Genomic DNA, 233,433 nt, shown 5'->3' with positions numbered 1-233,433 from the left:
GAAATGGCAAGTGACGTGTTAGTTTCCACTGTAGGCAGCCAGAGAGACGCATTTCCTGATAAAGTTTCTGAACTAAGAAGTAGGCTACCGTATAACCTATTAATGAACGTCATTTTTTACAAACAACAAAAGTGTGAAGGAAGTTACGTTGTGGTTTTGTGCAGACGAAGCTCTTCAAAACAATAAGCAACAAAGGTTTGTTTTGAAATTGATTAGGCTACCTGACTTTCGACGTTTGAGCAGTTGTTTAATAACTGTGCAATTTAAGATCTGGTCTAGAAAGTGAGGAAAACACTCTTTTTTATATTCAATTAGGCCCGGATTTAGGGGGGCAGAGGGTGCAGGTGCCCCGGCCCCGCTTTGAAGGGCTCCGGACGTGAAAAAATGCGATTTTATGTCATTATTTTATTTTATTTCAGCCTTTAAAGTTTCTGTAAAATACTGTGCTGTGCACTGTGCAGTGCTGAATTATTGCTACTGTAGACGTAGAAGATTTTTTTCGCTCCATCGTCGCGAAAAACATTTTTGCACGGGGGCACCCCGATCTAAAAGTGCCCCGGGCCCCCCATCAGCTAAATCCGCCCCTGTATTTAACGTCTGCAAACATTAAATCAATGTAAAAAGTGACGGATTTTGCAAGCTAGGAAAGAGCTGACTGGCACACCACGAAGTGATGACTTAGAATGTTTGAAGGAATTTTGAATGTTCCAACATTTTGTTGTTGCAGGTTTATGTAGGTTAGGTGAATTGAGATATTGTGGTCACATTTTTGCATGGCGTTTTGACTACACACGTTGAAGAAACCATAGGATCTGTAATGTTGCTCAAGATATTTATTGCTGTAGTTGTTACAGTAACAGGTTTGTTTGCATGTTTTTTATTTCTGCTTTACAAATAAAGCAGGAGTGGCCGAGTGGTCAGCGCGTTGGGCTCGCAGTCGAGAGCCTGCATGTTCGACTCAAGCCACCCGCACTTGCTGTTGTTTCTCTGGGCAAGAAACTTTACGATAATTGCCTCTACCCAGTGATCGATTTCGAGTAATGGGTAATACCAAATTTAAGTCATAAGTAGAGTAGACAACCAGAAACAGACATTGCAGTCGGCTGCAGCGTGGGTCAGGTATACGTCGGAAGGCGTACACAGATGCATAGCGCTCAAGTCCGCTTTCCCGCAATGCAGGATAAAGATAATAAAACAAATTCTGACAGTTTCGTTTGCAGAGGTAAATAAGCTGATAAACTTGTGGTGTTCTGACCGCCACTCACTGTTTTTTAGTTGCATCCAGATCTGTGGCAAAGATATTCCAGCATCCTCAAGCAACAAATAATCTTCATAGCATTTTACACGTCGGCAACAAAAGCTACATTGCTGGAATAAACTACGTGCTTGTACTAAATAGGTTAAACGAAAGTGCTTCGAAGGTGAGCAGTTAGGGTGAGTTGCAAAATAAAAAATAACACTGAATTAATGTTAATGTCATGTGATATAAAATGTCCGTTTAGTTCAGCACTTCTGAACAAACTAACAACGCATTTCTTCTTCAGTTTGGTGCATTTTAAAGGCCATCAAAGCGAAAAATAAAACTTGCCCTTACATAGGGCTCGAAAAAGGATAGAAGAGATAAAACGCGAACGGCGTGCTCTAAACGGAAATGAGTGACTAAATGCAAGGATTTTGCAAGGTCGCAAATATTCTGTATTCAACCATGATTTAACTAAATTTTCTTCTGTCAAGCTGATTCATGTGTCCTAGGACCTCAACTGCAATTACAGTCAACAACGCTTAATTGACCTGCTCGCTAGCGATTGTACAGTCTCCATTACCCGCTTATTAGTCCCATTTTTCTATGCAATTATTCCTATTTAATTGGATTACCACCCCACTTAAATGAACCAAAAGTAGACGTATTGGAAATATCGTGTTTTGCGAGATAACTTTTCAATGAAACGAGATTAACATCTTGCTTCGTTGAAAATTGTTGCAAAACTACTTTTAATTGAAGGCAATAGGCAAAAAAATACGCTCATCATGCCACTAGGTCAATAATTTATCTTCTAACAGAATTTACAGTAGCTACCAAATGCTGTACAGTGCACACCAAGGGTCTCAAACTCAAATTGCTCGAAAGGCCAAATGAATATTTGTGAATTAACCCAAGGGCAGAGAAACATTGACATAAAAAAATATGGGGGAAAAACAACTAGGCCTACTGGAGAGGGCAAATATTTTAATATTTGAAATAAAGAGTTTGTTCAAAAATGTAGCTACTGAATGCAGCCCAACATTTATGAAACGTCATTCAACGTGCTATACAATACAATGTCATTAAAACGTTGTAATAGTACTAAAACCCCGTTTTTCTTTGGGGTGGAAGCAAGCTAAAGTTTTGGTTGGGCGATTGCTTCTCTAAGACCCCTCTCTGATGCCACGTCCCTGCCGCAATACACTATAAGAAGTCAAAAAAACAAAATAAAACAGAAAGAATACAAAAACGAAGTAGAAAGAACGTACCAAAAACGTAGGATCGCAAAAGAAATAGCAGTAAGAACAAAGAGATAAATAAATGCGAAAAAAACCGAAAAAGGAAAACCAAAAAGGAACGCGAACGCAACGACTTGGACCTGGAGAGTAGTGTTCCCGACAATTTTCACCAAATCAAACGTCATATAAAAACCGTTCAAGTCTACTGAATATTACGTCATGGAAATTCCTAAAGCATGTGCCAAAATTGCACCAGCGTTCATAAGAATTGTGTCAAGCCTGTTTGGGCCTGTTTGGGCCTGTTTAAACAGGAAATATTACATCAGCTTTAAACACCTGTTGGAATGACTTCATAATTGTCTTTCATTATTGCGTCACAGTACTGCATACGTGAATTTGAGATATTGCTATCTATTCTGGTCATTCGTAAAATGATTGTTTGAAAGTTGGCCGCACATTTAACTGTTGGCTTAGTGCTTGCTAGCTGGACAAAGGTTCCGTCTTTTATCCAAGTAATCTGTTCTGTAGTGACAGTTTTCAGTGGTGTACGCGTTGCACCCCCTCGTTTTTGGTAGCCGTGGGCTAATTTTTACAGAAATACACTGTTTGAAAAGAAGTTCAAGTGTGTGTTTCTTCGGTCATTATATGCAGACGAAAGGATCCGGGAACTTTAAGTTACAATTTTCCCACGAAGAAATTATGGTTTACCGCTGTGACCATAAAAAATAAAAGACGATTTTGTTAGCTGGTAGGCCAAGAAGCACTTGAAGGCATAAAAAAAATAAAAGACGATTCTCTGGCTAGTGTTTGTACGGAAGCACAGGCAGCATAAAAAAATAAAAGACGATTCTCTGTCTAGTGTTTGGCACAGAAGCACTTAGAAGCAAAGAAATAATAAAAGAAGATCTTATTGGTTGGTAGTCTAAAGAAGCAAAGAAAATTAAAGACATTTCTTCTCGGTAGGCAACTGAAGAACTTTAAGCTAAAAAGTAAAGACATTTCTTCTCAGTTTGGTACAGAAGAAAAATAACTTTGACATTTATTGGCAAGAAAGAAGATTAAAGGCAATCCATCTGTGCTTGAAGATTCAAGTGGAAGAATCCAAGCAAGTTTTGTGGACGTTTGGACTTCACATACTCGTACAGCTACGGTATCGTGCATTTAAATTCTTTTTTGTATTTTTACGGTCTTTGCAGTTAAGTTTTTTATAACTACTGTAATTTTGTGTGTTTGTGTAACTTAATTTTTTAATTGTTAAATTTAGCCCTAACATTTGATATGTCTACACTCGGTGGTGACAGGGACTCGACCGCCGTCGACTCGACTGAGTTTAAGCCTGATGATGTTCTTTGCGGTCGGGCAGGCCATTCTGGGGAGGGACCCATTAACGATGAGGCTAAGTCAGTTCGAGAGGCCCGGCATCTTAGACGGGATATTTTGACTCAAATTGGGAAACTTTCTGTGGCCCTAGGTTCTTTGAGTGATAAGCAGGAACTGTTAATTTTTCGATCTAACTTATCTACTTTAGAAGAGGAATTAAGGCATTTCCATGCTCTTTTGAGTAAAATTGTTAACTCTGCAATCTTGGCAGAACTTCGTGATAGGGTAGATCCCGAATTTAACTCGTTAAAAAATAACTTCGAACAAAAAGAAAGTGATTTCTCAGATAGGTTAGATGCTGACATACATCCTGAGGATAGCGCCTCAAATGTAAGCACTAGGATGTCTGAGAGCTCGTCACGGATAGTTGCACAAATTAACCTACAGCTAAGACGAGAGGAGCTCCAGATCCAAGCCGAGGCCGAAGCAAGAGCTGCTGAGGCCATAGCGAGAGCTGAGACCATACGAGTTGAGGCCGAAGCGAGAGCTGCTGAGGCCGCCGCGAGAGCTGAGACCATACGAGTTGAGGCCGAAGCGAGAGCTGCTGAGGCCGCCGCGAAAGCCGAAGCGAGAGCTGCTGAGTTCGCACTCAAAGACGCACAGTTGAGGGCTGAACAACGTAAGGAGGTAGCTTTAGCTGAATATCGTTCTGAGTTGGGCTCCCGGCGTAGCTCTAGGAAGGGCTCTTCTAGGCATTCCAGAAGTGAACATCAATCGCAGTTTAATTTACCTAACCTTTTCCAGACGCCTGTTCAATCTGTAAGTGGACCTGTACAATCCACATGTTTTCCAGCTGTTTCAGGAGGTCTCGGGGCCGCGGCTAAGGGTCTTCCGAAGGCTGTAGAGCCAAGGTCTGCAAATTACAACCGAACTCCTCCCCCAGAGCGTACAGGTCACGGGGCCGCCATTAGCAGTAATGCTTTGCCCCGTTCAAAGTTTTCTGCGCCGCTAGTTGCTGATCGCCCAGCTACACGTAATTTGGGTGGTTGTGAGAGGCGTATCGTGTCTCCTGATTTTAACGTGTTTGAGGATCGTGATCAGGCTGTGCATGTGACTGAGCCCACTCAGCCCCTTAAGGGATATAGCTTGTCTTCTCCCGCTAAATCGAGTTCTCAACAGCAGGATTGCTTTTTTGAATACCAAAATAGTAGGACGTTCTTCGATAAGGCGGCCTTGATTGGTTACGATGGTAATAATATGCCATTTGTCTTCTTTAAAAATCGTGTTATGGCCTTGATGGCAGCTTCGCCCTTTAAGGGAACTCGTTTGACTTTGTTGCAAGCAGCTTGTGTTAGAACAGCTGCACAAACGATTGCTAATTTGGTTTCCGACACTCCTGGCTTGTCAGAAGAAGACAGGATAGAAATGTCGTTAGCTCGCTTGTCCCAACGTTTTGGAGTTCGTGGAGGTCTTTTCGCAGAACCAGAAATTAGAAAGTATCGCTATGGTAGCAAATTGACTTCTATCTCTTCCAGTGATTTGAAAGAGTTTAAAGATGAATTGTCGCAGTGTTTGCTTTACGCGAAAGCTTATGGTCAGCGTGATAAATTAGAAGGACGTTTTGTTTTGGATTTGGCTAAACGACTCCCGTTTGACGCTAAGCAGCGTTATCTTGACTTTTTAGGTGATCAGTATGGTAGCACTGAGGAACCTACTTTTCAGAGTTTGTTTGATTTTGTAGTACGGGAAGAAACGCGCAAGTCGACTGATTTTAGCATTATGCTAATGGGCGATTCTGGTGAGTCGCAGCAATTTAAAAAGTTTGGCAAAGGAAAATTGCCTTCATGTCCGGTTAGGCAGACGTCGGTAAAACCCCATGATAATGTGATTTCAGGGAGTTCGCAGTACTCGACTGCTGTTGGCGCACCGCGCGGCGGTGTGGCCAGACGTAGTGACATACCGGCATGTTTTTGTTGTTCATCACGTGGTCAAGTTGAATATCATTTTTTGTCTAATTGTAAAGAATTTTTGCGCTTGACACCTAAAGGTCGGAGAGATGTCATTGTGAAAGCTGGAAAATGCTTGAACTGTTTGCGCCAGCATATGGTTAAGGACTGTAATCATGCAAACAACTGTCGTCAGTGTGGGCCTAACAACGATAGGAAACACTATTTTCTTCTGCATGATTTTTATGTGACGTCACGTGATTCTCTGGATTCGGTCGGTAAAGATGATGCTGGTGCCAGAGTTCCTGTGCGTAATGTTAAGATTGGAAATGTTAAAGCAGCCTTTAACCGCGTTACTGCTGCTCGTGTTTTGAATCCAATGACTGGCAAATCGAAGTTGGTGTATTGTCAGCATGATCCTGGTTCGCAGTTGACCTTTGTTTCGAGTGACTTGGTGTGCGAACTTGGTCTTAAACCGTATGATAAAGCATCGTTTAAAATGGATACTCTGGCTGGTCAGAAACCTACTTGTGCTGAACTTGTTAAACTCAACATTCAGTCGTTAGAGACGAATGAACTGTTTTGTGATATAACTTCGGTGGTTAACCCAGCTTGGGCTGACGATGTTAAAACTTTACCCCATAAACAAGATTTAAGTGGTTTCCGTCATTTTCATGACGTGAATATGTTTCATTTGAATGATTGTAGTACTGTAGATGTACTGATTGGCAACGACAACGCTTATTTGATGTGTGCAAAAGAAGAGCGTGTTGGTGACAATCGTAGTGAACCGCATGCTTTGCTCACTCCTCTCGGTTGGTTGGCTTGTGGTGGTAAGTCACCCTTAGTTGAAAGCGTTGCTAAAGTGTGCAGAGTGCAGACGTCTTCAGAGTCAGATGTCATCTCTGGCTTTCAGCGTAAAATTGAGTCTCGCGATATGGAAATAGCAGACCTGAATAAAGTCATTCAGGATTTGACTTTGCAAAATGAAACCTGTGAATTGTCTCGCAATGATATTTTGGCTAGAGAACTTGTCGAACCGAATATTGAGTTGAAAGATGGTCGATTTGAGATACCTGTTCCGTTGAAGGAAGATATTGATTTACCTAACAATTTTGTGTTGGCGTCAGATAGAGCTGCTGCTTTAAGAAAGAAAGCTTTAAAACAACCTGAACTTCGTGATTTCCTTACTGACACCATGAAAGATCTTAAATCTAATGGCTATATTGAGCGTGCTGGTGAAGCAGGAAATGTCAAGGGATTTGAATGGTATTTACCATACTTTGTGACGTCACAATTAAAAAAGCGCATTGTTTACGATGGCAAGTCTGAATTTCGAGGAACTTGTGTTAATGATTTAATGTCTTCTTGTCTTGACTTGTCTGACTTGTTAAACCCTCTGGCAGATGTCTTGGCTAGATTTCGGCTTGAAAGATTTGGTTTCGTGGCCGATATGACCAAATACTTTTTTCACATTTTGGACTCTTCAATACGTAAGCCCAATTTTATTGAACTGCTTACGTACACAGGCAGTGCCGTTCGGATCGTGAACGAACGCCCTTTGGTACCTTTGAGTGACGACCCTAGGGATTTTACTGTCATCACCCCTGCCTCACTTTTGACCCCATACTTAGACCCATACTGTGCTGTTGGGCAACCACATGATCGTGACCAATTAAGAAGGGATTATCGGTTCAATTTGTCACTTTCTCAGCAGTTTTGGAATAAATGGATCGATTTTTACTTGCCAGGTCTTCAGGGCCGGAAAAAATGGCTAAAAATGGCCGAGAATTTGGAGCCTGGTCAACTTGTAGTGGTAGGTTCTCTCCAAGACATTGGTAAACGTGGGAAGTATCAACTTGGGAGGGTGCATGAGGTAGTTCCACAAATTAGGAAAGGGAAGCCTGTGGTTCGTAGAGCCAAAGTTGCCGTCTGCAACTATGATGAGAGTACGGGGAAAGTAAAAGTAGACTACGTGTTGAGGGATATTTCGTGCCTCGCCCCCGTAAAGAACACCTAAGTGTTAGGGTTTGAGCCTGGTTTTGTCTGCGGTGGCCGACCCTTGTCTGAGCCCAGAACAGTCGGTTATTATCGCAACCATGGTATATAGCGTCATTTTTTGCGTGTACCTAATACCTATGGTACCAATTTCATGTATCATCGTGTTTATTCTTATTGTTGTTCATTCTTTGCATGCCCTTTGTATTTACGTATTAACTTAAACGTGAGTGATTCAAACAATTTGTGTATCATGTGTTTTTATTCATTGGCTCACAATTGTCGTCAATTCTTTTTTAGTTATGCCATGTCAGACTGTCATAACTAGGGGCCGCTATGTTCCCGACAATTTTCACCAAATCAAACGTCATATAAAAACCGTTCAAGTCTACTGAATATTACGTCATGGAAATTCCTAAAGCATGTGCCAAAATTGCACCAGCGTTCATAAGAATTGTGTCAAGCCTGTTTGGGCCTGTTTGGGCCTGTTTAAACAGGAAATATTACATCAGCTTTAAACACCTGTTGGAATGACTTCATAATTGTCTTTCATTATTGCGTCACAGTACTGCATACGTGAATTTGAGATATTGCTATCTATTCTGGTCATTCGTAAAATGATTGTTTGAAAGTTGGCCGCACATTTAACTGTTGGCTTAGTGCTTGCTAGCTGGACAAAGGTTCCGTCTTTTATCCAAGTAATCTGTTCTGTAGTGACAGTTTTCAGTGGTGTACGCGTTGCACCCCCTCGTTTTTGGTAGCCGTGGGCTAATTTTTACAGAAATACACTGTTTGAAAAGAAGTTCAAGTGTGTGTTTCTTCGGTCATTATATGCAGACGAAAGGATCCGGGAACTTTAAGTTACAATTTTCCCACGAAGAAATTATGGTTTACCGCTGTGACCAAGTAGAAGCCTTGCAACTGACTTTCAAAATGCACGGAAAAAACAAAATCTTTGAAGAACTGACTGCCGCACATCGCTAATACCACGTTAGGCTACGATTGCTATATGATGGCACAAGAAGAAGAGTTTACGTAAGCAGTAAGTTTGTTTACTAATTAGCGTTTAAAATAAACTAACGAAGTCAGCAATCCAATCTCAAAGTTTCAATCCGAATCTGTGAACGTTTTTCCAACAACAGCTTGATAACTCTGTCTTAATTTGTTGCAAAGTCTGAATGTATTCACATAAATTTGCCATTAATAGGCTACAATGCAACCGGATTTGTTTTTTTAAACCAGAACCTTTAAGCGGCGCGACAATGGAAAGCAATGGAAAAGCTGAGAAAATTGGCAATGTTATCCATTGGGAATACTTTTTCATTTAATGTTTTGAAGATTGAACGACGCCAGATCTTTTTTTTGCTTCATCTGTTGCTTAATTTTTCAATTATCAAAGCATTCTTTTATATCAGTGCTTTTCAACCAGTGGAACGGTAAACACTTTCCCGCATGAATTTCGTCTTGGAGCGAAGGTAATAGTGGCTCCGGCCCGGAGGTGTAGGCCTATATGTGGCTGTGGTCAAGTTCATGATCTTGGATAAATCTAATTATTTTGTAACCTACTGCAGCGTAAAGCAATACAAAATAGGCTGTACAATGCACATGTTTCCAGTAACATTGGTCAACCCGTAGCGGCGAAGTAAATAATCAAATTGTCAGAATTATTTTTTAAGAAAGGTGTAACCCAGCATCACCACCACAAACTACTTAGAAGTACAATGTGTTGCAAATTTGCAACATTGAGCTACAAAGGGTCATTTGAAAGTGTTTTTTTTTGTTTTATTTTTTTCACAAACATTTATTCTCTCCCAATGCAGTGGCGGCTGGTGCTGTTTGTGAGCAGTGGGGCTGCAAACGATTTCGCGGGGAGTCTCCCTCCAGAAAAATTTAAAAAATCGCATTAAATTTTGTGAGTTCTGAGCATGTTTTTACTCCAAATTTTGAAAAAATGCATTCAAACTTTGTTGAAAAGTTGATGTATTTCTAAGCTGTATTTAAAAAAAACTAACAGTATTGCTTTGGAGACAAACTTTACTAGTATTGAGCTCAGTCTTGACTAGCCTAGCCGTTGCATACAAGGTTCAAGTGATTTTGAGCTGCTCTAGCACTTACTATACCCTGTTGAATACCCTAACTCTAGGCTACAGCTAAAACTTCTACATTCATGGGTCATCGCTACTCTGCGAAATAAAAACTAATTTTAAAAAGTCTGTAAGGTTATTCGGTTAGGTGGGGCTGTGTTCCATGCAGCCCCAACAGACTCAAAAATGGCTGTAAAATACCAAAAAAGGTGGAGCTTTAAGAATAATTTTTAGCCAATCAGAGCGCTTGAAATCCAGAATCACGTCATTTTTTGAATACAAAGAAATTTAACTGAATGCCTCGCCACAACCAGCGTTGCCTAATGGTTAGGACAGAGGAGTAGTAATTTCGATTTCGTGGGTTCGATTCCCACCCTCTGCTAATACTATTTGTTCTTCTGCAACTGAACTGAGTGCAAGAAGGATCATAATGACTGCAATCAATGGAGTTTATAAGGAAAAGCACTCTTCGACAAGTGATATACGTTAAAGTGCCTACCGCAAAGAAGTTTTCCCAAAATCGGTGTTGCCAAGCGAAACTTTCAATATTTTAATTTTTGATCAGCAATTCTTAAGTGAAAAAAGTAACCGGGTCGGACAAACACAGAGGAAAACATATTTTTCCTCTTCTTTTTCTTTCAGGTGGGGCTGCAGTGCAGACCCATGGCACGAGCCGCCACTGTCCCAATGTCATGTACTTTTTAAAAATCTTTAGCGTGAATATTTAAAAAGGCGCTACGGAGAATGTATGATTCAAAACAGGTTCAAGGAAGTCAATCAAAAAATCGTCAGTATCTTAAAAACAATTCTATATCGGGTGAATAGAAAACATTATTGGTATTAGAAAAGGATTTGTGTCCAGAATGAAAGTAGTGGGCCCTCAATCCCTCATATCACTCATGTGCATTGCATAATTCAGACACAACATTTGGCTGCTAAAAGCTTAGGCGGCGGTATGGAAGAGGCTCTTAATGCTGCTGTCTCAGTTATTAACTTTATAAAAGCAAATTCCATTAATGACAGATTTTTTCAACAACATTGTGAGGATGAAAAATTCAAAACATTGCTGCTTCATATTGAAGTGAGATGGCTCTCCAAAGGCAATTTAGCTTAGAAAGACTTGTAGTGTTATGGGAACAAGTGATGGCTTTTTTGAAGCTTAAATCTGATTGTAAAGAACCTTATTCAAAAAAGCAAGCATTAAAAGCAAAGACGATTATGGAGAAGCTTGAAAATACAGAAATCAAGTCAAAAATATTCTATCTTAGTGATATTTTCGAAGCTATCAATCAACTTAATCTGACAATACAAGGAAGAAAATCTGACTTAGTGAAAAACATCCAGAAAATAAAGGGCTTCATGAATAATGCAAAAATAATGAAAAAGGCAATATAACGCAAGAGAACAACTGCACGCCCAGCAAGCTGATGCAAGAGAGAGGCCCAATTACGGATCCATAGGATGCACTGCCAAATAATTATAAATTCAAGACAAATGTACGACTAGTCCAATTGATGTCAAGTTATCTTGTTGTGTATCGCGATTTCGAATAATAAATTCTCTTCAGCACAACTTTATAACAGGCATAGTAAAATCTTCAGTAGGTCAGTTTAAGAATGCAGCAGTTAAGTTTAGAAAGAAATCAACAATAGTGTTTTTCGGTTGCTAAAAAACAAATAAATTTAGTCTGCGAGCAGTAGTGACAATATTATGTAAATTATGAAGGGAATTAAGTCATACATTGGTAAAACGGAGTGACAACGCCAAAGATTTCTAAACTTAACTGCTGCATTCTTAAACTGACCTACTGAAGATTTTACTATGCCTGTTATAAAGTTGTGCTGAAGAGAATTTATTATTCGAAATCGCGATACAAACAAGATAACTTGACATCAATTGGACTAGTCGTACATTTGTCTTGAATTTATAATTATTTGGCAGTGCATCCTATGGATCCGTAATTGGGCCTCTCTCTTGCATCAGCTTGCTGGGCGTGCAGTTGTTCTCTTGCGTTATATTGCCTTTTTCATTATTTTTGCATTTAATTGATAGTGACTGTATCAATTTGATCCGTTATAGGGCAATTTTGTGTCACTTTTGTGCGAGGATGGCTTGCCTCCTCAGAATCCCTCCCTGGCGTTGTCACTCCGTTTTACCAATGTATGACTTAATTCCCTTCATAATTTACATAATATTGTCACTACTGCTCGCAGACTAAATTTATTTGTTTCTTAGCAACCGAAAAACACTATTGTTGATTTCTTTCTAAACTTAACTGCTGCATTCTTAAACTGACCTACTGAAGATTTTACTATGCCTGTTATAAAGTTGTGCTGAAGAGAATTTATTATTCGAAATCGCGATACACAACAAGATAACTTGACATCAATTGGACTAGTCGTACATTTGTCTTGAATTTATAACTTCATGAATAAGTTGATGTATTGGAAAAATCTGTTTCAAAAGAAAAACACATCTTTATTCAAGAATTTAGAAATCAGTAATCCTTCAGAAAATTGTATAAACGCTTGTTACCACCATTTGGAAGGTCTCCATGAAGACTGTCAGAGACGGTTTAAAGACATTCTGGAAAAAGATATCCCAGAATGGGTTCTTGATCTTTCAAACTTTAAACCAAATGAAATTATATTGATCCAAAAATATGTGAAGAGCTGTTAGACATGAAAGAAAATGTTCAGCTTATTACAAAAATAAAAAGGGAAGGTGTCTTTGGTTATACTGAAATAATGAACACCAATCCACAGATTTCCGAAATTGTACAATCTTTCATCATATCCTTTCCAACAACATGGCTAGTTGAGGCTGAATTTTCTGTTATTAATGGCATTTTTTGTAGAAAAAGAAATCGACTTTATATTAATAAGCGTGGTACAGTAAGATCAAGATTGAATCAAACTTTTACTTATAATTAAGACTTAATGTGTGACAAACCTCAAGAACAAGGCAGTCACTGACGTAAAATTTTATGATATTTGGTCAATTGTTACTTATAAATATTTGGTTAAATTTATTACTTATAAATATGTTGTTTTTTTAAACTTAAGCCACAATTATAAATCTGATATAAAAAAAAGGCTATGGTGCACAGAGATTTCTAAAAAAAATTTATAGTCCACAGTCACAAAAAGGTTACTCATCACTGGTATAGGCTACAATCGCACGGTTGGAATATTGATTACATTAAGTGGATAAAGTCGGATTCCAATTCTCACCGGTACATCCTGCCTCCTGCCAAATTGTTGCCTCCGGTGCATCACTAATGATTTTTACTTTTCGTTATGTGCAATAATTCAAACCAGCGTATTCTAATTGCCAAAACCGTTCATCTGGTTGACTTCGTTATAAGGTTGCCAGTTCCGCGGTTTTTTCACCTGTTTTAGGCTACAAAACATTTGCGAGTTTAGTTCAATCGAATGATGATGTGTTCAATCGTGGATAACACGCTTAAGTTTAGTGGAAACTCATGTATTTAAAGAGACTTGGTAATTCAGGCACTCAAAGTTTTTATGCAAAATCCCACTACTTACTTGGCTGAAAAGGGGGTTCATTGCACTAGGTCAGGGATGTCCAACCTGCGGCCTGCGGGCCGCACTGCAGCCCGCCTGAGGTTTTTGTGCGGCCGCTAATCATTTTCACTCCAAGTAGTATTTTGAACTTTGAACCTTAGCCCTAATTAAAATGTTCCAGTCAGTTTTTAGGGGCGTAGTAATAGTATATAGTATGGGAGCAACAGGATTATAAGTCCGATTATATCTAAAGTCCGATGACTCAGTAGAGCAGCCACCTTAAAAATATTTCAATTATTGTTACCCGAAATAAAACAGTTCATGGAGGTTCAAACAAAATGTGAACTTAATAGAAAAAGGAAGAATGGTTGAATGATTTGTCTTTTTTAGTTGACATCACAGAAATGCTAGCTGAGCTAAATTTGCATTTACAAGGGAAAGGTCAGTTGTGTACGTAGTTTAATGTTCAAGCGAATAAGTAGCTTTACCAGGAAATTAAAACTTTTCATAGCACAACTGAAAGCTGGTGCAATTGTATATTTTCGTAGTCCATCTGAAAGAGCTCAAAGACTGTTCTGTAAACTATGAAAAGTATGCTAAGTTATGTGAATTACTGGTTTGCTTGCAGAATGGAAGATTTACTAGAAGAATTTACTGTCAGATTTTCTGACTTCAAAAAGATTGAAATTAAATTAAAATTATTCAGTGACCCAGTTTCATTTCAGTGTGATAAAGCGCCACTCGAATTCCAACTTGAACTGATTAAACTGCTAAGTCAAGAAAGTTTGAAAATTTTCCACAGAGAACACACTCTTCCTTTATTTTACAAAGAATTACATTCATGTAATGAATTTAATAAATTAGTTAGTTTGTCCAGAACATTATTGTGCATGTAGGGCAGCAGTAGGCTACGCAGCACATATTGTTACGAGCAGTTATTTTCATCCATGAAAAACACAAAACTGCAGAAAGAAATAGACTGACCGACAAACACTTAGCAAACATCCTAAGAATCAAGACAACGTCCTTTAATGCAAATGTTGATAACATCTTAGCTGAAAAAAAATGTCAAAAATATTGTAGAAATAAATGTTTGTTTCTTTCTATATGTGTGTTGTTCCTATTTTCAAAGATGAAATTAATGGTTTTTAATTGTTCCTTTATGTACCCATTTTTCTTGAAATTTAATAGGTTCTGCGGCCCATTGAATTATTTCAAGTGACAATGCGGCCCACTATAATAAAAGGTTGGACATCCCTGCACTAGGTGATAATGATATCAAAACGAAAGGAAGAAATTATCTTTAATTAAACACTTAATGACTAAAATCTAAATTTTCGAAATCAAAATTTCTTTGTTTTTCAACATGTGATGATGTTAAAACCTATTGTGTCATCTGGGGCAAACAGTAAAAAAAGCGTAAAAAAACATTTTTTAGAAAATTATTTATTTAAACATTTGCTTAAAAGTTAGCGAAATCTGGAAATTTCTGCAAAATGTGACAAATCATTCTGTATCTTTAGGTAGCCATGTTGTTATGTAGCCTACAATATTTAATTTTCATTGTTGCTGTTAATTTAACGATTTTTTTCACGTGTTTTAAATTGCCAAAGAGCACTAGCGAGTGAGGTAAATCAGAGTTGAATTTAGATCAATCCATTGCAACTTAAGCTATCAATTTAATAATAATCGATTGATTAAAATTTAAAATCAAAAACTTTCAACACTTGCGTTTTACCAGTCGTGTTCTATAGTTTATAATTCGTAAATTGGGTATCATCAACATTGCAAAAACTCATTACTTTCTACATTCACATCATGAAAAGCATGACAAACAAAAGGCTACTTGACCACACGAAAACAGAAGATCTGTATGGGAACGTTCAAATATTACGTAACGCTTTTTTTCCGAATTTTTGACCCCCCTCCCCCATGTAACGCTTTTTTACTACAAATTTAGCACAAAAAAACTACCATTCCGTACTAGAAAGCGTTACGTAACGTTTTGCTTGAACCCCCTCCCCCACGATGTGACGCTAACGTAACGCTTTGCATACCCCCCCCCCTCCCCCTCGAAGGCGTTACGTAATATTTGAACGTTCCCTATACCAAAGCTACATCTAATTGCAGCAACAATAAAATCAAAAGTTCTACAGTTGTTCGGCCATACTAAAAGAGCAAAATTTGTACTTAGCAAAGTTTGTGCAGAAGGTGAAGTCAAGGAAAGAGAAATCGCGGCAAACAACCAAAACTATGACAAGGCATAATCCAGACATGAACCGGACTCAATTGACGACACAGGGCGAGTTAGCTGAAAATTGCCACTCTTGGAAACATATCAACCATGTTGATGCACAATCTAGTGCAAGCGGAGATGGCGATTGATGATGATAATTACAAATTTTATTGAACAAACGCTTCCATTGTTATTCCACAAATAGGGAAAACAAGTAGCTGCAAACTAACTATTTTTGTTTTGTGCGGATGAAAATTTTACGAAATGAAAACGTGCGTACCGTTGTTTTAAAGGTTGAAAAGCACTGTTTTAAAATAAGTTGATCATTTTCTATTTACTGCAGATAATAAGCTTCAAACCGACAGCAAGTCAAATCCAGACGGCGTGTCCACGTTATCAAGGGGTAAGTAGGCAAAATTTTCTTATTAAGGCACAAAGTCTTCAGACCACATTTCACACTCACCATATTTTATGCGTACTATTGACATTAGTGATATTTTGAAATACACAGCACATTTTTTTTCACTAAATGCTCAACGTTTTTTACCTGTGATTCAGTGACTATAGACTACTTTTAAACTTCTATCATATTCACAAATGTCACTGCATCATTCTGTCTAATATTATCATCAGTACTTGACGCGCAAGGAAGAACATATTAAAGTAAAGGAGTAAAACTATTAAAGCATTTTAATATGATCTGGCCTGGAATCTTACCCAGATTCATCGAAAGCAAAAGCAAAGACACTTATAAACAATAAACATACTTGTTTGTTTCTTTGAATGTTTAAAAAGAGCCAGTAATTTTGCTTGATTTGCATTATGGTCGATATGCACTAATCTATTTGATTGAAATGACTTTCTGGCAGGTTAACTTGGCGTTGGAATTAGGATGCACTAATTCAATCACTGGGCTTTTAAAGATCAATTCCTCTCTTATGCTTGCTTGCGGCACAAATGTTTACAAGCAAGCCTGCTTTAATATAAACTTGTTGGTAAGTTCTTTTTTATTTATTTATTTCTCGCTTCTACCTTTTTCTAGACCTTTGTTATGTCAACGTGTATTGTTTTGGCTGTGATGGTCAGAAATAATAAAAACTACTGAACTATTTTTTTTCATCAACCAGCCAGGGTTTCTCGTCTCGTATGAGTGTGGACCACCGGCCGTTTGAGCACTTTCTATAGACTCCCAAAATTCAATGCTATTTAAAAAACGCACAAAACATATACCGGTACACAAGCGCTTAATGCGGTTTTACCAGGTTTATTTGCTGTGGCTGTGCTTTCAGGGTTTCTGGATATGCTTATTGCTTATTACTGACAAGCTTTTAAATGTTAGGAATGGCATTAGATAAACAAGAACGTGGATCACTTTCTACTGTTGTGGACAATTTCTCTCTTTGTGATTAAATGTTCAACAGAGATGAAAATCCACTCCCGTATAAATAATACCTTAGTTAACGTTAATAGTAAACCCCATCTGATTGCACGTAATGATTTGCCTGGGTAACTGGCAATTATACAACTTCAAGGTTGTTTGGTTGTAGATTGTTAATGTATATAAATCCCGAGCTGTCAAATCATTCCTGCTCTCCAAGATTTTCTCTTGAAAATTGTCTGAAAATGAGTTATGAATGAATTTCTAGTAAAAAATAAATAATCTGTTGTCACTTTCACCTACGGAAATTTGTTGTCGCTGATCCTCATCCTACTTAGGAGCAAAATGGTTGGAACGCCTGGTAAATCTAATCAAAAAAATGAAGAGCCCAAAGTGTAGATACGAAACTCATGTTCGTCCTCCTTGTTTGATAAATGTTTGGGTAATTCAAATTGTATGATAATAATGTAATATGAATGTTTTTCTTATCCCCACCACAGCAGTCACACATAAGGATTTCACTACATCGTTGTTTACCACTCTTTCCATTCATAGTTGTGTTTTTAAAAGCTTTAATTATACCATGGTTAGAGAACAAATTTACGCATTGTTCTTGCAGCTGGATAATCAGTGTATTCAAGATCGTAAAATATCAACACGGTATGCAAGTTTCAAGTCCGATACGGCGAGTGGGCTATATTTTTTAAATCTTCCGACTGGAAAAGTTAGATTCATTTTTCTTTTACTGTGAAAACAGACTTTTGAGCATGTTTCCACTATCCAGCTGACAGCCACCGCACTGAAACATAAAACCATATCGCCTCAAAATTTGAGTCCACGTCTTTACAAATGTTTCGCAAAAAATCTGGTGTTTACTTCCGATAATTTCCTGTACAGTAATTAATCAATATCACTGAGCCTTTCAAGTTTGTGTTCAAGTGATTTGGTAGTATTTTAATGCCAGCGGATCTTTATGTAAATAAAACAGTGAACTCCAGTTGCTGGACTGCTGGTGGAACATATTGTTTCAGCCTTGGAAGCCTGATGCTGAACCTAGCCTAGTAGGCACATCATCACTCATCGGTCTTAACCGTAACTAAATTACCCCAGTCCCAACACAGTAAATCACTCTTTCATGACATCACAACAAACTTTAGTGCTAGTAAGGCATCCGCCTGCAAATCATTTAGTTATGGGAAAATTTGTAGATCCCCTCGGTAGATCACCATTGACTCTTAGGGGTCCATGAACTCCCAATTGAGAATCCCTAAACTAGAGCTTTGGTAGAAAATTATTTTGTTGTATCAAATACACAATTAAATTGATTAACCACAGTGGGACTAAGATTTTTTTAAAAACTCAAACGCGATTACAATAGTTAAATAAAAATAACTTGTTACTAAACAAATTGTTTATTATGTAACTACACAAAACAACTAATAGTCACTTTATAACCGTTGTTGTTGTGTTTGAAATAAAGTAGTGTTTTGTCAACTCGAAAAAGAGGTAGGTTTTTGTAAATTGTTGAGTTGTTCATGTTGTAAGAATGTAGGTTATTCTCAGCCAGCAAATCAGTCCTGTTTTGCATCAATTCAACGTGTGTACGCCTGGTTGGCTTATCTATTGCCGGCTTGCGATGAAAGCGTCTAATTAAACGCTCCGCCTGCAAGATGTTTGTTCAAGTTCCGCAAAAGTACACGGCTCTGTGTATTTGTAAGGTTTTTGTGGGCATCGGCAAACTCGATGAATGGTCTGTCTTCGCTGCACACAACTGTTCCTTTCATTATTATACATAACAACGCTAATAATGCTTAATATTATAATTGAATTGCTCATTACAAGATGACAGAAATCATTTCTGTGGCATAGCTGACCATAGCCGGCAACTAGGTTCATTCAAACTGCACATTTCTGGACACTGTTGTAACAGCAATAATGCGGCCTCTTCTGATAGAAAATTACGAGTTGTTGCACTGTGGTGGTAGTTCAACCGACTTGCAAGATCAGGAAAATATGGAAATTGAATACATTATCCATTCTCCACAGCAGTCATGTGTTGATGGAGTTTCATAGGCTTGCCGTAAGGACCATTTAATAGAAAATTGAGATTACAGCAAAGATGTTTATTAAATTGTCTTATAACTTTACCAGTATCTCAGAATTGTCAAAATTAGTGGATCTATGACGCTTTAATCTTAGTCTGAATAAGCTTAAGTCTGAATACTTCTTCCTCGAGAGATAAATTAATATCAATTGCAAACCAAAATAATGCCAGGACGAGTGCACAGTTTTACTTAGTAGCCTAACTGTTGGAGCAAAAAGTGTTTTGATTCTAGCCCACCTACTCCGACGTAGTCTTTTGATTGTGGGTCTGCTACTATTCGGCTAGTCCGATTGGGCTAGTCCGATTTGGCTAGTCCGATTTGGCTAATCCGATTCGGCTATTTCCTTTTTCGGCTAGTCCGATTTGGCTAGTCTGATTGGGCTAGTTCCCTATTTGGCTACAGTCTTTATCAGTTAGTTCCCTATTCGGCAATTTTTTGAAAATCAAACGATAATCCTACTGTAGTCCAACAAAATCCTTCTGTAAATTCAATGACGCCTTCTGTTTATTTAGAGAATTTTGTATTTTATTTCACAATATGGTTTCTTTTGCATTCCGACAAAGAAAAACAAATTGAAACGAAATTTAGCGAAAAATGTTTGAACTATTAAATTGAACTGTTTGCTCACATAAAATCGACAACGACCCTTTCTGTTTATTTAGAGAATGTTGTATTTTATTCCACAATATATTTTCTTTTATATTTGAAATAATCGAAGCTTTAGATGAGTGGGGTTTACACCTAACCACTGAGATCTTAAATCATATTTATGACACCGGAAACATCTCTAGTGATATGGTACGTTCCTTATTCATAACTTTACCAAAGAAAACCGGAGCAACAGAATCCTCACTTCACAGAACAATTAGCCTTGTGAATCATTTAACAAAGATCTTACTCCGAATCATGATGATGAGATTGAGACCAAAACTAAAATCGGAAATTTCAACAGCACAGTTTGGAATTGGTTAAAACAAAGGGACCACAAAAGGAATTTTTACATTAAAAATGATAACAGAGTATGTCCGATTCTTCTGTGTATTTAGAGAATTTTGTATTTTATTCTACAATATTGTTTCTTTTGCATTCTTGCATTTTATCAAGTGTTTACCTTTGAGTGCCTTCCCAGACGGCAAAATCCGTCATTTTTAAGACGAATTTTGTTGTCTGGGTTAGTTCAAAATATGTTTTTTTACATCAAAACAACATTTTTCATTAATATGAACAATAGAGGTTAATGAGATATATAAATAGAAGTGTTTTGTTAGTTGTTTGAGTGTGTTATTGTTCAAAATACATGTGAAAACTTACATACGAGTTATTAATTACGGAGATAGCATAAATTTGATGCTCTAAAACAAAGTCATATTTTATCATAATAGTATAGTCAAACTGGCAAATGAGCGGACGACAGTTTTTTATGATAATACGCGGTCCATCAATTTAGAGTACTAACCGGCGGTAAGTATTAACCGGCAATTCAATTCAATGATATCAAACCTCCATCTTTACACTCTGGCTACAAAAAAAAATAAGCCTATATCACATGAAAGTTACGAGTAATTAAGCATTGATTTCAACGACCTAATTTTTAAGAAAAAATCAACTTTACGACCGATATTGCGAACTTTGATCTTTCGCTTTGCAAGGCAACTTGATAGTTACTTTGCGCTTTAGTCCAACGTAGAGTGGTTTCACTTTAGGCTAAATAAAAAAATCTCTACTTTCTGGCTTTCTTTCCCAATTAAAATCATTAATCAACGCATTCGAAAAGGTTTTCCAGAATTTCGTTATTGTGCGGTGACATGCATTTCTGTGGTAAACAACTTTCCACTTTTTTCTCTGCTATTCTCTTTTAAATACCGGCGCGCGTAATTAGGAGTGGTAATTATGCAATTCATTATGACGCAACGAAAGACTTTAATTTATCGCACGGCTCACCCAGACAGTAAGATCCGCCATTTTTACATTGATTTATCGTCTGCAGACGTTGAATCGTTGTAAAAATGACGGATTTTGCCGTCTGGGAAGGCACTTAAAGGCAAAAGAAACGATAAATTGTGGAATAAAATACAAAATCTCTAAATAAACAAAAGGCGTCGTTGGGTTTAGAATTTTGTAATAGTTGAGGATTCTAATATATTCTAAGTCAGTGGTTCTCAACATTTTTGTCTTGGTGGACCCCTTTTGGTGTCTTCGAAGCTTTCGCAGACCCCTAAAAATTTCAATTTGAAATATTGGTATATCGCGTTTTCTTATGGAATCATAAGTTACATAAGTTTCAAAGCAACACACTTAAAAAAATTTGCTGAATTCGCAACGCACTTGACGATTGATGAGATTGACGAAATTATGTTATGACTTATGAGCTATATGTTGGCACACAGGATCAAACCTCGGTAAGCTATATGCTCATTTGATGTTTTTCTATAACTTTTATCAAAAGTTAATAGAATACTTGCGACTGTTACAAAGAATTTCTCCCTTTTTTCATTTGAAATCAATATTAATTCGTTATCAGGCCTCGAAATTCGTTTTTGTTGACGGCGGACAAACGTGTCCGGTCTGAGCAGCTATCTCGGCGGACAAATTAAGTCTCACGGCGGACACACCAGTTTTAACGTCGATCGTCATACTTAATCCAGTCGCCATTTGAGAATCATAGCTACGGTTTAGGCTTTTTAAAATTTCAGCGAAGTCACTCTGAAAGGCTTTCATCAGACCAACGACGTGCGCTTGACGCCGTGTAGCTGCTAAATATGATGATGATAATATGATGATTGTTAAAAATTTAAATTCTATGGACTTTTTGTGTCTGATGCAAATAAATAATAAAAAAATAATCCACCGCTTAACTGACTAACTTCCACCGAACGAGGTCGTGTGGCTTCTTGCGTCACAATGCTCTGGGCACGAGTCGGAAAACTTCTACACTAACGCGTAACGCTACTATTTTCTGATGTGCAAAGTTTCACTAGGCTTTTTTCTTTAGGTTTATTTTTGCGTGTCATGTGAGCGAAAGTGACGAAAAGAATAAACAAAACATTAGAAAAAAGCACAATTATTTTTCACCTCTCCGTGATGCGGTCGCCTCTCCAAAATAGTATCAGTATTCCACGAGACCATGGCAGGCTCGGAGTTATAATCAGCGCAGTCAAGGCCATTCAAACATTATGCGCATGATGAGAGCTTCAATAATATCGATCTTTAAAGATGTGCGCCAATCTCCACGAGATCACTGCTTGCCGTTAAGATACGTGTTACCGAGATCTATTCCGTGTCTTTTCTCCAGACCGGCTAGTTGAGGGAAAAGCGTAAATGCGAGCTCTTCTTTGGCGATAAAATATGCTTTTCGTTGTCACTCATATTGTCGATGGCCTTGATGATCGGAAATTGATGGCTTGGGGTAAACGATGTGTTGTGTTCTTTGACAGAGCTAATCCTTACATTCGTTGCTCCTTTATTATATGCGTCTATTACCAGTAAATTTCCTAGTAGTAGGTTCATCGCCCTCATTCTCACTTTCAGAAATTTCCCTGGGCCTTTTCTTTCTTACTGTAATACCAAAACTTAAGTTTTGAGGCATCTTGCTGTAGAAGCCTACTCTTATAATCTAATTTTTTAACCAACCTTGCCTTATCAATATTATTCGGAGATCAAAGCTAGACATTGTGACGTAAGACTTGAACTAAGTTGCGCGTGATTAGTGTAGAAGTACCGGTACTCCCATCAATTCTTAGCTAAGAATTCACCTCTGTTACGCTGATTCAATGTCATCAATCGTTGAAGCAACGTAAAATTCGAAAGTTTTTCTGCTTGAATGGAAGCTAAGAGATACAGTATTAACTTTTTCTAGATGCGCGCTTGGAATGCGATAATTTCGCATTCCCAGCGCAAATTATATTCTTGCAACAGTTGGTCGTGCTGTGCAATAACAATAAAAATCAATCATTCGCAAGGAAAAATGTACCGTTATTGCAAGCACAGAAACTAGTCTCTGCGCGATGCACGATAACAGCCGAAAAAGGGTGACGATACGAAGTAACACGATTTTGCAGCGGCGACGCTTAACAGATTAAGTGACATATTCACATCTTTCAACTTGCATCTAGCTTTAATAACTCCATTTTCAAAAGTTTGCTGCCATCTATAAATCATTCAGACATAGACTGCTTTTTTACTTGACATTTAAACAACAACCGACTTGACAATTCAGTAAACTTAAAAATAAAAAAAAAAGTTGTAAGTTCTTAAAAAAAAAACTCACGAGGTAAGTGAGCAAGGATGATGGAGAGAGGTGCAGACTACAGCACAAACAATAAAAATGCCCAAATCTGTTTTATTTTGTGGCAGAAGGCACCAAAAAGGTGCAGTGGCTTTAGGCTACAAAGCAAATATTGAGGAAGAAAAACTGTAGGCCTATACTTCGACCAACACTTACTAAGACTAAATATTTGAAGAAAACTTCTTTAACAAGTACCGGTAATTCTGTAATCTTATATATTATTGCGAAGTAAAGTTTTGTGTCACAAGTAATAATTTATAACCAATTAGCCTGTTTTTTTGTTTTTTTTAATTATACGTCGCTATGGTTTAATAAAACGTATTAGGAAATTTCAGAGAAGTAACTGCAGTTAAAACGATTTAGGCTTGTCCCTTAATTTCAGGATGATAATTTGGAAGGTACTGCTTTTCAAGAAAACTTTCTTCCCCATGATGCGTATGCACGTCCAGTATCAGTCGTACTACATGGAAAAAGCAACACGGATGGTAGTAGGCTGTGCTTATATAATGTAGGCTATACTGATTTCCTATGAGTTCTATTGAAATAGAGTATCATTGAAAGAAACCTTTATTTAAACCAAATTTTTTATTCATACACACATTGCACAGTCAGGTTTTAAATGAATGGTTTTTGTGATGAAGTTTTAAAGCAATAACTAAATATTTGCTTTGTTCATACCATTTCCTAATCATCAAGTAATAAGATTGCATTAGGCTAATTGGTGGTGGTTATATCATATTGTACATATAACTTTCGAAGCGCCGGCCAGTGATCATTCTGCTGCTTTGTGCGTTGTCAAGTTTTATTTGTCATATTCAAAACACTTTCCTTTGAGTAAAACCATTCAGTTGAATATCCGTTAATGGCTTAAAAGTACTAAAAGAACTGAGGCACTTCTTGTGCTAGCCCAATTATTGCTGAATCCAATAATGATAATAATTAGAACTTAGAAGTGACAGTCCCAGTTATGCGTCTTCACCTAGGAGGGAGACTTAGAACGCTTTTTGGCGAAAAACGGTTCTCTAATGGGCTAAAAATATGGACCGAGATATAAAAACTCCAACAAGCCCACATTTAGGCCTCTGGAAGATCGTTTACCCCCTTGAACATACCCCTTGAACAGTGCTTCCACTTTCAAATTTTCAATTTCCCTAAATTTAGTGTACAGTTTGCTTAAATTTCCCTAAATCAAACCTTGAAATTCCCTAACAATTTCCCTAAAATAAAAGAACAAATATGTGTTGGAAAAAGCATAAAAAAAACAGGTTTCTATATGTAGCGACAGATAAAAAAAAAAACAACGAATGATAGATACACATGAGAACTTGATAAGCACACAAAAAAATGGCAAAAAATGAAACAACAAAAGAATCTCGCTCAATCAACAGAAATTTCTAAAATTATCCAATTGTTTTTGAATCTGCTACTGCCACAATTATGCGAGATTGCACAATTATGCATTTACAAAATTACAATATACACAATTACAAACCAGCCAAAATTTTGTTCTGAGTTCTCTTGCCTCTTCATACTGTGTGAAGCCATTTAATAGGCTATCAATTCATTGATAATACAGAGAGAGAAAACTTTAATTTGTCTGTTGCGAGAATAGCACAATACAATTATATACAATATGAATAAGATAGCACCATAGCAATCTAGATACCACAACAGACAGGAAGCAGCAAAAGACTACTTCAGTCTGTTCCAGACGGTTGTTCGCCTGGTCAAACGTCATGTAGAAACCGTTCGGGTCTACTGAATATTACGTCATGGAAATTCCTAAAACATGAGCCAAAATTGCACCATCGTCCGTAAGACTCGTGTCAAACCTGTTTAAACCTGTTTCAGTTGAATCCTGTTTGGACATGAAATGCTGCGTCACGAACTGCTGGCGTGCCTTTGAGTTATCACAAATTTTTCTGATTCATTCTTGAAGTCGTGTGTTGGAAGTCGGTCGCACCACATTTAACTGGTTTATTTGGTGCTTGCTAGCTGGACAAACTCTCCGTCTTTTATCCAAGTAATTTGTATTGTAGTGACAGTTTTAGAGGTGTACGGCGTTGCACCCCCTCGATTTCGATAGCCGCGGGCTAATTTTACTGGAATACACCTTTGAATAGACGTTTCGAAAGTGTGTTTATTTTTCGGTCATTACGTACAGACGAACGGATTCGGGAATCTTATGTTACAATTTTCCCACGAAGAGATTATGGTTTACCGCTGTGACCATAAAAAATAAAAGACGAGTTCTTGTCAGTTGGTAGGTCAAGAAGAAATTAAAGCAAGAAAAATAAAAAACGAATTTGTTAGCTGGTAGGCCAAGAAGCACTTGAAGGCATAAAAATAAACGACGTGTTTGTTGTCAGCTAGTGCAGAAGAACTACTTAGAAGTACAAGAAATAATAAAAGAAGATTTGTTGGTTGGTAGTCTACACTCTTACAGAAGCAAAGAAAAGTAAAGACAATTCTTCTCAGTTTGGTACAGAAGAAAAATAACTTTGACATTCATTGGCAAGAAAGAAGATTAAAAGACAATCCATCTGTGCTTGTAGATTCAAGTGGAAGAATCCAAGCAAGTTTTGTAGACTTTAGGACTTCATACCCGTACAGCTACGGTATCGTGCATTTAAATTCTTTTTTGTATTTTTTCGGTCTTTGCAGTTAAGGTTTTTATAACTACTGTATCCTAATAATTTTGTGTGTTTGTGTAACTTAATTTTTTTAATTGTTAAATTTAGCCCCAACATTTAATATGTCTACACTCGGTGGCGACAAGGACTCGACCGCCGTAGACTCGACTGAGTTTAAGCCTGATGATGTTCTTTGCGGTCGGGCAGGCCATTCTGGGGAGGGACCCATTAACGATGAGGCTAAGTCAGTTCGAGAGGCCCGGCATCTTAGACGGGATATTTTGACTCAAATTGGGAAACTTTCTGTAGCCCTAGGTTCTTTGAGTGATAAGCAGGAACTGTTAATTTTTCGATCTAACTTATCTACTTTAGAAGAGGAATTACGGCATTTCCATGCTCTTTTGACTACAATCTTTAACTCTGCAATCTTGGCAGAACTTCGTGATAGGGTAGATCCCGAATTTAACTCGTTAAAAAATAACTTTGAACAAAAAGAAAGTGAGTTCTCAGATATGTTGGATGCTGACATACATCCTGAGGATAGCGCCTCAAATGTAAGCACTGGGATGTCTAGGACTTCGTCTCGGATAGTGGCACAAATTAACCTGCAGCTAAGACGAGAGGAGCTCCAGATACAAGCTGAGGCCATTCGAGCTGAGGCCATTCGAGCTGAGGCTGCCGCGAGAGCTGAGGCTGCCGCGAGAGCTGAGGCCATTCGAGCTGAGGCTGCCGCGAGAGCTGAGGCCGAAGCGAGAGCTGCTGAGGCTGCCGCGAGAGCTGAGGCCATACGAACTGAGGCTGCCGCGAGAGCTGAGGCCATTCGAGCTGAGGCAGCCGCGAGAGCTGCTGAGTTCGCACTCAAAGACGCTCAGTTGAGGGCTGAACAACGTAAAGAGGTAGTTTTAACTGAATATCGATCAGAGGTGGGCTCTCGGCGTAGCTCTAAGAAGGGCTCTTCTAGGCATTCCAGAAATGAACATCAATCGCAGTTTAATTTACATAACCTTTTCCAAACGCCCGTTCAACCTGTGAGTGGACCAGGGCAATCCACACGTTTTCCAGCTGTTTCAGGAGGTCTCGGGGCCGCGGCTAAGGGTCTTCCGAATGCTGTAGAGCCAAGGTCTGCGAATTACAACCGAACTCCTCCCCCAGAGCGTACAGGTCACGGGGCCGCCATTAGTAGTAATGCTTTGCCCCCTTCACAGTTTTCTGCGCCGCTAGGTTTTGATCGCCCAGCTACACGTAATTTGGGTGGTTGTGAGAGGCGTATCGCGTCTCCTGATTTTAACGTGTGTGAGGATCGTGATCGGGCTGTGCACGTGACTGAGCCCACTCAGCCCCTTAAGGGATATAGCTTGTCTTCTCCCGCTAAATCGAGTTCTCAACAGCAGGATTGCTTTTTTGAATACCAAAATAGTAGGACGTTTTTCGATAAGGCGGCCTTGATTGGTTACGATGGTAATAATATGCCATTTATCTTCTTTAAAAATCGTGTTACGGCCTTAATGGCAGCTTCGCCCTTTAAGGGGACTTGTTTGACTTTGTTACAAGCAGCTTGTGTTAGGACAGCTGCGCAAACGATTGCTAATTTGGTTTCTGACACCCCTGGCTTGTCAGAGGAAGACAGGATAGAAATGTCGTTAGCTCGCTTGTCCCAGCGTTTTGGGGTTCGTGGAGGTCTTTTCGCAGAACCAGAAATTAGAAAGTATCGCTATGGTAGCAAATTGACTTCGACCTCTTCCAGTGATCTGAAAGAGTTTAAAGATGAATTGTCGCAGTGTTTGCTTTACGCGCAAGCTTATGGTCAGCGTGATAAATTAGAAGGACGTTTTGTTTTGGATTTGGCTAAGCGACTCCCGTTTGACGCTAAGCAGCGTTATCTTGACTTTTTAGGTGATCAGTATGGTGGCACTGATGAGCCTACTTTTCAGAGTTTGTTTGAATTTGTAGTACGGGAGGAAACGCGTAAGTCGACTGATTTTAGCATTATGCTAATGGGCGATTCTGGTGAGTCGCAGCAATTTAAAAAGTTTGGCAAAGGAAAATTGCCTTCATGTCCGGTTAGGCAGACGTCCGTAAAACCCCATGATGATGTGATGTCAGGGAGTTCGCAGTACTCGACTGTTGTTGGCGCACCGCGCGGTGGTGAAGCCAGACGTAAAAACCTACCGGCATGCATTTGTTGTTCGTCACGTGGTCAAGTTGAATATCATTTTTTGTCTAATTGTAAAGAATTTTTGCGCTTGACACCTAAAGATCGGAGAGATGTCATTGTGAAAGCTGGCAAATGCTTGAATTGTTTGCGCCAGCATATGGTTAGGAATTGCGTTCATGCAAATAACTGTCGTAAGTGTGGGCCTAACAACGATAGGAAACACTATTTTCTTCTGCATGATTTTTATGTGACGTCACGTGATTCTCTGGATTCGGTTGGGAAAGATGATGCTCGTGCCAGAGTTCCTGTGCGTAATGTTAAGATTGGAAATGTTAAAGCAGCCTTTAACCGCGTTACTGCTGCTCGTGTTTTGAATCCAATGACTGGCAAATCGAAGTTGGTGTATTGTCAGCATGATCCTGGTTCGCAGTTGACGTTTGTTTCGAGTGATTTGGTGTGTGAACTTGATCTTAAACCGTACGATAAAGCGTCGTTTAAAATGGATACCCTGGCTGGTCAGAAAGCTACTTGTGCTGACCTTGTCAAACTCAACATCCAGTCGTTAGAGACAGATGAACTGTTTTGTGATATAACTTCGGTGGTTAACCCAGCTTGGGCTGATGATGTTAAAACTTTACCGCATAAACAAGATTTAAATGGTTTCCGTCATTTTCATGACGTGAATATGTTTCATTTGAATGATTGTAGTACTGTAGATGTACTGATTGGCAACGACAACGCTTATTTGATGTGTGCAAAAAAAGAGCGTGTTGGTGAAAATCGTAGTGAACCACATGCTTTGCTCACTCCTCTCGGCTGGTTGGCTTGTGGTGGTAAGTCACCCTTAGATGAAAGCGTTGCTAAAGTGTGCAGAGTGCAGACGTCTTCAGAGTCGGATGTCATCTCTGGCTTTCAGCGTAAAATTGAGTCTCGTGATATGGAAATAGCAGACCTGAATAAAGTCATTCAGGATTTGACGTTGCAAAATGAAACCTGTGAATTGTCTCGCAATGATAAGTTGGCTAGAGAACTTGTTGAACCGAATATTGAGTTGAAAGATGGTCGATTTGAGATACCTGCTCCGTTGAAGGAAGATATTGATCTACCTAACAATTTTGTGTTGGCGTCAGATAAAGCTGCTGCTTTAAGAAAGAAAGCTTTAAAACAACCTGAACTTCGTGATTTCCTTACTGACACCATGAAAGATCTTAAATCAAATGGCTATATTGAGCGTACTGGTGAAGCAGGAAATGTCAAGGGATTTGAATGGTATTTACCATACTTTGTTACGTCACAATTAAAAAAGCGCATTGTTTACGATGGCAAGTCTGAATTTCGAGGAACTTGTGTTAATGATGTAATGTTTTCGGGTCCTGACTTGTTAAACCCTCTGGTAGATGTCTTGGCTAGATTTCGGCTTGGTAGATTTGGTCTCATGGCTGATGTGACTAAATGCTTCTTTCAAATAAAGTTACCTGAGTCGCAAAGGGATTTGTTTCGTATATTGTGGTTTGAAGATGATGACCTTGAAAATGGTAGGATGGTACCATTTCGTTTTTGTGTACACCCTTGGGGAATAAAGAGTAGCCCGTATATCGCTTGCTTGGCTATAAAGAAAATGATCGAGCAGAATCCCAGCAGTGCTGGTGAATTGACTCTCTGCTATATTGCAAATAATATGTACATGGATGATTTTATATTTTCGGCTGATAGCTTAGAGGAAGCTCAGCAAATCACTCATGAATCAATTGCTTTGTTTGATAGCCGTGGGTTTAAACTTGGTAAGTGGAGTGCTAACAAGGAGGCTATGATTGTCTTGCCAAATTTGGATAATGAGATGCTTTCACCTTTGATTCGTGACATTGACTTTCAGACTGAAAATATGACTTTGCCATCAGCGAAGACATTGGGTTGTGTGTGGCAAACCGAGTCTGACGAGATGCGTATCGCATGTTCCTTAAAGCCCTTAGCTAAACACACGCGCCGAAGTATGCTCAGTCAGCTTGGACAAAATTTTGATCCGCTAGGCTTTGGAGCGCCATTTTTTCTAAAAGCACGCCTTATACTTCAGCAATTGGCGATAGACAAGTTTGATTGGGACACCGAGGTCCCTGATAGCTTTGTTAAAGAGTGGGAGTCGTGGCTTCGCTCTTTGGACCTGCTTAAGGATTTTTCGTTACCGAGATGGTATTTTGCAAACTCTGGTGTGTGCAGTCCGGATGATATTGTTTCATATCAATTGCATGGGTTTAGTGATGCTTCGAATCAAGCTTTCTCTTCTGTTGTTTACTTACGTAGACTGGTTAACGGAGTTCCGAGTGTGTCTTTCGTTCTGGGTAAATCTACCATTGTTGTAAAAAATCAGTTTTCTTGGCCGATAGCTAGGAAAGAGCTTGTTGCCGCTTTGAATACAGCAAGACTCGTGAAGCAGGCCTACGAGGCATTGAAGATGCCCGACTGCCTTAAGTATTTTTGGTGTGATTCTCGTACTGTGTTGCAGTGGGTTAAAAACCCTGATTTACGTTTGAATAAGTTTATTACGCGTCGAGTTGAGCATATTTTATTGTTGTCTGGAGCCCAGGATTGGCGTTTTTGCCCTACCGATATGAACCCAGCTGATGTTGGCACAAGGCCAAATCTTATTACAAAGAAAGAATTTCGAGAGTTGTGGTTAAATGGTTCTAGTCTTCTCTACCAGTGTGAGGAAATTCCATCTGTAGAAAATGCCACTCCAGTACCTGTCCATAGCCTATATCTTCGTGACGAAGAGGAGTCGCTTGACGTTGGACAGGGTGGTCTTCACAGATTGATCGAGGCCGCACCTTCTTTGTATGTTATGAAAAAGAGAATCGCTTATTTGGTTGCTTTTGTTGAATTTTTGTGCTGTAAAACGAGAAAGCGTAGCTTTGTGAAGCCAAAACTGGATGCATCTTAACAGTGCTTCAGAGTTGGCTGTGAAGTTTGTTCAGAAGAGCGTGTATGGCGATGTGGTACATTTAATGACCAAACGATCGCCGGATGTCCTTGAGGAAGTGATAAAGCGAGGTAGTGTTGGCGCTTCGCAACGTGAGAAGGAACGGTTGAAAGAATTACGTTCACTTAAAAAGTACAGACCTTGTGTAGATGACGCTGGTGTAATCCGCATTGAAGGGCGCTTAAGTAATTCTCCCGAGATCTCTCTTGAAGCAAAGCATCCGATTGTTTTGCCTTCGAAGCACCCCTTCACTAGGCTTGTTGTACTGTCGCATCATAATGGAAATGCGCACTGTGGAGTACAGCACACTTTGTTGTCTACGCGACAGAAGTTTTGGATCGCTAATGGTAATGCCTCCGTGAAGAGGTATCTTAATGACTGTGGTGTATGCGCGATTGAGAAAGCTCGACCTATAAGGCAGCTCATGTCTGATTTACCTTTGTCTCGCACAACTGCGCATAGGAAACCCTTTTTTGATTGCGGCTTAGACTATCTTGGACCTTTAACTTTCGTTGAAGGTAGAAGTCACAAAAAAGCTTGGGGACTCTTGTTCACATGTATGGCATCTCGCGCTATTCATGTTGAGCTGGTTACGTCATTGTCGCTGAGTGATTTTTTACTTGCCTTTACAAGGTTAACAGATTTACGTGGGCAGGTTAATGCTATCTATTCCGACAATGGAAGTACCTTTCAGGCAGCATCTAAGAAGTTACCCGAGTTGATAGGATCAGCTGAATTTCACAACGCCCTGAGACAGAGAGAGATAAACTGGGAATTTATACCTCCGTATGCTCCGGCGCAAGGTGGCGCCTGGGAGGCAATGGTTAAACAATTTAAAATTGCATTTTTTCACATTTTGGACTCTTCAATTCGTAAGCCCAAATTTATTGAACTGCTTACGTACACAGGCAGTGCCGTTCGGATCGTGAACGAACGCCCTTTGGTACCTTTGAGTGACGACCCTAGGGATTTTACTGTCATCACCCCTGCCTCACTTTTGACCCCATACTTAGACCCATACTGTGCTGTTGGGCAACCACATGATCGTGACCAACTAAGAAGGGATTATCGGTTCAATTTGTCACTTTCTCATCAGTTTTGGAGTAAATGGATCGATTTTTACTTGCCAGGTCTTCAGGGCCGGAAAAAATGGCTAAAAATGGCCGAGAATTTGGAGCCTGGTCAACTTGTAGTGGTAGGTTCTCTCCAGGACATTGGTAAACGTGGGAAGTATCAACTTGGGAGGGTGCATGAGGTAGTTCCACAAATTAGGAAAGGGAAGCCTGTGGTTCGTAGAGCTAAAGTTGCCGTCTGCAACTATGATGAGAGTACGGGGAAAGTGAAAGTAGACTATGTGTTGAGGGATATTTCGTGCCTCGCCCCCGTAAAGAACACCTAAGTGTTAGGGTTTGAGCCTGGTTTTGTCTGCGGTGGCCGACACTTGTCTGAGCCCAGAACAGTCGGTTATTATCGCAACCATGGTATATAGCGTCATTTTTTGCGTGTACCTAATACCTATGGTACCAATTTCATGTATCGTCGTGTTTATTCTTATTGCTGTTCATTCTTTGCATGCCCTTTGTATTTGCGTATTAACTTAAACGTGAGTGATTCAAACAATTTGTGTATCATGTGTTTTTATTCATTGGCTCACAATTGTCGTCAATTCTTTTTTAGTTATGCCATGTCAGACTGTCATAACTAGGGGCCGCTATGTTCCAGACGGTTGTTCGCCTGGTCAAACGTCATGTAGAAACCGTTCGGGTCTACTGAATATTACGTCATGGAAATTCCTAAAACATGAGCCAAAATTGCACCATCGTCCGTAAGACTCGTGTCAAACCTGTTTAAACCTGTTTCAGTTGAATCCTGTTTGGACATGAAATGCTGCGTCACGCACTGCTGGCGTGCCTTTGAGTTATCACAAATTTTTCTGATTCATTCTTGAAGTCGTGTGTTGGAAGTCGGTCGCACATTTAACTGGTTTATTTGGTGCTTGCTAGCTGGACAAACTCTCCGTCTTTTATCCAAGTAATTTGTATTGTAGTGACAGTTTTAGAGGTGTACGGCGTTGCACCCCCTCGATTTCGATAGCCGCGGGCTAATTTTACTGGAATACACCTTTGAATAGACGTTTCGAAAGTGTGTTTATTTTTCGGTCATTACGTACAGACGAACGGATTCGGGAATCTTATGTTACAATTTTCCCACGAAGAGATTATGGTTTACCGCTGTGACCACAGTCATAGAGTCAGCTTCCTTGTTTTTAATGTGACAAATGTCAAGCTTCGGCAAATTATGTTTTTGTTATTTTTCTAGTTTTCCTTTTGTTACTTTGCCGTTCACTACATGTTTGCGCCAGCAATGAAAAATAAAAATAAATTAAATATATCTGAACTTATTATTTTGAGAGTCTTCAAGGCATTTTTAAAAATGAATTTTGATGTCAGAGAAGACTCTACCAAATAAAAATTTGCAACAAAATACAAGTGATACTTAAACAAACACGTTTTTAAAGATGGGCTAGGCCTACCTAAAACACAATTTGAACTTTTGAAGGCACTTCGCAGCAGCCAGCTTGAATAAATTCTATACCATAGCGATACAGATCAGTGCAAGGCAATTTAAATTTTCAACTTTGCTGACTCCTGGCCTGAAAATTTCCTTAGAAATTTCAGTGTTTCAAAATAAAATTAAAAAACCTCAATTTAAAGCTTTTTTTTCAAAAATTACCAACCAAATTCTACTTTATAAAAAAAAATTGATTTTGTTTTGTAAAATTTAAATTTCCCTAAATATTTCCCTAAAACAAGCAATTCCCTAAAAATTTCCCTACAGCCAAAAATTTACTGCAAATTTCCCTAATTTAGGGAAATTTCCGTAAAAGTGAAAACACTGCCGTTGAAGATGACCACTTTGAGATTTTGGATATTTTCTTGCGGTGTTGCCATATAAAACAATACGATCAAGTTTTAACACATTTTATCTCGCAAAACTTGTTCCTTTGTAGTTTTAAGCAGTTTTTGATAATTTACCAGTATGTAAAAAGATACTTTAGTTGTTTAGTGACACACTTTATTGAATTATGTTAAAAAATAGTATTTTTTTTTGTAAATGGCAACATGTGTTCTGCTTTGGACACTATGTAATAAAAGCGTGTGCCTTTTGATTGTTTGTACACGTTAGTATGCGTGATAGTGCAAGGCAACTAGGCTACTTTATATTGGAATATTGCCTGATCAATGAGTATAAAGCCTTTCCAATTGAGAAGAGAGTATATACTGATTTAGATACAATTCAAAGTTGTAGTAGGCCATATTAGGCTAATGCCTGACAGTTCTTAGCCTACAATCTTGTAGAAGACTAGGCTATAGCTTGTGGCGAAACCAACCTAGCCATTGGTGACTATCAGTACAATAGTTGCAATGAAATGATTATTTTGGTTCAGTTTTAAATCTACAGAGTTTTACTATGGTGTAGAGAGGGATGGAGCAGGGGCCGGTCATGACGTCACTATATAGGAATTTTTTACTTTTTCTCTTTCAAAGCAAAAGACGAGAAGAGTGCCTATATAAGTTCTAAAATCTGCAGCTATGTTCAATTGATTCGGTGGCGCGTAGGATAAGTCTCCGGCTGGTGCTCCAGAGGGGATGAGTTCGATTTTTTAACTAAAGTTTGACCCGAAGTGACTCAATCGTTAGGCTTCTGCTTTTTTGTGGTCAATTTTTAATTTGAGTAGCCTACAGCCCTTTTTTTTATGTTTTTTCAAATATGAGTAATAAAGCTACAGTTTTTTAATTTTCTTGAATTTAAGAATTTTTCTTGATAATTTTGCGTTTGTCACATCCTCTTATGACAAACGGAAAATTGCCCAGAGAAATTCTCAAATTCCAGAAAATTAAAAACTCTAACTTTATTACTCATAGTTGAAAAGATATAAAAAATTGCGCTGTAGGCTACTCAAATTAAAAATTGACGACAAAAATACAGCAGCCTAACGATTGAGTCAATTCGGGTTAAAATTTAGTTTAAAATTAAAAATAAAAGAACGTGTCCGCGTATTATCAAACTCATTCCCTCTGGAGCACCAGCCGGAGACTTATCCTACGCGCCACTGAATCAGTTGAACATAAGTGCAGATTTTAGTACTTATATAGGCACTCTTCTCGTCTTTTGCTTTAAAAGAGAAAAAGAAAAAAATGCCTATATAGTGACGTCATGACCGGTCAAATAGTGTTTCAGATTCAAAGACCGGCGCCGGTCAAATAGCCACTGCCTTTTAAAAGCGATTATTTTTCTGAATTTATTCTTTAAAAGCACCAAGTTTCACATCCATTTATTACAGGTTTTTAACAACATGGTGTCTATCGTTGCCATTTTTGCTGCAATCGGCTACCCAGAAACAAACAAATTGTATAGTCAGTTCATATTTACACCTTTTTTAACAAGTTTTGTTTTTCTGCCGTTTGCCATAAATTGCACATTTGCATTGTCAAATATACAAATTATATTGTTTTATTTTAGATGACAAACTGTACTTTGGCACTTGTCAAGCATACCTGAGATGCACGATCTATCGCTATGTAAACAATCGCGTTTTATTGCAAGCTAATCCGGCCAGAAACGGGCATTCAGGATTTAGCAGTAAGTTGGGCTTGTAATGGTTGAAGGAAGCCACTTTCTTTTTAAACTTTCTGCTATTATCTGTAGGCTATATACATTATACTGTAGAGCCGAGTTATATCCTTTTACCACTCCAAGTTGACGATGTTTCCCATAGATGTAAGCTTATACGACAAATCAGTCGTTTTTTAAAATTGATCTCGTCACCCAAGACAGGTACACATTCTGGTCCATTAGGTCCTAATCTCGTTCATTTGGTCACGTGTTCAACTGTTCATCAATTTACTACAAAAATAGAAAATGTAGCCTCACCTGGCTTTTTGATTAAAGGAATTAGGTAATTGTAAAAATAGCAGTTGCAAGTGTTGTATCATGCTTTAATCAGGGAGCCGGAACAATTTTGACTGGGGGGGAGGGGGCAGGATTGTGAAAAAAGGGCACTTTTGTGGCTAAAAGGCCATTTTTTTTTTTAAGTTTTAAGATAAGATATAGCGACAATGTTCATTTATCAGCTGATTAGACCTATCGAGTAATGATACAAGTGTCCGGTATACAAAGAACAATGGCACAGAAGGGCATCATGCTATGTTATAATGATGTTACCTACTGTGATACACAATTTTGTGTGGTGAATATTATTTTGGGGCAACGATGAAAGATTATGATTAGGCTAAAAGTGAATAGCAGAAATTGTTATATTGCAAAATTTGCAGTACAGTAGCTTGCATGACCTCAAAAGGGCACCATTGCCCCCCTGACCCCCCCATCCACAGAAAAATTGAGGTCAAGGGGCTTTCGCCTCCTTGCCCCTCGCTTCCGGCGCCCCTGGTTTTAATCTGATAAACTGACTAATTTAATAACTCTGTTATTTGTAAATGATTAAATTTTGGTGTTTAGATACGGTCTTTCATAGCATGTATGCGTCAGAGGGTGCAGAAGACAGGAAGATTTATACGTTTTTTACGGACACTAGCAATGCGTTTATAAACGACGGTTTCGGAATGAATCCTAGTTCTCCTGTTGAAAGCTATGGAATGGTTGCCAAGCTATGCGAGGTCAAAATAAATAATTCTTATTCAGCTTTGTGAGATAAACATAAACATTTATTTATGACTTCTTGCTGAAGAGTTTGCCTTGTGGCCTGCAAAAATAGATGGTCTAGACCAGGGGTCACCAACTTTTTTTGCATGCGGTCCACTTTGGCACTTAGGAGAGCTGTGGCGGGCGCACTAATAAAACTTTAGGTAGGTTGACTCTTATGCTAGAAAAGAAGCATTTTGTACCCAGTATCCAGCGTTACATGTTGTTAATATTTATCTTAGAATACCGCAGCAACAAAATTAGTCGATCAACGCTACTGCCAGGCCAAGCTCCTTTAACAACAGTTTTAAGTTCTTTAACAATGCCTAATAAACAAGGCCGCTTGTCTTGCGCACTTATAGCGAGGCGAGCGATTTCGTCAGAATATTCATCGCCAAGCAAGAGTAGTGTTGTCACTTCGCTTCACAAAAGTAAGGATGGTAGAAGTAGAGGATTGCTCACTCAAAAGTGAGGTGGACAACTGGAGGGTCACAATGTTCTGACAAACTTTGATGCAACTACAGCTTGAGGTCTACTGCCATAAGTCGCATACTCAGGTGCAGTTTATATGACCTGCCCACGTGTGTACAAAATGTGTATCGCCAAATAAAGGTAGGGAATATGTGATGTTCATTTAATAGTATTCAAGTCATGATAATGCAGGGACAGACTTCACGCAACAGTAGGTAGCCTCAAACTCCTGCAGTGAGGTTTTGCAGATTTTCTTGCATCCAAAATTTTAACCAAATATAGCAATTCATTTGATGAGAATGAATTTACCTAAAAGAAAAGAAAACGTTGTGCAGTTATGCTAATTTTTAAACTTCTTAGTAACCCTCCAGTTGTCCATTTCGTAGGAAAAATCAGTAAAGTGAGTCGTCCCGATATTCTACTGTCCCTACACAAAAAATATCTTACCATTAACAGTTCAGTAAACATGGAAATGTTTGACACATTGCAATACAGGCAACAATAGTGACCTGCAAACATATCAGCGAAAAATAAGTTCCAATAACATGGAGAAACAAACCAGGCTCCATGACACAAACGCTTGCGGAAATCACTGAAAAAACGTTTCTATCGTAACTCATGAACAGTGTTCCTTCTGAAAAAGCAATGAATTGGTTTTTCATCCTTTTTGTGGGATTCTATAAAACCGTCTTTCGTTGATTATTAGACCAATGTCACTTGCGGTGCTTATTACCATGACAAGAATTGTTGATAAACAACATTTTGCAATACTAAGCTAAATATTTTCATAATACCAGAAAAAGTCTTTAAATTTATATATAATATTTTACCAATTTATTATAAATTGAGTTGGCACACCGACTTTGGCACACCAACCTATTTTGCCAACAAAAACTTGCATAAAGGAATACTGCTCGGGAAACCCAATAACGGTGAAACGCACACTAGTGTTTACAGGACATTTACAAACTTAAAATAAGCAACCCTATGCTCACAGACATTTTCGAAATTCGAAAACAGACGTTTTAATCAACCACTGGGACAGTGTGGCTGGACATCGCAATGGAATAACTTTGAACAACCCCTACCTACAACTAGAATCTGATTGGTAGGTCGGTGGAATCGTATGCAAAGCGAAAATATGCTTCCCGGAAAGTATTTTTTGCCTTCATGCTGTTTAACTCCTCTAGAAAAGTATTTTTGGTTATACTTGTGCGCTGATACCGTTTGCAGGCCGCCAGTTGGTGACCCCTGGTTTAGACTAGATCAGTGGTTCCCAACCTGTGGATAAATTACCCCGGGGAGTAATATGCGATACTTCGGGGGGTAACGCGGCACCACAACCATGCTAAAAAATAAATTTTGTTCTCCATTACAAGCAATCACTCCAAAAAAAATTTTTCATCTAAAGTACGAGCTGCAGTAACAAAGAATGATTGCCACCATTGCCACCAGCTGCAAAGGGCTTTTGTTTTTTGTTTGTGACGTCGCAATGCATTCTGCATGTTTGTAGCATATTGTATTCCGCTGGGCTAGTTGCCAGTTCTGCTGTTTACCGCGGAATTTGGTTAGAATACACTAAAAACGTTATTTTTTCTTGCAGTGATTGTTTCTAAAATCTTACTAAAAAGTAATGAATAAAGCAATAGAACTATGAGCATATTGGTTAAGTTATTTTACGAAGTAAAATATCAAGAGAAATATGCCATAATCGCTACATTTGTTTGGGTAACATCTCAAAAAAGGTTGGGAAACACTGGACTCTAGACACTGTGCAAAGGTAGGCTCTTTAAAGGGATACTAAAGGAAAAACCTGACTTGGCGATTTTCCACATTCTTTCTGTTTAACATGCTACCATAAAACGATTTTCAATAAAATTTTGCCCCATTGCGGTCTGACCACCATTGCGCACGTGCTTTTGTCAGAGCTTTCAAAACGAGATAGGGCTTGAGCAGCGAAGCGTGCGACTGTACAGTCTGCGTCACTAGAGACTAGCAATCAGCTGATCTCGCAATAATTGTTACTGCGGCGATTTGACTGTAGGCTATGTTTGTACGTACATCAAAACATCAGATTTCAACATCAAAACATCAGATGTGGTAACGTGGCTTCTGTTATTGCTGTCTTTTGTGACGTATTCTCGAGCAGTGTTTGCACTTTTGGTTATTTTGAAAAAAATTAAAATAAATGAAACATTGTACTTTGGGCCTTGCCAGCGCCACTGAAAACAAATTTTTTTCGGCACTTTTTCTTGAAATGTGTTCTTGAATGTTCAGTTTATGCATTTTAATGCTTAATTCTCGTTTGAAATTTTCATTTAGTAGGCCTTTAACATAGGACAGTTTTCCTTAAGAATCAGCTGATTTCAGTCATGCGACTCAGCACGTGATATTCTGACCGATCTACTCGAAAAAATTTTGATACAAGCAAAATTAAGTGAATGTATCGCCACAAGCAGCGTGGCCTAATGGGTTAAGGTTGGGGCAAGGGAATAGTCATTTCGATTGCGTGGGTTCGATTCCCACCCTCTGCAAATGTTCTTTTTTCTTCTGCAACTGAACTGAGTGCAAGAAGGATCCTAATGACTGTGATCAATTGAGTTTATAAGGAAAGTTGTCCTAACTTTCTTAACCAATGCGCCGCGGCGCAATGGTGGTAGCTGGTTCGCACAGAAAACTGTCCTATGTTAAAGTGCCTACTCGTGCACAGGGCTGCGATTTTTTCTTATCAAACGACCAAAAATTCTGCGTTTGTTTGTCGAATAGTAACATGACGTCACAAGAGTCAGATTATAAGCGTTTGGCCGCGAGTTATCGCACAAGTTGTGTGGTATCAGAGTCACTTACTTAAGCTTTTAATCGCACGCTGGTTGAGTGATTGCAAAGGAGTATCAAGCTCTAAGTTATGTACCTACCGGACATGTATACAGCCCTCAAAATTAGCTTGTATCTACGACGGCAAAAACATTGCCGTCGCCAAATCAACAAACCTTGGATTACGGCGGCAATTGCCGTATGCTTTAATGTTTAATGAAACGAAATTTTATGCGCTTCATCGCGTGCCACACGGCGGTAGCCCAGAGCATCACGCAAGCTATTTTATGCGCTGACAATGCTCTTGTGAACTGTAAAAAGTTTGCAACCTTATAAATACCAGCTTATTGTTACGCAAAAGTTATTTTTTCATCAAATGCTTATTGTTTACCGATGTCATTGCGAATATAAATTATGGTGAAAGAAGACAGTTAAAAAGTAGAATTTACCTGCTATAGATTATTAAACAGAAGGAAAAGTTAGTGTGGTATTTTGCAAAATTTGTAAAGAATTTTATGACGGAAACAAATTGGAATTAGAAAAGCTACGGGGTCAGTTAAAAAAGTAGTACGAAATTCGATAAATGGTTCTTTGGCAGTAAAGTAATGCTTCCGATCATATGGCATCGCACGTTCACGAACGGGCAGTTTTGCGTCTTCAAGTATTCTAGTGCCGACGCGACAACCTCATCCTCCGATACAACTTCTGATAATTCCGATTCTGACAGCTAGTTCTTTATCAAACAGACTCGTGTTTGCACGCAGTATCCCAATTGTGCCGAAATTATGTTAGTGTAAACGTAAATCGAGGCAATCATCTCGCAGTGAGCTATTAATTTGTTACCGGTACCTGGTTGAACAATTAACGTTATTTTATGATAATTCAACGTCGCTAGATGTCGAATTAACGTAAAACAAACGTAAATTTCTTCTTGGGCATTGATAGGTAGGCATCAAAATTCGTTGTTTTTGCATTGACTTCACGTCTGTAGACGTTGAATCAATGTAAAATGATGATTTTTGCTGTCTGGGTAGCCTACGCAATATAATCCTCCAGGAAATTTAAATCGATTTGTGCTGTTAACTTAATTTAAAGGTAACCCAAAATTAACTTACTTTCCCCCCTGAGTTATTTAAGGTGAATTAACGCAACAGCGTGCATATCGCTACTTTTGGTACTATTACATCACAACAAATCAAACAGTGCGGTCTTGATAGACTACTCTAGTATATTTTTCGCTTCTCGTTTTTTCGATTCAACGTCTGCAGACGTTGAATCAATGTAAAAACGACGGGTTTTGCTAGCTGAGTTGTGTGCTTTTGTGAATGCAAGTGCAAAATTGCCCATTACGTAATCACAGAAACATTTTTAGTCGAAGGAAGTCGAGTTGCAACCGTGTTTATCTGTCTACCATTCTTTATTCACATTGCAAAAAAAATTCTCCATTCTTGGAACAACAAGTGCATAAGTCAGACATAAATACAAACTTGCATAGACGTTGACAAGTAAAAGTAGCCTACTTCAAAGAAAGTTAGAAACCCGTTGTGTCCAATAGCACGAAACGTGTGTGGCGAAATATTTGATGCCAGGTGTTAGAATTTCGATCAAAGCATTTTCTCTCAGTGTTCAAAATGTTCCTTTCCATAAAAATAGCGGCTTTTTTCATTTGTATTTCTGAACGTCTGGCCGGAAACTAGGCTGTTTTCTACATGTGAAAAACTTTCATAGCAAGTATCCAACAGTCATTTTACCAGAGCAATATTGTTAATTATGTCAAACGGCGAAATACAAACTGGCATAGACGTTGACAACTCTACGTAGCCTAGGTTATTTCATCTATAAAAGAAACCCGTTGTGTCGAATAGCATGAAATGTGTGTTGCGAAATGTTTGATGCCAGGCGTTGGAACTTCGATCAAAGCATTCTCCCGCAGTGTTCAAAATGGTGGCGCTGACGCCTTGGGAGTTTCTCGTGTGAAGCGTCGCGTTTAGACCTTGCTTTGAAGTACCTGGCGCAAGAAAGTTTACGTAAGTCACCACTCTTATGATTGCATCATGTGATGCCCCCCCCCCCCCGATTGTTCCTCGACCTGACGATGTTTAGTCCTCTCTCATTTTTTTCCTTTTTATTTCCCTTTTTTTCATTTTATTTTTTCGTAACGCACGGCGTTTGTTGAATAGTGATGGCGCGTGTCGAGTGACCTCGTCACCGAAAAAGGCAAAAATCGCAGCCCTGCCCGTGCAAAATCCTTCAGAATGCTAAAGGCTGAAGTCGATTGCAGATATAGTTTGCTTTGGTTCAACGTTTTCCTGTACTGTTTCTTTAACAGTTTTTATTGTTCAATTATTTCAGTGTTCAGTTCTTTTTTCATCTTGCAATTTGAATGTTAGCACATTGATAGTTGATAAAATAATACTCGCCAATAAAAACTATTGAATCTACTTACAGCCTATGAAGTCTGTGTCACCCTTACTGCGGATCATCAGAAGGTCCTTACCTTATTCAAATAGAGGCTCAAACAGAGGTTCTAGGCTCAAGTAGAGATTCAAATAAAGGTTCTGTTTGAATAAGGACTTTCTGATGATCCCCAGTAAGGGTGAAACAATCTGTAAAGGTTATTAGAAAATATTAACTGAATTTGATGCAATTTGCTTGGCTTTTTTAATTGGCATTGAGTAATTTTTGTAGTTTTAATATTTATTGTTTATAACCTATTCTATAGACATAGAGAATTCCGTTCAATGTTGTAATTTGTCGAAGCATTGCTTTCATTGTAGCCTACACCCGTTTGAGGAATACTCCCTTGAAGGAAATAGTTTTTTCTGTTTAGTTTTCTTAATACTTTCTTTCTGATGTTACGTGTTGTACACCACTTTACAAATTAGGACAGTTTATTGGTTCTTTTGTAGGCTGATGAGGGTGGAAATCGTCAATATTATCGTGCCCTTGTCACTTTTTTTACTGCACGACTCATATGCCCTTATCCCGGTGGCAAAATCAAAAGCAGTTCCAGCGCATATTTTAACGAATTAGGTGAGTGACATTAAAACTTCTTACAATCATTATTATAGTGATGATGGCTATAGTTCTAGGCCAGGGTGTTCCCAACCTGTGGTACGCGTACCACTAGTGGTACGCGGGTAGCCTAAAGTTGTTTTTTTCACAAAAACTTGGGTGTTGTTAATCTGGTTTTGTAAACCTATTCTTATTGTTTCGTATCATTACAATCCTCAAAATACAGGTCATAATGTCAATTGTCAACAAGGAACACAGTTGCTTTGCAAAGCCATACAACGCTGTGGGTCGTGGGACCATGGGCGTTAATTATGTCAAGTGATTGCTCTTGATATATATCATCTACTGTTTTATAGCTTAGCCTTAAGCTACAAATAGCGTTGAATTATGCTAGTTGTAAACTAAAAATAGATAGGAATAAATGGTCAGTAACAGTTACCGGTACAAGGAATGTTTACCAATACACTTCTGGCTCAGTATTGCCTCCTCATATTCAATGCTAGCTTACGGAATAGCATGTTTCGGCGAGTCCGATTCAGCAAGTTTCCTATTCGGCGAGAGCCTTTTTCGGCGAGTGCCCTATTCGGCGAGTTTTTGAAAGGGAATTATTGGGTACCGTAGCCTAACTGTTTTCACATCGTTTTAACTTCGCTGAACGTGCAGAAAGGAATAAAAATAAAATGTTTGGACTATTAAATTAAAATTCGTCATGTCAGTTCAGTTGTTTTTATTTCTGACCATCATATCAAAAACAATACACGTCAACATGGCGAAGGTAGAAGCGACAAAATGCGAACGCTAAAACGTGCTTGAATTCGTCATGTCCGTTCAGTTGTTTTTAAGGTAGAAGCGACAAAACGCGAACGTTAAAACGTGCTTGTGACCGAAGTAAGTTTTTGAGTTAAAAGAAATTTGGCACGGTCGCAACACCTTCAGAAAAATTTAAGATGTGAAGGGAAAATAAAAAAAAGAAAATGTTACAAAAAAATCATGTTTATATCTATAAGTTAGTACTTTTAAATAGTTAAAATGATTAGTTTTTTATGTACTAAATTTATGTACCAGTTTAGTTTTAACTCATTACCCGACCCTTTTCAAAACTACTTTAAAAAATGCAACAAAATTCACCACTTTACTACTCGAAACTCGACCAACCTAGATTACTATTATTGTCGATACACCACCACAAAACTACAACGCTCAATAAAATACTCTGGCGCAAATATTTGGAATAATATACCAGATGAAATTCGCAAATCCTCCTTCACAACCTTTAAAAGAAAGTACAAAAAGAAAATTATTGACTCATATTAGGCAAATGCTAAATTACTAATCTGACTTGCAATTGCAACACAGGCTACTACGTTGGCCTACCTGAATTTTTTTAATTTCTTAACATCTTGGACAGCTTCACTGTTATTTATTTATTATTATGTCTTTTTCTCAATTAACCGATTATAATTAAGTGATCATTAATGAGTTAAGGGGTGGCTGCTTAACTTGAAGACTTTGAATGGTCACTTCGCAGCCTCCTGCTGTTGTGATGCTTTCATCATTTTCTTATTTTTAATTGTTATCATTTCAACAGTTTTGCTATGTACCACCGTACATTGTGTTTTGACTTGTGCATCTTTTTTGCAGCAGCTAATAAACATCATAGTTAACTAGGCCGAATACCGGGGTGGGTGGCCTATGTATCCTTCCCCAGAGGACGGTATTGGTTCAAGAGGAGACGCCGTCAGCAAGAACTCCTCTCTATCCAGGAGCGCCGGTGATTGAAAATCGATCACACACGTGGAGGCTCCGTCCCAATCGCTCCACAGGCTCCGTCTCAATCGCTTACATTGTGCGTCCGCTGTTAAGAGAGAATCAACTATCTTGGTTCTCTCTTAACAGCGGACGCACGATGTAAGAAAGAGATACGAAGAAGAATAGGCCTAGCTAAAGACGCTTTTAATAGACTACGACCTATTCTATTGGATCGCAAGCTTTCTATTCTTCTGAAGGTGTGACTTCTCAAAGTGTTAGTGTGGTCTGTTCTACAGTATGGTTGTGAAACATGGAACTTCAACACAGAAACTAGGCGTAACATTGAAGCAGCTGAAATGTGGTTTTACAGAAGAATGCTCAGAATTTCATATACTGATCACATCACAAATGCAGAAGTTTTAAACCAGGTACATCAAGATAAGGAACTATTGAACAACATAACTCAAAGGCAACTCAAATTTCTCAGTCACATTATCAGAAAAGAAGATTTCGAAAATCTCTGTCCAAGCGGCCGTCTTCTCGGGAAACGTGCTCGTGGCAGACAAAGAACAACATTTATATCCAATGGGCGTTCTTCCCGGCTATGAGCCCAGCCTCATGGGCGAAACACGTGTCTATCGCTGTCAATTCTTGCTACAAATCGGCTGCCGAGAAACATATTGTTGATTGGATGGTCTGAATGGCTTAGCGTGGAAGCTACACCGTTATGGTTGGCGAATCGCAGCTGCTCGCTGAACTAGTGAGTGCTCAGCCTTGTGCTGATAGCCGGGAAGAACGCCCCTTTCTTCACAATGTCCTCTGCCCTGGCGCCTGCTGGTTTTGTTGGCTCTTTCTTTGTTTCCACAAAGATAAGAGTTAAACTGACTGGTAAAGCGGTGGTCGAATAAATTTGTGGCAGAATACGGTGCGATACTGATGAGCCCAGCCTCATGGGCGAAACACGTGTCTATCGCTGTCAATTCTTGCTACAAATCGGCTGCCGAGAAACATTTATATCCAATTTCAATACATCAATCAGCCAACCAAGAACACTTTGGGACACTGCGCGACAAAGGGGACACTGGAAAAATTTACAGCATCTAGTTCATCAAAGGCCGCATCGGCTATGATACTGTTGATGATGATGAATAAACATCTATCTATCTAGTTTGGATCAACAAATGTGTGGCCTACAGCTTGGATTGAAAGGAAATTATCGGGTACCGTAGCCTAGTTATCCCTACCAGCAAAAATTTGTTCCAAGAACCCAGTTAGCCTAACAGTTCATTTTTACATTGTAGTAACAGAATGAAAAGGCTAACCAAATGTGTGGCCTATCGTTTTAATGTCGCTAAACATTGAAATCGTGTAGAAAAGAGAACTTTGATGACTAGGATACGTTGCAAACCTTACAGCAGCCGGCGGCCATGGCCGCTAAGTAGTGCTTGAATGACCGCTTGTGCTACCTCCTCCGTCGGCCAAGCTTGGCCGCCGGTTTCTTCTAGCCAATTATTTAATTTCGCAATAGAATGATCGTGGATTAAATGTCGAAAATATTTAGTATTAAACAGTGATGCAGAATTAGGTCAGCATATCATAGTCACTACTGTTGTATTGAATATATCCAGCTGCGATCACCAGCGCTGTAAGTCTTGTTTGCAATTCCCGATGTTTATTTTAACGAAGTGTTAATCCGAAGTGCTAATTTACATCGGCTGGCAATATTGTCGTTTTTATATCGATTCAATGTTGTCGGATATTGAATCGGTGTTAAAAAGGAGAACTATGTTAGTTGACATCCGTGGGTAAAACATGTGTCTTCATAGTTGAGAACGCTGTGCCTGTGGGTTAGTGACTTCACACCCTCAATTGTATTTTGGCCGCCGAGAAGGAGCTCTTGGTAGGCCACGATGGCTGCCGGAAAAAACACGAGTTTTAAGGCCTGCGTTGAAACTGAAAAACATTCACAGAAGCCCTTCGATACGTTGCATTTTTAAGATAATGTATTCAGACGTTGAATCAATGTTCAAATGAACTGTTAGGCTAAATGGGTTCTTGGAACAAATCGAAGGGCTTCTGTGAATGTTTCCCAGTTTCAACGTATCCTTGTCAGCAAAGTTCTCTTTTCTACACGATTTCAATGTTTAGCGACGTTAAAACGATGTAAAAACGGCAATTTTTGCTGGTCGGGATAACTAGGCTACGGTACCCGATAACTTCCTTTCAATCCAAGCTGCAATAAAAACAACTCAACTGAACTGACATAACGAATTTTAATTTAATATTTCAAACATTTTATTTTTATTTCTTTTTGCACGAATTTCAACGTTTAACGATGTAAAAACGGCAATTATAATTTGGCTACGGTACCCGATAATTCCCTTTCAAAAATAAAATTTCAAAAACTTGCCGAATAGGGCACCCGCCGAAAAAGGCTCTCGCCGAATAGGGAACTCGCCGAATCGGATTAGCCGAATCGGACTCGCCGAATAGTAGCAGACCCGCTAGCTTAGCATGCTGTTCCACAGCTACTGATTTTTCCTTCCACGTGGGAAAGCGAGCAGGGATTTTCAGTCATGATGAACATCAAGTAAAAAAATCGAAACCGACTGGGTGCGCCCGGAAATGACTTTCGATGTGCTGTTAACAAATTTTCACCGCTCATCGACTAATTGGTGGACAGTAGCCTAAACAAAAGTCTCATTAAATTTAGTTGTGATGTTCTAGTGTTTTTTAGTACGCCGATATAATTCTTCTGAATAAAATATCGATTGGCAGTAGGCCTACAGAGCGTCCAAATGGTACGTAACTATCAGACCTCAGACTAACAAGCGAAATGTGCAATGAAACAAAGCTAGAAGCAAAGCTTTTATACTTATGAAATGTATTTTGATATGGAAATTAGTGACCAAATTGACCAAGTTAAAAGCTGTGCACCTTGTGTGATCTGCAGAACACATCGGTCCAATTTAGATGACTGACTAAGGAAAACGACATTTGATACTACAGTAGCCTATTTGCTATTTCAAGAGTTTGGAGAGAACCCCGAAACCAGGGATATCTAGAGAAGGGGATATGAAAGTTCGCAGCGATTGCCTTATTTTCGTGACACTACCAGGGCGGTAGTTTGTGGTGCTTTAAACATGTGGTTCTTTTTAAAATCGTAGAAAGTTTTGTAGTGCAGCTGGTACAATGAGCTACAGTAAACAGTTAGCAAATGTTACGTAGAGCATATTTAAAGAATACTTGTTTACAAAGACAGCTAAAAAGTTACCAGTAAGCTGTTTTTTTTTTAACAAAGCCTTTGCAACAGGCTAGATGTAAAGCAAGTATATATGGGACTTATGGGTAGTTGAAACAAGCAACCATGAGCATGCTGTGAGTATCCAGGCCTGATGCTAATAGCGCAATGCAAGTTATCATAACAAGATTTATTAAACTACTATCGGTGGCAATTGTCATTTTACGATAAACAAAAGCCCTTCTATTGTCAGACGTAATAAAAGCCTTTGTATCCCCTTCTATAGATATTCCTGCCCGAAACCATACAGAAGACCGTTGTTGCTATATGGTTGACAGTTTACGGTTTAGAACAGGGGTGACGAACCTTTTTGCAGTCTCGGGCCACTTTTTTAATTACACATGAGTTATCGGGCCACACAACTTTTTAATCGTAACAAATCTTTTAGAAGCGACTCAAAATACAGTAGAATTCGCCTATAACGGCACCTCTAGGGGACTGACGTTATAGCTAGGGGTGTTTAATTTCGATTATTTGAATACTCGAAATTCGAAATTCAATTTGTTTTCGATTTCCGAATTTCGATTTCGAATATCACAACTATTCACCAAAATGAGATTTTATTGAAAGAAACGACATAAAAATTTGCTTGAAAACGCGAAAAAAAGCCATAAAAATTTGCGAAAAAAGAATACAAAATAACGTCTACAGCTCCAGGCCCATGTTGGTGTTTATGAACACAAGCTGAACGAAATGGTCACCCGTCAGTCGGGATCTCAGCTTCGTGAAGGTCAGGCCAGTTTTTGAAAACGATTGCTCCGCTGGAGCCGAGGTCGCTGGGATCCCAAACACTTCAAGTTCATTTTCACAGCGAGCGATTCACTGCCGCGACATTTCACTGCAGAGTGCAGAGGTTTCGACTCGAAAGTGACATCGAGTATGTTTGCAAGCGCATAGCTAAACGCACGCTCCGTCTACGTAAGCAAATTACGTTGTTTTTGGGTGCATTCAACATCTGATGACATTGAATCGACACTAAATGATAGATTTTTGCTGTGCCAGGCAACAAAATCAATCATTTTTACATTGATTCAACCTTTGATGGCACTCACGCAGGCCCGTAGCCAGCCGGCAGCAGTGGCCGAGTGGTTAGCGCGTTGGGCTCGCAGTCGAGAGTCTGCATGTTCGACTCCAGCCACACCCGCACTTGCTGTTGTTTCTCTGGGCAGGAAACTTTACGATAATTGCCTTTACCCAGTGATCGATTTCGAGTAATGGGTAGTACGGTACCAAATTTAAGTCATAAATAGAGTAGACAACCGGAAACAGACATTGCCGTCGGCTGCAGCGTGGGTCAGGTGTACGTCGGAAGGTGTACACTAGGGTGCATCGTCTCCCCCTTTTTTTTGAAATTGGTTTCGTAACATTGAGAAGTGTGTTCCACTTCAGGAAAAATTCAGCCAAAATTTTTTTTTTGTTCAGGGACCCCCCCTTCCACTGGCGCTTGGCCCCCCCAAATTACAGACAGAAAAATGGCCACAACTCCAAAACTAAAATACTTAGACATGAAGTGTTTGGTATTAAATTCATTGTAACTATATGATTTGATTCAAATTTGGTGAATAGAACATATTTTACAAAGAAACAATTTTTTTTGCTCTTCTTGTGACACTGTCCACTCGAATACATCAAAAAAGAAATATCTATGAAGTGATAATGCACTGTTCATTTTATGCATGTTCAGTCGCAAATATTATAATAATGTCACTGAATGAACTGAAAATATGAATAAGCCTAAAGTAAATTCTGTTTCATTACTACTAATTATAATAATAGGCTATAATATTGAATGAGCTTAAAGCTTTAAAAAAAGACAGTATCATAACCCTTTATCTCGTGGAGTAGCCTTGAAAACGGCTTTAAAAGGGGAGTCCAACTCGAACGTTTTCGTCAAGCTCTCTTAGGGAGTCGTCGCTAGAGTAGATTTTTCAGGCAAACGGAGTGGTATTTGCAGTAAAGCTGTTGTAAATATTTACATTTCAAGGGCATCTGGAAATTATGTGGCGATATAGTTACGCACAGAACTCCAATTCTGTTCCATTACTAATAAATTAGCTGCGTGTCAGTGCGGTGTGACGGAGCAAACAGCCAACCACATCATCTTTGGGTGTCCCATCTATTCCCCTCCCAATGGAATAACAGGCCTCCGCACACTTGACGACCTGACGAAAAGTTGGCTAAAGTCCTTCCATTCGGCTGACCACAAACTTTCTGCTTCATACGAACGACGACTAATAAATTAAAAGCCACTTTTGAAAGTGGAGTTGCAGGCTTGTTAGATGGATGTAACCATAGGCGTCGATTTTTTCTTAGAACAGAGGAATTCTGGGTGGGCGGGAGTTTTCAAACAGATTTCATTGAATGTGTATGTTCGCAAATTCGCAATGGTTAGTCTTTCTCACAAAGACTGTGCAGCAAAGCGTTAACAGGTTTGATGTTTGCTTTCTTGCGCCTTGCGATCTTATGAGCGCTGCTAAACTAAACAAACTTCTTTTATGTTTTCCTTTGCGACCAAAAAAGCGCGTGACGCATGACATGTTATCTTTAAAGTGGCACCTTCGGATTTGCCGCAAAATGTTCGGACAGGTGACTGCGGACTGTTCCGTTGGTCTGCGGCAGATAACCGATTGTTTTCCGAGGCCCACAAACAGCAGCTACAGTAACAAGTACCATCAGGGTTAAGACGCATCCACTGGAATTCGGAAAAATGCTTCCTTTGCAACACACGACCTTCCCGAGCCGGAAGCTGATCCGGCATCATGCTAACGTAATGGAGCAGGTAGAGATCCATGGCTCATGCTGTCTTCTACCACTACCGGTACATTGCCTGAGACATTGACTTTACAACTGTCCATTCTTGAAGCACTGCTTTCTTCATCAATGTCATCTCTACGTTCATTCGTGCTGGACGTGGCTTCTTCAGCGTTATTATCTCGACGCCTTTTGGAAGCTGGTTTTAGTGTTGGGCGATATATCGAATTTTCGATACGATACGATATCTTTTCAATATCGATATTTATTTCAATTTTGTTCAATATTTTTACTATTACAGCCCTAACTGGTAACTGTAAACCCCTATAAAAACGTTGCCAAGGCCATACGGCGAAAGTTGAAATTGCCTTGGCAATTGCTGTGAACGTTTATTACGAAAACAATTGTACCAAAACATGTAAAACGAGAAGCGAAAAATATACTAGAGTAGTCTATCAGGACAGCACTGTTTGATTTGTTGTGATGTAATAATACCATCATCATCATCATTAAGTTCCTTCCTCTCGTCGAGTGTTGGAGGCAAAATGCCAAGTTTCTCTGTTGTGAGATTTTTTACTGCAGTTTTGTAATTAAGTCCTAACCAGTCTTCAATATCATTAGTCCAAATTCTTGGTGTTCTGCCCCTATTTCGTTTGCCGTTCATTTTTACTTCTAGTAGTTGTCTTTGAAAAGAATTATTGCAAATGTGGCCAAAATATTTCAATTTTCTTGATTTAATTGTTTGTAGCATTTCCATGTTGGTTTGTATTCTAGATAGTACATCTTTTCTAATAATACCAAAAGTAGCGATAAAGCGAGGAACGCGATACGCACACTGTTACGGTAATTCACGTTAAATAACTCACGGAGGAGAAAAGTTAATTTTGGGTTGATTCAACGTTCGAGTCAGCACAAATCGATTTAATTTTTCCGGCGGGTTATATTGCGTAACAACAATGCTCAATAAGAAATTTACGTTTGTTTTATATTAATTCGACATCTAGCGACGTTGAATTATCATAAAATAATGCTAATTGCTCAACCAGGTACCGGTAACAAATTAAGTACCTGCAAGAAGATTGCCTCGATTTACGTATCCACTAACATCCACAAACTAATTTCGGCACAATTGGGATACTGCGAGCAACACAAAGTCTGTTTGATAAAGAACTAGCTGTCAGAATTGCAATCATCAGATGTTGTATCGGAGGATGAGGTTGTCGCGTCATCACTGAAATCGGACACATCAAGAGGCTCATCGCTTGGCTGTAAATCTATACTGTCTTCGCCGTTCGCAATGAAGCGTACACGTTTTGCTGCTTTCGTGCTTTGATACCCATCCACACGCCTCTTTCGCAGAGCGCCATCAGGGTGTTAACTAAGGATCAAATCTATGGCTGTGGCATAACGACTGGGAGGAATGTCTAACGCTAACCTTACAAGCGCTCGTGTGGCCTCGGCATTTTTATTGCCGACGCTAATGCGCCATTCATGCATCTGTGTCGGCAATCCCCTCGGCAATTGCCGACACTAATTTCGAAGACTGAGAAACTCTTTTCTTAATTAGAACAAAAATATCGAAAAGTATCGAAATATCGAGTTTTTTTTTAAATATCGTATCGTTTTTTTTCAATATCGCCGAACACTAGCTGGTTTTAAGAATCCGCGAATAGATGTTTGACTTTGCTTCATGTTTAACTTTTCAATAATGAAATGACAACATCGAGCGGTGCCACAATTTATACTCAGCAACAAGTTTGTGAGGAAAGATTTGTAAAAAGCGATTGTTTCAGTACGTCTTTAGTTTGTATCGGTTATTTTATTGTCATGTTCATTATGATGTCATATTCATATTCCCTTACGCTGACCCGGAACTGAAGTTTGATTGCGACGTAACGAAAGTGAGACCATTCGGAGAAAAGATCAAACGTGGCTTTGTCTCACCAGGAATTGCCAGCATGTGGCAGTTGCCGTAGCAACAACAACGCAGTGAGTAGGCCTATCGTATTTTTTTCAACGCAGTGTTGTTGCGGAATTGCTTTGTTCTGTCGGATACCTAGGGAGAGACATAGCGTAAAACAAGAAGTTGCGCGGCAGTTGGTTGCATAATTCAGCGTTTAACAAAAGCGGAAATAATTGTAACGAGCACTTCATACGTGTCCTGAAAACAGGGTGGGCGAAACCTATTTTGCCCACCCTCGTTTCACGGTAGGGTGGGCGCCGCCCACCCTGCCCACCCTATTTCGACGCCTATGGCATGTAACTGCAATAGTCTATGGTTTTTGCTGCAAATTTGGTCTCTTAGATCTGCTTTGTTCAACCACCTAAAGAATGCTTTCAATGTTTTGGATATTTTGAGCTGATGATCGAAAATCTGTGGCCAGCTTGACACCACGCTCGGAGCAGTCATAGCATTTCTGCTTTTGATTTGGCAAGTTTATACTGACTATCTTCTTCCCACTCTCTAACATTTTTCTCCAAAAACGTTGGGCGTACTTTCAACAGCTTAAAGAGATACCAGGAATCTTTACCAATCAAATCAATCAGTGAAGTTTCGGCATCAACTGTGTCTGGAAAGACTGGCTTTCCTTTACTTTTTCTTTTCAGAGGATCCTGAATTGAACCATCAGCCGCTTGCATTTTTAACAAAGCAGCAGCAATTCCTCCTTTTATTTCATCTGGAACATGGTAATCAAACAGAGAAAGAGGAATCATTTCCTCTGTTAAGTACCAGAGGTGGAGATTCAGCTTCTTTAAAGCACTAGAAGCTACAATGGGATGATACAATGATAGCTACAATGATACAATGATACAAAGCTACAATGATACAATAGAAGCTACACTACGATGTAATGGGATCAATCTACAATACAAATGTAAAGTTTTTATTAACTTCAGGTCTGCCCATGGCGCAGAAACTCCAGAACTGCAACGAAACCACCATGGAACATACACATATAGGAGGAACATTGCAAACCTTTTCAACTTATTAGTTTCCTTTGGCTGCAGAATCAAGTGCTTCTTGAGATTAGCAGGATCCATCACTTCTTCAGCCTTTCCAGATAATAGTGATAACTTTATGGCATAAATAACTTTAGCCATCCACCGAGCTTTGTGAATAGCTCCTGGTCGTTTAAATTTAAATGGCTTCTTGCATGGCAATGGGCTGTTGAAACTAAATAGACACAGCTCCAATAGTTCTCCGTAGTCTTCTCGAGGTAAATATCTTTCATAATTTTTTGTAAGCAATTGGGTTGCAAGAGCTACAACATCTTCTTTCAAGGTTTCAAGGAAATTCATTTCACTGATTGACAAGCACTTGTATGTATCTAAATAAGGTGGGAAAGAGATGAGGTCTTGAGAAACACTGTTGAAGTGAGTACGAAAGTGAACAAACATAGTAATTTCAGGCGATCGAGATGTTTCAATACTCAGTGCTTCACATTACCTACAACTAGTTCTCCAACATGTTTTCTGCATGCACACCATAGCAATGACTTCTTCAATTTCTGTTGTAACTCAACACAACCTCCAGACCAAAGGCCAGTGTTTGTTGATGTAGTGTCAAATACCATGCTGATAGCACAATCAACAGAACAGTTCCATGCATCCAATAATTCAATAGTGAAATCAGCTATGATGCTCCCAATTGATTGCTCTATTTTAGGATTGAAAGAGGGCACATTAAGGAGTTTGGTTGTGCAACCTTCTGATACTAAAATAGAGCAATCTCATAATCTCATAGAGTAGCCTTGAATAAGGCTTCAAAAGGGGAGTCCAACTTGAACGTTTCAACAAACGTAGAAAAAAATTTGTTTCTTTGTAAAATATGTTTTATTTGCCAAATTTGAATCAAATCATATAGTTACAATGAATTTAATACTAAACACTTTATGTCTATGTATTTTAGTTTTGGAGTTATGGCAATTTTTCTGTCTGTAATTTGGGGGGCCCAGGCGGCAGTGGAAGGGGGGTCCCTGAACAAAAAAAAAATTTTTGGCTGAATTTTTCCTGAAGTGGAACACACTTTTCAATGTTACGAAACCAATTTCAAAAAAAAGGGGGAGATGATGCACCCTAGTGTACACCGATACATAGCGCTCAAGTCCGCTTTCCCGCAATGCAGGATAAAGATATGAAAAACAAACAAACGTCTGCAGACATTAAATCAATGTAATAATAATAATAATCATGCTTTTATTTGCGCCCATTGCGATAACATACAGTAGGCTACGCTAAAATTTAAAAAATTTTCCCCTTAAATTAATCATTGAATTTTTATGGACCACCACAAAATAAGTGTGACTTTTTCTTTTTAATTTTGTCTAGAAATGTTAGTTGGAAGTGAATATATCATTTCAGTGCGGCAGGTGATCATTTGTAATGGAGGGGGCTACAATCTTAATTAATGTGATAATCCTAACCCAGTGGTTCTCAAACTTTTTCAAAAAATTTGTTGAATGGTCCCATTGCAATTTTTTCAACGACTCACGGTCCATCAAAAACTTAAGGCAAATTAGCGCAAAAACGGTAAATAATAATGTATTTGTCACATGTAATTAACAATGCACACGTCAATAAAGTGGGTGCACCTGCTTGGGTGTCATCAGTTCTATATTTGGTTCAATATGATCTTGTTTGTTTGTTTTGTTTTTTGTTTTATTATCTTTATCCTGCATTGCGGGAAAGCGGACTTGAGCGCTATGCATCGGTGTACGCCTTCCGACATACACCTTACCCACGCTGCAGCCGACTGCAATGTCTGTTTCTGGTTGTCTACTCTACTTATGAATTAAATTTGGTACTACCCATTACTCGAAATCGATCACTGGGTAGAGGTAATTATCGTAAAGTTTCTTGCCCAGAGAAACAACAGCAAGTGCGGGTGGCTGGAGTCGAACACGCAGGCTCTCGACTGCGAGCCCAACGCGCTAACCACTCGGCCACTGCTGCCGATATTATGCATTACATCCAACATGTTTTGAGCTAGATATCAATGCGACATTGACTTCTGTATCTTTGACACCACCTGCGACAAAATGTTTTCCGATAGCTCAGGTATTCTACTCACAGTGTCGTTTGACAGAGACACTTGCTTCAGCTTTAGAGCTTCAGATTCTCCCAAAACGTTCGATACAATAACTTGGCAACAAGGCAAGATCAGTTGTTTTCCGATTGTGTGAAGCTTCTTCGCAATAGCTATTTTTCTGGCAACTTCGTAGGAAGCCCTTAACCCGGCAGTATTTTCCTTTCATTGATCACATAGTGCTATCAAATCTTTACCTAGCTATAAACTATTAGCTTGCCGTTTAAAAAAATCTAGATCTTTGTTTTGATAATCTGGATGATGTGTTACCAAATGTTTTTTCAGCTTGCTAGGTTTTAGAGCAGAAGTTGATAAAACTGTACAGCATAGCACGCACTGCGGCTTTTCTTCTCCTCCAGATTGTATCACAGTGATTGAACATAGGAATCATTGAATCTTAATGTTTTTCGAGGCTGAGCCATTTTTACTTTTTGTACTCAAATTGTTAAAAATTCAATTAGTAAAGTTAAAAAGTTATTTATTTTTGGCTAATTTGACTAAGACTAAAAAAGCTAAAAGTTCGGAAAGGCATTCAATTCAAAACTTAAATCAGTAAAAATAACAAGCCTTAATCAATTGTGAAGAAAGGGGCGTTCTTCCCGGCTATCAGCACAAGGCTGAGCACTCACTAGTACAGCGAGCAGCTGCGATTCGCCAACCATAACGGTGTAGCTTCCACGCTAGCCATTCAGACCATCCAATCAACAATATGTTTCTCGGCAGCCGATTTGTAGCAAGAATTGACAGCGACAGACACGTGTTTCGCCCATTGTTGGCTCTTTCTTTGTTTCCACAAAGATAAGAGTTAAACTGACTGGTAAAGGGGTGGTCGAATAAATTTGTGGCAGAATACGGTGCGATACTGATGAGCCCAGCCTCATGGGCGAAACACGTGTCTGTCGCTGTCAATTCTTGCTACAAATCGGCTGCCGAGAAACATATTGTTGATTGGATGGTCTGAATGGCTAGCGTGGAAGCTACACCGTTATGGTTGGCGAATCGCAGCTGCTCGCTGTACTAGTGAGTGCTCAGCCTTGTGCTGATAGCCGGGAAGAACGCCCCTTTCTTCACAATGTCCTCTGCCCTGGCGCCTGCTGGTTTTGTTGGCTCTTTCTTTGTTTCCACAAAGATAAGAGTTAAACTGACTAGTAAAGCGGTGGTCGAATAAATTTGTGGCAGAATACGGTGCGATACTGATGAGCCCAGCCTCATGGGCGAAACACGTGTCTGTCGCTGTCAATTCTTGCTACAAATCGGCTGCCGAGAAACAAGCCTTAATCAACTTCGCCTAACTCCCTTTTAATCAAGTATATTTCGTAATTCTGTTCTCGATCTGGTAAACACGAGTGTTGTAGGAGTATGTCACTAGTCACTACTATGTACTCCTTGATGTCGCAAAGGCAATAAAACGAAACAAAGGCTATCACAATGAAACGAAAGGCCAAGCTTGAAAAACTGTGTGAAAGGATGCCAAGCCAGCTTACTAAAATAAAATATGTCTTTTAACTTTGGTTTGGAAAATTAAGGTGCCTGAAAATTTTTACTTTCCACAAAATTTTTTCTTCGGGATTGTGTTAATTTTTTTGGAAGGACTTTGCAGTCCCACAAAATTGTCTCGCTGACCCAAGTTTTTAGAACCACTGCCCTAACCCGAAAGTGAGGTTCAGTTTATCAAAATAATTCTAACTCCACCCCAGAGATGTACGTATACGCAGACTTTTTGTTTACGCTAATGCTTGTGGCAACATTTTTTTGGATAGTTTACGCTTGAGGCTACGACGTAAAGTTTTTGCGGTTTTTTAGCGCATAGCGTGAATGCATACTTTTTAATTTATTTTTTTCGCTACAACTCGCCAATACCTTCCAGCGCTGCAGTTGAAAGAATGTTTTCAATGGGCAAAGACAACATTGGAACCAAAACACAGCAAAATGTCAGATGAACACTTTCAGATGCTTGTGTTTCTTTGTGGAAATTCAAAATAAAACTTGTTTGTTTCGAGTGGTTTATACCGTGTGAATGTTTAGCACCTAGCAAACAAAATGAGTTTACGCCAGTGTATGCGCTAACGCTGACGCCGCCAACTTTTTTTACAAGTTACGTTGATGCATACGGCGTATGGTTTTTTGAACATTTACGCTGACGGCGTCAATATTTTTTGTATGCGCGTACATCACTGCTCCACCCTAACCATTTGTAATGGAGGGGCTACAATCTTAACTCGATAACCCTAACCGAAAGTGAGGTTCGGTTTATCAGCTATTATTTCAAGATACTTAGCATGGTCAACTGTTTCGGCAACTCCGGCAAAGGCAACTCCGATCAACGACATCGGCACTTCTGTATTTTTTCTCTCGATCTTTCCAAGGAAAAAATTTTGAAATGTTTGCGGCAACCCCGATTTTTTCAGGCGACAAAATAGGTTGCACCCATATGAATACAGTGGACAATAGACATATCATTTCAATAACATTAATTTTCATCGTCGTTAACCGCGGATACAGAATTATTATATAAAACAATGAAAACTATTAATACTCTGAAAAGCGCTCAATGCTAAGCAAAAAGCAAAGCAGAGCGAATTAAATCAAATATAGTTATTACTATCTAAACCAGGGGTCACCAAACTTTTTTCTCTGAAGGCCGGATCGCTGCGAGATTAACAGCTGCGGGCTGGATGCAAATTGCGAAAAGATATGCAACTCTTCATTGACTTGAATTGAGCACAATAAATAACAAAGTCAGCGGTGGAATAGCAAAGTTGTGATGAAAATCGAAAGGTTGCTGGAAAAGTTATCCCCTGCTGTGATACACCACAGGACATCATGCTCTTGAAAAAACATTACATCTTTCCAAATTTGGCCTAGCTAGGCTGTCCCTATTTGTGGTGGCCTAATGATAAACAGCAAAAGTTTGGTAACTTTTTACAAAAAGTTTGGGTTTCTTTAGGGCTCCGTGGAACCCAAAGGTTCCACCAGTAAGTCTAGGAGTTTCGCAAGTTAACATTCAAATCCGAGAGTATATTTTATTATTATATGCAATGCATATTGTTTAAATACAATTATCAAGCACAAGAGGCGAGCACAACTGCTGTCTGTGGAAGATGAACTTCATGTGTGACTGTGTGTCTATCAAACACCCAACCCAAAATTAAGGACTTGTGCAAGAAACACCAGGCTCAAGTTTCTCATTGACTTTTTCATGAGAAAATAAATATAATTTTTTACAGTTTGTATTTTTATTGTAAATAAATAAATCTGAACATCAGTATTTTAATTTAATTGTATTAATCAAATGATGTTTTTTGCATAAGGCAATTAAATTGTTGAACATGGGTTCCTCAAGCTTTTGAAATGTTTCATTGGGTTCCGTTACACCAAAAAGGTTGAAATGAAAACTACTGGTTTAGATAGTAATAACTATATTTGAATCGTTATATAGGAATAGTACAGTGACAGTGTACTCAAGTTAGGCCGCAGTATTTAACAGGAATTCAGTTTAACTCTTTCATATCTGGGCTTTTTGAGACGATGTTTTTCTGGGCAGGGGCACAAAGTGCCTTAAAGTTTAACCGCTTATAACTTCTTTCAGTTATGAACTAGAATCTTTTACCGCTGGAAAAACAATCGCAAGGCCTTTGAGCGTTGAATGATATTAACATGTTTGTAATACATATTATTAAAGTTTGTTAATAAACGTGTTTATGAACGCGGGTCAAATTTGAAAGCTGCCTGATTTTTATAATAAAGAAACAAACCTTTCGTTTTTCCCAATCTCGTGTCATTTGCCTTTTTCTAGACCTCTTTTTCGCTGTGATGGTCAGAAATAAAAACAAAACTCAACTGAACTGTGTAGACGTATTGTCGCCTGATTAGTTACGCTTGGCCGGCCAACAAACAAACTATGACAATTCGATGATTACGACGATCTTGTGTGTTCGAACAATGCCCTTAGAATTGCGACTGCTTTCCACATTTCGCTGCTTTCCAGATAGAATAAACAAGTTTTATTCCGGTACAGAAAGTCTGTCCCTGATGTTTCGTCGATGCATTTCTACGTTGAATCAACGTAAAATGCTTGATCATTATTGTAACAATATGTTGCTTACTTTGATTGTAGCCTATCGCACAAACTACAAATCAAACATTACGATTTTTTCTTTTTATGTGCTCTACCCTTGTTCGACGACATTGCCGAAGTCGTAAATACGCTTGTTTCTTAGAAGATGCTGAAGCCCAAATTTAATTATTTTTGATTTGATTCTTTTTGATGCATGTTGTATTCCCATAATCATAACAAAATTGCTCGATTATTGATTTCACAACGCCTTATCGTACCCTAGATTCTTGCAAGTATATTCACTTGTATTTATCTCGTAGAGCGTCGATACAATATAATATAACACCTGTCATGCTACATACATAACGTGTTTTGTCAGCACCACGGTGTAATGAATTCTAGGTCATTAATTTTCGTGATGAGTTCATAGCGTCCCTACAATGAAGAATGAGAGGTACTTCAAGCGGTCCCATCATTGCTAAAAATCATTATACGTTTCACATATTTGTGTAATCGGTTGTAACAGTCAAATTATGCTAATTTACTGTCATTCAACCTATTTAGACAAATATAGATGAGTTTATATCGGACAGAAAACAAAGTATCCTGGCTCATTTTAATTTCTTTGCGCAAAACTTATAAACTTTACAGCTATTCTACGTCATTTTGATGTCTCATAGCACTTTGTTATTTATGAGATGAAGAATACTTTGAATAAGACACAAAGCATTCCTGATTATTGCGGCAAACTCTTGAATTATGTAAAATCGTACTGATGAATTCCTCTAAAGGTGCGATATAGATTATCTGCAACAGGTTTGCAGTATATTTAGCTCTGGGAGTACTATGAGCAACTGTCCAAATAAAACGACGTCTACGATATGTTAGTATGCTAAAGACCAACGTTGCGTACAGGAGTAATGTAGAAATGCACATAATACCATGGCGATATTACAAGTCAGGTTACATCATTAGGCTATATGAAAAAAATATGTTTTATGGCCCAATTAATTTGATATTGAAAAGGCCAGAAGTAAAGTAATAAACTTCGGAGCATAACCGCAGGATTTAGAGGAAATTCGGACTATGAATATCAAAGCTAACACATTAGCGAACATATTATTCAAACGTTTCGATAACTGCTGTTTCCATCGTCAGTCAAAAGTAAGAATGAAGCTATGTTTTTACAATGGCAAAATCGAGCGAAAAATGCGATACAGTAGTTGAGTCACTTCGGCTATCAAAATCAGTCACTCAACAACGATTCAACATCTGCCAACGTTGAATCAATGCAAATGGCTGACTCTGCCAGCAAGGGATAGTATAGCGTCTGAATAATAATTGTAACGAATGTCTGCTCTTTCCTCCAATTATTGTATTATTAAATTTAACTTCTCAATTGCTCAAAACACGAACAATTGAAGAAAAAAATCTTCTCACACCCTATATTGGATTTATTTTTCTTGCAAAATGAAGTCATTTTGTTTCAGCAAGTGGCCCGTGTGTACCTTATACCACAGTTCAAAATTATGGTTTCGAATGTGTATTATGATGCAAAGCAAACGGCAAATTTATTAGCAACCGAAGATGAAAGAGATGCAAATTTTTCGGATAGTGATGTTGATTTGCCTTTATCTGATGGTGAAGGTGGTCCGCTAACATCTGACAAGAGTAACGAAGATGAGGTCGTGACCGTCAGACATAGGCAGTCCCAACGTCGTAGGAGCCATGACGTCAAATCATTAGATAGCGCCTTGGATGAGGAAAATTACCATACATTGCCTGACCAGGAAGAGGAGCGAATGTCGGTGGTTGTTGACTAAAGAAGTAGAGTGCAAGTTGTTTGGAGTACCAAGTAACCATCAATAAGAGGAAGACAAAACTCTGCTAATGTGGTGCACAGTTTACCAGGAGTAAAGCGCGATTATCAATATGCAACGACGTCGTATGATGCATGGCGTTTCTTATTTACAGCAGAGATGATCTACATCATTGTTTCAAGCACCAGCACATGTATACGAGAGAGGCTATCGCGAATATCGGAGGCTCAACGAACATCTTGGCATGCTTCACATTTTCAGCAAACTGATGCCATGGAACTAGAAGCATTCATTGGATTGTGGTGTATTAGAGGACTACTCAAGCGAACATTTCACCGAATTAAGATTGCTTTTCCCATTTATATGGACATCCTATATTTAGTGCGACAATGTCGTTGAACCGATTCAAATTTCTGTCTGCAAATATTCGTTTTGATGATAAAAGCACTAGGGCCAATCGCTGGCAAAGTGACCGATTTACAGCAATCAGAGAACTTTTCCAATATTTTACTGGAAATTGTGAAAAGATTTTAATACCAGAAGACTTCCTTTCACTGGATGAGACTTTGTTTCCATCCCGCGTTGGTGTGTCCTTCAGGCAATAAGCTTCAGGCAAAAAATAAGCCTGCTAAATATGATTTTTTGCTAAGAAGCATAAATAGTGCGCGTATGTCATTCACCTATGTCATACCTATGTCACCTATGTCACCGTATGTCATACCGCCATAGCTTATGCGGGTAAGCCAGTAGGTGTACCAGGACCACACTATCTGACTTCCACTATGGAATATGTGGAAACGTTGGTACACAATTTGGACAGAGTTTCTTCGCTTCAAGGACGAAACATATCCCTTGATCGCTTTTACACTTCACTTGATTAGGCAGAATGGCTTTGGAACAAAAACATAACTTTAGTTGGAAAATGGCAAAGCAATAGAAAAGGGGTTAGCGAGTTAAAATCTCTCACTGATTGGGAAGCCTTCAGTACCAAAATTTACTGGGAGGAGTCGAGAAACCACATTACCGTTACGTCGTACGCAGTCAAACCAAAATCTACCGGTAAACGCAATGTTCTGGTCTTATCAACTATGCAGCCAATCCTTGGAGTAACCAAAGATGACGGAAAGGAGAAACCTGCAATAATCAAGCTCTACGATTTTACCAAGGGTGGGACTGATGTCGTCGACCAGAAGATGGCATATTATAGCGTCAAGCCGAAATCAGCAAAATGGACTGTGTCTGCATTTTCTTACATTTTAGACGTTGCGCGGGTCAATGCGATGACCATTAGTTACTTGAACCGCGAGTTGTCCTTTTCACAAGCCAAGAGAGACGAAAGTTTTGTAGAGGGGTGGCAGCTAGCCATGTCATTAGTCAAACCACACATGTCTAGACGATCGGATGATGTACCTATTCTACGTGGGTCACTCCGCCATGCAATGTCAACATTTTTGGGACGAAACCATGGATTAACAGCAAACTCAAATTTGCTATTACCAGTGGTTTTCATAATGAAATAGCGGGCTATCATAAGATTTGTTCTTATCATGTTATCGTTGATTATGAGATTAGATATTTTAATCACAGTATTTGGTCATTTCTGCTATATGGCTGTGAATCCTGGACTGTATGCCCGAAGATAGTAAAGAAGATCAACAGTGCTGAAATTTGGTTCATTCGTAGAATGATGGGAATTAACTGGATGGATAAAATCACTAACGAAGAAGTGTGGAGACGCTCTGGGTGCACCCCTGGCGTCCTCATCACAACTATCAACAAAAGGCAAATGACATTTATCGGGCATGTCTACCGCAAACGCGGAATTGAACACTCGGCAATGATGGGGCGATTTCCTGGTCAGAGACACCAGGGGCGTCCACGTTTGGAAATCTTCAAAAATCTTTCAACGTGGACAAACCAAAATTTTGAAAATCTAATTAGAAGTATGGACAATCGATCGTTGTGGAGACTCACGGTAGCCGACGCCTTATTCAGGCATGGCCGGTGATGATGATGATTTGGTCATCACCGTTTTATTCAAAATCGGGGTATTTTTCTATCTATTAATTGATCGAAATATTACTTATAAAGCTGTGCGGTTCAATTTCATTACCATTATACTTGACGATGCTAATTTACTACACTTGCAATACGGTCTGTTTTGTACAATATTTCGCACAAGTCATATTTTTTTTGTGACTGGAATTTCTTGTCTTCGAAAAATCTTGATAAGTCAGTTTTTCTCAATGCAATGACGAGCTGCATGTCTTCATTTTCAATAAACAGTGCCTGGATGACATTATGTGTTTCCATTTTCGCTGATAGGCATTACTTTCACAGATCAAATGTTTGTACTGTTTCAACGTCTGACGATGGTGAACCGCTGTAAAGCGGCCGATATTTCCTGCGAAAGTTTTGCGTAACAAAAAAGCATTCATTCAAGAGGAATGCAATTTGAAACAAACTCATGATTTTCTTAGGTTGTATCGCAACACCGCTGAACGTTGTATCGACATAAGCAAAGTATCTATAAGCTGTTAGCACTCGCAATGACACGATAGGACATATCAAGCTGTGCTTATTTCTCTACGATGAGAATTAGGTCAGGGCAAGAACGGAAAACCAGAGTTGACCTTTCGCTGCTTGATATTTGAGCAAACAAATTATATGGTAGATTATATTATGGTAGAGTAGATTACTTACATACGTTTGACGTCTGTTGATGTTGTGTATGTCTTGTAAAAGCAGCGCGATTATTTCGGTTACAGCTGCACAAGCTAACGCAAGGCGAGGCACGAAAGTAGATGCTCATAATAATTTGACGTCTACTGGCGTTGAATCAATGCAAATAGGGTGATGTTTCTATAAAAGATTCAATTTTGCAAGTTGGGCACGTGCTATGCGCCGGCGCGTATCACCAGTGAATAAAGAAACAACAGGAGAAAATTTCTGCTCCTAAAAAGAGCAAACTGCAAAATTGTTTGTGACAAGGTGTCATAAACCACGTTGTATTTCAAAAAGTATTTGAGATACAAATTTTTGAGTAGCAACTCCAATATGCGTATGAAGTTTGTGACAAAGTCATGAAATTTCAGCTTTTTAGAATAGTTTTATCGTATGGTTTTCAGCGTTTAAAAATTCGTAAGGCATGAGATGCCCTAGCCCAGGCATGAAAGTGTTAAAAAGATTTAAAGAAGTAAAATCACACAAGCCCTACAAAGAACTGAAAGAAGGTTCATTTGCATCGCGTTACTTGTATTTCTTCCACAGTGCGATATCCGACAACTGGAGGTAAACGTGCTGCCAGAATAGTTTAAAATTTGTAGACAAAATAATCTTTTGGCCTTTGTGGTCGCATAAAGGTTGTCCGTTTAAAACTAGTCTAAAGTTTAAAGTTGCATAAGTTAAAGCAATTTGTAGTAGTGTTACTTTGCAATAAGAATGTGAGTTTATTTTCCGAAACTTAACACTTAGAAGGTTGGGCTCCTGGAGTCTTGCTCAGTTTGGGGAGGGGGGGGGGGGCTGTCGCTTCTTCTTATGCTTTAGGAGTGATATCTCTGTTATTTTTTAAGGCACGGTTTTAAAATTTGGGATTTACTTTGTAAAATTATTCACGCTGAGCATATCCGAAAATTAAAACTATGTTAAATTTAGAACTGCTCATATACGTTGAAATGTTGAGGTGACTTATGACTTTTGGATTATTGTGCGATTAAAGCAATTGTAGCGTGAGTTTACACATTATTTTTTGGTAGAGTAATGAAGAACATGTATTGCAATGTTGTGCTAAAATTTTTTTACATAATCTCAATTTGAATCCATGTTTTTCATGCAAAATAATAACTTTTCCCACGCTCAAACATAAGCTTGCTGCTTGTCTAAAAGAATAATACTTCATCAATTACATGCAGTAATGAGATTTCTGAACGCGCGTCACACCAATTTGGATTACGATCTTGTGACCTCGGTTCTTAGAACAGCAACTCCTACGCTTTATTAACAAATGTAGACCAGCTGAAGAAGCGGGGTGGCATTTATACAATCATTTCGACGTGGATTCCACATTGCAAGACGGTGTAAACATGTGCGGGTTTGCAATTAGATTACTTCTCTTCTGTTTTTGTTTGTATAAAAGTCATAAAAATAGTCGTTTTGTCCGTGCTAAAATTCAGCTATGTTCAAACCGCATTATATTGATATTTTCTAAATAGAAAATGGATTTATAAAATATGCATACAATACTGTTTCAGCATATGAAAATGCTGAATTTTACATCGAGTAGGCCTATTACGATTAGTTTTATGACCAACTTTTTAAACAAAAAGTATCGATGATTTTGATAAGCAATCTAATTGCAAAACCGCGCATGTTTACAAGTATTCAACGTCTTGATATGTTGAATCAACATGAAAATGGCTATCTGTCTAATGAAAGGAAAAAAGAAAAATCGTTCATTGAGCCCCCTGTATTATGGCTGTGGTTGAAGCCAAAGTTTATAAAACCGCAATCATTCAAATACTTTATTCTGCGCAAAAGCAAGCTTGACATACTTGTATGGAAAGTGCAGGCCACAAGGGCTTTTCACAGCATTGACATTGGCCACGATTTTTTAGTAGTTTATTTTTTCTGGCATTGGCACCTTCTCCCATAATAACGTGTTTGTATACGTCGCATCTACGTTGTTTCGACGATAGTTGGGGCAGGGTGGCCCTTCTGCCGCTTGGAGTTGATATAAGGGTTGTTGAAGATTGTTTCCCTACTACTGCTTCAATCTTATGTATGGTGTGATAGTTCAGGCCCTGGAGAGATCGCGACTTTCTGAATTGCTTCACGAGTTCCATGGCCAGTTCCCAACCGAAGTTGAAGGATTTTCGCTTGCGTGGATCAGTCCCTTTATTTAGTGCTAAAACTGTAGATGCGTTGACGCGGTAAGTATATAAAAAATAAGCAAACGCAGTAGTTGTCCACCGTGGGGATTTCGCTTTGCACGTGAATGAACCCATCCTTTGGTCGATGATATCGGTGCCACCCTTTGTGAAGCCGTAAAGCTTATACAAGCCTGGCTTCTTTTTGCCATCATCCTTGGTAATCCCCAATAGAGGTTGCATGGTCGTCAACATCAACAAATTCCGCATCCCAGAACTCTTCGTTTTTACTACATAAGAATGTAGGCTGAGATCAGCCTCGCTTGTCTGCCAATAAATTTCGTAGGAAAATTCTTCCCTACCACTCACTTGCTTCACTTCCAGGGGTATTCCTCTACGTATAGCGTTGAGGGTTCCCACTGACGTTACACCTATGTCAAGCAACTACTGCGCGAGTGGTATGGAGGTGTACAAGCGGTCATACGAAATATTCCGACCTTGAAGGTCACCGTGTTGTTCCAGGCTCATCACCATTCCTTTTACCACTTCTGCTGTTCCACGAACGTAAAAATGAAATGGCTCTTCTTTCAGTTTACCTGAATAGACCGATGCCATAAATTTGTATGGGAATCTGGTGGCGTTTACCGACTTGAACAGAAGGCCATATTTCGCAGGCTTGTTTGGATTATATTACTAGAAAGCAATTTGTGTCCTCATGGGGTATACCGGTATAGCGTTTCGTCCAACGACAAGTAGTCACCTGGAATGACATGTTTGATGCAGTTTTTGTTAAACATTTCGAAAACGACTCGAAATGTGGCAAGCCGGTCATTCTTCCAACGTTGCGGCCTAGTATTTTGGTCGTCGAACGAAATATTTGAAAATAAAAATTTAAAGCGGTTTTTGCCCATGGTTGCACTAAACACGGGATGCCGTTGCAGTTGATTGAACAATACATTTGTGGTATGACCAGCCTGTCCTAAAATCCCCCGAAGATATCCCAATCCAACAAAGGCCAGCATCTCCTCGTTGTTGGTTGGGCCAAAATAGCAGTACCTGCTGTCATCTAAAATTCTCTCTGGCAATTGAGAAATGTGTGTGGCAATTTTTCTATTTGTTTCTTGAACAATAATGTTCAAAATGTTTAAAGAAAAAAAATTAGTTCCCATGGTTGCCGAGGAGTCTTGGCTTCTTTGGCTTCTCCTCTAACACTAGTCGGGCCAGATATAATGTTAGCTCGATATAATGTTAGCTCCTTCTCCCATTGTGCGCTGGCCTCGCATTAGACCAAGTACTGGCAGCATAGCCATTCTCATTTACCCGCCTTTCTGTCGATTCAATGTCGCAAGACGTCTCATAAGTTCATATCTTCAGTTTGGTAAACGGAGATAAGATTTCATTGTGACATTGCTATGTAAACATGTATTTCACATGAGACAACTTGACAAGTAAATACACAAGTTTTCACAATATGACGCGTTATAGCACATGGCAATGTTATGCTACAATTGCTTTGCGAGGTACTGCATTGTGTTTCAGTTTATCAGTGACGGTGAACCTGGTACAAGAAGCCTCGAATATATTGGTTCAACTAAGCCACGTCACGTATAAACGTGGTGGAATGATCGTGCTTTTCACAAAAGCGTGATGTTCTGGTTTATCCTACACAAATGAGAAGCGTATTGCATTTCAAATCTTTACATGTCGACTTAAGAATAAATGTTTACAACAAGCATATTTGAGAAGCTTTGGGAACATCGACGCCTTTTCTGCTTTTGATAGTGTGTCGGACAAAAGGAAAGATTTGAAACCAAAATCATAATATGTTACAGCGCAGCTTCTACAGTAGCTAAATTTCAAATTATTCATAAAAGCGTTGTGGTCCAAACAGAGCAATCTAGAAACAGTCCACACCGTTGAATATGTCACGAGAAAGGAAAATGCAATCAAAAGAAACAAGTCGATCACTTTCAATACTTATCTCACATTTTACATCAAATCTACTCCAAATGACGCTGAGTCATTGCAATAACGTTGTATGCTTTGTTTGATTGAAAGGACATCATTGTCTGCGAAAAACAATTGTCACGCTAGATGCATTGGCACCAAGTCTTGTGTTTAATTTTACGCAATTTCAACTGCAAGCGACGGTAACTCATTGTATCAAAGTTGAAGCTTTCACTGTATCGACGTCGCTTATAAGCCGTGGTGAGAACAAAAGGTCTACGCATACAGCCAATTCCCTTCATGGGCCAAATTAATTATTTTCATCCAACTGGTGGAAAAATTTTGACCAATAGAATTTGAAATATTTCAGAGGATGAGCTGAGAAATGCTTTATATCTCTCAAGTTATATCCTTTATTTTCTCAAAATTTCAGCTCAATAGAGGTGAATAAAAGTTAGGAAAAGTCAAGAAATCTCGTAGTCGCAGCCTCAGTGGTTTTAGAGATACAGCTGTTGATACAAAAAAGTTGAATTGACAGCCCCCCACAACCTTTAAAGGGTTAAACTGAATAAAACTTAGAAGTTTTAAAAAAATAGGTTTAAGTATTGAAGCTGGTTGTTATTTTTCATGTAATATGTTTTATGTGCAGGAGAGGTTAAATTTGCAAAAAAATATGATAGTTTGATAAGTGAATAATAAAATTACTATAGTTTAGTTTTAAGAGTTAGAATAGTTGTATGTGGACGAGTTTTGGATGACCACTACTTTAAAATCTAAAATGATGTTTTATCCAAAAGCTTAAAAACATCTAGTAACACTTTTACTTTCACTTGTCGAATATCGCAGCTGAGTCAGCGATCTCCTACTTCTACAAATCCCTGGTTTCGTCTGGTGTGATCGTAGTTTCAGATTTTGTTCTCGGGTATATGGCATTCTTCAGGTACTGCTCACATAGTGATAAATGAGCAAAAATGTAGTTTGAGTGTTTATCTTTTTGCCTGATATGAAACAATTTTGCATTACTGTTTAACTTAAACGAACACTTTGTCTTCATGATGAATATGTTGCTTTTTCATGATGGGGAGCAGAGCTGTATCAGCGTAGTCAAAAAAAAAACCTAAACTATTACATTTTTTGCGCAGTTTCAACATCCAAGGTTGGAAATATCGTTTATGCCCTCTTTAATTTGCCACGGTAAGCCCAGTTGCTCGTTTTATTTTATAGGCTGACTTAATGTCTGTGTCATACACTTGAGCTACTGCATAGACTTTGATATTATTTCAACATCCGTTGTGAGCAAAAGCAATGTTTGAGGTTTAGTTTTATAAACATTAAATTAATCATCTGAACTCCACTCTTGAAACAATCCACATTCATGTATTCACTCTTGAGTACAACTTTTTCTCCTCTAGCCACATACTTTATTAAAGGGCGTAGCCAGCACAAAATTTTCGGAGGGCATTACAGCACATGTCAGTAAGTCTGTCAAACCATGCCCGGCGGCAACTTTCTAAAAGGTGAATACTGAAAAGTTTGAGTGTTCATTAGGACAATTATCGTTTCTAGCACTAGTTGCAACGTTCATCTGATGAAATTGAAAGTAAAAGCAACAATAAACAGGATGGTTTTTTATTGCTTCACTGACGTTTCGCTCACCATGACAATGCGCATCCTCAGACCGAATAACATGCAAAATAAAATTTTGCAAAGTTATATACTGCATACGAATGAAGGCATAAATTGACCATTAAATAATCCCCTTTGAGGAATGGTTTGACCAATCAGAACGGTGCTGATCAGTGGAGCATGATGATGGCGCTTCTTGCACTTAGCAGTGCCAGCACTTAGCAGTGCCAAGAAAGACACGTGTCTTTGAAATTCGCTTGTAGCTGCTTTTTCGAAGCCAGCAGTTTAATTCCTGGCTTAGTTAAAGGCAACGCACATTGCATATCAGATTCACAGTTAAGTTTGTTTTGAGCTCAAGTGTCTTCACACTTTACAAGTGCAAAGAAACTTCACCAAAAAAACACCACAAATACCCACTGTTGCAAACAATGCACTAAACAACAACCACAAGAATAAGTGCTGGAAAATAAAGTTAAAACTATCATCATCATCACATTACCAGTCAATAATTGTGACACAAGGTAAGGTGTGTTACTAACATTTCTCTTTACCACTTGTACAATACAGTAGTATACTAGTGCAATAACCTACCACCTTTGCGCCCCCCTTGAAGTTCTTTGTAGGCTAATAGAAATGTCTGTTATAGGCTACACCCACCATTGCAGTAGCCCAGATAATTTACAAGGCGGTTGTTCACCAAATCTACATGATAGCATTTATTGAGAACAAATCGTTCTCAGGTTTGAGATTGTCTTATATTAACTTCTCATAATGACCATTAAAATATTTTGTATTAACAGATTTTCTTACAGTAATATTCTGTGATGTGTATTATGTGATGTGAATATATTATGTGATGAAATCATTCAAAGCAGCAGTTGTTATTAAAATATTCTCAATAGACAAACTAAACAACACATAATCCTAATGTACATACGATAGTAAAAACAGAGTGAGACTGTTCACTAGGCATTTGATAATTAAAGTAACTTGCGTTCGCCACCTTGATAAAGTTAGTCGTGCTGACTGACGGAACGTCAGAAATACAAAAAGCTAGTTAACATCTTTAACATCACGAGGTAACCTAGTAAATAGTCACCAGAAGAACGCAAGTTACTTTAAGTAGTAGTAGTAGTAGGCATCCTTCCATCTTTTCAGATGATGGTAGCACTCTGGGTACGGCAGCTTCTCATATGGCTCTGAAGTCCAATCCTGGCGTGGCAGTCTCGTCCACAGTTTGGACATATGAAATCAGAGGAGTTCTGAGGCTGCTGTCTCTTTTTTCTTATTTGTCTTCGTTCCTCTAGTTGCTTCCTCCGCCTCGACTGACCCTTTGCTAGACCCGCACTGACTTCGTAACGCCATCTGTTGCGATTTCCTGCGATCAGTTCCCAGCTGGCAGGGTCTATGTCAGTCTGCTTCAGGTCTCGTTTGCAAACGTCTCTGTAACGCAGTGCGGGTCCTCCTACTGGGTGTTTCCCTGTGGCAAGTTCACTGTACAGAATGTCCTTTGGAATGCGCCCATCCTTCATTCTGGATACATGCCCCAACCAGCGTAGACGTCGCTGGCAGAGGAGAAGGTGTATGGTCAGGGAGCAAGAAACAGAACAGTGGTGTTGGGTATTCTGTTGTATTGTATCAAATGCTGAGCTTTACCTTATTTGCATAAAACTATTAAAAAAAGTTTTGAATTGGCATAACTTAAAGCACAAGAGCAAAAGATCAAAAGTAAAACCACAAGATCTTGTGTTAAAACACAAGCCGTGGCACCACTGCAACTGGCACAGTGACAAATTAGTCTAAAACCAAAAAATCCCCAAAATTCAAAATTAGTTGTTTTCAAGCTTGGCGCTTAAAATAAATAAATTCCAAAATACGCCACAAAACCAACCAACTTTGGAAATTTATAGAGCAGCAAGGGAACTTCAAATGGGCAACATTAGGTGCTAAAGGGGCAATATTACGTCATTATGAGTGACAATGGACGGATTTGGAAGTCCTTGGCACTTGAAGATTCAAGAATCCAATCCCAACTCAATGTTGTGTCATAATAGTAGGTTTTAGTAATGAAAGGCCACCGTGATTGAGAACTGGGGTATAAGGGAAGAAACATTACATCATAATTGGGGTTTCTGAAAAATTAATGAACTGAGAGAGCGATGGTTAAAGCAATGTGTAGTATGAAGCTGACAGACAAAAGGAATACCGAAGAACTTATGAACTTGCTTGGGTTGAATAATAATGTTGATAAGTTGGCGAAAGCAAATGGAGTGAGGTGGTATGGTATAGGCCAGTATTTCCCAACTCGTTTTTAAGGCGACCCATTTTTAAAAAAAATTCAGTTTGGTAAAATCTTGCGACCCAAGCAAATTGTCGTAGTATTTTAAAAGCCATACAAGATTGCGTTGCAAACAAACAGCACTACAAAGCAGTAACTTTTTCCAAAAATAATATGTTAATCAAATCACTAATGAGATAGCTGTGCTAGTGTGATCGCTTGCTGTCAGTGAGTTTTTGAAATCGAGGCGTTATTTTGCTGTAAAGGCATAGCTGCATATCGGTTTTAACTTCCACCCGGTTTCGCTCTTTAGTTTTCAATACACACTTGGCGCTAAATCCAGTCTCACAAAGCCAAGTTGTTGCAAATGGAATCTGTTTTTGAATCACTAAATTTGAAACTGTGGACTTTGTACATAGAAGTACATGGAACACTTTGTACATGGAGCCCAAAAGTGGATGTTTGCAGAATCTCTAGGGTATTTGTCTTTGAAGGACGCAAAAGAAATACGATTTGCTACTTCTGTTGTTATGTCCATAAACTGTTCTGCAACATAGATGGGAAGTTGAGGCAGATCTTTTCCAACAAATGGATCACTTATCCAATCATTTTGGCTATTAAGTGTTGGAGATTCTTCATAGTAGTGCACAAACTTTTTGGCAAACTGTTCCAGGCGTCCAATTATGGTTTGCTTAATATCAACTTCCTTGCCACAAATAGGCCTATATTGCGTTAGCTGAGGAAATATATCGTACTCATCTCTGGTGACATAACTTTTCCAGAATATGAGTTTTTTGTAGTAAGCAGAAACTTTGCGGCGCGATCAATCACCGTAAAACCGTTGCCTTGCATAGATAAATTTAGAGAATTCAGAGAGTCAAATATATCGGCAAGGTAAGCAACTTTTGCGTTGAAATCTTTTTGCAAAAACTTTTCGGCTAATCTCACAAGTTCTGTTGCCTCAGGAAGATAGCAATCTCCTCCTCGCAAATTACAAACTCGCTTCAGGACACGATCTCGTGACAGCCATCGTACTTCTGTGTGCAGCAGCAATGCTTGGTAATAATCAGAATCCACTTCAGTGCACAAAGACGAAAACAAACGCCGATTTAGTGAACTTGCTTTGATGAAGTTTACACACTTCACAACATCATTCAACACTTTATGCCGCTCTTGAGACAGCTTTTTTGCAGCAAAGGCCTCTCTGTGGAGAAAGCATTGAGTCCATACAGCACTTGGGGCTTTGTCTTTGATGCGTTTTACCACATCAGACTATGTGTGGCCCAACGTGCAGAACAATTTGTCATGGTTTGTCCTACATGGTGTTCGTGACATATAGTGCACGTTACAATGTATATCCCGTAATTTTGACAAGTGAATTTATGTTTGAAACTGAAATTTTGTTGGGTTTCGCCCTGTTGGGTTTACATTTAATAATAATATTAACAATAATAAAAACGAAAACTGTTAAAACTTCTTGCACTATGATCATGCTACAAAGCTTTCCGATGTCTCGATATGAAACACTTCATGCCTTGTGTTTGTATTTTCCAGTTTTGTGATCGATCTCTTCACGTTTTAAAATTTTTTTAGTTTTATTTTTTCGCCCAAGATACAATATGCCTGAAAAATAAGCGACCCAAAAAAAAATAATCAGGCGACCCAACTTTGGGTCGTGACCCATGTGTTGGGAACCACTGGTATAGGCATTAAGGCAATGTAAAAATCAAAAAATTAAAAAAAATTAAAAATTGAGTTATCACCCAGGGTGACTATCGCTATGTAGAGTATTTCTTTAAAATTTCACGCAAAAATATTCAGTAACCGTAAACATGTAGTCAATTTTGTCCTTGGCATTTGTTGCCAGCACAGCGTTGCCAGATACAAACTTTTTGAAGAAAAAAATGTTGTTTATTTTTTTAAATTGTAAAAATTTCCAACTTTAACAACCACAACAACAATTTCATATGACGCGACAGCTAGTTGCTCTTTTATGTAAAGGCTGGCAGTGTACGGTAAGATAATAAAAAATCACCTGGCAACCCTATTTTTGCTTGGTCAGCAAAACCTGATGATATTACAGCTTTTTTTCACTTCTATGGCAAGAGTAGAAATGCACTGTGCGTAAGATGACACTTTGGTTTTGTTATAGTAATAAGCATTACATATTCAGTTGATCACACAACGCACTGCATTAATATTCGATTGTTTTCGCCGATTTACATTTGTTTTTTGACAGACATACTTACTGCAACTCAACCAATGGTAGCTTACACATCAACCAACCAACTTTATATGTGCTTGTAAAACGTGCACAAACGAATGAAGAATAAAGACAATGAACAAGAAACAGTGGTCACTGGTCAATATCAAACTTTATACTGCAGCTAATGAAAGAAAGTAACATTTCGTGTCTGCATTCGGCAAGACCCTTCCCCAAACAATTCACTCCCGAATGAAACCATCCCATCGTCGATGACCAGCAACACTTCCACACTCCACAGTCGTTAATGACTTCCCGAATGAGGCGCTCTATAGCCTGAGTATGGGCAGGAAAATGAGGGCATTCGAACTTTGTGTTTATCAAACCCTTTAGTTCATCCATGGTTAAGTGTGAAGTAAGGATAGACTCAGTAAGCGTGGCATTGTCTTAATCAATTAAAGAGCACAGAGAGTTGGCATCAAAATTTAATTTTGGTGGGGTAAAAGTGCGGACATGAAACATCACCAGAGTTACTGCCTTTGCGATTATTTTCTAACATGTTTACAGCAAAAGATTGCAGAGCAGGATAATCACTGGATACCGGAGCATTGTCACATTCAGATGTAGGCTACCAGGTGCAGCTGGTTCGAAACGAGAGTCATTTTCTTCATCAATTGCTGCAAAAAACTGCTGTTTTTTCCAGTTCTCTTCCTCTATCACTTGTGACTTCTTTGCTGCAGCGAAGTCATCTACTCGCTGTTGTTTGAGGCTCTTGAAAAAAGTTTTTTGTGTGAATGATAAATGTAAAGAACACAAAATAATCCATGTAAATCAGTTCAGTTTGTTTTTATTTCTGACTGTCACAAAGAAAAACAATATAATATGCCAAACATAACAAATAATACTCTTTCGGACAAATGGCAGCAAAACTCAGTGATAGTCAAGAAAAATCTTCTCATAGCACCACTAGCTTTAGTGAAAGCTGCCTTTACAAGCCTGCCTTTACAGACATAGAAATCGGAACATCTGAATCACTTTCCCGCGAGGAAATGCTTTAGGAAAAGGAAAAATCCTTAAACCACCTACTATCTAGAGTTGGTTGCACTTGCACTACATCTGCAATGGTCAAGTGGGGTTGTAGAATTGGCAGTAGCCCCATTATCTTTCTCATATGGCTCCAATCAACAAATGTTGTTAGACGAGCCACCTCAATGACAACAACTGACCAACCCTAGTACACAACATGGGACCTGGCTCTGCATGACCATGCTATCAAAGAATATACTCATACAAGCCTGTGATCGAACAAAAGTTTGGTACATTTCATAGAAAATTACTAGACAAAAAAATTTGAAAAGATATGTAAGAACTCACCTTTTGTAAACTAACTTTTGAAGCATTTTCGTTGTTCTTTTGTCAAGAGGCCCAATTTGGTATAACGGTGCTTCTACTCCACGATAACGTTGGGAGAGGAAAAACTTCAATTCTGTTTTAGGAATGCGATCTTCATTTGAAAAGAGAATAGTTAGCTATTTTCCAGCTTCCTGAAAAAATAATTCCTCATGAGTGCTCTAACGTGCAATTAATTATTACAACACATTAAGGTTTTGAAAAGTGTCTGCTAGTTGGTTATTGTACGTGTACTGTTCACTCATGCAAGCTATATGTTAGTATTTTTAACAACTATCCTTCATCCATATGAAAATATACGAATTGGTCTATGTTTTATGGCACTACCTTAATCAAAACTAGGGATGGGCGAAATAGAATATAGAATAACCGGTTGTGAAGCCTAACCGGTTTCAAAATGCATATAAAATCGGATAATTGAAACCGCTTTAACGATCGACTCCGTGCCGCTCCGTCTGGTCGCAACGAATTCGCTGCAGCGAAAGTAGAATTGTTTATCAATTTAGTGCAATCTGGCATAGAATAAACGCACGAGTTTCGTTGTTCGCATTAAAGAAATCTTTCTTGTCTAACGCAATAGTTTTGTGTAACTGCCACATCTGCTTCTTCAGAGAGATGTTTTTCAAGTGCAGGTTGAACTGCCACTAGTGTTGGGCAATATTGAAAAAACAAAACGATACAATATTTGAAAAAATACTCGATATTTCGATACTTTTGTTCTAATTAAGAAAAGAGTTTCTCAGTCTTTGAAATTAGCGTCTGCAATAAAAATGCCGAGGCCACACGAGCGCTTGTAAGGTTAGGGACATTTTAGACATTCCTGCCAGTCGTTATGACAGAGCCATAGATTTGTTCCTTAGTCAATACCCTGATGGAGCTCTGCGAAAGAGGCGTGTGGATGGGTATCAAAGCACGAAAGCCGCAAAACGTGGACGCTTCATTGCAAACGGCGAAGACAGTGTAGATTTACAGCCAAGCGATGAGCCTTTTGATGTGTCTGATTCCAGTGATGACGCGACAACCTCATCCTTCGATACAGCATCTGATGATTCCAATTCTGACAGCTAGTTCTTTATCAAATAGACTTTGTGTTGCTAGCAGTATCCCAATTGTGCCGAAACTATGTAAGTGCATACGTAATTCGAGGCAATCTTGTCGCAGGGAGCTATTAATTTGTTACTGGTACCTGGTTGAGCAATTAACGTTATTTTATGATAATTCAACGTCGCTAGATGTCGAATTAATGTAAAACAAACGTAAATTTCTTTTTGGGCATTGTTGTTACGCAATATAACCCGCTGGGAAAATTACATCGATTTGTGCTGACTCGAACGTTGAATCAACCCAAAATTAACTTACTTTCCCCCGTGGGTTATTTAGTGTGAATTACTATAACCGCGTACGACGTGCGTATCTTGTAGCTCGCTTTATCGCTACTTTTGGTATTATTAATGATCATTTGCTATCTCCGCTTGCAGCAGATTGCGCATCAACATGGGTTACTTGACAGGGCTCCATGTGATTTTATTACATTTATGGCATTTTTACATCACAACAAATCAAACAGTGCGGTGGTGATAGACTACTCTAGTATATTTTTCGCTTCTGCCGAAGTAAAAATGTGCTAATTTCGAAGACTGTATGTTGATGCGTGTCGAAGTTCCGATGGCCGCCATGTGCTTGTGATTGGCCGCCGAACAGCTTGCTTCAGTAGGACACGTTTGGCCGCCGGAAAAAAAAGTTGTTGTGTTGAGCAACAGGACGAGACTAATGATACGAGACAATCAACCGCTTCAAGTGGACAGTTTGCTGGGTGGTTCACTAAAAACAGAAAAGTTTTATTAGTCAAATTAATCAAAACATGTCAGAGAAAAAGTTACAGTAGTAAAGTACTTGAGTATCACCTTCAACAAAGCACAGAATGCAAGAACATATTGTAGTGTCTGGTAAATCAGCAGTGAGAAGCTCCTTGGAGGGTCCAATGACAAAAGAGCTTTCCATGCTTCTTACTCTCTTTTTAGAACTTTTAGGCATGATATAACAGTTAACAATGCTACCTACAACAAGGTCAGCTTTATGAATTAAATATAATAAGCTATGTGAAGAGATTAATGTAATTAAAAAAAAAGGATAATCTACATAGCCTATATACAGTAGACAGAACTAAGAATTTAAGTGCTGAAAACTTAGTTGTCTGAGCCTTCCGTAATACTATGAACTTTATTAGTGTCATTCTCAAAGCTACATATCAAAAATGCAGAAATGTCAGAACCACAAATAGCAACTTGACATGAATAAGCAGTTCTTATTCCAGAAGACCTGATAATTACAGACATTGCCTCCTACTTTAGACAATTTAGAAAACCTAGCCTAACCTAACTTTGAACCGAAGCCTGAATGATTATTTAACAACCAAGCATAAAATTATAGCAAACAGTTCAGCTGAACACAACTTCTTATCTGAATTTTGCAGCCTTATCTTCAGTAATCAGTATCAAGAGCCTATAAATCTCTATTCTCTAGTCTCAGCAGCAGACAGCAATCGCTCGCGCGCGCGTGTGTGTGGCACACAACGCGTTTTCCCTAACTAGCCATTCAGAGCACGCTATCTAGATCACGTGGATTGATGCGTTGTGATAGTATTTTTTGTGGACTCACCTTGCAAGAATTAGAAAATACTAACCTTAAAATGCTTACATGTTTACGGATACTGGATTTTATTGCATAAAACTTCACAAAAATATTCTACACAACAGTAGTCACCCTGTGTGATAATTCGATTTTGTCCATTCAAATTTCACATCGCCTTAATAGGCATGTTTTGAGAAGGGATGAAGATGATGTTTTGAGAAGAGAGCGCTGGAGTTGCAAGTGGAGGTTTGTAGAAAACAAGGAAGACCCAAGAAAACCTGGAAAAGTCAAGTTGAGGAGGAAAGCAGCAAGGTGGGCTTGACAAGAGAGGACGCGTTAGACAGATCGATGTGGAGGCAGGGTGTGCAGGCGATTGTGGTGTTCGAGGTGAATCCGGCCACCCTCGGTAATGGGGACATCACCGGATTAAAACTGGACTAGTACTGTAACAAAATGAATTTAAACATTATAGAATAACAATAACAAGAGATTATGAATTATGACATTTTAACAGTAATCCAAATTATATACATTCTGATGTTCATTCTCTCTCGTGTCCCTACGTCTCTCTCCTCAAAAGGCGAGTGTGAGCAGTTTTATTTTCTGTTACATTTTTTCTATTTAGAGCAGCTTAGATGGAAAAATACAAAATCTTTAGTAAATGACGTATGGGTTAAAATGGTTCACTTGTTAGGAAGGAAAACGTGTTTGGCATGATATTGAATTGTTACACTATATGCATCATGTAAAGTAAGACTTTTGTTTTGATGACCAACTTCATATTCAAAGTAGTATTTGTAGGCAAGCTTGTGCCTGGTGGACAGCTTTACAGAATCAGAAAGTCTTCGCATAGGCTATGAAGCAAAATATTGGTTGGAGATTCGATCAACCTCGGTTAAGCTACTTGGTCTGGTATTCATACCTGTTGTAGTCGTTCTTGCCATATAGAAAGAGAGAGACAAAACGTTTATTTAGTTTATTGCGAGAATAGCACGGTACAATAATTATTATAAACAATACGAGTAAAATAGCACCATAGAATCTAGATGCCACAACAGATAAGAAGCAGCGAAAGACTATATAAGTCATCGAGTCAGCAGCTTCCCTGTACTTAATGTGATAAATGTCAAGCATCTGCATATTACGTTGAAGCAAGATAGGCTGATGTTCAGTAAAAATGAAATGAAAAAAAGAAGTCATATGCTGCTGCAATACTCAAGTGAAGTCCTGTGGTTTATTCAAATAAAAAGTTTATTTCGGCTGTTTGAAAATAGTAGAACAAATAGTACAGAAAAAAGAAAACTTTTGAAATCAATAAACTCTTGTAACAAGGCCGTTTTAACTTCAATGCAATCAATAAAAGTTCAAGCCAATAAAATAGCACAAGACAAGCAAAGCATTTTCCGCACACTGTCACTATTACAATTAAAAATAGTCACAATTTAAAATCGTTATACAGTATTTTCTGTCATAAAAGAAATGGCTAACTGCCTGTGACCTGTTAAGCTGCAGGAAACTAGCTTAGTGTGATCGTATAAATTGACAATAAAATTGAATAGAAGTAAATGAGAAATCTTTAAGTACAAACGAATAACAATAAGTCAATAATTTTTTCTTCAGATGAAACTTAACAAATCAAATTAAGGTATCTATCATTACAAAGTTTGAGTCAAACAACAATTCATGACGATTTAAAAGCACATGTCACTCTTCCACTGACATAAAGCAACAAAAAAGATTAACTTCAATTGAAAAAGAAAATCAAACACTTTGCATTAAAATAAAAGCAACAAAAGAGTAGCAATATTGTGGATTTAACTGCAATTGACCAAAAATTGTCTGCCAGTCCTGCCTCCAAAAAAACTAGCTTGGCTCGGCTACTGGCCAAAGTTGGGTTGTGATTGTAACATTTCTAGGTTTTCAACTACACATACAAATGATGTTTAAATATACATTTGCGCGGATCCGAATAACGGGAAAATGCTATCGAGGTAATTTGTAAGCTATACCTTGAAATGTAAAAATTATTAGGCTATGTCGTTTTTGCCATTCTAACTCTGATGATGGTCAACTTAATAAAATGCTAATAACTATTAATGCTAATTAGTTCAGTTTATTTTGATTTCTGACCATCACAACAAAACATCATAGCCTACATGCCAAACATAGCAAAGGTCTAGAAAAAAGTAGAATCGACAAAATGCGGACGTTATAACGTGCATGATACCAAAGCAAGATAATCAGTTTAAAATGTGGCATGGTCGCAACACCATAATAACTTTAACAACTATTATGCATGCTAATAACAAAAATACAGCACTTGAAAGCTACCTTGTACAACTTAAGCTTTCAAAAATGATACTCCAAGCATGGCATTGGGGTGCGTATAACTACAGCACAAGCATGGCAACAACCTCAAAAGCAATGACAGTCCCCCGATGATATAACAGTTTTAAAAAGACATTAAAATGCCAGTCACTTATGACATATTATTATATCACAAAATCAAAACACTCAATGCATTGTCAAACAAGTACAACTCTTACATCATAATGTCAATCTAATTGTTATGTCATCTATACAATGTTGGAGATAATGAACTTTATAAAATGTTTTTTATTTACAGTAACATCCCAGTTAAGTTCGGATCTCACTTTAGTTTGCAAAAAATATGACAAAATCTAAGTTCAGCTTCTTTAGTAATTTGTTATTTGCGTTCAACTCCGACACCGTTCCATGTCAAATAAGCTATGACACCACACTGGTGTGGCAGACTTGATGACCAGTTTGGTCCTTCTGCCACTCCCATCATCATCAGCAAACAACCTAACTCACATTGTAATCTTGCATTGTTTTTTTGTTTTTTTTTCACATGTGCTGATAATGCAAAATAAAAGAACTTCTTTTTCTTCTATTGATATGTGCAATTAATCATTTTATCAAATTGAAAGTTGAACAAGCAACATTCCTGGCTAAAATTCAAACGAATTTATTTTCACACCAGTCAGTTCAATCATAAACAGTTTAAAATCGGCTACTGATCGATCAGCTAGCAACTAGATCCTGAGCATGATCATCCATGATCTAACTTCCAGCTGATCGAATCGATTTATAGCTGTTTATGATTGAACTGACAGGTGAAAATAAATTCGTTTGTATTACAAGACAGCATTTTTATTAAAAAATGCACGGAGAATCAGCATCAGGGTTAACAACGTCCGCCCCGATAGCTCAATTGGTTAGCGCGTCACTTCTTGAACAAAGAAGTTTCAAGATCAAGCGGCGCTAGTTCGACTCTCGGGGTGTGCGCTTGAGTAACGCATGTTTAGGACTGCTCTCCATTCAGCGGCATCTAATGGATGGAATAGTTCCCCGGCAACAAGACTTCAATAATCGGAAACTTCAATCTGTCAATCTCGATGACCGGGCCTGCGTCAGTGATTCAAAGCCTCTACAAATATGCGAAACTGCCAGGATTAAGCTCTGCAAGAAGCTTTCCCAGTCCGAGGATAAAGATTCAATCAATCAATCAGGGCCCTATTTATGGCATATGCATTTCGCTCTGCTGCTGTAGGGCATCATAAATAAGGCATAAAATGGAATATATTTGAATCAAATTGATTCTATTTGAATAAGGCACTAATGATGCTCTACAGCAGGGGTTGGCAAACTGCGGCCCGCGGACAAACTTTTTGCGGCCCTCGAAGGATCTTACTTTTAGTGCATCAACTAAAGTTTCATCATTATCTACGCATGAATTTATTTTATATCATAACAAAAAGCCCTTTAACATGTGTCCCGATATTACTCGGTAACTCCCATGTACTCTACAAAATCTCTCAAAATTATGGTCTGACGTTACTCAAAATTATGTACCCCACTGTCGAGGAATGACGCAAGCGAAAGCACTCATTGATTATGTGTAAGTACGTATGATAAGCACATAACCCTGATAAGTACATATCACTTGTCGTTTCCACTAAAACTAACTTTGAATCTTGATTTTGCGATTTGAAAAAAAAAAAAAAACAGATTCGATTTATTTGCCATTCCATTTTCAATGGATGTCAATACTGTGCCACATGAGATGCAAATGGAAATAATTGAACTTCAATCATCCAACATATTGAAGGCCAAATACGATTCAGTTCCAATTGCCAACTTTTATAAAGAATATGTCCAGAAATCCACCTATCCTCGTCTGTATGACAATGCAAAACGTGTAATGTGCATGTTTGGAAGCACATTTTGCGGTGAGCAGCTTTTTTCAAAAATAAAATACGCAACTCGCCCGTCAGATCGTGATTTGAATGACGTATTGCAAATATCATCAACAAAGTTGCCAGTTGATTTAAACACCTTGGCCACGGCACAGAAACAACATCATCCTTCACATTGATAAATGATAAGTAAATAAAAACAATGCATTGCGTTTTAATACGTGTTTGATAATAAATATGAAACGGCAACAAACACGTCTCATTGTGCAAAAGACACAAGAATAGGAGTTGCAGGTAGGGGTGTTCAATTTCGATTATTTCAATATTCGAAATTCAATTTCTTTTCGATTTCCGAATTTCGATTTCGAATATCACAACTATTCACCAAACTGCAAAATGTGATTTTATTGAAAGAAACGACATGAAAATTCACTAGAAAACGCGAAAAAAAGCCATGAAAATTTGCGAAAAAAGAACACAAAATAACGTCTACAGCTCCAGGCCCATGTTGGTGTTTATGAACACAATCTGATCGACATGGTCACCCGTCAGTCGAGATCTCAGCTTCGTGACGGTCAGGCTAGCTTTTGAAAACGATCGCTCTGCTGGAGCCGAGGTCGCTGGGATCCCAAACACTTCAAGTTCATTTTCACAGCGAGCGATTCACTGCCGCGACATTTCACTGCAGAGTGCAGAGGTTTCGACTCGAAAGCGACATCGAGTATGTTTGCAATCGCATAGCTAAACGCACGCTCCGTCTACGTAAGCAAATTATGTTGTTTTTGGGTGCATTCAACATCTGATGACATTGAATCGACACAAAGTGGTAAATTTTTGCTATGTCCCAGGAAGCAAAATCAGTCATTTTTACATTGATTCAACGTCTGCAGACATTAAATCAATGTAAAAATGACAGATTTTGTTGTCTGGTGTTGGATTGTAGCATCGCAACTCGTTCTCGGAATTATTTATCGCGAAGCTGTTGCGGTTTGCATTCAAAAAGTGTTTTCCTGCTGCCTATCGCTAGTTCATCTATTGTTTTATGTATCAATACAGCATAAAAATTTGCCCCCACACAGAAATATGCGCAGGCCCGTAGCCAGCCAGAGGTCAAGGGGGGGCCTCCCCCCTGAAAAAAATGTTGCCCCCCCTTGGCAAAATCTCAACATTCTCGGGCAACAGCTACAATGATGATGATTTTGCCCATTTAAATTTTTTCGGCCCACCCTAAAAAAGTTGCCCCCCCCTTGCTCTGCGGTCTGGCTACGGCCCTGCCCCCACGGCTTAGGCGCCTATGGATTCGGTAAAAAATGGATAAAACTGCGACAAAGCTCAGCCTACACTTTCTGCTATTGCACAACCTAGCTATCTTCATTCTTGAGAGAAATTTGGCATTGAAAATGCCAACCTGGCATCCCTGGTGCAGGACTGGCCGTAGGACCTGCGAAAGCGTGTGATAGTCACGTGATCGACGATGCGCATGCGTCGAAGTCTTTTTTCGCTTGCAAAATGCGAAATAACAGATTTCGCGCCACTTGCGTTACTTTCAACCGCGTTCAGCCGATAGGGCGGCTATAATTTCGAATATGTCTGATACGAAAAACGAATTTCGAATATCACCTTAATCGAAATCGATTCGAAAATCGAAATTGAACACCCCTAGTTGCAGGTGCGCCATGATTTTAAGGATAATGTGGCGATTGTTCATAGGTTGAAATTTATGCGGCCCGCACGTTACCGGAAATTTGTAGGTTTGGCCCAGTAGTACAGAAAGTTTGCCGACCCCTGCTCTACACCAGTAGAGTGAAATGCATATGCCATAAATAGGGCTCTGCTGATTCTACATGCGTTTTAGTAAAAATACTGAATTGATACAGAAACACAAACTATCAAATTTGGTGAGGGCAGGGATGTTTGGAGAAATCAAGTTGATGGTGTCCGGGTAGCGAAATTTTTTTCCTACGAGATTTCTGTCTCATTGATTCTAGTCACTCTAAAAGTAAGATTTTCCGAAAGTGTTTTGAGAGATTGGTTGATTCAGATTGTGAAATAACTATTTGCCAATGAAATTCTGCAATGATAATAAAATATAAGCTTTCCCTAACCCTACTTTTTTTGAAAAGCTCTTGTGCACCGCAAAAATTAATTTGAAAAAAAAAAGTTTGACTTCGACGGGCGTCGAAGCCTCGTTCTCACGATCACTAGGCAGAGGATGAAACCACTGAACCAACCGTGCCAACGAGAAAATGTTGCATTCACTGTTCACACGGTTTTAATACAAACTTTTACCAAAATATGTAAATGAGTCAGAAATTTCGTGGGAAAAAAATTTTTGCGTCCGAGTACGCCAGAATAGATAATGATGAATGCCTTATCAGTCTCTCCAGCTTTGCTAATTTAGGCTTGTATTAATTACGTAAATCATACTACAACTATTAGGTAGGCCTGCGCTGTAGTGTATTTACAAGGCATATATAACCAGTTAACTACTAAGTTTGCACAAGCCGCTCACATTCAAGCTGCAATCCCGGGATTATACTGTACGGTACCTACTGAAAAAAGAACAAAAAGTAAATTATCATGAAATCCTGACGTGATATCCAAATTCTGACTGCAGATTCGAGCACAACGCACCAGATTAACTTAGAAATGATTCTTAGTTTGTCTTTTAAACAAAATTTGTGGACCATTGTTATTATATAGGATCTAATTGCCACTCTTAATGTATTTGTTGTAAAAGCAATATTATTTTTTCTCCTATAAACCATTGGACCTATTTGTAAAATTGCTCAATCATGGCTCAATGCTTCACTGTTACAGGAGTTGGAAGATTCCAGCCAGTGCCATCTGTGCATACAATCTTGATACCATTGAAAGATATTTCAATGGCTCTGCGTTTGATGACGGAAATGCAGTTTACTATGTGCCAAAGCCTCCGACCTTTGAGGAACCATTGAATTATTCAACTTCCTATCGTCCTGGCCAAGTAAGCGTTGTGTCACTTTAAGTAGGTTATACCTATTTATAGTTTTGGGAGAGAGTTCAATTTTTTGTCCTGGCAGGCAAGGGTACCACAACAATACAACAGGTTTGAGCAATGAGCATTAGAAGAATATATTTTACATATTTACAAATAATTTTAATTGTGTAGCATTTTCTGCTTAACCTATGCACTCATCAGGAATCTGTAAATATAAGCGAGAAATGCAATAATTGTCAACTTCTTAAACGTACGATAACTAGCTATCTGACGAAACAAGAAGAAATGTGCAGCAATCGAAGGCAATCGTTTGTACTGAGTTGCGTTTGCCTCAATGTAATTTGTTTTTCGTATGTCTCCATTAATTCCACACTGTTGGTTTTCGATTGGATTACGTGCTCATGAGTTTATTCTTACTTTCTTGCATCAAGTGAAACGACAGAGATTCATTGATCAGCAATAATATTAGGTAGTGTATTTCTGACTGTTAAAGATTTATTTTTTAAACATTTTTGCAGTGTCCCCCCAAAGGGGTGTCAACAACTCCTATGGAAGCTATATATAAATACCTTATCGACCAAACAGTTTTACTTCGAAAAGGTATCCCTCCACTCAACAATGAACCTTCCTATGTGACAATAAGCAATGTTTATCGGTTTGTTGTTGCTACTGAAATTGGCCCTTATCATATTATGTATATGGCTTCAGGTAAGCTTGTAGTTTAGAATATTTGAATGAATAGTTAAATACTTCCTTTCAGCTTTTATTTTGTATTGGCATTGACAGCTAAATTTGCATGTGTTCAGTTCAGTTGTATTTTATTTCTTACCATCCTATCAAAAACAATACACGTCAATAGATAGCAAAGGTCGAGAAAAAGGTAGAAGCAACTAAACGCGAAATGTGTCTGCCTTATTGCAAAATTTTCGTCGTTTTTACATTTGCACCTAGAATTTGTAGGTCTTTGTGGTGGTGCGGAAGTCAATTTCTATCTAAAAGACGAATCCCTGTGGTGGTTTTAGCCTGTTCATGGTCCGAGCAAAAATTATATTTTCAAATGCTTAACATTGTTTCGAGGCTCTGAACCAATCCCTAGAAGAACTTTCCGTGTTTGTGTAGTGTGTACCGTAAGAATGTTTTTCAAAAATTGTTTAATTGATAGTGAAACCGAAAATTTACTTCATGATAGTGAGTCACAGTTGGTTGTTAAAATTCCGAATGAAATTTTCCATTTGTTTTTCTTAAAAGGCGTCAGTTGTTTATCTTCGGTCGCGCTTAATTTTTAAAAACCGATAAAGACATACATTGTAATAAAAGTTTATCTACGGAAAACCTGAAAGCCTCCAAATTAAAAAGGGATATTAACGTGGATGTCCCCATAATGGGGTCGCAAAATATATTTTTCCAAATGGGGCCACAGAACAAAAAAGTTTGAGAAGCCCTGGTATAAGGTAACGGTATCATCGAAGTAGCCTATAATTAACCTTTCGATTTTGCTAATTGTAGCATTGATTTAAATATTTAATTTTATTTTAGTAAGTACTCGAAATATATAGACATAAAAATGAATGGAAAAAAGAGAAAATATGATAAACAGTATCTGAAGTATGGCTTTATAGATGCCACAGCGAATGGTGAAGTCGTACCACAATGTGTAATGTGTTTTGAAAATCTGAGCAATGATACATTGCGACCATGTCGTTTGAAGCGTCACCTTGAGACAAAACACCCTGGTCATAAAGATAAACCTTTGGCTTTTTTTCAAAGCAAGAAAGACTCATTTAAAAAAATAAAAACTGCGAGTAGCGAGTGCTTTCGCAAATCGTCATCTGCGGAAGTACTAGAAGCCTCTTTCGAAATCGCTCACATGATTGCTCAACAGAAGAAACCGCACATATACAATATTTGCACATATACAAGGGAATGGGTAGCGTGGCGATACGCACACTTCTTCCGTTTTCGTCCACTTATCTGTGCGAAAGTGGCTTTTCTACACTTTTGAACATAAAAACAAAACATCGAAACAAACTTATTGATTGTGAAGCCGATCTGAGGTGTGCATTATCAGCTACAAAGCCTCAAATTAAACTTTTGGTTTCCGAAAAACAATTACATCCCTCACATTGATGAAACCTAAATATAAATTCCTGTAGTCATTACACTTTAATGTTTGCTAATTTTGTAGTTTGGTGGGGCGCAAGTTTGGATGGCACGTCAAAGGGGGGCGCGGCTCAAAAAGTTTAAGAACCCCTGGTCTACAGTCTTCCAAAGAACTAAATTATTGACTGAAATCCTTTTCTTCTGCCCCGATAGCTCAGTTGGTTAGCGCGTGACTTTTGAAACAAAGAAGCTTCAAGATCAACCGGCATTGGTTCGACTCTCGGGGTATGCGCTTGAGCAACGCATGTTGAGGACTGCTCTCCAGTCTCCATTCAGCTTCATCTAATGGATGGAATAATTCCCCGGCAACAAGACTTCAACAGTCGGAAACTCCATTCTGTCAATCTCGGTGACCGGCCTGTGTCAGTGATTAAAACCTCTACATTTTACAAGTACGGTACCGTATGTGAAACTACAAGGATTAAGGTTTGCAAGAAGCTTTCCTAGTTCGAAGATAAAGATTCAATCAATCAAAATCAAATCTTTTGAAAGAATACTTTTCATTTCAAAGTTAACGGTAGGATTGGTTTAAATTTTTTTAACAGTTATATTTTTAATTTTCCAGAAAAAGGATTATTACAGAAAATTCGGGTTGATGGGTCGACCACTTCCAAAGAAGTGAAGCTTTACGAAATACAACTTGATGTAAGTTGAAAAGTTGATGGATTGTTTCTATTTCACATTAAAAGCATTTTATTAATTAAGTTGACCATCATCAGAATTAGAATAGCAAAAAAAAGACATAGCTTATACTGATTTGTTATTTTAAGGTATGGCCTTCAAATTGCTTCGATAGCATTTTCCCATTATTCATCCATGCAAATATTCTGCATTTGTTGTGAGCACTGTAACATCATATTTTTGTATTGCAGATAACTGAAGACATTTTATCTTTGTCATTTCATGAACAGGTATGTTACTGATTTTAAATCTGACTAGTTTTCATTTGGATCATTGATTAGACTAGGTGAGATTAGAAAACTATTTTTGATAAGAAACTATCATTTTTTCGATTGTGGGATGGACGACAAATGTTTCCTCGTGCCCCATCCTGTGAGTAACTCTGCATCCAAGCAGGTGAGAAACGAAACTTGTCTACAATAAGCCTCCACCCGGACGGCACAGCTGCAGGGGCAATAGACAAGTCCAGACGCCCCACCATTCTGCAGCTCAACGTAGAAGGCTACACATCGTCGAAGGCTATGTAGAAGGCTACAAGCCCTCACATTCGCAATTGTTGCCATCATTCTTTCCAACCTTCTAATGTCCTCCTCCCACTCTCTACGCTGGCGATTTCAACTGCCAGCACACCAACTGGGGCTATAACAACTCAAGCAGCGACAGAGAATTGCTGACTGACTGGGCCTATCTCAAACTGCAACATCGTCTATATATCTACAAGCCCTCACATTCGCGAATGTTGCCATCATCCTTTCCAACCTTCTAATGTTCTTCCCCCAGTTTCTACGCTGGCGATTTTAACTGCCAGTACATCAACTGGGGCTACAACAACCCAAGCAGCAACGGAGAATTGCTGACTGACTAGGCCTATACAGACGATCTTGCCATCCCATATAACTCCAAAGGAACCAGCCAGTTTATCCCTCATCGCCCCAAAGCTCGTGGAACTTCAATAAAGTCGATTGGAATCAGTACAGCCTCTTTGACCAACGAGTGTACTGCAAAGTTGCCATTACCTGAAACGTCTAACGTAAATGAGGCATACCAGGACTTCTGCAATGCCATATTAACTGTGGCAAAGGCCACAGTGCCTCGTTGCCGTTAAACCAGCTATACATCATGCTGGGACTTTAGGTGTGAGACTCTATCGCTCCTACCTAAACGCCACACCTGGTACTTCTACTAGCATTGCCGCCACCAGATTACTTGAGATTACTTAAGATTTGCCCTGAGCTTATGCTCCATGCTGGCCCTGCCCTCATCCTGGTTACGTAGATTCCTTTTTTCCTGCTTGCACCATCTGACAATCCCAAAAATCTGAAGAAGAGCTTTAGTAGTTGCGATCCCTAAGCCTCACAAGCCACCAGGGGACCCACGGTAATCGTCTAATATCTCTCACCTGTGTTCCCTTCAAACTCCTGGAAAAGCTGATATATGCTTACGTCAATTCCATCATTGACCCGCTCCTTCCAAGCTGGGTTTCGGCACGGAAAATCCACTTGAGATTAGGTCACATTCTTGACCGACGATGTCGAGCCTACAACACACTGTATGGCACTGCGGCCTTATCAGAGGTGGGCACCCGCTACCGCTACTCGGACCAAAGTAGAGCCGCTACCGCTACTTCTTCCGCTACTTTTGTCCAAAATGACACTAGGAAACACTCTTCAATTTCCAAGTGATGCGAAAATGACCTTGAAAACGAATGTTATCATTCGTTTACTTACACTGTCATTTTAACATCGTTATAGAATACAAACACATTCTAAGGGAAGTTTATTATTACGCATCTTTCAAAAACACGAGCATTTCAAAATGAGAGTCACTAAGTCCTGCCCACTTTGGCTTAAGCAATAAAGCACATCTTTTCCAACAGAGAAAAGTCTCTCCACCGCAGCACTGGAAGGAATGGGGGTGTTGTATTTAATGAACAGATGTTTTAACTCAATATTCGAAAAGCTCAAGGACTTTCTCCGTCCGAAAAAAAGGCATCCACAATTGCTGTTTCCTTCTGCACCGACGTTTCATGGGATGTCGCCAATTATCGATTTCATACCTTGATCGCAGGACCGTAGCTCCACACCAGAAAACGAGATTCCCAAAAGACCGAAACTTTGCAACCAAACCGATTATATAGGCTATAAGCTATATAACATAGCTGCTTGACCACGCCAGCGTTACCAAAAAAAAACGAGTCTTTTTTTCACTTGAAATTAAAAAGTAGCGGGTAGCGGGAGTGCAACTGAAAAAAAGTAGCGTCTCTCCCGCTACCGCTACTTTGAAAAAAATGCTAATGCAGCTGCTACTCCAACTAAAAAGTAGCGCGCTACTGCCCACCTCTGGTATTTATACTTGCTACAAAATAAACGCCAATCAACCAATGAGAGAGAGAGAAAAATAACTTTATTTCCCAGGTGTGTGGTTATAAGATATTTTACAAAAAAAATTGACAATTGTAGGCTAACAATTGCTAGGGGAAGACACATGACCCCCCTCCTTTCGTGGGATTCTTCTTTTTCTCTCGTATTGTCGCTATATGTCAGGGCATCCGTTGGTTAGCCACTGCCTGGTGTCGTCATCGATGGAAATTAGGCCTTCCATACCATGGGGTGATCTATATAGCCGGCAATCCTTGATAATGTGGACTGCCGTCTGCATTTCGCCACACTCACAAGCAGCACTCTCTGCCAAGCCCCAACGCAACATGTCTGCACCATAGCGTCCAACACCAGTGAGCAAACGGTTACGCCTTGATGAGGCAAGTCTAGAGAGGCCATGTCCCAGCTGGTTTTCGGACGGGGATCTGAATACTTGGCGAAGTGAAGACGTGCTGCTTGCCCATTGTTCACACCACACCGCGTGGCACCACTGTTTGCTAATGCTTCCACCAGAGGCTGCCAGAAGGACTTGTGCAGCGCGTACAAATGGCTTTCTTGATTTTAGGCGCTGCTTTGGTGGATATCTCAGCGTGGTTGTGTGTAGCGGATGGCCAGGGTTTAGGGCTTTACGGCTCAGGGAAAGAACAGCACGTTGGCGCCGTGGTGCAGCAGGCTCAATGTTTGCAAGGACAGGCAAACAGTCAGTTGGAGTTGGGCGGAGGCAACCTGTGACAGTTCGCAGGCAGTTGTTGATTGGTACATCGACAAGGTCAGTATGGGCACTTCTGCACCAAGTAGAAGCACAGTATTCAGCACTCAGCAGGGGCGTAGACTAAGGCTAAACCACTTGTTCTCAGCACTGAGGGGCTAGCACCCCACTTTGTACCAGCAAGGCGTTTCATGAGAGCAGTACGAGCTGTCACTTTTCTGTGTAAGTGTTCTAGGTGTTTGTGGTATGTAAGGCCCTGTAAGGGACCGATCAAGTCGAACTCCAAGGTATGTGGGTGTGGCTTCGAAAGGAAGTGTTCGGCCGTTATTTTGGATGTTAATTTTCCTGTTTGAGTCTCTATTACATAGGTGGAAGACAGAAGTCACCGTCTTCGCTTCACTCAACTTGAGGCGCCATTGGTGCAGATAGGAAGATAGAATGTCCATATCCTTAGTCAAGGTGTTCTGCACTGTTTCCCATTTGCGGTGTGAATAAAGAATAGCCAGGTCATCTGCGTATGCGTATTTGTTAGAGGAAGTATTTGGAAGGTCATAAATGTAGATGTTGTAGTCGAGGTAACAGTCGTTTATCATAAGAGATAAGGCGATGTCTTAAGTTCCCTGAGAGCCATTTTGGCTTAGTAGGCTACGATATACACAAATTGCAGTGGCAGGGGTAACAATGGGATGGGTACAGTTTTACCTCTTGTCCAGGAGAGATGCAGTTTCACCTCATGCTCAGGAGGAACTATGTTACGGCAGTTGCAACGTTGCTGCATCATTCTTGAGTAAGCATTACAAATAGTTTTAAAAAAAATACACAAATATTGTAGGCTATATAGGCAGGTGAGTGTCCTTGATTGTTCATGCCCCGCGTCCGGGGAGATAGGCTTGACACTCATAGAAGCAACCATAATAATAATAGAATAGCGGTGAGTTAGAAGGTTGTGCTAGACGAAGATGGCGTTTATGAGAGTAATGTCTTTGAGGACAAGCTATGCTATTGAGTTTAAGCAATGTTTAGTTCGAGACTTTGACAGCAGTGCTGATGAGCAGTTCAGTTTTATGTCTGTTGACGGATGATGGGCACGACATGAGGCCAGCTTGTAAATTCGCAAGTTGTAAAGCAGACGTCTTAGAGCAGCTGAATGCTGCGGCGATGTTGTTGAAGTAGAGTGCTTCTTGTGTGAAGAAGGCTTGAGTGCGTAACAATGCAACTACTGTACACGGTATCGCAGTATAGCAGCGGACATGGGGATGGCCATGCTGAAAGGTAACGATGCAGCTTTGGTGCATTTAGGCGGCAATGAGGTTAGCCGAGTTGACGTCAACTCCGTAGAGCTTCTTTAATTAAAGACATCTCGAATAGAGGCATCTCACGTGGAGGTAAGTTGATGAGAGTCACCGTGTGGTGGCGATAGAGAACTCTGTCGTGTCATCCGTCGTAGTGCTGTAGTCTCTCAAGGTTCACATCTCATCTAGCAGCAACCATGCGGTGAGGTGGCGCATCTGCAAAATTCGATACAGAGTAGCATCCGCAAGATACATAATTACGGTATAATTAGTAAAGTACGTACATGGTAGTATAACACAATAACAAAAAATATAGCATAAAATTGTTGAAACCACTAGGCGACATGATTTAATCATCGCAGCAGATGCCAGCTTATGAGGTTCTAGAAGCTGTTCAAGTGTGAGAACAGGCAGGAAAAATCGGTAGAATGTAAGTAAGAGTGTAAGTATGTACAATGTGATACAATACAGGGGATACAATGTCAGTGAATGAGCGAAATCGTTGAGAAGGAATAGCTTAGTTAACGTAGGCTAGGTGAAATGGTGAGCACCTTATATTGTAATAAAATGCAGTGAAAACAGGTGGTGATGCGATATATCAGTGAATGAACAATGTCAGTGAGACATGGCGTAGCTTGAAGTACGATATGTAAAAGCGGTAAATAATAACAGGATAAATGGGAATACTACGTAACATGACAGTGTCATGGCGTAGGTTAAGCTTACGATTAATAGGGTGTATGTAACAGGAAACAGTAATGGTTCAATAGAACATACCAAGATAAAATCGTTAGGCCTAAAGCGGCTAGTATGTTTTTTAGTGGTTAATCAATGTTTGAACGACATGTGATGAATGGTACTGTTTTAGTGATTTCAGGATGTGGCAGTGCTTCTGCCTTATCAAGAGATAAAAGAATTACGGTACATGGCCAAATGCCAACTAAGCTTACACACAAAGTTCCATATTCAGGTTGAATAACTGCATATACTGCAATTCCAAACAAAAGAAAACAGCCGCCAAAATAGCTAAACAAAGTTTCTCAAATCATGTTAGCTCCTAATAATTATAAAAAAATGGGGAGAACGATCGCAACCTCTATGGCGCAGGCGGCTTCGCATGATTTCCCCATGACGCACAAACATCACGAGTGGTTGCTTGGGAGCGAAACCACAACGCTTTGCAGAGCGGTGTCTGCACGTCTGTATAAAATAAGATTGGGACGGGGTGTCCTGCAATCTGTTAACCTATGCTAGCTGCACGTAGGTTAAGGCAAAATAAAAGGAATATTAGAATGAGCTAAAAATTCAAGTTACATTTGACACTGCGATTTTTCAACAAAAAATTACATAGTTATGTTTCCCTGAAAAGGCAACTTGTTGGCCATTACTAATTAGTGGATCTAATTATTCTAATGTGAACATTTAAAAATATTAAAAGTGGCAAATGGCGCTTCGGTATATGTAAATAAAATTTTGGACATTGGCGGCTAAAATAAGCGGTCTACCGCTGAACAATTCGCTTTATTAGCCTACTTCCCATGACCAAACAACAAAATCAGTTATGTTTGACAAGCAATAAATTGCTGGCGTTGCGCTTAAAAAGTACAGTAGGCTACACAAAATCTATTGGCGAACCAACGTGTGAAATATTATCAAGTTACATTATTTTAAAATATATTTATCAGTACGTGCTTTTTTACCTTAGAAATAAAACATTGTAGCATAGCGTACTTACCAGATTCTTCATATTTTGCTTGCTAAATCTTGTTAAACTTACCTTTTGCTTAAACCTACTTACGTGCGAGATCACCAATGTGGTAACATTTTTTATAGATGTGAGAATGTTAATTTATTATATATGTAAGGATGGTTGTAAGCGGTGATTTAAAATGTTAGTTAGCTGTGTAATGAAATTCTGTCTGTCTAACGGATATTCTAACTAATTTGGCTATCTGACTCCATTAATTATTTCCACACAATTATTACTCGAATTATAATTTTTAGTTATCAGAAGGTGTTCATATAATATTGTAGGCCTATAACGAAATTGAAATTAAACATTACAGGATAATAAAACTACAAGACAGTGAAACATTATCACGAATTATTATATTTTAACAGTCGTCCAAATTGTTACATAAAAGTACGCAATCAATTTGATGTTTTATAAGCGGAGCTGATCTGCTCTGACTATCTGATAATTTTTTGTTTGGATGAGCCCCCAATGTAGGGTTTTTGCTTATTCTAAGTCCCCAGTGTAGGGTTTTACTTATCTATTGGCTATCTATTTTACTGTAGACTTTTGGTTTTTGAGAGACTCTGAGACTCTAGCTACAAAACGGGGAATTTAGGCTTCTGTCTAGTCTAGGGGTATGATTTCCTACAAAAATTACACAAGTTAAATGGAACATTAGATATATTTGTTATAAATAAAAATTGCAATATTAAATATTTTGTTATAAATAAAATTACAAGTTTGGGAATTGAAAATTATGTCTAGCCAATTTCCTTTTATCAACCGGTGTCAGAAGAGCGACATTCACCAGTCGTGAATTGAACCTTCTCGTTCTGCCGTTGTTCAGTCCGTTCGCTTTGCAAGTCTATTTCTGAGTGTGTGCCTTTTTCAATTTCTTGCTTATTTCATAATATACCGGTAGAGCCTTTTCATCAATAATAACTATCCTAAGAATCAAGGGAAAAGCAATACAGGTTACATAGTTATGTCGCATTAGAAATACAGATGTGTTGAGCTAGATTCTGTGTGAGTGGCGTTTGTTAACAGGAAGCGTGGCCTATGTCCTGTGGGAACTTTAGGTTTTGAATTTGCAGCGTTGAAATACATTTTGCAATTCTGATAAGTTTCGGTTAAATGTTAAAATATAAATTTGTTAGTTAAAAACATGGTACATGCTACAGTCTAGTCAGCTGCTCCCAACTGGGCATTAATGAAGACACAAATGGATTGAAGAAAGCACTCGAATTGGCTAATGGCATTAAACAATAAACGGCAATAAGTCAGTGAACACAATATCACTATGCACGTGAGAAGAACATAATATCACGTGCATGAATCACATAACTACAATCAGTTGATTTAAATCTTGTCTTCTGATTGGTTAATAAATCTCATCTGCTGCAGCGATCTGAAGATTACAAATAAGCAGCCGGGATTGGGGTGGTGATGACGCAACGGATGCGCTCGCTTTCCAATAATGCAAAATCTGGCTCGACTCCCGGATTAAGCTGATTGTTGAAAACAACGCTCACCTCCACCTACCTAGGGTGTAATAAATTGGGTGGGCATAATTGATGTAATGATAAATTGCTGATGAAAAGGTAACCGAGAGAAAGGAACTGGTCACCCTACTTTTGTAAGTGCCAAGTGCTTAGTAGGGAAGGTGTGGGATCTTTGAACCAGTGGTACCTTTAAACCAACACTCACTTTTTTTTCAAATAAAACTTTTCAAATTAAATGTTTTTAGGTCGAGATCAATTTCAATTTGATGGATGGAATAATTCCTCTGCAACAATTCCTTTACTTTTTTCGTTATATTTGAGCCTCACAAATTACAATGTCTATTTTTTCTTAGAATTTTTGCTTCTTTAAAACAGTGGTGCACTCAAAGTTTTTTCTAGATCCTTTACTGACTCCAGTTACCGTACTTGTCAAGGTAAACGTGAGTTGTGACTTTATCTTTTTTTCAGGACTTATTCATTCTCACTCAATCTCAACTTATTCAACATTCACCTTCAGACTGTTCTATCCATTCCAGTTGTACCGCTTGTGAGGCGGATCCATACTGTAATTGGATTTTTGTTTCAAATAATCAAACTCTCCTGTGCAGCCCGGATCCAAGCGAAGTTTTGATCAAAGTGTAAGTGTTATTGCATATGTTAGGGTGTTTTTGTACGTCCTTTCGTGTCAAATGAGTGCATTTGAAGCGGTGTAACACTTTGCTGTCAATAGCAATGTAACCTAATGTGAATATCAAGTAATAAGATGCAATTGACTTCAACTTTTGCTGGGTCGACAGAACAGAGATTATTTTTTTTCAAAAGTTAAGAATCTTTAATCTTATACCAAATGTATTGACTAATTAAAACAGCTTTGTACTGTATGTTGTTTCGGAAAGTTGTTCAACCAGAAAAAAATATGTCAAAGCCTCACTTTATCTGAACTGTGTTGTCTGGCCTAAAACGCACGACTCAGACTCAGATTTTTTAAGAAAAGATTCCCATTCTAAAATATTTTCCTGCTCTGATTTCACAACTGTGCTTTTTGATTCCTTTAGATTGTTTAGAAGTACTCCACAGTTTAGTAGTTTCTGAGGTAAATTGCGAAAAACAAGACTGAACTCTTCAGCCTTGGTTACATGTTTGCTCTTTGGTTACATGTTTGAGCTACTACATTAGTTGTGCTGCGGTTACCAAAGGCATGAAGGCGTTTCGCTAATGGCTTTGAGGTCGTTGGTTCAACTCGTACCGTGACTATGCCTTATGCAGCTCTCTCTTCGGTAATGCATTTTCGTTGGCCTGAATCAAACTTTTATCATCAGTAATGATTAGTATGGCTTTTTGTTCCTAAAGTGTACTTTACACTTTGTTTCAGTACTTGTCCTTCAGCACCACCTCACCCTGGAAATGTAACTACTTCTGGGACTTCCCCAAGCCTCTCGATAACAGTGCCATCCCCGCCAAGCGGTGCCCAGATTACGTCATACATGTTTGAGGTCATAAGGAAAGCAGATGACGCAGTTGTGATGCGACGAAAATCAACCACACCTCAAGTAATCAGGCTTAGACTTACGTATTGTATTTTTACAATTTTTATTGTAACGTAATAATAATAGGTCATAATAGGCCATTGCCAAGCCAAGAGTTGATTGAACTCACTGACTTAATTTTCTAAAAATTGATATGGATGTGAGAAACCTGAAAAGATAGATTTGAGGTACAATTGCAGCATGTTCACTTTTCTACTTGTTTGCCATCTTATTACTTTGATGACCTGTCCTATAGTCTTAACTTTTTCATTTTATCGCTTCTACAGAACCTTTTGTCAAGTTATTAGCCTACTGTGTTTCGGTATGCATTGCGATATTCATAATGATCAGAAGCATGGCTATCTAAAGAGACGGCCTGATTTGTCACATTATGCAGAAATTTTCAGATTTTTCTAACTTTTGGCGAATGTTTAAATGATTTTTTTTCTAAAAATTATACTTTTACGCTTTCATTACTGTTTTCCCCAGATGACACAATAGGTTTTAACATTCTCAGATGTTGAAAAACAAGCAAAATGTGATTTTGAAGATTTTAGTCAGACTGGTAATTTTTCAATAACAGTCTGATTCAGCGTTTTTCAACTTTTTCTCATTTGCTACTGCTTCCCAAGGCAACAAAAGGCTTTTATATCATTAGGAGACAGAAAAACTAAAAAAAAATTCAGAAAATGTCAGTCAAACACTAGCAGTAGCTGTAATCAAAATGTGACAAATCAGGCCGCATCTCCAGGTGGCCATGTCAGAAGCAAAACTGAACGGAATACTTTCAACAGGAAGATGACAATGTTGTTCTTCATGTTTTAACATTAGGTGCTCGATGTAGACTTACCCCCGGGAGTTGAATACGTCATAAGCGTGAAGGCTATAAATGGGCTTGTGAGAGGTATTGCTTCCACTGCAAATTATACAGAAGGTGAGGTTTAAATGCGCTTATTTTAGCTGTTTTGTTGCAAACTATAAGAATGTCCTATGGTCTAATTTGTTGAATAGATATCATGACACGTTTCTTCGCAGATCCATAAACTACAATAATAAATAATTACCATACTTGAATTTAGTAGTACCTCTAATTTTTACTAAGCTGATAATTAGATAATACAAATTTATGGTAATTATTTTCTAATGATTAACTAATTATTTCATTACTTACATTGCTTAGGTCATGGTGATCAGGGCCGTGTGAGCACCATCTTGGATCCCTCGCCGAAAAAAAATAGAACAAGGAGGCGTTAGGTTAAGGTGCAAATTCTTTCAATGTAGGAAAAATCCACATTTATCTTTTCAGCAACGAGCAAACAACTTTAAGATTTTTTAGAAGAAAAAAAAATAGTGAAAGTGCCGACAAAGCAGCAGCGGATCTGGAAAAAAGTTAGGGGTGGACTGGAGTTTTAACAAAGTAAAATTTAAAAGATAAGTGGACCATAGAGTGCATCAGATCTCTCATGAGTTTTAAAACTCAAAGATTTTCATTTGGCAGTAATACAAAACTATTTTATCTCATTAAATTTTCTTAAATTATTATAACTTTTAAAATTTAAACGATATTTACTGGGTCTCCACATCGAGCTTGAAAAAGCGAAAAATAGGGCCATTTCATTTGAAAATAGCCGATATGAAGATACCTCGCATTTGGTGCCTTCCAGATTTTATTGTAAAGTGTCATATTATGCCTATTATGCATTTTCTTAATTCGTCATATGATGCGCTTTTTCCTCACGGAAACCATGTGATGTGCCTTTCTCTCCTGCTTTGCCGTTTCATTCTTGTGCGTTTCGTTTTTCAATTCATTGTGTAGATCAGTTATTTATTTTCAATGTAGATGTAAAATCAGTTATTTTTCGTTGCTTGAAAAGAGCTAACATGTGTAATATGCGTATGGCCAAAAACATTTGTAGTTTATAGTTTATGTTCACTTTAATGTATAATGTTAAATGTCGTGTGGCTGCTTGGTTTTATCTGTCTATGGTTGAAGAAAGCCACCTCTTTACCAAAATTGTATTCTACAAAATTGTATTATACTTTAAGATACCAAACAAAACAATCCTCAGTTTGAGATTAATGTCTCAAACGGTTTGTCTATGGGGGCTATTTGAATTTCGACCTCCATCCTCGTTTTAGACTGGCGGGGAGGGGTAGTGTATAGCATTTTTCCATTTTCAAAGCGCCATCACTTCTATTGTAATTGTAATGAAAGACTACAACTTGTGCTAGCTCATTATAAACTTTACTACACAATTCAACTGTAAAAGACAACGTTTCTTAACGCATGGGTGTTTCATTGGGTAGGTGGGTGTTTCATGGGTGTTTCATAACGCGTAGGTGGGTCATTGATATTCTAATTTTTTGTCCCATACAAGTGTTGTTTTTTTTCTTCAATTTTTAAATGCTAACACCCAAATCAATCTGAATATTTGTCTGAAACATGATTATTTGTCGTATTTGGAAACTTTGCTTCTGCCATGTTAAATTTGAAAGTTGTGCCATTATGAGGGTTAGAAAATCCTGCCAGGCTGAAGTGACCCTTTTTATCCCTATGTTTAGAGCCCCAAATAAACATGTGGGCATTTTAAGATCATATGGTCGTCCAAATGCCTGTTGCAAACTAACATGAGACTAAAGTATGTTATTTACTGCTAGGCGACGGACAGTTTCATCATTGTTACCCAACGTTACAAGAAGCACATATACGCGATAGCTACTTAATACTAGCAACTTCTCGAACATTTTTTTGCAAACATTATCGCTCGTTCAACAATATTAAAAAGTTCATGTATCCATCACTAACCTTGTTTGACTTAAAACCGGCTGGAAAACAAACTTTATTGCATATTTTGCTAATGTAACTTACTCAAAGCAGATGATGGTCTTTCTTTAACCCTAAAATAAACTCTAACCCTAACCCCTAAATATGTCCTCTTGATGTTCATGTCGCGTTGAACTGACAGGCTAGAACTTTAAAAATCTATCTGAAGTGTCCTTGTTTTAACTTCACCTAAAGTGTTTTCACGGCACATTTCACTTTTCAGTCAATCTCTATCAACACTAAAATTTATCAATTTAATTGTTAATTAACTAAGCTATTTGAGTGAGCAGTGTTTACTTCGGAACATTACATTATTTTGTTAGTTTTTGTGAAACACAAAAACTTTTCATTTATTTAATCCATTCTTGAAACTATGCATGCCCAACATCGTTGGTTTGGCGGATAATGTGGTTGAGCGAACAAAGCAAGTGAATTTGAAAAAAAAGGAAGAAAATTGCATATTAAATGTAGGCAAATTGTTCGTAAGCAATTGTTCGTAAAGCAATTGTTCGTAAAACAATTGTTCGTAAACTGTTTTTCGTAAAATGAAATCCGTAGAACAATTCTTCGTAAAGCATTTCTTCGTATACATCAAATTTTAATTGCATGCACGAAAAAATGCTTTAGGAAGAATTACTTTTACGAACAATTGTTTTACGAACAATTGCTTTACGAACAATTGCTTACGAACAATTTGTCGGACACCTTAAATGTAAGCCGAAAACACGACACAAACCAAATATGCGTGGGCCCCTTGACGGAGGTGGGCCCCAGCCGGGAGTTTGGGAAGCAATAATATGGCCCTGCATGATTTAAGCTAAATTGGTTATCGAGCTTCTGTAGCAGCTGTTTTTTTTTTAAACTGTCAAAAACATTAAAATAAGAGAGCCCCTAAACAGCAGTGCACCGCCGGCCGGTGAGAGGAGATGTCAACACGGCCCTGATGGTGACACATATTTATCTTGAGAGTGATTTCAATGCGTTTGTTGTTCACTTTGAGTACGTACTAGAGTGAAAAGGCGGTGTTTACTGTTTGTTGCCAATTACCCAGACAGTAAAATCTGCAGACGTTGAATCAATGTAAAAATGACGGATTTTGCTGTCTGGGAATCTAAATGTTAAAACATAAAGTAATAGAAAATTTTGTTACAATTGTGTATTTTTTTACGAAAGAAAACAAAGCCACAATGTTTTACAGGATTGTTAAAACCAAATGTAAAGATTGATGCCACAGAAGAAACTTCTTTTATACTGGTTTGGGATGTAGTATCTGGTGCAGAAACGTATACAATCAACGTATATAACGACAGCTCGCCCAACAGCGCCGTGCGAAGTTATGTCTTGTTTCAAGTATCGCAAGCAGAACAAATCTTCGGTGTTGTCGGCTTATCACAAAATACAGGCTACACAGTCTCTATGTTTGCAACGTCGCAATATGGAATCAAATCCCCTGCCAGTGCATTATCCGTTTCTACAGGTAAGTCTTGATAAAGGCGTTTAAATTTTAATGATTTTGAACTTTGGCAATTATAGCTTCTACAAGATGTGTGATGAAAGAAACAAAAATATATTCAACAGAAAAGATTCACCAAACAACATTGTTAATGCTGCCATGACATACAACTAAATGATAATTTAATTTTGTGTTGACAAACTCACCAATAGGATATCAAGAAAAGGGAAATATTTTTTGTTCTGTGCACAAGTATCCATGCCAGCAACCAAACTCATTCAACCTCTAAACCAGTACAAACGTTATCTTGTCTTTGTTTTGCAAAGACGAAAGTCTAGCCAGCTGCCAAATTGCCAATACCAATGTTTTTAATCCAGTGATCATGTGAAGTAGCTCTGCAAGCTCTAGCGTTTGCAAGTTTTTGGAAAACGTGTTGTTTTCTACAGCTTGTGAATGGTAGACTCAGGTAGAAACCAGTAAAGTTTGGCAACTCATTTAGTTGTGCAGTCACAGGTTACAGAATCAGAAAATCAGAATCCGGGAATCAGAATCAGAAAACCAGAATCGGGAATCAGAAAGAAACCGGGAATCAGAAAGAAAAAAGCTCTCAGTTTTCTATTTCAGTGTATCAGCCTAGTTGTGAGGTAAAATGTGTCTTAGCCATTATCAAGTAAAGTTTGCCAATTTATTCCGTTGTGCAGTAACAGGTTACTGAGAATCAGAAGTTAAAATGCCCATGCTCTGCCATTTGCCCCCCTGGCCAGAGTACTCAATAATTACATTTGTATTGGACCATGCTTTAATTTTCATGTATTGACAAAGCTATTGTAACAGCTTCAAGAGTTGTGCCGGTGAAGGTTACTGGACCATGCGATAATAACGTTGTTTCTAAAACGACATCGAGCGAAGCAACATCGAGCGAAGCAACATCGAGCCAAGCAACATCGAGCCAAGCAACATCGAGCCAAGCAACATCGAGCCAAGCAACATCGAGCCAAGCAACATCGCGCCAAGCAACATTGAGTCAAGCAACATCGCGCCAAGCAACATTAAGCCAAAGTAAGACATTTCCACTCACCGAAGGAGCATCAAATGGATGTTCTCTCGGCTTCAGCTCACCTTTATTTTATTTATTTTTGTTCCTTTTTTTTATATATATTTCCAGTGAAGCTTATTTTTCTGCAGCCTATTGTAGCAAGAATTGACAGCGATAGACAGTAGACACCGTGTTTCACCCATGAGGCTAGGCTCGTCAGTATTGTACCACTAATTCATGCCACAAAGGCATACGACTACTGCTTTTACCAGTCAGTTTAACTTTTTGAGGAAAGAAAAGAGCCAGCAAGAGCAAAGAATGCCCTGGTTTTATTTGATTTGAAGTCCAAGCAATTTCGTTTTGTCAAGAGCTCGAAACAACGGAACCTCAGAACGCAAAGAGCGTCAACAATCGAATGGCGTGCACTGCACCCTTTCAAGAATTAATTATCCAAGTAGGCCTCTATGAGAATAAGCCTCTATTTGAATAAGCTGAAGATGCTATTACTATAGCGAAATCGATTCTTAACTTAATAAATTACACTAAGAGGTTAGATTGTTGTGCAAATGCCAGCATTTGATGAATGCAAATTAGCAGGCCTCTATGAGCGCTCAAAAAAACCAACGTTTTTTTGAGGTGACACGAAATTTTGTTGCCATCCGGAATTCTTTTGTCTTGATTTCGTTTGAGATTACTTTTCTCACTGAAGCATTTGGTTTTGTTTCACAAGTTTTAATTTGAATGTCTTATCACCCATGCCCTGTCTTGTCAAATCGTTGTAAAAAAATAGTTATATTTTGTCTTGATATATATCCTTGTTTCAAGTTTAAGCGCATCCGCGAAAGCGTTTGTGTTACTCTGTTAATGCATCTGCAATTGATGTGGTTACCACAAGGCATGCATAACACGGTATTTTGTTTTTAAATTGCTTTTCAGTAGTCCTCTTAAGGATGGGATCAATTACAATAGTTGTAATTGAAACTTTTTGTTGTAGTGTAATCGTAATTTTAAAATTTTTTGTTCAAATTACAATATTACAATTGGTAAGTTGCATACATGATATCCATACTTTGCTTAGCTGCTTGTTTGGGTTCAAAAGGGAATTCTACATTGCAACCTAATCTTTATCAAATTTAATTTTGATTGTCTTTGATGAACTCAAACGGTAAAAAAATCATTCATGTGCGGTAACTCGCGGCCAAACGCTTATAATCTGACTTTTGTGACGTCATATTACTATTCGACAAACAAACGCAGAATTTTTGGTCGTTCGACCAGAAAGAAAAAATCGCAGCCCTGCTCATGCAAGCCATTGCAAAGAAGTTATGCTGATACAATGCCCAATGAAAACGTTAAGACAAAACAAAACAGTGACTGCAAAGTTAGATTTGTTGAAGCGTGTGCGACTGTGCGTGTCGTTTTGTGTTGTACTCATTTTTATTGTAGTGGTTTATATATCTACCACTTTTTATACCAATGGCTTATATATCTACTTCTTTTTATTGTAATGGCGTATTGTTATAAATCTACCACTTTTTATTGTTATTAATAATTGTCTTTTGTCTTTCTTGGTAGGCTGTACTTATCAACGTTTCACATTTTCCTACTACAGGTTCAACAAGCGGTAGTTCCACTTGTCGTCCATCGGTAGTTCTCCTCGTTATCGTTCTCTTATTCTGTCACATATACAACGTTATTGGTTGGAGTACTTCAGAACTGAGAACGGGTAAGTTTTCATATTGTGATCGGATCAATTTGATAATACTGCGACTAGTAGGCTAATGCAGATTTAGGCTCTTATAGAAAAAAGGGGTCTGCTACTATTCGGTGATTCCGATTTGGTGAGTTCCTAACCTCTAACCCCAAACCCCTAACCCTAAAACGGCAATGATAATTAGGCTACGGTACCCAATAATTTAAAAAAAAAAATTGAAAAAATCCCCCGTTAAGGGATCGGACTCACCGAATCAGACTCACCGAATCGGACTCACCGAAACGGGCCATTCCGAGAAAAAAGCATGAACTGTGATGCACACTCAAACTACTTCAAATACCTTTGCATTTAAGTAACATGTTGGAATGATAATAATGTTATGGTTTTATTTATTGTCGCTCTACAACAGCTAAGGTCTTTTAGCGACAGGGCTCACGTTCAATTTAATATCAGGTTTGCGATGTCATGACATTATTACCCGACTCGTTCTCACTGCGTTATGCAAGAAAGAACACAATCGGTACCGTTTTTGAAGTCTTCGGTTTGACTCGACCCGGAATCGATCTCAGATCTACTACCACCAGACAAGGCGAAACCACTCGGCCACTGAGCTGGTCGCATGTTTGAATGGAGACGCAAATATTGTTGGTCCCCTTTATAGACTGCAAATTACAAAACCTTCTTTTAGCCACAAGGCATGGCAACTATTTCTAATGATTGAAGTTTCTTTGCTATTTCAACTGACTAGACACAAGTTGTATGCGCTAGTCGTAGCAGGGTTCGGCATTCTTTTTAACAGAAAAGCCATTTTGCTATATCTTTCAGCAGACATGACCAGCATGGTTATAGGTGAATTGTTCGTAAACAGTTGTTCGTACAGCAATTGTTCGTAAACAATTGTTCGTAAAATCAATTCTTCGTAAAGCAATTCTTCGTATAGGTGAATTGTTCGTAAACAGGTGATAGGTGAATGTTCGTGAACAATTTTTCGCAACAGCAAGGTTTGTCTTGCAATTTCCGATGAAGGTGCGTAATGCAAATTTTCCTGAATTACCAAGTTACGACGGCACAAAGAAATAAGCACAATGAAAAAGCGCATTTTTTATTATTTATTGGAATACAACAATTGTCTGTGTTTAGCAATTCTTTGCTTACACTACCAACACTACTTTGAGTAACTTCGTACAAATTGTCCACGAGCCAAGTTTAGGATGAAGTATTGTGTGCAATTCCACGCAAGTAATCACAAATTTCATCATCTTGAAAGTCTTGACGCCAAGTTCGGACGACTCTAGTTAGTCTTTCTGCACTGTCCTTGTACTTCTTCTTTGGAGGGGGTCCTGCTTGGCCACTGACATACTGTTCAATGCGAACCTCATTTAGGTTTTGCTCTCGCTTGATTGCAGATATGAACTTTTAAATATCTGGATGATTTGCAGATACCTGGAACATGAACCCTCTGTGCCATCCTTCAATGCTGTTATTAGTTTTGGGAAGGCCACTGAGGACGCCATCATAGCAGTTCCACATTTGAATTGCAAACATTGGAGGACGGCGCCCTTGACGACGAACTGGGCGCCCAACCCAAGTGTCTTCAAAGTAATCAATTACTGGCTGAGCAACATCTGGTAATGCATTCCCATCAATGAGAATGTCAAAGGCCCGGCTGACTTCATCAATAGGCACAAAGGCCAGAGACGACAACATGCGCAGCCTCAGAGCAAACTCTGCACTTGTCTCGTACTGCTCCTTCAGGCCACTTGATTGCGTCTTTCTCCAAATGCACTGGCACAAATTGAAGAAACAGCCACGGTGAGTTGAAAGTGGGTACTCTCTGCTTACTGCATTAACCATGGCCATCTCAAAGTCAGTCATGATTGTCTCTGGAACAGCAACAGCAGGTAACAACTCCTTGATCTTTTGCAGCAGATGAATGTATGTCCCTCTCCTTTTGTCCCCCAGCAGGGCATACACCAGAGGCACTGAAGTGTTTTCCTTCAGTCCGTGTATTGTGTAAAGCTGTTCAAACAGTGAAGGCACTGTCTTGAAGGTGCCGTCAGCATACCAGTGCTTTGAACGGGCAAGGAGCTGCAGATTATTTTTTTTTAGTGGCAAAGAGGACCATACGATTATCTCCAGGCCCAGAATCATAGGCCAAGAATGTTACACCAGCAAACGTTTGCTTGTACTCTACTGGAAGCACAATGTCACGGAGAGAATGTGGGATTTCTTGGCCTGCATTTTCCTTCAATCGCACTTGGGTGACTGCCCTTTTCATGCTCTGCACACTTGGCAGTTTTGCTGCCGTGGCTTGATTGCGTCCAATAGTTTTTTCTGAGACGAGGTAACTTGGGGCATCAAATATTTTCCATAACCTTTGCTGCTTCGACATGACCAGCATATCCAGCATGATTGTGCTCACCTCTGGATTGTACAATGGCTGCCATAGCAGTTGTTACTCGTGCAGGACATTTCTTATTAAAATGCTCACATTTCCAATAAGTAGTTTCTTGCCCTTGTGCGTTAAGTGCACTATAATCTTTGTAATAAAGCTGGCCACTATACAAAAGTTTTGGCTTTCCTTTTTCGCTGCTCACAAACTGTAATGCCATTCTGAATCAGGGACTCTACACTCTGTCTGCTCGTCTACACTTTACAGGTACAGCACGTCTTTAAGCACAATTAGCACATCTCTAGCATATAGGCTACCCTAATTGATTGTTCGTAAACAATATTGTAACTGTTTTTTTTTTAAAAAAGCTGTAGCCTAACTTATGAACATTTGTTTACGAACAATTAGTATTACGGTCAATTGCATGCCCGAAGAATTGCTTTACGAAGAATTGCTTTACGAAGAATTGATTTTACGAACAATTGCTTACGAACAATTGTTTTACGAAAAACTGTTTACGAAAAAAACGTCGGACACCGACCAGCATAGAGCCACAAAACGTTATATACATACAACGTGTTTCGTGGTATTTCAGTAAGATCAGAACACAGTTTCTCTGTAATCGTACCACAAGAAATGATTTTATTTAATAATCTTCTGTAAACGGTTATCCACGCTAAGGAATGTTTTGAGCAGTCATAAACTAGCCATGTCATGGGGTTCCATCCATTTAATTAATAACTTCCTCAATCTGCTCTGCTTTTTGCATATGCTCCAATACTGCTTTTCACTCATCTCTAATGGGGTGTTTTGCAAAAAATGCTTTATGCCTGTTCTGAAAATGTCTTTGTACATAACGATTTTGCTGTTTTCAAATTTTTTCACCACATGTTAACCAAACAGGTCTGTCAAGATCATTTGCATTGAATGCAAGTTATATGTCCAATTGTCCATGCTAACTTTGACCTCTGGTTTTGTGTAAACCCGTTCTCTTTTTTTAATTTGTGCATATAGTCATTAATAGCACTATGCTATTAGTGCTAAATGCTGTAAATTGACCTGATAAAGTCAAAACTGGAATAAAGAAAATTTGAAAAAAAAAATTGTGACAAACAGTATCACTCAATGAGAGCTCATTGATGCATCATCTTGTAGTAGCATACCAGTAAAAATGTTGTGATACCGTTTTATTTGTCATGCGTAAACATAGGTTACATTATTATCAAATTGATTATAATATATTAATATAATCAAACGCAAATTTCAACTTTCGTCAAATCACGAAGGAGCCTCTTCGAAGAAGTTAAAAAGCCGCAGGTTACCGATGCCTGCTGTAGGGAGTTCTTGACTAAAGATATACTTTTATATATACCTTGAAACGAAACTAGGCCGTATATGAGAATACTTATTGGATGACTTGTTTGTAACCTAATTGCATGATAAGTTCTGGACATGTAACTTTGAAACGAAAGCTTCTCTTTCATTCGGGGAAAGAGGTAAAAGGTTAGTTTATTGTCTTCCTATGACTCGGCTTTTGTGCCCTCTTTACCTATATGCAACGATTTGTAACAAATTAGGAACATCGATTGCAATGAGATTTAAGAAATTTGTCCGTCCGCCCTGATAGGTCAGTTGATTAGGCGCCTAACTTCGTACAGGAAGAAACTTCAAGATCAAGCGGTGCTGGTTTGACTTTTAAGCGTGCGCTTGAGCATCTCATTTCAAGGACTGCTGTCGATTCAGCGGCACCCAGTGAATGGAATGATTCACAGGCAACACTTCAACAACAAGCAGAAACTTCGCTCTGGTAATCTCGGCGACCGGCCTGCGTCAGTGGTTCGACGCCTCTACAAGAATGCGAAACTGCCAGGATTGAGCTTTCAAAGAAGCGTTTCCACTCCCAGAATGAAGATTCAATCAATCTTTTTGTTTACATGACTCTTATGCGATTAAATTTCATAATTTTCATATTCAACTCAACCTTTATACTTCATGTTGATTAAACTTGGTCGTTGATGAGTGCTCTATAATTTATATATTTTCAACCCTTCAATAAATAACTGTAGGCAGTAACACAGTGTCTGGTTTTAACAGTTCAGTGAGTGCACTATTTAAGATTGTTGGAGCCTCACCAAAACTTGGAAAATCAAAAAGTGATCTTAGGGGCCGGGAACTTGAAGAAACCACCTCACATGCATTAGACATAGTGTGTTCTTCTTATGCTATTAGTGCTAGATTTAGAAGTGTCTGATTTGGAGCTTGAGAATCTCATTGATCTTTAATTGTCTTGCCTGAACTAGGCATCGATGGTCTCGAATGAATGATTCGAAGCGTCCCAATTATGTGTTGGTTGAATAATTGTTTCTGCGTTGTCATTAAATTGTTTCGGATGGGTTTGTCTTTGTTAGCTAGGTGCCCGCTTCAACAATTTTACCAGTTATAGAGAGGTGTCTGCTTTCTTATTACGTGACCGAGAAATTGATCTTGTCCGGTTTTGATGTTGTTTAATTGAGATCTGGTTTGGTTTACTTGGTGCAAATTTGCGAAACTTTTTTATTTATTTTCCTTGCAAACGATGAAACACGTTGCATTTTTGGGAAGCACCACATTTTAAACAGTTTTTCAGCCATTTTTGCTGAGATATTCCAGATAGGCTACGTCAGATTCTCATTGGTACCAGGCCCAAATTATCCTCTCAACGGCCCTGCTTGTAGGCCTACACACGAGAAGAATGTGTTATGCTGTAACTGAAATGTTTAGTGTCTGATGTTACTCAATTTTCAATCCGTTAACTCACTAAAACTTATCTTTTTGAAGGTGTATCGAAAAAGTATTCTGTGGAGTAAATGACGTCTCTGTACATTTTGGATTCCGTTATAAAGACAGTGCTACCAGATGAGCACTGAGCAGTCCAAAACAAATGTGTTGACAAAGAACTGCATTTTCTCTTAATGAATTACTGTTTATTTTATAAAAAGACGGCTGTACCAATTGTTCTTTACAGCATAGGCTAATTGACTACTTGCTTGCCTTGCCATTATTTTGTCTTGAAAATTTATATGTTACTGCGACGATAAATCTGTTGGCTTCAGCAAAATATTTATGAACTCTAAAGCGTTACAGTGGATTGGGCGGAATTGTAACTCGCAAAGAATATTAGCCAGTTCCATTGTTGTTTTCCCATTTCTTGGAGAGAGCAATCTTGTGCTTTTGTGCATTAAGGTAGAGCCTATCCTGTAGGGCTACTAGGCTACTGCGATCTTGCAGGGCATAAACGAGGGGAATTGAACCAATAACTCTTTCAAACTGTGTTTTTTTTATAGGGAAAGGTCGAGAAAAACGGCCAATGGGGCAAACGGTTTTATCAGTTTTTTAGAAAAATAGTCATTCCTCCAGCCACAAGAAAACTGTCACCATAACATTGTTCTTTGCTTCAATTTGTATGTTTTTTCACGCCTTGTTGAATGCTATACTTGCTCAGTTTATTATAAGCAAAACAAAAAATATTCTATATTCATTGAATTTTGATTTCTTGTTTTTGGTCATCATCGGCGTATAAGCAGATCTTTCCAGGCTAGATTGGAGGGCAGGAAATCATCAGCCACTCAACAGTCTCGTCGTCCACTACCCTCAGACCATGCGCACCGTGTGGAGGCCGGTGAGTGAGGCAGTGGTGGATGACATGGTCTGCGGTCTGTGCAGTGGCACCACACTCGCATTCTGGTGAATGAGCCAGGCCCCACTTGTGCATGTCCGAACGAAAGCGGCCGACTCCAGTTTGCAGGCGGTTAAGCCTGACTCACGCAAGCTTTGTGAGGGACATCCCCGGTGGACGGGGATCAGCGTCGGTTATGAAGTCACGGAGCGTGGAGGTGTGCTTTTGCCACTCCGTGTTCCACATGTGGTTCGTCCAGTGTTTTGCACTTAAACCAGGTTCTTCTGCGTTCTTAAGTAGTTGTGCGGCAGACACAAAGGAGCGTCTTGATTTCAGCCGCTGCTTGATAGGTGGTGGTCGCTTGAATGTTGCATGGAGGTGATGGTCGTGGTCCAGAGTGCGGCGAGCGAGAGAAATCGTGGCTCTTTTACGACGTAGCTCAGCGGGTTGGATGCCTAGGATGGGTAATAGACTAATAGTCCAGTCGCTGAATGATTTGACCCGGAAAAAAATAACATTAAGCTGAAGTTTTGTCAGGAGGTTCGGTGATGTGGAGTCACCAAAAAAAAAATCCCCATAATTCCTCTTTGGGAATAGTGAGTTTTGGCCATTTTTCTATAATGGCAGCAGCTCCCATAGGCCAAAAATTCGAAATCGTCTAAAATTGATCTTTTATACCTCATTAGAAAGATATAATTTAATGCTGAATCGCATTTAGCAGTCTGACCATAGAAAGAGAACATCACACAGTAGCCTACGACGATTGAGGTTCGAGATCCAGTTTAAGTTATTGTTTTTTGTCTTAGTGGGTGATGAAATGGATGAGCTGGTAGATGATGGTGTTGAAGCTCTCATCCCCTTTTGCGACGGTGTCGTGTTGGTTATGGATTGCTGCGTTTGCTGTTAATATCTACAAACGTAAAAGTACAGCACAAGCAGTCGACATTATTGTTAGGTAGACCTAATCTTTTTATTTCGAATTTCCACTAAAGTCGTCACAAGAATGCAAGAAAGCCTTTCTACGTTGTCTTTCTATTGCGTATTCGTTTTGCTTAAATGTTGTTTTAGTTTATAAACAAAAAGTGACTTTGTATCAGTCTTTCTAACTGAAGAAGGAAATTCGTTCTATGTTTTCGCACCTGTGAATTCCATTGAATGCTGAATGCGTTTTCGACTTCCACTGCAAAGGCAGAGTTGCCAGAAGGGAAATCGACCAACGGGAACACTAAGATACTTTTAAGGGAGTGATCTTTTTGAAGAAAAGACAATTGTGTAGGGTTTTTAGCTTTCTTAGTTGTCGTAATTTGTTTATAAAAATAAAAATAAAAAGGATAATTTAAAAGATATTGAGAGATAGAGATGCAGCGAACCCAAAATTTTTATCCGCACACCGCACCGCAACTGACTCATCTATCCGCGCACCGCACCGCACACCGCAATTTATCTGGAACTTTGACACCGCACCGCACACCGCAAATTACAAAATTAAAAAAAAAAATTTTAACGAGTTATTGTTTAGAAAGTCAATTGTAGGAAAAAGCATCCATGGCATATAACTGGTAACCTAGTACCAATACAGTTGTGCACTAATTGGCCAGGCTAACCAGATCATATTCTCTTATCAGCAATGCATCTAAGTTCTAAGACATAATACAAACTAAGACAAATAGAATGTTCCTGGATCCAGTATCAGGACTTTTGAACACTTTTTGTAAGCAATAATGCAATTATAATGCCAGTGGCTATATGAACTACACACACAAGAGTAAAACTTATAGCCTGAACTCACTGGGCTAACTGATATAGTAAATAATGCGGTAGTTGCGCTAGGCCTATAGCCTGGTAACTGAGCTTATCAGCTAGGCTACTAACCAAAAACATTCGTACAGCTTCCCTGACAAGCAAGCCCTAAAACCCTGTCAACTGCAAGCCATTTGCAATTTGCATAGCTTTCCATCTTAGGGTTTCCGAAGGGAAAAATAACTGATCCGTGTTTCCAATTTAAATTTGAAGTTTCATAGCTGATTCTTGAAAAGTTGAAAGTTTACGTTTACGAAAGTTTAATTTCTTGAAAGTTTACGTTTACGAAAAATTAATTTCTTGAAAGTTTACGCGGCAAGCGGCGCGGCGCGGCTTTGTCATTTCAACCTTCCACGCGGCGCGGCGCGGCACGCGGCGAAAAAGTCAAAAGCGGCCGCGTACGCGGCGCGGCGCGGCGCGGCTTGCATCACTATTGAGAGACTCTAAGTCTCTAATTAAAAAGGATAATTTAGGCTTCTGGCTGTCTAGTCTAGGGGTATGACTTCCTACAAAAAGTAAACCAATCGAATAGAATCATACATTTTATTATTTATCAATGTTACAAGTTTTAGTATTTGGGGAGTTGAGAAAATATATAACTAATTTAATTTATTGAGACGGGTGTCGGATGAGTGACATTCTCCCGGCGTGCATTTAACCTTCTCCTAAAAAATTCAGTCCGTTCGTTTTGCCAGTCAAATTTCGAATGCCTGTCATTTTCAATTCCCCGCTTACTTCATAATATACCGGTAGAGCCTTTTCATCAATAACAGCTATCGTAAGAATCAAGGGAAAAGCTATACCGGTTTCATAGTTATGTCGCTTTAGAAATACAGATGTGTTGAGCTAGATTCTGTGTGAGTGGCATTTGTTACAGGAAGCTTGACTTATGTTCTGTGAGAACGCTAGGTTTTGAATTTGCAGCATTGAAATGCATTTTGCAATACTGATAATTTTCGGTTAAATGTTAAAATATAATTTTGTTAGTTAAAAACATGGTACATGTTACACACTTCCCTCCTTACGGCAAAATAACAGATAAATAATATTACAATAACTCGGTTATACATGTTGCAACAATATATAGGTGTGTGGTTATAAGATATGTTTTTTTACAAAGAAAATTGACAATATTGTAGGCTAACAATTGCTAGGGGAAGACACATGACCCCCCTCCTTTCGTGGGATGAGGAGATTAAACACACATATAAGTAAGTAGATAACGTGATTGCAGGGGCAACAGTCGTTTATCATAAAAGATAAGGCGATGTCTTAAGTTCCCTGGAAGCCCTTTGGCTTGGTAGGCTACGATATAGGCTACAATAATTGCGGGACTGTAATAGGCTACAGTAGTTGCGGTTACAGGGGTAACAGTCGGTTATCATAAGAGATAAGGCGATGTCTTAGTTCCCTGGAAGCCCTTTGGCTTGGTAGGCTACGATATAGGCTACAATAATTGCGGGACTGTAATAGGCTACAGTAGTTGCGGTTACAGGGGTAACAGTCGGTTATCATAAGAGATAAGGCGATGTCTTAGTTCCCTGGAAGCCCTTTTGGCTTAGTAGGCTACGATATACAATAATTGCAGGACTGTAATAGGCTACAGTAATTGCGGTTACAGGGTTAACAGTCGTTTATCATAAGAGATAAGGCGATGTCTTAAGTTCCCTGGGAGCCATTTTGGCTTATTTAGGCAAGGCAGCAGTGTCTTAACTAATGGCTTGGGTACAGTTTTACCTCTTGTCCAGGAGGGATGCAGTTTCACCTCATGCTCAGGAGGATCTATGGGTTGAGTAGGCTACGTTGTTGCGTCATTCTTCAGTAAGCATTACGAATAATTTAAAAAATAAAATACACAAATATAGTAGGCTATGTAGGCAGGTGAGTGTCCTTGACTGTTCATGCCCCGCTTCCGGGGAGATGATGTTTGACACTCATAGAAGCAACCATAATAATAATAGAATAGCGGTGAGCTACGTGTGCGCGAAGTTGTGCGAGACGAAGATGGCGTTCATGAGAGTAATGTCTTTGAGGACCAGATATGCTATTGAGTTCGAGCAATGTTGAGTTCGAGACTTTGACAAGCAGTGCTGATGAGCAGTTCAGTTTATGTCTGTTGACGGATGATGAGCAGTGAGCACGACATGAAGCCAGCTTGTAAGTTCGCAAGCTGTAAAGCAGACGTCTTGAGCAGGTGGATGCTGGATAGACAGTGCAACTGTGGTGCACGTCTGTGTATCTCAAATAGCAGTGCTTCTTGTGTGAAGAAGGCTTGAGTGCGTAACAATGCAACTACGCGTGGTGTCGCAATGTAGCGGTGGACATGGGATTGACCATGTTGAAAGGTAACAATGCAGCTTCGGTGCATGTTGGCGGCAATGAGGTTAGCCGAGTTGACGTCGTGTCCGTAGAGCTTCTTTAGTAAAGGCATGTCTGAATAGAGGCATCTCACGTGGAGGTAAGTTGATGAGGGCCACGGTGTGGTGGCGATGACGTTGATAGCTCTGTCGTGTCATCCGTCGTAGTGCTGTCAGTCTCTCAATGTCTCTTGAGGTCTCTCAATGTCTCTCGCATCTCGTCGTAGCAGCAACCATGTGGCGAGGTGGCGCATCTGCAAAATTCGATACAGAGTAGCATCCGCAAGATACATGTAATTATACTAATTAGTAATGTACTTATACCGTACTGTAATACGATAAAAAAGCATAAGAATGGTTGAAACGACTAAACGACATGATTTAATCATGGCAGCAAATGCCAGGTTCTAGAAGCTGTTCAAGTGTGAAAACAGGCAGGAAAAATCGTTAGACTGTAAGTATGTACAATGTGATATAATAAAGGGGATGCAATGTCAGTGAATGAGCGAAGTCGTTGAGGACGAATAGCTTAGTTAACGTAGGCTAGGTGAAATAATGAGCACCTAAAATTGTAATAAAATGCAGTGAAAAACAGGTGATGATGCGATATCAGTGAATGAACAATGTCAGTGAGACATGGCGTAGCTTGAAGTACGATATGTAAAAGTGGTAAATAATAACATAGGATAAATGGAAATACTACGTAACATGACAGTGTCATGGCGTAGGCTAAGCTTACGGCTAATAGGGTGTATGTAACAGGAAACAGTAATGGTTCAATAGAACATACCGAGATAAAATCGGTAGGCATAAAACTTCTAGCATGTTTTGTAATGGTTAATCAACGTTTGAACGACGTGGGATGAATGGTGTTGTTTAATCGATTTTAGAACGTGGCAGCGCTCCTGCCTTATCAAGAAACAAAAGAAATTACATGGCCAAATGCCAACCAAGCTTTTACACACAACGTTCCATATTCAGGGTAACTAACTGTGCATATACTGCAATTCCAAACAAAAGAAAACAGCGGCTAAAACATAGCTAAACAAAGTTTCTCAAATCATGTTAGCTCCTAATAATTATAAAAAATGGGGGGAACGATAACAACCTTATGTGTCCAGGCGGCTTCGCATGATTTCCCCTATCCTTTGCCCCAGGGAGTTGCACGAACTGATAGCTTCAGCTGAGAACGTATAAGGGTACCAAAGTGTCTCCTAGCCGGAGTAAAAAGACGCACAAAAATTACGATGGTTGCTTGGGAGCGAAACCACAACGCTTTGCAGAGCGGTGCCTGCACGTCTGTATAAAATAAGATTGGGACGGGGTGTCCTGCAATCTGCGATGCCGAGTAAGGCAAAAATAAAAGGAATATTAAAATGAGCTAAAAATTCAAGTTACATTTGACGCTGTGAATTTTAAACAAAAAATTACATGGTTATGTTTCCCTGAAAAGGCAACTTGTTGGTAATTACTAATTAGTAAATCTAATTATTCTAATGTGAACGTTTAAAAATGTTAAAAGTGGCAAATGGCGGTTTAGCATGTAAATAAATTGTTGACATCGGCGTCTAAATGGGCTGTCTGCCGCTGAACAATTCGCTTTATTACTTTCCATGAGCAAACAACAAAAATCAGTTACGTTTGACAAGCAATAAATGCCGGCGTTGCGCTTAAGAGTACAGTAGGCTACACATAGTTTGTTGGCGAATCAACGTGTGAAATGTTATCAAGTAAGTTAACATGTTTTTAAAAGATATTTATGATAAAAATTGTAGCATAGGGTACTTACCAGATTTTTTTAAAGCTAGTTTGGAGAATATTTCTAAACTTACTTGTCTGAGTGTCACCAATGTGGTAGGCTAATATTTATATTACATATGTTAAATTAAAGGTTTAATAAGTTAATTACATTAAGACTGTCTGACTACCTAATAAATATTCTGTCTAATTTGGCTACACTAAAAATTTTTTCACAAACTAACAATTTTTTACTTTGTTTGGACGAGCCCCCAGTGTAGGGTTTTTAGCTTTCTTAGTTGTCGTAATTTGTTTATAAAAATAAAATAAAAAGGATAATTTAAAAGATATTGAGAGACTCTAAGTCTCTAATTAAAAAGGATAATTTAGGCTTCTGGCTGTCTAGTCTAGGGGTATGACTTCCTACAAAAAGTAAACCAATCGAATAGAATCATACATTTTATTATTTATCAATGTTACAAGTTTTAATATTTGGGGAGTTGAGAAAATATATAACTAATTTAATTTATTGAGACGGGTGTCGGATGAGTGACATTCTCCCGGCGTGCATTTAACCTTCTCCTAAAAAATTCAGTCCGTTCGTTTTGCCAGTCAAATTTCGAATGCCTGTCATTTTCAATTCCCCGCTTACTTCATAATATACCGGTAGAGCCTTTTCATCAATAACAGCTATCGTAAGAATCAAGGGAAAAGCTATACCGGTTTCATAGTTATGTCGCTTTAGAAATACAGATGTGTTGAGCTAGATTCTGTGTGAGTGGCATTTGTTACAGGAAGCTTGACTTATGTTCTGTGAGAACGCTAGGTTTTGAATTTGCAGCATTGAAATGCATTTTGCAATACTGATAATTTTCGGTTAAATGTTAAAATATAATTTTGTTAGTTAAAAACATGGTACATGTTACAATTGCACCAATATTTGGGGGTAATACAGCAACAATTGGCTATCTCCCTGCCTTGCCATATTTTATCTTAAAAAATTATTTTTCCTGTTGCAATAAACCTTTTTTTGCCTACTGCTATTTATAGATCTTCAATCGTAATGCTGCTGGACAGAGGTGGGTCCATAGGGGCAGGAACCGTCATCCCCTTCCCTGAAGTAGGAAAGTAATTTTCTATTTATAGCTCACCGTTTTAATTTTTTTTTGTGAACTGTAGCGACCGCGCATTGGTTAGCCAGTTTGAATCTTTTCTACATTTGAATACGGATATTTTAATATCTTGCAAACTATCATAGCTGAACTCGCACTTGTTGCTAGGGTGGGGATTAGTTGCGTACATGGACGCCGATCCCTATAGGACAGCGGGGACATGTCCCCACCATCTTTTTACATTATTTTGGTAACGTAAAAGGAAAAATATTAACCGAATTTCACAATTTTATCAGTCAGACGTTTGAAATAGCCTATATTGAAAGGAGGAGACAACATTTTTTTTATGCGAGGAAGCCCCAACCTTACCCAGTAAACATTGATTGTTGGGGCAACATTGGCAAGAAGGTGGCCGCAACATTGGCAAGATGCAGACGCCAACGTTGGCAAGATGTTTTTTGCACCATTTGGATGCATCTGGCCAGCGTTGGCGTCTGCATCTTGCCACCGTTGGCTTCTGCATCTTGCCAACATTGGATTATGCATCTTGCCTACGCTGGCTACTGCATCTTGCCAACGTTGCCTTCTGCATCTTGCCAACATTGGCAAAATGTTTTATGCACCATTTGGATGCATCTGGCCAGCGTTGGCGTCTGCATCTTGCCAACGCTGGCTTCTGCATCTAGCCAACCTTGGCTTCTGCATCTTGCCAACATTGGCTTCTGCATCTTGCCAATGTTGGCAAAATGTTTTATGCACCATTTGGATGCATCTGGCCAGCGTTGGCGTCTGCATCTTGCCACCGTTGGCGTCTGCATCCAGCCAACGTCGACTTCTGCATCTAGCCAACGTTAGCTTCTGTATCTTGCCAACATTGGCAAAATGTTTTATGCACCATTTTGCTTCATCTTGCCAACGTTGGCATCTGTATCTGGCCAACGTTGGCAAGATGGCTTGTGCACCATTTTGCTTCATCTGGCGCCTAAATTCTGGTTGACTTTTATGCACCATGACGCTGCTTCATCTGACCTATTGACTATTGTGATGCCCGCGCTTTGACCAAGGTTGGCCATGCGAAGCAAGCTGGTGCATAAAACATCTGAACAGCATTGGCATTTACATTTGCCAAACGTCTCTGTACCTAAACTTCGCTCATCACCAAAAGTTTATTGTTGAACCTAGCTAATCCTTGGGCGAAAGAACAGCAGCAACACGGATTTATAAGCAACACTCCTCCCTTTGTGACAAAGCAAAGTAACAGACGAGCTTCTTATATTTTCACATTTATTAGAAACAAGCCACATCAAATCGTATTGACAGATGGATATTCATTGCACATCAGCAGCTTTTTCTTGCGTATCTTTATCATTCTGAATTCCTGCGAATGAATAAAAATATTTAATTCAAGAGGGCTGTTTGGCAACAGTGTAGGATTTTGATCAGTTGTCGTCCAGGATAATACGAAGTTAATTGACAATCTGCAATATCAATGTAATATCCCTCTCTCCAACGTGCGTGACAAAAAACTTATTATTCGATTCTGCGCCACGCAGAGCGATAATCAAGTTCCAATACATTCTAATTGCGTGTACAGATAGTTATTCAACAACTAAAGCAACACATTCGCAGTTGTCTTTCAAACATACAACAAGCTCACCAAAAGTTAGTTTTTGCCATTTTCGGCCACCTTGCCTGTCCTTCCAATTTCGAAATCACTCTGAAACTCTTCATCAATTTGCTGCACGGCAGCAGCTTTGTCGTGCGCCATCACCATGTCTAATCATGAAAGTAAAAAAGAAGTGTTAAATCAGTATATAAATGCCGACATAGCCTACTAACCACCGTGTTCGTTGTTCACATTAATGCGAGTACACCACTAAAACATTTTCATACATTACTCAATACTCTTCACAATTACATCATACATTAATCAAAAGAGCAAAATGGCATAGTTATGACATAATCATTTAGTCGTAGTAGAAACATTTATGCGTACTCACCAAGAACAACCTTTTTCAGATTCTTTTTTAAACAATCAAACGAGTGCTTAGACTTCACGATGTTTTTTTTTTCTTTCTTTGTTCTCGACATGACTTGAACTGTGTTGTGTTCGATAATAATAGTTGGAATAAGTCCACTGATACAATCGCTTGCATGTTTGCCAACAACTTGACTTAAATTTGCCACCTGCAAAATGTAAATCGAATGTAATGACAGGGGTTTCATCCATCATATTAAAAAGCTTCAGCACTTGTTACAGAAATTTTCGACTGTTACAAATGACAGCCAACGTTTAAAGTTTTATTTGGGATTCCAGTCGTCTGTTGTGTTGCGTATGTAGGTTGCAGTGTAGGCTACTGTAGGCTATGTTGTCGCAATGGGCGCAAAATAAAACATGTTATTATTATTATTATTCAGTTGACGGCAATGAAAGCTACATTTGCAAATACTTTACAACCATCACAGACCTATCCACACGACATAAAAATACAAACACATTCAAGCAGTCAAGCAAACACTGCCGGAGCAGCAGAATCAAAGATTGAGCAAAACCCTACACATGTTGTGGGACATCACAAGCTCTGCTACTTTGCTGATATCTTCTTAGCACTCATCTAGGAGCACTGGCACTAAATTTGTCACGAGAACATTTCATATGAAAGTTTTCCATTGGTCATTGAGTTTTATAACTTTCTCTAAATTGAGTTTTATAACTTTCTTTAAATTGTGTAAACGTAGCCTAGTGACAAAAACGACTTTACACAATTATTTCAGGTTCAATGAATAAAAGACATTCACTTACCAGGTTTTCATAAACATTATCGTAAGTCATTCCTATAGTTTCATTTTGATCATTTCTAAAACTTCTTTTGGCTCATTTCTAATTGATCATTTCTAAAACTAATATCTCAATTGAATTCGATTTTTTATATTTTCGATGCAAAAAGCGAAAATTCCTCTTAGCGCTGTTCACATAAGCATTGTGCTTTTGGCTCTCCACGTAATTGTGTATTGCGCACAACCGCCATGCTTGAACAGTCGAAGTGAATCGAGTGACGTCATAATCCCTTTAGCAAAGGATTAAGTCATGGCCTTTGTCTTCCTTCATCAAAACAAACCAAGTTCTTCTGCTAAATTGCATCTCCTCACGTTGATATAACACATCGCCGCATTCTAAAGCTTTGTTGCCTATTTCACTTCAACGCGTCATATTGACCAGTCAAAGTTTAAGTAGTGACGTCATAATGGAGTTTTCACAACAATTATTGTGCCTGCAGTGTTGTTCTATGCACCGCCGGAGGAGAAAAACGATTCGCCGGATCGTTGAAAGTAAAAGTAGCGATCGTTTTGTGAAATCTCGCTTCAAGAAATTGAGGAGAGATTTCGACGCAACATGACTGCTCCTGAAGCTGGGAATTGCCCACCAGTGGCGGTGTCAGGGGAGTTCAGGGAGTACTTTTGAACTCGGGCCCTGGATAATGTTAGGAGCCCGTAACTTCTTCAAGGTGTCCGGAAAAACAAACAAACTACCGCGTATATTTAGATGTAGTGCGTTATTCTTAAAATTGTTTAGAGGCCCAAAGATCTCATTGGTACCGGGCCCAAATTATCTTCTCACTGGCCTGGTCTGTAGCAAATGATGGTGTACATTTGCATAAATTGAAAGAAAACTTTAGAATAGTTGTTCAATTGGCACAACGTAGGCAACATTTCTAACCGATGTTTGCTCACACAAACATATTTTTAAACAAAACCGCATAAAAAAGGTTTGTAGGCTATTGATATTTTTTAAAATGGAAATAAGTAATAAAAGCATTGGCTACTCTTCTGACCAACGCTGGTCTTAAATATTCATAGTATACTTGTACGGTATCAGAAAATAATAACAGCATTGATAGCCTATTATTAAAATTTAAAATTGTAGCAAAATGATGGCATAGCTTACATTTGCTTAATTTGAAAGAAAACACCGAAATTGTTATGAATTGGCACAACGTTGGCAATGCTTCTGACCGATGTTAGCCAATCACACAACTGTGTTTTGAAGCAATGCCACATGAAAAGATGTTTGTGTTAGTATTTTTCAGGTTTGAAACAAATAAACCTGAAATAAAATCTTTGAGACCTTTTTGAACGCTTAATAAGAAGTATTGAAATTGTTGGCAATGTTGGACGAAATTGCCGACCTTGTGCCCTCACATCCAGCATATAGCCAACGTTGCAATTGTTTATGTTGTGGAAACGTGTAGGCTAATGGAAACTTTAAACTGTTTCGGTATCAAGCACGTTATCGCGTTCGCGTTTTGTTGCTCCTATCTTTTTCTAGACCTCTGCTCAGTTTGGCATAAACAAACTGAAATGAAACTACTTTGTTGGCAAAGCATTGGCTACTCTTCTGACCAACGCTGGTCTTAAATATTCATAATATACTTGTACGGTATCAGAAAATAATAACAGCATTGATAGCATATTATTAAAATTTAAAATTGTAGCAAAATGATGGCATACATTTGCTTAATTTGAAAGAAAACACCGAAATTGTTATGAATTGGCACAACGTTGGCAATGCTTCTGACCGATGTTAGCCAATCACACAACTGTGTTTTGAAGCAATGCCACATGAAAAGATGTTTGTGTTAGTATTTTTCAAGTTTGAAACAAATAAACCTGAAATAAAATCTTTGAGACCTTTTTGAACGCTTAATAAGAAGTATTGAAATTGTTGGCGTATTGTTGGCAATGTTGGACGAAACTGCCGACCTTGTGCCCTCACATCCAGCATATAGCCAATGTTGCAATTGTTTATGTTGTGGAAACGTGTAGGCTAATGGAAACTTTAAACTATTTCGGTATCAAGCACGTTATCGCGTTCGCGTTTAGTTGCTCCTACCTTTTTCTAGACCTCTGCTCATTTTGGCATAAACAAACTGAAATGAAACTACTTTGTTGGCAAAGCATTGGCTACTCTTCTGACCAACGCTGGTCTTAAATATTCATAATATACTTGTACGGTATCAGAAAATAATAACAGCATTGATAGCCTATTATTAAAATTTTAAACTGTAGCAAAATGATGGCATACATTTGCATAATTTGAAAGAAAACACCGAAATTGTTATGAATTGGCACAACGTTGGCAATGCTTCTGACCGATGTTAGCCAATCACACGACTGTGTTTAGAAGCAATACCACATGAAAAGATGTTTGTGTTAGTATTTTTCAAGTTTAAAACAAATAAACCTGAAATAAAATCTTTGAGACCTTTTTGAACGCTTAATAAGAAGTATTGAAATTGTTGGCGTATTGTTGGCAATGTTGGCAAAATGTTGGACGAAATTGCCGACCTTGTGCCAACATACCCAGCATACAGCCAATGCTGGCCCAGCAATCAATGTTTGCTGGGTAGTAGAAATGTTTTATTAGACGGAGAAACCCTGGTACAACTCGCAAATTGTATTTGTTTTGGTTAGACCAGGGCCAGACAGTGCAGAGTTTTAGAATTACTTAAAAAGAGTCGTACAAGCATGTAGGCCTAATGCAGAAAGTTTAGCCAGGGATATCTAAAGAAGGGGATACGAAGGCTTTTATTACGTCTGACAATAGAAGGGCTTTTGTATACCGTATCGTAAATAATCTGTGTTTATCGTAAAATGACAATTGGCACCGATACTAGTTTAATAAATCTTGTTATGATAACTTGCATTGCGCTATTAGCACCAGGCCTGGATAATCACAGCATGCTCATGGTTACTTATTAATTCAACTATACTTGCTTTACATCTAGCCTACCGCATCAGGCTTTGTTAAAAAAACAGCTTACTGGTAACTTTTCAACTGTCTTTGTAAACAAGTAGGCTATTCTTTAAATATGCTCTACGTAACATTTGCTAACTGTCTTCTGTAGCTTATTGTACCTTCTTCACTACAAGACTTTCTATGATTTTAAAAAGAAACACATGTTTAAAGCACTACAAACTACCGCCCTGGTAGTGTCATGAGAATAAGGCAATCGCTTCGAGTCTTCATATCCCCTTCTCTAGATATCCCTGAGTTTAGCTTGTGTTACTTTTGTGTGTTTCTTATAAGAAAAAAGCTGTTTTTTCAGTTACCGTGTTATTAGGCTACATTGAGGTTAAGAGCTGCTGAAACGTCTTTGCCGGTTTGGCAAAAAATTGTAGGCTATATAGGCCAAATCAGCAGTTGGAAGGCTGGCAGGCAGCTTTTTTTCAATTGAAAAAACTCTTACCCTACCCAATTTTTAAAAGACTTGTCACGTTCCAAATCGTCTTCAGTATAGACATGGTCAACCTCCTAAACTTCAAGCACCAGAGACGAAATATCGGTCAGAGTATTTTGCAGTCATTGACAGCGCGCAACAAAATCTTACTGACTATTTCAAGTCGACCGATCTTGAGCACTACAAAATTCTACAAGAATAACTCTGTACTGGAAAGCTACAATCACATGTGGTAGACGATTATCCTGAGTTCTTTGACACAGAGTCCCTTGCACAAGATTTTCGAATGATATTCAAGAAGATGCCATCCGCTGTTCCGCAAATGTTTCCTTGTGGAACTTTTACTCATTTCACCAGCCAGCTCGTGTTCAGCTGAATGGTCATTTTCAACTTTGCAACGTGTCTAAACTTGGTTACGATCTACCATGACACAGAAACGGCAAAATCATGCAATGGTCTGTCATGTGCACAGCAAAGTTTTGAATTCGATCAACCTCTATTACCTCTCCATTACCTCTCCAAGGACTTCGTTTTTAATTCGCCGGAGACTCGTTGCCGAGTTGCAGTGTTTGGACATCTGCTGTCCAATGCTGACACTGACAATTAAAATACATCACATTGGACTTGTATCTATTGTAACTTATTTGTTTGTTTGTAGAACAGACCCCAATCTTTCAGCTCGCTTCGCTCGTCTCCCCTTTCTTTCCTACTTTTCCTAGCAAATGTCCCCACCAATCTTAGAGAGCGATCGGCGCCCATGGTTGCGTAGCATTTTGTGTAGGCTTAGCTTGGAGTTTTATTAAAACCACGACTGAAACTAAGCCGTTTTTTTGTAAGTTTATGCTTGCCTACTACCGTACCATGTTTTATAACTTATCCCGTTATCAAATTGTGCTTTCAGTGTAATTGATATCAAATTGGTTTGCATAGGCTAAATCTATTTCTTAAATAAGGAGGCTATAGTGAATTAGTCTATTAGAAGGGAGTGGTTTAATTTTGCAGAGAACTAAAACATCAAAAAAAAGTTGCAGCAATAAAACAATTACCAGATAGGCTATGTTAGTCTTACAGTTTACCCTAAATAAACTTGGTCACATCGTCACTCTTGTGTTACGTTAGCCTACCTATTTTTATTTTGGCTACTTCCTGGGACTTTACACTAATCTCAAGCTACGCAGCTCTAAATTGCTTTCAGTCAGATAAATACTAGAACCTGACCATATAGAATCGATAATGAAAAAATTATAATTTCTGGTTTTAGAAAGCCACGCCTTTTTTCTTGCAGCTCATGCTCCTCTTTTTCCTTAATAGCCTAATTGTGTAATCGTTTACTTTGTAGAAACGCACATTTTTCACACAGCTCATGCTTTACTTTCATCCTTGTCGATTCTGTGGTCAGGTTCTGGTGTTTATAGCCTATCTTCCAGTCAAGCTTCAACCAGAATTGCAAAACTGTAGGCCTAAGCTAGGAATTAATCTAAAATAATCTATCCTATAGTCGGCCCCCAATATAGGTAGGCTATTATTAATAATTTTATTTAAATAAATTAATGTAAGATATCTAATTTAGTAGTAGCGGATAGAGTGCTCCGTGATTACAATTAAGTACCTAGGCTATGGTCATTGGTCAGGCATGGAGAAACCATTTTAAAAGTAGGTGGGGCCAGAGGCTCTGCAGTCAAAGTCAATCCAACCAAGACCCCCATAACATTGTTGCATTCCAAATTCTTGAAATTGTTTCCATGATTGGCCTTTTGTGCCATAAAGCGAAAATTTCCATTTTTGGACCCAATTTGGCCAAAAAAGTTTACAAAAGTGTTAAATTGCTCAGTAGGCCTATAAGCGCTTTACAAACTATGACGATGTAGGCTTACACACAAATAAAAAGGCAACAATACAATAGGCTACAGTACCGTACACAAAATAAGCCATGTCACTTTTTAGAATGAGGTTCCTCTGAGTTTTCTTCGAAACTGGACTTAAATCTAAAGACCGTTAGGCGAAAAACGATATGCCAGTAATTTTCTTCATTTCAATTTGGCAGATAGATACAAACAATAGGCCTACAGTCGGTCTACTGCCCTTCTGTAATAACTTTAGTAAGACTAAAAATCACTTTATTGATCTAAAGTCTAAACAATGATATTATCGTTTCAACTTTCAACCATAGAGAATAATTATATTGATAGATTGCTCCACCAATCACACTCACACGTGCTGCCCATCAATAGTGGGCTCAACAGAAAAGTTTGAAGATTGGATTTCATCATTAAGCTATCAAAGAGATAATCAAACTATTGTGTATCAAATGAGTGGACTTTTTTTTGGAACTCCCTCTCTGACTTGCCGTTTTCACTACCTTTTCAAAAAAATTGGCTTTCAAAAGTGGATGGACCCAGCCCCACGTGGTTCCTCCATGCCTGGCTATAGTAGCTAGAATTTCCATTTGTAATTACCGTACCAAAGTTTAAAGCAAGAATCAACTCTCTGGCAGAGTATTCAAAAGGTCACAGTAGGACGGCAGCCACTCAAACATGCTGATTGGTTGGCGGTGTCCTTGTTGCAATTGAGATCTTACTAGGAATAATATTGACATGTTGAAGTAGCTAGCAGAACAAATAGCCCTACATTGATGAGCATGAAAAGAAATTACATTTTATGTGAATTTCAAGCGGAAACCGCATGATTCATCAATGACAAACATGCGTTTTTCATCAAAAACGTAACAAGTGAACCCATTTCAGTTACAGTAGTTTACGGCTATTCTCTTGACACATAAAGTTAAACCAATGGCGCACAGTTTACTTAGGCTACATACTCTCTCATCGGACTAGGGCTACTACCTTAAGGTGGTAAGTTTCCGTGCCCCAGTGACATTTAGAGCTGTAACCTACTGGCTGGAGCTAACTGCTCCCACTCTGGAAGGGTTACCCATGCCAGATTGGTCAAAAGTCGTTCCTCAAACGTAGCCCAAAGTACCCATCGGCAGATGAAGTCAACGACTGTGAAGGCTGCAGCATGTCACCAGCTTCCATCGTGTTGGCTTGCCTTTGGACAAAGCTGATGGCCTTGTCTAGTTTGTGTGTGCGCCATCAAGTCCACGTTAATCAATCCACGCATAGGCATCTTCGCAAGACTTTATTGCAAAGATCATCATCCTCGAAGACGAGGGATAACCATCACTTAAGCCAGGCAGTGCCGGTCTTTGGGGTGTGCAAACCGTGCGATCGCACAGGGCTCGCAAATTAGGGGCCCGCAATTTACTAAAAAAATGCAGTAATTTTGTCATTTCCAATGGAAAAATTCAACAAGTGAAATCAACAAAGGAATTAGTAACAAGAAAACATAGAGACTCAACGAGTGCAACCTATTTCGTCCTCTGAACATTTCATACTCTAAAAAGATCGTGAAAAAAACAACAGAGCCGAAGTCGCTGATCGGAGTTGCCGCAAACATTTCAAAATTTCTCTCGATCGTTTCAGGGGACGAAATAGGTCGAAATTTGATTTTGTTGCACAATATCTGGGTACGAAATTTTCAGGGGACGAAATAGGTTGCATCCAGACTCATCATAGAGACATATAGCTTTATTTCCGAAAAATCCCAAAGAAAGCATGATTTTATCTTTTTGCTATGCCATCGAACAGCACCATTTTACAGTAATATTCATACCCAAATTTTTGTTGAACATGCTCTCAGAATGCCCCAAATTTAAAGTAATTTTTCAAAATTTTCTGGGGAGCCCCCCCAGTCCTCCCGCCGCTGGGTGTCGCCTTCGCCGATCACGCCGCCACCATCCCCCTCCACTTTCAAAATATCTAGCTACGCTGCTGAATTGGATCATTATCTTTGGGGGCCGCAAAAAGCATATTCCGCACAAGGCCCGAAATACCCTAAGACCGGCATTGAGCCAGGGCTTCCCAAACTGGGGATCGCGTAACGAAATTCAGGGGTCCAGGAAAGTATACCAATTTGCACAAGCTACAGCATATTAACATTTCTGTGCGAGGTGCTGTGACAGTTATTAACTTTATTAAGAGTCGCGCACTCAATAGGCTGCCCGTAGTTTTTGCAAATTTATGAGGTGAAATGGAATCGGAGTTAAAAACTCTTTTACTGCATCGTGAAGTGGCTTTCAAAAGTCAAAGCTTTAAAATGGCTAGCCAATTACCGTTGAGAACTGAAATCGTAATTCTTCCAACAGAATAAAATTCAGTGTTGGTCAACCATTTTCGCATCTAGCTTTTGGAATTATGCCAAACTTGCTTGAAAAACTAAACGAATTTAATTTGTTCCTCTCAGGAGAAAACATCAAAATTTTGCATTGAAATCTAAAATTGATGAGTTCATCAAAAAATTGAACATCTGGAAACCAAAATTTCAAAATGATTTATCTGAAATGTTCTCACTTCGCGTAGCCTAACGTTCCAGCTTAAGCAATATCGAAACCGCCTTGAGACCTGCATTAACAAACACTGAGCCACGACTGGACTAGCTTTGTGGCAGAAAGCAGTCCCACCCATCACACTGAATAAATGTGTTTGCTTTTTTTGTTTTGTTTCCAGTAGGGGAACGTTCAAATATTACGTAACGCCTTCGAGGGGGAGGGGAGGTTTATGCAAAGCGTTACGTTAGCGTCACATCGGGGGGGAGGGGGTTCAAGCAAAACGTTACGTAACGCTTTCGAGTACGGAATGGTAGTTTTTTGTGCTGAATTCGTAGTGAAAAAGCGTTACATGGGGGAGGGGGGATTGAAAAAAGCGTTACGTTGGCGTTACATGGGGGAGGGGGGGTCAAAAATTCGGAAAAAAAGCGTTACGTAATATTTGAACGTTCCCTAGGCTATCTATAGGCTTCGTTGTGATGGTCAGAAATAAACAAAAACAAACTGAACTGACTGCCGGTAATTTTTTTTTGGTTTTCATTTGATCTAAGCTTTTCAATAAATATCACAAATGTAAGTTATATGTCGCATTGTTCGTCATTTTAATAGTAAGGGGTCGCGAAAATTTTTAGGAGATTAAAAGGGGTCGCGAGTAAAAAAAGTTTGGGAAGCCCTGAAGACTAGGCTACAGCAATTCGCTTCAAATACATTAGGCCTACACGCTACACTCAAAGTTTTAGGCAGTTGCACACACATTTTGTGCTTTCACTAAACAGTAGGGAAAATTTATCAAGCAATTCTTGAAATAGCAGCCACACATTTATACTTTGTCATGCCATCTACGTCTATCATTCTTCGTCCACTAAAAGGATTCGAAGGTATGCGCAGTTTGTATGACAACAGCGAAGATCAGCTGCATGGCAAAAGCTCTTGTTCGCCGGTTCGATACTGATAAGGTGGACACGAAGACTGGCTTCCTTGACTTCCCATGTGGTAAATCTAAATCAACCGCCTGGTGTAAGACCAGGCACGACAAAAAACAATTGTTGGACAGTTGGGTGGTGAAGGTAGGGATGGTAGAAGTAGGGGATTGCTTACTCAAAATTCAGGTGGACAACTGGAGGGTCACAATGTTCTGACAAAATTTGATGCAACTACAGCTTGAGGTCTACTGCCATAATGTCGCATACTCAGGTGCAGTTTATATGACCTGCCCACGTGTGTACAAAGTTTGTATCGCCAAAACGAATGTATAAAAATATGTAATATCATGTTTATTTAATAGTATTCAAATTATGATAATGCAGGGGTAGAATCCACGCTACAGTGGTAATGGTACGTAGCCTCACACTGCTGCAGTAAGGTTTTGCAGATTTTCTACCACCCAAAATTTTAACCAAATATAGCAATTCATTTGATGAGAATGAATTTACCTAGAATCAAAGAAAACGTTGTGCAGTTCTGCTAATTTTTGAACTTCTTAGTAACCCTCCAGCTGTCCATTTTGCAAGAAAAATCATTAAAGTGAGTCGTCCCGGTATTCCACTGTCCCTAGGTGAAGGATACACCCTCGACACAAAGGTGACATCAATACACCAGCATGTTAATTAATAGTCGAACATTTGCAGTAGTTTCAGAGAGGTACATTGTTTTTCCTAACTATTGTGACCACAGCGAAGTTAACAAGTTAAAAATTTTGCATGAACGCAACGCTGAAAACCACATCAAAAAATTATCTGATGTTATGAAAACGCTATACATCAGCTGAAAGCTACGAGAATCTATTTCATCGATTGAATTGAATGAAAACTAACAATGTTTTTTCAACAATGAGCCAGCTCAGTAGCCGAGTGGTTTCGGCTCTGGTGCTGGTATGTCTGAGATCGATTCCAGGTCGGGTCAAACCGAAGACTTTAAAAACAGCAGCCTACCGATTGTGTTCTTTCTTGCATATCGCAGTGAGAATACGTCGAGAAATAATGTGATGACAACGTGTACCCGACATAAAATTAAAAATAAGCGATGTCGCTAAAAGACCTTAGCTGTTGTAGAGCGACAATAATAAAACCATAACATTATTATTCAATAAAAACTTAGCGCAGATTTTGCACGATCCACTCTAGCAGTGATTGATGCCACTAAACTGTGACGTGTAGCCGCAGGATGCGATCAAAATACAAGCTAAGTGCCGAGTGAAAAAAACGAGTCGTGTGAGCATAAACTTAATCGACAACCGTGCTGAAATATCCTTTAAAATGAGCAAATTGTTATCTGCATGCTAGAGCGCAATTGGCACTGGTTGCAACCCAGTCAATTGGGAAAAAGAAATGAGTTGCATTAAAATTACACCGAAAACAGCCGCTAAAAATAAAAACTTTGAAGAAATACAATTAAGTAGGCTACCATTACAAAATTTATTGCGTAAAAAAAATAAAGTTACATGAATCCTCAACGGTACAAATAATCTGCTTGAATGTTTGCTTCTATCTCGGTTTCCCACTTGTCGCCATTTTCCAGAAGCTTTTCTTTATTGTAAAGCAATTCTTCGTGTGTCTCTTGGGACCTGGGACCTTGAAGTTGGGACCTTTATTGCATCAACAGGACAAGCTTCTTGGCAAAATCCGCAATAAATACATACATTTGGTCATATCAATGTCGTACCTGTGCAAGTAATGTAACACTTATGTAATCATAATAAATCATTGCAGATCGCCACATCTTTTGTTCAGAATTTAAGCTGGGGCTAATCTACTCGTTTATAATTCAACGGCGACCAGAACGGTTTCTTTCAGGTATTTGGTTTATATGATTTAAGATATTGAAACACAACGAATCGAACAATGCAATTAAAAATCCACGTTCAAATAGCCTACACACGTACACATTATACTACACTTTCACGACAAAAAGTTTGGATGTAAAACTTTACAAGAACCAAACTATGATACGTGTTAATAAATTGAAAGTACTGATGATCGCACTTATATCCAGCACGATGCATAGTTGTCTTAGTGCTGGTTAACGTCACGACTCACGACAGTCTCCAATGAGAGCTGAGAGGCTATGCACAGCATGAAAATAATATGCTGATTACCGTCAATAAGCAGTGCGGTATTTACATACCCTAAAACGTATCATTCAGTTGCTGCGTTCAACTTCAATGCTGCACTGCGTCTAATTTTAAAAGTAAAAAATGTACCACAGCAACACCATCAGAGTGCGGGCTTCTTTCAACCACTTTGGTGAAATGTTAACAGTTTTAAACAACATTTTTTTACCTTGTTGTTCTTCTGCTTCCGTCTTCCCTTTCAATAGTGATAGCCTGAGCAGAACAAATCGCTTCAAAGTTTGCAGGTAACGCACCTCTCTTCTGACGGGTATCGTCTAAACTCTAAAAGCATGTGCTCCCAGAAAACTTGGGCTCAAAGGCCCCTTTTCAAAGAGATAATTTATAGTAGCAGGTTCTGAACGATTTCGCAACCACCAGTCCCATACCTCGAAGGAATTAGAAGCAAATGCAGGATTGGCGTTTGTGCCACTATATTTGCTGAGGTGGGATCGTCAAGTTTTGGACTGATCAACTTATACGACGGGTGTGCGTTTGATGTAGTGAGACATCTAGCATTTAAAACAAACTCTGTTTGACAATATCTGATTCCTTTTATCAGAGATGTATAACAGCGCCATCATGTGCAAACCGAAAATTGCTGATAAAGTATTTCCAACATCATTTGTTTACTAGTTTCAAGAATACAAATACAAAAATTTTAAAGTAAAAAACTCAACGTATCGTGGCACGGCAGATAAAAGATTTATAAGTTGACTGTTCAACTCTTTCACTTGCTGATATATATGAACACAAATATGAAAACATTGTCTTGCAAATGCGCAATTGCTATCAACATAAGATAGTATAACAACGGTGTAAATTTCAATTTGGTACCGTGCCTCATACATGAGACTAACATATTCAACATTCATAAAATTGTATGATTGTGAAACAAAACAGAAAAAACTCTCAGCAGAAAGTTTCAAAGTATCATCTTGTTAAGAATAGCAATACAAAAACAGTATAAACTACACACTGCATCATAGTGACTAAGAAATACAACCACTGCACAAAACAAGGTAACATCTACACATTGCCCACAGGCTGCTTCCTACAATTATGCACAAACTTAGGAAAAAGCTCAAACAAACATATTATTGCAAAGAGAAACAAGCAGAAAAAGTGAAAGGCTAGCACGATAATTGTACATTTATATGCAGTCGGCAGTATATGCAATACGCAACAGCACAAGCATCAATCTGTTAAAATCAGTAAAAAAATTCAAACGATAAAAAGCTAGTTCTAACAGCAAGTGAAACATAAACTCATTATTGTCAGCAATATCAGTATAAAGTGTAGTAAAATGAAAGTTAATAGTATTTTGCATGATTAGCATAGCTACGCAGTTACTCAATGCAGAACAAAATTACAAAAGTTTATTTCAATAAATCAACAAACTGACAAGAAAACAGCTTTTCTTAGTGCAATATTCCATCTAAATATTGCACAGAAATGTGCATTGCTCTTTTCTTCTTGGTGGTTTTATAACCAATACAAAACAATTCATAAGATGTCATAATGTTGAAATTAAATAACTTTTTAAAACAAATACAACAAAACACAATGAAACCATGTGTTGATGAAAACGAGTTGATTGCATTGACTAAGAAATATCTGGTTAGTCTATAGTGCACTGTTGCTTTTAAAAACGTTACCTTCACCCCCTTACCTGTATTTTTAAATGCTTCTTTAACTAGATAAAGTAAATTATCTGCACTGTATCAATCGTGTAGTCAAATCGTACAACTAAGAAACAACGCAATCGTGATACATACATGATGTTCCAATAACATTCTTTTGGTGAATAGTTTGTTATCCAAGACACAGCATACGCCTCCAACATTGATGCACAAAGAATCTTGGATATATACATGGTTTAATGTGCCAGTAGTTTATCAAATTGGCAAACAGGCAAGCATTATAAATGTAACATCTGCTTGTGCATCTAATGAGGGCAAACAGTAGTCTTCCATCAAAGTGTAACAACTGTACTAACGACACACACAAAAAATGTTACAGAAACAATTCATAAGTACATTCCATTGATGAGGTAATCAGATTCATCCATGGATATAGGTTTTCCTCTCCTGCCAAGTTTACGTTTCATCCCTCGTAATCGACACACAACTAGTAGTAAAATACTAGCAGTAACTACGAGCCCAATGGTTAAAGGCAATATAGCCTCAGCATCAGTGTCCACAGAATTGGCTGTAGTAACTTCTTCCACCACAACTATAACTTTCTTGACATCATTTTTTCCATGAATGTTTTCAGTTTTGTTTGAAATCACCTTGCCAGTGTCATCAATTTTTATCACTTCTACACCAGAAGATATCAACTTCTGATTTATGTTTTCTTTTGCTTTATCATTGCTAGGTTTAACATCATCTATTCCAGTTAAATTATGAAGGGAGTTTTCCAATAAATCGTTGGAAACAGTTGGACAACCTATTTCATCACTTGAATCTGCACAATGATACTCACCATCACACACACTAGGTAAGGCTATGCAACAACCATCATCACATTTCCATTCAAATTTTCCACACTCTTTGCTACAACTAGGAATATGTGTTGTACTCGTATGTTTGGACACTTGATTTTGTATTTTTGTTGTGGATGCAACTGAAGATGAAACTGTTGAATCTTGAGTAACAGTCATCTTCAATTTTGTTGAGGATTTGGGACTTCCATTGATGACGTCTTGTAATTCCTGCTCGATCACATTTGGTTTTCTTTTGAATAATGAAAATCTAAGATTAGGAGAAAACAAACACAAAAATTGCTTGCTTGGTTTCTGGAAGCAGCTAAAAAGGAAGCACTGGGGCTTATTTTCGCTCTTATGTATTTGGAAAACTGCAGCATCGCATGTTACAGAACTTCCATTGTTCACCTCAAAATGACAACATTTTTCCTTACATTCTTCCGCATTATCAACCCCGTACAAAGCCTTTACAAAAGTTGCACCATTAGCAAGAGAATCTTTAGTTCGTATAATTTGGGCTTCAGGGCTTTCAAAATCTTTTGAACAGCTATTGTTAGTAGGTTGGATGTTTTCATTTTTGTCTATTACTTGCTGAAGAATCTTTTGCAGTTGATCTTGTGACAGGTTCTCAAGTGCAGAGTTATCAGATTGAGTTTTTGGAGAAGTGGATCCACGAAGATCGTTGCAATAGACAGCACAACAAAGTATTGACAGGGTGATTACACAAGTTAGACACATAATTGCTGAACCAATAAGTCAAATGGTAGAAACAATGTCTACAAAATAATTAAAACATTTTAATGCATGTACAGTTGTACACAGTGTTTTTTGTAAGGTGTTTTGGGGGACCGAAACGGTCTCCCAAATTTCTCCAGCGGTTTCCCAAAATTTGGACTTGCAACTACAGTAGAAAAGTAATGGTTGTTTCTCGCTGTGTCTTGTCGATAATACGAATATAGCCTACGATCAATAGTTCACGTCCGGAAAAGTCATGTTTCTTTCTGATTTATGGCGCATAACAATCAGTTTTTACGTGTGGAAACATAACAAGCAGAAGCCAACAAGCACACTTTGTTTGATTGTGCAGCAAACTTGTTTGGCAGCCGTGTTGGGCAGGCTGTTTGGTCGCTGTCACAATCGTTTAAGCTGTGCCTTGTCGAATAATTCAATTTATGTTGCGTTGATTGTATGTAGTTGTGGCTATTTTTTGGTATTTAAATAAACGGAATGGCCCGTTTCAGCGAGTCATATCTTAAATTTTTCTGAAGGTGTTTCGACCGTGCCAAATTTCTTTCAACTCAATAACTAACTTCGGTCACAAGCACGTTTTAACGTTTGCGTTTTCTCGCTTAACTACCTTTTTCTACACCTTTGCTATGTTGACGTGTATTGTTTTTGATATCATGATCAGAAATAAAAACAACTGAACTGTCATGACAAATTCAAGCACGTTTTAACGTTCGCATTTTGTCGCTTCTACCTTTGCTATGTTGACGTGTATTGTTTTTCAAATGATGGTCAGAAATAAAAACAACTGAACTGACATGACGAAGACGAATCGGACTAGTCGAATCGGACTCGCCGAATAGTAGCAGACCCCTAAATAAAACACTTGCGGTCTCTTAAAACTACTTAGCGGTCACCCAAACCAAACCTTAAAAAAAAACCTGCATGTACATTGTACAATACATTTCACCACAATGATTTTGATCTGATATCAATTTTATTTAATTATATCATAGAAATGTGTACAACTGTACATTGAATCACTACCTACGTATCATAAAAGTAATCTTTACAGCCTGTTGCACCTTTTGCCGTATAAAAAAGCATTATATATATGGCAACATACTTAGCAATAATGACAGGAGGCTGATGTGATTTTGATGTCGAACTCTAGGCTAAATGTACTTTATATACAGTAGAATTCGCCTAGCCCTATAGTGACACCTGAAGGGACGGCGGAAAAAGTGTCACCATAACCGAAGTGTCACAATAGCCGAATTCTACTCAACTGTTGCGTATGCAAACAGGACTTTGCAACAGGTGTCATCATAGGCGAAGTGTCACTATAGCCAAAGTCACTATAGGCGAATTCTACTGTATGTGTTATTGAAATGTAGTTATGAAAATCCAAATTTCCTATATATATATGATTACAGAATCTCAGACCAATGCAGGGTTCGATCTTAGCGGTAGTCCAGTTGCCAATGGCTAGTGAAAATTTGCGCGGACTAGTAGAAATACTGTCCGATTGGCAGTACTAGTCCGATTGGCTAGTAAAAATATTTGTTGGTGAAAAGTTTTGGTTTACAAAATGGCGATTGGCGACGTCACTCTCACTCTGAAATTTGCTTGCCAGAGGCGAAATTGCACGAAGAAGGCTGCAAAGTCGGTCAACTGAGCACGTGACTACTTTTTTCTCGCATTTTCGCTAGACACGTGGTAGTAGTGAGCACCCCAGGTCGCCAAAGTTGCCAATTCGGCTTTTTTGAAGCCAGATTTTGAGAATCTGGCTGTTTTTTAACTCGCTTGGCTTATTTTTTTTAAATAAAAAAAGCCAGAAAAATTAGGCTTTTTCTGGCTTTTTTTTAATGTTTCATCCATTTTTTTGTCAAATTAATAAAAAGTCAACATAATTTTGGCTTTTTTTGGCTTAATTTTATCGTTTGCGATTTTTTTTAGGAAAAAAATTTGGTCTGCGTCAATTCGAGCAGTAATTTCTACCTTATATTTGGTTGTTCGTTTTGAAGCCGAAACTAGAAAATTTTCTTGTTGCTTATCTTTTCATTAACTACGTTTCTGCGTTGTCGCTGAAGTCAAAGTTCGGTGGGACACTGTTTGGTTGTGCACTTTTATATGTGTGTGTTTAATGAATACTAATTGGCTTTTTCAGCTGTTTTTTGCTGGCTTTTTTTGTGACTAGGTCTGGCTTTTTTTGGTGAAGACAGTTTGGCAACCCTGCAGGTCGCCAGCACGAAGACAGCATCCCAGCAAGCAACAGTTAGCAAAATTAACGTTTTTTTGTTGATATATTGTGATCAAATGCTGATTCAACGTTACTACAAAGTGTCGAACGCTGAGTGTTAGCTGGGTAGTTATCGCTATTGTAAATACGCTATCAGACAAGTGAAAAGTCAGTAAACTGGTCAGACTAGTGAAAAATCGTGTGGGCTAGAGAAAACGGGGAGCAACTAGTCCGGTGGGCTAGTGAAAAAAAAAGTTAAGATCGACCCCTGCAATGCATAACTCCTAGGATCATATATAGGCGGGTCAATATAAGGTTTGACCCCAAAAAAATTTATACAAAAGGTTTTTTTGTTCTAAGTGTATGATTAGGTTGTAATATACCCCAGAAAAAAGTCTACAAAAATCTGACCCCGGGAAAGTGGTCAATTTACATAATTTGAAAATGGGAACCCCCAAATTTTTCAATGTACACAATTTTTTTTTAGTTCAATTAACACACTATAAATGTATTAAACACATATAAACATGGTATCTATGCACCAAATGAACATATCAGAAACCGTCTGTGATGTCATTATGATGTCATGGAAGACACAGGCGTCGATTTTTTAACATTTAAGAAAAAATCTGAGGGGGCAAGATGATAAAAAGTGTGAAATATGTACCCAAATTTGAACAGTTTCATAAAATTACACTGTCAAAGCTACAAAAAAGAACAGAAAAGCAGGGTGGCTGCTCCCCCCAACAATTTCTACTGGGGGGCGCGCCCTCCTGCCTCCCAGGAATCGACGCCTATGATGGAAGAGTATATGCACTAAACGTCAGAGATGAAGTACCATTTTTCAAGTCATGATTGTTTCATAGCCTACTAGTAGTCGTCACAATAATCATCGGTACTGTCTGTGTCGTCTTGATCCAATGGAAGGACATTGTTTGGGTTTTCACAGGACACAAGTTGGCATTGTCCACAAGCAGAGGTACACGGAAATCCGTACCTCCTACATGTAGGCTACATCGCCGTGTTGTGCAAGCGATCGTGCAATTACAATGCACACTCTTTAACAGATTCTCCGGTGCAGGGTTTTTCAGAGTCATTACTGGTGCGAATTGTTTGTCCTTAATCTTCCAACCCCAGCCAGTAGGGTCCAAATTGCTTTCTAGTCCTAACCATATCATTATTTGATAGTAAGCACGCAGGAAATGGAATATTGTAGAAGATGCAGTTGGTGGGAGTCGGGCTGGCGCAACGAAGGATGACACTGAAACTACTTTCTTTTTCCACACAGAATGTCGCAAAGATGCCAGCGAATCGCTTTGCTTTCCAGCATAGAATAGAACCATTGACTGTTTGCCATACTCTTCAATTGCATCCACCTTCTGGCCAGGTTTTGTAAATGCAAGTGCCAAGGATTCTAGCTTTTTGTCGCCTTCGGTGGCTTTCTGAAAGAGTGTTCTCTTTCCTATTCCGAAGATTCGTGAGGTGGTATCGCATCCTGTAAACGCATGGATGAAGAGTAACTGAGAACATAGCTGTTGTCCGAGACATTCCTTTAGGGTATTAATATTGTACACCCTCTGATCTTTTGACCTCTTGTCCGAAAGAAAATACATTGTCTTCTTCCGACTGTCCATATGATAGAGGAAAAGGATCAAGAGATCTGTGTCTCCTCCAACCAGGGTTGTAGTGTGGTATTCAGAAGCTGCAATAGCTGCCTGAATAATATCATAGTCGGCATCTCCTTCAGCGTTTACAACTGTGGGGCCTTTCTCTCGCAGTTTGTTGCTTATCATATTGATCAGCCCTTGCTTATTGCAGCCCTGTGACAGGAATTCCTCCTTGTTTCCAGTGAAGACTGTTGCTGGAGTGAAGCTCACTTTTGGATGATTTTTATGCTGACGGTGTTGGTGGGTGCAGTTCTTCACTGATGGTTGATCACGATAACCGTCGAAAACGACTGTCGCCATCTCGTAATTGCGTAGGGTGAAGTCGACATAGCCATCCGCAATGGTACCGTATGTGCTTCCCTTCGTCCATTGTACGCGATGCATGAGGGAACCACCATCAAGGACATACTTCTCGGTCTGTGGTACTTCGTTGGTAACCGCCTCATCAGATAGGCTGCTTGCGTACTCATCGATTGCTTTAGCAAGCTGTGTTTTTTCTGGCTTCCTCATAATGCTGCTTGTCTCAAACAGGGCAGGTGGGAATGGGCTCAGTTCGTATTCTAGAACCTCCTCTAGAGAAAAGTCATCTGCATTCGATATGACCAAAAGTCTCTGAAAAAGTAGGGCGGGATCGATGGATCTATCTTGGGAAACTTTGATGCAACATGAATCACGTAATGTTTTCACTTTATCCTTCCGTTTACTTGCATATGTAAAAACTGGCTGACCCTCCATTTTTTCTAAGATTTTCCTCCCGACTGTTCGATAGTCATCAACATTTACGCCATCTTTCGCAATCACTCCAGTGATGATGTTCCTCAGCGTTGGATCCGCACAAAATGGACTGCATGATTGGAGCTTTTCTTTGATTTTCGCGAGGTTGGCCTGATCTCTCTTCATCCTTGCCCCACTCATTTCCTTATGCTGTGCACTCGTTGTAAATACACGCTTGTTGAAGTCCTCCATCGCATGATTGTACTCTGAACAAGCTGGTAAGGATAACTCCCACAAGGCTCGCTGCTCCTCGCTCATTCCACTACCTTTTGTCAAGCCACCGGTTGTCTTTAGCGATCTCATCAATGTCTGTTCAATTACAAGGTCCGAACCAAGGCCAGCCCAGACGTCGTCGGTTCGCCTGATGACATGTAATCCATCCTGAAATTTCTTGAAGACAGCAGGGTCCTTCATTTTGAGGTTTTGCATGTTTTGCAAGTACAAGTATGCTGATTTCAAGTAGTTGTGGTGCCCTGCAGCAGCAAATATTGGTAAGCACTCGGCAACAGCACTAAGATGGGTATCCCAGGAACCAATTCGATCTGCCATCAGCAGCATTCGCGCATATTTGACCATGTTCATGTAAGAAATTTAAAGCTTACTTGTCCTGGATATATCAGACAAGCCAAGTTTCTTCTTGTCAAGTGCTTGCTGAAGTTTAGCATTTGTCTCCGAAGTAGCTACTGTTTCCAATGTGGTATTTCCTTCTATCAACAAGGTGTACATATCCTCACACGACTTCACTGAACCAGCTAACTCGGGATCACTATCCATCATTTCAGAGACCAGCATCCCATTCAAGTATTTTTCTATCAAGAGGTGGCCCCGCAAAGCTCTCTGCACAGCTTTGCCACCCATCATATGCTTTACTGCATTGTCCCCATAAACAGTTTCGAGAATGTCCATCAGACCTGACCCTTGTGGACAATGCCAACTTGTGTCCTGTGAAAACCCAAACAATGTCCTTCCATTGGATCAAGACGACACAGACAGTACCGATGATAATTGTGACGACTACTAGTATTAGTATGTAACCATCATAACTTGAAAAATGGTAACTTCATCTCTGACATTCTCTGACGTTTAGTGCATATACTCTTCTATCATAGGCGTCGATTCCCGGGAGGGAGGGGGGCGCGCCCCCCAGTAGAAATTGTTTGGGGGGGCAGCCACCCTGTTTTTCTGTTCTTTTTTGTAGCTTTGACAGTGTAATTTTATGGAACTGTTCAAATTTGGGTACATATTTCACACTTTTTATCATCTTGCCCCCTCAGATTTTTTCTTAAATGTTAAAAAATCGACGCCTATGTCTTCCATGACATCATCATGACATCACAGACGGTTTCTGATATGTTCATTTGGTGCATAGATACAATGTTTATATGTGTTTAATACATTTATAGTGTGTTAATTGATCTAAAAAAAATTTGTGTACATTGAAAAATTTGGGGGGCACCATTTTCAAATTATATAAGTTGACCGCTTTCCCGGGGTCAGATTTTTGTAGACTTTTTTTCCTGGGGTATAGTACAACCTAATCATACACTTGGAACAAAAAAACCTTTTGTATAAATTTTTTTGGGGTTGCCCCCATATTTTTCATATATTGACCCGCCCATAGGCGTCGATTTTTTCTTAGAAAAGAGGAATTCTGGGTGGGCAAGAGTTTTCAAACAGATTTTATTGAATATGTTTTGTATATGTTTGCAAATTCGCAATGGTTCAGTCTTCAAAATTAGCATATTTTTACTTCGGCAAAAACGTTGCCGAGGGCCGAGGCCAAACGGCAAAAGTTGAAATTGCCTCGGCAATGGCTGTGAACACTTAGTAGGAAAAGATTGTACTAAAACATGTAAAACGAGAAGCGAAAAATATACTAGAGTAGTCTATCACGAACGCATTGTTTGATTTGTTGTGATGTAATAATACCAAAAGTAGTGATAAAGCGAGCAACGCGATACGCACGCTGTTACGGTAATTCACGTTAAATAACTCACGGGAGGGGGAAAGTAAGTTAATTTTGGGTTGATTCAACGTTTGAGTCAGCACAAATCGATTTAATTTTCCCGGCGGGTTATATTGCGTAACAATGACCAATAAAAAATTTACGTTTGTTCTACATTAATTCGACATCTAGCGACGTTGAATTATCATAAAATAACGTTAATTGCTCAATCAGGTACAGGTAACATATCAAGAGCTCCCTGCGAGAAGATTGCCTCGATTTACGTAAGCGTATGTGCCAACATAATTTCGGCACAATTGGGACACTGCGAGCAACACTAAAGTCTGTTTGATGAACTAGTCAGAATCGGTATCATCAAATGCTGTACCAGCTGGACGAGATAACGGAAAGCGAGGCGCAACAAGGAGTAGATGCTTACAATAATTTGACGTCTACTGGAGTTATCAATGCAAATAGGGTGATATTTCTATAAAAGATTCTCCCAGCTGGGCACGTGTCTAAGCGCCGGCGAAGCAGGAAGTAACCCAAATAAAGCATCCAGCAATAGTAAGATTGAATCAACATCCTAGTCTGGTGTAGTCTAAGAAAATTAGTTCTTTCTTGTAATCTTGTGGTGCTTACAATCACCTAGGCAATTGCAGACGGTAATTTCGAAGAGTGTGGTTAGTCTTTCTCACAAAGATTGCGTTTAGCGTCGCTGCAGCAATTAAGCTTTAATAGGTTGGATGTTCTCTTTCTTGCGCCTTGCGATCTTATGAGCGCTGCTAAACTAAACAAACTTCTTTTATGTTTTCCTTTGCGACCTAAAAAGCGCATGACTCGTGACCTGTTATCTTTAAAGTGGCGCCTTCGGATTTGCCGCATTTTGATTTGTAAAAGCGATTGTTTTAGTACGTCTTTAGTTTGTATCGGTTATTTTATTGTCATGTTCATTATGATGTCATATTCACATTCCCTTACGCTGACCGGGAACTGTAGTTTGATTGTGACGTAACAAAAATGAGACCATTTGGAGAAAAGATCAAACGTGGCTTTCTCTCACCAGGAATTGCCGGAATTGCTAGCTGTGGCAGTTGCCATAACAACAACAGTGCAGTGAGTACCCATTTTTTTCCACGCAGCGTTGCGGAATTGCTTTGTCCTGTCGGATACTTACCGAGAGACATAGCGTAAAACAAGAAGTTGCGCTGCAGTTGGTTGGATAATCCAGGGTTTAAGAAAAACGGAAATAATTGTAACGAACACTTCATAAGTGTCATGAAAACAGGGTGGGCAAAACATATTTTGCCCACCCTCGTTTCACGGCAGGGTGGGCGTCGCCCACCCTGCCCACCCTATTTCGACGCCTATGGACCCGCCTAATACCCAATACCCATCAAACCATTTAGGCCATAGGGAAATATATTTTAAAACACTTTGTTACTATGCAAAACTTTTTATTTTGGTTTCATTACACGTTCAAATAGCAAAAAAAATTTTTTTCTGAATTTCAAATGATTTTTCAATTATATGCTTTGCTTTAACTTTTTTTGCAAAGAAGCTTGCTTGAACTACTAAAAAAGGTTTGAACTGCAGGTCTCCAGGCTCCCGGCAGTCATTGCTCCTGAGAAGTCATTAAATGGCCTCCAAAACTACTGCTCTGATAGGCCATGTTTGGTCACCGGGTTCCACAAACCAACATTTTCCAGTGCATTGGTATTTACCACTTACGCTGGGTAAGCGTCTATAAACGCGCACGCGTTTTGCTTGCGCCACCGGCAAGCATCTATAGATGCAAATTTTTGTTGCTTAACTTTGGAACAACGTTTACGGTCGTATACATACAACTTGTATCGCTTCGGTGAATTCCCTAAAGCTTCTGTTATCTATCACAAATAGTTTGGCTTCAATAAATCATCGTTATGGTTTTGCTTCGTAAAGAAATAGCTGGTCTGTTTACAAGCAGGTTTGAGAAATTCAGTTCAAACTGGCTATTCAATGAGTCTTTTCACGTTGATACAAGGCCTGGACACGTTGAATTCATGTAAAAACTGCTAATTACTTCACGCCGAATGAACTGCCGAAGCTGAATAGGTTTCACAGGAGTTCACTTGCCTTGAAGGAGTTTCAAAACCAGGCAAATCCTTGTTTCGTCACAAGGGTTTTTAAACAAGTCATTTTACATTTATTGAAGGCCTGAATACGTTGAATCTATGTAAAAGAAACTGATTTACGGTTTGAAGAAGAATATATGCCATTTGGAGTGGTTTAAAATGAGTTAACAAGCCCATATTACAGCCGAAACGCTGGCAAAAAAATTTGCAAAAAAAAACGACGTTGGGATGGCACCATGACGTAAGCGAAAACGCCGGTGCTAAGTGGTTAAAAACGTTGTTTACTTCACTTGCATTCACAATTTTTTTTCACAAACAAGGCCACCGGGAAAAAGCTCTGGTAGTCACCAGAAAACAAGCTTAGAGGCCTGAAACCTCCCTAATTAGTAAAACTCAGGCTAGATGACCTGATTATTAAGTAGGCCTATAACAATACCAATTATCAGTGCTATCAGATGTTTTTATGTAAAAATGGTGTTTAGGCTATTCTACAAAAGTCGTTTGAAATAAAAAGAAATCTTTATTTGGTAGTGTTTGCCCTAACATAGTATGATTTCTAGTTGCAGTTGCGCCGCTGTATGGACTTATTATTGGACTAGGCTAGTTGATTTCTTTAAAGATTTGCAAACCAAAGCATTGACAAGGGTTGTTAGATTATAACCACAATCACATAATTAACCTAATTAGTACCTACCTAGGCAACCCTGACCATGGGTATTTCAGAGGTACAGTATTGGATTGCATGTCCAAGACTTCTGCATTCAATACCGTACGACACTAGTCAAAAGGATGAACTCGTGGTTAATCTGAACTTTTTATCTTACATACCGTAGCCATTGTTTCTACTTTCCTTCCTAGTACTAATAGTAATAAATATACTCTCAAGCTATCCAAGCAACAAACTAGTCTAAATGCTGACTCTATAAATACTGTAGCCTGGTTTGTAATGGAAAATCAATGAAATTCTTTTTCACTGAAGCTTAACAAACGTACAATACAAAATTTTTGTTTGAAACTAAATATGGAATTTCTGTATATTGTAGGTACATGAAGACATACCTATGTACAGTATATGTATACATGAAATGCAGAAATCCCTTTTTTGATCATTTTCTCTTATCACTTGTAAAAGTCAGATTTTCTCATCCAAAAAAAGGCTGTGGCTAAATTTACGGCTGTGGCTATATTTACACTATAAAGTGTAATAATAGCCTGAATAGTGTTGCCAGATAAGGAATTCTGCGCTAATTTGAGAAAAGTTTAAAGCTGTTGAAAACAAAAACTTGTATTTTGGAATTTTTTTTTAGTCCTGGGAAGATCAAAACCCTAATCTTATTCCTAACTCTAACCCTTACCTTAACCCTTCTTAACTTTAATCCTAACTCTGGCAACACCTGATTGTGGAAAAATAGCCACTTCCTAAATTTACACCACATAGTGTAATAATAACCTTAATACTGTTGCCAGATAAGGAATTCTGCCTTAATTTAAGCAAAGTTTTAAGCTGTTGAAAATAAAAACTTGTATTTTGAAAATTTTTTTAGTCTTGGGCAAAGATCAAAACCCTAATCTTATTCCTAACTCTAACCCTTACCTTAACCCTTCCTAACTTTAATCCTAACTCTGGCAACACCTGATTGTAACCATGGCATTAAGTACATGAAAAAATAGCCACTTCCAAAAAACAATCCTCACAACCAAAAACTCTGCTTAGCTCGTAACTTGTATCTAACTAAGCTTGTGCAAGCCCCTTACATTCTACCCCTTGTTTTAAGATCTTGCTAAAACAGGCCTAGGATTATCCACTTGAATTGTCCTTTGACTTTTATTCACCATGATAGATAACTTACGGTACTCACTATATCACTACTCAGTACTCAGTCCACTCAGCTTTCACCCAAGATGTCTATGGCTTTCACAGTCACAGATCGAAATCAGAGTTGCCAAACTGGAATTTTAAAAACTGCCAAATGCACCTCAAAAAGCGGCCAAATCAGGAAGAAAAGTGCCAAATAATATTTTAAAGCAGTCGATAAATAAAAATATGTGTCAATGTTAGATAATGTTGTTGGATTTTTTTCGATACAAAATTGACATGTAGAAGCAATTTGCCTGACATAATGTACAAGGCTGAGTATCTTGCATCATAGTTAATAAATATACCATTAACTATGCTTGCATTCGTAGGGTACTCACTTCAAAACGCGAGCATCGTCTATTGCAAACCGTAGCCTACCAGTGTTGCCTCCACAATAGCCATGGAGATTCTATTCAACAAACGTTTCTCGGCTAGCCTATCAAGTGTAATTGAAAGAAAATGATACTTGTTTTGCCAATGACGCTCCGCTTCACCAGTGGCCTACCGTAAATTCATGCCACAGAGCTCTTGCCACCCACTTAGATATTTCTATTATTTTGCCATAGGCCTACCATTCAGTAACGACACAGCTGCTTGCTGTGGAGCGGGTCAAGCAGCCGACAACAATGTAGGTGCCATCCTCAAAAATGTAACTTTTCAATCATCAATCATTTTATTTTTTGTCATTAACGCGTCCGGGACGAAAAAGATACTAACAACAAAAATCGATATAGACCTACCAGCACGTTAATGAATGGAAAAAGGTGAAAAAACCTTGAAAGGTTTAAAACGTGCCTGAATAGAAAATCATGTCCTAGTAGGCTATAATTATGTCTGTAGTTAGCACGGCCACAAATTCAAAAAAAAAAAAACAGAGAGAAGCACACATGTAGGCTAGTAATGAATGACAGCCTAAGGAAAAGTGTTGTGGCTTGAAGTTGCCCGTTCCAATATTGATGTGGATGAGCAGTCATAAAACTTAATAATAATAATGGGATGGAGAAAGAAAACCGGACATAAAAGAAACCCATCCTCAGGTAAAAGCCCGTTTCGATGTGGCCCAGGAGAGCAGATTTTGAGCTCTTTCTATGGTCAGACTGCACATCACACAGCATAGCCTACGATGATTGAGGTTTGAGATTCATTGAGAACTATAGCCTACTGCATGCTTGGTGGGCTGCCTTAAAATAACTTAAAAATAAGGCTAATATAAAAATAACTTAAAATAAGGCTACCGTAGGCCTACATCAGCATTTCATTTGAGCCACTAACACAGTGCATACACAAGGTTTGGGTTAATATTTTGCAACATTTTGCCTGCCACAATAAAATTAGCATGTATCTTTGCTGTTATCACTTAGTCATGCTTCATCACAACCAACACGGGCATACAAGAAAATCAGCTTGGCAGGCAGCAAATGAAAACTGACACGAACAGATTTGGCTGATTAATACTTTGGGGTAAAGTTGATGAAATGTAGGCTATAGGTAGAGTAGCTACATTTAATCAAGTTTTATGTTCAATAACTTATATAGCCCACCTGTTATAATAAAATATGTAGGCTATTCTATCTCAAAAAGAAGCAAATAGCCTACCTGCTGCACTAGAACATTAGACTACTTGACAAAACAAGAAGCCTTTGAAAAAGCACAACCTAGCAGCCTTTCTTGTCAGTTTGACATCTAATAAAAATACACGGCCGAGTTTCATCAAGATACTGACTTCCTTGAGCTTTAAAAAATTCTCAGGGCAGCTTTGCTCGTTTTGATCGGTGCCGCATCGTTTCAGAAATTGTTATTGAATCACTGGTGCCATCATAGTTAATAAATATGCCATCATAGTATGTTTATTAACTATGGTGCCATGGTTTACTTCAGCAACTTTTTTCATTCATTTTTTCTTGAACAAAAATCATAGGCTATTTTAAACATTGTAAACTGTTCCTTTGCATTTTCCTTTTATCCTTTCACAAAGAGAAGCAAGATTGATTTTTTGTAATGTGATTTACAATGAATAACAGCACTGCTTGTTGATTGAACAACCTATCAATAAAAGCAACGTTGATTATATTGCATATGTAGGCTACTTGCTTTAACGTTGATATCCAGTGAAGGTCATCAGAGTGAGAAACGTTAATGGCAAGCAAATAGAACAATTTGTAAAGGAATGAAAACTTTATGGTGCATAGAAATAATACAATCCGTAGGCCGACCGGTAAATTAAATGTACTTCACAAAACGCCCAGAGCTCGATTTTTTCCAAGACCTAGACCGTAGGCTTTTCCGTTGAAGAATCGTCGTGATAAATATTTCGTTGATCACAAACAGGAGATCCACATGAGTGACATTGCAAAACCGATCTATATTGAGTGGAAACTGATCGTTAATATTGCCAGGGCGTTAGCAGGGAAATTAAAATACAGTAGAACTCGGTTAATACGGATTCGATTTGACCGGCGATTCCATCCGGATTAGGCGAAGATCCGGATTAACCGATGACGGTTCTATCAAGCCTGACGTTACCTAGATAGAAGGGTATCGGTAAAAATCACCGAAATTGAACGCATTAGTGTGGTCATCTGCCAATTCCGAGACGGGCGATCACCACATCAGCGACCCAGTGATGGAGTTCTTTTGAAATGCAGTATGCATGTAAAATGAATGTATTTGCAGACTCTGCGTCTAACGCAAGAACACACTGGCAAAAGTTACATCTTCAGACATGCGTGTCGGAATAATCTGTAGTCACTCAAAACTTTTGAAAACAGTTACCGAAGACGAGTTTCTATGGAAAACTTACAAAAAATCGGGCAAATCCGGATAAAGCGATAGAGAAAGCGCAACTTTTGTCCGGAATAGGCGAAGATCCGGATTAAATAATCCGGATAATCCAAAGCTGTTTCTCAAGAAAAAGATTACAAATCATTTATACTTCCAGTTTTATCCGGATTAGGCGAAGATCCGGATTAACCGAATCCGGATTAACCGAGTTCTACTTTTACGAGGCAAGGAGACACGACGATGGCAAAAGAAACGTGAAAGGCAATTATCAAGTTCAAGAAAATAGGTTACCAATACTTTTTTTGCGCGAGAGCGAAATGTTAGATAACAAAAAGTAGATTAGTATAAAATGCTTTCTCATATACTTCGAAGACTTTCAAACTTATTTTGAATAACATGTGACTTTTTTAAGCTACTATTATTCAAGCTACATTTACGCAAGAAACTTTTTCATGTGACTTTTACAGTTGTGAAAAGTAAGTTCTGAAGAAGTTTACTAAACATCGAAGCCGACCGTAGCAAGTCTAAAAAAGGTTATTGAGTTTAGCATCTTTATCAAACCACTCTGAACAATACAAAACAGTGTGCATACAGCAGGCCTACACATTATCCACAAACAATTGTGCACTTTGGATATGATAATTTTCGCTTTAAAAGTAACTTTAAAAAATCAAAATTGTATCAATTGCTGAAATAAATAGGCCATGTTTGAAACATAAACGATACAAAAAAAACTAATTTTAATTTCCATTGCAAAAAGTATATTTTTTGTTAATGTTGGATCTCAAAAAACTGATATATTGGATAAGAAAAAAATATTCCTTACATGGGCCGTCGTGGAGAAATTCTTTCGGAACTAACTCGTGATTGTTATTTTCATTATTTATTATTTTGCTTCAATACCGCTGGATTCTAGTTTCTGCCAATTGTAACACAGTGCAACTAAATTTCTTGCCGAAAAGCTACTTGCGTAATCCAATGTATGCACGACTGCACGTACGTTGTATTATGCTAACAAAGCAAAATTCAACGCCATACACTGAGGGTGGTACTGCGATATCTAAGTGCACTAATATGATCATTGATCAACGTGGTTGTTAATGCATAGCGATAAACTATATCAGTCAATTGAAATATTGCACAAAAAAGAAATAATATGATGCGATTGAAAATAAAAAAAAGTTTGAATGATGTCACGAATCACGGCTATGGAATGAAAACCTAAAGTTATGTTGACAGAATAATTCAAGCTGTGTCTAGCCCACGACTAGTTGGGATTCGTCCAACCCGGAAGTAGATACAGCATCGCTGGCAATATCAGACGTCAAATTGGTTTCTAGTTTAGCAGCATTCCGACGAGGCTTTTCAGACGATTCTGACAAGTCTGGCTCTGTCTTAATCGCAACGTCGAACAAAAGCTTAGTCTCGTCACAGACATCCAAGAAAACGTTGTTTTTGTTGTCAAAAGTTGAATTGAGATGCGTCGTCTGCTGCTGTATTTGATTGACAGGAACTTGTTGGTTTTTGATTTTCATCGACAACTGATCGACAATATGTTTTGAATCATTCGGTGTGGTTGTAGGAAGAAAGTGTGGTTCAAAAGGTCCACTTGTTCTGGCGTTCTGAACAAGTATGATGTTGTTAAAAGTAGGGGTGTTCAATTTCGATTATTTAAATATTCGAAATTCGAAATTCAATTTATTTTCGATTTTTGAATTTCGATTTCGAATATCACAACTATTCACCACACTGCAAAATGTGATTTTATTGAAAGAAACGACATGAAAATTCGCTAGAAAACGCGAAAAAAAGCGATGAAAATTTGCGAAAAAAGAACACAAAATAACGTCTACAGTTCCAGGCCCATGTTGGTGTTTAAGAACACAAGCGACATGGTCACCCATCAGTTGGGATCTCAGCTTCGTGACGGTCAGGCCAGCTTTTGAAAACGATCGCTCCGCTGAAGCCGAGGTCGCTGGGATCCCAAACACTTCAAGTTCATATTCACAGCGAGCGATTCACTGCCACGACATTTCACTGCAGAAGTTTCGACTCGAAAGCGACATCAAGTATGTTTTCAAGCGCATAAAGCTAAACGCACACTCCGTCTACGTAGCAAATTATGTTGTTTTTGGGTGTATTCAACATCTGATGACATTGAATCGACACGAAATGGTAGATTTTTGCTATGTCCCAGGCAGCAAAATCAGTCATTTTTACATTGATTTAACGTCTGCAGACATTAAATCAATGTAAAAATGACAGATTTTGTTGTCTGTTGTTGGATTGTAGCATCGCAACTCGTTCTAGTGATTATTTATCGCGAAGCTGTTGCGGTTTGCATTCAAAAAGTGTTTTCCTGGTACCGATCGCTAGTTCATCTATTGTTTTATGTATCAATACAGCATAAAAAGTTGCCCCCCACGCAGGCCCGTAGCCAGCCGGGGGCCAGGGGGGCCTCGCCCCCCCTGAAAAAAATTTCGCACCCCCCCCCCCTTGGCAAAATCTCAACATTCCCGAGCAACAGCTACAATTATAATGATTTTGCTCATTTAAATTTTTTCGGCCCCCCCTAAAAAAAAGTTGACCCCCCCTTGCTCTGCGGTCTGGCTACGGCCCTGCCCCCACGGCTTAGGCGCCTATGGATTCGGTAAAAAATGGAAAAAACTGCGACAAAGCTCAGCTTACACTTTCTGCTGTTGCACAACCTAGCTATCTTCATTTTTGAGAGAAATTTGTGAAATTTGGCATTAGAAATGCCAACCTGGCATCCCTGGTGCAGGACTGGCCGTTGGACCCGCGAGAGCGTGTGATAGTCACGTGATCGACGATGCGCATGCGTCGAAGTCTTTTTTCGCTTGCAAAATGTGACAAGACAGATTTCGCGCCACTCGAGTTACTTTCAACCGCGTTCAGCCGAAAGGGCGGCTATAATTTCGAATATGTCCGATACGAAAAACGAATTTCGAATATCACCTTAATCGAAATCGAATCGAAAATCGAAATTGAACACCCCTAGTTAAAAGTTTTAGTTGGTTTAAAAATTATCTTTCAAGCAAAAGAAATGCATTTAAAGATCGAATGAACAAAAAAGTGGCATAAAGTAATTTGATACTCATTGAATCAATACTATGGTATGATTATAAGCAAAAATATGGAAAATAGGCTATTTACTTTGCTTTTCATATCAGCAAGTTGATTTTTTACTTGTGCAAGCTTCTGCTCGGCGGCCTTTTCGTTATCCACAGAGACTTGCAATTCTTCTTGCAACCGGCAACGGCCCTCTTCAGAGCGCCTTAACTGATCAGTACATATGTGATTCTAAAGATTTACAACAATGTTTTGGCTTAATTCTGGTTACTCTATCTAACAACTAAGAGTATTCAGTGAATTTACGTTTCCGATGCTTGTATCTGATATCACATTGTCTCAAGAGATCACTGCGACTTTACCCCAACTGCTGTGACCCACACAGCAAAAACCGTCATTTTTATATTGATTCAACGTCTGCATATGTTAAATCAATGCAAAAATGACGGATTTGCTGTCTGGGGAGAAGACACAATCGGCAAGACTTCGTGGAATCTATGGCGTAACCGGACATGGGTCGCATCGACAACCAGGATTGCATGATTGGAAAGTGAACGCCTTCTCCGCTGTGCGATCCTTTTACTTGAAGCAATCAACTACGCCGTTTATGATTGTACGATTGATGTAAAACATACTGTAGAGCAGGGCTTCCAAAACTTTTTTGCTCGCTACCCCTTTTAAGCTCCTAAAATTTTCCGCGACCCTTTACAGTTGACATGATAAACAGTGCAAATATAGCCTACATTTGTGATATTTATTAAAAGGCTTAATTCGAACGAAACTAGAGTAGCATCAAGCTACTGATACTCTAAACCTGCTAGGCTACTTTACACGTAACCCATTGGAAACAAAACACAACCAAAAGAACATTTATTCAGTGTGATGAGTGCGACTGCTTTCTGCTGCAAAGCAAATCCAGCCGTTGCTCAATGTTTGTTACTGCTGGTCTCAAGGTGATTTCAGTCTGTCTTAGTCTGGAACTGTGTTTTCTTGCGATTGTCGTCAACTTTGATAACGTTGACTCGCACAGACGCGTGAACACAAACGGCATGAGTGCAGTCACTGCTGAGTGAGATAATTAGGCCTATAGATATTCTGTTTTAACCAGCCAAAAAGAGTGAAACTTTTACAACTTAGTTAAGAATAATGTTTTGAACAGTTACATCAGTTTTAACAACTGCTTTATAAATTAAACTTCTGAAAAGTACCATAGGATAATATGCACTACTTATGTAAAATTGGTGTACTCTCTGCGACCCCTGAAGTTCGGTACGCGACCCCTTGCGGGGTCGCAACCCCCAGTTTGGAAAGCCCCGCTGTAGAGTGTAGCCTATCTGAGTTGAGCCTACACGGCTTTTTTCAACGTTTTATAAAACAATTTTTGAACTGGTTAGAATCACTGATTCATGAACACAGGCCAAATTTTAATGTTTTATGACTTGGTTTTATCGTTATGCGGGAAAATCAATGGGATCCCACTACGCAAGTCAGCCCATTTTTACATTGATTTTACGTCTGCATAGGTTAATCAATGTATAGTACTAAATGACTGATTTGTTGGCTGACACCGCCAACAGCAAATGCTATCGAGTGCACCCGGAAACAGTGTCAAATAAAAGTCTGAACTCAATCGTCGTGTGTAAGAAAGTCACTTTTTTTAAACTCAGATCTTTAACTCACACAACCACTCAACTCACAATTGTTTCCAATTCCATCAATTTTTGGTTGGCATCAGCTGTTTGGGCGAGCAGTTTCGTTTCTTGGAACTTTACGGAGAGCAATTCCTCTTGCAACTCTTGCAAAGCTGCCTTGCTACTCCGTCCAGATTTGCTACGTAATGAATTGGCTCGACGTGTTGTGTTAGCTCGGTTCACGTGTATCTGGAAGGCCAAAGCTTCTGTTTACTTTTCTGGTTTCACAAGTTTTGCTTGTGGAACACCGAAGTTAAAAAGAACCAGAACATCCATGGATGCGTTATCAACTGCGCTTAACTACCGAAATCTTAAAATCAAACTTCGTCATTGAACTTTTCATTAATCTTCTTCCTTTGAATTCACTAATGATCCAAAAAGGTGAGCGTAGTGCAACAAAAAAAGCAAAACTATAATCACAGTGTGATACTCTCGAGTTATAAAACAATCGGTTATATTTCTTTAGCAGCACACCAAGCTTGTGTGACAGCAATGCAATGTGGTAAGATATAAGCAATTAGTTCTAAAGTACTTTTTTGAGATATGTTTCTATAAAAATTGCGTGAGCGAAAAAACACAGGGCGGCTACTTCTAAAGATGTCATAAAGTATGTTGCAAGGACATAGTTCCTTGGGTAGGGTAGGCGTCGAACCAACAATCATTTGAGTGACACTAAAGTGTACTTTCTGTTAAGTGACGTATTCGATTACGTAGGCAAATGGTTTAATCAAAGCAAAACGACAATTGAGCAAAGTAATTACAGTTCACCCAGTCGCACTGTTGCAACTCAACCTGTTGCCATTCCTTACCTGCCAATTCTCTTCCAACATTTGCAGCCTACGCGACAGTTCCTTCATAGCTTCGTTGCATTCAGCTTCGCGAAGCTTAGCAGCCATGACTTCTTCTTGCAGTGAGCTCACTTCTGATTGGTCAACCAGGCCCTTGCTCCTTTCCGTGACGTCATACAATCTGTCCTAACACGATTTAGACAATTGAGATCAAAGTTCTAAATAACATTAAGCCCATTACAGTATTGCACACAACAGTAAAGGCCTTTTCAGTGTTTATTTAACATTGTGTGACTTATGTTTCTCGGCAGCCGATTTGTAGCAAGAATTGACAGCGATAGACACGTGTTTCGCCCATAGCTACACTGTTTTCCTTATTCATCGAGTTTTGTCTGGCGTTAGTAGGCTACTAACCCAGCCAACAACATCAGTAATGTATGTATGCATCAAATCCGCGTAAAAGACGGATCAATTTCTTGGCCCTGAGCATCTGAACGTTGTGCGCAGTTATGGCTATCCCAATTCATGAAAATTGAACATTAAAAGAAAAAGGTTCTTGCGGCTTACCCAGCCAGCCAGCTAGCTAGGAAAATTCGTCTTTTTTATATTTTAAATGCAAAAAAGTCGATTTTTTTATAACTGTTGAAAAGAAAGTTGGGAATAGGTTGATCCCTCAGTAGCACAGCGAGGCAATGTAAACGTACGCTTACAGCAAGCAGAGCGATTCAAACTCTGGCTCCTGCCGCATCATGCGTGACTAAGAGTTAAAACATACTTGTAATTCAGCGATGACTGAGGCGGCTTCGGCTTCACGAGTCTTCGATTGGACCAACTCCTGCTGCAAGCGCTCCGTGAATCCTTTCAAATGGTCCATGTTTGAGATGCTATTTTCGCAATTGCTTCCTGTGATGATAAAAAATACTAAGTTGCTTGACCTTTTGATCATTTAATATATACGTTTCGTGCAACAAGTTTTTGTAGATTCTTACGAAAGAAACGAAGGTGAACTTTAAGACTGAAAGTTGTAATGTTGTGATAACAAAAGTCAAATCGGTGTCGATCAGTTGAAGTTTGCGTGATCAATTCGTGTTTCAAGATCAGAAAAAAAACGAACAATAAATGATTAACCCTTTTAAAATATAGTTCAATAAGTTCACGCAAATTACTAACATAGCGAAACTGCGAACATTGAACGCAGATATTAACGATGAATACTGACTCAGCATGGCCTGCCGCTTTGCAATGCTCAATTCCTTTCCCATTATGATTTTCTCTTCGGCTTCCAGTGCCCGGTTCACTCTGTCCTGCCAGTTCAAAATCAGATCATTGCTTTGAAATGTCGCTGTATTTTATCAAGCTTCAGAAAGTAGCAATGAGTTATCGAAGAATTACACACTGCCCGTGAAAAAGTCATTTTGAGGTTACAACACCTCACCAACAAAAGTTGTTGAAGCAACGTCGAAATGGCTGTTTAGCTGGCTTCGTAAAGCAGTGGTGACAAACAAAAACACATCTTCTCCGAGATCGTAAGCAAAGTAACAAAAATTTGATAAATTGTGAGACTGGTAGAAAAACATCACAACAAAAAATAGCACAACAAATATAATTAATTTAGCGGCGTTAAATGAAAACATTGCTAACTTGGATTAGTTTGTCTGCGAGATTTCCATTTTCACTCTCCAGTGATTCTATCCTTTGCCGCAGTAATCTGTTTTCTGTCCTCAACCGTCGCATCTCTATTTGCTCCTCCTGCTCTCTCTCCTTCATTGTCATATATTCCTTCTCTAATCTGCCACAGTACAAGGCAAAATACAGTCTATAAGTTTTTGTCGTCTTTCTAAATTTTATTGAATGAAAGTCTACACCAAAACACATTCCACCACAATAGAATTATCCACTTAAAGGTCCCATTTTCTGCATCAGAGGGTCAAGCTGGGGTATAAAGATTGGGGTTGTTTGAGGCTTAGTGTGACGAAGCACATAATTGGGCCAATCTAGACACATTTCATCTCTGTGGGGAAAATGTAAGAGAAAAAGTGTAACAGTATTTGCGCTTGTAAACAAAATGCATATGTAACTATTAAAATCCGTAATGGAATTGTTGTTATGAAACTATATGATTAATTTATGATTAAATTGTTCTTACGGTACTAATAAAAAACGAAATTCCAGTGCCGCCCCGAATATCACTTAAAAAGCAACAGGCAACTCTTGAACGGTCTTTTGTATTTTTGTGATGAATTTTTTTGCATTAATTGAGCAAAAAAAAATTTGGAAGAATCTTACTTTTTAATCTTCTTTGCATTGTACTTGACAAGCGAATACGCCTTTTGAAAGAGCAGGTTAGGATCGTTGTTGTAATACACGGTAAGATCTTTTTGAATGAGCTGAGCAGCAAGGTTTCTTAGTAAATTGCTTGCAAACACACAAACTTTAGATGAACAATTCTTATTAACAGGAACCAGCAAGCAAATTCCCTGACTAGGAAACTGTGTTCCAAAAGCTAGTGCAAACCGCTACTACAACAGCGAACCACACTAAAACAGATCGTTTGGATTAACATTAGTAAAATAAATATACGTAGTTGTAAGTCCATAGAATAATGTATTGTTCAGTATTTACGTTTTGATGCAAAAGTAAATTGACTGCTACGAGACTGAGGCATATTTCCAATCCCATAGACGATGCAGGGGTAAAAAGGGGTTTCAAAAGATTGAAAAAAATGCCAAAATCAAGTAGCATCACCTTCAACATTCCTTCCATGTCCAGTTGCATCAGCTTGTTTTGGCTGCTTAACAATAATGCCAATCCAATTCGGAAGATGATCTCCATTCCCTGAACCACACAAACGTGTTCGAATGAAATAGTTCGAATGAAGCGCTTTCAACTTTTACTAGTTTTTAAGCATAAAAAAACTAGCAATGAGTATATGCATCTTGCACTGTCTTCGAATGTGGACATAAGAAAACGTTTAATTTAAAATTATATGCAAAATATTAAACATATTCAAAAGGTGAAACAATTTATCATGTAATATAATGTAATATCATAGTAATATCATTAGAATATTCAAGTAAAATCATGAAATCTGTTTGAAACAAGCCATAAAAAACACACACAAAATATACAAAGCTTCTTTCACACTACCCAGACAACAAATCAGCTTTTACGAAGTGCGGACATTGAGTCAATGCAAAAATTATTGCAGGACAGCAGGGTCATAGACCAAAACTTTCTCGGAAATAACTTATTAAGCGTGACCTTTTAGCCCTGAACATGGACTCAGCCAACCCAACGGACCGCGAGGTGTGGAGGGAAAGACTTCGCCCTCGACAGACCGACAGGCTACATCCTCAACATGAGGATTAATTCATGGCCTGTATAAGTGTAATATTTAAAATTGCTTGATGATGATGATGATGGAAAAAGGAACCTTTTTCTGTAGGTATGGTAGGCTACAAAGCACCATATGTTTATTATAAATATTTATAGAATTTACTTCTGACATGAACACATCCATGATTCTCGAAGCAAGATTGTGGTCAAAATAAGTTGCAAAAAGAGTCAGAAACCAGGACGATGCAAACATTGATAAATGAATGGCTTGAGCTGTGAAGTGTGTCATCAGCTCTGGAGCATGATCCTGTAAAAATTAATGATTAATCCGTCAACCATTTGGCTGCACATGACAAGGTCACATATGTTACTATACTGTATATATTATGCAGTCCTTTCTTCTGTGGCATGACTGCCTGCACCTCGCAATCTTTGTTTATCTACTCTACAGCGTAAAGGGTTTGACAAGTTTGCAGCAACTCAACATTTTTTGTAACAGATGGAAGAAAATCCTCTCGTTTGAAATGTTGGTACTTTGAATAAAAAGCTTTTGATTCTTTGACTCGTCAACACGGTTCTTGGCGTGACAATCAAATCATACATTGCACTGCAATTCCACTTCATAATAATTAGCTATCTTTTCCATCACGTTTCAACAAACTGTGCAACTAAAGGGTTTAGCATCTGCAGTTATTATGAATGGTATAAAAACACATTATACTATAAAGTTTTAAATAAAAATAGAAAGAAAACTGAAAACTAATCCATTCCTGTACAGTGTACTGTACACTGAATAATATTTTTTCCAATAATTCATTGAAAATTCTAAATCTAGTGGCTTCACTCTGGAGCCTTATACCGTTGACGTGGAATCAATGTAAAGTTATGGAATTTACATGGTAGGAATACCTGTGGTGCGTAAGTCACAAAAGAGTTAATGGATGTTGCTGACAATAGCACTTTCGCTCAACAGAAAAAAGCGATCATTGAGCAAAAATTCCAAAGCCAACAATGCTTTCAACTTGATGACTGAATTCAACTTTCTCAGTCCGATCAGAGGCCCCTGAAGGGGCCTACCAATGCAATGGTGTGTTATTGTACGTGATGTCTTTTATTGAAAAAAAACTAAGGTAGGAAGACCTTTGTTGATTGTTGAACCGTATGGAAATTACTCAATATCTTCGTTCCAAATAATTTTTGTTAAATTAGTATATTTTCTGAAAGTACGGTAGTGCATAAAATTGACAACGTTGTTTTTGAAGAAAAACTTAGTTTCTTTCAAGGTTATTAAGTGCAATCCTCTAGTTTGGATACATTGCGCTCTTAAAGTGCTCAACCAAACACAAATAAACGTAAAAGTGATGTAACACAAAACAACAACCACTGAAACTGACATCTCGCTCCACAATTCACAATTCTGACAAAAAGACCAGATCAGAGAAACTCAGCTTTGATTTATAAGATCACAAGTTAACAAAAGATGTCAAAATACCATTTGAAGTTTATTAAAACGACATTCGAACAAGCTACTCTAAATGTTTATGACAAAGACAAACAGAATTAAAGCAAAGTAAATCAAACAAGCGGATGATTGCTCCTGCAGGAAATACGAAAGGAAAGCTTATTTGTGCTTAGAAACAGAAGTTCTGCTTTTGTGCTCAACAGATGAAAAATCACTGAAACCAAATATGCCTGTATCTCGAGTGAAGATTGTGAAAGCGAAACATTATTTTAAAGCCATGCTACGATAAATCTCACATCGCTCTCAAGTAATAGTTTCAGTTGATAATGGTTCCCTACTCTTTTTGGATACATTCATTCTTCCCTTTCCTTATGTTGGGCCTTTTTATACCTCCCGAATTACATAAAGTGGACTGCCTATTGCTGAAAACATTGAAGCGTTGCTTATCAACAACCACCTAGTTACTTATCACCCATTTCACACTTTTGCGCTTAATTCTCATTGTACTCAAGTTGTAGCGTTTTTGGATAAACCTGTGGCTGAAAAACCTGAAGCATTTTTTGTTAAAGATGTTGTCCGTTCTGTATTGTACTACCGTTGTAGTCAAGTTGTTGTGTATTTGGATCAGCCACTGTAATTATTGGATGGGTTGTCACAAAAAGGTTAAACCAACAAACGTGATTTAAATCAACAAAGACTTCGCAAAAGCAATCTTCAATTGCTCTTTTAAATAAAATTGACTTTCTCAGCCTAAAAATTTCCCATAATGTGATGTAATTAATTGATCAAAGCCAACTGTCAAGTTACAAATATAATAATTAAAATTAAATACCTTCATTTCACAGATCAAATTTCCCCTGGTTTGGGAACCACTGTGTTTAATTGTATTTATACATCTCAGCATTCTAACCTGCAACATGTTTTCAAGCTGATACATGCACAGTCCAAGTTCTGCCATGGACGGCTTGAAGAGTTCACGCAGCCTGTATTCTTGCATAAGAGTTACAAAAACAGCAAACGCCTCTTCTTCAGGCATTTCCATGAGGAGAAGGCCAACAATGAAAGCACTCCCTTGGCAGTAACCAACTTCTCTATCTACAAGTGAATAGGCCTGCAAGGCAACATAAGATACTCTGCATGAAAATCGTGATAAAGTGAGATATTTTGCGCTGTCAATGTATAGTAATTTCTTTATGATAAATCACAATGATATACAAACTGTAGCGGACCCTTGGTCATGTGATCCCCAAAAATCAATTGATAAACAGATTTTATATTTTTTTTCGCTGGCTCAATTTCATTGTATTAACACAACCAGCATCATAGGGCACATCACAAGCGTGTTTCAAATAAGCAGCGGTTGTCAGAGGTGGAAGTCCCCACAGGTGCCCATCAAAAACTGAGAAAAAATGTGGGGGCCACCATGGTAGTAATTTTGGAAAATAAAATAATCACAATAATTTTGGGTCTCGGTGATAAAGTGTCTGAGAAACACAGTCATATGGAAAAGTGAGAGACACCTCAAACAAATTTTAGAAATCTTGCTACACGAAAGCTATAGAAGGCAGACAAACGCTTGTGCTAATTGTGTTACAGTATCTAGTAAGTAGAATAATTGCAGCCTTTGTAACAAATCTAACATTAAAAAATACACAGATGTGTCAAGTTTCCTCACTTCGTTTTAAATGTGAAAACGTTTTAACTGCAAGGGCTGTGAAAACTTCTTTAAAAAAATAAATTACTGAAATACTGATATCGGCAGCAAAATAGGGTTTTAAATTTAACATTAATGCTGAACCACAACTTTTAACTCCAACTTCTTTAGAAATCTATCTTCAAAGATTGTAGTTGTAGTCAAATGCAAAGTGTGCGTGGTAAACAATTAGGCCACAGAATATGCTAAAAAACGATCTAAACGAGTTAACTTAAAATACTCTATAGGGTAAGCCTCCACACCCCTAAGTTCACATTTTTAACCTCAACCTTTCTACTGTCCATTTCCTTTAAAAAAAAATTAATTTATTAAAACTTTGGTGAACCACTTTTTTTCTAGAGTTAGACCAACTAGCCTACTGCATATGCTTATAAATACAGACAATACATTCCTACTCGCTTGAAGGCAATTAAACTGAAAAAATTTGATTTCAAAATTTTGTTCTAGTTCTAAAAAAGGTTAAAATTAGAAGACAAAATGAGTTCATTTCATACCTTTATGACGTTAAACAAAACTTCCTGTCCAACTCCATCTTTTTCTTTAAAAAACTCTTGTTCTGGATACGTGCGAGCAATATCTCTTCGTATCAGCTTCTCCGAGGGAGAGTTTTGTCTTATAAGCTCGGCATAAGCTTTTTTATTAGTGGAATTATGGGCATTGCAAAGAAGTTGCCATACCAAACCTCTAAAGTGGCGCGGAATTCCGCATCGTATGATCTCCTAATGCAAAGTGTAAGATAACGTTACAACACTTGCAACGTTGTTTGTAAAACCAAATATTTTCTAACTGGTTAAAAATTGTGATTTTAATGCTTTATAATTTAATGCACACAATTCATCACTTCAACGCCATTACTCGTAGCTGCTTGGCATTTCTTTTCTTATAATCCTCCCAATCGTTCACTATTTTTCCCCAAAGGCTCCAAGTTTGATTGTGAAATTCATTGCTTTCAGAATTGTTTTCATTTGATGCATTACTGTGAACCGAGATCGATGTAGGAGATACAGATCGATTACTATTTTGTCGTGATATTTCTGAAAATCCTCCCACACCTTCACTGGAAAACGACTTTCGGTCAGCTTCTAACAGCCTGTGATAATAATAGAATCATTAAAGACATAAAATAAGACAGTTCTAACAAAAGCGTTAAAATACTGAATACATAATTTGATGTTAGTTACTGATTGATGGGAGTTAAAATAATATAACATTAACAAGCTAGCGAAACTGCACAAATAGGGGAAGGTCGGGTTAGTTGAGCCACTTTTTGCATTTTTGCAATTTTTTTTTATATGAGTTGCTTTTATTTCTTCATTCACAGTGCTCTACATTCTGCGTATATTAAACAATATTTGTAGGAAGCACAAGCCTTATCGAACGACGACAACCGGGTCCACAGGTGTTTAAAAACTAGTAGTCAAATGGCTCAACTAACACCACGGTAAGGGTTAGTTGAGCCACAGCCTGGGGTTAGTTGAGCCTCATTTATTATTTTTGAAAACACAAATTTAATCACGTTTCTTTTCCAAGCCTTAGTTTATATTTAAAGTAATAATATCAATGTATGAAAACAGGTTAACAATTGTTCCAAAAGTCGCTCGTAACTCAATTTGCAGATAAAATAATGAAGGTATTGCTACGGCATCCAAATAACACCATTTCATTATAGCTTGACCACGTTTATGAGCTTTTGTTGAGTTCTATGTAGTTCAAAGAGATTTATTGGATCGTAAACAGACTTATCCAACGGCTGCAATCTATGTAAGGTGTTTGAAGGTATTGTAAGCATTATAAATACAATACACAAATTAAATTGTACAATTGTACAATACACAAATTAAATTTGTTGGACAAGTGAAATATTTAGGTATACTGATTGATGATACCATCAGTGATGACACAGATATTAAAAGGCAAGTGCGATCTCTTTATGTCACTGCCAATCAGCTTAGGTCCAAGTTTGGAAATTGCTCTACCGAAGTTAAAAATGTAATGTACCAATCATATTGTATGCCAATGTATGGTTCGCAACTATGGTGTAACTATAAAACTTCTACATTAAATCGCATATGAGTTGCTTACAACGACTCGTACAGAATTATCCACAATTTGTCGAGATGCGACAGTGCTAGAGTGTATCAGGTACAGAACGACGTGTTAACATTTGATGCTCTATTAAGAAAAAATTGCTATGCATTTGTAGAACGTTGCAAAAGATCAATTAATCCACTTTTGCGCAATGTTATGTCTTCTGATTACTACTTTAATTCTACATTTTATATTCACTACAACAGTATTTTGTACGTTGTTTGATGTAGCCTGCTTGATGTTGTGTTAGTCTGATATTTTGTGTGATGACTGTTAAAAATTTAAATTCTATGGACTTTGAGTCTGATTGCAAATAAATGAATAAATAAATAACGCCCTTTATACACTGGCTCAACTAACACCGAAGGCAGTGGCTCAACTAACACCTTAACTATACCGCCATGAAAATGTTAAAACTACAGCAAAACTTCATGGCACACCATGCCGCTTTTTATTCAGAACGTAGCTTGTTTGGTAAGCTACCAAACAAATTAAATGAAACTGTCTCAGTAACCAAGCAAAAAAAATATTATTGGACATACCTCTATTTTCAAAATCTACTTTTCAAGGTCAAAACACAACTTTTTAACTTCAGCACCACAAATAATATCAATCGTCAACTCAAACCAGACGGGAGACCACGCGATGAAAAACTTTAAGATCACGTGACAATAAAATATGGTTACCTCACCACATTTAAGAATTAAAAGGAGTGGATCAACTAACCCAGTGGCTCAACTAACCCGAGCTTCCCCTACATTTTAAAAATTAAATCTTAAAATCCAAACATACACCATCATTATGATAATACTATTTGTCTATAGATAATACTATTTGTAAGTATCTCGGTAGTACTCTTTCTAACACAGCCACCATTGACCTGGAAATCAACAACAGAATCGCCAAAGCATCTATCGCCTTCGGTAGATTGAGGTCTAATGTATGGGAGAAGCGGGGAATCAAGCTGCCCACTAAGCTAAAAGTTTACAAAGCAGTTATTCTGACGACCCTTCTGTATGCATGTGAGGCCTCGACTCTTTATAGGAGACACGAAAGGCAGGTGAACCAATTCCACCTTTCCTGCCTCTGAAAGCTCCTCAAGATTCGATGGCAGGACAAAGTCCCAGACACCGAAGTTCCCAGTAAAGCAAACATGCCCAGCACTCTTACCCTCGTAAAAAAGGCACAAATAAGATGGGCTGGCCATGTCCACCGGATGCCGAACCATCACATTCCTAAACAACTGCTCTACAGAGAACTGACTAACGGCAAACGTCATGTAGGTAGGTGGTCAAAGAAAACGCTTTAAGGACACTTTAAAAGCTTTCATGAAAGAATTCGCCATCGACGTAGATTTGTGGGAAGACTTAGCCGCAGAACGACCAACATGGCGCAGTCTTATTTATAAAGGCGCAGAATCAGCTGAGAAACACTGTACCGGTACGCTATCTGCTGTCAGAAAACGAGAACATTGCAAGGCCCGAGCCTCAAACAACCCTGGCCCTAGCCAACCATCCTTCCAATGTCCATCCTGCAGCAGAAGTTTCACCGCACAGATAGACCTCATCAGCCATCTCCGCACTCATGTAGCCTACACTGACCAAAGTCAACACTAAAAAAAAAGAAGCTTGATCTCAGTCTCATTGGCCATCTTCGGAAACAAAGGGCGAACATCATCATCAATAGGCTACTATTTGTTAGTATCATAAAACTGTCTAGTGTCTATAGCTCAATTTATTACACATCAATTCTGTTTTTTGATAGACAAAATGGCAAGAATAAGCAACGATAGTTCAATTCCCTGAATGAGACTGAGTAGCAATTTAACTTTAAGGACAGTTCTTCATTCTTAGAATTATACATGCATTTGAAAGTATTTTCTTCAAGTATGGTATAACACTTCCCCATCATTTGTCTGTACTGAATTCATGAATTCAATTTACCTGTTTTGCTCTTCTATTTTTGCAAGTATTTTAATTTCTTCAGCATTGAGTTCTTGTTGATGGCAAGTAGACAGATTCGGACTTGATCTATACTTGTGTGCTAAATATTATAAAAACATTTTACTAACTATAGTATACACTCACTTATGCAGTATGCATTAACTACTGACTTGGGAATTTTATTTTTGAAGTTACAAATATGTGACCTGAGCAGTGTTTTTTTTAAGGTGTTTTGGGGGACCGAAACGGTCCCCCAAATTTCTCCAACGGTTTCCCAAAATTTGGACTTGCAACTACAGTAGAAAAGTAATGGTTGTTTCTCGCTATGTCTTGTCGATAATACGAATATAGCCTACGATCAATAGTTCACGTCCGGAAAAAAGAATAAGTGGAGATACAGCTAACAGCTGAATCAAAGAGTTATTCACAAAAGAAGTGCACCTTCGATGCTCGTCAATGTTTATTTCTGAATTATGGCGCATAATGATCAGTTTTTACGTGTGGAAACATAACAAGCAGAAGCCAACAAGCACACTTTGTTTGATTGTGCAGCAAACTTGTCTGGCGGCCGTGTTGGGCAGGCTGTTTGGTCGCTGTCACAATCATTTATGCTGTGCCTTGTCGAATAATTCATTTTATATTGCGTTGATTGTATGTTTTTATGACTATTTTTTGGTATTTAAATGAAACGCTTTCATATTCAAAATAGTTATTCAAAAAATTATTTAATATTTTCACTAGTAATAAAACACTGTCATGAAAGTTACAATTATGAATTTTAATACTGTTTTACAGTATTGCAGATTTCCAGTAGTAGCCTTAGTATACTTTATGCTACAGTAGTGTACATACCATTTTTGTTGGATACTTGTTCTTGCAAAACTGGTGACTTGGAAAAGATACTTATCTGACTAGATGATGTAGAGGTATGTATAGAACTATTAGCACGACTTGATCTTGGGCTTGAGAAGTTGCTTGGGTACTTCACTAAGCCCCTCATTTTCTGTTTTAGTTGATCGGCTATAAAAAAAATTGTATAATTAATTGAATAATACAATGTAAAATGAAATTGGTTTGTTAAGTATTAGGAAGCAATGCAGTTGAATTGACAGTAACAGTGAGTTTAAAGAATTTTGGTAGTTAGGAACTACAGACAGTCAAAATCGGTTAATCACACACTGTTAAAATATCTCAATTGATTTATTGCGCCAATATCTAAAATGCCAAACCAAATCCTATCCACAGTGATGTTAAGTAAAACTGGATGCAACCTAGTTCGTACCATGAACAGTTCGGACCGTCAGTTCGTACCTTGAAAAGATCTAGAAAAAAAATTAAAAAAAGCCGAAGTCGCTGATCGCAGTTTCTGCAATCATTTTAAAATTTTCCCCCTGAAATGATCAAGAAAAAAAATAGCTCAAAGCCGAAGTCCGCTGATCGTAGTTTCCGCAAACATTTTTCCGCTAACCCTAACCATAGAGTAATAATCTATGCTCTAACCCTAACCCTCGCTGATCGCAGTTTCCGCAAAAAAAAATTTTCCGCAGTTTCCGTTAACCCTCACCCTAATTCTAACCATAGAGTAATCTATGCTCTAACCCTAACCCTCGCTGATCGCAGTTTCCGCAAACATTTTTCTGCAGTTTCCGCTAACCCTAACCCTCGAGTTTGTTTCAAATTGTTTGGGGAAACTCCGATCAGCGACTTCGGCTTTTTTCAATTTTTTCTCTCGATCTTTTCAGGGTACGAACTGACTGTACAAATGGTTCAAGGTACGAACTAGGTTGCACCCAGTAAAACTAATCAATTAAATGCATACCACTTAAAATAATAAATTGGATAAATGTATAAGATTAGCTTGTCGCTTGTATATGGTATATACTTCATTCATTGAATTGTGGTAGTTTCATTCATAATTGCTGGCCAGATGTTTGTTAGCAAAGCAAATGAGTCATGTGACAAATGTTTAATGATAAGCAAAAGCAGAATGTTTCTTTGTTCTTTTGTCTGCCATGTGTAAAAGCAAAGAGAAAAAATAAGGTCACCAGACAAATGTGTGCAGTCAAAATAGAAACAAGTTACTGTTATCCCATGTTGAAATCTCACGCACAAGCTATTGTATCGCAAACATCCAATTGCTACACAACTGAACTCCATTTTAAAGGTAAAACAATAAACAAATGAATTAATTTCACTGTAACACAGCTAAAAATAGCAAGCTTGAAACAAACGTGCAGGCGCTCAAAGTTTGTGTTGTGATGTACCGGTAACAGAAAAAGAAGTCCAATTGATGCAATTTGCAAAAAAAATGCTTTCATCGTACAGCATGCTCAGACGATCACTGACTATGTTGTGTAACATTACACTAAAAAAACTCTTCCAAGTGTAATAAAAAAGCCAAAATGTCATGGAAAATGCTACTACTACATGGCCATTCTGGCAACAAAGTCAAGGGAGTAAAATGACTTCAAAAATAGGAAACAAAATCAAAACATGTTTTGAACATCACTCACTACTTTATTTTACAAATAGCCTATTACTATGTGTATTCTACTAATAATAATAATACTTAAAGTAATTCACCTAATTGGGTCATAGTTGACAACTTCTAACATTTCAACACTGGTAATGCAAGCAAGAAAGATGAAACACATAAATTGCTTCTAGAATTTCAATAAATCTTGTGTTAAAACAAAAATGGAATATTGTAAATAAATATTAATTTTGCTGATTTATAAAAACAATTTTGATGTTTACATCTGAGTCAAATGAGCAAGCAGATTGAGGAAAACAAATGGGTCTGACTAACTACGATATGATTAACAAAACAGATCATTTCAGCTTCTACACTGCATGAAGTTAATGAGGCTTATTGTACTTTTAATTATTTCATTTTAAAAAAAAAAATTTTAGGTGGACTTGTTGAAATTTTTCTTTGTGTTATAAAGTTTAATCGCCCTTGCACTTGCAAGTGTTAATTGTAGGACTATTTCCCACAAAAAAAAAATTTTCTATCTCGCTTCTAGGTTTGGTGGCTGTGCAATTTTAAGATAGTAATAGTAGTAACACCGTTTTATCGATGTATATTTTAAACTTTTGGTGTCAAATTCGTATGTTTAATTTGCGGTTCTGTACATGTTTGCGCCAGCAACAAAAAATAAAATTGAATTGAACTGATCCAAGAATTCACTTCACCGGCTAGTGATGCAAGCCGCGCCGCGCCGCGCCGCGTACGCGGCCGCTTTTGACTTTTTCGCCGCGTGCCGCGCCGCGCCGCGTGGAAGGTTGAAATGACAAAGCCGCGCCGCGCCGCTTGCCGCGTAAACTTTCAAGAAATTAATTTTTCGTAAACGTAAACTTTCAAGAAATTAAACTTTCGTAAACGTAAACTTTCAACTTTTCAAGAATCAGCTATGAAACTTCAAATTTAAATTGGAAACACGGATCAGTTATTTTTCCCTTCGGAAACCCTAAGATGGAAAGCTATGCAAATGCAAATTGCAAATGGCTTGCAGTTGACAGGGTTTTAGGGCTTGCTTGTCAGGGAAGCTGTACGAATGTTTTTGGTTAGTAGCCTAGCTGATAAGCTCAGTTACCAGGCTATAGGCCTAGCGCAACTACCGCATTATTTACTATATCAGTTAGCCCAGTGAGTTCAGGCTATAAGTTTTACTCTTGTGTGTGTAGTTCATATAGCCACTGGCATTATAATTGCATTATTGCTTACAAAAAGTGTTCAAAAGTCCTGATACTGGATCCAGGAACATTCTATTTGTCTTAGTTTGTATTATGTCTTAGAACTTAGATGCATTGCTGATAAGAGAATATGATCTGGTTAGCCTGGCCAATTAGTGCACAACTGTATTGGTACTAGGTTACCAGTTATATGCCATGGATGCTTTTTCCTACAATTGACTTTCTAAACAATAACTCGTTAAAATATTTTTTTTTAATTTTGTAATTTGCGGTGTGCGGTGCGGTGCAGTGTCAAAGTTCCAGATAAATTGCGGTGTGCGGTGCGGTGCGCGGATAGATGAGTCAGTTGCGGTGCGGTGTGCGGATAAAAATTTTGGGTTCGCTGCATCTCTATCACCGGCTATACTGATGTCGCTTCACGGTTGACTAAAGATTACTGTGTTGCCAAAAACACAAAGTTGTTGGCTGCTGGTAGATTTGTAGTTTTTTACACTTGTTCAATTCAATTCAATTCAATTTATTTTTCTTTGTCAGAATACAAAAGAAATGATACTGTGAAAAAGAAATACAGTAACAAAACCAACAAAAGGAAAAGGTGGCAAAACCATAATGGTTTAAGACGTGCATAAAAAGATCTAATATTGCGATATATGAATCGATAAATATAGTTAAGCACGGCCACCAAACCTGATACATTAAAACAAGTAGATGAATAAGTTAAGAATCAGTCGCCTCCTCGTTCCTGAAACAACTGGAGCGCCAATTCTTAAAGCAATGAGAACACGACTGAACCCAACAACATCACAAAAACAAACTAATACACACACACACATATTGTAATTACGTAACGGATTATCAAAACAAGGACTATTTACAGGTTTTATACAGAAATATTATTCTTTACATTTCAATTATATTTAACATGGAGCAACATACGGTAAAGTGAATATTTCATTTTGGGGTTACTTTTTTCAACACTAAGTTAAAAGAGGAGTTATTTTCTTTGTTTTGAAACAAGATTTCATCAAATTATGATTCAAGAATAGCCCATGAGCAAAAATAGAATATGAGGTTGTGAAAATGTGATATTGGTTAGTTTTGAATCTTTATACTCGGACTGACAAAGCCTTGATTGGTTATTTCTGGTAGTTTTGCATACTTGTAGAGGATTTTGACGTAAGGCCGATTACCGAGATTGACAGAGTGAAGTTTCCGATTGTTGAAGTGTTGTTGCAGGGGAATTATTTCATTCATTCGGTGCCGCATGATTGGAGAGCAGTCCTTAGAATGCATTGCTCAAGCGCACACGCAGAGAGTCGAACCAACGCCGCTTGATCTTGAAGCTTTCTTTTTTCGTTTACGAAGCCACGCCCTAACCAACTCAGCTATCGGGGCGGACGAATGCTAATAGCCTATGCATAATTCTGTATAACTAAATGATCTTTTGCTGCTCCAAACGAATCATATTGAATTATTCAATAATGCTCAAGGGTTTCTCTATGCTTGTGAATTGTAAGCTATACCTATATGTCATTGCAAAGTAAGCTCAATATCATTAGGACATCATCATCATCATCTTTTCTACCGCAGCTCATCCATTCCACCACCTACCAGGACAGCAAACAATAATTTAAATTTTATCTCAAACCTGTATCGTCTTAGGCTACTGTGTGATGTAGGCTACAGTCTGACTATAGAAACGACTCAACACAGCTCTCCTGGGCCACATCGAAACGGGCTTTTGCTTGAGGATGGGTTTCTTTTATGTCCGGTTTGCTTTATTTTTGTCATGACTGCTTATTCACATCAATAAGTGAACTTCAATACACAACACTTGTCATTAGACTGTCATTTATTATTACATGTGTGCTTCTGTTTGTTTTTTTGTTTTTTTGCGGTTTGTTTTTATGGGTTTTGTTCCCCTGCTAATTACAGACATATAGCCTAATACACGATTTACTGTTCAGGCACGTTTTAAACCTTTCAATGTTTTGCCACTTTTTCCCCTTCATTAACGTGCTGGTAGGCCAATATTTATTTTTCTAGTTAGTAGCATCTTTTTTGTCCCGGATGCGTTAATGATGAAAAATAAAATGAATAAAAAAGATGCAACAAATAAATTATCTCGATTTGACTATGTCCGCTAAAACAACAAAACTGGCAGCTCTAATTGTTATGCTCGACTGCTTTATCAAAAAGAAGAATAATCCACAGCTGTTGACAAGTAAACATTGACTGACAATTCAAGTCAAATTTTGTTTATTTTTTTAAAAAATTTTTTTTGGATTTATTTTGTTTCAATAGCGCCTAGTTTGACAAGTGACAACAGTACTTGCAAGAGGCTGTAGTATCATTCAAGTTTTATGTGTATTGTACGGTATGGTAGAACTCAATGGTAGAGTGGCACTGACTGAAATTTTTTAGAACCACATCTTCTTGCATGTCAATCAGTTCCATTTCTACAGCGAACATGTTAATGGTGAAAGGTTGGCAAATTGGACAGTCATCCCTGACTACATTAACGTTGAATGGATTGTTGAGAAGGAGCGATCTTCCTGGCGTCAGCACTACCTGACTATAGCCTACTCACTATAGAACAGCGAGCATTGTGTTTCGCTAACCATATCGGTGTAGCTTCCACACTAGCCATTAAGACTTTTCCCAAAAACATGTAGATGAGCCCAGCCTCATGGGCGAAACATGTGTCTATTGCTGAGTTCTTGCTACACTCGACTGCCGAGAAACATATGTTTTTGGGAAAAGTGTTGAATTTTTTTGCTATTTGTTTTTGGGTTTGTGGCCGTGCAAACTACTGACATACGTCAACCGGGGTGACTTTGTTCACCGGGGTGACTTTGATCAGCACTGTTTTAGCTTTGTAACTGCCAATTTGAGTAACTGGACTTCGCTCAAGTACTTCAGACCCCATCCTTGGAATTTGAGCGAAGTCCAGTTACTCAAATTGGCGATTACAAAGCTAAAACAGTGCTGATCAAAGTCACCCCGGTGAACAAAGTCACCCCGGTTGACGGTAGGTTTCAGAGAATAAATATCCAGAACTCAAAAAGACCAGTGTAGCCTACGACTCATTTCTGTTTTATCTACCACTTATTGTTGTGAATCTTTATTCTCTCTTTTCTGTAATGAACTTTGTAAAATCAAAACGTCGTGCAACCTTGACAAATGAACAGTTGGAAGAATTAATTCGCACAGCATTAGCAACTTATCGTCCAAATTTTCAGAAATTAGGGAGTCAAGTACAAAACTGATAAGCAATCATCGTGTTTTTATTGCTGAAGTGTCATTTTGTGTCAACTGATTTTGCGGCTCGCTGGTGTTTATGGTTTATCCGCAAGCTGCTCTTTCTTTGAACAACTGCGCTCACCCCTGATCTAGTTTGTTGAACTTTGTATAAAATTATATGAATATGTTAATATGTAAGCATGGAACAAATAATTGAAAAGAGCTGCTTTATCTAGAAAGCAGTCCTTGTTTTAGGTGTTGATACCAAATTGTTAGGGCTAATGTTAGAGCAAATGTTAGGGCTACATAAAAAGCATTTTGCCTAATTGCATTATTGTAATTTTACTGAAATAAACAATGAGTAAAGAAATGCCTCAAATTAGCAAGGACAAAGAAGAATTGAAGCAACATCATGAAAGTCTTTCAAAGCATTTGTTGGAAGTCATTAATTCCAAACAAGGTATGGACTTGTGATCTATTATTGTGTACCATGTTATAAATATCTTTGTTGATACAAGGTGGTTGTGATTTTCATAGAAACATCATTTCATTAAATGTTTGAGAGAGTTGTTTTTGTGTCTTTGAAACGTTTTAACGTGGGATTAATAAGGCAGTCAGCTAGTCTATTATATATATATATATATACAGTTTATATGCGCATCCATTTGCAACCATTTTTTTCAAGAATCTCTGAAAATTATATTTGGTAACTTAAACAGTTACTCTTTTTGTATTTAGAAAGATATTTTCATACTCTTAAGCATGTAATAATTTGGTGGCATTGTTGTGTGTATTATAATTACAATAGCGCATTTTGTGATTGCTATTTTAGTTCTGTGAAAAGGTGTCCTAACACCACTGTTATTCTGGTGGAATCATTCTGCGCAAGCCTCCCAATAAAACAATCCGTAAAAAAATGCTAAATAATGCGATGACAGCAACAACATGCAGACCCTGATAAAAGCACTTCTTGTTGACACATTTATTTTTATGCTGCTCAAAAGTCAAGATGTCATTTTTATTTATTTTTATAAAAAACAAAGCAAACAACAATTCACATACCGTAATCAGCTTAAAATGATAAAACTTAAACATGTTGTGATAACTTTAGTACACTGTTCAATTTTTTTTGTCAAATTATTTTCAATCGCAAAATAGTTACAGATTTGTGAAATGGATACAAATTTTCTTGATGGTTGCAAATATGCGCATCGACCCTTTATTACCTCTCAAGCTCTAGGCAACCTTTAAATGGTTCAACTGAACGAACTCTTTTTAGCAAGAGATAGATCTTGTTCAAAGTTGTGCAAAGTGAACACTGAACAGGTACTGGTAGTGACAATCAGGTCAAGAAAATCTGGTCCAATATTTTACTGCTACATTAAGCAGTTCATAATAGTGAGACAGCCAAGGATGTTCTTTAGCCTGCTGCGCTGCAATTGCAAGAGTAACCTGTGGCAGATTTAGTTCCATTTGTGCAAGCTAACATAAAAAAATGTCATTTTCGGTTGTTTTAGTTTGACCCTTTGGGCAGATTCAGCTTTACACAGGGTTCCCATGCAGTCGGGAAAGTAGGGGAAAAGTAGGGAATTTGAAAACTCGTTTTTCAGACCAGGAAAAGGTCGGGAATTTTGTGAAACCTCCCTCGTGGTATTGAAAAAGTATGGAAAACTTTGATGACTAAATTGTGGATAAAAAATCCGATATATCGGTATCGGTGATATTGGCCATTTTTTGAGTATCGGTATCGGCAAAATTTGGCCGATACTGTGGCCGATACTAAACATGTAAAAAAGGCGCTTGCTGCAGATTTTCTACAGAAGCAAAGATATAAATTTTTTAAAGTAGTTAGCCTGCTAATGTCACATTGATGTAGAAAAATAACAACCTGTTAAATTTTTGATATCTCACACTCTTCTTGCGCGTGCATTTTGGCATTGGTTGCTTGCAGTGATTCTTTCACTTAAACAAAACAATTTGTTTCAGCAGTTTTGCGTTGTTCGATTCTTAACTTGTAAAGGAGACTCAATTTCTCCAATATTTATCATTTATGTTTCTTTTTCACTCTCTGCAGAGTATAAAACTTGTAAAAGTTTTTCATCCATACAACGTCATGAATGAAATTATATCTCAAATCGGCGTAATGACGTGACATCATCTAAACATTTTATTGAATAATAAATTAACAAATTCAATCATGACAAGTGGTTTGGTGGATAAAAAAATACGTTTTGACTTTGAAATTCAGTGGAACAACATATCCATGAATCGATATGTAGCCTAATATATGTAGTCAAATCCCATATCAAGAATAACTCCATATTTTTTCCACAAGACCTTTTACTGATTGGTTCAGTGAGGATTCGTGGTTCAGTGAGGATTCGTGGTCCCATTGCTCTCAATTTTAGTGAATAGACTCGTTTTCAATTCATTCTTATAAGACATTACGTAATGAAAAAATATGTGATAAGGTAGGAAGACATTACGTCATGTATTTTCAATACAAATTGAAGTTCAAAATTTATTCTTTTGTTCATAGTCGTAATCTACCTTCAAAGCGGTATTACAAAGAACGATTTTCGATAAGGGGGCATTAAGAATAAGTCGACATGACTTTTATGGTTTACGTTAGCTCCGGAGATCAGTAAAATATCAGGTTATCATCTTAGGTGCAACAAGATCATTGATTGATTGGTTTAGTGAGGATTCGTAGTCCCATTGCTTTCATTTTGAGTGATTATACTGATTTTCAATCTATTCCTACAAGACATTACGTAATGAAAAAATATATAATAACTAAGGATGGAAGACATTACGTCATGTCTTTTCAATTCAAAATGAAGTTCAAAATTTATTCTTAACACAAAGACAGTTGTTCAGTGTTCTTTTCACTTACTTCATTTTGTCAATAGTGTGATTTTTAATTGTTTTGGTTTGGCTCATGGCAGGTTGCCATGTCCGATGGAATGAGGCTTTGAATTGCAATTTTAGTATAAATGTGACAGTTTATCCAAACTGATTTCAGGTCTTTTGAAAAAAAAAGAGATTTTTCTTCAAACAGGAATCTTCTACTGTAGCCTACATTATTATTATTTTTCATACTGATTCGAATGTACTAGAGTCCGGATTTAAATTTTAAACCTGTGCATGATCTTGTTTGGAAATAATACAGCACAGAAATTTTCATTGATTAAGCACTGTTAACAGGGTTGATCTCTAAGTGGTCAAAACTGGTTTTGACCACTAAGCGGTTTAAACCTGGTTTTAACCGGTGAAAACTAGGTTTAAACCGGTCAAAACCCAGGAAAATATTTTTATCTAGTGAATGGTCGGCTACCTGGGCTATTTAGGAAATATAAAAGCAGTTGTGACCATTTTGATATGCAGGCCTCGAAATAGATGGCGGCCATGGCTGCCTGAACTTTCATCAATAGCCGCCAATACCGACCTGTCAGGCAGCCACAGATGGCTGCCTGTAAAATTCGTACGAAAGATTATTTATCTTGGATTTTTCTCTTGTTTCAGCGCCGTTCATCAGAAACTTATTTTTAGAATTTGAATTTTCTCAATAATTATAATAACCAACTGATTGAAATATCAAAAATAAACAGAGAAATTGAATATTTTTTGTTCCAAATCCAGCATTTAGGTTATTGTTGATCAAAACAAAATATAGTTGAACAATTGAACATCATTACTAAACATGGAGGGGAATATTTTTAATTCAATTGAAAAGCAACTTGATTCATACACTAAAGGGGTTTTCACCAGGGCGGTTTAAACCGATCAACCCTGACTGTTAATGCGCAATTTAGATCAAAATCAGGTTGGGAATTTTTTTAATTTAGTATCAAAAAAGTAGGAAATTTTTAGAATTTAGTATTGAAAAAGTAGGGAATTTGTTTATAAAAAATGTGTGGGAACCCTGTTTACATCTTTTGCAATCTTTTAATCCATATAGACTAGTCAACATTTTAAAATTTACCTTGACCTACTTAATAATCATACCTCACCCGGATGCGAGTGTGGTGCCACAGACCAGACAGCAGATCATGTCGTCCATGACTGCCCAATCCATCAACCACCACATGGAACGCTTGGACTGAAGGCCCTGGATGATGAGACTGTCGAGTGGCTGATGACCTCATGCCCAAACATATAGTCCGGAAGAAAGCTCATACGACGAAGAAGAATCATACCTTCAAATTAAAATACAGTTACCTTAAAAATACATTTTCAATGTTTTAACTCACTAGAATACTGAAACCATAAGGTTTTTTCTCTGCCATAAGACAGTTAATAGGAGACAATGAACTCCAAAGTGTAATATTGCTTATTTGTAGTCTACTGTTTTGTTGTTGTCATTGCAGAAAATCCTGTCCCACACAGATTAGATGTTAAAAATAGCAAAATGGCCTAGAGTGGTACAATGGCAATGTCAGAGTGTTCTGCCATAACTTTATTTTAGAACCCCGGAAGATGTTATTGTTTTAAGGCTGCCATCATTTGCCATCTCCAGCAGTTGATCTTTTTGCACAAGACATTCTAGATATGCCTAGTTTATTGACAAATGGGTCGCAGTTTCCATTCCTTACAAGTTTTTGTGGACCTTTTTAGTTAGAAGTGGACACTGGACACCTGTCACCAATTGATCCACAGATCATTAGTAGTCGATGACCACACCTTTTGACCTCTTTGGCTTTGTTTGCAAAGCTTTGTCTAAATTTGATATGAAAGCTGCATTGCTACAAATTTAAATAAGAGTTGCATCAAAAAATACTAGCAAATCAAAGGATTTCTTGACTTATATATTTGTACAATTTAATCATTTTAACATTTTCAACTAAAGTATACCATGTGCATTTTTCAGGTGAAATTCACTCAGAAATCAACTTGGCTGCAGAAAACCCACTTGTGAAACAAACCATTAGAAAATTGCAGAAGTAAGATCTCAAATTTTGCGATATATATGTTTGTCAAACTTTGTTTGGTTACACATACACGGTGTCCGACGTTTTCTTCGTAAACAGTTCTTCGTAAAGCAATTCTTCGTCAGCAATTTTTCGTAAAACAATTCTTCGTAAAGTTCCTTCTTTGTAAAACAATTCTTCCCAAAGCATTTATTCGTGCATGCAATGGAGATTTGATGTATACGAAGAAATGCTTTACGAAAAATTCTTTTACGGATTTCATTTCACCAACAACTGTTTACGAACAATTGTTTTACGAAGAATTGCTTACGAAGAATTGCTTTACGAAGAATTGTTTACGAAGAATTCGCCTATAACCCACATACACAATCTATATATAATACATTTGCATTAATTTTAGAGCATACTTGTATAGTGAAATTTACTTTTTCTCTAGGTTTAAGGGGGTTGAAAAACTACACCATAAAGATTTGCAAGCCCTCAATCAACGGTTTATGTCTGGTCATCTACCAAGACGGAAATCTGTTCCAGATTGTGCAGATGAAAGTGATGAAGATGACGACGATGATGATGATGATAAACCTGAGTTACATTCAAAAGATGGACATGATTCAGCTATGTCAAAGGTGATTGTCTAAGTATCTACGATCGAAATATATAATTACTGATTTAACTTAAGTTGGCTTCTATATGTAATATGTATGATACCATATGTATTATTTATTTATTATATACCGGTATATATATTATTATACATTAAAACAATGAAAACTATTAATATATACTACAGAAAGTGCTCAATGCTAAGCAAAAAGGCAAAGCAGAGCAAATTAAATCAAATATAGTTATTACTATCTGAATCCTTAACAGCCTGAAAACTACAGGCTGTTAAGGATTCAGATAGTAATAACTATATTTGATTTATTATTGTTATCATAATTATTTTATTTATTATTATCAATTATTATTTATCAGCTTTTATGCATTTTTATAGATTTTGCAAATTCAAGTCTTTATTGTGGTTTCTGCCCGGAATTATGCTGTCAAATATGCATCCAAATTTGGTCAAACTTGGCTGAGAAGTATGATCCCGACAAGACAAATTGCTACTCTTGCCAGCTTTCTCTTGTACACCTATGTACTAAATGCTGAAGTCTTGCTTTTTTTTCTTCCCCTTTTTACACTTTTCATTTCTTTACTTGCCATGGTGATATCCACACTAAGGTCTGTTAGAGGTAAGATTGCATGAAGGCACGCAGTATTTCAATTCCATAAATTGTGAAAACACATCATTCGATTTTTTGTATAGCAATAATGCATTGAACAATATTTATATTTTAGTATTTGTACTGCTAAAAGCTTTCAAGTAGGCAGTACTGTAATGGAATAAGTTGTAATGGATTATCAAAATAGATTTTGCTAATGCAATATCGAATGTCTGTCTAGCAATGGCCTATTCCCTTATTTCAGTGTGTGTAGGCCTATAAAACTATATATACTGCAGTGTAGGATCAAATACAATTATAATTGAATGTAATTACTTACACATTTTCATGTACCGGTAATTAAAATTGCAACTGAAACTTTGTTGTTGTGTAATGTAATTTCAAAGTGTTTGGTCCAAATTACATTTGGTATATACTCTTGTTGAGCTGCTAGTTTGGGTTCAAAATGGACTTCTGCATAGGGAACACTGATCAGCTGAGTGAAGTAGTGGACAGTGGTATAAGATGTATAGACGTGGCTTCCTGAGCTTGTGGTGAAAACGCATCTTTCTTGTGCTATGATGTCATAAAGGCTATTACATCACTGCAATAATTTGATTGAGACACATTTGTCACATACAGTTCTACTATCTGATAAAATCAATGATGAAACATAAATATTAAAACATTTAATTTTTTGTAATGGAAACGTGGAATTTATTACATTTGATAGTAATTTTGATTTGAAAACTTCTGAACAATGTAATTGTAATGCAATTCAACTGAAACTATGTAATTGATCAACAATGATATGCTGTACAGTAATAGCTTGAGAATATTATATGAATACAATTTCACTGTTAGCCTGTTTTAAAGGTGCATTTCAGTAACAAACTTAACATAGACTTTTTATGACCTGTTTAAAACTTAAACTTAGTTGTAGAATTTAGGCGGCTCAATTCCATGGTGTAAATGTAAAAAAAAGGGTCTGGTTAAGGATTTAAATTTGTGATCAAAGACATGTGTGACTGTGATAAACTTAACCATTATACTGTACTTGTTTTTCAATAGTTCTGTTTTTTTGCAAATTTGTGTTATTCTTAAATTTTCTACATGCCATTTTTGTAATGTTTTTTTTTTGGTAGGTGAAAAGCGGTTTAAGGAGTTTACTGCCTGGGCACAGTTGCTGGAGTCTGTTGAAACAGCTTTAAACGTACATGAAGCAGAAGATAATTATTTTTTGAACCATCTTTCTCCTTTACTTTCATTACCAGCGGCTGTGACTTTGTGTGTGATGTCGTTTGCCGTGTCCGCTCAAGACGTCATACCTGCTTCTGAAATGGCTCTTACCAGCTTGGGTCTGGCAATCACATGCTTTGTATCTTTCTATGAATGTTTTAATCTTCAATCACTTCTTGCCATTGCAGTTCTTGTAGCTGCAACAGTGCTGGAAGGTTTCAGCCGGCTAAGCGGTAAATCTGGGCTTCTTGGTGTTTCTTTGGGATCTATTGATGCATTTCAGATTAACTTCAGCTTATCAATTGTGTTACGTTTCCTTACTCTTGCCCTTACCCTCTCATTGCCATTTGATCGAAAGCATAGAACTAGATTCGTTGGGGTTATGAGGAGCCTTGTTCCCTGTGTCTATGTCCTGATGTGGTGGGAGATGTTTAGTCTTTTTTTTCACGGCTCTAGCACAGCTGGATTAATCCGTGCCAGCATCGGGGTTGCAGCGCTTCTGTTTTCAATCCCAGCCGCAATCATTCTATTTTGCTTTACTCTTGTCAATTGGCTGATTTCTTTGCAATTTCTTCAAGTTGTTGGATTTGTGCTTTTGATAGCCTTGCCATTGCTTTACTTGCGATTTTCTCAAAAAGGAACTACTTTCGTTTCAAGCCTCGACCTCTCTTTTCTCGGGCCGTCTGTAAAGATTATCGGCGGAACTTCTATCGTCATACTTGCCCTGTCCGTCGTATCGCTGTATCGTCCATCTGGCTTGCAAGTGCACGAATCTTCTTTATCATGGCACGACTACGACGACCTTTGCAATCAACAACCGGGCGTATTGCCGCAACGATTATGCCACCAGTTGAAAGGCCATCATGTTAACTGGACTGGAACAGTGACCGACATTGACATAAAATCAATCGACAATAAGGTAGGTTTCATGGATTTTGTTTGCTATACGTATTATATTTTTATTCCAAACGGCAAATCGATCATTTTTTTTACATTGTTTCAACGTCTACAGACATGTGATGAATAAGGAGCAACGAGACATGTACTTCTATACTACCTGTACTGGACACAGGTGACGTATTCATCACGTGACCATACCACAGTGGACCCAAAGGAATTGCGCTTTTTCAAATCAGTTTTTCAAAAACCAGACAGAACGAAGACAGAGAATTCAGTTCGTTTAAGATTTCTTATGAAAAAAATATATAGTTCAGTTTTAAACTTTGAAGGAAATTATGTGCTTTGCAGAAAGGTAGGCTACCTTTTTTTAATGTTTGGTTGCCTGAATGTGATGTTAGCACAGCAGTAGATATGGGAAAGCTTACAGTGAGAATGGAACCTATGGTTGGCTACTGCTCAGTACAAAAGTAGCCTAAGTACAACTTTACAAAGCATAAAACATTATCAAGAAATACCACGTTTTTGATTGTTGACAGTGAATATAAGAAGGCTTACATTGAGTAACATTGATAGCCTAACAGCACAGCACTAAGGTATGCAAGAAGTCAAGTTTTGGAAATAGCCTAGGCTACATAATAGTAGTAGGCTACTGTAAGCAGTTAGCTATGGTATTTTGTAATTTCCGTAAAACTAAAGCATATGATACAGAGTTGAAATCAGTTAGAAAGTGATGTTTCCAATTCATCTCTCTTATCACAGCAGTTACATGTTAGACTAATTTAGTCATTCAATTTACAAATAAAGACACCTGATGAATTGTTGCAGGTTGTGTAGCTTGGTAAAAATTTCGAATTATGGGACGTTGCTCTGCTTATGGCTGTAAAAGTGGCTATGATAGCCAGGCATAAAACACCAAAAGGTGTGTCAATGCACAGTTTTCCTTTTCAAAATGATAAACTGTTAGAAAAATGGATCTGCAAACTTTCTCGAAAAGATTTTGTTTCAAGCAAAAGTTCTAAGGTGTGTTCTTTGCATTTTACTGATGATTGCTTTGTGAGTTTATCGGAAGATTCTAATGCAAGTCGAATTAAGAAGAAAGGAACTTCGGATCTCAAAAGAAAGTGAGCCTCAGATTGTATGTATACAGAAAAAAGCTAATGGTCTTTTTGTACTTTGAGATGTCCGTATTGAACATGGACGGCTTAAAGTACACAAGACCCAAAGCTTAGTTCAGTTCTGTTTATTGGTTTTGTTGATGAGAGAGAGGAAAAAAAACAAAACATAATTATTCAAAACACAAACAAATTCGAACAAATAAATAAATTCTAGTTAATGGTCTTTTAAGATTTATGTTGCTGTGCTACTTCATATCTTATTTTCTCCATATAGGCCTAGTAGGCTGTTAAAGGTAGTGTTAATCATGTTGGGCCTACCAATTATATGCAGCCCTAGGCTTATTGATTATGAAATTGAGACCTTCCATTGAATGTTTTCACTCGTAGAGTACCGGTAGCCTATGTGTTGTTTATCATGAAACTCTAATCTTAAAAGAGATGCATAGCTTTTGTATTGTCACTTTTACAGAAAACTATGGAATGATGCATTGCCAACACTATTTCCCAACTGCCCAACTTACATGTCCAGTGAGCCACCACCCAAACGATCCAAAACTACTTTTGCCAGTGCCAGACACAAACAAGATACTGAAAATGTAGAGAAAATGAGCAAATTATTTTTAGAAAAAGACCAGGTGAGATCAATTGAAGACATATATGAGCGAATACAGACAGAACAAGCCATGCCATCTGAAATTACTGCGTTGTTGAAAGATGACATTTTATTTCTTTGTATTGTTGACATGACTGCTGAAATTCTATCTTTAAGCATGGGGTTGCAGATTTTTGTTGATTTGTCATACGAGTCCTTTTTGAGTAGTAAAAAAAGAAAGAACAATGTTAATATTGCAAATGGCAAAATAAGTCGTTTCAGTGAAGTCACAAACCTGCTTGCTGACCTAAAATGTCAATTACCGTCTTGTCACACAACCAGCTTTGATGATGTTCTTGATGATACGAATGAAATTAATCGAGGTGGATTTATTCCACCTAATGATATATCGTTTTCTTTGTGTCAACATTGCTACTGTATCTTCAATTCAATTCGCTCTGAACCTTACCTGGAGCAAAAATTCTTAGCAATTGAAGAAAAAAAACATTTTTTTGTGGGACTTGTCACAGTTTCATTGACTGATCTTTGGCAAAATTATAAAGATATTTCAAAGTGCACCATGGGCCATGATATCATCAACAATATAATCTGCAAGTTTTTTAATTGTTTTATGTCCAATTATGTTCGTGATCTATCACAAAGCGGTAGATCAACGTCGTGCCGTAAAATTACGAAGTTGCGTGGTGGATACTAACAACCGGAGATGTGACTTTATATTTTCGCTTAACTGCTTACAAATGTGCTATTGAATTGGTTCAATATTGGTAGTCTATGTCTATTATCTTTCACGTGCTCCTCTGCTATATCTAGGTAAATCTGAAATTGTGTTCACAGACTCTGTAAAATATCTGGGTGTATTTATTGAGAGTTCTCTCTCAGATCAAAATGATATTTCAAGGCAAGTACGCTCTCAGGACTGTGCTGCAAACAATGCAAAATTTTATTTTGCTAAATGCTCACCCACCTAAAAAACAATTTATTTCGCTCTTACTGTATGTCGTTTTACGCATCCCAGTTGTGGAACAAGTTTAGATCTTCTAGAATAAAACGATTACGTGTTGCTTACAATGATTCTTTCAGAATATTGCACAGTTTGCCTCGTTATGTCAGTGTCCGTGAATATCAAGTAATGAATAATATAACAACGTTTGATGCTTTATTGAGGAAAAACATGTTTTCGTTTATCAACCGTTGCATACACTCCTCAAATCGCTTTATATCAGACCTGATGTCATCTGATTGTTTTTATCGTTCTGAATACTTTCAACTCTTCCAACGCTCATTGTAGCCTATGTAAATTTGTAATAGTAGATATTTAGTGAACTCTTAAACTGACGACATCCAAAGTGGCTCTCTGTGACCTTTGCAGTGTGTGTATTATCTCGTTATTTTGGATATGGACAGCTTTGTCTGACGCAAATAAATAATAATAATTAATGGACAACCGATATTTTGGCGTCGTCGTCAGTGGAATCGTACCTCAAACATTGAGAAATTAATTAAAGCTATACCAGCACAAAGTTTCAGCCAAGAATGCGATGAAAACAGTTTTTCTTGGACATTGTTTCGCGTAGCCTACCTTGTTGTTTGTGTTGCATCAATGTCACACCTCTCCTTAAATTCACGTTGCATTACAACTTTCTGTGCTGCTTAATGTACTAGAATTAATAAACAAACATTTGCAGCTAACTCTGCTAACTCTTTGCTATATTCCACATAACTCACACCTAAAACAGTACTGCGGTGTTGTTTGTTCGGTAATTACGGTTTTCGTCGCATGGGGCCACTAGCGTATTCAATAAAAACCTGTGTCCAGTACAGGTAGTCTAGAAGTACATGAACGAGACCAGGGTTAGCGCTATGACTGGGTATCGTGAGTTTAAAATGGTTACCGTAGTAGTCTGGGCAATCATATTCAGCACTCACGCGTTGGTTATGATCTCCAAAGCGCGTCTATCGCTATCAATGAGACTATTTCAGGAAACAAAACTGTTGCAATTTCCTTGTGGAATTGATCACCTTACTAATGATTGCATTTTTCAAATGATTGACAATGGCTGAATGATTAGGTAGCCGAAAACGTTTGCATTCTTCGTTTTGTGGCATGGTAAATGTTATGGTGTTGCCTGGTTATGTAGAAAACGGTTGTTTTGCTGTCTGTGATATAGTAGACAAAATCCATTGTTTATATATACTATAAGCTTGGTTCGTGATAACCATGTTCTTCTTTTTAAGTTTGAGTCTGTGGTGAACGTTTTCCCATGGACGATAGCAAACTGGTTTGCTTGCGCTTACGGCGAAAGGTATCCACAAGCTGATGAGTGCACCGGCTCGGAAAGCAACCCGCTTTGCGGTGTTGGCAATCTCAGTGAACGAGACTGCCACTTGGACGCATACAGCAAATACGAGTTTACCATTGCTGTGCAAGACGCTAATCACGAAGAGCCGAGAAGCATCACTCTCATGGCAGACAACGATTTTAAGGTAGGTAGAGTTGCAATAACAAGTTTGGGCAAAGTTCAAAACATGAACTTTGTTTTTTTGTTTTGCTGATTCTTGGTGGCGCAAGTGGCTGTTTAAATTGTGGTTAGATTAGTAAAAGCACTCGAGGTTAGCAGCATAGGTTAAGAGTATTTCCCATTCTGTCTTGGAAAAATCCTATTCTTGGCTAAACCTTTTCAACCAACGAATTTGGCTCATGTTAACAATCTCAAAGAACAAGCTTGACCAGCATGTTTTAATCTAATTATGTCTCAAAGTAGACAAATATTTTGTTATCGATAGGTCTGTTTAAAAAAAATTCTATTTCGTGTCCACATGACTTTAAAATTTATTATATTAACATATATCAGAAAGTATGATTCACCTGCGTGCTTCACAAGAAAGCTCCCACGTTTCGGGAGCTACATCGATTTCGTTTTTTTTTTTGACATGCAGCGTTGTCAATTGAACTTATTTACTTTGTTGCTGACAGTTTGACAAACGAAATTATTCTGCTGCCATGTAGACGGGTCTGCTACTATTCGGCGAGTCCGATTCGGCGAGTCCGATTCGGCTAGTCCGATTCGGCGAGTTCCCTATTCGGCGAGAGCATTTTTCGGCGAGTGCCCTATTCGGCGAGTTTTTAAAATTTTTTAGATAAAATTATCGGGCACCGTAGCCTAATTATAATTGCCGTTTTTACATCGTTTTAACGTCGCTAAACCTTGAAATCGTGCAGAAAGAAATAAAAATTAAATGTTTGAACTATTAAATTAAAATTCGTCATGTCAGTTCAGTTGTTTTTATTTCTGACCATCATATCAAAAACAATACACGTCAACATTGCAAAGGTAGAAGCGACAAAACGCGAACGTTAAAACGTGCTTGAATTCGTCATGTCAGTAGAGTTGTTTTTATTTCTGATCATAATATCAAAAACAATATACGTCAACATAGCAAAGGTGTAGAAAAAGGTAGAAGCGACACAACGTGAAGGGAAAATAAAAAAAAAGAAAGTGTTACAAACAAAGTAAATAAATCGTGTTTATGTCTATAAGTTAGTACTTTTGAATAGTTAAAATGATTAGATTGGATCAACAAATGTGTGGACAGCTTAGCTTGGATTGAAAGGAAATTATCGGGTACCATAGCCTAGTTATCCCGACCAGCAAAAATTTGTTCCAAGAACCCAGTTAGCCTAACAGTTCATTTCTACATTGTAGTAACAGAATGAAAAGGTCAAATAGCTAACCAAATGTGTGGCCTATCATTTTAACGTCGCTAAACGTTGAAATCGTGTAGAAAAGGGAGCTTTTGCTGGCTAGGATACGTTGAAACTGAGAAACATTTACAGAAACCCTTCGATTTGTTCCAAGAACCCAGTTAGCCTAATGTTACTACAATGTAAAAATGAACTGTTAGGCTAACTGGGTTCTTGGAACAAATTTTTGCTGGTTGGGATAACTAGGCTACGGTACCCGATAATTTCCTTTCAATCCAAGCTGTAGGGCTGTAGGCCACACATTTGTTGATCCAAACTAATCAATCATTACATGATTTATTTATTTTGTTTGTTACATTTTCGTTTTTTTTATTTTCCCTTCATGTTGTGTCGCTTCTACCTTTTTCTACACCTTTGCTATGTTGACGTATATTGTTTTTGATATTATGATCAGAAATAAAAAACAACTCTACTGACATGACGAATTCAAGCACGTTTTAACGTTCGCGTTTTGTCACTTCTACCTTTGCTATGTTGACGTGTATTGTTTTTGATATGATGGTCAGAAATAAAAACAACTGAACGGACATGACGAATTCAAGCACGTTTTAACGTTCGCGTTTTGTCACTTCTACCTTTGCTATGTTGACGTGTATTGTTTTTGATATGATGGTCAGAAATAAAAACAACTGACCTGACATGACGAATTTTAATTTAATAGTTCAACCATTTTATTTTTATTCCTTTCTGCACGATTTCAAGGTTTAGCGACGTTAAAACGATGTAAAAACGGCAATTATAATTAGGCTACGGTGCCCGATAATTTTATTTAAAAAAATTCAAAACTCGCCGAATAGGGCACTCGCCGAAAAAGGCTATCGCCGAATAGGGAACTCGCCGAATCGGACTAGCCGAATCGGACTCGCCGAATTGGACTCGCCGAAACGGGCCATTCCGCATGTAGACAGCAAATTACATTTCTTTGCGATTTCCTATAAATATTTTCGTTTCGTGACAACTGAAGTGTTTTACGTGTATTCAGTATTCACTCTTACTTTTTTTTCAATGCTATTAAAGGAATGTCTTTTCCACATTCGCATTGGGATGAAGATCATATTCAAAGGAGTTTTGAACTCTGATTTCGGTCAAATCGGTCTGAAAAAACTAAAAGTCATCGATCGCACAATTCCAGTGAAGTGCAACAAGAGCATGTTGGACGTGACAATGCTCTTTGAAAACTCACTGAAGGCATTGGCCCGTTTTGTCTTCTCACCACTGGTCACTTTCACAGAAGTGCAACACGACGAAGAAGAAGATTAATTACGGCACAGAGTTCTTACCACAACTGCTTTGATATTGTTTACATTAAGACCTGAATGACCGAAGTCTACGGTGGACGTTTTTTCGTGACTCCCCAGGCAGAAAATCAATCAATTAAAAAAATTACATTAATTCAACGTTTCAGACGTTAAATTAATTTAAAAATTGGTTGATTTTTTTGTCTGGGTTGTTTGGAGGAATCATTGCATGTTTTGTTTTTCCTTCTAACAAGCTTCCTGTTGCTGACTGATTGCGTCGTATTTTAATTACGTTATCATTTCCGCAGTGATGTTTGTTAAGAATAATTATTAGCTGCATTGTATTTTAGAGTAAGATTAATATTTTTCTTTTAGCTAGTTTGTTGCGTTGTAATTTATTCCTTGCACTTTAGAAGTAACCTTTTTGTCGATCTTATCTTTCTTTTTGTTGAAGTTTAATGAACTTATCCTTTTCTATAAATGAAAGTTTTGCAAGATCTATATTTTCTGACAGATTTGCACTTTGTTTAAAGCTTTTATTTCTTGCCATACGACATGGTGATTGTCTTTTCATGTGTGATTTAACTAGTCATTTTATGCAAATCATAATGTGGTAACAAAACGCTACTGGGCAGAATGATGCAATGCTTTGTCGATTTTTTGCACGATTACACTTTTTGGTTGAACAATGAACATAGCTTGTGATAATTTACTTGCAATGCTTATCTCATTTAGTACGCGTTTTATTTCATGTGTTATTACTTAATTACTTTGCTGTATCGCTTTTGAAGCTATTTTTTTACAAGTAATCTGGAAATGTGGGAAAATTGTAAGAAAAGAAATATTTAAGTCGTTCTACGAAGATCTTTTCTGCCTCTATCTTACCACGTTGAAATCAAATTATATCGTAAAAAAACGTTTTAAATAAGAAAACTCTAAATACAGATGTAGCTAAAGAAGTAACTTCACTGTGCATTAACGTTACCTAAGTTTGAGTCCATTTAAGCAATCGTCTACATAATACCGTCCTGTCGAGGTCATACATTTAATTCATAAGTACAATGATGCGAGTCTTCTAGCGGTTTGAATTTACAGATTTTTTGTCAAACGATGTTTATCTTCAATCATATGAATCGTAACTGTTAACGCCCCAGACAGCAAAAAACGTCAGTTTTGCAGTTATTCAACGTCTGCAGACGTTGAATAATGTACTTCAAAATGACTAATTGGTTTGACGAAATGTATTTTGTAGTAATTAACAAGATCAGTCAGATCCGGCTCTCTAAACTTACCCAGAAACCTCAAATCTATCGGTAACTGGTGACCACAAGGTCTAATTTTTACGTTAAGTTTTCATGTTTCAGAAACAAGAATGTGGTAAAGTGTGGCCTATTGAGGAAACCACTATTGCAGTGTTTCTTAACTTTTTGCCTTGTTGACACCACCTTGAAATCACTTCTTCACCCCCTCCTAAAATGAATGAAAAGTAATGGTGACCTACGATTTCAGGATGTTTGTTGAAGCCTGGTAAACAAGCTTGGCTTGTCATATAACTAACCTTAATGATTCGGCATGCCCTGGGAACAGGTTTTGCACCCATTAGTTGTGCGTGCACCCCAGGTTAAGAACCTGTGCATTATGCAATGAAATTTTTAAATATCAGGCTATACACCTTGTGGCGGAGTTGTCAAAATCTTTATACAGTATTCGTTGACGTCATATGGGCATGAAGAAAAGCAAGGTGATTACCGGTAAATTCAATGTTGCTTAATATACGATAAGCTGAGTTAACTGAATTTTATTGCTTCAATCCGTATAAGTATTTGGAATGTGCTTTATATGATCTGTAGCGGTTTTCTGTGTCACCTATATCTGTAGTTCATCATCTTGCATGCATTTACAAAGTATTAAATATTGCAGTTCACTGCAATTGTTTTGTAGCTTCCGATTGTGTAATAAAGTTGCAATATATGATGGCGTCAGCGGTGCTCAATACCGGGTTTGTCGAGACAATGCCGTCCAAAGACCCCAGCCTGAGATAGACAGCAATGGGTAGAAGTCACATTATGGGAACTGGCTTAAACGCAAGATTTTCATAGGCAAACTTTTTTCAAGAAAGTGCCTTTTTTATTTCAAAAGAACACTTTAGCGTTATCAAAGATTCAATTAATAAAGCCAATGAAAGTGTTTGTCTTTTAATACAGTGTTTTGTTTGTAATACGGTCCTGCTACCTAAGACTACTCTTGAACAATAACATGTTTGCACTACAAAATCATAGCAACGCTAAAAAATCAACACTTTTGAAGGAGGGGAGCATGGCTCATTGGCTCCCCTCCGCGTAAGCCATACTTGTTTAATTGTGTTTGAGCAGTGTCAGCGTGTTTACTGCGTCACGTTTTCCTTTATCAGCCTATATTACCGATATTTGAACGTGAGAATACGTCAAATTGGTTTTACATTACCAACCCAAAACTAGAGGACGAAACTTTTCTACGATTGGTGCTTAAGTAGCTTAACTCATAAACCTTATAACCCATTTACGGCCGATGTCCTTTGACATCGTTTTGAATGCATCAGTATTGCATCATCTTATTTTGATTGAATCATATTGGACTTGCTAGTAGTTGTTTAGGGTCTGTTTTGGAAGGTGTTGATAAATATTTGCGAACAACGTACTTTTTCTGAATTTTGTGAAAGTTTGAAAATTGTTGAAAAATGAGAAGAGACCGATGAAGTGAAGTGAGGAGGAACATGCATGTTTTACTGCCTATTGGTAATAGACAGAGATGGGCAAGATCACCAGTATTGGTGATCTTGAAGATCAAGATCACCAAGAATAGGTGATCTTGAAGATCAAGATCACCAAACTATGTGATCTTGAAGATCAAGATCGTGATCTTGAAGATCAAGATCACATTCAAGATCACTTTTTGTGTACTTGAAAAAAAATGAAGTTTTTGATCAATAATGTTGCAAAAAATAATTGCCATAAGCAACCTGGGTAAAGGTATAACTTATAGTTGGTATTGCTAACTTTTACTTTTAACTACTCGATCGCTGGCTTAAGAATTGTAATAAGTTAATGACTGTTGCTATTAGGCCTATAAATTGTTGACGTAGTTTGCGTAGAATCGCAAAGTCACACCCAAGGCCGAGGTTAATTACAGTAGTTCTGAAAAAGTCGCAAAATTTGCAATTAGTTTTATACTTTTTTTTATAATAGATAAACAAAAATAAACTTTGAACTACATCAATTTTTACCAAATTTTTGTCTGGTTCATGTGGAAGTTTTTATTCGTGTTACTAAGTAGTTTTAACTTTCACTGTATTATGTCAATGTTTATTGCACCGTTTACCCATCTGGCAACATTGATACTGTTGTCTGCTATCAAAAAAGTTCAGAGGTTTACGGTCAGACAAACCGCTCCATACTCAGACTCTAAACAAGTCTTGGTTTGGTTGATTTGCTGCAATAAACCACTCTACATGACCAAAGTCGGTGGAGTCCAGATTTTTTAACATTGCCATTCTAGACTTTTAAAACATCTAAAATTGGATCAAAGAAAGCAAACGTTTCTTTAAAATTCACACATAAAAATTGTGTACAAAATTAATTCATTTTTTTATTATACGTCAACATAAAGTACACGGAAGTTGACTTCTTCATTATGATCAACACAGAAAACTTTTTCAATTTTGAAATGGCAACACTGACCAGATTAGATGGAGACTTTAAATCGTCTTTTGTTGGACGCATATCATATTAACAGTGGCTTAATGTTAGTAATTGCCACTAACTACTTTGTACAGTACGAGTTCTAAAAAAATGCCTCTATTTAGGAAGTAAAATGCAATTTCAAAGTGATCTTGATCTTATTGTCCTTCAAGATCAAGATCACACAAAAAAAAGTGATCTTAGATCAAGATCACCAAAAAAAAGGTTATCTTCAAGATCAAGATCACGCCCATCTCTGGTAATAGATATGAATTATGTTTCTTCATAGAATGACACTTTATAATATTGTGCTTCCTACTAAGCTACACTCTAATTTGTGTAAGGTTTTGCTTCTTTTATTTGTTTATTTTGCTTTATATTTATTGTTGCCTTTTAAAAGGACACCGGCCACATGGCCACATTTTTTTGCTTGTTTGTAACACTGTCAAAAAATATTGAACATCGTGTAAAAGCAGCACATTGCGCCTATGGAAGACTTAACCATCGTGTTTTCAACAACCATGCTATATCTATCCGCACAAAATTATGGTCCTCCGGGCAGTCGTTCTATCCACTCTTCTTTATGCTTGTGAAATCTGGACATTATACCGCCGTGACATCAAACGTCTTGAAAATTTTCAGCAGAGGAAAGAAACTGGGTCAAATGCTAGGTAGCCTACTCGTTGGAACGATTGTCTCACCAAAGATGCACTTCTTGATCGCGCTAGGTTGCCCAGTTCAGAAGCCACCATATTGCAACACTGCCTTCGCTGGACAGGACATGTCATGAGAGGGACAACGAGGAGGGACAACTAGAGACAGGAAACCTCCCCCAGAAGACCAAAAATGAGATGCAAAGATCAGCTGAAAATCTCTCTCAACCATGCAAACATTGATCTGGATTCATGGGAAAACCTTGCTAGTGACAGATTACTCTGGAGAAAAAGATTTAAGGAAGGCACGGAAGTTTTCAAAAAAAGGATATACAAAAAGCCCAAGAAAAACGAACACTAGAAAAGCTAAAACTACCACGTCCTTCCCTCCATACAATCCATACCCCCCATACAATGTGACTTTTGCCTACGTCTTTTCCATCATAGATTGGCCTCCAAAGCTATATATGACATCACCATCCAAAGCCAAATTCGATTTGATGACGAAACCAATGCTCGGTCACGAGCTGGAGCCGACGACTGTCAGTGGGGTATCGCTATGGTTTGTGCCGCCGCGGCGGACCATGATTTTGCACCCCTGAACGCGTGAAGTAGGAACCAGAAAATAGAATTCGAGCCAAATCCGTTTCAAAAAATATTTTTTCTATGCTTTTTCATTTAGGTTTAAAAATATTCTGCCGCTACAAGCTTCCTACCGGGGGGGGGACTGCCTAATGGGGGGGCACCCTCCCACTAGCTACGCCGATGGTTATCGTGAATATAATATGTTCATACAATAACTTTGAAACGTCCTTCAAGAAAGATCTGACAAATTTCCATAGGTGGGCAAAGTTACTTTCAAAAGTAACTGAGTTACAGTTACAGTTACTTGGCTAAAATAGTAGCTGAGTTACCGTTACAGTTACCGATTTTAAAAAGTAACTAGTTACCGTTACTAGTTACAGTTACTAGTTACTTTCAGTTGCTCACAAATCTGAACATAAAATTCTGCACCTGGCCAGCTCTGCATGCAAGTCCAGGTTATCCGCAATATTTGATATATAGTGTTAGAGCCAACCATGCTAACATAACAGCACAAGTACAAAACCAACAAGGTTTTATTTAAAAAAAATACTCAGTGGCTTATATGTTTATTTCCTTTGAGAAATACGAGCATTTCAAAGTGCTCGTCACTCAGGCCTGCCCTTTTGGGCTTTAAAATGTCCCTGCCCTATCGTCGTCGTCGTGTGAGCCTCTGGGGCCGAGAGTCCATCCTTTTACCGCCCCAGATTCACGATGTTCCCGGACTACACTGGAAGGCTACTAGAGAGCAGCCAGACTTTGGTTTCATCATTCATGACACGCAGACCTTTCACTCCGTTAGGTGGCTTGAAGATGTTAGGCTACAGTCATTGATGATGTCCGCCCCGACAGTTCAATTGGTTAGCACGTCACTTCTGGAACGAAGAAGCTTCAAGATCAAGTGGCACTGGTTCGACTCTCAGGGCATGCGCTTGAGCAACGCACGTTAAGGACTGCTCTCCATTTAGCGACATCTAATAGATGGAATAATTTCCCGGCAACAAGACTTCAACAATCAGAAACTTCACTCTGTCAATCTCGGTGACCGAGCCTGCGTCAGTGATTTAAAGCCTTTAGTCTACAAGTATGCGAAACTGCCAGGATTAAGTTCTGCAAGAAGCTTTCCCAGTCCGAGGATAAAGATTTATTCAATCAATCAATCAATGATGTGGTCTGCGGTCTGTTCCTCGGCACCACATTCATAGGAGAAGGAAGAGGCCATTTCCCATTGGTGCATGGTTGAACGGAAAAGCCCGACGCCCGTACGGAGACGGTTGAGGCGCACCCATGCCTGTCTTGGTAGTGTCAGGTCGATGGAGCGTGTGTCGGCGTCGGGGATGAACGAATAAAGTCTGGTGATGAACAAGTGCTTGCAATGAAAACAATATTTTTACTGCAGCACTTGACGGAATGGGAGTGTTATGTTTTTAAAACAGTTTTTTCATCGGTCCAATTGTGAATCTGGATCCGCTTAACTTGTTCTCAGGGTACGCTTCCAAATACTCCTGTAACAGATTCAACGCGCATTGCTTTCTTTTCTTGGTTTTTGCGTAAAGTGGTGCAAAAAGTCCTCCGTAGCTCTACCTACCACCATCCACTTCAGTGTCGCTGCTATACTCCCCTTTTCAGCAGAGCAGTTTGCTTCTTCAATTGCTTGAAGCATGTTCTGTTTTATTTTGGTCTTCAATTCAGCAGTGTCGCTTAATGATCAGGCATTAAACTCAGATAAGTCTAAATTGTGGGTGGAATGCAGTCGTAAGCTGAAAGTCGCTGTCCTCAAACCAATGACCAAATCTGGTTTGTATTGCTTTCACAAGAACGTCCACCAACGGCAAGCAATCAGCAATGCTGTTGCTGGTTTTAATGTCAGACAATCGTTTTAGAGGCATTGCCAGCGTTACACTAAATGCAATAAATTTCAACTTCTTGAAGGTAACTAAGTAACTGACTATAAGCATCAACAAATTGCTTTTAATCGCTGCGTGTTTCTTGATGCTTATAGTCAGTTAGTTAGTTACCTTCAAGAAGTTGAAATTTACTGCATTTTTATAAATATTTTCAGTTTCCTGATGAGGGCTTAAGTTAAACCGAAAACGTTTGACTGTTAAACTTATTTGTAAATATGTAAAATATATTATTATAATGCTCAACCCTGTTGTATTGTTGTGTCTTGCCTGTCTTTGGTACATATTGATTAATCGCCAAGAACAATTAATTTAGCCAAATCATTTATCAAAAATCGCCAAAAAAGAGCCAAATCATAAATATGAAGCTAAACGTCTTAAAAAATCGCCAGATTTCTGAAGTTTAGCGATAAATTCGCCAATATGGCAACCCTTCTCCACCAGACTACAAAATAAAAGTAGAACCGCGCATGCGCAGTGCTGCGCCGATACATCTGCGAGAAAACTGCATTTTTGCGCAAAACGCAGCAAACACGCACTAAGCAAGACACAAACACATGTAGAGAAATAAACGGCAATTAAAAACTGAAATTTCAATACAAAAGTAACTTGTAACTGTAACTGTTGAAACAGTGCTAAAATAGGAACTAGTTACCGCGTTTCGTTACTTTTGGAAAATAGTAACGAAGTTACCGTTACAGTTACTCAAAAAGTAACTAGTTACAGTAACTAGTTACTTTTGTAACTCTGCAAATTTCTCCCGAAACAAACACCTTCTTATCTTAAGGTATCGCGAGATTTACATTTGACTATGTGGCCGGTGTCCTTTTAAAAGGCAAACAAAAAAAATGCATCAAAAAAGCAAAAATCGTCAAATTTTTTTAAACTAATTCAAAAGTTATGGCAATACAACTTTGTGGCTGAAATATTTCCTATAAAGAGCAATGGGAACTTGTGGCGGTTTTTAATGGGTTAAGGTAGGGATTGTAGATCATAGGGATTGTAGATCATAGGGATGCGAAACTTCATCCGCTTTTGGCTTATCCGCAACACTAGAAGGGTTACGTTTTTTTGTAATTTACAAAATATTTTGCTTTTTATGGGTTATATAAGAAGAGTGAAGTTGGTTTTAAAGTAATTTAAGGTTTTTAGTTGAAAACAAGCCAGCAGTAAAGCGTAAAAAAAACGTCAAATTGGCAATTGACCCTTCTAATGTTGAAGGAACAACGGAGTTGCGCGTCCCGTAATGTACCGTCCCTAGTTAAGGTAGGACTTCTCTGTAGCGATTTCGTAAAAGTTCATTCTTGTTGGAACAGCGCTGTCTAGTTTTTGGGTAAGTTAGGCTTTTTTTTAAACGAATGAAAAAAGGTTACCCCCATAGCAACGTGACCAACGTCTATAGTAATTTGTAGGCTACCGTACTGTTTATTGTAAAATGTGAATAAATTTTAATCTTTTCTCAAATTTCAAACAAAGATATTTCAGCAGTTTTTGAACCAAACTCAGTAAAATTTTTATAAATACTAGATTATGGCATCACGATAAGCATATATCGTATAGATGAAGGGACTAAAGTGGCGTTCGCTTTTTAGTACTGTAAGGGAGCGTTCAAATATTACGTAACGCTGTTTTTCTGAATTTTTGACCCCCCCTCCCGCATGTAACGCTTTTCCATTACAAAGCCCGTTTGACAGTTTATATCAAAATTATGACGTGAAAACACGTGCTGATAAAATATCTTGGTTTGTATGCACCTGAAGCTTACGTTTGAGACATGAAATTTTAGCTATATTCTTTTTTTGGAATTAAAACGTTATGTACCTACGGTACTGAAAACGTTTAGTAGCCCACCGTCCAAAATGTTTCGATCCAAACCTTTCATTGTTTGGTCATGTATTGAAAGAAACATCACAAAAGCGCAAAAGAAACCGCAAGGAAAGCTAAGCATCTTCGAATGGGGTCATCAATGCTTCAAAAATGTTTCTATATATTGGAGCAGTAGGGGAAGGTATGGACTGATGAGCCACTTTTTCACATTAAAAGCTATAGTTGGTTAACCAATCACTCTATGATGACGAAACTTCCACACAACATAGTGTAATCACTTCAGTATATTGTGTAAAAAATTCAACCACATATAATTATAGGATCAACAAAAATATTTGAAAACATTGATGGTGATCAGAGTGGTTCAAGGGTGCAAACGCGTTTGGACCCTTGAACCACCGGGTATGGACCCTTGAACCACTCTGATAAGTTTGACCTTAAAGATGTTTAGAGCAAACTTTTATGATACAATAAATACACTGCCAAATGCGCACACTGCTAACAGTTTGCAAAAATAGATTAAGCAATATTAAACTGCGAAAAGTCGGTTCAAAACTTGTTAATGTCGACTGTTTGTTTTGTCGTTCCTGCAAGTGGTGGGGGGAGGACAAAAACAATTGATAAGGCATCACCAGCTTTGCTAGTCATTTTAAAATACTTTACACTCTACTTTCAATACACAATAATTTCTAAAATAAAAAATAAATAAAACATGTTTATTGTCCCTCAATTAGGCATTGTGCTAACCCATGAACTGTGTGGTTCAAGGGGCAACACTTTTGGTGGATCATCGGTCAGAACTGTTGGTGACAAAGTTCCATCTTAGCTTTACTTAATTACCATGAAGTAAAGTCTAAGTGAACTGTACTAAATCCTGCACTATATAGCCCATTACAATTTCTGAATTTTATATCCCTATGCTAGCTGTATTTAAGTTTCTGTAAAGCTCCAAACGCAAACGAGAAATTTTACTAAAACACCTTAAAATCACACCCCTCCCTCTAACTTGCAAAATTTTAAAAGATTCCATCCAGAACTTTCCAAGAAATACAATTGAACTAAATGCAACTTATTTAGTTGATAAAAAATCTACTATAAGGTTTTATTCAAATTTGGAAGGGGGGTGGTTCATGGGTCAGGTATGGTCATGGGTCCATACCTTCCCCTACTCACAGCTAACACATTCTCTACTCTCTATGTCTCTACTTAGGAATTAAAACGGATATAGTTCAGGCTTTAAGTGATACCTTTATTTGCAATTTACTTAAAATAATACTTTCTAAACCGGTCAAAATTTGCAGCCATAAATAAGGCCAGATTTTCTGGCCTTATTTGCATCAATTTTTTTTATACCAACTGCAATTTAAAAAGGCCAGATTTTTGGAATTTGGCCTAAAAAAGGCCAGATTTTTGGAATTTGGCCTAAAAAAAGCCATCTGGCAACTCTGATGTTGTTCACTCACATCAAAGCAAGCTTTGTGATGTAAGAATGCTGCCTTGCAATTTCGCAATGCGAGGTTTTAAGCACTTAGAACCTGTATGGAATTACAGTACCGTAGTTGATACTTGATAGAGATCTTGTTGGATATGATTTCAGCTTAATTTAGTATCCAAACGACGATACCAGCCAGCACAAATAAACTACCGTACCGTACTCGTAGCGTTACGTAACGTTTTGCTTGAACCCCCTCCCCCGCGATGTGACGCTAACGTAACGCTTTTCATAAACCCCCCCCCCTCGATAGCGTTACGTAATATTTGAACGGTCCCTAATGAGATTTTGGCTCGGCTTACGCTGGTTGTTGGAAAACACAGCTCATCTCTGCCCAGGGTGTAATAAATTGGTTGGGCGTAGTCGCTGGACACTACTCTCGAGCAGTACCGGATCTTGAAAATTACTCCTAGTGCACCAAAGTTCCGACAAAATAAGATTTGAAATGAAAAAAAATGAACAATTATTTAAGGTTCCAAAAAGAAAGCCTAAAAGTTTGGGCCTGGCTCCAGGGGTGCATTCCTAATTTTTTTTATGGGGGGGGGCTCTAACATTTAGCTGTGTTGTTATAGACAAAGTATGTATAAGTAATCAGTGTAGGTTAGCCAACAATGTTCACCTTTTTTAAAAGGAAACACTGTTCAGTATGTTTTTACTTCTGAACATCATGTCGAAAAACAACCCATGCTAAAACATAGCTTGAAGTACAGAAAAAGGTAGAAGCAACAAAACGTGAAAACGTGGTTGAATCCGATATAAAATTATAAGTTTGAAATTTGGCTTGGTTGCTACCCTGCAATCTCTTTTGCTTTTTTTACTGCGTAAGCCTACACTTGAAACTCGATTTGCATGAGCTAATTCCAATCTCTTAACTCAATTGTAAACTTTTTTGTATGAGCCAATCCTAAGCACACTTGCAAAACATTGACTGCAATAGGAAAGTAAGGAAATGCAATTCTTGAAATGAGCGCTTGTGGTTGCAGATTTGCTATATAAGAACCAATAAGCTGCCAATGTGACAGTTACACTAAAATCTCATTTAGTTATTAACAAACAGTTTAAAAAACTCCAATTACAGCAAAAACATATTCCAAGTTGGTGCAAACGAGATTACACAAAACAAATAGCCTGTCTGCCAGGTCTTTGGTTTTATGTGCTAAGTTAAAAGCACCACGACAGTCGTTGATTTTAGCCAGAAAACAGTTTTTGCAGAGATCTGAGTTCATTCAATGTGGGCAGCTTAGGATGCTTAACTTGAATATCCACAGCCGACCGATGAGTCTGCAACCACTTCTGAGTTGCCGCAGTGCCATTCCATGAATGAGGAGGTGGTCCATTGATACTGATGAACAACAATGCTGAAACAAGTGATATGGTCAGCCGTGATCGTAGCGGTGGGATGACCAAGTTCATTTGTGAAAATCCACGTTCGGCTTCAGCAGAACTTATAGCAATCATGTTTAGTACTACGTTCTTGAGCAACTTCATCGTATCTGGTATATGACAAGGATTGTCAACATACAATCGAAAATCGGAAATCTCTCCTCTATTTTTCGTAATCTCTGCTCCCCTTCTTGCCATGGAACTTCGACTGCAGCAGGCCATAACTCTGGTACAATAATTTTCAAGCTCTTCACAGAATCTTCATTGTTGGTGTCCACCATCCTGCTTCCAATGTTGTCAACCAAAGCTTGAATAAACCGATTACGATCAAAAGAAGGATAGTCTCTACGTCGAGCTTTGAACTGGTCCAATGTTGTGCCTTTAAAGGAGTAGTTTTTTGTACTTCCAGGACTCAAGTTAACAACTTCATCAAACAAATACTTTCCTTCTTGAATAGCTTTTTTTTATTTGAAGTAGAGAATTAACAGTCCATTTGACATGACAATTAGCTACTACGAAGTAGATATTCCCAGTCTGGAGAGTTTCTGACAAAAGTGATAATTGGCGATTGCTATCAACTTATGTTCGTGTTTTTTTGCAGTTCTGTTGTGAGAAAGCTGTTAAAGTGTTACTTGTTCAGTCGAGAAGTTGTTGTTCAGCCAGAAAAGCTGAAAAATGGAAGCTTGAACGAGCCCCCCCTACATCAAGCCTTTTCGTATTTCGGGGGACTGAGCCCCCCCAGGAATGCAACCCTGCCTGGCTCCCTAGACTTTCGGAATATGCGCTTGAGCAGTCCATTCAAAGGACAGCTTTCCACCTGGCGTCGCCTATTAGGTGAAATAATTTAGACAAGAGGAAACTTCATCTGTCAGTAGCCTATCGCTTTGTCATCTCTCCAGAGTGTCTTGGCAATATAATTCGAAGCATGACACCATTTCCCTTCGCTGCTTCCAGCTGTGTTGCAGAAGTGTCTTGCATTGTACTACGGTTGTCGCAATGAGCGCGAATTAGGAAAAAAATAATCAAAATATCTGTGATCGGGCCTACGTCACTACGTCAGTGGTTCAAATTAAAGACTCTGCAAGTACGATATGCGAGCCAGGATAAAGCTGACAAAGAGGCGTACTTATTCCAAGGATAACAATTTTCACTATCAATCTAACCAGTCACATGCCATTACTACTTGATCTGACGAAAACATTGAACCAAAGTCAAACAACTTTTATTAATAGATCCAAATCTTTTTTGACAACTCCAAAGTCATGAGATATGAGTGACAGGTGAAAAACATTTTTAATACACTATCACTCTGTTTAAAAAATGTTTTCTTGCCCAAACGGCCGATATGTTGACACATTTCTTGCAAGGCTTTTTTACTTAGTGGCTGTGCATTGATTTAACCAGAATGATGAAAAAGCATTCTCTTCAACATGTGTATCAAAACATCAACATAGTGTGCGTTTCTGACGAGCAACATAATATTAATATTTGCGTAATGTGATATGCATCAGTGAAAACTGTGCTTCTAATTTCGAAGACGAACAATAATGATCAGTGATAAATTTTGCAGTGATTTACAGTACAATCAAATGTTTTTGTCTGTGGGCTGTCAGTAAAACATACTTTATTATTCCATTGAATTTAAAAAAAAAACTGTCTCATTCTCATCTCTGAAGCAATGACATGGTAAAATTGTCTTAGTTTGTAGCCGTAATGTACAGTTTAAAATCAACAGCCGGTGTATAGGAGGTGTTGGTTTTGTTCCCATGAGGGCATGTATTTTCTCAATCCAGACAGGCAGTTGTCTAATCGTTTTATTTGAATAGCCGATGATGGTACAACTCCGGATCGTAAAAAGACGTCACGACCACGCGGTTGGCGAACTTACGGCCGGACAAAGCCAAAGCAGCTTTCTGTGAATCGCTTTTTCCGGCAAATTCAACGTAGATTTTTCCAATGCCATCTTTCTCCGTCAGGCCAGGTGCCGGTCGCGGGATTTCCAGGCTTATTACCTTTAGAAGAAAACAGAAGAATAAAAATGCAACACAGTACAGCATATTTCAACAAGATCCACTCCAGCAAAATCCGTCATTTTCCTGTCTGGGAAGGCACCTACCTTTCCAAGCTTGTTGCACTCATCTTTAACATCTTCCAAAATATCTTCATACTCTTCTTCATCCGTTAATTCATCAGGAGTTACCATGTTCATCAAGCACAAAACACAAGTCGCTGGTCCTGCCCCTGTGGCTTGCACCATGCCGGGAATCTAAAAATGCAACATGGCATAAAAAAACCAGCCATGTTATAATGGTTCTTTTTGAAGTACGCTGCGCAACGGGCTACGCTCCACCGTTGCTTGATTTTGCTGTTTCGTGGTTTACACACAAGGTTGCGTTGTAGACGAAAACTACATACAAGAAGCTAAACTTTGAAAATTTTAAATCGTTCTAAAATACTGCACGTTTACACACCCAGGTCCCAGACGTGTGACAGTTTAACTTGCTCCAGGCAAGCTGAATTCCAAAAGGGTTGGCTCACTTCTTATTGCATGTACTTTGCGTCAAAACTACAGTATTTTCGCAAAAAAACGTGGCCAGTGGACCCATCACACTACCTATCCAACAAATCAGTCCTTTTTTTATATCGCCTGCAGACGTCTAATCAACGTAAAATAACCTAAGTTGTTGGGACTGGGTACGCTAGTTCATAGACATAGACAGAAATCGCTAGTTCATACACAAAAATCTCTACTGACTTAATTAGGCTCACCTGCAGAGTGACAGGAGCATGCAATGCGCCAAGTGGATTGCTCTTTGCTCCAATACTAGCACGTTGAATGACAAGCTTCTTTTCTCCAAGCTGCATGCCGTTCAAGCCAGCAATGGCTTGGTCAGTAATATTGTTGTCTGCGTACTCAGCAAACGCATAACCCTTCGACAAGCTTGTAGCGCTGTCTTTGACCAAGTTGAATGCACGAAGTGGACCGAAAGATGTCAGCAGCTCTTTCACCTGATCATCCGTGAGGTAGTTAGGAAGACCTCCGATGAAAAGCTTGTGCTGTGAATCTTGCACGACCGTTGATATCACACCAGGGAGATGGATAGAAGGGTGATCGCCAATGCCAGGCAGTGCTTTGTAGTCACTTGGTCGTCGAATTTTCAGCGACTGATTCATGAAGTTGATTCCATCAAACGCCAACGCTTGCGACGTTTCATCGATTGATCGAAATTCGAGAAAAGCAAAATTTTTGTCCAGGTTGATCTGAACAGCCAGGATTGGATCGCCGGGCGCTTGAGCCAGGCCAGAAATCCTCATTTGATTGTTGAAAAACTCCATCATGGCGTCTTCTGTGACACCAAAAGGAATGTTGCCTACATACAAACGGCGAGCTTGTCGTGTCATCTGACTGCCAGCGATTGGTACCTTATAAGGGACAAAACAGATAAACATTAAACATGATGTAAATAAAGCGCAGGGAAAACGTAATCAAACAAATTTTACAAAGATGTATCAGATGGGTCTGTGATTCTATCTACGATCGGAAGTTCAAGTGCTTCTTGGGTCTACAATCAAACGCATCACCACAAATTTCTTTTTCTGTCATCATTCCATACAGTGAAATCCATCATTTTCACGTCAAAGACGTTGAATCAATACAAAAATGACAACTTTGGCTGTCTTGGATTTAGACCTTACATATAAGGAAACTTTGATGCAGCGCAGCTTTGTTATTGATTGCCTTGAAAGAATGAAAGCATTTCTACAAGTGAAATCAAATTTCTTGAGTAAGGCAACATTAATAAATTTTGACATGTTAGTGTAATTAATTTGGTTGGGAAATAAACATTGAACGTCCTAAAAGCCACATATCCAAATCAGTTGCAACTTTGTAAATGAGATATGTAGCAATTGTAGCATCAGGCCTATGTTTCAGTTTGATAACAGCTTCTCACAATACTACGGTAGTACAAAAAGTGACAAAAATATAAGCTCAATCCTTTATACTTGTAAACTATCAGATGATGAAGGAGCATTTCCAAGAATCTGCGTAGTTGCCACCAGCGGGACTTGGCCAGCCGCTTGCATTGCTTTGTAGTCCATCGGAGTGACGTGTTCGTAGCCAAGCGGTGGAACGTCCCAGTACTTGTACACTCTCTTTGGCTTCTGCCGCTTTTCACGACTCGATGAGCGTCGCTTTCGATCTCTGCTACGCGAACGGTGCCTGTTTTGGGACAAAATTTTCAGCTGCAAAATTAGAAAAAAGCTCATAAACAATGAATATGCAATTGAAGGTTTGCGAGTCCTGAGTACAAAACATGTTAAAAATCTAAGCCACGATTTCAATTGAGATTTTGCTGTTGCAAGCCAATTTAGAAATTATTATCAATGATGATTATGGCGATTTTTTGTCACTAAAGTTCCTTTTTTTAGTTGTACCAATTAACAAACGATATGTAGAAGCAAAATTTCATGGTTGTGGGGTCAATATTTCAAAAGTTATTAAGCTACCAAAGTCACTTTGTGTTTTTAGGATACTTTTCATTTGTATACTTTTTTGCCTAATTCCCCTATGTATTTATGTTTCATTGCTACTAAAGAGGTGAATTTTTATTTTATGTAATGCCACGACTTTTAATATATCTTCTACTGTGGTACGGATTTTAGGTTTGCACGAGCCCATGCTTGTTCGTATCGCGTGTATTTCCGAATTCTCGTAAAGCAATTTTTTTCAATGAAACAAATTGTGCTAACTATATTTAACCACTTGTTTTCCCTGCAACAGCTAAAGTGTTTGATTGAGAGAAACTTCCTGCCAGAGAATGTAAAACATTACATACGGAATGTGTAATTATAATTTGAGCACAAATTAATTAAATTAGATGCATTTTTATGTTGATTTGCTGCTATTTCTTTCGCTTTCTTGTTTTTGTTGAATAAAGTTACTTTTTTGCAAAATTAAAGTTACCTTTTTGAGTTTTTTAGGTTATAAAAAAATCGTCCTAATTATGACATAATGTCAAACTATGAAAAACTCTCTATTGATCTAAAACGTTTGTAAAAATACCAGACAGTTTAAGTTTTAGCATCAAACGTAGAAAGAGCATGTTTAGATTTTGCAAGATTCAAAACAGCAAGAACCATTCAGTGTCTTCATAAAAGGTGACTTTAAAAGCCCACGATGGTTCAACTGCAGGTCTCGAAACTGAAGGCAGCCATCGCTGCGATTAACCTACAAAAACCAACATTTTGTCCACCAGGTTTCCACTTTCCGTCGGCTGAAAGTTCATTTTTTCGCCATGGAGTTCCTAGAAAATTTCACGCAAGCGGCCTTGTGAATGAAGTACTTTGCCACTTATAATCACAAAGGATTAGAAAGCAATCAAAGCACCCGATAAATCACAATACACACTGTCTATTAGGGCAGGGTTGAGAAAAACCCGGGTTTTTTGGGGTTTTAGTTAAAAAAGATGCAAAAAAGGTAGATTCATGCTTATTTCACCTCAAGTACTACTTTTTACCAATGAAGTGCCTCTCACTCACAGTACATGCTGGGATCACTCAATAAAATAATGCACTAGGGCTGTTTAACTATGAGGCCTTCTTGCATAAATGAGTTTTAGTGTAGTACAAAGTGGCATTACTTGATTTTTGTGTACAGAAATATCCACTGAGTTTTCAATTTATCCTTGAAAATTTCCTTCACAATCACATCCTTAAGTCCTAATTTGAAGTTTGTTTTAAGTACCTTGTAGTACTTTGGTTAATTTTTTCAATTTTCTTGTAAAAATTGGACAAATATGATGCTCTGGGTTTTTTATGGGTTTTCTTAAGTGGGTTTTTTGAAAAAAAACCACCCGGGTTTTTTTGGGTCGGGTAAAATACCTACAACCCTGATTAGGGTGGTCCCGGAAATGTATGGGGAAATTTTTTTTTATTCGAAACATTCCGACTAGCGACCACCCTACAATTTTTTTTACATAGGCTAAAAGAAGGTAACAAGCTAAATTTCAGAAAAATTGGTTAATATTTAGAGGTGCCACACGAGGTTGCAAATCGGGGTAAGGGTGCTTATTTCAGTATTTCGATTTAATACGATTCCCTAATGATTCGAAATCTTTTTTTTTGGTACTGCCGATTCGAAATAAAAATTCCCCAGTGCAGAATTTTTCTCTTCAAGCAAATTCTTTTTACACCCAAATCAATGAGTATTGCGTAATTTCTTCGATGGCTAGAATTTGAAAGTGAAGCCAAGAACTTGCAAGATAGCAAGCATAGCGAACAAGTTGCAGTTCTAAATTGAATATGCTACTTCTATGAAAAAGAAGAGGCAGGAGGAGTTTATAGACTGACAGAAGGTTAACTTTCATGCACTAAGGGGTCCTTAAACGATGAGCACTGATCGTAGTGTACTGATGAAGTTGTGAACGTTTTTCTTTCTATGTTTTTCAGATGGCTAGCAACAGCAATAATAGTAGTAGGCCTATCGATTGGTGGTGCAAAGCCCAAAACCAGAAAGGACAATTATGTTTGGTTGATTGGTCCCACTTTCAAGGAACTGTCTGGAAAAAAGCTTCCTTCTGCTAGGGAAGTCCTTAGCGTGTTCTTCCATCTCCACAAGATTGAGAAGGTAACCATCAAAGAAAGTTGCAAAGAAGTTATCAAATTGTGTATTCCATTCTGGGAGAGAGCCAGGATTATAGCATGCACAGAAATACATGCAAGAGAAAGACTGGAAAAGTTATTTCTGCAATGGAAAGGACTCCAGAAGGCGGCTTTAAGGAGAACAGATACACAGATGAAGAAAGAAGAAAAGTTCAGTGCCGATCTTGACAAAACTGTTTGACATAGCACACGCGAAAGCACTGGATCTGACTACTATTGAAGAAGACCGTGCTTTTCTGATGGCACAAAGAGATGGACGAAGAGATTTCCTAGGCTCAGTTGATCACGAACTTGCTGCGGAAGAAGCACGAACTGTCAAGCGGAAACAAGAGGAGCAAACTCGAGCTGAAAAGGCAAAAGTATCATCTTCTGCAGTGCAAGCATGTTATCAAGAAGATATCTCAACATCGTCACCAGAGTCTGAAAATACTGAACAGTCCAGTTCTTCAGAAAAGCAGACACAAAAAAATGGAAATGTACAATTACAGCTAGAGCGAAGAATGTGATCTCTCCAGGACTAGCACAAGCTCTGGACCGAACCAAAGTCAGTGACAGAGCAGCTGTTCATATCATTGCTGCAACAGCTCAAAGTTTAGGCCACAATGTGGATGAATTGGCCATTAATCGAAAAACTATTCGTCAGTTCAAGAAGGTCACTAAGACTAGAAGCTGCTATTTCCAGTAACATAGGCGCCGACTTTTGAAAAAACCTTGGGGGGCGAAAAAGGTGATGACGTCATAACCATAACGCTATTTTTCTTAATTAAAATAGTCTTTTGATTAAGCTTACTGTCTTGTTTATATTAACACCTAGGTCGGAAGCGAATTTATTAGAACCACTGCTTGAAACGATTAGTTTTACGCATGCAGTAGCCTACGCCTAGTAAAAAATTTTGATACTGTTTAGCTCATAATTGGAACAGTTGGAAAACAAGCCGATTCATTTCCTTTTCGTGCGAGTGAATAACAACGATCAAGACAGTGAAGTTATCGAAATAAAACGCAAAAAATCATGATCTCAAGCGGAGTGGGAACCCGCTATCGGTTTTATTGACCTCGCTTTGCTAATTACTTACCTTCAAAGCGTTAACAACGACGAAGAGTTTTCTCATGTTTTTTATTGAATACCTTATATACTCGAGTATAAGTCGACATGTTCGCAAGTGATTTTCACCTCAAAATAACAGGGTCAACTTATACATGGGACAAGCTGATGTCTCCAGCTCGGCAGTTTTCAAAATGAACGCATTTTTACTGCGGCAAAATCATTGCCGACGTAGATTACAGAGTTTAAAATGGCGCCGGCCGAAGTAAAAGTTTTGAATACGTTTATTTGCAGTGATTCAAACTTAATTTTCAAATTTAATGATTTTTTGTCAATTCTAAACTTTATGCACTTGTTGAGCAATATGCAAAGCTCACGAGACAAAACAGCGGAAGGAGCTCTTTTAAGAGATCAATTTTTTTATTTTTGCATGTAGGATATAATCGTTCTTATTATGCAACATTCCATGATCGTTGAAGTCGATGTCAAAGCTTAGCGGCCGCATAAAACAATGATTTCAGGTTAGCTAGGTCATAATAGCGGTAAAAGACGTCGTTAATGCAAGCAATATCTGCGACCAAGACCATTAAACACCTTTTCTTTTATCGGTTTTCGATTTAATTCTCACACATTGCGAACAAAACAATGCGTTCGGTTCTGTTGAATCATGATTGATCTCACAGCGGGAAGACCTTATTGAAAATAGCGCGTCTAATTTAGCTGGTTTACTTAATATTGCAGTGAGTAGTTACGTGACTATTCCAACAGCGTAGGTTACTCTACCATCTACTTTGAAATTTCCTTACCTTATTATGAGAAAGTCATGCGATCAGCTGCTGTTTTGCGGGCAAGAGCAACGTAGGCTATTTTTCTCTTTCGGCATTCTTTAAGTCCGTTTAAATTATCTAACTCTCTTTCGCGAAGTGGTTTATCTTTGAAACACCACTTGTAATAACCATTTTTGTTGTCCCTCAACCATAAGTTTACGGGGGGCGCTGCCCCCCGGCCCCCCCGGAAGTCGGCGCGTATGTCCAGTAAGGACAATTTCAGTCTTGACATTCTTGACCCGGGAGTTAAGGTTGTTGTGCATTGGGATGGAAAGCTAATCCCAGACACAGCAGGGTGTCAGGACAAATACGATAGGTTACCAGTGATTGTATTGTATGATGGTACAGAAAAGTTGCTTGCTGTACTAAAGTTGACAAGTGGATCTGGACAATCGATGGCTTTGGCAGTCAAAGCCCTGAATGATTGGGTACTAGAAGACAATGTTGTAGTCAATGAGTTTTGATACAACTAGCAGCAACACAGGAAAAAGGAATGGAGCATGTCATCTTCTTGAGGTCCAGCTAGAGAAGGAACTTCTATGGTTGCCGTGTCGGCACCATATATTTGAACTAGTGATAGGTGCAGTATTTAACAATGCAATGGGACTGTCATCAGGGCCTGACATCGAGATTTTCAAGCAGTTTCAAGCGCGCTGGCCACATCTCAAGCAAGATGATTATGAAACCGCAGCAAGCGAACCTTCAGTGGAGATTTATATCGCACCAGAAAGTGATTCCTTGTTGATGTCTGCAAAGAAATATCTATGCAAACAACAACCAAGCGAAGATTACAGAGAATTTCTGGAACTGATCATCATCTTCCTTGGTGAATTGCCAGATCAGGGTGTTTTGGTTATCAGAAAGCGGAGCTTTCCACAGAGCACGGTGGATGAGCAAGGTCCTTTGTTCTCTCAAGATTTGGATGTTCCGGGCACAAGTAAAGCTGACAGCAAAGCAAAAAAAAAGGGCTTGCAGTGTTGGTGTATTTCAGAGCCTGGTTTGATGCACAGGTAGCAGTTTCAGCACCAGCCAATGACCTGGTCTTCTTGAAGAATTTGAAAGCTTATGCCTCCATCAACAGCAGTGTCTCTAAAGTGACATGCAGAAAATTCCTCAACCATCTTTGGTACCTGAGTGAAGAAGTTGTGGCATTTGCATTCTTTGGTGATGGTGTTGCTGAAGAGAGGAAGCAAAGAATGGTTAAGAACTTTAAAAAGCCTGGAAAGAGTAGTCGTGCCGTGAAAGCCAGCTTGAAGATGGAAGAAATTGAAGCAAGTGAGATAGAAGACTTTGTTTTAGTAAAATCTATGCAGTTCTTCAAAGCTCTGCATTTGTCGACAGATTTCCTGTCATTGCCACCGTCACTGTGGCTGTCAAATGATGGTTACATTGCAGGAAAAAAGAAAGCATCACAGTTTCAAGTGCTTAACGACACAGCTGAGAAAGGAGTGGCTCTAATTCAAGAGTATATCCATGTTCTGACAAAGGATGAGAAACAAAGACAATGCCTTCTTCAAGTGGTGGCAGATCACCGCAAGAACTTTCCAGATGCAACAAAAAGAACTGTTGTTGCTGGGCTAAAAAACTTGGTTAAAGCTGGTCCAATGCCCATGGAATAAACATTTGTTAAGGTCCTGATGACATTACAGTATAACATAGTACAGAAGGGTTTAGAAACAGTTAATAAGCCACAGTGCCACACTATTTTATATTGTGTCTTGAGAGAAAAATTAAATGGCTTTGTGGCACCTCTAAACATTGTTCAATTTTAACCAAATTTTGCACATTAACTTCTTTTAGGCAATGTAAAAAAAAGGTAAGGTGGTTGTAACAAAATTCTAAAAAAAAATTTTTGGGACTACCCTACTGTCTATGCTTGAATTGTTAACATTATCGATTGACCAAGCAACTGGTGTCTGAAGATAGCCTAAGCAGGATGCAAGTGACATCACAATACACTTTATTGATGCGATAAATCAGAACAGAAAGGTGTGAAAGCCAGTCAGACTGTCTGAGTGACGAAGTTTGGATGGCCGCTGAACAGCTTGCTTCAGTCGGACACATTTGGGCACCGGAAAAATTTTTTTAAAGCCTGCAACTGAAATTGCACTGCAACCCTTAAAACAGTATGTTTCGTTTGTTGAAGAGAGTTTCAAAAGAAACAACAACACACAATGCTGAAAACCACCATTACCAACTAATAGTTGTTATCCCTAAAGCAAGGAAAACTCTGTTTGGAAATGAAAGTGTTATGTTTTTAATGATAATGAACTATTTTAACTTATTGAAAATGGAAGATTTGGATACACAATCCCATGAGACAACTGAAATCCATACAATTAAATTGTGGCAATTTGATTTATTGTTTCATCCAAGCTAAGAATTGAATATTTATTTGAGAATTTTCATGTGTATATATACAATCTGTTCAAGTTGAGCTATGAAACTAGCTAGCCTAGTAAGGTTGCAGAACTCAAAAAGAGTTATGAGGTAGTAAAGTTGTGTGAACTTCAACCAAAAACTTTGTGCATACGTGGCATTGCAAAGTCACTGAACTGCATGCTGATAGGCTTAATCTTTCTAGTTCTTTGTCCACTATATACTTACATATGTGCCATCTGTCAAATTTTGGCCCCCGAGTCAAAAAGTTTATCATTCCTGGTTCAGAAAGTTATAAAGCTTTGCAACCAAATAAATAAAAGGTCAAATATAATGTTCACTTTATATTTGTCAAAATAGAAAGTGACTGTATTTACGATACCAATGATATAGCCAATAACCATGCAATGCAAAAAGTTTATATGGGAGCACGTCTTATAGATGCAGAGTGCAGACAGTTACCGGTAGGCGCCGATCAAATAGACGCGCACACTGTGGCGTCAGGATATTGAGGTGCGGAGCACTGTGGCGCCTGGTCATTTAGGTGCTATTCCTAGTTAAGTTTGCAGATTAGGCTATATTAGCTTGGCAGGTAGGGCAATGCTTTTCACACAAAATGTTATATTGAACAGTAAAATATGTCATGGCTTCAGTGGGTGAAGCTGCTTAAACCGGCAATGCTTTTCACACAAAATGTTACATTGAACAAAAAAATATATTGATGTTTTAATGCATGTGTTCGGCATTTATTTCTTGCGTCGGCAGAAGCTTTATTAACAAAATATTCAAATTTCCAAAGATTACTGAGTTTACTTTTAGTTAAGCCAAATAATAACTACATTAAACATCAGTAAAAAAACATGCTGTAGCCTATGTTCAAGCGTATGGTAAAATTTTGGTGTGCAGTGCCTGACTAGTGACTATGCAAGTATAGCAAAAAACCCACTTCGCAAGCTTTTTTGTTTGAAAAGGTACACGGGGTGTAAGAATGAAGATTTTTACTAAACAATTAATAAATACAAAAAATGCACAATTCGATGCAAACCTAGTTAGGGTTTGAAACAGTGAAGTAAAAGGAAAGTAGTAAAGGCACAAACAGCTTTCAGTTGGTTGAATGCTGTTCACACACTTTACCCTACATGTCTTCGTCGATTCCAATCAGGTGATATAGTTTCAAAATAAAAAGTATCCAAACAAAGAGCTTTTTAAAAAAATGGTTTAATTTATCATACAATTCTTTTTGACAAGCTGTTCAAATGATAGACTACAAAATTATAAAAAAAAAATTTCAATGCTAAAGTTACAATACCTTCGACGTTCTCTGCTGCGACTTCTCTTTCTTCGATCACGGTCTCTGCTTCTTTTTCGATCTCTATCTCGGTCTCTGTGTCTACTTCGATCACGTTTGTCATCTCGGTCACGGGAAGGAGGTGCTTGTTCTTGCTGACCATAACCATTACCTTGATCAGGCATCTGTCCATAACCCTCTCCTCCCATAGAATTGTTTTGAGAAGCGTAGTTGTTTGGATCCATGATGTATAAACATGTGATCTACAATTAAACGCTTTACAAAACCTAAGTATCAAAAATTATAAGATCAATACATATAATTCAAGGAAAAAAACTTTGTGAACACACAAAAGTTGGCAAATTTATCTTCAGACAGAGAAAGCATAATCTTAGCAGTTTTGCATACTTGTAGAGGCATTCAATCACTGACATAGGCCTGGTCACCGAGTTCGACAGAGTGACCAAGAAAATGAAACCAGCAACAGCCAAGTCAGAAAATAAAGATTTCTTTGTTTGCTATCTAGTTTCAAACCATTACAATACATAGCTTAGGCTACATAACATATTAGTTTACATAATTTACTGGAGTGATAGTAAAAATATATACCCGGTTTACAACCACCCTTTAAGTTTTCAAAAAATATTTTCTTGGCACATCTATTACTATAAATAGATTGTAGTCCAAACAAAATAAAATCTAACAACTCCGCCTCCATTAGGCTATTCAGTTCACACGAGGACGAGGCGGGGCGGAAAAAGTTGTAAAAAGGCGGACTTTTATCCATTTTTAAATTGTTATAGCAATATCCGCCTTTTTGCTTCTTTGTCAAACTTCATTTTAGAAATTGTTAATGTGCTAGTTTTAATTTACTTGAACTGATTTACTTACTATTTCAGATATCCCATTCAAACAGCAGCCAAGTACCGTTAGTATAGTTAATATTATTTTTAAGATACAAGCTTCATGTTGAATCATTTTTCAACGACTCTATATTTTTCCTTCTGTGTGTACCTTACAGTTGTTAGTTATTCTGTTGGAAAAATGCGAATCATATCGATAAAACTCGTAGAATTCACAGGATTATTTCATTAGTTTTGTAGATGCTTATCTCAGTTGATAGAAGAACAAAATTTTAATTTAACTTTAACCGAAAATTAACTTCACTCACACGTACAATGAAATCGCATGTTTTTGGGATAATACGAAAAATTGCACACTAAAACAGAAAAATTAACCAAAGTTACAATGTAATAACCTAACTAATGGAAGAACATCTCTGACGCCATTTCAATTTTTTTGTGCGCTTTATTCAAACTACATATTTGTAAGTATTAAAGTGTATTTGTGTTTATTCAAGCTTTTTTGTAAAAGTGTATGTTGCACAACAATAAAACATAATACAAATATTTCAAATGATAAGCTGTTGATGCACAAAGAGAATTGTTCTATGACGTGTATTTTCTATTTTGAGATGTGCACAAATTTCAAAACCGCGAAAGTTTCGTTCTGACAACAACAGGCTGGCCTTTTTGTCGTTTTACACAAAAAAATTATCCCTAAAAATTTTTGCTGAGCAACCAAATTTCAACTGTACGAAGGTGGCGCCCTTCCTTGGTATTAACTTCTTTGTTTTGTTATGTTAGAGACAAAGAACTGAACCATAGAAGATTGTTTAGGGATGTTGGTGAAGCTGAAGTTGTATAGAGAAATGAAAGTACATTAGTCAAACTGTGTATGATTTCAGGAAACTACAAAACAAGTTTGGAAAGGTTATATGCTTCATTTTGTGCAGTCCTGATTGACATTGCCACATTGCGATTGTAACCTTATTCAACATTTCATTATTTTCTCTAAGTGTTTTCAGTATAATTTTCATTGGTAGTATTTTTTTGTAAAATACGGTACTGCCACCGGGGCAGGGCCGGATTTAGCTGATGGGGGGCCCGGGGCACTTTTAGATCGGGGGGCCCCGTGCAAAAAAATTTTTTTGCGCCTACGGCGCGAAAAACCATCTCTACGTCTACAGTAGCATCAGTCCAGTACTGCACAGAATTTTGCAGAAACTTTAAAGGCCAAAAGGAAAAAAATCACATTTTTTTCCACATAGGGGGGCCCTTCAAAAGTCGGGGGGCCCGGGGCAACTGCCCCCTCTGCCCCCCCCTAAATCCGGGCCTGCACCGGGGTGGAAGCTGACTCGGTGACCTCATAAGGTTTTTCGCTTCCTTCCTCTCTCACATCTATGTAATGTACCAGTGTATTTGTCGTGATAATTTGAGAAAAAAATAAACCAGTGATTGATTGATTGACATGAACCATACACAGAGGTGGGCCACTTTTTTACCGGTAGCGAGCTACTAGTTTGCTGGCAGTAGCGACCCTACATTTTTGTTGGAGTAGCAGCTGCAGTGGTAGCGCTACTTTTTTAACAATGTGTGAAAAAAATCAAAGTACATACTGTAGAAATCATTCAACTATTACGGGAAACATCAAGTCATGTTAATATCAACAAGAGTGACACCACTCACAACTATGGAGGATGAATTTTGTGGTGTGTTGGTGCCATGGCATGAATTGTCAGTACCGAAAGAAAAGGCAATTGTGGAGCCATTGTTTCAGACAGAAGCAAATTGAGCTTTTCTAGTGCTGATTTAAAATGCTCTTCATTAGTGCGCCTCGATAGCTCAGTTCAGTGGCGTAGCCATGGGGGTTACAATCCACCCCCCTTTGGCACGCATGTCACTTCACGATATTGAGAATGATGCTTTCAGTTTTTTTATGCTTGAGAATGATGCTTTCAGTCTAAAACAAAGCTTGTCTAATTTTAAACGAAACTGCATTAAAAGAGCGAATTTTGCCAATACCAAACATCTCAGCCAGGAATCAGCAACAAGAAAACTTAGAGACTTAGCTTTATTTCCGAACAATGCCGAAGAAAACATGATCTTAACCTTTTGCTATGCCACCGGACAGCACCATTTTACAGGAATATTCATACCCACATTTTTGTTGAAAATGCTCTCAGAATGCACCAAATCCAAAGTAATTTTTCAAAATTTTCTGAGGTAGACCCCCTGCCGCTGGGTGTCGTCTTAGGCAAACACGCCGTCGGGCTTCGTCCGTCCGCCGTCAATCCCCCCTTCAAAATTCCTGGCTACGCTAATGGCTCAGTTGGTTAGGGATTCAATCTATTCCATCCCTTGAATACTTCATCTCCCAATTTCATCCCCTAAAAAGATTGAAAAAAAAAAAATAGAACAAAGCCGATGTCGCTGATCGCAATTTCTGTAAACATTTTAAATTTTTCTCTTGAATTAATGATTGACACAAAATAAGTGTGACTAACCCAAACCCTAACTTTTAGACCTAATTAACCCTAACTTTCTAATCCTAACTCTATCCCTAATCTTAATTCGATAACCCTAACCCAAAAGTGAGGTTTGGTTTATGAACTATTATTTCAAGATACTTCGCGTGCTCAACTGTTTTGACAACTCCACCCTGGCAACGGCAACTCCGATCAGCAACTTCGGCGCTTCTGTATTTTTTCTCTCAATCTTTTTAAAGTAAAATTTTGAAATGTTTACGGCAACTCCGATCAGCAACTGCAGCCGGTCCCACGAATTACCCATAAGTACCCATAAGCCCCATAAGTCGCGTCGAATTACCCATAAGTACCCATAAGTCGCGTCAAATTACCCATAAGCCCCATAAGTCGCGTCGAATTACCCATAAGCCCCATAAGTCGCGTCGAATTACCCATAAGCCCCATAAGTCGCGTCGAATTACCCATAAGCCCCATAAGTCGCGTCGAATTACCCATAAGCCCCATAAGTCGCGTCGAATTACCCATAAGCCCCATAAGTCGCGTCGAATTACCCATAAGCTCCATAAGTCGCGTCGAATTACCCACAAGCCCCATAAGTCGCGTCGGATTACCCATAAGCCCCATAAGTAGCATTGAATTACCTAGAAGTAACGTCAAATTACCCATAAGCTTGTAGAGTGTAGTCTATAGCCGTCTAGAAGACTAGTAGTCGGCTGCATAGCCGAGTGGTGAGGAGCACTGGCTGGGCGTTCCAAAATATAGTTCGACCTCTGGTTCGACACCGCTCAAGAGCAGGACACTTGAAGGCATGCCTAAAGGTGGACACAAAGATTGGCTTCGTTGCCTTCCCGTCCGCTTATGTGTAATCTGCAGTTTGCTGCAGCAGATGGAGTGTTCTGTCCGATAAAACACCTTAACATTGGACAATTTTCCCTATGAACCAGGTGACTGCAGCATAGCAATCGTTCTCGCACTCAGCCAGAGACTTCATTCTTGCTTTAAACTTGATAATTAAAGAAAAAAAGAATAATGGCAAGGGTGGGAATCAAACCCGTGTCACCAAATTCAATAGCCCTTTGGCTAAATCGCTAAACCACTCTGCCACGCAAGCGCTCGTGAAATCTTCGCTTAATTTGGTTTATATGGGTAATGTTTCGAGAACGCTCACAATATTATCAGTTTGGTTTGTTTTTATTTCTGACCATCACAACGAAAAAACAATATACGACAAACTTAGCACAGATCTATAAAAGGTAGAAGCGACAAAACGCGGACGTTATTACGTGCACGATACCAAAGCAGGACAATCAGTTTAACATGACACGGTCGCAACAGCAACCTGCAGATTACATATACGCTGACATGAGGCGTAAGTAATTCCACGTTGCTTATGGGTAATTCAACGCGACTTATGGGACATTTGGGTAATTCGACGCGACTTATGGAGCTTATGGGTAATTCGACGCCACTTATGGGGCTTATGGGTAATTCGACTCGCGTCGAATTACCCATAAGTCGCGTCGAATTACCCATAAGCAACGTGGAATTACTTAATACTTACGCCTTCATGTCAGCGTATATGTAACCTGCAGGTCGCTGTTGCGACTTGCGACCGTGTCATTTTAAACTGATTGTCCTGCTTTGGTATCATGCACGTTATAACGTCCACGTTTTGTCTATTCTACCTTTTATAGACCTCTGCTAAGTTTGTCGTATATTGTGTTTTCGTTGTGATGGTCAGAAATAAAAACAAACCAAACTGATAATATTGTGAGCGTTCTCGAAACATTACCCATATAAACCAAATTAAGCGAAGATTTCACGAGCGCTTGCGTGGCAGAGTGGTTTAGCGCTTTAGTCAAAGGGCTATTGAATTTGGTGACACGGGTTTGATTCCCACCCTTGCCATTATTCTTTTTTTTTTCTTTAATTATCAAGTTTAAAGCAAGAATTAAGTCTCTGGCTGAGTGCGAGAACGATTGCTATGCTGCAGTCACCTGGTTCATAGGGAAAATTGTCCAATGTTAAGGTGTTTTATCGGACAAAACACTCCATCTGCTGCAGCAAACTGCAGATTACACATAAGCGGACGGGAAGGCAACGAAGCCAATCTTCGTGTCCACCTTTAGGCATGCCTTCAAGTGTCCTGCTCTTGAGCGGTGTCGAACTATATTTTGGAACGCCCAGCCAATGCTCCTCACCACTCGGCTATGCAGCCGACTACTAGGCTTCTAGACGGCTATAGACTACACTCTACACTATACAGGCTTATGGGTAATTCGACGTTACTTCTAGGTAATTCAATGCTACTTATGGTGCCTATGGGTAATTCGACGCGACTTATGGGGCTTATGGGTAATTCGACGCGACTTATGGGGCTTATGGGTAATTCGACGCGACTTATGGGGCTTATGGGTAATTCGACGCGACTTATGGTGCTTATGGGTAATTCGACGCGACTTATGGGGCTTATGGGTAATTCGACGCGACTTATGGGGCTTATGGGTAATTCGACGCGACTTATGGGGCTTATGGGTAATTCGACGCGACTTATGATGCTTATGGGTACTTATGGGGCTTATGGGTAATTCGTGGGACCCACTGCAGCTTTGTTGTATTTTTTTTTTCTTGATCTTTTCAAAAGAAAATTTTTAAAAAGTTTGCGGCTACTCCAGTCAGCGACTTCGGCTCTGTTGTGTTTTTTTCTCAGTCTTTTTAGGGGATGAAATCGGGAGAAGAAGTGTTCAGGGGATGGAATAGGTTGCACACGTTGGTTAGCGCGTGACTTCGTGAACAAAGAAGCTTCAAGATCAAGCGGTGCTGGTTTGATTCTGGGGATGTGCACTTGAGCAACTGCTCTCTTGTTAAGGACTGCTCTCCATTCAGCGGCATCTAATCAATAGAATGATTCTCTGGCAAAACACTTTAACAATTGGAAATTTCACCCTGTCAATCTTGGTAACCGGGTCTGGGTCAGTGGTTCAAAGTCTTCACATGTCTTCAACTAGGTTATGTGAAACTGCCAGTATTAAGCTTTCAAAGAAGCTTTCCCAGTCCGTGGATAAAGATTCAATCAACCATTACAAGCAATTTCAAGATTGAGTTTTGCTTTTAGCAGCATGATTGTCGCTTACTTCACAAACTACTTGAAATTTTACTTGTGGTAACCACAGCGAACTCGCAGCATCAGGCTAAAACAGGTCGTTGAAATCTACATTGTGAAGCAATGATTGCGACACCCTCATTCCTTCTAGTTCTGTAAGTGTAGTGAAGAGACTTTTCCTTCCAGTGCTGTAGTAGAGAAGTGCAATGTTTGCTGTTCTATAGTGAGTAGTCAGGTAGTGCTGACGCTCACTCCTTCTCAACATACTTTTCTACATTATAAAAAAACATTATATAACCCTGAGCTAAAGTCGGCATTGCTCGGAAGTAGTCTTTTTGGCAAACTTGATTCAGATTTGATGTTGGGTGTTGTTTTCTTTCTTCCACCTGTGTTTTGTGCCACATTTAAAATCTGACATTATAATATGTTATCATGATGAGCACAAATGAAAATCTTGTTCTGGTATTGTATTCTATATTTTCTGAAGGAAGATTGTTTTTTATGCTTTATATGTGATGTGATAAAGTTTATTTTTTTAACTGTGTTTGTATTAAGATTTGCTCATGCTTATTTTCAACAAAACAATACGTTTTGAGCGCATGCTGTCACCTGTCATGCTTGGGGAATGTAACCTTTCCCTTCAGGGGCTACGGTTAGTTGGTTATGGATGGTGACTATAGTCTCTGCTCTTAGACAACTATTGATTGATGTGTAATTCTGTATGCCTGGGTTCAGTAGGTTTTAAGCTAAGTCACAGCATTATGTAAGGTTACGTCTTAGATAACGGCAGCTTAAAGCCTACCATACTCATATGCATAAATAACTTATTTCATTGATATGCATTTATATTCCATGAAGTTGACACCAATTGTATTATAATACTTGCTCTTTGGCTTATAAAACTTTTTCAGTCTATTGTCAAAGCATATTTAACACATTGTTTGTAGTAGTTAATCAAAAGGAGTGTATGGTCCCTCAAAAACAAAATGAAACTAAAAGACATTTGGCAAAACAAGTTAGAATTGTAGAAGAATCAAGTTTGTATTGGCTATCTACACTATATTGAGCATTCCTTAGTACATACAATGTCGGAATGGCCCGTTTTGGTGAGTCCGATTTGGTGAGTCAGATTCGCTCAAGGGTGGTAAAAGACAGAGCCCCTCGACCTTTAGATTGTCGAATAAGGTTCAAATGAAGAAGAAAAAGAAAAGATATTTTACCATTTTTCATCCACTAAAGTTGTTGCTGTTTTGCTTATTTATTTCGGAGTTGAATGTAGCAGTTTTATTAATTTTGAATAGGAGTGTCCAGCTGGCAAACTCTTAGATCATCAATTCATCATAGAAGCCCTTTTTTGTTTAAGCAGACGCCATGGTTAATTGTAACCTGTGAGTTTTTTTGTTTTTTTTTTGAGTCACTCAAGTGGATACATTTATCTTTTATAGTATACACATAAACTTCAACAAAAGTAAAAGATAACAAACCAAAAAGTCAAAAAATATATTATATATAATACATTAATAAAATGCTTTCATGATGTGTTTAACAAATAATTTACCGGTAAGATTATATGCAGTTTTGTGTTGCAAACATAGCATTACCGGTATTCCCTTTTTTCCAAGCAAAACCTAATCTCGAGAATTTCTGAAAAAGCATAGAAAACACAATCTTGGTTCGGAAAAGATAAAATGAACTACTAATGATGATTTGACTCTTGTAACAACATAATTATTGTGTGCGATACAGTGCAATTGAAAATGGTAACGTTTAAATAAGTTGTTGTGTGATTAAAGATTTGAAGACTTTTAAGTTTCATGATGAACTAATCCATCAATTTTTTATAATTAACAATAATTTCCTACCTAAAAACTAAGATTTACAATATGTATAATAAACACTTTTATAAGATTTTTAGAATATTCTAATTTTGACAGATATACCTACATTTTTATTTGTTTTATTGCAGTAAGAACCTTTCAGTAAGAATGTAATATTGCGTGAGTCAGGTTAGCCTTTAACAAATATTAGTACTGTTTACGTGACAAAATATATGTCAATACTGTAATATGTTGTTTTATTTTATTTACTAAAGGTATGGAAAGAACTATGACCAGTAGTAGTAGTAGTAAAATTTTGCAAAAAGAATTTGCAGAGTTGCAGCGTCATCCAGTTGAAGGGTTCAATATTGGGCTTGTTGATGATAGTGATATTTTTCAATGGAAAGTTGGTGTTTTTGGACCACCAGATACTCTTTATGCGGGTGGTTACTTTAGAGTGAGTTAAATACTGTTTTTATTTAAAAAAATTCACATGTTTTGTCATAAAAATAATCAACTATAATACATCTAATGAAAGTTAATCTAGTCAATAATACCAAACAATCTGCTTCAAAAACCTCTACAAATATGTGAAACTACCAGGAATAACTGTAGAACCCTGTGTTCTACGTAGCAAGCGATTTCACCTATTGAAATCTCTCGCCAAACCCGAACAGCTAAGATAAGACGATGCGGCTTTCTTAGGCAATTGGGTCGCTAATCTTCTCGTCTGCAGGTGCCAAGCGAAATGCTCTCAAGTGATTTCTATTAAAATATCCAACGTCTCCACTCAAATAGACAATGCACTTCCAATAGACAAATTCGAGACAAACAACGTATCAAATTATGATTAAAAAGAAATATAAAGAGATTTCGAATAGTTGTGGCAAACACCTACAACGAGCTTAAATCTGAAAGATAGTACAAATCTATTACTGTTTATATTCATGCCATAAATGAAGCTGCACTAAAAGTACGAATACATGCTATGCTCACATCAAGCTACTAAACTGGTCAAATAAATTGGACGAAGGATGGAAAGCGCTTTCGACTGGACAATTGTGCGCTTAGGAAGCAGTGGCCCATATCATACTAAATACATAGAAGTTACGTTGGACATCAAAACACAGACATCATAGCGAGAGAGAAAGAAAGTTGCTGTCCTATGACTCCACATGATTCAACGCCGCGGCGCCGCCACTCTGGCGACAAATGTAAACCTAAACATGACGTTGTCAGGACGAATATTTACGCAATATCTACTTAACATTAAAATCAGAGAGAAAGCATTACAACCGGCCCGAACCGACGATGTGTTTGTAACATACCGGCCCCAAAATGATGATGAGAATTCTCATTTTCTAATAACAAACACAAACATACACAGTTTGTACAAATACGCACATACACAAGTAAATTGCAACTTTGACCTCAAGAGTTGCCAGGAAAGTTCACATAATTATGATGTAACGTGGTGTCACGATTGCAGTTTGGAGTTAACACTTTACGCGCCTTCGGAAAGACACAATCTGCGAATGTCCCGCTGTAAAGTCGAATCTGCCGTGCGCACACGGGCTCGTCGAACGAAACCGTCCTTGTCAGGAAGTACCTCTTCAATAATGCCTTTGGGCCAAAGGCCACGTCTACAAGTGTTGTCGACCACAAGAACCAAGTCTCCTACCGACATATTTCTGACTGGTTGAAGCCATTTTCGCCGCCTTTGCAGCAAAGAGAGATATTCCTTCAACCACCTCTTCCAGAATTGGTCAGCCAGCAATTTTTCCTTTAGTCCAACCAACCTTTTCTCCGCCATAGAACGGTTGTATGGCAGCTTAACATCGGTTTTCCATGGTAAGCCTATAGAAAAGTGTCTCTCTTCCCTTTTAATGGTATCCTGCATGATGCTCAGTGCTTGTTTGTCTTCTGCAGAGTGAGTTGTGATGTCACTATACTGATCTTCTACAAATTCTTTTTCAAACATTCTTTGCTTTTGGACATGTAGATTCTCCGGTTGAGACGTTACAAAATTTACAAAACAACCTGTGTCACGATTCTGTCCACCAGGAAGCGACTCGCGACCAACCAGAGCCCAGCCAAGTCCAGTCTTCACTGCTCTTGGCTGATCTACTCCTTTTTTTCGGATTTTGTGAATATCATGCACTTCTTGCGCACCGGCCCCGATCAGCATATCCACTTCATCTCTATGAAACGATGGCATGGTTCTCTTGGGTGCATCAAAACCATCGCGAATGGTAGTTGCCACGAGATGCATGGCTTGCATCAAACAATTGTCCGTGTTCTGCCCGCGAGGTTGATACTCTGTCGCCGGCCCCGTGATCTCACACGGACTGTATTGTAACACCTGAGCAACTGGAGCATTCTGACTTGACTTTTCCAACGTTGGAGGTATGAAACCTTTAGCCAGAAGTTGCTCGCAATCTAGCGAAAACTGAGAAGGATGCGAAAACCCCGGGGGTGGTCTAGTAGATACTTCGCACTCAGCCGGGCTGATAGGCATCGACAGGTTGAGTGCACTACCATTATCCTTCAACTCAGCAAGGCGGATGGAAGGAGTTGGCTGAGGTTGTGGACGTTTTTCCAGTTCCGAGTTTCCATAAGAAACAGACTGAGTTGAGTCTGAATGGAAAACATCCTCAAAAACTGGGTCATCAGGTTGTTCTTCAACATTAATGGGGGAATTTGATCTCAGAGACTTCAGTTCCTCTTCGATCTTGCTTGTCTCAATCTCATACTCTAAGGCTTCTTTCTTGGCGGCAAGCCTTTGTTCTTCTTCTTCTATTGCTCGCAACGCTTTCTTTCTTTGCATGAGCAGTTCTAGAGCCTTTTTCTTCTGGAGAAGTTCGACCTCTTTGGCGGCTCTTCTGCTGCTGCTTGCATTGGACGAGCTCGATGATGTTCTGGGCATCATAAATTTTAAAGGAATATCACGACGTCTTATTCAAATAGAATGTGAACGAACTTGAGTCCTGCACTCACGTTGTTGAAATAATGTGATAGACTGTTGAAAACAATTCAACCTCTATTCGAAATAATGTAGAACCCTGTGTTCTACGTAGCAAGCGATTTCACCTATTGAAATCTCTCGCCAAACCCGAACAGCTAAGATAAGACGATGCGGCTTTCTTAGGCAATTGGGTCGCTAATCTTATCGTCTGCAGGTGCCAAGCGAAATGCTCTCAAGTGATTTCTATTAAAATATCCAACGTCTCCACTCAAATAGACAATGCACTTCCAATAGACAAATTCGAGACAAACAACGTATCAAATTATGATTAAAAAGAAATATAAAGAGATTTCGAATAGTTGTGGCAAACACCTACAACGAGCTTAAATCTGAAAGATAGTACAAATCTATTACTGTTTATATTCATGCCATAAATGAAGCTGCACTAAAAGTACGAATACATGCTATGCTCACATCAAGCTACTAAACTGGTCAAATAAATTGGACGAAGGATGGAAAGCGCTTTCGACTGGACAATTGTGCGCTTAGGAAGCAGTGGCCCATATCATACTAAATACATAGAAGTTACGTTGGACATCAAAACACAGACATCATAGCGAGAGAGAAAGAAAGTCGCTGTCCTATGACTCCACATGATTCAACGCCGCGGCGCCGCCACTCTGGCGACAAATGTAAACCTAAACATGACGTTGTCAGGACGAATATTTACGCAATATCTACTTAACATTAAAATCAGAGAGAAAGCATTACAACCGGCCCGAACCGACGATGTGTTTGTAACAATAACCCATCAAGGCTTTGTCAGTCCGAGAATAAAGATTCAAACCAACCAACACTAAACACAAATCCATCAAAACTGAGAGATATTATATTCAAATTATTCACTGACAAGCTGAGTAAACTACTAGGGACTGGGAACACACACTGAAGCTGCCACGGGGCTATCCTGGGTGATACCTACCTACCGTTTTTTTTTTGTGTCGTCATAATCATAGTTACATTTGTAAATGTTTTATTATTGATTGTACTTATAATTGTGATGTCTTTTTTATCCCTTTTACAGCCTACTTTCACTTCTGCAATTACTCTTGCAACTTACTATGTATTGCCGTTGGTTTTGTGAAAGATTATAACTGGATTGACAAAGCTAACCACTGCATTACAAATGACAACACTTCTTATTGTTTTTCAGGCAATAATAAAATTTTCTCATGAATACCCATACTCTCCTCCAAGTTTCCGATTCCTTACGAAAATGTTTCATAGCAATATCTATGAGGTAAATATGTTGTTTTGTGTTTTTTTTTCGGTATTTTTTTCCATTAACACTAAACAGTGTTGAACATTCAAAAAACCTTCTTACAACAGCAGTGATCTTTTTAACTGAGAGAATGATACCTAAATAATTATCTTTTGTATATCATACCGTGGTTGTTTACTTGTACAGAGTTTTCTGGCATGAAACAGGTTTTAAAAACATGGAAGATGAAGGGACTTTGTCCATGATGCAAATAATACTAAGTTTGTAAGACAGTACTGGTACATCTAAAAACATGCAAAGCTTTGTTATGAAGTCTCAATGTTCTTCATCATGTAAAAGTGGAAAGATGTTTTTTTCATTAATAGTAAAAGATAAGATATTATTTCTACTTAGTGCACACATCTTTTTAAACTGAATAGAATCCACTTCTAAACTTGTGGACAATGTGACATGCCGGTATCATTATATCAGTGTTTCCTTTCATGCGATACAAAACAAATTTATTTTATTTTTTGTTCTTCAGAATGGTGAGGTTTGCATTTCGATTCTTCACACTCCTGGTAATGATCCACAAAGTGGCGAATTGCCCTCAGAGAGGTGGAATCCAGCTCAGACCGTGCGGTTAGTGAAGTATAGAGGTGCATTGGATAGTTGTTTATAAAAGCCAGCAAATTGAAGTTACTGCCGGATAGGTTTAAAATCCCCGGATGCTGGAACTGGTTTGTTTTTGAAGTTCATTGATCTTGCTTTTCTTGAAGTTGAGGTGCATACAGAATTGGTCCAAAACGAATTGCAGGAAAATGCTGTTTAACTAGCAAGAACTTTGCATAATATTCAATAAAGGCAGTTAATGAACTTTCACCCTTAAAAACATTCAGCATCCAACTCGCCTGATGTCAGGCAGGTGTGCTATTTCGTTATCTTGACTTGGTATGTCATTTCATTACCAATGCTATGCCAAATCGTGGTCTTTTGAAAAGCACAATTTGGCTAACAGTAACACTGTTTTTTCGAAAAGGTATTTAAAAAACGTTGCATAAGCCATTGCAATGCAGTAACACCACTTTTCATGCATATAGTCACATAAGTTGCTTCAGTACATGTATGTTTACGATTTGAAACATCAAGATCGGATTATTTGACCTCCCAATTAAATTAAAAATTATTATTGTTTCTGTTACATCACCTTACTTAGTTGCTCAAACGGTTATAATCTTTTTTAGAACAGTATTACTGAGTGTAATTTCGCTTCTAAACGAACCAAATACTTTTTCCCCCGCCAATGTGGATGCCTCGGTGATGTATCGTCGGTGGAAAGAATCCAAAGGAGCTGACAAAGAATATGAAGAGATTATCAAGTAATGATTGTCTATTGCAAACTTTATTTCCAGTTTCGCACAATATTTATTTTGTGCGAGATCAAAATTTCAACTTTTATATATCTTGGAACTATTGCATATAAAAAAAAACTCATGCAACTTCCAAACCTGCATAAACTTTTCATTGTGAAATCTTAAATGCAAAATGTTAACGAGTTGCGTTTGAAGTAGGCAACCTTCATCGTTGTTAAATAGCGAGATGATTATACCAAAACAAGGTGATTTTTGAACACTTTTAAACAGTTTGGAAAACTTGACGGATGGACGCAGCACGACTTTATTGTAAGCTTATTTTGCTACAAGTTGTGTGGGATAACAGCAGCACTTTTGAAAGAGTAAACCATACTTCAACGGTGTGTAGTCTGAGATTTTATCTACAAAACTCGAATATTTTCACTTCGCGATGCCTTTTTTTAACTTCCACACACTAATTTTGTTAAAGAAAACAAGTCGATGATACGAAAAAAGATGCTGAGAAAGATGGCATTGTAGTTCCCACCACCGTCTCGGAGTACTGCATAAAAACTCGATTGCCAAGCAAAGACTCGAACGCTTCCAATGACATGTTTTGCGATGGTGATTTGTCGTTGGACGACTACGATTCCGAGGATGATGATTACGAAAACGAAGATTATAGTGACGATGATAGCGGAGCCCACGAAGAAGCTTGACCTTAATATATTTACTTGTACTTATTAATTTGCATATCAATTTTAAAGCCTAACTTAACTGTCTTTGGCTAAGTTAAGTTGGCATTCTAAATGTCTTTTTCCATTTGCTTTCAACTTTATTGAACTTTAGATTATTTACAATTAGCATTTTGATGTTTTTTAAGTACAAATTCTCTAAAGATTTTGACAACTTTGCTGCTAAATGACTTTTTGTAAAAGCCTTGTCATCTTGCATCGCTGGCCTAGTGCAACCACAAAGGTGTAGTCACAAGGGAAACATTGTGCTAACCCTTCGTAATGCAAAGCTGCCGGAGAACAGCGGTATCTTTTCCGCAAGATTCAGACTGCCCTTTGTTGTTCCACAGAAACTCTGTCGTTTTAAGATGCGCATGTTAACCCCAGCTGACCAAAAATTTGCGCTTTTACTTTGACACAAAAGCTGAATAGTGCGTTAGCTGAGCACATTTGAACTTCTCTCAAAATGATTGCTTTAAATGTTGTTGTCCAATTCCCTATTCGGGAATGCCTGTTCGTTGATATTTTGTGTTTTGCAAAATTGTTTTTCGTGGAATTCTTTGTTTTTTTCTTTATTCAAGTTGATGTTTTACATGTTTTAAAAAATGTACTGAAATTCATTTTCGTAAACTTATGTGCTGCAATGAGATCAGGATTTGTTGGGGAACGCGGAAAATAATTAGGAAGCTTTTGCAATTCCTCAAAATTCAAATTCGTTTTTTGTTTTAACTGTTCACGCAAGAATGGAGCTAATATTCTTTAATAGCAGCAATTTTACATGAATTTGACTTGTCATTAAATTTACAACGTTGTTTTGTCGAGCTGTGTTCATGTAAAACAATCAATACAAGTTGACAAATGTATTTATAAAAGAAACGACTCATTATTTCTAACTTCTGGTACCAACCCCAACAACCGAGAGCTCGGTGCAGGTCATGGGATGGAGGATGTATTTTTTCATCTTGAAGTTGTCTTTCATTCCTTCGTGGAAGTATTCCATGCACATTGTAACCCTTTTTGATTTTTCTTGGACACAAAATGGGCCGAGCAGCCCGGATCTACTAGCAAGGACAAACGCTGGTTTGCACCCAATAAAAGGAAGTGCTGAAAATGAATGCGTAACACCTAATGTCTCCAGAGGATAATGAAGAAAATCAAGTTTATGCAACAGCTGGAGGCCAATCTTGGCATCACTACCTGCTGCTTGAAGGAAAAGTCGTTTTTTTTTCTGATTAAAATTACAAAGTTCTCCATTGGTTTAAAACATCCTACGCAACAAGTGTACAATGCAGGAGGTTGCTTTACGTTGTGGTCTACTGTAGGCAGTGCAATTATGTAAGCATGGTTTGAAGCAGGTAGCCTACTAATGAAGGGTGGGTGCCTCCAAACAAAACAGTTTTAAAAACAATTTGAATCCAAAGAATAACCTACAAAACAAGTTAAAATTTGTCTAAATCTTTTTGGGGCGAGCCGCTCGAACCTCACGCAAATCTATTTGATTGTGGGAGTCTTCATCCTTGTAGACTACTGAAAAAGCTTAATCCTAGCAGTTTCGCATAAGCTTCTAGTGGAGACCATGAACCACTGCCGCAAACCGGTTTCCAAGGATTAACAGGGTAAAATTTCTGGTGCTGAAGTGTCGGCTTTGAATTATTCTACCCGGCTCAAGATCACGCAGCGCAAGTTCGACTCTCGGGGTGTGCGCTTGAGCAACGCACGTTAAGGACTGCTTTCCATTCAACGGCACCTAGTGAATGAAATAATTCCCCACCAACAACACTTCAACAATCGGAAAACTTCACTCTGCCAATCTCGGTAACCGGCCCTGCGTCAAGAGCCTCTACAAGTATGCGAAACTACCAGGAATAACCAATCAAGGCTTTGTCAGTCCGATGATAAACATTCAAAACCAACCAACTAGACCTACTGTAGGTGCAGTTAAATAGAAAGTTGTCCTTGAAATGCGTTGCTCAAACGCGCAACCCGAGAGTCGAACTAGCGCATGGGCGCCGATCGCTCTGTAAAATTGGTGGGGACATTTACTAAGAAAGGTAGGAAGGGGCGACGAGCGAAGCGAGCTAGAAAGATTGGGGGTCTGTTCTGACAAACAAACAAATACAGTAGGTACAAGTCTAATGCGATGTATACTGTATACAGTGCCGGTCTTTGGGGTGTGCGAACCGTGCGATCGCACAGGGCCCGCAAATTAGGGGGCCCGCAATTTACTCAGAAAATGCAGTAATTTTTGTCATGTCTAATGGAAAAAATTCAATTCGATTCCCAAGCAAGTACCGGTATCCTTGAAGTCAGTTGCGGCTGTAGGGTGAGGCAAGTGCTGAAATTGTCGCGTCGGGCCACCTTTACATGCTTTTAGGCCCCCCATGACATTTCACCATGTGCCAAATAGTTAACATGGCAGTGTGACAACAGAATTTCGTTTTGTGACAATTGCATTTAAATAGAATACATGTTAGTTTCTATACAATAACCATTGTTATTATGCCATATATATGATGTGTAGTTTTAAAACTAATCATTTAAAGGGCCCGGATTTTTAAAACGCCATGTATCAAATCACTTAATATTCTATGAATTCAGGAAACTTCACTCTTGTGAAAATTTAAATGCATGTTACTTCCAGTATTAAACTATCATTATTATGCCCTATGCATGTAATTTTTAAAATCTAATATTGAGGGGCCCAGGTTTTTTCAAAACGCCATGTAGGCTACCAAATGTTTAACATTGCTCAGTGACAACAGAAACCAAAATTTTCAACCTTGTGGCAACTGTGTTTAGATACATGTTACTTCCAGTACGGTACTAAAATGTCATTGTTATTCCATGGGTTGAAAAATAACATTTAAGGGGCCCGGATCTTTTCAAATTGTTTCAAGTTGATTACTCTGTAGTACCCAACCTAAACAATTTTTAAATCTTAATATAGGCTACTTGTTATTGTATTTAGATATGTACAGTTTGTGCAGTACGCTACAATGTACACTTATTCATTGCTTGGATTTTTTTCACTGAATAGTAATATAATCAGGACTGTGATTGATTGATGATATATGAAGACACTGCTCTAGTTGCAACAATTGGGAGATGTTACCTGAATTGCTGCCTCATAAGCAAGAAGAAGATTGATGATATACCAATGTAATTTTTGTACCAGCAAAGGTTGTTTAACTCAATAATAGAGTACCATCCCAGCTAGAAATTTCACGTGTATTACACGTAGATTCTACGTACCTTGGGTCGTGTATTATACGTTAATTTTCACGTATAATACACGCATATGTGTAGACACTATTTCACGTGCATTACACGTGTATTTGGTGGTGGATGTTACGTGTTTTACGCCCGCATTACACCTAATTTCCTCGTATCTGACAACACTAATACACGTGTTTTCCACGTATATTTGGTGGTGGATTTTACGTGTTGTACACCCGCATTACACCTAATTTCCTCGTATCTGACACGTAGATTCTATGTACCTTGGGTCGTGTATTATACGTTAATTTTCACGTATACTACACGCATATGTGTAGACACTATTTCACGTGTATTACACGTATATCTGGTGGTGGATTTTACGTGTTTTACACCCGCATTACCCCTAATTTCCTCGTATCTGACACGTAGATTCTAAGTTCCTTGGGTCGTGTATTATACGTTAATTTTCACGTATAATACACGTATAAGTGTCGACACTATTTCACGTGTATTACACGTATATTTGGTGGTGGATTTTACGTGTTTTTACACCCACATTCTACCTAATTTCCGCGTACCGTATCTGAAATCAACAATTTAACACATTTGTATTTATTTAACACATTTGTATAACATATATTGTTATAAGAGGCTACTGTCCAATTGTGACCCTTCTAGCACTCATTCGGAGAGTTAACGCTTGTTTTGAACTTTATTTGGAATTAGAGAAGAAAAAGAGCAATAGCAGTGGTGGGAATCGAACCCGCGTCAATGAAAGCCAACCAGCTGACAAAACCCCTAAACCAACCAGCTGACAAAAAATCCATCACTTAATTTGCTTTCTATCATCTTCTTTTCGTCATTTTTACGTCACTTAAACCGGGCTTATGATTGGTTGGCGGTTTCATTCTAGTCATTTTTAGTGGCAGAATTTCGACTTGTTAAAGTGGCTACCGTACCAAACCTTAGTAAGTAATTGTTTAATATCAGTAAGCGAGACCACTTAAATTTACACTAAGAACTATCGTTAAAAGATCACATTAATTTGCGACTAAAAAATGTCATGAAGTTTCCTTTTTACATAACGTAATAAAAACGTGTAAAGACACCTACAAAAACACATAATCTAACTTATATCCTAAAAAATGCGGAGGAGCGTGGTTGACACCAATCCACTTGAGTGGAGAATTCTTTCTGTTTATACCGTCCTTGGGAGGTAGTTTTACCTAACACAGATTAAAAATTGCCCAAATGAACGAAAGAACTTCAACACGTTTAATATACGTGGAAAATACGTGTTACTTTTCAACAGATGGAAACGTGCAATACACGTGGAAACAACATATAATCAAAATACAAAAAATCCCGGTAAAACATCCTTCTGCTCGGGTAAACATTTTTTCTCTTTTGTATGCCCTCTTCTGGGTGTGATTTTACCTTATATACCTTAAAAATTAGTCAAATAATCATAGGATTTTGAACACGTGTAATATACGTGGAAAACACGTGTTATTTTTGCAAGCGTTATATTCAAAAAATAATCCCTGATAAAACTTCTAGAATCATATTTACAAACTAGTCATACTAAATGATAGCTAAAATATGTCTCTAAAAAAATGTTTTTTAAACAAGTGAATTTGTGTTGGTGTACACAAACTCCTTAATAACACCTGAATTCTACCTAAGATACCATACTACCTAAAATCAACCAAAAATCAACGTGTAATATACGTAGCTTTCTAGCTGGGATTAGTGATTTATCCATTAGCTATACCTAATCATTGTAAAAGTGGAGCAAAGAAAAAAAGGATTTAAAAAAAGAGTTGTTGAGCAAATATACAAAGCATTCTTCAATTTCTAAGTTTTGAAAATATACTAGTTGCAGTAAATGCAGTAATGACACCAGTGAATCTACTTCTTTGACAACATCTTAAATGATGTCACTACTGGTGGTAACAGATTAATTCCACTAAATTCTGAGGTCAGCTTTGCCTTATTCAAACTCCAGCTGCTTGCAATGATGTTAGATCAATAGCAGAAGTGCTCGATTTCCTCTAAATGTGATGTGCTGGCTAATTTTTACCCAAATGACCTAAACGCCAAGTCTTTGCTCGAAGAGCTAGTGTGCGTACAAAATGTCTATTCAGTTAAATTTGGTGTTGATGATAAGAAATCCCAGATAAATATTTTCTCAAACGGCCCTGGCCATAGCATTTTTGCATGTATTTTACATCATTCACTATATAGCCCTAATGAACTACATGGCATGCTTAGTGTGCGCATGCAAATAGCAAGTGCAGTGGTTTTCATTTTTTTATTATGTTATATATGATACTTCATATTTAACTTATTGAGATATACATCTCAATGTGCTTTTTTCCTTGGATTGAGTAGCTGTATTTATTTTTCAATATGTTTGTATAACATGACTGAGGTATTTCACCGCAAAGTATTAAGATGCATGATTGCATGGTTTACGTACTTGATGCATGATGTCTTCAATAATAACACCTTCACTCGTCTTCAAAATTTCCCTTTGTTGTCTTGCCTGTTGTGGCTTAGTTTCATGTAGGCTACGAATCCATTTCTAGCCTGCTTGATTATGTTTTAACTTGCATTTGCAGGAATGAGGCAAACAATTTAATTAAATGCTGCTCTGCCACTGTATAGAAACTGACTCTGACAGAGAATATTGCCCATCTTCAGTTGCAAGGTTACTTTGAGTTTGGCAGCCAGCAGTTTTAGTAAAAACTTTTTCTGAAGTGAACCTGCTGGACATTTTGCAAGCATTTCAAACAACTTCAATCTAGGTACCTACTTCTGAGTTCAGATGGATTCCGACCAATTTAAGCATAATAAGGAGTCCTTGCTGGTTGCTGCACAGGTACATTTGGTTGGGTTTGTTTCTTTTGCATTGTTATATTTCATGCTTAAATATTCCCATAAAACAATATGCACACATTTCATGAAAGTTGAGCATTGTGTTTTTGATGTATTTTCATTCATGCTTTGTATGCATATTTACGCAACCAAGTAAAAGTAAACCGATTTTCTTAAATCAAATTGGATCAGTAGCGTAGCCAAGTGAGAGTTTGGGAGTTACACCTCCCCCCACCCTTGGAACGCGTGTGATGTCACGATATTGAAAATTATGCTTTCAGTCTTTTGTGCTTTCTAATCAACACTAAATTAGTATGGTATAGGATCTTAATGCTCTACAGCTGATTAGTATCCATAGTAGTCTGCAGCTAACTCGTACAGTCCATGGAAACACTGCAATATCCACAGCTGTGAAAAATTGCACTGATCTTTTATATATAGCTGATTACAGTGGTTCGTTATACAAAACTTGAATATATCAGAAATGAAGTAAGTTCACTGTCTTAAAGCCATTTGTCTGATAGGCCTACTCATCGAGATGTATGGCGTCTGTTTACATTTTCTAAACTTTGGGTTAACTTTAAAGCATAAAACTTGGTGGCTTACCGGAATAAGATTGTTTTTTGATCAACCAAGGACAAAATTAATCAATAATAAAACTGTAATAATCTGGCAAAAAAGCGATCAACCTATGTCTCTAAAACAAAATTTGCCTAATTTTAAATGAAACTACATTAAAAGAGCTAGTTACCAAACATTCAAATATCTCAGCCAGGAATTAGCAACAAGAAGACATAGAGACTTAGCTTTATTTCTGAAAAATGCCCAAGAAAACATGATCTTATCCTTTTGCTATGCCACCGGACAGCACCATTTTACAGTAATATTCATACCCAAATTTTTGTTGAACATGCTCTCAGAATGCACCAAATTCAAAGTAATTTTTCAAAATTTTCTGGGGGAGGCCCCCCAGACCCCCCGCCACTGGGTGTCGCCTTCGGTGAGCACGCCCTCAGTCTTCGCCTGCCGGCCGTCAACACCCCCCTCCCGTTTCTAAATACGTTACTGAATTGGATCATTGTCCTTGGGGCCCGCAAAACATATTCCGCACAGGGCCCGCAATACCCTAAGACCGGCACTGCTGTATATCACAGGTGGCAATGTATACTGTATATCAGGGGTCAGGGTGGCCAACTTCTCGTCGAATGGGATCGACAAAGAAATTTCTTATTTACTAGCGATCGACCGGTCGGTAATGAAGTCACTGAGCAATTTTTGTGACACCATAAGATGTGTGGGAAGAAAGTGTGTTGTATAAGTGTGTATGAGTAGGACTGACAGGTATTCTGTTTTCATACTTAAAAAAAACCCTGATCGAATTTTGTCTGAGTTGATCGACAATATTTCTCACGAAAAAAGTGCTTTTTAGGAATCTTGTAACTTCAACACAAAACCCGACGCCATCGACCAATTCAGACTTGGCGATCGACCGGTCGATCGCGATCGACGTGTTGGCTACACCTGCTGTATTTGGTTGGTTGGATTTGAATCTTTATCCTCGAACTGACAAAGCCTTGATTGGTTATTCCTGGTAGTTTCGCATATTTGTAGAGGCTCTTGACACAGGGCCAGTTACCGAGATTGGCAGAGTGAAGTTTTCCGATTGTTGAAGTGTTGTTGCCGTGGAATTATTCCATCCACTAGGTGCCGCGGAATGGAGAGCAGTCATGAAAATGCGTTGCTCAAGAGCACACCCCGAGAGTCGAACTTGAGCCGGGCGCGTAACAACTGAGCTCGCCGGCCGGACAAATATATTTTAATTGTCAGTGTTAGCATTGGACGGCAGACGTCCAAACACTCGCCAACGAGTCTCCGGCGAATTAAAAACGAAGTCCTCGGAGAGGCCATGGATGTTGATCGAATTCAAAACTGTGTTGTGCACATGGCAGACCATTGCATGATTTAGCCGTTTCTGTGTGATGGTAGATCGTAACCAAGTTTTGACACGTTGCAAAGTTGAAAATGACCGTTCAGCTGATCACGAGCTGGCTGGTGAAATGAGCAAAAGTCGTACAAAAAGTTCCACTTGCGGAAACATTTGTCGAACGGCGGATGGCATCTTCTTGACTATCATTCGAAAATCTTTCACCGACTTTCCATTGTACCGTACTGCTTTCGAAAGAAGCATAGCTCTTGTACAAGGGACTCTGTATCAAAGAACTCAGGATAATCATCCACCACATATGACCGTAGCTTTCCACTAAAGGGTGATTTTTGTAGAAATCAGAAATATTGTAGTGCTCAAGATTGGTTGACTTGAAATAGTCAATAAGATTTTGCTGCGCGCTGTGAATGACTGCAAAATACTCTGACCGATATTTCGTCTCAGGTGTTTGAAGTTGAGGAGGTTGACCATGGCCATGCTGGAGACGATTTGGGATCTTTTTTGGACGTGACAGGTTCAATAACTCAAGCCTTCCAGCATCTACAAAGACACGATGAAATTCTTCTTCACTGCATAGAT

At 38.4% G+C, this 233,433-nt stretch overlaps 4 protein-coding genes and 2 pseudogenes across 9 annotated transcripts; 3 read left to right on the top strand and 3 right to left on the bottom strand.

Moving 5' to 3' along the window:
• Window positions 1-726: 726 nt before the first annotated feature.
• On the top strand, window positions 727-110,973 carry LOC145784646 (semaphorin-3C-like). 4 transcript variants are annotated; one of them, XM_082596511.1, is made up of 20 exons: window positions 727-860; window positions 1,276-1,421; window positions 15,936-15,995; window positions 16,462-16,587; window positions 23,743-23,845; window positions 35,647-35,766; window positions 36,643-36,800; window positions 43,020-43,143; window positions 69,844-69,895; window positions 85,890-86,055; window positions 86,568-86,757; window positions 88,775-88,854; window positions 89,082-89,120; window positions 96,975-97,144; window positions 97,879-98,056; window positions 98,864-98,966; window positions 102,055-102,333; window positions 103,144-103,368; window positions 104,958-105,071; window positions 110,269-110,973. In XM_082596511.1, the coding sequence occupies exons 1-20, from the start codon at window positions 818-820 to the stop codon at window positions 110,295-110,297; spliced, it is 2,505 nt and encodes an 834-aa protein (XP_082452637.1). In that variant the 5' UTR covers window positions 727-817; the 3' UTR covers window positions 110,298-110,973. The 4 variants fall into 4 exon arrangements, with proteins under 4 accessions (XP_082452637.1, XP_082452640.1, XP_082452639.1 ...); XM_082596514.1 differs by lacking the exon at window positions 103,144-103,368; XM_082596513.1 differs by lacking the exons at window positions 104,958-105,071; window positions 110,269-110,973 and adding an exon at window positions 102,823-102,953 and having other exon boundaries at window positions 103,144-103,313.
• A 19,722-nt stretch (window positions 110,974-130,695) lies between these two features.
• Window positions 130,696-133,717, bottom strand: LOC145783994 (NADH-quinone oxidoreductase subunit I 1-like; annotated as a pseudogene). Its single transcript, XR_014290974.1, has 3 exons — window positions 133,620-133,717; window positions 132,014-132,353; window positions 130,696-131,396 (listed from the first exon to the last, which is right to left on the bottom strand). The product of XR_014290974.1 is annotated as an NADH-quinone oxidoreductase subunit I 1-like (transcript).
• Window positions 133,718-147,653: 13,936 nt separating this feature from the next.
• On the bottom strand, window positions 147,654-167,223 carry LOC145784123 (EVI5-like protein; annotated as a pseudogene). Its single transcript, XR_014290980.1, has 16 exons — window positions 167,132-167,223; window positions 165,401-165,568; window positions 164,549-164,648; window positions 161,373-161,607; window positions 161,012-161,303; window positions 159,714-159,914; window positions 157,505-157,648; window positions 156,751-156,840; window positions 156,292-156,392; window positions 155,647-155,794; window positions 155,225-155,309; window positions 154,781-154,908; window positions 154,027-154,191; window positions 153,224-153,406; window positions 151,611-151,757; window positions 147,654-150,058 (listed from the first exon to the last, which is right to left on the bottom strand). The product of XR_014290980.1 is annotated as an EVI5-like protein (transcript).
• A 4,588-nt stretch (window positions 167,224-171,811) lies between these two features.
• LOC145784819 (wolframin-like) lies at window positions 171,812-188,459 on the top strand. The gene is made up of 7 exons (XM_082596660.1): window positions 171,812-171,947; window positions 176,358-176,430; window positions 176,855-177,044; window positions 177,413-177,653; window positions 178,769-179,781; window positions 183,726-183,974; window positions 186,271-188,459. The coding sequence occupies exons 1-7, from the start codon at window positions 171,845-171,847 to the stop codon at window positions 186,511-186,513; spliced, it is 2,112 nt and encodes a 703-aa protein (XP_082452786.1). The 5' UTR covers window positions 171,812-171,844; the 3' UTR covers window positions 186,514-188,459.
• Window positions 188,460-199,254: 10,795 nt separating this feature from the next.
• LOC145784482 (splicing factor U2AF 50 kDa subunit-like) lies at window positions 199,255-210,533 on the bottom strand. The gene is made up of 5 exons (XM_082596307.1): window positions 210,272-210,533; window positions 202,054-202,270; window positions 200,818-201,471; window positions 200,165-200,314; window positions 199,255-200,060 (listed from the first exon to the last, which is right to left on the bottom strand). The coding sequence occupies exons 1-5, from the start codon at window positions 210,493-210,495 to the stop codon at window positions 199,863-199,865; spliced, it is 1,443 nt and encodes a 480-aa protein (XP_082452433.1). The 5' UTR covers window positions 210,496-210,533; the 3' UTR covers window positions 199,255-199,862.
• An 8,218-nt stretch (window positions 210,534-218,751) lies between these two features.
• On the top strand, window positions 218,752-225,622 carry LOC145784141 (ubiquitin-conjugating enzyme E2 R2-like). The gene is made up of 5 exons (XM_082595898.1): window positions 218,752-218,955; window positions 222,677-222,763; window positions 223,269-223,366; window positions 223,969-224,103; window positions 224,567-225,622. The coding sequence occupies exons 1-5, from the start codon at window positions 218,776-218,778 to the stop codon at window positions 224,793-224,795; spliced, it is 729 nt and encodes a 242-aa protein (XP_082452024.1). The 5' UTR covers window positions 218,752-218,775; the 3' UTR covers window positions 224,796-225,622.
• The last annotated feature ends 7,811 nt before the right edge of the window (window positions 225,623-233,433 follow it).

This window comes from Aplidium turbinatum, chromosome 15, assembly GCF_918807975.1.
Source record: "Aplidium turbinatum chromosome 15, kaAplTurb1.1, whole genome shotgun sequence".
Taxonomy (NCBI): Eukaryota; Metazoa; Chordata; class Ascidiacea; order Aplousobranchia; family Polyclinidae; genus Aplidium; species Aplidium turbinatum.
The sequence above is the reverse complement of the archived record's forward strand: the minus strand, read 5'-3'. Positions and strand labels throughout refer to the sequence as shown.

Excerpts from the sequence above, each read along its gene's own strand:
- LOC145784646 (XM_082596511.1), top strand. The coding sequence starts at position 818 with ATGTTGCTCAAGATATTTATTGCTGTAGTTGTTACAGTAACAG. Across the intron at positions 43,144-69,843 it reads CGCATATTTTAACGAATTAG|TTTCAACATCCAAGGTTGGA; the intron begins GTGAGTGACATT and ends TTTTTTGCGCAG. Across the intron at positions 105,072-110,268 it reads TACTTCAGAACTGAGAACGG|GTGTATCGAAAAAGTATTCT; the intron begins GTAAGTTTTCAT and ends ATCTTTTTGAAG.
- LOC145784819 (XM_082596660.1), top strand. The coding sequence starts at position 171,845 with ATGAGTAAAGAAATGCCTCAAATTAGCAAGGACAAAGAAGAATTGAAG. Across the intron at positions 176,431-176,854 it reads ACCATTAGAAAATTGCAGAA|GTTTAAGGGGGTTGAAAAAC; the intron begins GTAAGATCTCAA and ends CTTTTTCTCTAG. Across the intron at positions 179,782-183,725 it reads TAAAATCAATCGACAATAAG|TTTGAGTCTGTGGTGAACGT; the intron begins GTAGGTTTCATG and ends CTTCTTTTTAAG.
- LOC145784482 (XM_082596307.1), bottom strand. The coding sequence starts at position 210,495 with ATGGATCCAAACAACTACGCTTCTCAAAACAATTCTATGGGAGGAGAG. Across the intron at positions 201,472-202,053 it reads CATCATCTGATAGTTTACAA|GTACCAATCGCTGGCAGTCA; the intron begins GTATAAAGGATT and ends GTCCCTTATAAG. Across the intron at positions 200,315-200,817 it reads ATGCTCCTGTCACTCTGCAG|ATTCCCGGCATGGTGCAAGC; the intron begins GTGAGCCTAATT and ends TTGCATTTTTAG.
- LOC145784141 (XM_082595898.1), top strand. The coding sequence starts at position 218,776 with ATGGAAAGAACTATGACCAGTAGTAGTAGTAGTAAAATTTTGCAAAAA. Across the intron at positions 218,956-222,676 it reads ATGCGGGTGGTTACTTTAGA|GCAATAATAAAATTTTCTCA; the intron begins GTGAGTTAAATA and ends ATTGTTTTTCAG. Across the intron at positions 223,367-223,968 it reads AATCCAGCTCAGACCGTGCG|AACAGTATTACTGAGTGTAA; the intron begins GTTAGTGAAGTA and ends AATCTTTTTTAG.